The 251,186-nt window shown below is 42.5% G+C and overlaps 13 protein-coding genes, 1 long non-coding RNA gene and 1 pseudogene across 29 annotated transcripts; 9 read left to right on the top strand and 6 right to left on the bottom strand.

The window, feature by feature from the left end:
• Nucleotides 1–225: 225 nt before the first annotated feature.
• exo1 (exonuclease 1) lies at nucleotides 226–16,608 on the bottom strand. 2 transcript variants are annotated; one of them, XM_085295903.1, is made up of 14 exons: nucleotides 16,198–16,605; nucleotides 15,079–15,269; nucleotides 14,770–14,889; nucleotides 11,311–11,434; nucleotides 9,712–9,849; nucleotides 9,339–9,551; nucleotides 8,668–8,855; nucleotides 8,444–8,546; nucleotides 8,150–8,363; nucleotides 7,333–7,519; nucleotides 5,201–5,666; nucleotides 4,952–5,041; nucleotides 1,907–2,103; nucleotides 226–1,022 (listed from the first exon to the last, which is right to left on the bottom strand). In XM_085295903.1, the coding sequence occupies exons 2-14, from the start codon at nucleotides 15,237–15,239 to the stop codon at nucleotides 947–949; spliced, it is 2,277 nt and encodes a 758-aa protein (XP_085152029.1). In that variant the 5' UTR covers nucleotides 15,240–15,269; nucleotides 16,198–16,605; the 3' UTR covers nucleotides 226–946. The 2 variants fall into 2 exon arrangements, 1 of the variants encoding a protein (XP_085152029.1); XR_014894764.1 differs by lacking the exon at nucleotides 226–1,022 and having other exon boundaries at nucleotides 1,964–2,103; nucleotides 8,169–8,363; nucleotides 16,198–16,608.
• An 855-nt stretch (nucleotides 16,609–17,463) lies between these two features.
• On the top strand, nucleotides 17,464–25,795 carry yipf4 (Yip1 domain family, member 4). The gene is made up of 6 exons (XM_085295904.1): nucleotides 17,464–17,694; nucleotides 19,224–19,377; nucleotides 19,963–20,134; nucleotides 23,565–23,642; nucleotides 23,730–23,843; nucleotides 25,033–25,795. Exons 1-6 carry the CDS (start codon nucleotides 17,637–17,639, stop codon nucleotides 25,168–25,170), a joined length of 714 nt encoding a protein of 237 aa, XP_085152030.1. The 5' UTR covers nucleotides 17,464–17,636; the 3' UTR covers nucleotides 25,171–25,795.
• A 3,171-nt stretch (nucleotides 25,796–28,966) lies between these two features.
• On the bottom strand, nucleotides 28,967–34,811 carry LOC146560547 (NACHT, LRR and PYD domains-containing protein 1b allele 2-like; annotated as a pseudogene). The gene is made up of 9 exons (XR_014888021.1): nucleotides 34,625–34,811; nucleotides 33,591–33,656; nucleotides 33,416–33,486; nucleotides 33,115–33,170; nucleotides 32,767–32,980; nucleotides 30,906–31,171; nucleotides 30,324–30,440; nucleotides 30,100–30,241; nucleotides 28,967–29,946 (listed from the first exon to the last, which is right to left on the bottom strand). The product of XR_014888021.1 is annotated as an NACHT, LRR and PYD domains-containing protein 1b allele 2-like (transcript).
• Nucleotides 34,812–39,413: 4,602 nt separating this feature from the next.
• Nucleotides 39,414–62,210, top strand: ncapd3 (non-SMC condensin II complex, subunit D3). 2 transcript variants are annotated; one of them, XM_085295906.1, is made up of 35 exons: nucleotides 39,414–39,532; nucleotides 40,137–40,306; nucleotides 40,440–40,602; nucleotides 42,858–43,021; nucleotides 43,332–43,496; nucleotides 43,583–43,644; nucleotides 43,721–43,808; nucleotides 45,220–45,353; nucleotides 47,985–48,057; nucleotides 48,195–48,320; nucleotides 48,676–48,928; nucleotides 49,021–49,059; nucleotides 50,171–50,263; nucleotides 50,493–50,566; nucleotides 50,686–50,820; nucleotides 50,899–51,119; nucleotides 51,201–51,392; nucleotides 52,376–52,473; nucleotides 52,555–52,664; nucleotides 52,894–53,001; nucleotides 54,735–54,849; nucleotides 55,095–55,190; nucleotides 55,276–55,514; nucleotides 55,716–55,795; nucleotides 56,082–56,219; nucleotides 56,313–56,446; nucleotides 56,558–56,766; nucleotides 58,121–58,231; nucleotides 58,416–58,577; nucleotides 59,260–59,372; nucleotides 59,650–59,711; nucleotides 60,373–60,420; nucleotides 61,380–61,442; nucleotides 61,556–61,598; nucleotides 61,999–62,210. In XM_085295906.1, the coding sequence occupies exons 1-35, from the start codon at nucleotides 39,481–39,483 to the stop codon at nucleotides 62,057–62,059; spliced, it is 4,194 nt and encodes a 1,397-aa protein (XP_085152032.1). In that variant the 5' UTR covers nucleotides 39,414–39,480; the 3' UTR covers nucleotides 62,060–62,210. The 2 variants fall into 2 exon arrangements, with proteins under 2 accessions (XP_085152032.1, XP_085152033.1); XM_085295907.1 differs by lacking the exons at nucleotides 39,414–39,532; nucleotides 40,137–40,306; nucleotides 40,440–40,602 and adding an exon at nucleotides 42,152–42,298.
• Nucleotides 62,211–65,869: 3,659 nt separating this feature from the next.
• cdk1 (cyclin dependent kinase 1) lies at nucleotides 65,870–75,052 on the top strand. The gene is made up of 8 exons (XM_085295908.1): nucleotides 65,870–66,010; nucleotides 66,598–66,640; nucleotides 66,899–67,055; nucleotides 67,407–67,530; nucleotides 68,640–68,810; nucleotides 69,572–69,735; nucleotides 71,294–71,435; nucleotides 74,795–75,052. The coding sequence occupies exons 2-8, from the start codon at nucleotides 66,604–66,606 to the stop codon at nucleotides 74,909–74,911; spliced, it is 912 nt and encodes a 303-aa protein (XP_085152034.1). The 5' UTR covers nucleotides 65,870–66,010; nucleotides 66,598–66,603; the 3' UTR covers nucleotides 74,912–75,052.
• Nucleotides 75,053–79,113: 4,061 nt separating this feature from the next.
• Nucleotides 79,114–91,087, bottom strand: ctu2 (cytosolic thiouridylase subunit 2 homolog (S. pombe)). Of its 4 annotated transcripts, none has more exons than XR_014894766.1 (16): nucleotides 90,872–91,087; nucleotides 88,916–88,990; nucleotides 86,721–86,799; nucleotides 86,523–86,582; nucleotides 85,440–85,500; nucleotides 85,205–85,314; nucleotides 84,848–85,089; nucleotides 84,594–84,729; nucleotides 84,358–84,489; nucleotides 83,264–83,355; nucleotides 83,057–83,154; nucleotides 81,868–81,966; nucleotides 81,682–81,784; nucleotides 80,962–81,028; nucleotides 80,502–80,847; nucleotides 79,114–80,014 (listed from the first exon to the last, which is right to left on the bottom strand). XR_014894766.1 is itself a non-coding variant. In XM_085295909.1 (16 exons), exons 1-16 carry the CDS (start codon nucleotides 90,925–90,927, stop codon nucleotides 79,954–79,956), a joined length of 1,530 nt encoding a protein of 509 aa, XP_085152035.1. In that variant the 5' UTR covers nucleotides 90,928–91,086; the 3' UTR covers nucleotides 79,114–79,953. The 4 variants fall into 4 exon arrangements, 2 of the variants coding, with proteins under 2 accessions (XP_085152035.1, XP_085152036.1); XR_014894765.1 differs by having other exon boundaries at nucleotides 80,502–80,560; nucleotides 80,641–81,028; XM_085295909.1 differs by having other exon boundaries at nucleotides 80,502–80,560; nucleotides 90,872–91,086.
• A 2,143-nt stretch (nucleotides 91,088–93,230) lies between these two features.
• On the top strand, nucleotides 93,231–104,464 carry rnf166 (ring finger protein 166). 5 transcript variants are annotated; one of them, XR_014894767.1, is made up of 8 exons: nucleotides 93,231–93,830; nucleotides 97,101–97,257; nucleotides 97,366–97,482; nucleotides 97,594–97,706; nucleotides 98,926–99,040; nucleotides 99,507–99,597; nucleotides 99,711–99,818; nucleotides 103,266–103,291. XR_014894767.1 is itself a non-coding variant. In XM_085295911.1 (7 exons), the coding sequence occupies exons 1-7, from the start codon at nucleotides 93,652–93,654 to the stop codon at nucleotides 103,329–103,331; spliced, it is 855 nt and encodes a 284-aa protein (XP_085152037.1). In that variant the 5' UTR covers nucleotides 93,237–93,651; the 3' UTR covers nucleotides 103,332–104,464. The 5 variants fall into 5 exon arrangements, 4 of the variants coding, with proteins under 4 accessions (XP_085152040.1, XP_085152037.1, XP_085152041.1 ...); XM_085295911.1 differs by lacking the exon at nucleotides 99,507–99,597 and having other exon boundaries at nucleotides 93,237–93,830; nucleotides 103,266–104,464; XM_085295914.1 differs by lacking the exons at nucleotides 98,926–99,040; nucleotides 99,507–99,597 and having other exon boundaries at nucleotides 93,233–93,830; nucleotides 103,266–104,464.
• A 6,044-nt stretch (nucleotides 104,465–110,508) lies between these two features.
• Nucleotides 110,509–115,969, bottom strand: cyp17a1 (cytochrome P450, family 17, subfamily A, polypeptide 1). Its single transcript, XM_085295916.1, has 8 exons — nucleotides 115,571–115,969; nucleotides 115,349–115,487; nucleotides 114,583–114,818; nucleotides 114,204–114,290; nucleotides 113,682–113,900; nucleotides 112,981–113,150; nucleotides 112,605–112,708; nucleotides 110,509–111,870 (listed from the first exon to the last, which is right to left on the bottom strand). The coding sequence occupies exons 1-8, from the start codon at nucleotides 115,883–115,885 to the stop codon at nucleotides 111,590–111,592; spliced, it is 1,551 nt and encodes a 516-aa protein (XP_085152042.1). The 5' UTR covers nucleotides 115,886–115,969; the 3' UTR covers nucleotides 110,509–111,589.
• A 1,049-nt stretch (nucleotides 115,970–117,018) lies between these two features.
• Nucleotides 117,019–120,759, top strand: borcs7 (BLOC-1 related complex subunit 7). 2 transcript variants are annotated; one of them, XM_085295922.1, is made up of 5 exons: nucleotides 118,014–118,363; nucleotides 119,949–120,011; nucleotides 120,171–120,214; nucleotides 120,305–120,325; nucleotides 120,414–120,759. In XM_085295922.1, the coding sequence occupies exons 1-5, from the start codon at nucleotides 118,232–118,234 to the stop codon at nucleotides 120,463–120,465; spliced, it is 312 nt and encodes a 103-aa protein (XP_085152048.1). In that variant the 5' UTR covers nucleotides 118,014–118,231; the 3' UTR covers nucleotides 120,466–120,759. The 2 variants fall into 2 exon arrangements, with proteins under 2 accessions (XP_085152049.1, XP_085152048.1); XM_085295923.1 differs by lacking the exon at nucleotides 120,305–120,325 and having other exon boundaries at nucleotides 117,019–118,363.
• A 3,418-nt stretch (nucleotides 120,760–124,177) lies between these two features.
• Nucleotides 124,178–148,242, bottom strand: nt5c2a (5'-nucleotidase, cytosolic IIa). 5 transcript variants are annotated; one of them, XM_085295918.1, is made up of 19 exons: nucleotides 147,805–147,940; nucleotides 147,369–147,490; nucleotides 143,646–143,684; nucleotides 140,747–140,820; nucleotides 139,346–139,463; nucleotides 139,152–139,247; nucleotides 138,308–138,399; nucleotides 134,767–134,824; nucleotides 134,527–134,620; nucleotides 134,388–134,441; nucleotides 134,190–134,273; nucleotides 133,041–133,082; nucleotides 132,848–132,955; nucleotides 132,326–132,392; nucleotides 131,617–131,787; nucleotides 130,323–130,374; nucleotides 129,841–129,901; nucleotides 126,387–126,563; nucleotides 124,178–126,146 (listed from the first exon to the last, which is right to left on the bottom strand). In XM_085295918.1, exons 2-19 carry the CDS (start codon nucleotides 147,467–147,469, stop codon nucleotides 125,919–125,921), a joined length of 1,716 nt encoding a protein of 571 aa, XP_085152044.1. In that variant the 5' UTR covers nucleotides 147,470–147,490; nucleotides 147,805–147,940; the 3' UTR covers nucleotides 124,178–125,918. The 5 variants fall into 5 exon arrangements, with proteins under 5 accessions (XP_085152044.1, XP_085152043.1, XP_085152047.1 ...); XM_085295917.1 differs by lacking the exon at nucleotides 147,805–147,940 and adding an exon at nucleotides 147,984–148,242 and having other exon boundaries at nucleotides 124,179–126,146; XM_085295920.1 differs by lacking the exon at nucleotides 143,646–143,684 and having other exon boundaries at nucleotides 124,211–126,146; nucleotides 147,805–147,938.
• Nucleotides 148,243–154,808: 6,566 nt separating this feature from the next.
• Nucleotides 154,809–155,749, top strand: LOC146560555 (uncharacterized). Its single transcript, XR_014888016.1, has 2 exons — nucleotides 154,809–155,105; nucleotides 155,688–155,749. It is a non-coding gene; the product is annotated as an uncharacterized LOC146560555 (long non-coding RNA).
• Nucleotides 155,750–159,519: 3,770 nt separating this feature from the next.
• Nucleotides 159,520–198,690, top strand: slc2a15a (solute carrier family 2 member 15a). Its single transcript, XM_085295925.1, has 12 exons — nucleotides 159,520–160,010; nucleotides 161,858–161,956; nucleotides 168,098–168,258; nucleotides 170,071–170,195; nucleotides 170,449–170,594; nucleotides 170,891–171,023; nucleotides 173,531–173,718; nucleotides 190,167–190,277; nucleotides 194,022–194,123; nucleotides 194,402–194,477; nucleotides 196,030–196,157; nucleotides 196,791–198,690. The coding sequence occupies exons 1-12, from the start codon at nucleotides 159,966–159,968 to the stop codon at nucleotides 197,043–197,045; spliced, it is 1,569 nt and encodes a 522-aa protein (XP_085152051.1). The 5' UTR covers nucleotides 159,520–159,965; the 3' UTR covers nucleotides 197,046–198,690.
• LOC146560557 (uncharacterized) lies at nucleotides 177,444–182,420 on the bottom strand. The gene is made up of 4 exons (XM_085295924.1): nucleotides 181,936–182,420; nucleotides 180,662–181,034; nucleotides 180,489–180,569; nucleotides 177,444–179,914 (listed from the first exon to the last, which is right to left on the bottom strand). Exons 1-4 carry the CDS (start codon nucleotides 182,172–182,174, stop codon nucleotides 177,767–177,769), a joined length of 2,841 nt encoding a protein of 946 aa, XP_085152050.1. The 5' UTR covers nucleotides 182,175–182,420; the 3' UTR covers nucleotides 177,444–177,766.
• LOC146560558 (uncharacterized) lies at nucleotides 180,213–187,012 on the top strand. Its single transcript, XM_085295927.1, has 8 exons — nucleotides 180,213–182,574; nucleotides 183,435–183,559; nucleotides 183,835–184,191; nucleotides 184,280–184,499; nucleotides 184,821–185,044; nucleotides 185,220–185,367; nucleotides 185,473–185,582; nucleotides 185,815–187,012. The coding sequence occupies exons 1-8, from the start codon at nucleotides 182,535–182,537 to the stop codon at nucleotides 186,121–186,123; spliced, it is 1,533 nt and encodes a 510-aa protein (XP_085152053.1). The 5' UTR covers nucleotides 180,213–182,534; the 3' UTR covers nucleotides 186,124–187,012.
• A 29,703-nt stretch (nucleotides 198,691–228,393) lies between the features above and the next one.
• On the top strand, nucleotides 228,394–238,548 carry fgf8a (fibroblast growth factor 8a). The gene is made up of 5 exons (XM_085295928.1): nucleotides 228,394–228,952; nucleotides 229,056–229,092; nucleotides 229,820–230,000; nucleotides 231,770–231,876; nucleotides 237,472–238,548. Exons 1-5 carry the CDS (start codon nucleotides 228,921–228,923, stop codon nucleotides 237,736–237,738), a joined length of 624 nt encoding a protein of 207 aa, XP_085152054.1. The 5' UTR covers nucleotides 228,394–228,920; the 3' UTR covers nucleotides 237,739–238,548.
• Nucleotides 238,549–251,186: the final 12,638 nt, after the last annotated feature.

Raw genomic sequence — 251,186 nt, forward strand, 5'->3', positions numbered from 1 at the left:
TAATGGAAGAACACGCCAAAACGCTGTCAACAGCATAATCCAAGGATCTCTACAATAAAACTAAACATTTCAAAGTGCTGTGTGATACGATGACATGATTACATCTTACATATATACGGATTTAAACTCAAATGTGAAAAGATGGACAAACACAATGAAGTCATTTTGAGTGGAGTGCCAAGTTAATTTTTCAGTCCCGAGAGTTGATGCAAAGTGGCATATATGTTTTTATTGTACTGGAAGGAAAAAAAAAGTAAATCATACATAAACTGCTCTCACATACAGACAAATGAAAACCACCAGCAAAATCACCAACAATGGGCTTAGGCAGGGGCGTACAACTCCAGGCCTCGAGGGCCGTGCCCTGCAGGTTTTAGATCTCACCCTGGGTCAGCACACCTGAATAGTTCATTAGCAGGCCTCTGCAGAACTTCAGGACATGTTGAGGAGGTCATTTAGCCGTTTAAATCAGCTGGACACGTCTAAAACCTGCAGGACAGCGGCCCTCGAAGCCTGGAGTTGGACACCCCTGAGCTAGAGACATGGTTCAAGGGTTCCTCTATACAAAAAGACACACTTAAGACAAAGTTTGACCATTCACAGCTAATGTTACACTGCTAACCTGTGCAGTGTGAGTGTACCTGAGCAGCCAGCAGTTTTAATGCCACATTCCTCAGCTTGCGTGTTGTGCATTTCAGCACATACAAAACTACGCTTGCCACAATTTTTAAAAGCATGTCACCTTAATATGTGACGTGCTTGTAGTGCTGAAGGCAGGTAAGAGTAAAGAAGGGGAGGCATGTCAGAAAACTCCAGACTACACAGAGGGAGACGCTTTCTTTATTTAAAACTCTACAGTAAATACAGGTACATACACGGTATGTTTAAAAGCCTCGCTCCGCCGAGCATTCAGCACCGAGTGAAACATGCAGTCGTGTGCTGACGTTCAGCTGGCCAGCACATTGTCTTTAACTGGAGACATGGGCTCTTTTTTCTGACAGCCAGTCATCTTCTGGGCTTCTCTGAAAACACAAGAGTAGAAGAGTTTACAGCTCTTCAATTAAATAATACTGTACTCATCACAGGCATACCATGTCTATGTTGCTGAGAAGCTATGAGCTACAAATGCTCCCAGTTTCCTTTTGACAGCATCTTTTAACAATGTGAACAATGTGACCTCAGAAATATTCTCTGAGTAACAACAGGAGGAAAAGCTGGAATAGTTACTGGTGCTGCTCGACACCTTAAAAACCTTGGATGGCTTTGAAGCGACTGAATCATTTCTGACAAACTGTTTGTTAATTAACTTTTGATTTGACAGAACAAGATAAACCTGGTAACAATGGAGGTAGATAACATGCTCGAAGTGTACTGAAAGCAGTGTTTGGTTAAAAGGAGCCTACAGTTTTCTTTGAGTAGTCAGTAAGGCCAGAAAAGGTCTGTTTGGATTTCATTTGTAACACTAACCACACTTGTTGGCTGTTTCTGGCTCACTGCAGCAGTGGTTCAACTCCAGTTCACACTTTTACCTGACTTACATTTTTTTATTTGATTTATTTGTTTTATTCTATTTATGGCATGTTGCTCTTATTCCATTGCGTTTCCTCATTTTTGCTGCTGTAACTTGTCACTGTCCACTTTCTGCTGTCCCACGTGTGGGTCTAATTAAAGTGTATCTCACATCATGGCTCCTGTGCTGATTTCAGGCTTTGAGTTAATAAGCACCGCTCAGTACAAAAGATAAAATAACAATTGTATATATTGAATCTTTAAAGCTAACATGGATTTTCTGGAAGGTCAGTACTACCAGCTTGTGTTTTACATGCTTAAACTCAGAACCATTGATGGCCGTGGTGATGGACTATGATTGTTGTGACTTCGACACTGAAGTATTTCTCCTAATTACTTTTTAAAGCTGAAGTTCCTCCAGAGGCTGCTGATGGTGGCCTGGACACCAGGGTTGTTTTCATTATTCACTGAGGGGAATTTCTTGCCCAGATTCAAAGACCTTTTCCTCAGTCCGCTGACCCTCGCTGGACCCAGTGTTTGCACTCTTGCCGTTTGACTCTGGCTGCTGGTCTTTGGTTTTGGCAGACCTGAAACCTGGAAAGAGAGACCATGTGCATGAAGAGACAGAAAACAAAGGTGAAGAGGTAGGGGCTTCTTTTTGGTTTAAAACATGGCGTCCTAATATGTAAGGAAACTGCAGTTACACATGTCATGGCAACACTGCCTTTGTTTCCCCATCTGTGAGATTCATGCTGTCCATGTTTTCACAGACAATATGAAAGACTGATGACAACAAGAATAGCGTTGGAGCAAACCAGTCATTGGACTGCAACATAGTTCAGAGCCATTTCAGGTGACAACACCTGGTGACTGACATAATGAATCAGTCAATGTCGAGCTCAGAGCGGAGAGGATTATTCTGCACAGTTCAGGTTTTCATGCACACTGAAATCCCAGTTAGAGTTTTGAGCATTTTTACAGTCATTCTTTCATTATGTAAGAGCAAAGACCGTGGTAATGTCTTGGATCAATACGATTTAGAAATAGTAAAGAGTAGAATAAAATCTATAAACTGTGCGTGTGGGCATGGATGCAGCTGTCAGACCGGCAGGCAGTCCAGAAACATTTACTGTACACCACTGTATCAACCACTGTTGAAAGTCACGTGGTCTGTCAATCTCTATTATGGTTTCATCTGACTGCAGCAGTTTCCTTCAAGCCTTCTCTGAATCGTTTAGATATTCACTGTGTGCCAACAACTGTGTTGTGGTCCCAGCTCCCTTCAGGTTAACAAGCTCCTTAACAACATTGTAGTCTAGGTTTTGATTGGCCCATCACCGTTCTCATGATCATCTTCAGCCTGTGAGGAAAGACCTTCCACACTGAGGGCCACTAATGGTGAGATTGTTTCTGTGGACAGTTGTGCTGTATATACATGCCACAAGCTGAGATCATGCAATGTGTGTGAGCCAGACTTCCTGCTGGGTTGTAATCAAGCGCTTATGTCACTCAATGATATGCAACTTATTTCCCCTTCTGTAACTGACCAGTCAAAAGCTCCAGGTGTTACAGAAGAATGCAAACCAAATGGAAGACCAATTCCTCGGTCCAAATAAATAATGTAGGTATTAATACAAAATAAAACCTAGAAGAAAAATCGATACCTTATCACTTTTTTGTTGTTGCATGTAGGGCTGGGCCATATCACACCTTTTATGGTAATACCGCCTTTGTTTTCATACGCACATGGCGGAAAAAGCACGGTGGCGACAGAGAATGAGAAGAGCGAAAGCGGATCGTTGAGTGAAACCATGAACCTGAACTGGTTTGTAAAAATGCTGCAGCTTCACTGATGTGGAACTGGTTTGGCTTTCCTCCGTCAGATACACAACAAAGCACTATTTTTGGTAGCGCATGCTAGCGGGCCGTCGTTATTACCGTGTTGTTTGGAAAATACGGCGCACTTAAAATCAATCCTTTGATTTTTCTGAAAGTCGACAGAGCCCCTTATAACCCCGTGCGCCTCATGTATGAACTCTGGTTGTGTTTACTGACCTCGAGACGATTTTATGTGCACGGCGCTCGAAAATCTGTCAAATGTTTTAGCACGACTTTGCTAAGCTACGAAGCCGCACCGCTTGATGGATTGTCGGAGCGTTATGGCATCGTAGGCGGAGCCTCGCGGAGTGATACGCACTGCGCTTCAACATAATATTACCGTACTGTGTGTGTATAAGCTCTTTTTAAGTTTTGTGGATATTATACATGGTTATGCTGAGGATGTGTCGGCCAGTTTCCACTGAAAACGCCTTTTGGTTAAACTGTCAGCGAGGAATTTGCACTGTTAAATGTTCATATAACTTTAATGCAGATAAAAAACAGCTGCTTGTTTCAGTGGAAATACATTGATGTTTTTTGCACTAATAAAGTTGAGGAGTTGTAAAGTATTTTGTCTCGTGCCAATTATATCCTCAGTTATATCGTTATCGCAAATTTTCAAATGTATATGGTGATAAATATTTTTGGTCATATTGCCCTGCTCTAGTTGCATGGATTCATTTGAATTCTCGGGGAATCCCACAAACAGATGAACAAAAAATGAAACCGTGCTGCCCCTCACCCTCCTAGTAGATGTAAGTATGGTACGAATTTCAAAATCCTACGTCACCCCGGTCTCAATGCAGTCACGTTTTCAGAAAACCTCTGATTTTGACCTGAGGTCACGGTCAGTGGGATTCAAACTCGATCGAGATTTTTCGCAGATGCACCTTTGGTATGAAAGTCCGACATTAGGTTCTTGTCGAGTTGTTGCATTCACAAGATTGTCAGAAAAAATGGATTTGTCTGTGACCTTTGGGCTGTTGCATCTTTGGTATAACTGTGTCTTATTGCTACGGGACAAGCTGTATGGGACAATGCAAAGCACGCACATTGCATTGTGCAGATGAACCGTCAACTGTGCAAGAATGGCACAGTTTCAGATTATACAGATTTGTGGTGGTAACTTCCTTTGTGGAAACATGAGGCAGTTTAGTGTAGTACTCTGTGTTTGACTTTAAATAGCCAAAACCTCTCCACAAATCCTTCAGACGTGTGTGTTTAACAGTCTTCTCAGCAGTTAGCTTTGGGCTGTCTTATTTCGTAAGACATTTGTTTCATCTTCTCTTGTATCTCACACACTCCTAATGTACTGGTGTGTATGGCTGACTCTCATTGTTATTGGCCTTTTGTGCCATCTGTGAAAACATTCACCGACTTCAATCAACACTTTGTTGTCACCAACAAACAACAATTTAAACATTTTATCGCCCAGTTTATAACAAACGTGCCAATCGACACATAAGAAAAACCCTGTGTTGGACGGTGTTGAACAAACTAAGAGTGCATTCAGCTGTGATTAAACACAAAGCCTGCACAACGCTGGATTCTGGTTCAAACTCACTTTAGTTCTCGGCATGCCAGGTTTCACCTCTGCTTCTGCTGAGTGTGTGGGACTGTGCTCTATCTCTGAATCTTTGCTTGAATTACTTTCCTAAGGAAGCAGACAAAGTCAGACACAGAAAAACAAAGTTGTGAAACCAGAAAAAACCTTTCTATGCAACTACTCAACAGAAATGAAACTGTGATGACGCTGACCCAACCACAAGGGACAAACAGCATTTGTAAAACGGGGAGATTTACACCAACTTACCGAAGCAGCATCCTCCTGGTAGGAGGAGGAGAAGCTGTAGGTGGGGGCTTCCTCTTTATGGTAGGAAGTGAGGTAGGGCTGTGACTGGGAGAAATAAGCGCTGTCCTGGGAGGGAGGGGAGTCTGAGAGCTCATCCTTCTCTGATTTTCTGTCCTGGGAGAAGGGCTCTGGTAGAACCGAATCTCCAGAGGGTCTGGTGACCTTTGGTGGAGATGAACAGCTTTCCTTTTTATACTGGAACTGCTGCAGCGCAGACAAGCTTGAGGTGGACAATGGCGTGCTAGATTGTTCAGTTGACGGGCCGTCTGACCAGCGAAATAGGCTGAGGCCACGACTGGCTGAACTGGTGGTACTGGGTGATGGAGATGGCTTGGTGGTTTCCAGAGCCGGGCCATCTGAACTCTCAGCGTCACAGTTCTGAATGCTGGGTGAGGACTTCTGAGTGGCTGTGGAACTGCTGAAGAATCTACACGTGGGAAGACGGTCAGGTTTAAATAACTGCACATTAAAAGTGAGGGGGATGGTGAACAAATATTATTGGAGCATTTTTTGGTTGAGTTACAGTGCTTGGTTTAAAGCAATATTTAAAAGCTTTAGGACAGGGTGCCAATTTCATTTGTCTCAAATTTCAAAAGGACCAAAATGACTCAAACATTATTAAGTATCACCTTCATCACACTGAATGTGTCAAGCACATATTTTATTCAGTTCATAGTTTATTTCTGAGCTTCAGAATAGATTTTCTTTCCACTAATTTGAGGCATTAATCAGAAGCAAGAGCTGCAGCATCATATTATTATCCTACTTCCTTTTTGCTGTCTTGAATAATAACATGTTCTGATGAATTTTAGTATCTCACAGAACTTTCAGCCTACCCTGATATGAACCAAGTCTCTACCTTACCGATTCTGTCACTGACAAAGAGAGGAATTATTTTCCACACATCTGTGTTCAATAAGGGTCCAATGTTGTGCTTCTACCTTCATTTATCTACAACTAAAATCCATGTCAGCCGAGTCCCTCTACTGGCCTGTGTGATTAAACTCACAGCCTACATCTCACTTGTGCAAAAGTCTAATAATATCCTATTTTGTAACTGAAAAGAAACACACTGCTGACATAGCATTATCACATTTGGTTATGACTTCATAACCTGTTAGGATGAAGATCTGCAGAGGCACAAGTGTTATCAGCAGTGCTGCCCTGGTGTTGTGTCAAAGAGTCAAGACCAACTCTTAATACAACAGAATATACATTGCAATCAATACACACGTGTGTGTGTATATATAGCATTTCTAGCTGGACTTCAGGAGGCCCCTGCCAGGACCAAGCATCAGTGTCTTAATGCCTCCATGACCTGACCAAAGAGCTGTGTGGTGTGTGCTGGGCAGCAGGAAGCAGCTGGAAAACTACGTGTACTAAGAATTAGGGGTGGGGGAAAAAATCGATACTGTGTAGTATCGTGATATTTTGTTTGCTAATAATGTATCGATGCAGGGACAGCAGAAATCGATATTTTGTTACAAAAAAGTTTTTGCTCTGACTTCAGAGCACGTTGATCCTTTTTCTGAGCAAGAATCCTGACGCTGTCCAAATGTGTTTAACTGTTTTTTATGGCAGCAATAAACATGACAGTTTACTGATTTTAATTTAAGACATGTTTTATTTTAATTAAGTTTAAAACTTTTATTTAATGCAAAATTATATTTTGTTTTAATTTACTTTCAAATTCTTCAGTTGCTGAAGGGGCTGCATAGTTTTCATATTGCATAGTTCAGAATAGCTGTAATTGTACCAGATGGTTTCAGTTCAGTTGGACTAGACTGTAATACAAACCGTTCAGTTTGTCAACAATAAAACTGAAATGAGAGAAAGACTGAGTGTGAGACTTTGTTATTAGATAAATAAATATTGATAAAGTTTACCTTTATGTACAGAATCTGAATATCGCAAAATATTTTTAAAAATTGCAATAATATCGTATCGTGCGTTAAGTATTGTGATAATATCGTATCGTGGGATGTTTGGTGATTCCCACCTCTACTAAAAATGTTGGACAACACTGCAAATAAACATTGTTCAGTCTGTGCATCGAGTCCTTTCAGTTAGTGTCAGAATCGGGCTAGTGTTACCTGCTGCGTGTGACCTGACCATCCTCCTCAGCTTCCTGGTTCCTCCTCTGCAGGACAGTGGCAAATATGTTGCGTGACCGGGGCAGGCTTGTGACTGTGGGCTTGTCTGCTGGCTGGTCTGACCTGGAGCGCTTTGGGCTGGATGAAGAGTACTCCTGCAGCACATCCTGGTCCGATATACTTGAGTCTACAAGAGAGTACAGATAACAAAATAAAATTTAAAAAAACAAAAAAAACAAATAAAATCTTGTGAAGCTGCAAGCATTAAATGATGACCCATTGTTTAATTTCCTCTTTTGTATGTTTTTGTCCTTCTCTGAATCTAAATTTCAAGAAGTCACAACTACTCTGAGTTCAACATGCACCGGCTGCTAATTTTCCTGATTTGCATTTTTCTTGTTAAGCCGTACATCTAGCTTCCCACCTCTCTGAAAGCCATTGTTAATTCTACCTCTATCTAGAAAGGGCGGATAATATTTTATCTAGGTCTGTGTACTAGTTTCCTAGTGGATGTTGAAATCTGCCAAACTAAACCAACTTCAGGCTTCGTGTCAACAAAACTGTCCAAACAAATGAATTACCTGCAAAATAAATGTACAACATTAACATGGATATCAGCAAAGCTGCACGGTTTAATGTAGCTCAATAGTGTAATGTTTAGTATTTCTACATGAAAATATCTTCGTGCTAATTGTTTCAGCTATGCTTCACATACTGAAACACGGTAAATAAACAGAGGCATGAAACGTAGATACAGAACAGATTTGTACTTCGTTACATTCCACTACACAACATAAGCACAGCAGGACGATCTCACCCTCTCCGGGCCTCTTCACCTGCAGCTCTCTGCAGGGTATCCTCAGGCCATCCAGGTTGATGACTCTCTTCTTCCCCCTGGTGGAGGGAGGCCTGTCTGGAGAGGTTGGGGGCCGGGCAGGTGCCGCGGTGGCTGGCGTAAAGCCTCTGCTCCATATACTCGGCCCTGTGGAGGCCGGTGAGTAGTTCCAGCTGTGACTGCGGCTTTTGCATTGCTGAAATGAGGTTTGGAAAGTTGTTCTATATTAAAAATAACACTTTATTTTAACACCTTTGACTGACCATGATCCAGTACCTGTGGAATAGGTTTGTCTGGGCTGAAGTCATCGATCCTCTCCATGCTGTTGATGTCAAGGTTTCCCAAGGCCATTTGCAAGCCCTTATCATCCCCTAAATGACTGAATTTAACATCAAGGACAAAATACTGGACAGGCCAAGGCAGGCAACTTACTCAAGTCACCTCGCTAAATCAAACACGAGTGGAGATAAGAGCAGATGTGCTACAGGACACGAGGATACAGTCCAGCATAGCTCAGCGTGGCTGGGTCAATGTGCTCTGGGTATGGGTTGAGGGGCACGACCTTCCTCCTGACGGGATCAAAAACCAGCTGATAGAGAAAGGTGTTATTGGCTCTGACAAATCCCTCGATGTACTGCTCGGGAACGACGAGACTCATCTTCAGGTACTGGCCCATCTTTCTGATTACCTGACAGGAAGATGAGCAGTCGATCAGACGTGATCAAAATAACTGTCATTGTCACTAATTAAGAGCGTGTATAGAATAACAACTACGGCATCTTAGGGGTGGGGTGGACAGGGTTCATTTCATTTTCAATTCAATTTTGTTTATATATTTTATTTCTAACTCGCAAGAGTCAGAACAATTGCCTCGAGGCACTTTATAGTATAAGCTAAAGACGAAAAATGAAACCCCGGAAATCACACAACCTCCTTAAAGAGGCAAGCACTTAGCAGGAAGCAAAGACGTCCTTCTAACAGGAAGAAAGCTCTGCTCTCCGGCAGCCATGTGCCACAGCTACTTAGCTGTGAGGGACAAGAAAAGACAGCCGACATTTAACACGTGATTTTCTTATAAGTAGGATTATTGTATATACTGCAAATGACCAAGCAGACACCATGATCAATAAAATATCTAAATTGATGACTTCGTGGTTTTGGCCTGTCCTACCCTCAGTATATCAGGGTCTTTGGCAAGCTGCAGCAGCTTGCAGGCTTTGCCCAGACCAATGCCATGCAGAGAGGCAAGATAGTCACAGCCAGAGAGGATGCACATGTAGCGGAACTTTTCCTCAGTGAAAACATTCCCCAAGGATCGGCAGCGGCCGAGGTTGCTTTGGTCTATCTCCAGGCCATTGCCCTGCTTGTCCATCTTTAGAATAACCTGTGAATGAAAAGAAAAAAAAGAGACAGATTCATCTTTAACACAGTGCTGTTTGCTCCTGCTAATTAGAGATTACACTAGGTTTAAAATAAATTCATTCTTCACTGACATATGGTGTTGCATGCATGCAGCTGGAAATGCACCTCCTGAGTTTAGATACCTTTTTGCACCCAAATGCCAGCAAGTCAGAGTCCTCTGTGATGACCGCCTGGGCCAAACCAGATTTACTGAGGTAAGCCAGCTGAGCATCAGCTTCATACGGAGCCACAACACAGTCCACGCCTCTCGCCCTTGCAGCCTGGTCCAAGAACACACCAAAACAAGCCTTTCTTCACCTTTACATGACAATTTTTGTAAACGCATTTTAGTATTTTCTGCACATGCAAACAGTTTTAGACCACTGAGGTTTTTTTGGAGTGTTTATGCATAAACAAGCAAAGATGGAGACTTTTTGTGCGAGGATGACTCGGTCACTTTGTGATTGACTCGGTCACTTTGTGATACCTAACTTTCTCCACAGAAAGTATAGATTTTATTGCTAATTAAGCAACAAACCATTCATTTCCCATTTACAGAAGCACGTGCAGTACATAAGATAAGAACTTTATTTATCCCGAGGGAAATTCTTTTGTCATGCACATGCTCAGTGCAGCAAGAGAAACACAGGAATAAAGGCATACAACAACATACAATAAGAATTGTAGGATACAGCAGGATAGAGCAAATATGATATCAAAATAACGCAAAGTAACAATGTAACTATATCAGGTAAAAAATAAGTAGTAGGGTTGTTTGATATAACGATATATCGGATGATGACATGAAAACATCTATCGTTTGTTTCATGGTGTTTTCATGTTTTCATGGTTATATTCATTTCTTAAAGTTCTGTCGTTCTCTTATAGTTAAAATAACCGCACTGCGGACAGACAAGATTTTAGCTTTGTCGTTAGCAACAACGACAGTAACCCCAGCCTGGGGCTTCGCCGTCTGCTTGTTTTTTTCCCCCCCACATAAACCTTTCACAATAAAGCTGAAGATCCTGTTGAGGTTTTTCAAAATAAACTGAAGTGATAACAAATAGAAGGACCAGTCAAAACACATCGAGGACCTTATTCCTAAACGAGGGGCTACCTCATGGACGTGGTTTGGTTATGAGAAGTCTGACACGGACCAGAAAACTGCACTATGCAGATTAAGGCACAAACTGGTCCCCACCGCAGACTCAAGCACAACAACCTCTTCTACCACCTACGCAAGTATCACGTGACGGAGGACGGCGAGAGTTTACAGATGAGAAGCAAAAAGAGCTACACGACGCCCAGCTGAAAACACTTCACACAAGCCAAGTTCCCCGAGATTCACAGAATTTCACAGAAAATGTGAATTTGTTGCGATATATATTTGTTATAATGATATTGTTGTCAGGACGATAAATATCTTATATCAAGATTTAAAATCTTGGTCATATCGCACAGCCCTAGTAAGTAGAAACACCAGAAATAGATAAGAGGCACAAGAAAGAAAGAGGAAAGAAGCTTAAAATGCAGAGAGCATGGGCTCAAATGCTAATCCAGACAAAGACGGCGTCAAGTGAAAATGCATTTGTGTGAATGTGGGTTTAAGATTAAAAGCATGCATCAAACACCCCCGCTGTCACAGAACAAGTTAACACGATAGGTGACAGTGATTACCAGAAGCACTTCATACGTCGCGTGTGAGCGCTCATAGGTCGATCGAATAAGAAGAAGAACCCCACCTTAATCAGGTTATGAGCCATAGCCGGGGTGATGTTAACACAGCGGTTAAAACACTCTCTGGCCTCGGACAGTTTGCCCTCACGTAGCAGCTGTCTCCCTTTTTGTAGGTTGGTTTCTCTGCGTCTGAAAAGTACAGAAGTGAAATCAAACTGAGGGCATACAACGTGAGGTGGAAGGAAGTGACAGTCATGATTTGAAACCATACGATACGATGCTGTGGTGTCACTGTTAGCAGGAAAGAAAAAATTAGGACAGTCACAGGTACAGCTCAGCTCCCTCGTCAAGGATGTGGTTTTGGACATCTTTTGCTTCATGAAGTTAAAGTATTTGTTTGTGATGGGGATGTGTGCTCATTGCTCGGGAACCTTCACAGAAACTCTGAAAGTCTCCGTGTGGTCAACAAACACATTATTCCCATATCATGATCTAAACCAGGGGTCCCCAATCCCAGTCCACGAGGGCCGGTGTCCCTGCAGGTTTTAGATCTCACCCTGGGTCAACACACCTGAATCACATGATTAGTTCATTACCAGGCATCTGGAGAACTTCAGGACATGTTGAGGAGGTAATTTAGCCATTTAAATCAGCTGTGATGGATCAAGGACACATCTAAAACCTGCAGGGACACCGGCCCTCGTGGACTGGGATTGGGGACCCCTGATCGAAACCAATCACAAACAGTCAAGGGTGGAGTACGTTTGAAAGTGCAGGCGGCTAGAGAGAGGTGAGCAGCCTAGGCCCAGAGGCGGATGTAGCTGTGGGGAAGGAGAAAAGATGAAAAGAACACTCGATAACCTTTTCATTAAGGCCTGATCCGTCTGAAATTCATGACACGGAGCCATCGACCTCTCAGCTTATGTCCAACACTGGTCCAGAGACTGCATCAGATAATGAGCCACATATGATGGACTGCGCCCACTGAGAGTAAAAGGGGGTAGTGTATACATTTGGAAGAGACCGGCTTGTCCACTTTCCCCGGCTAAGATACAGTAAAGCTGACAACATGATGCACTGCATTTCCTGTGGTGAGTGTGGAGAGACCATGGCTGACAATACTGCATTTGTGACTGGTGCTAATAAGTTTCCAATTGAAACGCTGAAAAAGCACAGTGTATCCAGAAAACACATATGCTGCAATAAATGCACTGCCCAGTGTCCCCGCTCCCCACGGCCTTTCAGCAGCAAACAGGCCGTCAGGAGGCCGACATGATGATTACGGTTAACATTACCTACGATGTTTCCAAAGAAGATGTTCTGTTCACCAACTTCAAGTCTGAAATAATTCTTCACAAGAAAAATGGCTTGAACGTAAACCCACGTACAGTAATGATGTCGCGTGCGCCATGTTTATGGTGTCATTGCTGACACACTGGGAAAAAAGAAAGAAGAAGAAGAAAAAAGGGGGCAAAATTACAGGAGTTGGCCATCTGAGGGGCACGTGACTGCAATGGAGGAGAGTCCATAGATATCGAGCTGCTCAGGTACTGAGATGTTTGAAAACTGTGGGACACTTTGAGGTCCTTCCAATTTAGATTTAATTTTTATTTCATATATCTTGAGATGTTTAAGTTTACATTTCAACTTAGTGAAGCACTTCCAGCACAAGTAAAACTGCGGTGTTAAGCAACGCAGTTGAAAATTTTGTATAAACCCAAAGAAAAAATAAACCACAAAAAAAAAAAAAAAAACCAGGCGCACCAGTGCAACCGTGGCAAAAAGTTAGCCAACATGACGACTAAAGGCCGAGTTTTAGGAAAGAACCACGGTGTTGTGCCCACAGCTTTGAGCCACTCACTCAAACTGTCAGTCACGCAGTACTCCTTTCTAAATAATCATTCCTAGAAGCAATTATCACAAACGCATCAGGCATGCTTTTTTAGTGCAATTTGCTATAAATACCACACTACAACTAGGGCTGCCACGATTTGTCGACTATCAAAATCGTCGACGACTGATTTAATAGTCGACGCGTCGTTTGAAGCTTTGTAAGATCCTGAAAGACGCAGGAATAAGTAGCAGGATTTAAGAGTGTAATAACGGACTGAAACAGAAGATGGCAGCACTGCATGTACAAGGATGCCAGCTGCCGTTAAACCCCGAAGAAGAAGAAGAAGAAGAAGAAGCAGCTGTGTCCCAGAATTTATAGCGCGGCCCAGCTCAGTTTCCAACAATGGCGGCAGCTAGTTAGTTTTAATATTACTCTTATTATTCTTTCTGGGTCACAAAATAAACGTTTAACATATTTTCAGCCGAGAATGTAGCTGTGTAAACCTCAAATATCTGCTCAGTTTATCAGGACACCACATATTTTCAAAAGCGCTCCGACGTTTTCGGAGATGTCTGTTACCCACTAGCTCGATAGCTAGCCGGGGGCTAGGTCACTAGCGCGGTGAGAACACCGGACTCCCGGCAAATTGTTTTCAAACCCACCGCCGTCTTTCGCTACTCAGGTTAAATATATATGAGTCACTTAGATAACTTAAAAATGTTATTGTTTGGCTTTTTTTTTTTTTTTTTAGTATTTTATTTGTTCCTGAGTAAATCGGTTTGTCTGAGATTAAAGTTATAGTTTTTACACAGCTGAATAAACGTCAAGCAGACAGCTGATTATCAGAAGTGTGAGATGCTGGAGAATTTACTCCGGTGTCCTGTTATATTTTAGATAGCAAGGAGTTTATTAAACTTCACCGAAACAATCTGCAAATTTCATTAAAATTGAATAAACTATCATCTTGTCTTTATTTTTAGTTAGCACCTTAAACACTTAAAGCTGTAAGCTAATGATAGTTATATAAGAGCAGATGCTGCTGGTGCAATAAGCTGTAGTTTTACGTCCAGTGGATGATGATCTGATTAGTCGACTAATCGCAAAAATAATCGGTGACTAGTCGACTATCAAAATAATCGTTTGTGGCAGCCCTAACTACAACCCAAAAATCAGGTTTGCATGATAAATTTTGAACACATCCTTCCGTAAGAGAAACTCCTGCATATGACTTAAGATCAGACGCAAAAATATCTCATGCAGTCACAAAACTGACGCTCTTTCGAGTGTCTTAAACATGAAAACATCATTTTGTGTTGCTCTCAGTAAGACTGCTCCTATGTGTTCTTTCTTCTTTAAAAGCCCAGCCTTTGTAATGAATCAGAATCAGAATACTTTATTGATCCCTGGGGGAAATTATTTTTTGTTACAGTGCTCCATTTTAAACCAACATTAAGACAAGACAGACAATACACTAACTAAGAATAGTACAATATATACATACATACATACATACATACATACATACATAAGTCACTCAGAAGTGTACTGTATTGGTTTCTTTCTATCTGGATGCATCGCAAATTCCTCAGAAACTATCAGGATCCCAAGAGCTGTGATTGTTCTCACTTTAGGTTAAACTTGTTCAAATGTATATGTTTACAGCGAGAAGCAAACAAAAGTAAATACTCACTCTCTGCGAGCCTTTTCCACCTCCTGTTTTGAAGGCAGATTGCGTCCATCAAACACCAGTATGGGCTTAACACTGAAGGTCAAGAGCATGTCCACAAATTTCATGCAGTACCACACATACCTGGATGGGGCAAATTCAACACCACTGTCAGTTCTAGACTTTAGGCCATTCCTAATCAGAAAACAGCCTCATTCAGAACACCTTTAGTTCACTTTGGTTTTATTTGCATTGTGCCAAATCATAACAACAGATAAAGACCCTACAACAACAGGGTCGTTTTAATTGATTGAAAATAACACAACTGCTTACTGGTCAGTCGGTTCTCCTTTAGCAAGTTTCTCAGCACACGAGAAAGCTCCTTTATGCAGCCAACAGTAGGTGTCCACAGCTACCGTCTGGCCTTTGTATTTTTTCACATTGACGGGCTCTGCTGCATCTTTGATGAACTGCAGCAGTCCAGAGATTCCCATTTTGAGCCAGTGATCGGTGTCACGCCGATTCTGAACATGAGAAATCATCATCAGTAAGGGATAAAGAACACCTTCAGAGAGGGTGCATCTAGCGTGGACACCTTCAACTAAAATGGACTTTGTGGACTAAATACAGGTTTAACAGCACTATGTCACAAATGGAGGTTTCTTCTGATGCATCAATTCCAAAATCCTGGGCCGATACGGATTTGCTTGTTGATAATTCTGTTTGCTTTCTTTACAGTGCTCCATTTTTCCATGACATTTTGACAGTGTAAGACTGACGGGACACTACAGATTAAAAAATAAAAAATAAAACAAAATCAGCCATCTGTCAGTGTCAGTCAACAGGCCCACTGGATTCTACCCATACTCAGCAGATATATCAATGCAACCAAAAATATCCTCCAAACCTACAGTGACTAATATTTTGCTACCTTCTATTTCACTTAAGAATTGTTTGAAGGCTTCAGATTTACTTTCCTTTTGCTAATGTTAAAGCCACATGCACAGTAAACCGGATTTAGATCTAAATGCCACACGTTGTTTTATTTTTTTAAACTAGCTTTAGCTATAAAGTTGTCACACTTGTATCGTGTAAATATAAACGTATGCAGTGGTAAACAGCGTTCAGCGGCGTTAACACATTCCTATATTTACCTATCAGTTCATTCATGAGCACGTGTGAATTATTCATGTTTGTCTGATAATTTGCACGTGAGCTGCTCGATTCCCGCTCCGTAACAATAACAACGATAAGTCAGCGCAGACGTTTCTGCTTTGAATGCGCTCAACAGATGAAAATCACACTGGAAACGCCTTGTTATCGTATGTCGTTTAAAAGGTAGCTGGTCAGTTTCTTGGCTCTACAACTGATGTCAGTGTACATTTCTCCTCAGACGAGAACACGCAAAAGCAGTTTAACGTAATTCGACTAAAGGTTAAAAGTTAAACTTACCTTTTTCTCGAAATTAGCGACACCAACAGAGCCCTCGACGACAGAAAACTAGAGGGAGTTTGGTTTTAGCGCCAAAAGAAGTATTTCAGTAGGAGATGTTGCTATTGGCTAGAGTCACTAAGAGGCAGGGAACGTAATAGAAAAGGGAGTGTGCTTCAAAACATCACCGGCGTGACGCTACGTCGTGTCCATAGGGCTGCTGTAACGACCCGTATCTCGTTGATGTGGGTGCAACTCAAATCTTCCACATTAGTCGCGGCTGTGGGAACACCACCAGAGATTCGACGACATGCCATTGGCTCCATGTTTCTGTCCCGTTACACTGTTTACCCGCCTCTTTGCGAAACGAAGTACGCCGGTACAGAGTGCTAACCTCCTGTAATACTGCAGTTCCTCCAAAGGGCCACTAGAGGCTGGATCCAAAAGTCCAACTGTAGAAAACAGTCATTGGCAAAAGCGAAGAAGACATGTTCAAATGCATCTGTGAATTTTGCTTTCTTTCTTAAACCAAAATGTATGTGTAAATTCATTTGCTATCTTAAGAATGAAATCTCCTGGTTAAATAAAGATAATAATAATAATAATAATATATCTGGTAGCAAAATATCTCCCATACCAAGCTGAAAAAGAATCACGTAAAAATGTGCACTGCAGGCAAGTGTGAGCAGATCACACTCGGCTGGATGTAGATGAGAGCCTATGATCTATGACCTGGCTTTAAATACCCTCAAAACACACTGAACTCTACTTTGCACAAAATACACTCAGGCTTTGCAGTACTTGGGGCACTGTTCATTTTTTTCAAATTAACAACATTTTGTTCTGATGGATTTTCGTAGCCCTAATATCATTAAGCACTTAACGACACAGTACAGTACGAACAGGATTTAAGGGGTATTAAGGGGGATATTTAACAGTTTGTACCCATCACATGTGTCTGCAGAGGAAAACGTTAGACTGAGAATATGGCGTACATTAACTTCATCAACAAAATACTCAAAAACAAAAAAGCAACATTTTATTAAAGGCTGTTGTCAAGTTCTGACGTTTAGCTGAAATTATAATTAATCTATAATTTGTTAAATTGACATAAATACTCCACCAGGCTTTAGAGTATAAAAGACCACGTGTGGTTCCTGAATTATTTTTGTGGATCCCCTTCCCTCCACCCCTGCATATATTCCGCACACTGAACTTAACAAAGATTTTCTGATAGTTTCCGACCATCATGATTAGACATGAATGCATCACAAGACGTGTACTCTTTTCTAGCATCATCTGCACTTCCTGCTTACGTCCAAGCGCACAACGTCGGAAAGAAAACAAGATGCGGTAGTTGAACTTCACTGAAGAGTTGTGACCAATGACAGCTTTATTAACGTGTCACTAAATGCAATTTCTGTGGAGCCAAGGCGTGTGGCAGTAATAGAAACTGAAACATGCAGTTCTCTCCCACCAACGGAGATTTCACGTTCGTGTCTTCGACCGAGGCTGAAGGTAGGCTATCGCTAGCAGAGCTACGCAGCTAGCAGGCCTGAAAAGAGCTAGCCTCGTACCTGCTCACGTCGTTTATTTTTTTGTCTCGAGTTAGATTAGATACCCAGGCGTAGATCCATCCACACTAAGAAATAGCACTTTGCTGTGGGCTGACTCTGCATTTCTGAGTAATTGGTACACAGTATTTCACAGGTAGACAGTCTGTCATTTAGCTTTGCTAAATAACTTCAGCACTGATACGTGGCTGGTGGAGAACGTAGCTGCCGAGTACCAAGTTTACTGGCTAAACCAGAAATTAAATGTTACTACTTAAACTGTGATGGAGTAAGTGACTGAGTCTCTCCTGGGTGAGGGTCTGGTTGCTGCTGTTATGATGCGGAGGGTTTTGTTTCCACGTCAAGGGAAAAGTCACTGCTTGTCAATACAGGCTTGCTGTAAGTGGTCACTTTTATCTGGGATGAAACATTTCACTCTCATCCAAATTCATCCGTCCACAGTGGTTACTGTGAATGGGTCACATGTTATGGCTTTCATAGTCACTATATGTCATCCGGGTTGAACACACATACGTGATTTTCGATCAGTGATTTAGGCCGCAATACCTTTTTGGATAAAAAGTAACGCAGTACGTTACTTTATTACTCAAAGGAGAAAATAATGTTATTTTATGTAACTCTATAAAATGGGTGGAGCACATTGTCTCATAATTGCCGTTGAACAATATAAACCTGAGGCTACAGTATTTAGGTATGAACACAAAGCTGAAAACGGCAAACCAAAATGAAAACCAGTACAAAGACGCTTCAAAGCCCCACAGTGATTCTGCTGTACAGAAACGTTACAGAAGGTAACAATGGAGGCTGTTTGTTGCCTGTTGAAGTTCAGGGTCTGGCTGCTTGGGGTCAGAGTTCACTCAGGTTCTTGACTTAGAGTTAGCTTGCTGTCTGATTAGCATAAAGCAGCTGTTTCTGTCCTGGATGCATCTTCCATTTTACCATCACGCTCTCACCCTTTTGTGCAATAAAAGTAAAATAAAAGTCCATATCCATGCTGTACACTGTGCTGGTATTTTCCTCCTCTGACATGCAAATTCCAATCAAGTAAGCAAGATCAATAGATAAACAGACTAACATTTCCAAGGAACTGAACTCCTGGGAACCGGTTCTCGATTCCTAGTCCCATCCCCTGTGTGTGTAACTGCACTGATTGGACAGGGGCTTGTTAACCATGCCAGGCGAGTGCGCTGGAATATCTTCCTTATAAAAAAAAAGAAAAGAAAAAAGATTTAACCTTTGCCTGCATCGGTCTCACTCTTTATGTTTAGAGTGGCGCTGCCACTAATGTTTACTTTGACATCCTAATTTTAATTGGGACGATTATTGGTCAGCTTGGTAAGGCTGCATTGAGAGTGAGAACTGGTTATAGTGGACTTAAAGCTGTTTTGTCATACATCTTGCGGTGTGTATTTCTGGATTCATGCCAGTCTAAAAGCACACATTACACGATGTAAACAAATATGTCATCCTCAGAACTCAGCGGCACCATCAGCACTCCAGATGTTAAACTGAATATAGGCAGTGACAGTGGGAAGGACCCGTATGCCACCACCTTCCTGAGACAACGAGGCTACGGCTGGCTGCTGGAGGTGGAGGAAGAGGACAATGAAGAGAGCAAACCTCTTCTGTAAGTGCATGGTGGTTTTATTTTGCAGGAACAGCCATAGTGCTTTAAGTGTGTTGTATTATGACTCACATCAACTTGGCTAATCTTTACAATAAACTTATATAGTGGGTTATCTTTCCCCCCAAAAAAATGTCATCCAAGTCTGCACTGTGTAGACTTCTTTTAGATAACTGGGAGTACTTGTAGTGAAATGTTTCTGCTTTTTTATAATTGTACTGAGATGTTGAAACTGTAGGATTACTTACGGGGAACTTATTCTCTACCCGAACCCAGAGCAGTGTGACAGAGATGTTCCTGCTCTATGGAATAACACAGACATCAGAGTACACAATACAAGCATGCACTATTGGAACAAGATGTATATCAGAGGAATAAAACAATAGATCCCCTTTAAGGTGAAGGGCTGGACAGTTGTATTGTTCCACTGCTTCTGAACAGTTCAGTTCACCTTGTGCTGCTTGCTCAAAACACATGCACATCTGTAGATCCTGTTTTTGTGATCTTCACCATTGAAACTGACTGGGTTAGACTTGACTTTAACACCAGTGATGATCATGTCATCTTGTTGTGCTTCTTTTTGAACAGGGAGGAGCTGGACATTGATATAAAGGACATCTATTACAAGATTCGATGTGTGCTGATGCCAATGCCATCACTGGGTTACAACCGGCAGGTGGTTCGAGACAACCCAGACTTCTGGGGCCCTCTGGCTGTGGTGCTGCTCTTCTCCATGATCTCCATCTATGGACAGTTCAGGGTGAGGAGGACACAAGAAACACAGCTGTGTCGCTTCATTCAAACATGTTCAAACTACAGCAAGACCATCATCATCTGTCCTGCCTGGATGGCATTTGAAACCAATGTTTGTGGGTTAAACAGGAGTTGAAGTAGTGCTCATTATGTTACTGCTTTTCTTTCATGTAGCTTCATACTGAATCCAGAAAAGAACTAAAGCCCAAAATAGCATTGGCCGTATCAAACAGCTCCAGTGCACTGGGCTGCACAGCACTTTGAGATCTGTGTGGATTGGCTGTGGGTTCCAGTCTCTGCTGGAGCCAGTAGCCTCCAGTAACTCAAAACCTTTACTTGTAATTAGGGCTCGGCGATATGGCCCAAAATCCACATTGCTGTAACGATATATATCACAACATATTCTTTTCTTCTGTATATATGTCTGAACTGAACAGTATAGAATGCCATTTAAGCATATTTATTGTGCAAAACTTTTTTTTTAAATGTTTAAATTGCAAAACTTTTCAAATAACTTTTAAGATCTTTTTCCAAATACCAATACACAAAATTCTAAGTTGTTTAAAATAAAGTGGAAAATGTGCCTTTGGAACAGGCTTGGAAAAGATCGGTCTGCTGGTGTTAGAGCCACTTGACTGACTGGTGTTTGTGGAGGGCACAGTTTTTGGCTTTCCTTTTAAACCTTTGGTATGCAGACTTGGTATTCCATCTCTTTGCTATCAATGTCCCCGGCATAATTTGCTATTTTTCTGCTCAACATCTGACCGCTTAAACCCAAACCAGGTCCAAATGCGTTGCACCGGTCTTCTTTATGAGCACCGGTCGACCGTGGTTCAGGGGGTTGGGAAGCTCATCTTGTAACCGGAAGGTTGCCGGTTCGATCCCCAGCTCTGTCTGTCTTGGTCATTGTGTCCTTGGGCAAGACACTTTACCCTACTGGTGATGGCCAGAGGGGCTGCCCCAGGGCAGCTGTACAACTGTGGTTTGCCTCCACCAGTGTGTGAATGTGACAGTGAATGAATAGTGGAATTGTAAAGCGCTATATAAATGCAGTCCCCACGTGTAAGCTCCATGCTTGCAGCCACTGCGATGCTTTCAATCAAAACAGGTGCAGCTTGATGACATCATCAACATGCGGTAGAGCTGTATAGTCAAAATCTCTGCCGTTGGCCAAATTCATATCGTTTCTACCATATAACGTTTCTACCGCCCAGACTTGTACTAGCTAGGATTACTTCCTGAACAACAAAAGTAGCTCCAGTCCTATGGTGAGCAGTGGAAGCAGTGAGTCTGTGAAAATGAAGACGGATTGCACAGGTCTGCAAAAAATATTTATATATTTTTTCAGCTGCGTGGGATATTTTAGGTAAATTTGATGTTTGTAGGGTGCTGAATCCAAACATGATCTCCCTCCATCATGAACAGTTTTTTGCAAAACACAAAGAATTTACATTAAGGTCGTGTCCAAATTCATGGGCTGATCCTCCTGAGGCCGCATTTGTAGACCGATTACGTCACAGCGACGCGCCGAAGGCTGTCCAAATGCGTAGACTCCTCCAAATGCAGCCGACAAACGCGTCCTCCTTTTCACCGCATTTGAAGGATGGGACGGGTGTGTCCTTCGTGGCCCACCATATCCCAGAATTCATAGCGTGGCCCAGCCAAACTCCAGTTTTCAGCAATGGCGGCTGCTACTAAGTTTTATTATTCTTTCTGGGTCACAAAATAAACTTTTAACATATTGTCAGGCGAGAAAGTAGCTGTGTAAACATCAAATATCTGCTCGGTTTATCAAGATATCGCATATTTGCAAAAGTGCTTCGATGTTTTCGGAGGCGTCTGCTACCCACCAGCTTGACAGCTAGCCGGGAGCTCGAGGGTCACTGATGCAGCCGAGAACGGCACAGATCACCGCGGACTTTCGCTACTCAGGTTAAACGTGATATATAAGTCACTTAGACAACCTAAAAATGTTATTGTTGGGCTTTTTTCAGTGTTTTATTTGTTCGTGAGTCAGTCAGTTTGGCTGAGATTAAAATTATTAGATTAGATAAAATAAAACTTTATTAATACCTCAGGTGGGTTCCTCCTTGGTTTTCACACAGCTGACTAAACATCAAACAGAAAACTGATTAAACAGAAGTGTGAGATAGTCGAGAGTTTACGCCAGTGTCCTGTTATATTTTAGATAGCACGGAGCAGACGGCGAGTTTATTAAACTCCACAGAGACAGCGGTGACGCTAATCTGAAGGTGAGACCGTCCCATTTCTCGGCCGTTTACTTCCGGCCTACCCGACTCCTGAGGACCCGGCCCACGTAGACTGCGAAGGCCGGGTCCTCAGGAGGATGCAGCCCATGAATTTGGACACGTCTTAAAAAAGCACAACAGCGATGAAACAAGTCAATATTTTGTTACAATTAACTATGCATCATTTTTCTTATGATTGAACGAAGAAACAAAAGACGATTCGTTCATGATAGATGTAACACTACACGTTTACTCTTGTCTGTGAAAGCTTCTCTTCGATGCTCCCAACACGCTTCCCTTTCCTCCCATTTTCTGTTTGTATTTCTCTGGAGTCTCGCTCTTAGAAATATTACATTAATGTAAGAAATCATTATGGGATATGGTTTTTAACTCAGATTTCAGTTTAAAAATTCTACGCTGAGTTAAACTAAAAACATGAGTTTTGCAAGAAAACGCGACGAGAAGGAATTTTAAAAATATTTTTCCCGGTTTCAGCGAGTACAAATCTATAAGAAACACTCGTATGCAGTTTTTTGGTTGCAGACCTGTGTTACGTTTCATTGTTGAGGGAATTTCCCCAGTGGAAGAGGACTGTGATGATCGGCTGCTTTGTTTCTCTGTTTGCTGAATTCGGTTAGGCCTATTACCTGGTTTTGTTTGGTAAGGTGAAATATGTCAGGTACACACCAACTCGGGTTCATTGTTTGTACCTCTTTCCACCAGCAGAGTACAGAGTTGCTTGAGTGAGAGAAGATCTTGTAACTTAGTGCAGTTGATTTATTTTATTACAAAGATATAAGTTTGCATTGAGGATGAGTTGATTTTAGTTTGTATATGCTGTTGGTTATAGTTCTTATTTAGTCCCATCTGGCTTCTTGACAGATATCTGATGAAAAACACGGCATTTTGTTTGTGCCAAGTGACATTTGGAAACGACAGATTGAAAATGTGTCCAGTGGAAACTTGAGTACATTGTGCTAATTAATCGGATTAAATACAACCTTTCCTTTGAACCAACCACGTCCTTTTGTGTAGACCAACAAATGCAGCTTCACTAGACAGTACTTTGCATCCTCTACATTATATGCATCTGCGTCAGACATATGTATAATGTACTAGCTGGATACTCTTTTATACTCACTGTGGCATAATTCAGTGTCAACACCAACCTGTTCTTTGCATTCACAGGTTGTGTCTTGGATCATCACCATCTGGATATTTGGATCACTAACCATCTTCCTGCTGGCTCGTGTTCTTGGTGGGGAGGTAAATCCAGCTGACACCTGCAGCACTTGAAGTTAACTCTAACTTGTACATACAGAGGATAAGAAATGCTTTTGTTCTCCTGAGCAGGTTTCATACGGTCAGGTCCTTGGAGTGATTGGGTATTCCCTTCTTCCTCTCATCGTCATAGCCCCTCTGCTCTTAGTGATTGGAGGCTTCGAGGTGGTTTCTACACTAGTCAAAGTGAGTCACTTTAATAAACAAGTGTCTTATGTTTTCATGTTGTTACAACCTGCCTCATAGGCTACAGCAAAATGAAAGATGTAAATAAAGAACATGATTATGACAGCAAATCGGTAGTGCTATGCATGTATGGGTATTTTGTAAAGATTGTAGGAAGCAGAGACGGCTCAAACACGTGCTGAGCTGGTCTAGTCTAGTAAGCTGGTGTTCAGATCATTGTAGAGAGTAAGTGAGAGGGCCCGCTCCGAAACGGAGGCTGGACGGCTGTAGTCAAAGGCTACATCTACACTGATAAATTCGAAAACACTCTGCGTCCACACTATCATTTTCAGTCGTTTCCGAGAGTTCGTCCACACTGAAAACACTTACCTTCCTGTAGTGCGCATGCGTGAAACATAGGGCAATTCGACCTGCGTCATTTCCTTCTGCCATTCCTTCTGAGGAAAAGCACCGAGTTGTTGCTGCGAGTAACACGAGTACAAAGTTGCTCTGAGGAAACATTGCGTCTTCTGGAGCATGTACAAACTGATATTAGAATCAGAATTAATCTTCAATAGGGCTGCTGTGTAATGCCGTCCGCCATCTTAGTTGAATTGGTCACATGACTGCATCACATGACTAAAATGCGTTAGTTTTCGAGAGCCTCCGATTGAGCTTTGGAGAGCGTTTTCCCTGACCAACAACGCCGTCTCAGTGTGGACGAAACAGTCCAAAAACATGTTGGTGTGAACATGGAGACAGAGCTTCATAAACGTGACAGACACTGATGCGCCTATGACAGTTTCCTCATTTCTCCTCACGAGAAGCAGATAGAAATGTATGAATAAAAAAAATAGAGAGCCTTGTTATTTCTGATGGTTTGAGTCCTCCATAGTCCCTGGTTCCAAATTCACTCCTTTACTCTAAAGGAAAATATCCGCTGCTTGGTTCATGCAGTATGCAAGCAAAGTCAGGGACACAAACTGGGTCAATTCTATCATGTCAGAGCAGGATGGCATTATTAGAGCATTGCTGTAATTGTGCACTCCAGCCAGTATGTTCTTGACAAGCTTGTCTTTTAATGAGTCTTTCATAACCCACAGCATGATAGAAAATTGTTAATAATTGTAGCTTTTAGATAAGCAATGAAGTTCTTTCACCCTGTGGCTGTTTGCTCTTAATGTTGAATGAATGTCTTCTCATCTTTCAGCTTTTTGGAGTTTTCTGGGCTGCATACAGTGCTGCTTCACTGCTTGTCGGAGATGAATTTAAAACAAAGAAGCCCCTTCTCATATATCCCATTTTCCTACTGTACATCTACTTCCTGTCACTATATACTGGAGTGTGATTGGATGACCTGGAGCTGTGGACCTTTTCATGGACAGTTACCCTGGAGCATGGGTGGGGGGGAAAAAACAAAAAACCTACAAAACCAGGATTTTTTTAAAACTCTGTTATTCTAGATGTTGGGGAAGTTGGGAATATATACTAATGTATATAGTTTTTCCCTTGTGTCTTTGGTCAATAAAGTGCGTATGCTTTTGCTGCTTAAACTTTGGTATGCAGACTTATCAATCACCAGTGCAATACAGATTCCAGAGCCCTGCGTAAACCTGTAGTTCTTGAGTCTAGAAATAAGTCCAGGCCTGGATATTAATGTCATATTTTTAAAAAGCTTAATCACACTGAGGAATATGGTGCCAAATATTTATGTATGTTTGTGCTGATCCTTATTGTTGTGCACTGTAGCTTTCTACCAGAAATGTTCATTTATGCTTTTCCCTTTTTACAGACATGTTAATTTATAGATTTCAGCAGTGGAAGCAGGTGGAATGGGTCAATCAGAAGGATATAAACCATTGTCTACTAAATGTGGTGCCTTGTTCTCTAAACCCTAAGTCTTTTTTTATACAGGACTATACTCGTTTGATCAATAATACAGTAAATTTGTAGAGTAATTTGTCTCTAAACCATCTGGTGTCTCATGACTCATCACTGCTTTACAGTAAACCCAACTTTGTCACACTTAACAGTCCTGTAATCTATACTGCAGCACTAGATTTGGCTACACATTTTACAATCATTTGCAAATGTAGGGTCAAACACACTAAGACAGTATTCTTATTCAGTGCTACTGTACTTACAATTGGGTTTCTAATGTTTGTAGAAAAGAAGAAAAAATGAGAAAGCCAAGAGTAACAATTATGTTGCATCCCCATGAAGGTCTAAGTGGTGAGGAGACTAACATAAAACTGGAAAAAGGAATATAAGGAGGCTGTTGAGGTCAGTTTTTAAAAAGGTTTATTGCCAACATGTTATCAGAAGGAAGCATAGTTCATGGAGAGCCAAGGCCAACGCAAGAAAACAGCTCTAACTCACCCTAACTATAACCAGGCTTAACTAGGCCAGTGCTGGTTTACAAATGACGTACCGTAAGTTTAGCAAATTTAAGTGGCAGAAACAACTGTAAATATGTGCTTATATGACTGGCTGGCAGCCAGATAATGACTGTATTGTATTGGTTTGGGACATGACATTAGAAGAATGCTGAGGCTCATCATCAGTAGGTTACCAAAGAACTGAGGAATTAATCTCTCTTGGTGGCCCACTACGTAGCTCTTCAAATTACAAATGTCAAGGTGGTACTAGAGTAGCATTCAGGTAATTATAACTCTTAATATTCTTTAAAATGTAAGTGCAGCAGTTTAGGGTCATTAAGGATTGAGATAGAAATGTACTAAAAATGGTAAATGGCCTGTATTTGTATTTTGTATAGCGCTTTACTACAACCAGTCATCCACCCATTCACACACTAATGTACTTCTTTCCAATTGATGTAATGCCAAATCACAAAAATATTTTCCTCAAAGGGCTTTATATTGTAAGGTCAAGACCCTAAAATAATATTATTGGCGACAATGGGAAGGAAAAACTCCCTTTTAACAGGAAGAAACCTCCAGCAGAACCAGGCTCAGGGAGGGGCGGGGCCATCTGCTGTGATTGGTTGGGGTGAGGGAAGGGAGACAGGACAAAGACATGGTGTGGAAGAGAGACAGAGGTTAATAACTAATGATTACATTCAGAGTGGTGTATAAACACATAGTGAGAGAAAAATAATACTTCTTACCTAAGAAGTAACTAAGGGAGGATTTATGGTCACCTGATCCTGCTCTAACTTCATCTGGTTCCACAGACATGAGATGAAGTTCAGTCTCCTCTGACAATACACCCTGTACCCACTGCTCCACACCTTTATTATCAACAGTATCGAACGCTGCACTGAGGTCTAGCAGGACAAGCACAGAGATGAGTCCACTGTCAGAGGCCATAAGAAGATCATTTGTAACCTTCACTAAAGCTGTTTCTGTGCTGTGATGAGCTCTGAAACCTGACTGAAACTCTTCAAATAAACCTCTGCAGATGATCTGTTAGCTGTTTGACAACTACTCTTTCAAGGATGTTTGACATGAAAGGAAGGTTGGAGATTGGCCTATAATTAGCTAAGACTGCTGGGTCTAGAGATGCTTTTTGAGTAAAGGTTTAACTACAGCCAGCTTGAAGGCCTGTGGTACATAGCCGATTATTAGAGATAGGTTGATCATATTTAAGATCGAAGCATTAATTAATGGCAGGACTTCTTTGAGCAGTTTTGTAGGAATGGGGTCTAAAAGACAGGTTGATGGTTTGGAGGAAGTAATTATTGAAGTTAACTCAGAAAGATCAATTGGAGAAAAAGAGTCTAACTTAACATCAATGGTACTAAGAGTAGCTGTAGATAATATTACATCTGTGGGATGATTACTGGTCATTTTTTCTCTAATGATAAAAATTTTATTTGTGAAGAAGTTCATGAAGTCATTACTAGTTAACGTTAAAGGGATGGTTGGCTCAACAGAGCTCTGACTGTTTGTCAGCCTGGCTACAGAGCTGAAGCGAAACCTGGGGTTGTTCTTATTCTTCAATCAGTGATGAATAGTAAGATGTTCTGGCTTTGTGGAGGGCTTTCGTATAAAGCAGCAAACTATTTCTCCAGGCTAAATGATGATCCTCTAGATTTGTGACACGCCATTTCCTCTCCAGCTTACGAGTCATCAGCTTTAGGCTACGTGTTTGAGAATTATACCACGGAGTCAGGTACTTCTGATTTGAGGCCTTAGTTTTCACAGGAGCTACAGTATCCAGAGTCGTACGTAGTGAGGAGGTGAAATTATTAACAAGATAATTGACCTCTGTTGGAGCAGCGTTCAGATAGCTGCTCTGCTCTGTGTTGGTACAGGGCATTGGAGATGATAACAGTGGGTGGATTATATTCTTAAACTTAGTTACAGCGCTTTCAGAAAGACATCTACTTTGATAAACATCTACTCTCCACCGCTGTGTAATCAATTATTGTAAATGTAAATGTTATCAGGAAATGATCAGACAGCAGAGGGTTTTCAGGAAACACTGTTAAATGTTCAGTTTCTATGCCATATGTTAAAACAAGATCTAGAGTGTGATTAAAGTGGTGGGTGGGTTCTTTTACATTTTGACAGAAACCAATTGAGTCTAATAACAGATTAAATGCCATGTTGAGGCTGTCATTTTTAGCATCTACATGGATGTTAAAATCACCCACAATAATTATTTTATCTGAGCTCAGAACTAAATTAGATATAAAGTCTGAGAAATCAGACAGAAACTCTGTGTAAGGCCCAGGTGGACGATAGATGATAACAAGTAAGACTGGTTTCTGAGTTTCACAGCTGGGGTGGACGAGGCTAAGCATCAGGCTTTCAAATGAATTAAAAGTCTGTCTGGGTCTTTGGTTGATTAATGTTCGTGTGTAATTTACGTTGAGTAGGCTAACCACGTTATTAAATTAATGCATGTAAGGTGAACTAGCAAACACCATCATAGCTACATGCGGCTGTCTTCTTGTATGATGGCAGATACTCCCTTCGCCCTGGCCAAAAAATGACCAAAGAAAAAGTGGAAAACAGTTAAACATGAGAGATTTTTGGACAAAGTTTGTGTTTTTTCCATTGTTTAAGCACTGCTTCCAGCCAAGAGTGATGCCATAAATCCCCTATAGCTGCAGAAAAGGCTAACATTGTTATCTTTTTACAAAAAACAGCTGAACATGAGAGGTTTTTGGACAAAGTTTGTGTTCTCCATCCTTTAATCACCGGTTCGAGCACCGTTTAAGCACCGGCACCGTTTCAAAAGCACCGGTTTGGCACCGGTATCAGATAACACTTAAACGATACCCATCCCTAGTCAGGACAAAAGTGTGTGTGTGTTACTGCCAACAGTCATAGTTGGTTTCTCTTCTGCACAGAACACTAAATGGCTAAGGTACTACTGAAGTTTCTATCTGTTCCTCCTGGAGGCTAATAAGGAAACCTGGTTCTGGCCTGGAGGTAATGAGTGTACAGGCAGATTTCTTTTCTGATGTATTAATCACATATTTTAACCATATCACTTTAGTAATAGTAGTATCAGAAGACGTTAAACAGATAGTGAGACTCCAGGCTGTCTCCTGGCTGCATACTAATCCCATGTTTGCCTACTGGTGGTGGTCAGAGGGCCCGGTGGCGCCAGTGTCCGGCAGCCTCACCTCTGTCAGTGCAGCTGTGGCTACAATGTAGCCATCACCAGTGTGTGAATGTGTGTGTGAATGGGTGAATGTAGTGTAAAGTGCTTTGGGGTCCTTACAAAAAAACAGCTAGACACACCTCCCATGAAGATCACAATAGTGACTGTCAGTGGTCTTTGAGATTCATCGTCACAGCTCCACAGATTCTTTAGAAATCTGTCTTCCTTCACATTAACTTCAGGTCTTTGGAAAGGCATCGATCCTCCTCACAGAGAGCAGCAATCAGAAGTGAGCTGGCTTCACTTCCTTTTCGTCGCACTGTGTCGATCACGTCTCGTGCTTTATCTGCTCTGCTCTGCTGTGATCTGACTGATTCCATCTCCTGATCGTTGATAACACGCTGCTGCAGGAGTTTATCCAGAAGTTTGTTTAAAACAGATTCAGACACTCTTTCAATAAACCGTGAGCGAATTGTGAACAGTCTCTCATCCACCAGGACTCCGGCCTCTGCGGGGACATCCCTCATTAAGGTTTCTGTTCTTGGTGCTGAAGGAAAAAGACAGATAAAAGTAATTTAACTACACTCTGAACTGCAGATGAAAAGAGACTTAAGTATGATTTCAGTTAACTTTTATAAAATAACCTAGTAGCAGAAGTTTGCACGGTAATTTCTGCTCTGGCATTTGGCAGGAACCTTACCTGGCAGGTAAAGAGATGATTTCCAGGTTTCTGTCCCCTCTTGGTCTTTGACTGTCAGAGTCAAAATCTCTGGACTGGTACTCAGGAAAACTTGAAATGTTGGATGGTAATTTGGGCCAAACTTTAAGCGAAATTGTGTTTGCTAAAAACAACAGAAAGATGCCATTTTCATGACGAGTGAGTTATCCAGGACTTTAATTTAAGCAGCATTTAGTTTGACTCACCTCCGGCTGTATCCTGCTCTCAGGTTCACAGTGGATACTGTACCTTTGACCTAAGCTGAAAAGACAGTCAGCAGGGGTCTCAATGTATTCAGCACCATGTCCTTGTTGGGCAGCCACCTTCAGAGACAGGACAGTTTATTATGCTGGTAATGTTAATAAGTCTATTCACCTGTAGAGCTCATTTAAACGCATCAGGTGTAGAACATCATGTGTGAGTATGAATCAAAGAAAAACAATAATTCTTGAGATAAAACAACTTTGCACAGAGAAGGAAAGCTCTGGGACTTTATTTTTATCAGTAAAGTGTCAGATCTGACATTATGGTTCACAAACATCAAATGTTCACAGCTCAGGGTCATTACTGGGAGTGAATAATGAAGAGTAGTGATTGGTCAGCAGATCTGACAAGTCTGAAGGTGAATGTGATTACATAAAAGTTAACTGGAGTCTGATCCTGTGTTTCAGGTAATCAGGGAGGAATGACCAGTAAACCTGTACATAATTTTAGTTAAACATCAGAAATGCTGAGAAATCATTTGGATTCTGAGAGGACCATAGAGTGATGATGTTGAAACTGTTTACCTCTGGCAAAGGGATATTTTCCTGCAGCAGAAACATGTTGATTCTTCGAGATCCTGTCTCCAGAGGTCGGAAGAACAGCAGAACTTGACCATTTATGGCTTCTGCCATGTTCAGGAACCGCTTGAAGACATCCCAGATGAGGCCAAAGGCAGAGAGGTGAGGGACTTTCACAACCACATGGGTGGCAGTGATCTCCAGCGGCTCCAAGATGCTCATCCCATCATCAGAGATGTGGGCAACAGACAGCAGGCCATCAACATGCAGTGCTGTGAAAGCAAAGAGCTTTTAATTCTGAGAGTTCAGATTTACTTCTCACCATACCTGAGAATTACATCTCCTCCAAACTACAGGTTCACTTCCATCCTTTCTTGTTATAAATAAACTGCATTATGGTTATTTGTATAATGCAGAACAGTTCATCTTAGTATAATATTTACAGGCCAATTGCACTTGCCAGTATTTTACCTAAGGTGTTAGAAAGAATCTTGTTTGATAGAGTTAGTGTGTTCATCTCTTCTCTGGATAATCAGTTTGGCTTCAAACTAAAGCACGGCACTGACATGTGCATATATGCACTCAAGGAAATAGTCAGTTTGTACAGGGCTAAAAATTCATCTCTCCTCATGTGTTTCATTGATGCCTCTCAGGCTTTTGATCGAGTGAACCACAGAAAACTTTTTGATAAAATGAAGACACGGGGAGTTCCTCAGTACATCGTGAGGATTCTCTCTTACTGGTACGCTCATCAGAACATGCAGGTTAAATGGGGAAGCAGTATTTCTGCCCCCTTTGATGTCAGCAATGGTGTCAGACAGGGTGGGATTTTGTCTCCAATTTTATTTAATCTATATGTTGATGATTTGTCCATACAACTGAGAGCCTGTAACACTGGGTGTATATTAGGTAAAACACTGATAAATCATCTCATGTATGCAGATGACCTGGTTGTTTTTAGTCCAAGCAGTGCTGGGTTACAGGATCTTCTTAATGTCTGTACTGAATATGGTGTGCAATATGACATTGAGTACAATGCTGCTAAAAGTGCTGTTTTGATATGTAGAACCAAGCAGGATAAACAGCTAAATTTCCCTTTATTTAAACTGGCACAAAAAACTCTTGAAGTTCATAAAAAGGTGAAATACCTCGGTCACTTTATTACTGAGCAAATGAATGATGATGATGACATATACAGACAACGATGTAAGCTCTATGTGCAGGCAAATACTATTGCACGCAAATTCAGCTTTTGTTCACTTCCAGTTAAAGTGGCTTTGTTTAAAGCGTATTGCACACCGCTATATACTGCCCCCTTGTGGTCATCCTACAAACAATGTAGCATGCAGAAGCTGCATGTTGCATATAATGATGCGATGAGAATCCTTTGCAGGATACCTAGAAGTGGTAGTGCCAGCCAGATGTTTGTAGCTGTGGGTGTTTGGACTTTTAAAGCACTTTTAAGAAAGTTAATGTTCAATTTTAGAGAACGACTGGATGGTTCGAGTAACAGTATAATTTTAGCACTCACAGATCCAACACTGAGTGGTTCCCGTTACTCATCCAGTCTGAGAAAGCACTGGTTAAAGTTTTTGTGTATTTATTGATTTATTTTAAGTAATTGTGTTTTATGTATATTATGGTTTTATATTTTTACAAATGCTTTATATACTTATTTATATACATATATATATATTTAATGGTTTATACCTTGTGTTGGGGGGTGTTGTGTGTGTGTTTATGTCTTGTTTTTTATGGACATGAAGTCTTCCAATAAAGATTGAATTGAATTGAATTAACTGAGCACCACACAGTAACACAGATGTTTTCAGAGCATCATCACAGCAGTCAGCATTACAGTGCTCACCCTCCTTTGTTTCACAGTGTGGCAGGTGGAGCTGACGGACTGCATCCTCAGAGCATGTGATATTGAACAGGGCCCTGCAGCTGTTTTTCCAGCTGGCTGAAGGAGGCTCTCATCCCATTGGTTAGTCTGGTACAGCAGCTCCGCCTCCTGAGCCATAACAAACACCAGTCTGGTCAAAGTACACTGGAACACACCTGGACCAGGACACCTGAACCTGTAGGACACAGAAGGGCTGAAGCACTTCAACCAGCCTGTATGAGCTAAGGTCTGATCACCTCCCGCTGTATCACACGTGTCATGTCACATCATTACATACATGTTATCAACCTAATGTGAAACTAGAAGCACCTGTAGGAGATTTGTGTGGATTCAGTTTGTACTTCAGGGGTGAAGCTTGATGGAGGCTGGAATTCAGAGAGGAAACAACATCAGCTGTTTAAAGCAACAATAAACAAGTAAGCAGTGAAGAAACTACATGGAGTACACATTATTGATCTGTACATACGATGACACTAAATCTTAAACCTTATTGGCTGTCTGGCCTGACTGATCTGCCTTGTGCTGTAACACATATGACACAGTTTCTGTGCTGAAAGCCTCTGTTTTTGTTCCATAACACAATAATCAGATCCACGTGCATTTCTCTCACCTCTGTGTCATCCTGAGACAAATCAAGCTGTGTGTCTAATGAGTCTGGATTGAGTCTGACCTCAGAGTCACCTGATGAGAGACAAACACTGAATAATTCAGGATTCCCTGGAACTCTAACTGGTGCTGTTTACAATCATATTCATTTGTTAGTGGTTTTCTAACAAAATACAAACTGTTTGTGAGGGATTTCTCTTTCTTCTTTAGGGACCCACCATCTTCAGCTGCAACCTTCTCACTCACTAAAAAGATTTAAAAAGTATTAAAATATTTTGACCAAAACCAGTACCTAAAAAAAAAATCATCAAAAAACGAGCAAACATAATTTATAGATTTTTGCAGAATGAAATAAGTACAAACTAGCTGTCACGTGATATGGTATTGATGAAATATTAATGAACATGACAAATAGACTAAGTACTCACTGGTTTTGTCTCTGGAAGATTTAATAGTCTTGTTATTGAAACTGCAGACAGTAACGTTAAAACGCAACTGATTAATATGCACTAAGTCAACCCAGAGAAACAGAAGAAAACAGACTTTACCATGAAGATCCTCAGTGTGGATCAGTATAATATCAGCCTGATGTCTGAAGTTTAGTGTCAGCACAACTTTCACATCATATTCATCTCAACACAACTAAAACATGCTGACTGACCTCAGAGTTTCAAGTCCACATCCTGGACTCTCCAGGAAACCACACAGATGCTTCACTCCGGAATCCTGCAGCTTGTAGTTGGAGCTCAGGTCCAGCTCTCTCAGATGGGAGGGGTTGGACTTCAGCGCTGCTGCCAGATAATCACAGCTGATCTCTGACAAACCACAGCTCCACAATCTGTATAAAGAATGAAAGATGTAAGTTTATTAGACAAAGTGCTTGAAATCATTCAGTGTTTCATCATCTGTTCAGAGCTGAAGAAGGTTCAGAATGTAGAAGTTTAGAAAATGGAAACTCCAAACAGCTGAAGCCAACAGGAAGCAGCTTCAAACAAATACAAAAACTCTTGTTTTTCTAATTTTTCACATTAAAGTCGTACAGTTATCATAAAACCATGAAAAGACTTAAAAAGGGTTTATGCTACAGTTTTATCCAGCGTCATCTCCCTTCAGATTTATGATTGTCATGCATTATTGGCGATCAAATCTGCTATGGATAATTTTCAACAAAACAAGGTTGTTTTTCCAACGCAGCTTGAGCGTAGCACAGCACCCGGCTTATGTCCATTCTTGCTGATCAGCTCATTTTTTGCTTCAGAGGCCTCATTGGAGGAAGAGAGCTGGCTTTCTTGTGCTGCTTTGGAGAGAAGTGGATCTTCGGGGGCCTGTATTCCTGGGTTGCTGCCGGTAAAATAATCCTGAGACTTGCCAGACCTGGACCTGGACACAGCTTCGGACATCGGTCCCACACTGCTATCCATCATCAACAGTTCACTGAGGCAGGGTTGTGTTCCATCACATTTTAAACATGCTGAGGTAACTCCTCTTTTAAAAAAACAGAATCTAGATCCTAGCTCTACTAGTAATTATCGGCCTATTTTAAAATTGCCATTTATAAACAAATTACTAGAAACAATTGTAGAAAATCAGTTTAGGTCCTTACTATGCAGATTACAGATTTTTGACCCTTTCCAGTCTGGCTTTCAAAAGCAGCACTCCAACGCTCTCTTAATGGTCTATAATGATCTATCAAGGGCTTCTGATACAAGGGATTGTTCTGTGATCATTTTGCTTGATCAGACCTCTACATTGGAGAGACCAAACAGCCACTTCACAAGCACATGGCACAAGATAGAAGAGCCACCTCCACAGGACAAGACTCAGCAGTCCATCTGCATCTTAAGGATAAAAAACACTCTTTCGAGGATGCCAATGTTCACATTTTGGACAGTGAAAGAAGCCATCTATGGCCACTGTGAGCGACCATCTTTGAACAGAGGCAGTGGTTTAGGACACCAACTGTCTGCCATCTATAATCCAGTTTTGAGATCCCTCCCCAGACGCCTTAACACCCACTCACATCCTGGGCCATCTGACCTCAGGAATTCGCATGATAAGGTGGGGCCAGGTTTCACAATGAGCTCACCCAAAACCCTGGCTGATTGGGACCCACGCCCAGCACAACATCATATTTACTCCAGAGATCAGCTGATCGCCCTGATGCCGGCCGGCTCGCTGGCCAGGCCCGCAGAAGTGCCCGCAGAAGTACCAGCTGAAATTTGGAGGAAAACACATCGGGGATGCAGAGGTCAAGGACAGAAGAGAAGAAAAAAGGTGACGGTGAGACAGCGGAGGCTCGAAGCGAGGAGGAGGTTTAAACCGTGTCTGCCGTCTATCGTGATGGGAAATGTGCGATCGTTGGCAAGTAAAATCGACGAGCTCTCAGCACTGGTACGGAGTCAGAGGGAATACCGAGAGTGTAGCCTGATGTGTTTCACCGAATCATGGCTGCACCAGGTCATTCCCGATGAGAATGCTTCCGTGGAAGGCTTCCACACTGTTCGGGCGGACAGGGACAGCATCGCTAGCGGTAAGCGTAAAGGAGGTGGGCTTGCTGTTTTAGTTAACAACCGGTGGTGTAACCCTGCCAACATAACAATCAAAGAAAGGATTTGTTGCCCGGACACTGAACTGTGTGCTGTTGGACTCAGGCCGTATTATTTACCCAGGGAATTCTCTCACGTCATCTTGGTGGCTGTTTATGTTCCCCCCTCTGCTAACCCCACAGCTGCATGTGACACTATCCACTCTGCCATAGCTCGGCTACAGACTCAGCACCCGAGTGCCTTTATTGTGATCTCGGGTGACTTCAACCATGTATCACTGGACAATACACCAACATTCAAACAATATGTGGACTGTCCCACCAGGGGAGAGAAAACTTTAGACTTACTGTATGCTAACGTCAAGGATGCATACAGCTCCTCCTCCCTCCCCCCCTTGGTAGGTCAGATCATAACCTGATTCACCTCACCCCCCGCTATGTGCCAATTGTGAGGAGGGAACCTGTGACCACCAGGACTGTTAGGAGGTGGTCAGAGGAGGCAATAGCAGAACTACAGGGCTGTTTCGAGGTGACCGACTGGGAAACACTCTGTGAGCCTCACGCCGAGGACATCAATGGGCTTACTGAGTGTATCACAGACTACATAACTTTCTGCACCGACTCCATTGTTCCAGCTCAGACTGTTCATTGTTACCCAAATAACAAGCCGTGGGTGACTAAGGACATCAAAGCCCTCCTCAACAACAAGAAGAGGGCTTTCAGAGGGGGCAACAAAGAGGAGGTGAGGAAGGTCCAGGTGTTACTAAAGGACAAGATCAGAGAGGCTAAGGACAATTACAGGAGGAAGCTGGAGTGGAAACTCCAGCAGAACAGCATGAGAGAGGTGTGGAGGGGCATGAAGACCATCACTGGATTCAGGCCAACCAACAGCAGGGGAACTGAGGGAGGTGAGAATAGAGCCGACGAGTTGAATCTGTTTTTCAATAGATTCGACACCACAGTGTCTGCTCCCACCCCCACAACCTCACCTGCAGTCAGCCTGGAATCCAGAGCCACACCACTGTGCCAGCCTCTCTCTTCACATGTTGCCTCCTGTGAGATTCCTGACACCCCTCCCCCACCCATCACCTTCACTCAATACCAGGTTGAGATGCAAATGAGGAGACTTCACTCAGGCAAGTCTGCTGGACCAGACGGAGTGAGTCCCCTTGTCCTCAAGGCCTGTGCCCCCCAGCTGTGTGGAGTCTTTCATAAACTGTTTATGCTGAGTCTGAGTCTGCAGAGGGTCCCGGTGATGTGGAAGACATCATGCCTCGTCCCTGTACCAAAGACGCCTCGTCCCAGTGGCCCCCAGGATTACAGGCCCGTGGCACTGACCTCCCACATCATGAAGACCCTGGAAAGGCTCATCCTGGACCAGCTGCGACCCATAGTAAGACCACATCTGGATCCCCTTCAGTTCGCTTATCAGCCTCGTCTCGGAACAGAGGACGCCATCATCTACCTGCTCAATCGTGTCTACACCCATCTGGACCAGCCGGCGAGCACTGTGAGGGTCATGTTTTTTGACTTTTCCAGTGCTTTCAACACCATCAGGCCGACCCTCCTGGGTGATAAGTTAGCAGCGATGCAGGTGGATGCTTCTCTGGTGTCCTGGATTGTTGATTACCTGACAGGAAGACCACAATATGTACGTCTCCCACAGTGTGTGTCTGACAAGGTGATCAGCAACACAGGGGCACCACAGGGGACTGTCCTCTCCCCCTTCCTCTTCACCCTCTACACCACAGACTTCAGCCACTGCACAGAGACCTCCATCTTCAGAAGTTTTCTGATGACTCTGCGGTGGTTGGATGCATCAGCAGGGATGATGAGACAGAGTACCGGGCTGTGGTCGACTCCTTTGTCACGTGGTGTGAGCAGAATCATCTGCAGCTCAACGTGGCAAAGACCAAGGAACTGATCGTGGACTTCAGGAAGACCAGGAAACACTTGACCCCTGTTTCAATCCAGGGGGTCAGTGTTGACATTGTGGAGGACTATAAATACCTTGGAGTACACATTGACAATAAACTGGACTGGGCTAAAAACACCACAGCACTTTACAGGAAGGGCCAGAGTCGTCTCTATTTTTTGAGGCGACTGAGGTCCTTCAACATCTGCCAGAAAATGCTGAGGATTTTCTATGAGTCTGTGGTGGCCAGTGCGATCCTCTATGCTGTTGCATGCTGGGGGAGCAGGCTGAGGGTCGCAGATGCCAACAGACTTAATAAACTGATCCGTAAGGCCAGCAATGTTGTGGGGATGGAGCTGGACTCCCTCAAGGTGGTGTCGGAGAGGCGGATGCTGTCCAAGATAAAGACAATGTTGGATAACACCTCCCACCCACTCCATGACATGTTGGTCAGTCACAGGAGCTCGTTCAGTGAGAGACTGAGATTACCGAAAAGCACCACTGAACGACACAGGAAATCATTCCTGCCTGTGGCTCCCTGTACAACGCATCCACTTAACACACTGTTTGCTGCTACAACTACACATGTTTCTTTTCCAACTATTTATTTATAAGTGACTTATGTATGTATGTATGTATATATATGTATATATTGTACTATTCTTAGTTAGTGTATTGTCTGTCTTGTCTTAATGTTGGTTTAAAATGGAGCACTGTAACAAAAAATAATTTCCCCCAGGGATCAATAAAGTATTCTGATTCTGATTCTGATTCTGATTAAAGTTGATCAAACTTTCTGGCCCTCACAAGATATAAAAATACAATGAGTACATCTGCACACTTGTATGCTTGTGTGTTGTTGATGATGACGATTACCGGCAATAGAAATGTGAGTAAGGTACCGAACTCAGGTTTGCTCCCGCTTTATTTTTAAATACGCATACGGTACTTGTATGCACCCTATGATCCAGTGCGCCTTATGTGTGTGTTAAATACAGTAATGGCACACATAACTGAGACTGCGCCTTTTAGTACAGTGCGTCTTATGGTCGTGAAAATACGGTACACATTTGATTTACAAGTACTAAATTTTCATGAGCATAATTTGAGCCCATAAACAATGGTGAAACATTCCCACAAACACACTTCTGAACCTTGTGGAAAGCCTTTGCTGAAGAGTTGTTAAAGGGTTAGTTGACATCATATTAAACCCTATGGATTAAGAATGGGATATAACTCAAGTTTATATGCATGTGAAGACAGAAAAGTGAATACTTTTGGGAATATAGTGTGTATTATAAATACCTTCTTTGCACATTATTATTTATCAGTTGAAACTATCTATATGACTTTAGTATTAGTCATATTAAAACTGTTATGAACTAGTTCATGTTCCAATAAACTAGTTTGAAACTTTGCGACCAGTTTTAACTTTTCTTGCAAATTAAAAAATAATAACTAACTATTCCAGCCCAGCAGGTGGCAGTATTGAACACTGAGGCTGATAACCAGGAAAAGAAATAAAACGAAGACTTTAGTGCGCATGTCCGGAGTTTTTATATTTGGGCGGGCGAATTAAGCGAGAAAGAAAAAGACAAACCAAAATAAGATGGATCTGATATCTGCGTTGCAGTTTCTTCGGTTAAACGATGTCCCAGAAGGTAAAACTCTTTTGTCTGTTATCGAAATGTGGTTTACTGAACACCCGGCGGTCTGTCAAACTTGGTTGTTAACGGAGCTGTTTCCTGGGTCATTGAGCCGAGAGATGTACCGTGAAGCGACATTAGTGTAGATTATCTGCCATTAAATAAAGCAGCTGAATATTCAGATTGTCGTCAAATCTTATAGTCAGCAGTTGTAATGAACTTAATATCTGTGGATTCATGGCAGACAGAAAACATCGGCTCGTCTGACATTTGACAGGCAAACGTATTAAAAGTAGCAGTAAATGAAAGTCAGTGATTTTGTGATATAAGAGATCATTTTTACAAAGCTCAGAGATTTAGTGGGTGTTTACACAGAGTGCTTAGTTTATGTAAAGTGTAGTTTGTTGTTGTTTTGGTTTATGAGCTGAGTGTAGACTTGGATGTAGTTAAACATGTAAATGATGTAATTTAAAATAAAAAAACTCATCTACTCCTTTTCAAGCATAAACATTGTGTTGACAGAGATTTTCACAAAAACTTGATGTTTTTAAGTTTTTTTTCTCTTGTTATTTCAGTTCTATTTACATGTTTGAGATAATATTATTCTTTCTTTTTCTAGCCTGGGTGGACGCGGTGTGGGAAGTGGAGTTTACTGAAAGGAAACCACTGGATAAAACTATAGAAGAGGAACTTACAGCCAGGCGAGAGAAGTCTTTCACAGCCCTGTACCAGTGTTTACTGGCACATGCTGATCAATATCAGTCTGCAGGCAGTGATGGAGCTTCACAGGTAAGCAAATTAGTTTTTGTGGCTCTTTGAAGCGCTTGCAGTTGCTCAGTCTAAAGTCTTCCTGTAGTCTGTAGTGTCTGTTTCACCATCTGAAGGTAGCAGTCAGCTGACTGTCTCCTATCTTGCATTGCAGAGTGTCTGGGCAGTTCTGGGGGAGAGTGGCATATCAGTCAAGTCTGTGGTGGCTGTGCTGTCCTTCTTTGTCCTGGCAGGAAAGTCTAAAGTGGCCAGTGGCCACCAGAGGGTGAACAGCCTGTGTGCAGCCTCAGTGTACCTATTACTTCTGAGAACTCCAGGTAAGGAAAGTTGAAATGGAAGTAACTACAAGTCTCTCGGTTCTTGGAGCTAGGTGGAACTAACGTTGATGAGATGATTGTCACTGCTTATTGACTGTAAATTCTAACGTTGGTATAGATGTCTTAATTTTCAAGGAGTGTGTGTGTGTCTGTTTGTCTATCCTGTGACTTATTTCTAGGAAGCTATCTGGACACACTCAGGCCTGTGAGACTCGTTTAGACACTGAGCCATGGCTCTGTGCTACATGCACATGTATGGGCAGAAATCTGTGCCATCAGACACTGAATTTGAATTTGAATTGCTCAGATTGAATCTGAATTGTAACTTGAATAAATGCTTTTGAAAGCTGAATTTGAATTAGTCTAATTTGAAATTGAATTTATGGTTTGAAAATGAATTGATTTGCTTTGAAACTGCATTTTATCCTTTAAAAATTCAGCTCTCGAATAATTTCAGTTTCACTTCTCACCATTCAGTTTCAGGTCTACAATTCAATTTCAGTTCCAAAATTCAGTTTTTTGGAACTTACATCCGGTTCCGGTTCAAGCGCAGATTAATAGAACTACGTTTTACTAGCGGACCGAAAGTGTTACTGACGGGAATCTACAGCGTCTTTAGCTGAATTAAGACTTCAGAAGTCATTCGTCATGTCGAATGACCAGCGGATAAACTCTCAGGTTGGTAATAAATGTACTACATGTATAAGAACAAGCGTCATGTTAACAAATGATAGCCGTAAGGTAACTTTTATGCTTATTGTAGCTGCTAGCTAAAAACGCTAATTTAGCGTAGTTTGCCCTGAATTCAGCTTTGACAACAAATATGATCGACTGTTTCTAGTAGAATTCCAAAGTTGTCATCTTGGACCCTCTCAGAGTACCCCCTCTGTATGCTTGCAGAGACCCCTACAGTAGGGAAACATGCAAAACGGTGTCCAAACCTTTGTGTTTTAGCTTTATTTATGTCTTATGCTGGGCAGACACTGTGCGATTTTTTTCAGTCGCGCGATTCAGCTTCTGCTCAAACTGTACGATTGACTCGCAGGGGTTAGAAGTTCGTAGGTCACGATGCAGGGTCTCACACTAATGCACTAATGAATTAGACTAACTGTTCACTTTAGCTAAAGTTATTAAGTTAGCTAAAGTTATTAAGTTAGCTAAAGTTATTAAGTTAGCTAAAGAGTTGGGATGCTGTGTAAGACATAAATAAAGCTAAAACACAAAGGTTTGGACACCGTTTTGCATGTTTCCCTACTGTAGGGGTCTCTGCAAGCATACAGAGGGGGTACTCTGAGAGGGTCCAAGATGACAACTTTGGAATTCTACTAGAAACAGTCGATCATATTTGTTGTCAAAGCTGAATTCAGGGCAAACTACGCTAAATTAGCGCTTTTAGCTAGCAGCTACAATAAGCATAAAAGTTACCTTACGGCTATCATTTGTTAACATGACGCTTGTTCTTATACATGTAATACATTTATTACCAACCTGAGAGTTTATCCGCTGGTCATTCGACATGACGAATGACTTCTGAAGTCTTAATTCAGCTCAAGACGCTGTAGATTCCCGTCAGTAACACTTTCGGTCCGCTAGTAAAACGTAGTTCTATTCATCTGCGCTTGAACCGGAACCGGATGTAAGTTCCAAAAAACTGAATTTTGGAACTGAAATTGAATTGTAGACCTGAAACTGAATGGTGAGAAGTGAAACTGAAATTATTCGAGAGCTGAATTTTTAAAGGATAAAATGCAGTTTCAAAGCAAATCAATTCATTTTCAAAATATAAATTCAATTTCAAATTAGACTAATTCAAATTCAGCTTTCAAAAGCATTTATTCAAGTTACAATTCAGATTCAATCTGAGCAATTCAAATTCAAATTGAACTTATTCAACTTCAGTGTCTGATGGCACAGATTTCTGCCCATACACATGTTTCTGCATACCTGCCATTCAAAAACACTTTGTGTTGTTTATTTTTTATGTAATATTCAAAACTGAACTGTAAGTGTAAGTGGTTCAAAAATGACAAAAAGAAAATAAAATCCAGGAAGTGGAAGTTCTCTGAACACAACCTGTTGAACCTTGAAGCTGACGTGCTAAAGCAGCAGCAGATAACGATGGGTGTCGCTCTTGTTGACTAAGAATAAAAAACCGAGGCTACAATTCACACGAGCTTAGGAAAACTGGACAATAAAAGATGTTTGCTTGGGTAAGCGGTGTGAGTGTGTCTGGCTCTCTCTATTGTTGTTTCTAGGGAGCATTTCCAACAAGGTTTTTCATGAAGTTTTGTTGGACACATGTTTGGACCTGACCCGTCACTGCTGGCCTCAGGATTCTGAAAAGAAACGCAAAAAAGACCTGAAGAGTTCTCAGACGGAGGGAAAACGCTCCAGACCACAGAGGAAAGACAGTCCAGAGGTACACTCCCAAGGATCATTGCAATGTGATGGCTGAATAGTGACTTTGAGACACTCATTTCATAACTAGGTCCATCTAAGTGTTGAATTTCTTTTGTTCAGACTGTCCGATTGACTTAATGTGGGAGCTAATACAACACCGAGAAGGAATTTTCATTAATTATTCCTCATTTCATTTTCTTAAAACTTTCTGAAGAGAAAAACAAACCAATAAACGGTACTGATCTTTTTGTTGCTAAAGTTGTGTGAAGGTGAGTAAACGTATTCTCTGGTGGAACACATTTATGATCAGACCTATGTGTTATTATCAGATGGAAATGGAGGAGGAGGATGAGGAGGAAGAGGAAGTTCATCTTTCTGGAAAGGACCTGATGAGGATCAGAGATGCTGTAGCTCTCCTGGTTCAAAGCTTACTGAGACTTCTGCAAACATTTCCACTAAAAGACAGTCCTCAGACCATGATCCACTGTATGCAGGTACCACCTGGTTGTATCTGCACACCTGGTTCGTTTCACACTGTGGAACCTGCAGGTTTTCACAGCGAATCCTTTTCTTTGTCCAGATCTTCAGTAACCTGCTTTACTTTGAACCCACCACTGGCAAACCAGCTTTTGCTGCTGAACAGTGAGTTTTCTTGCTTATTTTGTCTTTTTTTTAATGTATCAGAACAAACTGTGATAGTTGTGTAATTTCTGCACAGAGACGTTACCAAACTAAGGAGCATTCCAGAGATGGCTTTCTACGGCCTACAGCTGCTTTGCTTGCCAAAACATGGAGACCAGAAAGAAGTAAGATCCCGTACACTACTTATAAACTATCTCAGTAGATGTCGTCATAACACTGTAGAAATATTGTTTTTATGGTGACACAGGCTGGCTGCATTCAAAGATTTGGACTAGCTTCCCCACTAGGTTGCTTCCCTGCCTCTTCAGTTCAGTGAATGGATCCTGACTGTTTGCACTTATGCGCCGAACATCAGTTAGCCTTCTTAAGTTTAGTGAGTGGGGTATTTGAGGGGGGGGCTTCAACGCTCACGTGAGCAGTGACCATGAGACCTGGGAGCAAGGCCTGGCTGATCTGAAGCAGAGTGGTGTTCGCACCTAAAAGTATGGTGAGGGTGTGCTGGGAATGCTCAGACACAACTTTGGAAGCATTATGAATGAGGCTGGGGACGTGGACTCCAACTGAACCATGTTCTGCACCTCCATTGCTGAGGCAGCTGTGAGGTAGTTGGTGCTCGTCGTGGCGATAATCCCTGAATCAAAGTAGCTATCAAGCTGAAGGAGTCCTACTGGACATGGTTAGCCTGTGGGACTTTGGAGGCAGCTGATGAGTATGGGCAGGCCAAACAGCAAGCCCCTCGGCTGGTGCTTGAAGCAGAAACTTGGGCGTGAGAGGCAGTCAGGCTATGGAACAAGACTTTCTGACTTCCTTGAAGCAATTCTGGCAAAGCGTCAGGAGACTCAGGAGTGGAAAGCAGTGTTTCACTCCACCGGACCAACTCTTTAGTCTCTCAAAGAGCCTAAATGTCTCTGACATATAGAAGCTGTGAAAACGTGAGATTTTCAAAAAATACTGATGATTTTTGCTGAACTATAGGACATACAGGCATAGAAAGAGGAGTTGCTTCATACAGCTCTCTGCATGCCCTTTCATATGATAAATTGTACTTGATATGGCTTGCAGAATATTTTTGTGACCTGGATGCTAACATTGAAGGTCATAGTCAAATGCAATCCAACCCCAAGTCCTGGGATATCGACATGAAGTTTAAAATGTCGGGTAATATGAAGTTTTTATTTGTTTTCACTTTTCGTGTGACCTTGACCCAAAATTAAATCAGCTCGAGCTATTACTAAATTTGAATGTGATTTCTTAAAACCTGTGGAGAGGAAGTTGATCATGTCTTCAGTGCAGTTGGTGGATAATGCGGTCTTCCTCCTGTTCCAGTGGGATCCAAAGGGGCAAACAGTATGTAATGGAATGAACACCACCCGATGAAGCCAACAGAACAAACAAGCTGTGACACGATTCGGAGAAAAATTCAACTGAGAAAATGTTAAAATGCTCTCACAGACTGCTGCAAAATAACGTGACTTCAGCATTTATTGAGGGATGAGACCCATGTGCTACGTTCCCACCAGAGTCTTCAAACGTATCATGTCTTCTTTAATGGAGTTTATCTGTTGTGCCATCCAGTCCTTGAGGAGGGTGTTCCACCAGCTCCTCTACGTGATTTTGATGATGAAAAAGGGCAACACTGGGAAGCCGTCCCTCCTCGTACCGAGCCAGACCGTCCTCGCTACTCGTGACCAGGCCATCCAGTTTGTCTGGTAAATAGTTTTGTTTTAATATTGATCTGATACTTTTTACTTGTCTACATCTCATCGTGGTGGATGTTGGAAAGAAAAGGTTTAAACCTGTGATCTGTTTCAGTTTTTGAATTGATTTTGATGATGACTATAGTTTTGTTAATGAAGGCTTGTCTTTAAAGGAGCCCCTTTTCCATCTATGGGAGCCTCTCTCATCTTATGGCAGACAGGTTAGGCTTCAGTCCCCCACCCTGAGAGACGGGGTCAGGTCACCAGTCTATCTCAGAGATACAGATTCACGTCTGTGGCTGGTTTAGAGTTGCCCGTTAACTGAACCACAGTCTTTGGAAAGTGTCCAGAGAGAATTTAGTTCAATTCTAGTTTATTTTTGTTGTAAGGTAAAGAGCTTAAATGGACTGATTCTTATACAGCGCTTTTCTACTCTCCCCGAGTACTCAAAGCACTCTATACAACATGCCACATTCACCCATTCATACAAACACAGAAGAGGGGCCTGAAAACTGAAGGCTCTGCCTCCCATTCTACTTTAAATACTCTGCAGGCCTACTTGTTGTTCCTAGAGCGAGAGCGAAGTGCTCTAATAGGCTGATATGGTACTACAAGGTCATTAAGATAAGATGGGGCCTGATTATTTAAGCCCTTGTATGTGAGGAGCAGGATTTTGAATTCTGGATTTAACAGGAAGCCAAAACAGGAGAAATCTGCTCTCTCTTTCTAGTCCCTGTCAGGACTCTTGCTGCAGCATTTTGGATCAGCTGAAGGCTTTTCAGGGAGTTTTAGGACTTCCTAAATCCATTTTTAGCATCTACATGGATGTTAAAATCACCCACAATAATTATTTTATCTGAGCTCAGAACTAAATCAGATAAAAAGTCTGAGAGATCAGAGCGAAACTCTGTGTAAGGCCCAGGTGGACGATAGATGATAACAAGACTGGTTTCGCAGCTGGGGTGGACGAGGCGAAGCATCAGGCTTTCAAATGAATTCAAGCTGTCTGTGTATATAATTGATTGTCAGGTGTTGATTCGTTAAACTAACATGATCATCCTGCTGTAAGCAGGTTTCTGTGAGGCAGAGTACATTTGTTGATCAATTCGTGTATTAACAGGGACTTCAAACAGGAAATAGACACACGCAATGTTTAATAACCTACGTTTCACTCTTGAGGGTTTTGGTGCTGTTGATGATCCTATGTTGTCCTTTTTTGCTGGGTGGTTGTTTTCTGATGCTTTGGGAGCAGACACGGTGCAGGGGGACAGTGTTCTGGAGAGATGTGTTAAGGTGTTTCACAGCTGTGGTTCATTTCCCCCCAGTTTCAAACAAACTCGAGGGTGGTTTGTTTTTGGTGTGAATGTGATGCAACCCTGATCTGAACGAGCGGGTATGAGTTAGAAGTTTGTGCTAAAAACTGTCCCGTAGCCACGTATGCTTTGGTTCTCAGTGCGTGAAGGTGTTATAGACATGCAAAGTCTGTAGGGGCTAGCAACTAGCTGTGACATAACACGATTTATCAGAAACGAGTCCACAGCACCTTGTATTTATTTTGTTTCTCACGCCTCAGACACATGAGGCTAATGGGCGGACTGAACTGATTCACACCAGAGTGAACAAACCACAGCTGTGGAAGCCTCTTAAGACTGCAGCTGGAATAACAAGGAAGCAGACTGGCTGGTTTGAAGCTGCTTGTCAGTCAGTTGTCTCATTACTTTTGAGCCTCCTTAAGTGGCGACTGTATAACTTAAACAATTAAGTTACTTTTGTTAAATTAAAGGTGAAAGTCTGCACTTCAGTCACTACTTAATTTAATGATTTTTAAAGGTGTCATTATCCACACACGCCATCAGACTGTTTAACTCCTCCCTGGAGGGGAGAGGGAGGGGAAACAGGAGGACAAAGGAGGGGGGAACAACTAAGCTGTAGTGCCTCTTCACCTCACTGTGCAATACCTTTTGTGATATATATATATATATATATATATATATATATATATATATATATATATATATATATATATATATATATATATATATATAAATAAAAATAAAAATAAAATATTCTGTAACTCTGTAACTTCTGTCGGTGCTGTGCTTTTTTGGAAATCGAATTTCCCAGAGGAACCCACCCGAGGGATTAATAAAGTTCTATCTAATCTATCCTAATAATAATAATAATAATAATGGATTGCATTTATATAGCGCTTTTCAAGGCACCCAAAGCGCTTCACTTCCACTTTTCCTTCACTCTCACATTCACACACTGGTGCAGGCAGCCACAGTTGTAGCCACAGCTGCCCAAGGACACAACGACCAGGACAGAGCGAGCAGGGGATCGAACCGGTGACCTTCCGGTTACAGATGAGCTTCCTAACTCCCTGAACCACGGTCGCCCCAAAAACATTTAGACCTGTTCATATCTGACCATTGGTAGAAATACTGATTGTTCACATTGTTAGAGGCATCAGTTTCAGTATGTGCACACACACAGAGCATCCTAGTCTCTCCTCTACTTTCTGCAGCTTTAAGGACCGGCGCTAATGTGTCACTTGAAGATGTCTGGGATCGTGACTGTTCAGGGATGTTTCTGAACCTTGGAGAGCAGATGTGTGAAAGATTTCTATATTTATATTTGCAGTCATCTTGTGGACGAGCTGAAGCAGCTGGCACTGCCTTTCCTGCAAATCCTCCTCCAGCACATCTGCTTCCAGGTGAATTCTCCAGCAAACACTCGGCATAAATTCACTTTCTGCAAACGTTCAGAAACTTTCTGCAGCTTAAAATGTACAATGTGACAACAACAAAGTTGCATTGTTATCATTCATGTTTGTGTTGTGCTGATACACAGATGGTTGAAAAGAATGAGTATCGAAGCCATGGAGCTCAGGCTGTGGGTATGCTGACGTCTCAGATGGCAAGTGAAGACTATGCTTGCTTCATTAAGTGGCTGTGTAACTTCTCCAGAAGCTCAAAGGTAAGGTTTTACTTTAACTGTCTGAGAAATGCTTTCACTTCCTGACACTGGCGTAGCCGCTGCAGGTTTCTGTCTCATCAATGATCTTCAGCTTAAGTCAAACAGCTGCTCAAATGATTTCAGTGTCACAGACAAATGTTTAGTGTCTCCATAAATTTCTGCGACTTTGCTGAAGTTGAAGCACACGTTCAAAGATCAGGATAAAACTCAGAGAGCCTGTTTTTTAAGCCACTTTAAAAAGAGTGTGTCCACCCTCCTGTGTGATACTCTGTTTCGGAGCATGTTGGAACTTAGCTAAATGTCAGTGAGCTTCATCACCTTCTGTCAGTGGTACTGACTGCGATGGCCTCTACAGATGGTGCACCGGCTGTTCTCTGTGGATGTGGTGATGGTTTTGCTGGAGCAGCCAGAGAGAAGACCGGAGGAGTGTCGAGATCCGGACCTTGTTTGTTTCCTGATGCACAGCTCCCTTATCCAGAACCTGCTCTTTGCTCGACGGATGGATGAATCTCCCACTGTCCAGGGCCATGCTCTGAACTGCCTGGCTCAGTGCCTGGAGCTGCCTTCTCTCAATGCCACCAGAGCCATCCACAACCTCTTCTCTGCCAGTGAGACACCCTCACACACAGGAGTACAGTAAAGACACAGGCCTTCAAACGAAATCATTAAAGTTGTTGTGTTTCCTCTCTGCTCGGTTAAGCTGGAACCCAGACGGTGCTGGAAGGTGAAATCACAGAAGGTAAAGTTTGTTTTTGTTATATTTCCTGTAGTCAGGTTAAAAAACAAAAGCCACAGTCTGGCTCTCTGTGAATCTCACAGGTATTATATATCCTGGGAAAAGGCGGAAACTTTGTCACAGGACCACAAAACATGAAGAAAGTGACCTTCAGTGTCACGCTCTGACCCCACTTTGACAGAGATCCATTATGACAATTCCCATAGCTGATAGCTTATCTAAAGACTCTAATAATAGCAGTAGCAGGTGGCCTACGTACACACACCTGAGGAATGTAGTGCCGGCAGTACAACAGTTTAAAGTGTCATTTTGATATGGATCAGGCAGCCTGTACATTGAGGCCGTTTTCCAGCTAATTTCTAAGAGTGTCATAATGACTCGGTGTATACAGCCATGGCTAGGAGACAGTATAAGCTTTTATCAGTTCTAAACTTCAGTTTGAATTCAGCCTGAGATCAGTAAACACTGAAACAACATGCAGAAGCAGTGCGTGCAAACCTACGTTTCCGTTCACCCTGAGGTCAGAACATGAGCAGAAACCACGTGAGCTACATCTTAGAGGTCATAGTTCATCCATCTCTTTCCACTTATCCAATTCAGGGTTTCTTCACACTGTGAGCTGTGAGAGATGGGCATAGCTGACTACTTATATATACGATATTATTAGTGTGTTTCAAAGTGTAAGGAGCTGCCAGAAACAACACGTAAGCTCTTAACCCGGGTGCAAGGAGCGATTTTGAGAATTTATCACATTAATGCAGAGAAGTTGGTTCCTGCCAGAAGGACCTGTTTTCTCATTAAAGCATCAGGCTGTTGCAGTGGTCCAGTCAAAGTCCAGCCCTAAAGCCGACTGGACCTGAAGAGAGCTGTGACTGCAGGGCTTATTTCTCTCGTTCTGTAAAGAAAACAAAGGTTTCCGCATAAATATCTCCGACCTGCACGCAGCCTGGAGCTAGCACAACAGGAAAGTGCAAAAATAAAGGATGTTACTGCATCTCAGGTGGTGTTCGCCTGAGCCCTGGTAAAGACGACACTATTTTTTGTTTCACTGACATAACTCTTACTGTGTTGACTATGACTGTACTTAATGGTGTTGTTGATATGACTGTTTCAGGGACTCTCAGTACCCAGCACACTCTGAAAACCTACCGCACTCTTCCATTCAGGACTGTGGAGCTGAGCAGCACTGACAGCGCTGCTTGTTATGGTGAGAGCTTCCATCAGTCTATCCTTTTTCTATTATTGAATAGCTTTAATATCTTATCGTGTACGTGACGGTGCGAGCGGCGGGGTATACCCTGGACAAGGTTGCCAGGTTGTCACAAGGCTAACACACATTTAAATCACTTTTGTCACGTGTTTGTTTTCATTCATGTGTTTTTCATGGTCTGGACCCTGGAGGTCAGTGAATCACATAGTTTCTGTATTTGATGCAGCAAAAGAGAATTTGGCCCTCCTCCTGCGGCGTGTGAAGGATTCAAAGACTAATGTGAGGAAAGCAGCATTGCAGGTACCTGGAGCTGAACTTAACCAGCAGCAGCCACGATTTAGATTGAAGTCATTTCTTGTGGGGGGGCGGGTTGAATATCTGCATGTTCCCAGGCTGACTTGTGTGCTCTTCCTGCACAGGCCCTGCTGGGTCTCCTGAAACATGACGTGATCCCCATGAGTTGGGAGACTCTTCAGACTTTGTCAGAGCGCTGCAGAGACCCATCTGTGTCTGTGAAAAAGAAGGCCCTGCAGTGTGTGGGGGACCTGCTCAGTGTGAGTGGAGCCACATGCTGATGGGACGGTCACTGAAGTGACCGTGGGTGAGATCTAACCCTAACGTCTCTCTGCCAGGTTAAACCAGAGTGCAGTGTGGTGCAAAAGGCGTGGCTGCAGGGGGTGGTGCCAGCTGTGGCGGACTCTGAGACCTCGGTGCAAGACAAGGCCCTGGAGGCGCTGGACCAGGTGCTGCTCAGTCAGGTCAAACCGTACTCTGCTGGCTGCCACCTGGATGCCAGTCAGAGGCTGATGTGGGAGCTGCTGGGCCTACTGTGTCACCAGTGCCAGAAGCTCAGGTGAAGCCAGCCCAGCGTTTGTCTCGTACGAAACAACATGTTTAATGTTAAATACTGAATGTGTTTGTACCCGGTCTCCAGTCGTTACTTTAGCAAGGCCTTCACCATCTGGTCCAAACAGAAGAAGTTCACCCCGTTATTTGTCTCCAACCTGATCTCACATACTGAGGCTGATCATGCTGCCGGAGCCTGGCTGCTGCTCTCCAAGGTTGTTTCTTCATCCTCCAGACTGCCTCATGGCAAGATTCTGGACGCCTGGGACAAGATGGTCAGGTGGGCAAGTCCAAATCAGTCTGCCACGTTTATGTGAATTAAAATGAGCCCTTTATAATCTGGCCTGTAATTTGGTGGAAAATGGTGAAATCTGCAAACCTTTCTTTGTTTTTGTTTTGTTCTCGCTCCACCTTCTGGATGCAAACTCAGTTCCACCATTTAATAAAAAAACCTGCAGCCCTGCTGTGTATTGTGGGCTTTTTTGGAAACAAAACAAAGAAGGTGAAGAGCAACACTGTACACGGGGGTAGACTGATGCATGATAGGCTTTGTGCGCATACAAACAAATGTATCCCGTTGTAAGGAGGGGGTGACGTGTGACGCAGAAGGAACACTCACCTTTCCCCTCTCTGGGAGATGTGATGTTATTGTGGTTGGTTTAAGGTTTGGACAGCAAAGAGTTGATGTTTTGGAGAGTGGCTGTGGCCACTGTCAGCAGACGCGGGAAACACAGGAATCTGTGCTGTGTTTACATCTTCTTGTGTAACACAAAACTCTTTCACCACCATCACTCGCTCAATCTTTGCCTCCCTGTCAGCAACCAGACACCATGTGCTGCCATATCATTTCTGACATGGTGGATTTTTCTCTGACATGTTTTTGTCTTGGTTTTTTCTTGTACTTGAAGTAAACTACTTCTTAGGAGATCTTTTTTTAACGGTTTCTTCCTGCACCAAATCCGATGACAGTATGTATCATAAGACATGGTGTAAATTATTTATCTGAGGTTTGGCCTATCAACACAATAAAAATAATAATACTTTTGCACTTCTGACACAAGTTGAAACAGAGGCTAGACTCTGCAGAGGGTTAACAAATCCCCAAACACACCCTGTAAAATGGTCGAGGGTGACACCAAGTGTAAATGGTCATAAATCACTTCTCACTAACAACAAGTCAGTCTCTTAATGTTAATGTTTTTAGCGATCACTGCTTTGCTATTTGCAGATAAATGTATTAATGATTTGATTGTCTCCTCTTAGATCAAAGGATGTAAACGCAACAACATGCTGTCACATCCTGTGTGTGATGGGAGACATTGCCGTGCATTTAAATGAAGACACAAAGGAAAGGGTCGTCGGTAGGTTGAGTAAGGGGACAGATGGCGGGGGATTACTGAGAGAAATGATGTGACTCAGTCTCTCTCACCGTCTCTCTGCAGCTGATCTGATGTCTTGGTTGAAGACTTTCACTTTGCCTTTGGAGGTGATCAGCTCTGCTGTTCAGACTCTTTATCAGTTTGGCTGCAGTGAAGACATCAAGCAGACTCAGGTTAGAGACATCTATACTTCAGAGGCTGACGTACTTTATGACAGCATTGAAATCTTGTTTTCAGTAACAGAAACAGTTGTTGGTCTCCATCCTGTTTGGATGACGATCAAACACAAGAACAGTTAACCTTGTAAGTTGCAGCAGGAAGCAGGCAGTGCCAAACTCCTGCTCAAAGTTTGAATCCGATATGACTGACGCCCACTGTGAGTGTGTCTTGTGTTTTTGTCAGGCTTTCCTGAACCAGCGCTGTGGGGAGTTGGTGTCTGCCTGCGAGTCATATTTGGCCAGCATAATCCTAACTGACAATGGAGCTCAGAACCTCGACGAGGAGCTGATGGTGAGAATAAACTCTTAGCAGACTTGTCCTCGTTACTCCAGAAATGTCCTTATGATTGTGGCAGAAAGGTAAACTTTCACTTTGAACTTATGTTCAGTGGTATTGACACATACTCTGCAACCCTCAGTATCTTGTGCTGTTCTCTCTGGAATGACAGCTAGACAAGAACAATTGATCTCTTAACACTTATTTACAAAGCAGCAGCCTAGTGATAGAAACCCAAGCCTCGCTCTCCTCAGCCAGCCTCTTCTAGCTCGCCTCGGGGAATAGCTAGGTCAGCTGCAAAAGATGATCTCTGGGCTGGCCCCTGGGTTTACCCCGGGGCCGCCTCCTGCCCAGAACAGCTCACCCAGAAGTCGCCCAGGAGGATCCTAATCAGATACCTTAACCACTTGACCTGGCTGCTTTCAATGTGAAGGCGTTGTACACTCTGAGCCTCTCTTGGATGGCTGAACTTCTCACCCTATCTCTAAGGGAGCAGTCACCCTTCAGACAAAGCTCATTTCTGACACTTGTACCCACAATCCTGTTCTTTCAGTCACTACCCACAGCTCGTGGCCATAGGTGAGGGTAGGGATGTAGATCGACCGGTAAACTAACAGCTCTGCTTTTATGCTCAGCTGTCTCTTTCCCATGACAGACAGAACGCCTGCATCACTGCAGCTGCTGAGCCCCTCATCCCTCAGTGGAACAAGATCCGAGATACATGAACTCCTCTACATGGGGTAGCAACTTGTCCCTGACCCAGAGTGGGCACTCCATCCTCGGAGGTGCTCATTTTAGCATCCACCACTTGATACTCAGCCGTGAACGGCTCAAGTGCGAGCTGGAGGTCCCCACCTGGTGGGGTGGACCACATCATTCACAAAAAGCAGACATGAGGGAGAAACCTTCCACCACTTGGCTGCGCACAGATACTCTGTCAAGTAAAAGTTATGAAAGGAACGGTGACAAAGGGCAGCTCTGGAGTCCACCACCCACTGGAAGAGTCGAACTTATTGCCCGTAATGCAGACCAAGCTCTCCCTCTGTACAGGAGCTGATCCACAGCAGCAGGGTGCATACCTGTCCAGGGAAGCTGAGGAGCGGGATTCCCCTGTAGTTGGAGCACATCCTCTGGTCCTCTTTCTCAAAGATGAGAACCACCACCCCGTCTGGCAGACTGGGTTCTCACTCATGGATACCCACTGCAGCCCACCACCTCTCACACTCGCCAACTCCAAACTGGGACAGAGTCCAGCCCCTCTCTGAGGCTGGCTCCAGAGCCCGAGCCGTGGGTTAAGATGAGACCAGGTAGATATAGCTGGTATCGCTCAACCTCTCCCATGAGGAAGGAGCCGATGTTCCATGACCGAATTGGCAGCCTAGCCAGGGATCCTGCGCCCTTGGCTGCCGCCTAACACACATTGCACCCTATTAGATCACTGCATAGTTCTATAGCTATTAAAACTCTGCAAGGAATGAAGCCTTTGGGTTTTGGGGTGAACTGTACAAGGTAGGAATTGTTCAGTAATCCTCACGCTTAAGAAAACGTGAGATGAAGAACTGCGAGGCATGAAACAGATCCAGCCTGTTCTTTAATGTTTGTGGTGTGATGACAGTTTTATCAAAACTTCATTCAGGAAGAACAAAAATCCGATGATGAAAACGCCACCGCGCGCGTCTGAAAACCAACATGTGATCAGCCGTGCAGCGCTTGTGGCTCTGATGGACGGGGAACGTTTTCTCTTTCAGGTGAAACATCTCCACACTCTGGGTGTGGCATCACTTCAGTGTCCTGCCAAAGTTAACAAGAGGACAGTGCTGCTAGTGGAATCTGTGCTCACAACACATTCTGAGAAACTGGCAGGTAGGAAAGACTGATGCTAAAATGCATACTGTGTGTGAGTGAACGTCTCCAGAGACAACAGCACAGCTGCTGGTGTCAGGTGACATTTTGAATGTGCCGCAGTTGGAAATCAAGTGAGGTTTCAGACTCTGCAAGGTCAGGAGCTGTCACATCTTCTTCAAAGTACCACGAAGTCTTGTACTGTCCAGGGCACGGCCAGGTTAGAAGGCTCTGCTAACCTGTTTGTCTTATTCCATCTTTGACAGAGTGCCAGACTGAGCTGCCAGCTTCACTGCCTCTTTCCCAGTTCAAAGCAAACTGGCTGCCTACCAGAGTAAGAGCCCATGGAGTCATCACTTTAGGTGAGGCGTGTGCATCCTCCAAGTTTAGCTCTGACTCTTCACTCCGAGCCATGAGCCTAAGTGTTTGTTTGTGACTGTGCTTCAGGTAAATTGGCCCTGCAGAGTGAAGAACTGGCCCAAAAGTACCTGCCCGTGTTTGCCAGGGAGTTGGAGGTTGGCACAGAGGTTTCAGTACGCAGCAACGTGGTTGTGATAATGTGTGATCTGTGCGTGCGATATACCAACATGGTGGATCACTACATTCCCAACATCTCTGCTTGTCTGCGAGACAAAGACGCTGTCATCAGAGAGCAGACTCTCATCATGCTGACCAACCTGCTGCAGGTGAGTTGCTGTCTTTAATGTCACCATACTTCTGTAAGCAGTGCTCTTTTGAGACGTTCATAGCAATGGTCAGATGATGCCCGTTTCAGGATTATGTAATGGAAAATGAAGCAAATTACAGCTGTGACGTTACTTTGACATGTTAAACATGGATGGACTTCAGCGCCACCTCTTTTTGGTTTTCTCATGACTACGTTTTAGGAAGAATTTGTGAAATGGAAGGGCTCCCTCTTCTTTGACTTCATGGTGGCTCTCGTTGACCCGGTCCCTGCCATCGTCAGGTAATTCATACTGTGCATACACGGACAGGACGTGAAAGTGGGGTATGCAACCGCAAATCCATTCATTTTTGAATCCCCGACTGGCATTCACGACAGATTACGCACTCAGCAAACACGTTAATAGGAAGTCCGGTTGATTCGTGCGTAGGAGCAGGTTTCAGGCTGTGGCTTGTGTGTCTGAAGCACGAGGAGCGTTTGTTTTCCTCACTATAGTCCGTATTTGAATGTTGGTGTCCGTAAAGCTGCTTTCACAAGACCGAGGCTGGTATGTTTTACCTCCTTTTAGTCTCACTGAATACTGCCTGCTCCACCTGCTGCTGAAGAAGAACCCAGAAATGTTCAGCCAGCACTTCATTGAGTGCATCTTCCATTTCAACTCCTACACAAAACACAAGTCCTACAACAAATTCTCCCAAAGCGAGAGGTATGACCCCGCTCAGCTTGATTTCTCCTTGCTGTTTCCTCACGTCACGACATGTTTGTTGAGTTTATTCCTTTTCTTTGAACATCCACGCAGAGAACGCGTTCACTTCTCCCTAAAAGGAGAACAGTACCGTGAGAAACGCTTTCGAATCTACTGCTTCCTGTTGGAGCACTTTACAGACGCTCAGCGCTTCAACATCACCAACAAGATCAACCAGACCATTTTAGGTAAACTTAAAAGTAAAGTTTTAGGTTTTTCTTTTCAGAGTTGGGCCTGTTGTTAAAGCACTATTAACCAGAACCTTTGTCTTTTTATATTCTTACCTCCTCCTACATCAGCGTGCTTTGCTGATGAAGAGCTGCCCCTGGATGCAGATGGCGCTAACATTTTGTCAGAGACTTTCAACATCTTGAGCCTTAAAGAGTTTAAGCTGCAGACCATATGTAGTTCAGCAGGCGCTGCTGCAGGGGAGGAAGCAGAGGAGGAGAACATGGCCACCATGGCCAAAGCTGTTCTGCAGGCTGCACAGAAGAAAGTGGTGTCACAGGTGACGAGTTCTCTACATTTAAAATGCATTTGGTTCCTTTGTTCCTCTTCCTACTCATCTCAGCTTACTGAGGCAGTTGGTTTGCCTCCTTCATCCTGGTTCTGCTCAACAAGTCTTCCTGTCACCAGCTGTTTAGTCACAGGAGACCACGTGATCATTTATAGTAACAACGACACAAACAGCTGTTAGATAACACATGTTATGTGACCTATACAACTGTAGGACACTAAACTAGGCTTTCCATAAAATGACACACACTTCGAGCGATGCCTAGCACCGCCCATTACCAGTGTGTTACTCAATTTTGTAACCTGGTGTTCTCAGCAGAGCCAGTTTGAATTCATCCACACAGGAGCTCTGTATCTGAAAGTACCGGAGCTCAAAGATTCCCAGGTTACAGGATGCCAGCGAGCCGACAGCAGCTACTTCCTGCATGGCAGCAGCGTTTCTTCTAGAGAAGACTGCAGCGAGTCTGCCGTGGCTCAAAGCACCAGTGTTAATGCTCGTGAGCTTGTGGTGATGGCATATGTCCTGCATGCAATAACCAATGCAGTGACTATAAAGTGGTTTTGGTAAATGGACTTATTGTTATAGAGCGCTTTTCTACTCTGTACTCAACATGCCACATTCACACAAACACTGTTGTTTGCCACTTCAAATGGTCGGCTAGGCCTGGACTGTAAGGACATCCCCACCTGTGGTGTGGATGCTGTAACCACAAGCAGTAGCTCCCCTAAGCAGCGTTTAGAAAAACTGGTGGTGTTTTGTGCGTCTACCAGAGGTTGGAGGTCATTTACATCTAGAATGATGCTGACTGTTTAGTTTATTTGGCTCAGTCAGAAGTCCCTGTGAGGACACGTACTCTGCTGAGGAGGAATCATCTGTTTCAACAGCACAAAACCAAACATCGAGTAGTTAAACCTTAAGTTTAGATTCAAACACATGAAGCTTGTTTGTTTTGCCAGCACAGCCTGAACAGCTTTCTTCTGATTTCTGTCAGTAGTCTACAGAAATGGTGCTCTTGGCTACAACAAAGAACAACTCTAACCTTCCTGTTGCGTTGCGGGGCAAACTGACCTCTGAACTATTTAAAATATTTGTATTTGAAGATGAAGGCTGTCGCGAAGTTGATTCTGAATCTGATGACTCTGATTATGAACCAAATGAGCAAAATGCTGTTTATATCCATCTGAGCGGTGAAGTATAGAGGTCTTCATCCTCAGAGATGCATCAGGCTAAACTGTCTGCACCAAGTATAATGAAGACGCTCGAAATGTAACTTTTAACGTTTTTATATTTCAGCAGATGAAATATTTGAGATTGATTGAAGGTAATCTGCACTTTTGATCCGCAGGTTAGGAAGAAGGCCTTCATAGAGAACACTGTTCCTCTCATCATTAGCCTGAAGAACCTGCTGGAGCAGAAGCGCTCTCCTGTTCTCAGAGATCTCGTGGGCTACCTGCAGGTAAGTCCAGCATGCATGATCATATTCACTGATGATCTGCATGAACTATGGAAAATCCACAGCTTTACAGCACTGTTAGCTGCAAAGCATCAGCAGAACAGTTTGTGCTTCTGTTTCTACTCTCTTAAGAGAGAAAATATTGTAGCGAAGGGAACCGCATTAACCTCTGTGTGTCTGACATCAGGTGACTATGCAGGACTACCGTAATGAGGTGAAGGAGATTCTTTCTGGAGACGAGCAGCTGGCAGCTGAAATGGAGTTTGCTCTGAAAATAGCAGAAAAGGAGAGAGCGACAGTGGAACAGCTGGACAACGACAGCCTGGCAGGAGATGGCAAAAAGGCCCAGGTAAGAGCACAGTGCAAACCACTATGAACCCACTGATTTCACTGTCAAAAGGCTTTCTGTGCATACAAATGTGCTAAACTGCAGGTAACGTCCTCTCGCTCGCTTCCAAAACCTGCAGCTGTGCTCCAATCGTCTGACAGGCTCAGATCACGCTGCCTGTGTGGGGTTTACAGACGTCTGAGCGCGCTTGTTTTTAATAAATTAAGGGGACATTTCCTCTTCTAAATAAGCAGAAACAGACAGTCTGTGAAGATGAATATAGAGTTTAAGTAATCTGCTGCTACATGCTGGACGTTCTTCTGGGGAAAAGGAGTCGGTGCTGAGCTGCAGACAGGGGGAGCCCGTGGTTGTACCCCACTGTGGATCATCCTCTGTAGACTGAATGTATGCCTGCTAATCTCTGCATACTGAGTATGAATATAATCCAGGTAGTGTGGATTTGATGTTGATCTGTTGACCAATCTCCAATAACAGCAGGCTAACGTTCATGTTTGCTGGAGCAGCAAGTGACTCCAGAAAGTTCTCACTAAGAACAGGACACGAGGATTGTGTTACAATGAAACACAGTCCTCACACTTTTGTACAAGTTCCTTGAAATATTTTCTCTAAACGAACGTTCTTCTTATCATCTGATGGTCTGAGCTATTTATTTATTATATGAATGATCGTTGTTCCTCGCCAGGGTTCAGCCCAGCGCTCTCCTGTCAGATCCACGGCCCTGCTGCCGTGTACCTTTGCCACACCGCAGCCACCTCGTCCAAACCTCCAGACTGCTAGACTGGCACTCACTGACCGGTAGGCTTCCAGCAGTATGAGGCACTTACACTCTACTGTAGAGTCTGATTCATATCTGAGATCGCTGTTTGGGCTCCTTCATATGACCAGTAATCACTGGCAGACCGAGCCTTTGGTTCACATTTAGTCTTAGACACAGAAAAGAAGAAGTGCTGGAAATGACCCGGCCACATCTACGAGTTCATATTTGTGAGCAGATGTAAACTTTAGCTGGTTTAATTCAGTACAGTGTGAAGCTACGGCTTAACTTACTGAAATTCCTGTGTGTGTCTGTCAGTGTGCGTGGACCCAGGAGGCAGGACGATGTCCAGTCTAAATCAATCGCTCTGGAAGGAACAGGTACTGTTCAGTTCACTGCTTTGAACAAATGTCATTTATCCTGAATGTCTGCCAAGTGGAGAGGAACTCAAGGAAAGCAACACATGTCAAGGAAACATGTGAAGAAACTTTCATCAGTGCTTGAAGCTTGCAAACATCAGAACTGTACATTCTTCTATTATAACAGTAAATGAAGGGCAGTTTTCATCGTTTTCACTGATCTCACCGTGAAGTGTGACTCTATTGAAACAAGGCAGCAGCAGCATTTCAGTCCAAGAGTTCAGGTGCAGTAATTGTCAAATGTATGCACAAAAGTAGCCCATGTAGTCTTTTCATCTTTGAAGTTCATTGCTCGACACATTAGTTTAGCCTCAGGGTGGTGAAACAGTAAAACAGTATTGTTCTGTAACAGAGGTTACTGTCAGGGACGACGCGGATGGACATATGTTACGGGACTGAGTCCAGTCATAACCATAAATGTCCTTTCATAATGAGGCCAGCGATGCATAAACAGCATGTAAAACATGTTTGTAGCACTTTATCCTCTGTGTTGTTGTAACCTCAGTGAGCAGGTCTTACTGTCTGATTCTTGTTTGCACGCAGTGTTAGATCCTCACTCTGCATTCCCACAAGTTTTGTGTGTGAGATCCATTGTGACGGTGTTTTCATTTGACTTTTTTAGTGATGGCTAAAGGAGCTGCCAGCGACAGAGCCATCAGCACACCAAAGGGTAAGAGAGAAGTTCCAGGTTGCCTCTGGCAGCTAAAACAGACGCAGGTCCCAAAATGAAGGTTGGAGAGTACAAAAAATGGAAAGTGAGATATTTGGGTATTTAAAATCCCTCTAAACACAGAAGGTAAAGAGCTGAACTTTGTGTTGACAGTAGGAAGCACACCTGCTGTTCTTCACAGACAGAAGAGTAATTCTCCTTCACCAAGCAGGAAATCTGTGGAACGGCTGCAGCGACGTTTGGCTTTATGATTTTGTTGCGCAGGACCAAACTAATGACAACTTCTCCAAAAGGAAAACGCATTACAGATTTAAATGGCAAAATTAGCTTAAGTATACTCTTGCTGTTTTAAAAGAACAATAATGGATGCAAGTTATGATTCATAAGAACTGTCCACAGCAATGGGAGGCGGAGCCTGACGGGTAGCACTGCTGGCACCCTGGTTAGTTTGTAACCTCAGTTTACTGACTAACGATTCAAAGCTGAGAGATCTTTGCTGGTTTTGCTTTTATTTATTCTGCTGCTGTTCTATAGAAATGTCACATTCAATGTGCATCATCGTGCAGAGTATCATTAATGTGTCTGCAGCTATGGGCAGGGGTGGACACAAATATTGCGGGATTGGACCAGAGCGGGCAGTAATGATCAGAACACTTTAAAAAGCCTGCACTCGGGTCCATGCATGCACATGTAAAGTGTTGGTATGGTTGGGTGAATGAGACATGCTGTACAAAGAAAAGCATAAGCATGTATCAGACCTCTCACCAATAAATATATGATGTGCAGTCGTTAGCTTTGTATCTGCTGTGAGCTCAGTGAGGACCTGAAGCAGAGTGGCTCCACTCTCCAAACTCTGCACCGTACTTTACTACATTATGGTACCATACTCTGTTGGTTATAATCTCACTGATGATGTAATCCACAAACCCTCGACTGACCCATCTCTGTTTGTCCACTAGGTGTCAAAATCAACTTGACCTTTGATGAAGGACTCAGCGCAATCCTCAGTGAGCAGGGAACAAGTAGGTTTCTGACCAGGCGCTGACGGTGCCAACGTTCGCTCTGCTTTTTGTGTAGTGAATGAAAACTATCTTCAGCTTGTTTATAACAATCACTGTTTTGTGTGTGTCGGCAGGTGAAGAGGGCAGCGTGCTTCATGTGCGATCGAGTGAAGCCCAGTGAGTGCACTTCTCTTTCCTTGGTGTTAGTTTAACTCAGTGCTGGTTCTGCATTAACTGGTTTAGTGCCTGAGCACTACACTTAATGACCATGACAAACACACACACATACACAATCCAGCATCACACTGGGACAGCGACAGCAGTGAAGACAGGAGCGAGGCAGTAACAAAGTTACTAGTTATTACTGTGGAAACGACCACACCTGATTACTAAGAACAGAGTTACAGAAACATGGCAGCAAACTCCAGAAGACCTGAGTCACACATTGTTGGGTTTGTTTGCTCTGTGGTGTTTGTAGGCCTGCTAGCTTTGTCACATTGTTGTGCTGCTATTACACTACAGCGATCTATGCACGGGACGTGTGAACTGTTTAAACGCAGCTCTGTTGTTTGTTCAGGGCTCCTGGACCGAGGCAGTGGAATGTGCAGTCTCCTCTGCGTCTGAGGAAGAGACTGTAGTGGATGCGTCACTCAGTTTGTGTGTGTGTGGGTTGTCTTTATCTACAACAATATCCTTTCTTCTCACTTTGAGGTTTTTTCACTCTTTGTTTAGCTGCTTTTGCACTGATGTATTGATGTACAATATGAAATAAAAGTTCAACATATGGTGTTTCACTGAGAGGCTTCTATCATTCATTTCTATTGTCTTTGATGAAATGGAACAGCATAGCCCTTTATTGTCATTGGCATGTATAAGTGTGGGTGCTCCACCGCAGCTGTGCGGGAATAAAATATACATAGTAAGACCGCAGGAATAAATAACAGACATACAAAAGGATAGACAACGTGCCACAGGGACAAACGACATCGTTTCCAAACAGAAGGTCGAACTTCGGTCGTCTTACTGACCGACAGCGTTTCAGATTTAATCATACGTTAAGGGCTGCTGCTCAAGAGGCGGAGCCTCTCAGCCATCATCAGTTCGATGCCAGCATTACAGTAAAAGTTCATCCTGCTTATGACCATCGGCTGATATCTCTCAAGTTATGAAGTCATAAAAAGAGATGTACATGCATAAGTATATAGTGCAACATATGATGCACTATATGCATCAAACCACAGGAACATCACTGGGGTTATAAGAGGCAGAAAAGCTATTTATTTGGTTTAACCTCTCAAGGACAGAAACGTAATGAAAATGCTGTGTGAGGCCTTGTAGTCACAGCTTTCCCACTTTTTAAATCCTGGACTGGCAGCTTGGTGGTGTGGTGGTAGCACTGTTGCCTCACAGCACCAAGGACCAGCGTTCAAAGACATGACCTTTGCTCTTTACATGAATTGGAAGGATTTCCACGGTAATGAATGCATTTCTATTAGCATTCAGAACTTTTGTTGGACTGATGTAATTTGCATAGGTTGGCTCGACTACATTAAGTAAAATGATTCATCATTAATGAAGTTGGTCCAACTTAAGTACATTGTTGGAATAACAGAACTGAATAATGCTAAACTAAAGCAATAATAATAATAATACATTTTATTTATAGGCACCTTTAAGACCCTCAAGGTCACCTTACAATAGCAGCAATACAATTTAGACATGAGGTCAATCAGAAAAAAACAAGCATGAAAGTATAAAAGCTGAGCAAGGTAAAAATGGACTGAGACAGAATCAGGTGTGTGCGATTCTGAATAGATGATTTTGAGACGTGATTTAAAAGTGGTGAGAGAGTTTGTGGTCCGGAGGTCTGGTGGAAGTGCAAAGTCAGAATCAGAATACTTTATTGATCCCTGGGGGAAATTATTTTTTGTTACAGTGCTCCATTTTAAACCAACATTAAGACAAGACAGACAATACACTAACTAAGAATAGTACAATATATACATATATATACATACATACATACATAAGTCACTCATAAATAAATAGCTGGAAAAGAAACGTGTAGCTGTAGCAGCAAACAGTGTGTTAAGTGGATGCGTTGTACAGGGAGATGGCCACAGGCAGGAATGATTTCCTGTGTCGTTCAGTGGTGCTTTTCGGTAATCTCAGTCTCTCACTGAACGAGCTCCTGTGACTGACCAGCATGTCATGGAGTGGGTGGGAGGTGTTATCCAACATTGTCTTTATCTTGGACAGCATCCGCCTCTCCGACACCACCTTGAGGGAGTCCAGCTCCATCCCCACAACATTGCTGGCCTTACGGATCAGTTTATTAAGTCTGTTGGCATCTGCGACCCTCAGCCTGCTCCCCCAGCATGCAACAGCATAGAGGATCGCACTGGCCACCACAGACTCGTAGAAAATCCTCAGCATTTTCTGGCAGATGTTGAAGGACCTCAGTCGCCTCAAAAAATAGAGACGACTCTGGCCCTTCCTGTAAAGTGCTGTGGTGTTTTTAGCCCAGTCCAGTGGGGTTTATTGCCAAATGTTGAGCAGGTTTACAACATTAGGAAATTGCTGCGGTGCTTCAGTGCAAACATGGTGTCATAAATAGCACTTAAATAGACATGGAAAAAAATAAAAGTAGGGATAAGAATTAAAAGTGCTACGTGGAAAGATATGTGCATGAGTGCAGGTGGTGATCAGTGCCAAACATGGAATGATGCAGTGACACAGCGTAGGGTCATGTGTTAGTGGTGGGAACAGTCATACGGTTATTGTTCATGTGTCCAACAGCAGAGGGGAAGAAACTGTTCTTATGGCGAGAGGTTCTGGTGCGAATGGACCGGAGCCTCCTGCCTGAGGGGAGCAGGTCAAACAGACTGTGTCCAGGGTGAGAAGGGTCAGCTGAGATCCGAGCTGCACGCCGCAATGTCCTGGAGGTGTACAGGTCCTGCAGAGATGGGAGTCTGCAGCCAATCACCTTCTCAGCAGAGCGCACAACACGCTGCAGTCTCTGTTTGTCCCTGATAGTGGCTCCAGCGTACCACACGGTGATGGAGGAGGTGAGGATGGACTCGATGATTGCAGTGTAGAACTGCATCATCGTCCGTGTTGGCAGGTTGAATTTCTTCAGCTGCCTCAGGAAGTACATCCTCTGCTGGGCTTTCTTGATGACGGAGGTGATGGTGGGCTCCCACTTCAGGTCCTGGGTGATGGTGGTACCCAGGAAGCGGAATGAGTCCACAGAGGTGATGGGGGTGTCAGTCAGGATGATGGGGGGGAGTGGGGCTGTGTGCTTCCTGAAGTCTCGGGGCAGAACAACTGAAGCACCTTAATCATGTGGAAATCCTTTCCATTATTTTTTATTTGACAAACAGGTGTGAAAAGAAAGAGTGAAAAAAGTGTAACTGAGTCAAAAAGGCATGATGTTGGAATCATGCAGTCATGATATTCATATGAGAGCTGAGCGCACTATTCCATCTGTCTAGCAAAGGATTTCACATTGGTTATTACAAAAAGGTAACATATGGTCTATTTGTATTTGGTATAAGGTACTAATCAATGTAAAAAAAATAAATAGATAAACAACATTATGATTAAAAATATTAAAATGAAAAAAATGGGTTGGACATATCTCCTTAATCTCACACGAAATAGAAAAATATATTTCTCTAAGCAGAATATTGATCATGTCTGCACAGTGTTATATGTTTAGAGTTGGCGCAGCTTACAGCATTACAGTGGGGACCACAGCGATCTTTAGCAGTAAAATATAAAATTAAAAATGCATACATTGTATCAGGATCTGAAAAGTGAAGTCAGTGCAAAAGTGCCATAAACGTTGTTATTAATGATCACCAGGGAAAAAGTGCAAGCATTATTAATCAAATCAACAGCTGCCTCATCATATCTGCTTTCAACTTTAGGCATTGTTACTTCCTTATGTACTGACCCTTACCTTCCTTAATGCATTGTTAATGGATAGTACAGGGCCGCTGACATACAATTGGGGTAGTTATAGATATTATGCATTTCTGAAAGAGATATGTAGCCAATATTACACTTTTTCACTTAGCAAAAATAACTGCAAATGTGTCAGACTCCTGACTAAAAATGCACTACTTGCTAATACATGAAAATGAATATTAATATAGTAAACCAAATTAAGGCAGTTGAGCCATTTATCTTGATAAAGTAACAGTAAATTTATAACAAGACACAAGAAGTAAATGTAGGCTATTTTTCTTGTATACGCATTCTGTGTAATCTACAACCTACACAACGATACGTATTTAATCTAACTGTAACTGTAGAAATTAATAGTATGTAAGTCAATCGGATCCTAGAAGTGGGTAGGGATTAAATATCCCAGCGTCAGTGAACGCTCCCAAGGACATCGGCGGGTTGTCTCCCGCTCTACCCACATGACAGCCTTCCTTTCCTCTTATTGGCTGTTTTGAAAATACATCCCGTGAGCTCATTGGACTGTTTTAACCTGCTGCTGCACTCCAGTCATTTCAAAAGAGTCCGGGAGCGGTCCAGCGGCAGTTTGTTCGTGTCTGTAAAAAACGAGGCACAAACAGGTAATTTTTTATATTTGTCAGTACAAGTGAAATTAAAATTTTACATTTAAAAGACTCCTTAGCTAATGCGGAACATAACGCCCGACACAACGTGTCTTAGCAGTTAGCATGACATTCAAAAAAGGTGCCTTTGACGGCTAAACACTTTGTTAAGCTAACGTTAGTGGTCCTCTCTTGGTCGTTAATCAGAAAAGCTAATTTCACGACTGCTTAATATCTAACCAGCCTTAGTTACTAAAACGAGTGAAAGAGCGACGGGAAAACGTGCGAGCTGCTTAATGCAACAAAACTAACGTTTCAAAACGTCCCCGTTCGTATTTTGAGGTAGCCTGCTGTTCTGGCGAAAGGCCTGTCTGCATTACTGTAAGTGGGTAAATTAACGTGACATGAGTTTCCAGTTTGAATGATTTCCGTACAAGTCGTGCTCGATACGAACAGGCTTGTTGTAAGTTCATTTTTAGATAAAAGGCCGATCTAACCTAATATCGACACTCAAATGATTAGATGTGTGTGTAAGCTGATCGAAGTGAATGCAGGTCCTCGGAAGTTGTTTACGTTACAGCCTGTTTTTCTCTTTCTCCTTTCAGGCAATAATGGAAGACTACCTGAAAATAGAGAAAATCGGAGAAGGTTAGTTTTAACGTATGGTTCATCTAAATTATTCACATGAAGCTCTACAAATGTTGATACTTCAAAAATGTGTAATTATGTGTGTAGTCAAGTTTTCTTGTGCATCTTGTAATCTCTGTTTGCTCAACAATCTCATGGTTATAAAGTTGTTCTAGTGTAACTTTTCTTTTGGCAAGAATTACTTTGGTAACAAGTAATGATGTCCAGCAATTTGGAAGCTGCCAGCACATTTCATCCAGTGCTCGTGCTTTCCCCCAGGTACATATGGGGTTGTGTATAAAGGTAAGCACAAGGCAACGGGGCAAATTGTGGCTATGAAGAAGATCCGACTGGAGAGTGAGGAGGAGGGCGTTCCCAGCACAGCTGTCAGAGAGGTTTCTCTGCTCCAGGAGCTGAAACATCCCAATGTTGTACGGTAAGCTCTCAAGTTCTTTGTTTGACCTTAAAATCCTTTTGGTTTTTATAACATGAGGTTTGAATTTTTATATGTACAATACTTCTCTATATTCTCTGTATTGTCTGGTGCCCTTTGTGCAGCATGGAGAGACATGGTGTTGGTCAAACAATAGAAACTATTGTGAAGTTTTGAACATATGCATCAAGTTCATTATATAAATGCATGTGTAGCAATAGTTGACACTGCAGGATCAACAGTTTCAGTATTGTGCAGAGTGCTGGAAGAGGTCAAGTAGTTGCTGCTCAGTCACATCTAATGAGAAAATGTACACAAAGTATGAACTCATGTGTATTTGTGTGCGTAATCCAGACTCCTAGATGTCCTAATGCAAGAATCTCGTCTCTACCTCATCTTCGAGTTCCTGTCCATGGACCTGAAGAAATACTTGGACTCCATCCCCTCTGGCCAGTACATGGACTCTATGTTGGTCAAGGTAAGTATTACATTAATTCAGTGGTGCAATAGTTGCTTGAACTCGAAGCTTTTAAATCTGAGATGGGTTACGTTTAGGGGTGGGTTTTTATAATCGATTCTGGCGTGGATAACGTGAAATCGATTCATTAAAATCCTGAATCGATTTTTTTAATATAAATTTATTTTTCCCAAAATGCCAGAATCTCAGGTGAAAGATCACAAACTTTCAATAACCACCAAACAGCTAAGACAGTAAACGAGAGCAGGAACACGGATTCTGCACAAAGACGTAAACACACAGCGCGACCCGCGGATCAGAGTCGGTGAGATGTCGCCTTTCTCACCTAATGTCACGGTCGGGGCCGAAAGCCGACAGCTCGCTGATTCTGATGTGTCGGCGGGTCGGCGCTTTGTGTTTACGCCCTTTTTGCACCGATTCTAAAGCTGTTAGTTTGATCTCCCTCCAAACTATATATTTTTTTCCGTTTACATACTTCTGTAAAGAAAACCTAATTTCTGCCGTTCAATACTGAACAAATGTAAGCTTTTTAAAATTATGCAAAACGCTCAGCCGTGTCTCTAATAAAACCTCTGTAACGTCAGAGGTGATGTTCATGTGTTCATTAATGGTTTTCTTTCGTTTTTGATGTACTGCAGAATATTTTTATAAAATCCAGGCCAGGAAAACCTTCATGTTTTTCTTTGTTTTATCTTCAGCTACTTTGACACAAAGGCATCTGCTGTGATGCTCACACCTTGGATAAAGTCTTGCGTGTGTCAGCTTCTTTTTTATAGATACAAAAATATGTAAATTTACTGATCTGAATTATAATATTTCTGACTGTCAAAATTTCCCAGATTCAAATCCAATCGAATCGATTCGGGGCCTTGTGAATCAGAATCGAATTGATTCTAGAAATCAGTGACGATACCCAGCCCTAGTTACGTTATCAGATAATATATTACATAATTGATAAGCCAAATTCTTAAAGTTACAGTGTGCAAAATGAGTAGATTGCAGTCTCAACCCTCCCAATTCAGGTGCTTTCTGTTACATTTTAAGGTTTTGTGTCATTTGGCTGCTGGTCAGCTCATCTAAAGATCTGCTCGTTCTCCAACACTGTTTAGAGCTACCTTTACCAGATATTGGAGGGCATCTACTTCTGTCACTGTCGCCGAGTGCTCCATCGTGACCTGAAACCACAGAATCTGCTGATTGACAACAAGGGCGTTATCAAACTGGCAGACTTTGGTTTGGCTAGAGCCTTTGGTGTTCCTGTCAGGGTCTACACCCATGAGGTAAGGATCCTTGCTCACAGCTCCTGGGATATGCAGGCCACTGCATCTCAAACCATTTCTTTTACTTTTTCTTGTAATTTTAAAAACCAAGAAAAATCCTTACAGATTTAGACCGACTCTGTACAGGTGACCCTCTGGGGTCGACGGGCGCATCACATGACCAATCTACGATGTGTCGCTTCAAGGCACTCGTGTTGAAAGTGAGGACTTCAAACGATGTACCAGTTTTGAAACGCCGCGTAAAACCAGAGTTGTGATTTTGCGTGATGCTTTTTCTTGAATGTTATTGTCACATTTAGCACAGGAAGAAACAGTAAAAGCATAATTTATTTTTATATTTATCATTTTATTTTTTCTCTTTTATATTTCACTGCATCATTGTTGTGCATTTTATTATTTTTCGTGATGTTTTACATTGTTAAGCACGTTGTTGGAAATGTGCTGCATGAATAAACCGGGTCAGGCAGCATTTGTTTGTGAGAGGGGAGAGTTTTAGAGCGACGCACAAATAAACTGCCGTCTGCTTTGTAATCGTAGTGGTTCAGAAACAGGCTGCAAGCGTTTCATACAACTGTGTTACAAAATGTTATAAAGTTACAAAAACAATTCATTAAACATGTTTATGGTTATTATAAACTGTCAGAATGAGACCATGAGTGTGAATCCAACATGTGAGAATGACATCAAACAAGGCGGCGCGACTAGTTTGTAAATCTGACACGGTCACAAACAGCCTGGTATATCCTGCTTTGTGTTCCCAGGTTGTCACTCTTTGGTACCGGGCCCCAGAGGTCCTGCTGGGCTCACCCCGATACTCCACCCCCGTTGATGTTTGGAGCACTGGGACAATCTTTGCAGAACTTGCTACTAAGAAGCCTCTGTTTCATGGAGACTCTGAGATAGACCAGCTCTTCAGGATCTTCAGGTAGACACAGCAAAAACATCTTCATGTGTTTAGGAACAATAGAAGCTGAAGTTTAGTTGAACTGCTGATTTCAATTTGAATTGAGAACGACGGGCAAATATGAAGAACTGTTGGTGCGAGACAAGATGAGCTCAGCCTTTTGTGTGAGTGGGAGAGACGATGGGCTGAACCCGTGGATCTCATGTTTCCACGTGTGGTGTTCGTGTACTCACGAGGACTGGCTGTCCCTGCTTTGTGCCTGGCTCTTAAAGACTGCAGTCTGACTGTGCACACAACTACTGTGTCTGCTGTGGGGCAACCAACTCTGAGTGTAGCTTATCACTGTTAAAGGAAAGGCAAGAAAATCACAACAAATAAGTACCAAGTGTATATACAGTATGTACAGAGCTGATAGCATTGATTAGGGCTGAGGTCTGGTTGTCAATGACCTCAGCGTCCTGGATCTCCTGTGGGAGGACAGAAGCTTAAACACCTGGTGTCCTGAGTGTGTGCAGGTCCCCACAGTGATGGGTTTCCTCCAGGGAGGAAAAGAGGGGCCAGTAACGAGTGTTTTAGCCTCTGTTAATGACCCTTTAAGTGCCTCCCTGTGTGCTGTAGTACAGCTCAAGAACCACACAGACATGCAGTCACCAGCTCCCTGTTCAGGTTCAGGTTTTAGATCCCTCAGTAAGTGGAGATGCTGATGGGTTATAGGTCAGCCTTGCTGAAGTTTTAGTCTGCACAGCATCACAGCAGCCAGTTCAGGCTGCTTATGGTCTGTCTGGGTAGTGGAACGATTGCGGCTGAATTCAGGGATGGTGGGCTGAAGGACTGGGACAGTGATGCACTGATGCTCTTAGTGAAGTGTGCACCTCGCACCATGACAGCTGAGCTGTGGCTTCCTTGAGTCTATTTACCGTGAAACATGTTCATCGTCGAGCACAGCATCACCCTCAGCTGTTACGCTGTTTCTGGTGTTGTAGTGGGTTAGGTTCTGGACTGCCTTATACATCTGCCAGGTCTCTAGCTGCGTAGATAAAAAAGTAATTAGGTGGAACAGCAACCTCACACGTGTGATTGACATGTCACAGTTAACACATCTGTTACCTGGTATTCTTCTACATCATCACTTCATCAGGATGAAGCCTTTGAATGTAAGTGTGTGTGGTGAACAACAACACATTGTTGTTATAGCAAACATAAGTGCTACATAGCTATCTTAAACGCATAATCTGTTGTTGACTCTGTGTAGAGCCAGAGAAGTTGTGTTAGTGTTAATGTCACGTTGATGTCCTAACGTAGAGCTGACCGAGTCATTCCTACAGTTTGAGGCCGCCTGGATTGTGTGGAGAAGCAGGGATTGGTAAGATTAGGCCTGTAAGGCAGGGTTGGTGTTCACATCTCCACATTATTCTGGCAGCTATTTAAAACAACAACAACGAGTGTGTCTGTGTGTCAGATTTAAAACAGTCTGTTTTCTCTAAAGCTTCAGCTGTAGACTGTCTTTGGTGTTTTAACACTTTGTGGCTCATGGAAACAAACAAATGAACTGACCCTGGAGTCTTTGTCTTTTTTCCAGGACGCTGGGAACCCCAAACAATGATGTGTGGCCTGATGTCGAGAGTCTGCCAGACTACAAAAACACTTTTCCCAAATGGAAATCTGGCAACCTCTCGTCCATGGTGAAAAACCTGGATAAGAATGGCCTGGACCTACTGGCGGTAAGGACAAAGGCAGCACCACAGCATGCTAATTAAACCTGGAATAGAATAGAATAGCCTTTTATTCTCATTGTACAGCAAAGTGTGACCAGAGGGAAGCAGGTCAGACACCTGGTCACCTCACCTGGTTTCCTGAGGCTGGAGGTGTTTCTTTCTGTCCTCGTGACAAAGTTGTGATGGTGATATTCAACCAGGCTTTTTGAAAAGTATCTGTGTGGGTGCTTCACTATTGTTTGTTTTAACTCGACAGTCATGTAGAAATACTTGTGTCCCTCCCACGGGCCCCACGTATGATTGGTAGGAACTACTTTTTCTTCCGCCTTTCATAGTGAGATGTGAAATGCAGCTGTACTGTATCACGGCTCACGTGGGACTGAGTTGACAGTAAAGGCTGATTGTGTGTGTTTGCTCCATGTTCATGGAGAACGTGGAGCTTTATCACAGCTCTCTATACTTCAGTGTTATGAAGGGCATCATTTGAAATAAACTGCTTTTGATTTTCCAAACACATGAAGCTTTTGTACAAAGTGTCAGATTAGAATCAAAGACACTAGCTTGACTTTTACTTGGTAACAGATCAGAAAGGAAATCAGTGTCACGCATCATCGGGGCTTCAGAGGTCACCGCCATCATGGGCTGCACGTGGTCGTTAGTTTCTGCATGAACGTGAACATTTATGGAGACATCAGGTGGAAGAGCTGCTGTAAGAAACCAGGACACACGAGCACCTATGAAGCTTTACACAACGATGTGAATGCTTAATCAGTGTTCACATGAATAATGGAGCAGTCCTTAGCAGGTGACGCCACATCATTCAACTAGAACAACATGCAGGTACAGAGCGCTGGTAAACCAGCGTTAGCAGCGGACTGACTTCTTTCTATATAAACTGGAACCTCGACTTACTGAATTAATTCGTTCCAGAGGGTCTTTCGTTAAGTCGAAGCACCCTTTTCCGTCGTGAGTGAGGCGATGCTGGCAGGAGACGACGTTCTTGGTGGAGGCTGAAGAAAGCACACGTACATAACATTATGGAATTTAGTTCTAAACTAAACTGAGTTCAATTCCACCATCAGGTCTTTCTGTGTGGAGTTTGCGTGTTCTCCCCGTGTTTGCGTGGGTTCCCTCCGGGTACTCCGGCTTCCTCCCACCGTCCAAAGACATGCAGCTTGTGGGGATAGGTTAATTGGATAATCCAAATTGTCACTAGGTGTGAATGTGAGTGTGAATGCTTGTCTGTCCCTGTGTGTTGGCCCTGCGACAGACTGGCGACCTGTCCATGGTGTACCCCGCCTCTCGCCCTATGATAGCTGGGATAGGCTCCAGCGCCCCTGAAAAGGATAAGCGGAAGCGGATCAAAAATGACCCCAAATAGAAACAACGCATTTTGCTATAAACGCAGTTGTTATTCTTTAAAACAAAGAGTTGTAATATTTTCATATGTGAGGTGTTCCTCATAAAACATGTTTGTGACATGAGGCTCTTTGCATTTTTATTAGTTTTTTCATTAATTTTAAGAAATTGCAGTTTTTGTATCACTTGTATCACTTTTGTATGCTTGCTCTGCATATACTGCAGGAGCTCGGTCTTCCTTCTGAAAGGCACAAGTTGTTCATCCACTGTAACACAGTCACTGAGGATGAATTTCTGCCTGCAGTTGACCAGGAACAGGCCCCATACGTAGCAGAAAGCTGCCATGTGGTTTGTTTTCGGTCGGTAGGCTCTGGTCCTCTTGTCATCAAAGTGCAGGAAACGGCAAATATCTTTAAATCTTTGAATTGCCATAGTGGCCTTGTACAATGGGTTATAGAGGACTCCCAAAAAGCACACCGACTGGTACATCCCAGTTCTTCTCACTTCCTGTGAGAATGGTCAATCAAATGAAGGCCAGGATGTTTGATTACATTTTTCCACTCTTTCCCCTGTCTGTGGCGACTCTTTGTGCCTCCATGTTTGTGCATGTCAGCACCTCTTCTATTAAATTATCAGACATGAACATCTTCCATGCATCTATTGGGGAGACAGTACTAGACCCAGGTGCAAGCCCTGGCTGACTAATTCAGAATATTGTGGCTAGAGCAGTAAGAGGGGCTCATTCTGTTAGACTCGATATCCATTTCCTCTTCAGAGGACTCATCAGAGGGCTCCTCTATGTCTGACTGGCCTTGTCCGGTGGGGTGGGGACAGTAGTCTGGGTCCTCTATATCTGAGATGTCAGATTCTGAGTCAGTGCCTCCCATCCGTCCGGGATCATTTATAGGGTAAGGTCCACAGGGATCCTAGCTGGCCTCATGGCAGCCGTGTTACTTTAAATATTTAAAAAAATATATCAGAAAGGACAATGTTTGAAATGCACAGGAAACTATAAACAGGGCTGCACATAAATGGTCCACAGGTGCGCATTTGCTGTCAAAATAAAAGACGTGCACCAGATAAGAAGTTGGAACGCTCGTTTGCGTACATTAGATGTTCTGGAGGAGGACAGACATTTGTTCAGAACTCTAAAGATGTCGAAGAAGCAAGCTCCGTAAGCAATTACTTTGGCGTTCCTCCACCGCAAAAGAAGCGCGTATTCTATTAATTTCTGGGAATACTTTTATTTTGACAGCGAACCACTTATGTGCAGCCCTGACTATAAATCATGTATGTTACTGTGTAAAAATTAATTCTTGATCCATCAGAAGTGTAAGTGGGACAGTCAGAGTTGCTAAGAATGAAAGTTTCATAGAAACATTTTTGAGTGGGGTAGTGATACAAAAACTGCTTCTTTTTTTTTCTTTTTTTTTAATTAATGAAAAAATTACTAAAAATGCAAATGGCCTCATGTTACAAACATATTTTATAAGGCATACCTGGAATATGAATATATTACAACTTTTTATTTTGAAGAAAAACAACCCGTGGGGTCATTAAATCACATTAATTCAAAGAAATCAGTGATGATATTTCTTTGTATTTATTCAGTGAAGTTTGTCTCAGTAGCTTTTCAGTTTAAACAAAGTGAATTTCCTGATTTGAAGTGTTTGTCCTGATGATGGGGGTGTGCAGGGCTAGCAGAAGCAAATGGATGATTGTTGTTTTAGATTTCAAGTGGTTGTCGTGAATTGTGAAACAGCACGGCAGCATGCGCCGCGCTTTGCAGTCGCAGTGTGTTTGTTTTTCAGAGGTTTTCTTTTTTTGCCTTGTCTATGTCACTAAGAAACTAGTCACCAGGATCGTTTCTAGCATTATAGGTCAGCAGTGGTGACACAGCACAGTATTCAGTGTTAAAGATGTTAACCTGGAGCTGGTGCCAGTTTCCAGTCCAGGAACTCCTGCATGTTCAGGTTTAATCGTCTGTTCTGGTCTCGTCTCTGTAGAAAATGCTGACCTACAATCCCCCCAAACGGCTCTCTGCCCGTGAGGCCATGACGCACCCTTACTTTGACGACTTGGACAAATCCACCCTGCCAGCTGCCAACATCAACAAAATCTGAAGTGCATACTGACTTTGCTTATTGACACATACCATTTGTGACTCTGTAAATATGTGTATGTGTATTTGTGTGTATCTGTGTGAGGAAAAAGTGTCAATCTTTAATAAAACTGCACTTTTTTTCTTTTTTCCTGCTCAGTTATTTGGGCCTAATGTCTCGTTCTTTCCAACATCATGAAACGTGGCGGTGACGGTCAGGGTGTCTTATTTAAGGTTACTGAGTTTGCTTCACGGTAACTATGACGGGAAAGACACATTTCCCCATGTTACACTAAGTACGCCGTACTCACAACACCAATTGTACTGTGAGTAATTAGAAGTACTGTGTAATGTTAATCTCTGAGAGAACAAACAATTTCTCCCTCATACATCTCGAGGGGACACTTCCTGTGGATCTTTGGGGTTTTCTAAAGAAAAGGAGACTCAAACATTGTGCTGTACTTAAGGTGACTCGTGCTGTGCTGTAAGTGTTCATGTTCAACTCTGTGTTAAATAAGAGCTTTATTTGAAGTTATAGTCGATGCATACAATAATCTGCAGCACACAGGCTCATCTCTGACGAGGGAGACGAGGTGAGTTTGTATTAAACGTAAGAACTTAAACATTTAACGCTGAGCGTTTCAGTTCAGGACACGTTTGCACTCAAACACCTGCAACTCAGCTTTGTGTTCATCTTTGTAACTTCAACACTTGTCTTTCAGTTGTGGGCAAAGGTCCCCAAACTTAGACTATCTTCACAGGCTCGTCCCAGCTAATAGGACGGTCATCGAAGTCATGTCCACCTGTACCTGAACTGAAGAGTTTGCAGCTGGCTCTGTGCTACTGTCCTGCATTAAAAACATAAAGAATAGGCCGACTGTCATAGGAGAAACTTGGGCTACGTTCACTCTGCAGGTGAAAGCGCATCAAATCCGTTTTTTCTGACCCTCTGCGACCCATCTATCCCATCATGGTGTGACAGTGTGAACGGCACAAATCCCATATCTTCAAATCCGACCGGGGTCACCGTCGTATGTGGTGCTGAATCAGATACATATCTGATGTTTCAGAAAGCGGCTGCTGTTTGATGGTCATGTCGCATTAAATCCGTCTTTTATGTCACTGACACAAGACAGACGCTAATTATCAGCGCCGGAGAAGACATCATGAACACTTCCTGACCATCCGGTGAAACTGTTGGGAAGACAACGCTGGAGAAACGTGAACATTTTCTTTGTTCTGTATAATCTGCAGAAATCTGCAGCTATCCTTCGAAGCACCGCTCCTCTAAAACAGCAACAAGGATCATTATTAGGTTATTTACATTATTATGTCAATAACAAAATAACTTAAAGCAAAAATTGGGAAACGTAAAGTCTGAAGTCTTTATATTAAGGCCATCAGTCAAACATACTGTTGCTCTGGGTCTAAACAGAGCGCGTGGTGTGTGACGTCTTATTTTGCGCATGCGGCCGCTTTGAGCGTTCACACTAGAGCGCGTTTGCTGTCGCATTTTATTTGTAGTGTGAACGAGCAGACAAAAAAATCTGATTTGAGCATCAAGACCTGCAGAGTGAACGTAGCCTATGATCCACCCCCGGTGACCATGAACTGGAGAATAGTTAAAAGAATGATGCTGCGTGGACCACTAGGCTGCACTCACACCCAGTGTTGAAGTGTGTTGCCGTGTTGTGTGGCGCCATGTGTTCAGTTGATGTGAGGAGAGGGATAAAGCAGGAGTGAGAACTAAGAGCTCCGTGTTGTCTGTGTTTACCTCCACAATACATGTAAAATCGAACCATTCGTTATCCTTGGAGAGCCAACGAGCATTACGACTGGACAATACTGAACTCGTTTACTAGTAAGTTGTAGTAATAAGTAGCAATATCGACTACACTCACTGGGCCTCAGAGCTGCCTGAATGTTTTACAGGTTAGATCAACCGTGGTGGCATGATGATGGCACCGTGCAGTTGCTGCAGGCTCATCTACAAACATCCATGATGCAAATTTCCACTTCTGTGAACCCCCGAGGATGGTTGCATGGGAAATAACAGCTCGGTCACAGTCAGAGATATTTCAGTGACCTGTCTTGCCCATTGTGACCGTTGGTTTCAGACTCAGAGTACTTTATTAATCCCAGAGGAAATCATGGACGACCTTTGAATCTCAGGTTTCCTTGATTGTGCCTAAATGCAAGTTGATGCTGTATGATCAGATCATTAGATTGTGTTCAACATAGTTGTAGATAGAACTCACACAGTGGATTTAACACTTTATAATATTTACAGACTGTTACATTCGCTGTGTGTGAGGCCAGCCTCCCAGTGTGCTAATGGGCTACACTGATTGAGCATCCTTCAATTATTGACACTACTTTCAAATATATTCAGAAAAGTGAGTTAATGCAGATCTCTCGTGCGTACCAAGGACATATTGGATCTAACCTTTTCACGATAAGCCACAGAAAATTCAAGTATTTAGGCAAACAGGTCATTTTAAGGCTCTGCAATTAAGTCTAAAACTAGATTTGGACCACTGGAAGGCTTCGCCTCTTTCAACTCTATCAAGATGTTCGTACTTCCTAAATGTCTTCATCTGCTTCAAAGTACAAATGTCTTGCAGTTGCCCAAATAATGGCTGGCCAGTAAATGTTAGAGTATTTCTGTACTGGGTGAAGAGGGATCCCATGAGCCCCAGTCAGATGGTACAGGAAGGAGCTTCAGGTATACAAGCCAATCTCAAACCACACACTCAACCCAGTTCAAACTGGGAATCAGTTTAGAAGAGCCTTTAACTTTACTGGGTTGTGGTTAGCTGCAACAGTAACAACAAATGTTTACCCTTCTGTAACCAATGATGCATTCGATATGTGACCGGTCACTGCAGGTACTGTAGACCATTACAGCCTCAGAGACCGAGGAAATGTTCCTCCCACTGAAAAGGCTACATCCATTAAAGATAGAACTTAGAAGAACATCTGGTTTCTCATGTACCACCTCGAGCTGCAATCCCTAACCTTAAAGTTACTTTAACATGTCCGTCATCATCTGTAAACAGCAGCATCAAGAGCGCTCTCAGCACTAACACACGCTGGATCTGGAAAGTATCCACATGAAGTTTTTGTCCTGATACAGCCCAAAATCCATTCAGTTCATTGACACTCACCCTTTGACACCATCCAATTCAATTTATTTATTTATATAGCGCCAAATCACAACAAAAGTCGCCTAAAGGTGCTTCATAGATACAGAGAAAAACCCAACAATCATATGACCCCCTATGAGCAGCACTTTGGCAACAGTGGGAAGGAAAAACTCCCTTTTAACAGGAAGAAACCTCCGGCACAACCAGGCTCAGGGAGGGGCGGGGCCATCTGCTGTGATTGGTTGGGGTGAGAGAAGGAAGACAGGATAAAGACATGCTGTGGAAGAGAGACAGAGATTAATAACAGATATGATTCAATGCAGAGAGGTTTGTTAATACATAGTGAGTGAAGAAGAAACAGCCAGTGCATCATGGGAATCCCCCAGCAGCCTACACCTATTACAGCATAACTAAGGGAGGATTCAGGGTCACCTGGTCCAGCCCTAACTATATGCTTTAGCAAAAAGGAAAGTTTGAAGCCTAATCTTGAAAGTAGAGATAGTGTCTGTCTCCTGAATCCAAACTGGAAGCTGGTTCCACAGAAGAGGGGCCTGAAAACTGAAGGCTCTGCCTCCCATTCTACTTTTAAATACTCTAGGAACAACAAGTAAGCCTGCAGAGCGAGAGCGAAGTGCTCCAATAGGATGATATGGTACTACAAGGTCATTAAGATAAGATGGGGCCTGATTATTTAAGACCTTGTATGTGAGGAGCAGGATTTTGAATTCTGGATTTAACAGGAAGCCAAAACAGGAGAAATCTGCTCTCTCTTTCTAGAGATAGGTTGATCATATTTAAGATTGAAGCATTAATTAATGGCAGGACTTCTTTGAGCAGTTTTGTAGGAATGGGGTCTAAAAGACACGTTGATGGTTTGGAGGAAGTAATTATTGAAGTTAACTCAGAAAGATCAATTAGAGAAAAAGAGTCTAACTTAACATCAATGGTACTAAGAGTAGCTGTAGATAATATTACATCTGTGGGATGATTACTGGTAATTTTTTCTCTAATGATAAAAATTTTATTTTTATTACCATAACAACAACTTCTCTGTAAAGTACGTACACACAGACACAGGTGGAGTTTTAGCAGATTTTAATAAAAAACACAAAACGCAGTTTTTAAATGTTTCATCGAAATTCAACGATTTCTGACGACATGATCGACTGAATGTGTTTGAATAAAACTTTGTTTTGTGTGTGTTTGATTTGTGTTGATGTAAACAGTCAGTCACACAAGGAGGAGATGGACTCCTGCTATAGTTCCACTCACTGCCATATTGTCTTTTTGATATGTGAAGGTTTATTAAGGACATGTGATGGAAATAAAGAGATTAATGTTACATGTTGTCACATTCATGATACAATCTTATCTGTACGAGAACAGAAGAAGCAAGAAGACTCAGCTCAAAGAAAAGAACTAAATCATTTAAAAGAATGCAAGATTGCTCCACACACACACACACACACAGACACACACACAGACACACACACACGCACGCGCGCACACACACACAGACACACACAGACACACACACACACACACACAGACACACACACACAGACACAGACACACACACACACGCACACACACACACACACAGACACACACACACACACACACACACACACACACACACACACACACACACACAGACAAACGCACACACACAGACACACGCACACAGACACACACAGACACACGCACACAGACACACACACACACACACACACAGACACACACAGACACACACAGACACACACACACACACACACACGATCTCTAATGATGTGATTGTTAAACATGAACTCGGTTCCTTCCTGCAGAGCTTAAGTGTGAGTGTCGGTGTCCAGTTTCCTTGAAGAAACCTTTCCTCCACCCTCTTCTGGCGTGGGGGGCGGGGCTTCTCCTTTTGTTTCTAATTTCCTTCGTCACCATCGTCCAGCAGGAAGTCACTGATCTCCTCTCTCATCTGAGACCTGCAGAGCACAACGACCCAGTCAGCCCTCGATCGCCTGCAGTCTCACTGTAAATGCAACATCTGTATTCCTAAGAAAGCACAGCTGGCAGACAGACGATCATAGAAAGAAGTGGAAACGATGCGATTTGGAACAACGTTGTTTGGTTGGAACAAAATAGGAAACAGCACTACATCCTTGTGATGCTTCTTTATTTTTTAAATAAGCCAGTCTTTACACATCAGCACGTTTTACCTGTGGTCGGTTTAACTAACACAGACGACTTTCAGGGCGGGTGACTGCAAAGAGGACCGCGAGAAAGGCGCAGCTCAAACTGTCCAACACGCTTTCCCAAAGCCACCGTAAATATGACGTCATACTTTACATCACATCATGGGTACAGTGTCAGTATCACGCAGGGAGGTCTGCAAACTGCCCTCAGAGTGAGGAACTGTTCCTAACTATGATGCAAACGCCGTCAAAGAAGAGTGAAACAAACAGCCCCCACCTCCTTTGCCTCCTCTGAGCCTCTGACAGGATGTACTGAGGGAGGTGATTCACTGTCGACTGGAAAGGAAACAAACAGGCTGGATGTCAGATCTTCACACTCTGATTGGTTCATACCAAACATGGTGTGTGCTGCTCACGGTCGTCCTGTTCGCTGCGCTGATGGCTGACTACGTCTGAGTCACAGGTATGTGTTATAATGTTTGAAGTGTTGCTACTTGATGCCACAACTCCAACAAATACGCAAAAACACCAATGACCCCGCTCTCCCTGACCTCGCTGCAGTGGACAGCCGTTTCCATGTATTTGTGTCAGTGTTGATGGCGCACTTGCACATCAGCGTCCATCTAAGTGTAACAAAGTCTTTGAAAAGTACAAGTTCAAAAATCTTTTTTATGCCTAAAGAAGAATAACGGTCGTCATAATTCATGCATGAAAGGGTCGAACACGTCATCACTCACCATGTCTCTGACAGTCAGTGCACAGCTGTAACACAACAGGCTCTTCAGACGTGTTGTTTCTGGTAGTCTGTAATACAAGTGCAATACAGAAAGCTCAGCTATGAGCACCCACAGGGACGAGTCTGCAGTCGATGCTTCAAAAACTGTTTCAATGAAGAAAGGAAACAGCAGACGAGCACACGATGCACAGAAGAAGAAATGTGGAAGACGTTCCTCCCAGTTCACTTTTAGGACTTGACTGGTTTTTAGATGAAATCCATCCTACAGGATATAATCTCAAACACTTTGTTGCAGGCACGTGTGAATGAAAGCATGAAAGTGTCCAAATGACAGCATGCTGCCACTGTAATAGATTACCCTGTAATGTTACAGGTCTTATACCCACAGAGGGGCCTGTGGTTGCAATTATCTCAAGAAACCTGAACTTGCCTAGCCACGAGCTTTCCTCCAAACCTTAGCAGTTACAGATCAATCGAGCTGAGAAGGACCAATCCTAGCTCTTATTTTTAAACATTACAGCATTCTCAAAATAAGCAGGGATTAAACTAGAGGTAACCAAGAAGCCAGGCCAGTGAAGAAAATGTCAAAGCTTATTTCTTACATTACCGACTCTCATCAAAGAAATGTGTCAGAGTGTGACACAGCACCTAGTGGATGCACCTCATACAGTTTAGCAAACATTTGCCACATATGTCTGAAAAAGAGAAAATAAACACTTACTTAGCAGAAGAACAGCAGCCTCCATCACTTCCTGCTCTCCCACAGCCCCGCCCTTCTGCAGAGGAACAGCACTGTGCGGTGAGAGGCGGCGACTCCGGCCTCCCTGTTTAACAGAAGCCGTCGTAAAAACACAGCTTTGTATCCATGTAAAGTGGAGCTTGTTCAGTTCTGAAGCAGTCACTGTACCTGGCTCTGGCCTCGGGGTTTCAGCAGCGCTGCCTCGCAGACACTTGGACCCGGACAGCTGATCTGATATGAGCGTGGCCTGGAAGGCCGACGCCTCCTCTGAAAAGATGAAGACAGACCGGTTCAGTCGCGCCGTCCTGAACCAGAACGATGTCCTGCAGATGGTTTTCACCAGAGACTTCATCCCAGGATTATAACACTAACAATGAACAGCAGCCTAGAGCCTCATAATCCAGTGTTACCCTGTGCGGTCACTGCCACAAGTCAGCATATAAACAGATTTAAATACAGATATTAGACGATGCTGTTAGCATTAAGTGTTACTACACTATTATTAATATGTTTATTACCACAGCAGCTATAACACTGGTATTTCACACTACTTTGTAATTAGGTGGTCATAACGTGCCATTACCACAATATTACCGTTATTCTACATGATTATTGAGCTGTAGCAGAAATGGCGTCTGCTGGTCTTTTCCTGATTATGACAGAGTATTGATCCATTATTGATGGGACCATGTGGGCTCGCTGCTCTGTGCTCAAAGATGTTTGTATGAACTGCTCCACAGTCTGTTATTAACATTGTGAATGTGAGCAAGAAAGAAAACATAATCTTCAAAGCTGTAATTACAGTCCTGTGGCTGCAGCACTTTGGCCTTGTTTCCACATTTAGAGGATATAATCCAGTGGTTCGCTTTCAAAATAAAAGACACGCACCAGATAAGAAGTTGCAACGCGCGTTTGCGTACATGAGAGGAGGACAGACATTTGTTTAGAACTCTGACGGATGTCGAAGAAGAAAGCTCCTCTAAGCAGTTACGTTGGTGTTGCTCCACCTCCAAAGAAATGTCAGGCGTCCGAACCGCAACAGAAGCGCGTATTCTTGGAGAAGTGGCTGCAGGAGGTGAGCTGGCTTCAAACAAACGATGAGCGCACGGAGATGTGGTGCAGAATGTGCCGTGACAATCCCACTCCCACTCTAGCGGACAATCACAGTCCAAACGCGCGTTGCAACTTCTTATCTGGTGCGCGTCTTTTATTTTGACAGTCATTGCGCACCTGCGGACCCCTTATGTGCAGCCCTGCTTATAAATAAAGCTGAAGTGGAGCACTGTAATGTGCACAGTTACTCCTGTGTGTGTCAGTGATCTGCAGGCTGGCGCTGCCTGTGGAGCGCCTCACTCACCCACAGCAGTATCCAGGCTGCACAGACACAGCAGACATCGGTCACAGCCGTCGGCTCCTGACCTTTTCCTACATGCAGTCTGCAGCTTCTCACTGGTCCTGCGTAACACACGTGCTGGGTTTAACAGCGAGACTGTCTGAGGAAACCTGCAGCACACATGATATGTTCAAAGCGCTGATGTGCATGAAGCATGTGTGTAACTGCAACCTGTAGATGGTGCTGACAGTGGAGGGGAAGTCTGTCTGCAGTTTGGTGACAAAACTCTCTGTGAGACGTTGGATGCTGGCCTTATCCACCGTCTGTGGAGCACAGAGCAACGAAACTGTACACAGGCTGGAAACCCTGAGACTCCTGGAGGAGGCGCAGGGAGAGGAAGAGACGATGCACACAGCAAAGGTCCTGACGTCTCAGGTGATGATAACAAATATGTCAAACATAGAAAACCTCCCTCCGTCTGTGATAACACCCATTTCTGTCTCTGCCAAAGTTTAGCAGCCTCGTTTCCCCTCCGCAGTTTCTGAGAGCGCTTTGCTCACACAGTTCAAGCCAAACCATCGTATTCATGATGAAGCCCAGCTTAACCATCCAGGAACCTACAATAAGGGACTTCTTCCTGATAAGCCGGTGAAGAAGCCTGGATTTAATCTGAGGTCGTTTAGTTACAGGGAAGAAAAAGAAGATGGAGCGCTTTGCTCGAACAAGGACAGGCTGTCCATAACACAGGTCTGAAGCAGGGTCTCAAAGCCGTGGCCCGGGGGCCACTTGTGGCCCATGTCACACCCTCTTGCGGCCTGCATGTTAACATGAAGAAATATGATGCAGTTTGGTCCCTGAAGTGACTTTGTGTTTGTTGTTGAGTGCAATGTTAAAACAAGTTGTGTAAAGGATGTAATATGAGCAGAGTGCAAACGTGCTGTGGCTCATGTGTGTAGCTGTGTTGTGTTAGATGTGAACACAGCAGACGAGCCGTGTGTTAGTTAAGAGGGAGGAAAACAATCTGTTCATGTTTGCAGTTTTGTTACATGAAATTTAAAACAAACAAACAAACAAACAAACAAACCACTTTCAGAAACATTTCTGTTTTCCTGTTTGTTTTTGTACTACGTGAACAGGCCGTCCAATGAGCTGGCAGCGCCTGCAGCGCCCCCCACAGGCTGACTGACAGCTGTTCCAGCTGTGACTGACAGCTGTTCCAGCTGTGACTGACAGCTGTTCCAGCTGTGACTGGAGCGTTTGCTTTGCTGCTCTGACGCTGCTGCACATTAAAGCCTTTCACACACTTTGAATGTTTCATGCTTTACCTTCGTGTCCACACTTGGAATAACAACATAGGGCACAGTGAACAGATGGTTGTAGTAAGCTACTTCTTTGGCAGAGTAGTCTCTCATTGGCCGCACTAATATGATGTCACCGTATCTGGAGTCAGAGAAACCCTGTTTAAAACAACGACAGCATTAAGAGCAGATTTGCTTTAAGTCAAACTTTAAATGCTGGAATACGACCTGATCCTTTACACGAGGTGACGAGGTATACGCACTGTGTCCTGGGCCAGCTGGGCTCCTCTGCCCAGTGATATACTGGTGAGAAGTTTAACAGCCAGTCGGGTGCAGCTGTCTCCCAGCATCAGTTTGCTGTAGCCCTCTGTACGAGCTGTGTGCACCAGCAGATGCTGCCTTTGAGGAACACAACACAGTCAGGTCAGGGACAAACTCAGTCGGGAATCAAAGAACCGTTTCGTGTCTAAGCAGCAAAAGCATCACAAGTAGGAGAAGCGAGTGCTTGACGCCTGACCTTAGTGTGTTCAGCAGCTCTTCTCTGGCCGTCAGCGTTTTAACTGAACCGAGCAGCTGCTGCAGCATCAGCGTGTGCGACTCCTGAACGCGAGGCAGCAGCGTCTTCTTTGGTTCTTGTGGCCTCGGAAAGTTGCTGCCGTCAGTCTCGACAAAGTGATGCACGGCTGCTTTGTAGGCGCTGGCAGGTTGCTCTGAGGGCGACGGATTGGTCGCCACGACCGAAGCGGGCAGGTCCAGCACCTTAGAGAACATCGGCGTATATTTAACACAGACGCTGGTTCAGACAGACCGCTCTGTGACCAGCTTCAGTCTAATTAACATCAAGAGCAGCAGGCTCGGCCGGCTCTACACAGACCTGCTCCAGAGGTAAGATGTAGAAGGGGAAACCAGTAGCCTGAAACACTGCCTGGAGCTCAGCCACTGTCCTCTGTCGCTCCTCCACCGACTGACCTATCGCAGCACCCTCTGGGAACAAAGACACACCCCTTTACAAGGTTTCTTTTTTAGCCAGAATCATTTCAGAAAAACGTCACCAGAGACGCAGAAATAGAAGAGAAGAGCCTTTACTGTCCGTGTGCAGCCAGACGTACCGTCGATGAAGGCAACGCCAGGCACGAATCTCAGCTTCTTGTTCGCTTTCTGACTTAAACCCTGTGAAGAACATCATTAACTATTTATGGCAGTTAGAGATATTTTAATGCCGGTTTTAAGAAGTTGATAGACTATAATATAATATTTCATGCTTTTCTACCACAACAGTGGATCCAGCATCAACTCAAAATCCTGCTCCTTAAATAATCAGGCCCCATCTTATCTTAATGACCTTGTAGTACCATATCACCCTATTAGAGCACTTCGCTCTCGCTCTGCAGGCCTACTTGTTGTTCCTAGAGTATTTAAAAGTAGAATGGGAGGCAGAGCCTTCAGTTTTCAGGCCCCTCTTCTGTGGAACCAGCTTCCAGTTTGGATTCAGGAGACAGACACTATCTCTACTTTCAAGATTAGGCTTCAAACTTTCCTTTTTGCTAAAGCATATAGTTAGGGCTGGACCAGGTGACCCTGAATCCTCCCTTAGTTATGCTGCAATAGATGTAGGCTGCCGGGGATTCCCATGATGCACTGGGTGTTTCTCCTCTCTGCATTTAAATATGACTTATTATTAACCTCTGGCTCTCTTCCACAGCGAGTCTTTGCCCCCTCTTTCTTCTCTCACCCCAACCAGCAGCGCAGGGGTGGGGGGCAACTCCAGGCCTCGGGGGCCGCTGTCCTGCAGCTTTCAGATGATGATCCATCACAGCTGATTCAAACGGCTAAATGACCTCCTCAACATGTCGTGAAGTTCTCCAGAGGCCTGCTGATGACCTCATCGTGCGATTCAGGTGTGTTGACCCAGGGTGAGATCTAAACCTGCAGGACAGCGGCCCTCGAGGCCTCGAGTTGCCCACCCCTGCAGTAGCAGCAGATGGCCCCGCCCCTCCCTGAGCCTTTCTTCCTGTTAAAAGGAGTTTTTCTTTCCCACTGTCACCAAACTGCTTGTCCTACTGATTGCAGGGTTTTTCTCTGTTGTATGATAGTAAGGTCTTTATCTTACATTATAAGGAGGCAGCTGTTGTTGTGATTTGCACTATATAAATAAAACTGAAGTGAAATGACTTGTGGTGACAATGACACACCTCTTGAACTTGTCTGAGCATTGAACAGGAAGAAGGGCCTCCGGACACAGCCAGCAGGACCTGGATCAAAGGAGGCACACAGTTCTGACGCTGTCACAAACACTTCCAGCTTCTGCTGATTATTCTGGCTCAAAGACAAACTCGGACAATAAAATGGAGCAAAGTGAATTTTGTTGTGTTGAGTCAGGAACGACTTACCTTCTCTCCGGGGAAAATGATCCTGTTCTTGCCGAGCACAGCTTTGAACTTGTGAATGAAGAAATCTTTGAAACAGAGCCTGAACGACACAGAAACAGGATGTGAGCACAGCCACTGCAAACACGCTAACACCTCACATGACCTCCATGTACAAACGCATTTCTTTCAAACATCAGAAACTGTGCTGGGCTCACAGTACAGAAAAAACTTTTGTGTTCTCAGCAGCCAGTGTACGTCTATTCTTCACCAGCCTGAGCCGCGCGTCTCCACTGAGGGAGGAAGTCCACCTGACAAAGAAGCATCTGTGGTGGGCTGTGGAAACAGGCCAGAGCCAGTCTGGCTGAGCTGGATGCATCATGCCAAGCAAAGTTATGCAGGGTGGGCCGTTTCTATGGATACAGCGTAATAACATGGGGATGGTTGGTGATATTAAAGTCCTGTTTGTGGCACATTAGTATATGTGAGGGGGAAACTCCTCAAGATGGGCGGTGACCATGGGGGCCATTTAGAAGTCGGCCATCTTGGATACAACTTTTGTTTTTCCAATAGGAAGAGGGTCATGTGACACATCACACTTATTGATAATGTCACAATAAAAACAATGGTGTGCTTGGTTTCAACGTAACTTTATTCTTTCATGAGTTATTTACAAGTTTCTCTTTGTTCACAGCCATTGACATGTCGAAGAGGTTAACACGTGAGGATCGAAATCGTGCTGATATCTGGTGAACGCAGTAACCGGGTCATTGCAGCAGATTTCAATACAAGACCCCCTACGAGACCACCCATCTCCCATGCTACAGCTAGCAAACTGCTTGCTCGTGAAACTGGTTCAGTGTTGGATTTGCCAAAATGTGGACGCAAGAAAACCGTCACTAATGAAGAAACATCAGTGGCTGTCCTAGCTTCATTCAGCAAGAGCCCACAGCGTAGCACTCGCCGCATGTCACTGGAGACTGGCATTAGTCGAACATCCCTTCGGCGGATATTAGCTACTCACAAATGGCACCCTTACAAACTCCAGCTACTGCAGCATCTCAGCGAGGATGACCCAGATCGGCCACAGAATTTGCAGAATGGGCAAAACAAAAACTGGAACAGGACCCTCAGTTCACGCAGAAGATTTTGTTCAGTGATGAGGCAAACTTTTATGTGATGGTGAAGTTAACAAACAAAACCACCGCTATTGGTCTGACACTAACCCACATTGGATGGATCCCTCCAAGACTGTTGGAACAACAAAAGTGATGGTTTGGTGTGGTATATGGGAACAACGATAGTGGGTCCATTCTTCATCAATGGAAACCTCAAGGCTGCTGGATATTTGAAATTGCTACATGATGATGTGTTTCCCTCTTTGTGCACTGAAGCTGGCACGTTCCCTGAGTTTTTCCAGCAAGATGGTGCACCACCACATTATGGGTGCCAGGTCCGAGCATTCCTAGATGAACAGTTTCCTGGAAAGTGGATTGGTCGTCGTGGGCCAGTTGAATGGCCCCCAAGGTCTCCCGATCTGACCCCCTTAGACTTTTATCTTTGGGGTCATCTGAAGGCAACTGTCTATGGTGTGAAGATACGAGATGTGCAGCACCTGAAACTACGGATACTGGATGCCTGTGCTGGCATTTCTCCTGCGGTGTTGCTATCAGTGTGTGAAGAGTGGGAGAAGAGGGTTGCACTGACAATCCAACACAATGGGCAACACATTGAACACATTTTATAAGTGGTCAGAAACTTGTAAATAACTCATGAAAGAATAAAGTTACGTTGAAACCAAGCACACCATTGTTTTTCTTGTGACATTACCAATAAGTTTGATGTGTCACATGGCCCTCTTCCTATTGGAAAAACAAAAGTTGTATCCAAGATGGCCGACTTCTAAATGGCCCCCATGGTCACCGCCCATCTTGAGGAGTTTGCCCCTCACATATACTAATGTGCCACAAACAGGACTTTAATATCACCAACCATTCCCATGTTATCACGGTGTATCCATAGAAACGGCCCACACTGTAGTTTGTCTGTTCCACTGTCCATGAGCGCACGGTGGTGGCTACGCTCACCGTCATCACAGATGCAGTCATGTATCCCTGCAGTGAGGCACACTGCTTACCTTAAAAACACCCCAGCCACCACAGATGAGCTCTCAGTGTTATCTCTCACAGCTCTACATGTAGAAATGCTGCGCAGCTTACCTGCAGTACGCATCTCCTGCTCTGATGACCAAAGCTGCAGGCGCCTCTTTGCATTTGACACATTTCTTTGAAACACTAACAAACAGGAGAAGAGCAGCCATGTTAAAGCAGGAATGACACTGATGATGACAGTGAGGCGATCTGGGATTGTGTTCTCCATGGTTCCCTGTGGTTCTCCATGGTTCCTCCAGCAGAGTTCCAAAGACTTAAGTTGTAGCAAATAGTGATGCATGACTAAGGTTGTTTTTCATTTATACGATAAGCATTTTTAAACATATTTAGTGTTGTTGAAGTGAAGTGTTTACTGAAACCATTTCTCAGTTTCAATAATTGATATGCTGCGTTTATTCTATTTTCAGCGTCTTTACTATTTTCCTAATATCAGGATCACTTCAGGAATTGCATTGAAGCTTGTAAGTTCTGCTGTGGCTTCATATATGAGAGAGAGGTCCGCTTCTGTGATGCTGAGTTTCAGTGTGTAAATAAATAAACCTCCAGAGAATCCTGCAGGTCATCTCAGCCAAAAACCCCCACATTTCAACCCGTCTGGTTATGACTGAGGAACAAAGGGCCCTGAGGCCATTCCCCAACTCTCTGTGAACGGCACTCACGGCCAATGATCAATGATCATGATCATTCCCACATCGATGATTATAAACTGGGCAGCATGGTGGTTAGCACTGTTGCCGCACAGCAACAGTGTGGAGTGGAGTTTGCATGTTCTCCCCGTGTTTGCGTGGGTTCTCTCCGGGTACTCCGGCTTCCTCCCATTATCGGTTAATTGGATAATCCAAATTGCCATTAGGTGTGAATGTGAGTGTGAATGGTTGTCTGTCCCTGTGCGTTAGTCCTGCGACAGACTGGCGACCTGTCCAGGGTGCACCCCGCCTCTCGCCCTATGACAGCTGGGATTGGCTCCAGCGGAAGTGGATGGATGATTATAAACTGACCTCCCAGCTAGTTTCAGTCAGTCTAAGGTTGGAAACCTGCAGACTGACTGAAGGAGTCACCTGGTGATGATGAAACGTTTCTCTACGTCCAGATGAACAGGAGGTCTGCTGATTCAGTCACAGCATTCTGCCTTTTGTTCGCTTTATGTTTAAAAAACATCAAAACTCCACGGTGGGCTTAGCACACAGACTGTACCTCCTCCATCTACAGAGGCAAACAAAGTGAACCTGGATGAACTGGAGTGGGCTGCACTCCTCCTCTGAATGGAGTTTAAATTAAGTGGATGAGTGTCCCCAGTGTCACTGATATGCCACCACAGCGAGCTCAGCTACGGCCCAAAACGCCGGTTTGCACAGCCCGTGACTAAAGGGCGGTGTTCCATGACCTGGCTGGTGTTCGGTGCAGAGTTCAGGTGGAGTTTTTACGGCGTCCTGACTTATTACACGAATGTTTTTACACCTTTTCGTACGGGTTGGGGAAGCGACGATTTTGGGCTCAGATGGCCTGCTGCTCTGGGACAAGTGTTCCTCTGATCTCAATATTATCAAGTGTGAACTTGAAGCTATTAAGGGACGTTCCAGTACATGTATTTGTAATGTACAGGTTAAAATGAAGTGAGATACTTAGAGGTAATAATAACTAAGGATCAGCAAAGAAGAAGATGCTTAAATCTGGACGTAGACTCAACCAGCGGCTCCGGACAGAACTGATGAGCAGCTCTGTCTCTGCATTATCGCAGACTCATTATTTAAAGCTGTTCTCATGAATGCATGTGATAAAGCTAAGCTTTACGGATCTTAGCACTGCACAACGATGCAGATGAATTGGCTACAACATTCACAGACACATCCCAGCTGCTGGACTCTTATTCCCCTCCATGTGATATCCAAACTAATGCGGTTATGATATCGATCAAATCCCAGCTAAGCTTATCTGCGTTTCATCGCTGGGCCTTTTTATCATCCATAAACATACTTATTGTCAGCACTGTAGACCTCAGCCTACCTGGGCGCGGCGGCGCGCTCCATCTCCCCCCGGTAATCTTCCTCCACCTGACACATCGCGGCCGTTAGGAGAGAAAACAGCCAAAGCGAGCTCCAACTGCCAGATCAGTGAAAGCTCCAGCAGCTGATTCTTTTCATCAGCAGACCAGCACTGACCCACTGCCTCCACACCACAGGCTCGTGTCTGAATCGTGTCGCTGTTTGATGACGTAGGAAACGCTTCTTTGGTACACCGTGAGGTATGTCGCCACCTAGTGGTGTGGAGAGTAGGCTGTTTGTTTAAAATCCTGGAAAGTGTTTTCTTGCAGACACAGGTGTATACGTCACTCAGGTGATGTAAACGTGTTACAGCGTGACCTCAGTGTTGCCGTTATGGCGCAGACATTGTTTTGTTGTCCCTGTCTTTAAGTATAAACAATATAAGTAGAAATGGGCTTATCCTTTTATATACATTTCGAAATATAAGCAAGAAAACTAAGTACCAAACTGTAACTATTAACTATCTGATATGGTGACTTTGTATTTTAGATTTTCTCAGTGAGGCTTAAATGTTTTGCAACTGTAAGTGTTGTTTTTATGTACCCTCACATATCAATGAAACCCAGAATCATTGCAGAAAAACCGCTATCATAGCCTCAAAGAGGCAAATGGATAAAAGCAATCATTACATATACCAGAAATCTCGTATTAGATGACAATGCACTATGCACATATTCAAACTAAAAACACACATTATCCCTGCTGATGGTTAGTTTAATGTAACCTTTCTTGCACAGGCTGTTGTTCCCCTGGTAACATAACATTACTACCTTTATAAATAAATGGCAACAACACAATTCTTTTAGGGGTTTGGGTTTTTTTAAATGAAAGACTCCAGAGATGGTTTAAATCGGATTCATAAGCTTTTAAGGTAGGCCACACTGATTGCCACGGAATGAGGAACAGGTGAGTGGGAGTGGCCAGGACCCCGGCCAGGTGCGGAACTGGGGAAACACGAGCCGCTCACTTGGAGCTTGACAGAAAAGCATAGCTGGTGGCTAAACATCTGTTAAAATACGTAGTTCAGATAATATTACTGTAGAAGGGAAAACAGGAAGAGAAACGTCAGAGAATAGAGAGTTATTAGAACACGCAGATGTAAATGATTCAATAAATGGACCTCTCAAATCAGAGTCACCACGAAGATCAGGTTTGTTATCTAACGAGAAGTCAACTTTGTGACTAAAGAATATTATTTACAATAAAATCTGGGAAACGGAAAGAAGCAGTAATGGTAAAGATCTGCACGCCAGGCAAAGATGACACAGACACTTTTGAAATTGAAAAAGCACAGGGTACGATGTGGAGACAAGGTTTATTCATCCAAATGAGGAAGATGGCATCGCAGGGTGAATGTAGACAAGGATTTTCTCTCTGGAAGGCAAACACAAGTAAGGATAGGAAATAATTATTCTGAGAAGTATATAGTATGCATGTCTATAGTACTTAATATTAGAAAAGAGCAACTGACATTAAATTACCGGGAAAGCTTAGATGGTGATGGAGGCGCATCCAACTCGGGGAATGGTTAAACCCTGCTGGGTCTAAGAAAACATGAGGAGTTTTGGTTGGACTGTGAAACCAAAAGCAATCAAGCTCAAGTTAAATAGAACCTTTAGCAGTAATACAGCTGTGGATACCTCCAGATGCTACAGTAGATTTCACTTTGGTGGAAAAGAGAAATGAGGATGAGGAGTTTACTTTAAACCCACGTACAGTACAGAAATATATTTGTGTATAACTGTAAAGAGTATAGAGTAGCTTTTACTTTGACCTGAGTTTAATATCAAAGTAGGGAAACTGATAAATGATGGACTCGCTACACGCAGGAGAAATGCTTGTAACCTTATCAGCCACTGGGTTGAAGACACCACACCATTAAGACCAGTCATTTGTTCAGATTCCAGTTCATCATTAGTACATTTACAATTCAGAAAGTAGACCAGATATATTCATCGAAATCAAACAGCTGGAGAAACGAGGAGACGGGGGAGGAGGAGAGGATGACTTCATGTCTCAGATTTGGGCACACTGGGCCGAAGCGCACACTCTTCATTTCAGGCAAACATTGGAAAGCGTGAGCACTGTGGCGATGAGGCAAAGCAGCTCGTTATATGACACTGTCGGGAAGAAGGAAGACAACGGATTCAAAACCCAAACAGAATCGAACTGAAACTAGATTTAACTGATTTAGAAATAACTCGGGAAATTATCAGGGAATATCTCTTCATCTTAGACAAACGCATTTGTATGATAGGCTCGATCCACATGCCAGACCAGTTGTTGGAGGTAATGCACCGAGCAGCCGCCAATAAACACCAAAGAAGAAGAACTCCAGCTTCCAGAAAGCATCGCGCGCACAGGCTGTTTGTTGTGGCTGCCTCGCGCGCGTCCGCTGGCAGCTGACAGCGAGCGGCTCTGTGGCGCTGCGCGTTGCTTGCGCGTTGCTTGCGCGTTGCTTTCCTAGCTCACTTTGTTTGTTCAGCTCATCCTCGCGGCATCGTGCGCACACTCGCCAACAACACTCCCACTGTTTACTTGTTCGGCGTGTCTTTCTCAGCCGCGGAAAGGTGATGCTGTGCTCAGTGGAGGATTTTATGTCGAGCCAAAGCCATCATGTTTGCAGAACGTTAGTTCAAACTCCCGACATGAAGCACTAGCTACCAGCTGTCTGAGTGCTTGGACCGCTTCCTCTTTCGGGCACCGAGCAGTTGTCGACGATTTCAGGTCGTCTGCGGCTCCATGATGGCGATGTTTAGGAGCTTTGTGTCGGCGAGCTCCCAGCTCCGCCAGCAGCAGCAGCCCAACGGCGGCCCGGGCTCGCTGGCAGCCCCGGCGGAGAGCATCGAGAGCCAGTTCTCCTGCCCCATCTGCCTGGAGGTCTACCACAAACCCGTCAGCATCGCCAGCTGTGCTCACACGTAAAGTAGCCGCTTGTTCTTCTGCTTTCTGCTGTCGTGCGTGGACGTAAATGACCGTGAACGGTCACTTTCATGTCCAGCTGTGGTCTTCTATCGAAGAACACATGTGTGTCTTTACAGCAGCTGACCTGAGTAAGTTTATGTGTCCATCAGCATCCTCTGACGGCACCGAGCCCGAACACGACGATCCGTGCGCGTGCGTGCACGGAGTTTATATGTGCATGCACGCGCACACTTTCAGATGACAGTAAAATGTTTATAAACGGTAACTTATCCATTGTCAGCACTACAAGACTGTCATATTAAACTATAACTGTGCGTGACACCAGTAGGCCCACTGGTGAGCCAAACAAGCAGAAGACCTAGAGTTCAATCTTGGCCTCATCCTCGGGTTGTGCCAGGAACTGGGTTCAAACCAGTTCAGCTACTTGCTGCAGAGAGCAGCTGAAAGCAGATGGAGTGTGCAGTGTTGTTCTCTCACGTTCCCCTCCACACACGTACAAAAGGGTTTAACATGCAGGACCTAAATGCCAGTCGTTTCTATTTTTAAAATGATGGCAACATCCTGTCAGTTTAAGACAAGAATGGATAAATATTTCACTAATCCAGATTTCAGAGTAACGGTCTCCAAAGGTTGAAGTGTACCGACGAGTGTTGGTTCCACACGGGGAGATTACAGGACTCACTGAACAACAACGATCGTCTGCTTTTAAAAACTCAGCTTTTAGGTCACATTTCTGACTTTAATCTCAGAATGGTCAACAATATTTCTTCTCTTGACTTGGTCCTAGTACTCCTTCAGCTCATTTCGTGCTGATGCTCTGTTGACACTCGTGTTTGTGGGAGTTTTCTGGATAAACCCAGTGCTCTGAATCCTTTTCCTTCCTGTCACATTTGCTGGCTCTCAGTTCTTTGATTAAGTTGATTTCTTTTCTTCGCTCCTTCTAAGCTGAACTTTCAGCACGATGTCCCATCATGTGCATCACTCTCTGCAGCTTTGAATAATAATTTTAGATCTTCGGCATCTGGTTGTCATCATCTCTGTTTCTATTTTTGAATAAACTGTGTTAGAGACACACTTGACCTCAGTAAAGGTGGTTTGCAATCTGTTTCTTCCAGCCTTGAAGAGGCTGGTAAAGAGATGTCAGCTCTTTAGTGTGCTGAGACAGAAATCGTTTCAGCAGCGACACAGAAACACAGAATCAAGGCTCATTTTATTTATGTTGTGTCAGCATAAATATCATATAGTCCTGTTTACATCAGGACTGGTTCACTGCTGCTGTCCTGCTGCAGTGACTCAGCGATGCTCCTCTCATGTTATACACTGTGCAGCATATTAGTCTTCGATTATAGTCGACTCATTAACACTCTGTGATGTCCTGGCTGTGAAACATCTGTAGTTTGGTTTATATACCTCCATTAAATAAAATATATTAAATATCCATTAAATTGAATCGAACACAGATTGTATGCTGTGGAGCGTTTGTAGGCCGGGTGAGTCTGCATCTACTCGCTGTAGTCCAACACAAAGAAGATAGCAGACTGCTCTGCTTCCTGGTCCCAACTCTGGATTGTCACATTTTGGAGGTTTTAATAAAGTTGGACAGATTTTTAGAAGTGAGAGCTGAACGTGTCCTTGCTGCTCTGACTGGGAAAGACCAGAGAAAACCACAAACTCCGACACGGTTTAGTTGCACGCTGATTTAATGTTAATACCCGGGTGCCGTTACTACTGACGTGATGTTCTAGCTGAATGCAGTGACAGCATTCACCAAGCATTTATTATTAGCTGAAAATAACAAGCAGTGGAGGAATTTTACAGACCTTTCCATTTATGAATCACCTCAGTACACAAAAAACTCTATTGTGAAGAATAAAAATAATTATCCTGCAGAAAAATGTGTCCCCATGTTCAATCAATTAATGTTAGTGCTTCATATGTTTAAGACTGAGCTCGTTTTAAATACTGTGTATACTGTTTAATGTGCAGCATCATGTTCGTTCAATTCAGTTCATTTGAGTTTTATTTATACAGCAAATCACAACAAAAGTCGCCTCAAGGCGCTTCATAGATACAGAGAAAAACCCAACAATCATATGACCCCCTATGAGCAGCACTTTGGCGACAGTGGGAAGGAAAAACTCCCTTTTAACAGGAAGAAACCTCCGGCAGAACCAGGCTCAGGGAGGGGCGGGGCCATCTGCTGTGATTGGTTGGGGTGAGAGAAGGAAGACAGGATAAAGACATGCTGTGGAAGAGAGACAGAGGTTAATAACAGATATGATTCAATGCAGAGAGGTCTGTTAATACATAGTGAGTGAAGAAGAAACACCCAGTGCATCATGGGAGCTTAAGTCTATTACAGCATAACTAAGGGAGGATTCAGGGTCACCTGGTCCAGCCCTAACTATATGCTTTAGCAAAAAGGAAAGTTTGAAGCCTGATCTTGAAAGTAGAGATAGTGTCTGTCTCCTGAATCCAAACTGGAAGCTGGTTCCACAGAAGAGGGGCCTGAAAACTGAAGGCTCTGCCTCCCATTCTACTTTTAAATACTCTAGGAACAACAAGTAGGCCTGCAGAGCGAGAGCGAAGTGCTCTAATAGGGTGATATGGTACTACAAGGTCATTAAGATAAGATGGGGCCTGATTATTTAAGAGCTTGTATCTTTAAATCAGATGTTTATAGCAGCCGTCTTTTATGTAAACTATTGTTCATGAGCTCATAAACACAGGACTACGTCTTGATTTTTTTAAGTATATTTAAATTGATAGATATGTGTTGAAGTTCTGTGTGCTGGGGTCTGCACTCACTCAGCTGGGCTCTTGTTGACTGTTAGCATGCTGTCTGTGCAGGTTTGTTTAACTTGTTCAGTCCTTGGTCAAGTACAGGAAGGAAGAAAGAAAATGAATAAACAGAAAGAAGAATAGCAACACCCATCTGATCATTAAGTGCTTGAGCCACAAATTTGGATGGTTTCCTTTGGGTTCCTCTGAGTTTTACTGCCACCTGAGCTCAGCTAAATATTTGACAACAGCTTTGAATGAACTGCAAGTGGAACTTCTGTATGTTTTTTCTGTTTTAGTCAGACTGCAAAGCATTGATGAATAAGAGACATGTGACTTTTATGTAATTACCCAGGAAACTTAAAAACAGCCTAATTGTGAAAGAAATCCTTTGAAGATGGATTTAAACGAGAGTGACAGTGGAGGAGCCAGCAGCGCTCTGCTGGCCTGAGTAAAGATGTTACCTTTGATGTTTGCTTTTCCAGGTTTTGTGGGGAGTGTCTGCAGCCCTGTCTCCAGGTGACCTCACCTCTCTGCCCCCTCTGTCGCGTGCCCTTCGACCCCAAGAAGGTGGAGCGGTCCTCCAGTGTGGAGAAGCAGCTGGCTTCATATAAAGCACCCTGTAGGGGTTGTAACAAGAAGGTAGATAATGACTGCTCCAGCAGATAACAGACCCCCACAGTGTTATAAAAATATTATTTGTTGCACAATTCACACTGTGAATGTAAATCTTTTCTTTTTTATTTATAGTCTTTGGCCATTTGTGCAAATTCAACTGTGAAACTGAAAAAGGAAATAAACGTGTCAAAAGTGATAATGGGTGAAATGAAAGTCACTATAAAAATGGACGACAGTCTGAGAATCAGAGTAAGATGAATAGAAGTGAAGAGCAGACTAAACGCCCCCCCTCCATGCAGTGTCACTGTGACTCTTTACATACATGTACAGTCATAACCTCAGGTGTGTGCGTGCTTTCAGGTGGCTCTAGTAAAGATGAGGTCCCACATTGCTTCCTGTTCCAAGGTGCAGGAGCAGATGGCCAACTGTCCCAAGTTTGTTCCTGTGGTGCCCACCTCCCAGCCTATACCAAGGTACCCACACTGCAACCATGTTCATGCAGCACAGCTGATACATGATACTTTAATCACCTCACCTGAATGCAGCCGTTCACACCATCATTTCACTGGATGGATTTGAGGCACTTCTTAGAACCAAGCTCGATATTTTGGATTTTTTAGATCCAAAGAAACCAGTGTGACCAATCAGACCCTGCATTTGGCAGCAAGCACAGTCATACTGCACACTGGTAGTGTAAATAGCAGTGTGCACTAATGCTGTGTTATCTGAGACACTCAGCTAGCTGCTGCTCTGGGTCAGTCAGCTCTCAGTGCCCCACTAACATCCTGAATCGTGGCCACGATTCAGCTTCCACTGCTCGGCCGAGACGTCCTCCCTGCTGCTGCCTGCGCGTGTCAGCTGGAAGGACTCTCAGTTCAGTCCTGTATCAGCGTTATCATCGTTTCATGTCCACTTCATTCTCTTCACAGTGCAGCTTTACACTGCACTACATCACACAGCAAGTCTGGATCTGGAAACGTTTATGGTTTCATGTTTTTATTGCAACACATTCGGTGTGTAACAGCCTCCAGAGGTGTGCGGCTCGATCCAGATGTCGATAGTATCAGAGACACTGCTGCTGTCGCTAAAAGATTAATCAGTACTTTCCTTCTCGAGCCCACTGTGTGTGTTCAATTCATTCATGTTTTTGTTTGGAAATGTAAAACATGCACCTGAACCTTTGTGTCACGTCTGTTTTATTTACAGCCAATAACACAACTGAAGTTGACACAAACTTCCTGTGTTAACTCAATGCTGTGGAACGTGATAGTGATTCAGTGGCCATGAAGGTGTGTCTCAGAGTGGGACACACTGCTCTGCTGTTAGAGTTCAAAGTGCCTCTATTTTATTTAGCAGTGCTGCTGTCTGCAGCACAAGTGCAGTTTGGTCACACAGTGAAGTGTTGCCAAAGTGCACATGTGTGACCCACAGCTGAGCCTTCCTGATTTGAGAGGCTGTGATCACAGACCTGTAGTGTGAGTGAGTTTGCAGCTCTCAGTGTATTTGTGTAAATGTCACGTTTGTGACTTTTTCCAAATACAAGTTCAAATTTGTTGGACACATTTTCCAACAGCGTAGCTGCCTGTGAGACTGGCTACATCTGTACATGTTCAGCTTCACTGTGACACAAATGCACACACGTCGGCCCAGCCTTGTGATAATTTGTGTGTGTGTGTGTCCTTTTATATGCAGCAATATTCCAAACCGGTCAACATTTGTGTGTCCGTTCTGTGGGGCCAGAAACCTGGACCAGCAGGAACTGGTGAAGCACTGTATGGAAAACCATCGTAATGACCCAAACAAAGTGGTGAGATAGTGACGACTGCACCAGACTGTCAAACTGTGTTTGTATCAGGATAACATCAGCACCATCTAGATTATTTCTGGGTGTCAGGAACAGAGTTGCCTTTAATCTGTCCGTGAAACAGCCGCACAAACGTCTCCGGGAATCTTTAGGAAATCTTGGAAAAGTCTTTTCCATTTTGCCTCGGAGTTACAGTTCTGTTCCTGCTCCCACTGAATTCCTCCTGAAGTTACTGAGGTGTTAATGGCTGTAAGGTGTAAGCAGTACAGAACACAGATTTCCAGACTACCACACTCACTAGTTTCCTGTTAACACGTGTCGTGTGGCTCATCTCCTTTGTTCGGCTGGATTCCCTCCTCACCTCAGCCCTGTGCAGGCAGCGTGATGGTGCAGTAGTTAGAACTGCTGCTTCTCACCAAGCAGGTTTCTCTGTGTTTGCAGAGGCGCTAAACTAACTGTGTTTGTGCAGTAGATGCAGTAAACACGGCCTGTAGTCCAAAGAAAAGCTGGAAGCTCGGTCAGACCAGAGAAGCCTTATATAGAGATGCCAGTTTGCACAGGTTTCTATGAGAAAGCCCACACACACTCATCTAGTTGTTTTATATCCACAGCTTCCTGCCTGCTGCACCTGTGATGTGTGTGTCCTTTAATGGCTGTGTGCTCGTCCCTCCAGGTGTGTCCAGTGTGCTCAGCCATGCCGTGGGGAGACCCCAGCTACAAGAGCTCCAACTTTCTTCAGCATCTTCTCCACAGACACAAGTTCTCATATGACACGTTTGTTGTAAGTCCAGAGGAACCATTGTTCTTTAGAAATGATTTTTTAAAAGAAAAGATTCTTTGTGCAAACACACAAAGACAGAAATTCTGATGTGTGTTTGCGAGCAGTTTGGAAACATGATAATTCACAGTTTCACTACGTTATCCTCAACTATATAACGACTGTATAACGACTTTATAACGACTGTATAACGACTTTATAACGACTGTATAACGATTGTATGACGACTGTATGACGACTTTATAACGACTGTATAACGACTTTATAACGACTGTATAACGACTGTATAACGACTTTATAACGACTGTATAACGACTGTATAACGACTGTATGACGACTTTATGACGACTGTATGACGACTGTATAACGACTGTATGACGACTTTATGACGACTGTATGACGACTTTATGACGACTGTATAACGACTTTATAACGACTGTATAACGACTGTATGACGACTTTATGACGACTGTATGACGACTTTATAACGACTGTATGACGACTTTATGACGACTGTATAACGACTTTATAACGACTGTATAACGACTTTATGACGACTGTATGACGACTGTATGACGACTTTATAACGACTGTATGACGACTGTATGACGACTGTATAACGACTGTATGACGACTTTATAACGACTGTATGACGACTGTATGACGACTTTATAACGACTGTATGACGATTGTATGACAACTTTATAACGACTGTATGACAACTTTATAACGACTGTATAACGACTGTATAACGACTTTATAACGACTGTATGACGATTGTATGACAACTTTATAACGACTGTATAACGACTGTATAACGACTTTATGACGACTGTATAACGACTGTATGACGACTTTATAACGACTGTATGACAACTTTATAACGACTGTATAACGACTGTATAACGACTTTATAACGACTGTATGACGATTGTATGACAACTTTATAACGACTGTATAACGACTGTATAACGACTTTATAACGACTGTATGACGATTGTATGACAACTTTATAACGACTGTATAACGACTTTATAACGACTTTATGACGACTGTATAACGACTGTATGACGACTTTATGACGACTTTATGACGACATTATAACGACTGTATGACGACTGTATGACGACTTTATGACAACTGTATGACGACTGTATGACGACTGTATGGCGACTGTATGACGACTTTATGACGACTGTATAACGACTGTATAACGACTGTATGACGACTTTATAACGACTGTATGGCGACTGTATGACGACTGTATGACGACTGTATGGCGACTGTATGACGACTTTATGACAACTGTATGACGACTGTATGACGACTGTATGGCGACTGTATGACGACTTTATGACGACTGTATAACGACTGTATAACGACTGTATGACGACTTTATAACGACTGTATGACGACTGTATGACGACTTTATAACGACTGTATGACGACTGTATGGCGACTGTATGACGACTTTATGACGACTGTATAACGACTGTATAACGACTGTATGACGACTTTATAACGACTGTATAACGACTGTATGGCGACTGTATGACGACTGTATGACGACTTTATGACGACTGTATGGCGACTGTATGACGACTGTATGGCGACTGTATGACGACTTTATAACGACTGTATGACGACTGTATAACGACTGTATGACGACTGTATGACGACTGTATGACGACTTTATGACGACTGTATGACGACTGTATAACGACTGTATGACGACTGTATGACGACTGTATGACGACTTTATGACGACTGTATGACGACTGTATGACGACTGTATGGCGACTGTATGACGACTTTATGACGACTGTATAACGACTGTATAACGACTGTATGACGACTTTATAACGACTGTATGACGACTGTATGACGACTGTATGACGACTTTATAACGACTGTATGACAACTGTATGACGACTGTATGACGACTGTATGGCGACTGTATGACGACTTTATGACGACTTTATAACGACTGTATAACGACTGTATAACGACTGTATGACGACTTTATAACGACTGTATAACGACTGTATGACGACTTTATGACGACTTTATAACGACTGTATAACGACTGTATAACGACTGTATGACGACTTTATAACGACTGTATAACGACTGTATAACGACTGTATGACGACTTTATAACGACTGTATAACGACTGTATGACGACTTTATGACGACTTTATAACGACTGTATAACGACTGTATAACGACTGTATGACGACTTTATGACGACTGTATAACGACTGTATAACGACTGTATGACGACTTTATAACGACTGTATGACAACTGTATGACGACTGTATGACGACTGTATGGCGACTGTATGACGACTTTATGACGACTGTATAACGACTGTATAACGACTGTATGACGACTTTATAACGACTGTATGACGACTTTATAACGACTGTATGACGACTGTATGACGACTGTATGACGACTGTATGGCGACTGTATGACGACTTTATGACAACTGTATGACGACTGTATGACGACTGTATGGCGACTGTATGACGACTTTATGACGACTGTATAACGACTGTATAACGACTGTATGACGACTTTATAACGACTGTATGACGACTGTATGGCGACTGTATGACGACTGTATGACGACTTTATGACGACTGTATGGCGACTGTATGACGACTGTATGGCGACTGTATGACGACTTTATAACGACTGTATGACGACTGTATAACGACTGTATGACGACTGTATGACGACTTTATGACGACTGTATGACGACTGTATGACGACTGTATAACGACTTTATGACGACTGTATGACGACTGTATAACGACTTTATAACGACTGTATGACGACTGTATGACGACTGTATAACGACTGTATGACGACTGTATAACGACTTTATAACGACTGTATGACGACTGTATGACGACTGTATAACGACTGTATGACGACTGTATAACGACTTTATAACGACTGTATAACGACTTTATAACGACTGTATAACGACTTTATCAGAAACATGTGCTTTTAACCACAGTATGCAGTCATGAAGTGACAAACCAAGTTATAGGGCGGGGCTGCCAAAGTACGTGTACGTATGTGTACATGGCCCCGTACTTTTTGACCAATCGGTGGATGGCACCTAAAGCGCCCTGAGGCAACTGCTGCGTTGATTCGGGGCTGTATTAATAAAGTAAATTGGCACCTTGTGATCAAACTGAAGTGAAGCTGCTGCTGCAGAGTGTGTGCAGCTGGACAGAAACTCTGACTGAAAGAAAAGTAAAACATGATCATTTATAAGAAAACAAAATGAAGAAAAGTGTCTTTGGAGAAATTCAGACTGTAAGGCTGTAAATCCTGACAGTTCAACGATCTGAATCACAGAGCGTCTAAACAAAAGCTCGTTAGACTGGCAGATACGTTCGTACAGTAATCAGTGCTTTCTGTATTTGGTCAGGACTACAGCATCGATGAAGAGGCAGCGCTGCAAGCAGCTTTGGCACTATCACTGACTGAAAACTGACCGAGCTCACACCACTGCCCCCTCTGTACTTCTGTTGATCCTTCTGGGAGGTCGAGGCTATCATCCACCCAGCAGACACAGCTGAGCTAGCCTGGTTCATGGAGTGTGTACAGGAGCTCCACCACAGACCACAGCTCCATACACATCCTGAAACATGTTTGTTTTTTAAATAAATTCCAGTCTGCATCTTTGTGCTCCGCCCATCGTCAGCTTCACTTCACAGCTGCAATAAGGATCACTACCTTCCTGAAGACGACACATACTGCTGATGTCAAACCCTCAGAAAGGTCAGGCTTCTGACTGGCTGCTGCTCGAGGTTAGATCTCAGAGAGCCAGTGAACCCAGCAGAGTTCAGCTAACAAACCTTTGCTTGGACGTAATTCTGTGGTAAGCTGCTGGGAAGCCACTGAGTGCTGATCTGCTGGTTATCTGCTCAGCACAGCCACCCCGTGTCCCTCCTGGCAGAGCAGGTCACCTACTAACTGGAAGGTTGGTGGTTCGATCCCCGTCTGCTCCAGTCTGCATGCCAAATACCCTCGGGCAAGGGCCTGGCCCCCGTTGCTCCCCGATGCATCCGTCCGTGTCAGACAGAAAGCACTTACACAGAAGAAAGTGCTTGATGGTGTGAACGAGGCGAGTTTAGAAAGGTGCTCTATAAAGTGCGAGTTTGACGCTCTGTTGAACCTGATGCAGCCAACGTGTTTCTGCAGCTTTGGACACGTCTGTGTTTCCTCTGCATGTAACACGGCCGCAGCACAACCTTCCTGTTGTTTCCTGCACTTTTGTCAGGTTTCGTTTGACAGCTGATGAAATCTTTGAGCAGGTCTGACCTGCGAGCAGAGGAGCGTCAGTGAGCAGCCGATGCTGAGGTTTAATGAACTGTTTTCATTGTTTTGAACGTGGCTGTCATTAGGTCACCATAGCAACCTGAACACAACAGTCGTCGGCGAGTAAAATGAACTGTGATCAGCCCACACGTGATGTAATGTCCACAGACTCAGCTGGACGATGTCAGACATGAATGTCGAGATTTTAAGATGTATCTGCGTTTGAACGTGGTGGAGTGTCTCCAGAATAAACATGTTCCTGCTGGGAGCACGAAATAAAAGTAATGATTCACGAGGTTTCTACAACATTGCCTTCTTTGTACTTTCCTCTATTGCATGTTCCTCTGACGGTGTTTCTGACTGGAGCGCACGCGTGTGCAGGTGTTTCCTGTTGCCACGTGAAACTGAAAGCCCGAGTTATCCACCGCCGCTCTCTATCCTGGCTTTTAACCAGGAAGCCTGGCTGTGCAGAACTAACTGACAGCTACAGAGCTGTGTTGGACTGTGGGTTGGTGTCTAGCTGAATTAACCTGAAAAAGATGAATGGTGCTTTTATAAGTCTTGCACGCACGGTGCACCACAGGCTACACTGGCTGTGATTTCAAATTTTGTTTGGTTGCACCAACACACAGCTGGGAAGGTTTTCTGGAGCCTGTTTATTACGTGGTGTTCAGCTTTTTCCTTTAAATACCGATGTATCTGCATCTCTGGTGGCCTCCCAAAATTCTTTGCAGTTTGATGAATCTTCTTCATTTCTCACACTATCTGGCAACAAGTGTGAATTGAATTAGCAGAAGAAGCTGCACGGATGCACAAACAGATGTTTTTTAGTGTTTCTCTCCAGGGTTTCAGGCACTTTGTCCCTGTAACAGCAGCAAAAATCAAAGTTCTGATGAGTCGCTGGAACAGGTCAGACATCTGTTAAATATTACACACGTATTCTGCTGTGAGCTCTGCCGTCATAGTCAAAGTCAAATGTATTTTTATGGCACATTTAAAACAACGAATGTTGACAAAGGTGCTGCACAATGAAGATCAACACAGGGAGACATGATAAAAGTGGTTTTTTGTCCCGTTTGGTTCTTTAGGCGTCAGAATTGATGTCTGTCCAACAAAGATACCCGACGGATTTACTTTACTTTATGAAATGTTCAAAAACATAATGCACAATGGGAGACGCCATACGTTTGTATGATTTCATAATGTGTGTGTGCCTGACATGTGCGCCTTGTGAGAATTATTATCCAGCTATATTTGTAGCTCATCCATTTCAGTGAAGGCTTCACTGCAGATAACAGGAGCGAGCTGCAGAGACCATCACAGTTTAACATTCTGATCACACATGCTCACCTTCGATGGCTCCTTTTGTTTAATCCTGGGAATATTTGCGCTCGTCTGACTGTCTGGATGAAAGTGGACCCTCCACTTTACTGCTGTCTGTGTTTCAACTCTTACCATGAGAAATGTTTTCATGATGATCTGCTGAGACTGACGAGGACAAAATGATTTACTTTTGGAAACTGTTTGAAACCACTGACGTGGCTCAGGCATGTGTCTGCAGCCTCGCTGGGTGATGAGGTGAGTTCACGAAGTTGAGCTGCCATTAACACAAATAACAATATTGTAATGACCTAGTTTAACCAATAGATGGCAGTCCCTCTGCAGACATGCAGCGCTGCAGTGAAACCAGCATATATTCATGCTGAAGTCCTGTTTGACCCACAGGTGAACTTAGAGAAGATCAGAGGGTCCACAGAAGGTCACGTGGTCATTCACACTCCAATCAGTCGTTTGTTTCCTGTTCTTTCTGGTTTTCCTTGTGATTGTGATAAGAGTGCTTTGTTAGAAGTTTTGGGAACCTGTAACATTACATTTTGTGGTCTCACTTAAAGAGCAACCCCAGTTTATTCAAATTATCTACAGAGAAACGGAGCGTTAAATCGGACTTTCCAGCCGTCTGCTGAATCCTGTGCAGGTCCAGCTGCTTCCTTGCAACACGACCCTGCTTTCAGATGATCGGGTTGGGAACTGTTTGCTGGAATATTGTCGTTGTTGTCCTGCTGTGAAGCCAGGTGGGACTCCCTGGGTGAGCGGTACATCCCAAAGTACCTGCACCCAGTGTTTTAATGTTGGGAGTGTTCAGGGAGCCTGGTTTAATATACATTCAGTAACACACTGAGATAAGACTTAATGGGAAAAACTCCATTATTTTTGCCTGTTTGTCAACAGTTTATCCACACACAGCTGTCCTGAGTGATGACCTTTAACCTGTAATAAAACATTTGTAACTTGATGGCTCGGTCTTTTCCAGGATCACAGGATCACCATTAACAGTGATGAAACACACAGTTTGGGATGTTTTGTTCCAACATGTTAGATCAGATTTCTGCAGAACAGCAAATATGAGAAGATCTTTGGAAGCACAGCGTCCTTCAGTCTACTGTCGGGATCACTGATCCTGTTACAGGACAGACTTTATGCTCTTTGTAAATATAAATGTCACCCCTCTGTACGTGAAACCATATCAGATACAAACTGTTGGAGAGAGACGGGTGTTATAGTCCAAATCTGACATTATTGTTTGAACTTGGAGATTAAAGTGTAATACGTGTGTTTAGACAATGAAGCAGGTTTGTGCATCACCTGTGTCGGACCACCGAGTGTCTTTGCTGTGATGGTAACAGATGATAAAAGGCTATGTGGACAGTGTGTGTAGATGCTGTCACCAGGATTGTCCACATCTGTCTCCTCGCCATCATTTAGGATTTAGAGTTACACAAATATTTACCTTGTTAACATTATTTTGTTATTGTAACAGCACCTGGATCCAGAGGAACATCTGCATCAGGATTCGTTTATATTTTCGTAACAGTATCAACTCATTGTCTCAGTTTATTTTAGTTTGAGATTTTAATGCATTTGTCATGTCAGGTTTGGACATGGCTGAATGTGGCACACACTGTTTGATTTGAATAAAATTCACTTCTTAACCGTAGTTTTTCCAGTGTGATTTACATTGTAAGATGAATACTGCAACCCTTAATTACATAAGACTGTTGATAAATTAATGCTGTGAGAGGGAAGAACGTCCTGCTAACAAGAAGAGAGACCTCCACCAGAACGACGCGTACAGACGTTAAACTACAAGACAGAAAACAGAAGAGCACAACGAAGCCTCAGAGTCACCTGATCGACGGTTTTATTTACATTCATTAGAGACTTTATGCCCCAGTCATCCTTAATGTTCAATAAAGTTATATTTCCCCTAAAGGTTGGAAAAGTTTCATATTCATTTTAGAAATTTTATTTAAAATGATCAATTTTTTAATAAAATGATTAAAGTCATGAAGAGACATTTCTTGCAAAAGGGTTTGAACAAAGATGATTGGGAACATGGCTTATTAACTTTACTTGTACTAAAAAATCAGTGATTATTGTAAAAGTAACTAAGCTTGGATACATATGATTATGTTGTGGGGGGGGAATAGTGTAGGACGAGCTTTTAGACATGAGCAAAGGCCCACTTTTATACAAAATATACTCGGTTCTGTCATGAGGACTCAAATGGCACTGAATGGTTGGAATTACCCGTTTGTCCTTGAACAAACATCACACTTTACTTCCTGTTATAGTTGTCATCTTTTGATTTTGAGGTGCCCAGCAACAATCTTTGAAATTGCTCCATTGAGAGCTGTCCTCTTTCTGCCCACTTTAACAACCTGTGTGAAGGCAGAACAGGATCTGTTAGTACTGAAGAGTAACCTGAATGATCAGTTGGGAATATTTAGACCTATTTTACATCAAAATGGAGGCTTTCTATTGGGCAACCAACAGATGCTCTGAGGTGTCCTAGCCGTGTAGGGCGGAGCTGGTGTTAGCTACATTAGGACAAGAAGTGTCTGTGCTGCTGGTGTCAGAAAATCTTAGAAGAGCGTGTGATGAAACCCAACACATAAAACGATAAGCAACAGTCTGGGTACTTTGGGGAATAAGACATCTGTGATGACCAAACACATACAGCTGTAGAACACCCGCCCACAAGGCACACAGAAGCCCCGCCTACAAGCCCCGCCCAAAAGACACATTAACATACAGAGCTGTACAAGAGCCGCCCACAAATGACACACAGCCAGTGTTGGTCAAGTTACTTGAAAAAAGTAATCAGTAACTAATTACTGATTACTTCCCCCAGAAAGTAATCCAGTTACTTTACTGATTACTTATTTTCAAAAGTAATTAATTGCTTAGTTACTTAGTTACTTTTTAAAAACCCAATTTACAACCTGAGTAGGTGATAAAGTGATAGATCTTTCAGCCCAATTCTACTTTTTCTGCATAATCATCATACAAAATGTAATCAAATGGAAAAGTCTCTTTTTAAAACTTGTTTTATTATTTTTAATCTTTTAACTTTATGCATCAAGCAAAAATTTAATTATCTGCAACATTCTCTGACTGGAAGAAATTAGTTTAACATTTAAAGCTATTTTCTGCACATTCCAGCACATAAAATAAAATATTTTTTGTGTTTACACTCAGTCTTTCAAATAGATGCAAGTAAAACACAGCAGAAAATAAATAAAGTCACAGACTCAGCGGTCCTGTTGCTCTATTTTCACCTGTAAAGCAGGAGTGGGGCAGGCGGAGGTTTACCCTGGTGCAGGTGTGCCGCGGTCAGTGGAAGAATCCGCGAGTTTCTCTGTGAGTTTCCCATTACGTCGTAGCTACTCGGTGCTTGTTGGAAGTTTAGGGGTTTTTTCGCTGTAAAAAGAAGTTTTCTTCCCACGCACAGCGGACACTAATGTTTTTGTCACTTTTTATGGAATCAAACTCAAAGTAAGGTCAGTACTTCCACGCTTTAAACGCTGCACGCTCATACTCTCTCTGCACTCGATATGTGATCCATTGTTGATCTGCACACAGCTGTTGTCACGAACGGCGCACTCGCTTACGTCACTGTCATGAGACATTCTCGCAAAAAATCACGGTTTTAGTAACGCAGTAACGCAGCGTTCCTACGGGAAAGTAACGGTAATCTAATTACCGTTTTTGCAATAGTAATCCCTTACTTTACTCATTACTTGAAAAAAGTAATCAGATTACAGTAACGCGTTACTGTACTTGTACTTGTTACTTGCACATCAGGTTCTTTCACACAGCTCACACAGGATTCCCCGAGTTTCTGACTGTCGTTTGTTTTCCTGTTTTTACGTATCCTATATTATCTGTTCTCATTTCTTCACTACATAACGTTTGATCTGTGATGTGGTTTTTTAAATGAACAAAACATTGCTGTTAGAGTTTTGGCATTTCAAAGACAGTAATGTAGGTCCAGTGATGTTAGCTGTAAGTCTAACGAGGCTTTAGAAAGAACCTTCTTCCACCTCATTCTGAGCCCAGAACGTTTGGTGTTCTCTTAGCCTCCGAGCTACATGTTTGCACTCTAATTGTTATGCTATATGAATTCGGGCTGTGCATTCACGGCCTAACCATGAGCCAAACAAATGCTGATCAGTTTTTCATACATTTTGACTGAAATGTGAAGAGGATGTAAACAGATCTGAGGCTCTTTGCCATCATTTCATTGGCTGTTTCTCAGGGTTTAAGTTTATCATGCTAAATGTTTTATAAGAAACTTCCCAGAAAACAACATTTTTATATTTGCATCACATTTATGATCCAGTTCTTCAAGAAACATGACACCAGGGTTTGTATGATATACATCCTGAAGCCCAAAGTCTAAACGCAGCATCTGATTCTTGTTGGGTGAAAACCTGGTGATGCCACATTGAAGTATTTTGTGGGGTAATTCTTTTAACTTGTTTCTCGTGTCATATTAAATTTTTCTTGTATGACAAACTGGTTTGAAGTGCTTTTGCAGTTACATGTATGAGACATAAAAACATAGAAAGAGGTTGTTTTAGAGCATACGTTTCCACATGGGCCCAATATTTGCTCTTTAAATAAAACAGAATGGCCCTTAATGGACAGAGCAACAATGTAGAGTAGTAAGGTGAGAAGGATAAAATGGGAACGTTTGATGTGACGCTGCAGGTGTGATTGCAGTCACACTGATGAAGGGTGCAGATGCAGGACGATGATTCGTTTATGACTCAACACCAAATTAAAAGAAAAGCCGGAGCAACAGGAGACAAACTGTTGTCACAGGTTCCTGCGAGCTGGGTCTGGATATGTTTATGTATACATCCTTGTCCTTAAGCAGTTCTCCTACTTATATGTATATGCAAGTATATTTACTATATTGAGTAAACATAATTTATATTTGATGGGGGTGTCACGAAATCGATCAATGCAGAGCAGTGAGACAAACCACGGAGGCCCCAGAGAAGTGCAATCAAACGATGAGTTTATTTACCAGGAGAAAACATCAGCACATGTCCTCTGACCAAAATACATGTTGTGGATACTTATAAAGCAGTGGGGTACACGCCCCCCCATGGCGTCAATGACAGATTAAAATAGGTTCCAGACATTAGTCACAGTTAATCGTACATCTTTAATAGCTATAAGCAGACATAGAACTTCTCTTTTCTATAACACCTTCCATACAAGGTAGTAAACTTCAAGCCCTCAGGGTCTCTGAGGCTAATTATTGACTCAAATGAGTTAAGGCCTCAGGCCGGACACATTCCTAGATTATATGTATTATATGTACTGTAAGCATGTATGCAGTCATCCTTCTATGTTCTAGTTTCCCTCAGCATGGATCACCTGGACAGTCACGCCAGTGAAGCTTAAAACCTTTAATGAACCGAACATCAACTCGAAATAAGCACAGATATGCAATGTGCATAAAATACTTCTGGCTGTACCTGTAATAAAAGTTATCATAATAAAAGGATCCTCAAATGGACATCTTCAATAAACAGCTGTAATGCAGTATCAAGACTGTGAGAAATATTATTAAGTGGAATGATGCTGTAAAGAATGTTATTAATGCAGTTATAATGATGCAGGTTATACGGCAGCAATAAAAGAATTTCTGTATCTCCACAAGGGACATCCTGTTCCTTTCACTGCAGTACATTTCTACCGTGTAAACCTTTATTTGTGTTCTCAGGATCAAAATAAAGTGGTTACATTTTGAGATTACCTGGTTACATCTTTGTGTTGTGGGTTAGTTTTTGCAGTAAATTTTGGGTGTACATCCTGTGAATGGACATCCTGTGTTATATGATCTCATCACAGACGTCACCTTGTACATTTGAAAATGAGAAAGCATCCTGCCTCCTGATGTCAGCAGAGTTAGCGACACCGGCCGATACGTTCTCCTCACAGTAGAAAAATAAAGAGACTGTTTGGAGCTGTTACAGGAGACTGTGTTACACTTCAGAAAAATAAGATTTCATGTCACAGTGCTGCAAGCTTGCTTTCCTTCTTGATGGTGCGTACGTATTCACAGCCATAGGACTATTCTGCCTGGCACTTATGTCTTGCCCAGTCTGGTCTGATTGTGGCATTCACCTTGTACTTGGCCGGCTGCAGGACCACTCCGAACTTTCCCTCCAGACTTGGCAGATCATGGCCTGGTGGGACAGTCAGAGTGAAGCGCTGCAGGATCCAGGACAGGAAGAGAAAGAGCTCCATCTTGGCCAAGGCCTCACCTAGACATACTCTCAGCCCAGCACCGAAGGGCAGGTAGCTGGGTGATGGGATCGTCAGTCCTGTGCCTTCACTATTCAAGAACCGGCCTGCAGAGCAACAACAACAGGTTTCACCAGCTGGGATGGTCACAGAAGCTAAACTAAAAGAACTGTCAGATCCAGCCTGTATACATATGTTGGTTCAGGATTTCATGTATTTGTCTCGATCTTAAAACAGTGGCGGTGAATCAAACGGGAACAAGACTCCAGGTATCCCCTAAGGTGAGGGTTTCCTGGTGAGACACTGACTTGCTGCTATTAGAGTCCTTTCTCCTTGGACTTTCAGATTCCTTGGAGAATTTGAAAGTCCAAAAATTATCGTTTGATGCATGCTCAATGCTGCAGCTGGGATAGGCTCCAGCGCCCCCCGCGACCCTGAAAAGGATAAGCGGAAGCGAATGGATGGATGGATGGCATGCTCAATGATCCAGGTAAGTAAATCCCCAAACGTTGATTCTGTTCATCTGGACGTGGCCGTTTTTTTAGTGGGAGAAACGTTTCGTCACTCATCCAGGTGACTTCTTCAACCCAAAAACCATCAAAAACAGGGTGTTTGTCGGGTCTTTAACATACAATTCAAAGCACCCTGATGTCACTGTTATTGTGTATTAACTTAAGTAGCCAAAAGCCATAACAATGATAGGAGCCAGAGACAGTGTCTGCCTTTCTATCACCATTAATCATCCTTGACTGAGGGAAGAAACCAAACAGACGTTTGCCTCAGAGAATAAAATCAGTTTCCATAACTGGATATTAAACTGTGGACAGATGTTTGCTCTTACCAGGGTCAAACCGCTCTGGGTTCTTCCACTCCTTCTCGTCATGGTGCAGAGCCCACAGGTTGATAATGACTCGAGTTCCCTTCCTCACTGTGAAATCTCCAAGGCTACAGAGACAAGAGCTCCCAGTTCACTCATGGGATTGACAATGGTGTTTGTGCATCAGGTAAATGTATTTTTAAGACTTCATTCAGAAACAGAAGATCCCAGATCAGTCCTACTTGTCAGTACAGAGCAGTAAGCTTCCTGTCCTAATAAACAGCCTGGTCACTTTTCACAGAAGTGTGTCATTTTAATAGATCGACGCAGTCAGCAGTCACCTCTGCTGTGTGTCAACATGGCTTTATTAAATGGGTGAACTCAGTGAGCATCGCTGTACCTGGTGTCACAGAGAGCCACGTGGGGGATGAGTAGAGGTGCCACGGGGCGAATCCGTAATAACTCCCTAATGGTGGCCTCCAGATAGGGCAGACTGCCTCGGTCGGTGAGTTTAGGAGAGCGGCTGTCACCCACCGTCCTGTCCAGCTCATCCTGGATACGTCTTTGCACCTAAACATGAAGCAGTAGAGTCACTGTGCATCGGAGATGCTCTTTAACAGCTTCACACACTCAGGATTCACACGTTTTTCTCTGTTGCATTTGATTAGAATCAATAAAAATATTATTCCCATTGGCTGCTGCAAGTTGGACATTAATGGGAATAAAGGGCGTGGCATGCTACTACACAAGTTCAGATTAACATCACTTACGTGTTGTGAGACTTGGCATGTTTTCATATGTGTGCTTTCACATTCACACTCCGGGCAGGTGAGTAACCTGATCTGCAGCTGCAGCCACCTGGAGTCTGTATGCTTCATTCAGCTGTGGTTTTCTTGCAGCTTCACAACAACTGACTTTATTAATGACTTTGTGTGTGTTGATGATGTTGCATAGGTATAGTTTGTAAAAAGATGCTTAAACTTAATTAGATTCAGAGTTTTAGACCACAGACAGAGAGGAGGAGAAGGGTCGTTTTCATCAGACATCTTTGAAACCCACGCCACGCGCCTCGTGGAAACACTGCTGCTGATCGAGCCTTACCTCTGGGTGATGAATCAGGTACGTTATGGCCCATTTGAGCACAGTGGTAGTGGTTTCCACGCCAGCGCCAAAGATGTCTCCCACTGTCATGAGAATGTGGTCATCACTCAGGCCCACGGACTCTGCACTTATCTCTGATGTGTTGTTGTTCTCCGCACTGCGCTTGGCTCTTAGCAGAGCGTCTATCAGGTCTCTCTGCACGTGGTCGCTGTAATTCACCTGTGAGGGAGCAGCATGTCAGCGTACAGAACGCTTTGTATTTATTTAGCAAAGCAACCTAATGTGACCGCTGTAGTCAAGTATGTCTCTGTGTGATAATGTCCACCATCTCACAGCTGCACAGGATCACAGCTCTACTACAACATTGTGGTTTTTCTGCCTCAAATGTTGCCGATGCATTTGTACAAATGAAAGGAACCAAGTATGTGGTATAAGGTACGGGGCACATGACTAAGAGAGCAGTTTGTACTGTACACTACCTTTAAATTTCAAACACTAATGGCCCCGTGGTTAAAGGGTTACCTTGTGTTCATCAAATTTCTTCTGTAGAAGTTTGTCTCTCATGGAAACACAGTGTTTCAGGAGACGTAGGTCTGCATTAGGAAAGATCTGTGATAAAGACAAAAACAGCCTGATAAACATCACGGTCCAACTGTCACCTTCTTGCTCATCGCTCACAATGTGCTGCGAGAGCTCGCTCGTGCTAGCATCATTATAAACATGCACTGCAAATGTGTGTGGATCAGACACTCTTCACATTCTTTCACCATAGATTCTAAGCAACACCAGAGTGGCAGTAATCCCACTAAGGAAACGCAACGAGGCGGCCTTTATCTTTCTGTTGATTGCCTACATTTACACTGCGGTCTGATTGTTTCTGCTCTGAGTTCTTGCTGCTTACCTGCAGCCAGGGGAAAATGTCCACCAGGCTGTCTTTGGCCACAGTGTCCACAATGCCCTGGCTGTACTGCAGCATATTCTCAAACTCTGGGTCGCCTCGGCAGTAGGACGAGTTGAAGCAGAGAGAGCAGATAACATTGGTGACGGCGCGAGTCAGCTCGGGAGAAAGATCCAGGGCCAGCCCCACGTCTGCTGCCTCTGACAGCACGGAGCACAGAGACTGGGCCTCTGCACAAACTGGGCAAGACAAAGTTCATTACCTTACATATTTATCATACTTAGAAACACTACAGCAGATATTACTGCATTTGGAGCATTTGAAATCTCTCTGTACACACACACACACACACACACACACACACACAGTTTCCTACTGTTGCCAAACTTTTGTTGTGAGCTCTATATAAATAAACGTTATTGTTTCTCTTTATTATTTTCATTGTGCTAGAGTAGAATGAGAGTAGAATGAGAGTAGAATGAGAGTAGAATGAGAGTAGAATGAGAGTAGAATGAGAGTAGAATGAGAGTAGAACGACCAATCACTTTGTAAAAACAGGTCCTTTCCACCTGCTGACTGATCATTGCATTAGATATTTCTCTTTAACTTAAATCTATGCTTAAATGCTTTGAAGAGTAAAAAAAGTCCTCGAGTGTGTTCGTTTAAATGAGTGCGTCTGCCTGTTGTGATTTATTGCTGCTGATCTGCCTGCCATACGCAGTCTCACATGAGAGAGTGGTATCAAACTAGAGGAGTGAACTGTACTCACTGGTCTTCTCAATAGAGGCACAGCCTTCTCCAAACATGCACAGGGCTGCGTGGACTATCTTCCTGTGGAACTTCCACGTAGCACTGTAGTCTCCAAATGCAATGTCCTTCCCATCTTTAGTCAGAATATCTGTAGTTACCTTCATCACAAACACGACATGATGGAAACCAATCCAAAAAACAACCAAACAGAACAGGACATTTAGGAGAGAGTTATACCCACAGTTCTAGGTCTTCCTGCAAACGTCTTTCCCTTCTTGAGCAAGACTTCTTTGGCGTGCACATGATGGTTGACGACAATCACGCTGTGGGAGCCCATCATCAGCGAGTATGTTTGTCCGTATTTTACCTGCAGTTCTTTGAAAAGCACATGTGGTTGTAATTCACTCTGCAGGCTCAGCAGGCTGCCAATGAGTGGTAGTGCAGGGAGGTGTGGCGGCTCCCTAGAACCGTGTGCAGACATCCTGAACTTGAACTGCAGTGCTAACAAAGTGAGGCCCACCAACATGAACACACACAGATACCAAAACCAAGCCATATCAGTGACAGAGGCGCTTGGTTCAACAGAGCTGAAACATCCCAGGAAATATCTGTTCAAGGTTTCCCAACCACTGCGGAGCGCTGCTTTTATGCAGCAACTTCAAGGCCAGGTCCTTGAATCTGTAGGACTGTGACAACTCAAACAAGATAAGATGACACTCAGTCTTTCTAGAACTACACAAGATGCTGTAAAAGTGTAGAAAAGAACAGAAAAGGACAGAATATAATAGAATAGAACAGGACAGGACAGAACAGGAATAGAATAGAACAGAATAGAACACAGCAAAATCTCCAGTGTTAAATTAACACTTTTGACAGTGTTATATGTTTAAAAGTAACCTAGTCAGTTTTGAAGATTAACAAAGACTAACACTGAGCAGTGCTGATTTTCTAACACTGGAATATTTCTAACATTTTGAGTTATTTTCCAGTGTTAGAAAATCAGCACTGCTCAGTGTTAGTCTTTGTTAATCTTCAAAACTGACTAGGTTACTTTTAAACATATAACACTGTCAAAAGTGTTAATTTAACACTCAGCAGTGTTGTATTTAACACTCAGAGGTGTGGACCCATATAGACACTCTCTAGTGTTAATTTAACACTGGAGATTTTGCTGTGAATAGAACAGAACAGAATAGAACAGAACAGAACAGAACAGAATAGAACAGAACAGAATAGAACAGAATAGAATAGAACAGAACAGAACAGAACAGAATAGAACAGAATAGAACAGAACAGAACAGAATAGAACAGAATAGAATAGAACAGAATAGAACAGAATAGAACAGAACAGAATAGAATAGAACAGAACAGAATAGAATAGAATAGAACAGAACAGAATAGAACAGAACAGAACAGAACAGAATAGAACAGAACAGAACAGAATAGAACAGAATAGAACAGAACAGAACAGAATAGAACAGAATAGAATAGAACAGAATAGAACAGAATAGAACAGAACAGAATAGAACAGAACAGAACAGAATAGAATAGAACAGAACAGAATAGAACAGAACAGAATAGAATAGAATAGAACAGAACAGAATAGAACAGAACAGAACAGAACAGAATAGAACAGAACAGAATAGAACAGAACAGAATAGAATAGAATAGAACAGAACAGAATAGAACAGAACAGAACAGAACAGAATAGAACAGAATAGAACAGAACAGAACAGAATAGAACAGAATAGAATAGAACAGAATAGAACAGAATAGAACAGAACAGAATAGAACAGAACAGAACAGAATAGAATAGAATAGAACAGAACAGAATAGAACAGAACAGAATAGAATAGAACAGAATAGAATAGAATAGACTGAATAGCAGACACGACTCAAAAATCGGCTCAAAATGGGCCTAAAACCGCACAGTGTGAGCCCAGCATTAGAGCAGCAATGTTTGTTCAGAGAAAGGGAAGAATGGGAAAAGGAAAACACCTGGCTGGAAAAAGTTAATATGGGCATGTGCAGTGAATATCAGCGCTATGTGGCCAGAAGTGTGATAATATAACTTATTTTGTGTAATAAACGACTGCAAGGATAGATGATTACAACAAATTGATGACTAATACATAAAAGTAATACATAGATGAATAATGATGATGAGTTATGATGCGTAATCATGGGAACAAGCGGGTTTACAAACAGGAGCAGCTGATTAGCATTAGAAAAGCTGAAATAATACCTCAGCTGAAGCCGATTGTACTAAATGCACTAAATGTGCACAGTTACAAGAATGATTTTATTCTATTGTTTTCTATTATTTTAAGTTAAGCAGGACAGAGTTCTTTTAAAGAAAAGTTTACTTATATTCTCAAAAGTTAAGCATGACAGGCTTCTGTTTAAGAAAGAGACCTGTTTTACTGTGTTAATGTTGTCATTTTGAGCTAAAAATAAATGGCTAAATGATCATTTGTTTCACATGTGTTCATATCACAAAGAATAGAATATGCATCTGCTTAAATCAAATTCAAGTCAAATGGTTAAAAAAAATAATTTCACACGCAAAAAAAGAGCTAGAAAATTCACCACACTGGGAAGGGTGAAGACAACTGGGTCGCCCGGCCCTGGCCACGAGGTGTCCCTTATTTATTTTTCAGGGAGTTGGCAACCCTATGTACAACTTTAATCAGCGTCACGCATCTGAAACGTGTCAATAATAAGCCAGATGAACAGAATGGAGTAAAAGTGATTTTACTGTATGCAAGTGAGAAAGAAACACGCGGAGTTTATTTGCACACAGCCAGACTGCGCGTCTGCACCGGAGCCCTATCTAATCTACTGAACTCGTTGCTGTGTAGTTTGTCCTTTCCTGCGCACCATCGCTAGCCAACATAGGAAAATGGCTTCAGCTGATTCCCAGCCGCGGTTCGGACAGTCTGTCAAAGGCTTGTTATCCGATAAAGTGGGCTCCTGCAGCGGGGATGTTATCGCGTTGACACGTCAAGTGCTAAAAGGATCCCGCAGTCAGGAGGTATCGCCACGCAAGTGATTTTAACTCAAGTTTAGTGATTTTTAGCGTCTGCTTTGAGCAACTAGCTAATGGAAAGCCCATTGTTAGCTAACGGAAACACTACAGGAACTAGATCAGTGTGTATGCTGGAAGGATTCAGCCTGTTATGTTCAATATTTGACAAAGAAAATAAAACCCACCAAAAGACGAGCGCTGCTGTAATATATGCGTTACTGTAGCTGATCATTGTTTATTAATCAAACAGGACACGAGTGGACGGCTGCTCTGACAGCTGGAGTTGTCTTATGGCGCCAGGTGTTTCAGATGTAAACAGCTGACAGTTGTTGTTCTGGCAAATTCGACACGTGGTGCCCTGACTTCATTTAAACGCACGTGTGTGTATTGTACTGAAAATCCTGCTGATTAAAAGCGGAACATATGTAGAAAGTTGAGGATTATTAGGTTTAACAGTTAAAGCAGGAAGCAGCAGATGTTGCTGGGATCGTGAACATATCACTGTGACATTAGTCCAAATGGGCTGAGGGAAGAAGTTTGGGGCCATCCTGATGCTTCGGGCACTGACCTGCTGCAGTGCTTCACTCGCTCACTCACGGTCTTCTGTTGCTGGTAGTTTGCAGCTTTGTGAGTTTTGAGCTGCAGAGACATTTACTGTCCTGTATGAACTCCGTGTTTTCAGTTCTAAATGTGATGCGTCTGTTACTACAAACATCTGTAATGAAAGAACATAAAGCAGATGACTCATGTGAAAGCACCGTGTGAACGTAGTGTTTACACGTCACACGCATGTCTTTGGACTGTGGGGAGAAATCCCGACTGGTGGCAGGTCTGTGTGTGCACGTTGCCACAGTGTACTTATCTCAGTAACTCCTCCAGGTACTTGGGCAGGTTTGTTTTAAAGCAGCTTCATGATAATAGTAGGAAGTCAGGTTTGTGATATTCATCGAACACACGGACGTGTGAATCTTGTTTTGTTGTGAAGTTAAGAGTTAAGTTCAACGAAGCTTCCTAACAGATCTGTTTCTAAAAGCCAGAGAAGTGAAGTTTTTGTTAAAAAGTCCTGATTGTTAGTGTGCGTCTGCACAGCTGGCGTCTGGTTTAATTTCGTTTTGTTTTGTTAACCAAATCTTTCAAATCGATATATTAAACAAACACTGACTCTTCTGGTCCAACGCTAACACGACCCAGTGGGTCTGAGTGTTTGCCTGATCCCAGTTTGATCCCAGGAGGAGATACAAATCCCAGAATACCATGTAATGTGGAATAAACAGACTTTTGCCTAGTGAACAAAACCCTGCTGTCCTTTTCCTGAGGAGTTTCCCTGTTTTCAGGATTTTCTGTTAAATGTGCTGTGGGTGTGGAGTTTTCCACGGTTGCTTTAGCAAAGCTCAGCTGTCACAGGGCAACAGGCTGCGTACCCTGGATGCGCTGCCCGTCTGTCGCAGGGTTTCCAACTGCAGACGGCTGTCCTGATATTTCTGTGACAAACAGCTGTGAGATGTTACTATGGTGATAGAGGTTTGTTTGCTCAGTTGAAGTACTGATTGAATAATCGTAACGATTGCGTTGCCGCGGATGTCTCTTCCAGCTTCTCGGTCAAGCAGCAAGAAGCATGGTGATTCAGGAGGATGCTATCCTGCACTCTGAGGACGTGAGTAGTCTTCTGATAGGTCAGAGGAAATCTCCACGATCACATGAGATGTGCTTCATTATTGGAGAAAGAAAATCCTCAAAAACAATTTTACACTCGGTGTTCGCTGAGGTCCAAAACTGTGTCTGTGCTCTTGCTCTCTCTCTTCATCTCTTGCAGAGCCTGAGAAAAATGTCCATTATCACCACACATTTACAGTACCAGTAAGTAGCACTCGTCTCTTTCATGTATGAAACCTGTTGGCTTTGCTTAAACTGGTTGCTGTAAAGTCTCTCTGTCTGTCTCTGTCTAAGGCAGGAGGCCATTCAGAAGAAGTAAGTGTGACCACAGCTGTTTATGCCTCAGAGAAACAGCTGGAGCATTTCTCAGCAGTAAGCTTGGTTCTGTTCCTCTGTCCTCCAGTGTGGAGCACTCGAAAAACCTGCAGGACCAGCTGAGACACCTGTTGAAGTAACGGAGAGGACATGCTGTGTTTACACGGTCTGCAGACGGCGTCTCAGGACACTGTTGGACTTTTAGTTCAAACGAGATAACATTTGAAGGGAGGCGCGTCTCTGCGTCAGTGAACCACCGTGGGATACTTGACATTTTCATTTCATTTCATTTCATTTCATTTTTATTTTATTTGTTGTGTTCATTAAAGTCACATCAAACAGCACACATGCTTCTGTCATACTGGACTATATGTACACCTGTGGGACGGCTGTGTGACAATAACATCAAAGACCTGAATAAAAGTACTAAATGAGCTGGTCCATTGTCTTGCATTAAGGAGAAACATGACGCTGAGCTGCTCCTGTGACCGGCCAGCGCGTCACCAAGTGGGTGGGAGATACTTTTCAGCATCTCCTCATCTTGGACAACATCCACCTCTTCAACAGCACCTTTAGAGAGTCCGGCTCCACACCCACAGCATCACCTGCTTTGTGGATCAGTGCATTGAGTGTGCTGGCATCTGCGACCCTCAACCTGCTGCTCCAGCATGTCACAGCATCCAGGACGCACTGGCCTCAACAGGGTGTCACCCTACACATGTTAAAGGACCTCAGCTGGTCCACAGTCGTTTGCTTTATCAGGTTGAGCTGCAGATGATTCTGCTTGCACCACAGAACGCAGCGCTCGTACAAAATAGTCAAAATCGAATAAAAGGCTGAAGTGAAGCCAAGTCATCGGGACCTGCAGTCACCTGCAGCTTCAGCACTTTTCAGTTCAGTTCAGTTCAGTTCATTTTTATTTCAAACATTTCAAACATGTGCCTTCACAATCATTACAAAATATCATTCCATTATTTGTTTGAAAAGGAGTAGGCTGAAGTATTTACTTATTTGTCCCTACCCCCTCAAGTTTTACCTCTCATTCATTTAATTTTTTTTTGTCTTAAATTAAACAAACAACATATGAAACATATAAACATATGAAGTAAAACAAAACATAACATACATAAATCAAAAACAAGAAATTAGCAAGCCCCACCACAGTATAGTTTCTTTCATATGAAAAATACAGAATGTGTATATTTGCAGATACACAAGTTATGGAAAAACAACAAACCAAAACAAAACAAAAAAACAACCAAAAAAGAACCGCAACACCATTACCAGCAACATTACCGTCCTGGGTTAACCCCGTTTTCTTCATTCTTATACTTATTTAAAATTAGGTTTTTATATTTTACTTTAAACTGTTTTATGTTTTGACTGTCTTTTATTTCTTCTGTTAGACTGTTCCATAATTTAACTCCTGCAATTGAGATTGACATAGTTCTTAAAGTTGTTCTAGCACTTTGTATTTTTAAATTCCATTTCCCTCTTAAGTTATACCCACCTTCTCTTTCTATGAACAATTTACAGATTTCTTTGGGAAGCAATTTATTTCTTACTTTATACATTATTTGCGCTGTTTTAAGCTTCACCAAGTCTTGGAATTTAATAGCTTGCATTTTGACAAAGAGTGCATTTGTATGGTCCCTGTACCCTACATTATTTATTAATCTAATGGCCCTTTTCTGTATTATAGTTATTGTTTGTGTGTTACTTTTGTATGTGTTTCCCCAGACCTCTACACAGTAGCTCATATATGGCAGTAGTAAAGCACAGTATAAAATGTGCAGTGCTTTCTGATCCAACATATGCTTTGCTTTTCCCAGGACGGCAATGCCCCGTGCCAATTTCCCCCGAACATAAGTAATGTGTGGCTTCCAACAGAGCTTGTGGTCAATGATCACCCCAAGAAATTTTATTTCATTTACTCTTTCTAAATATACATTGTCAACACATATTTCTACTTCGATGTTTTTCTTTTGGTTTCCAAACAACATAAATTTGGTTTTATTGAGATTCAATGATAATTTATTTATATCAAACCACTTCTTTAATATCGTTAATTCCTGTGTGATCATTTCCAAAACCTGTGGCAATTCCCCACCTGAACACAGTATATTTGTGTCATCTGCAAATATTACAAACTTTAAAATCTCCGATACTCTGCAGATATCATTTAAGTACATAATAAACAATTTTGGGCCCAGTACTGAACCTTGAGGTACTCCACAAGCTATATCCATCAAATTAGATTTATATTCATTTATTTGTACATATTGTTGCCTATTCTCTACATAGCTTTTTAACCATTCCAAAACCACTTTTGTGCCCGTTCTTGAACAGGAAGGGATATTTGTGGCCACGTTTTCATCTGATAGGATATTAAACTAAAGTTTAAACGTAGTGTTTTATCCACATACCAGGCTGTAGTCTGGCAACCTCAACGGAACAAAATGAAATTATGGGCAAAGCCTTTATCAAAAACAGTCCTCAGATTTGAGGGACGTTTTTCTCTTACGCTGGCTCTTCATCATCCCTGACTGATGACACGGAGCAAAAGGACAAATTTATCAGCAGCTGAAGGCCAAACAGCTCCTTAGCCCTGCCGGTGTCCCTGTAGCCGTGCTCCTGAGTTCACACGTGTTCAACCAGACTTCAACAAGGCTGCTGAGGAGGCGAAATCCAAGGCTAGGCACGTAGCGGGGCCATCAGTACAGTCTGTGTGCAGGTTGTTGCAAAACTACAGAAACTGTTTGTGGTGTGATGCTGTGGTCCGGAGTGTAACCGGCCTCTCGCTGTGAGGGAGCTGGGACAGGCTCCAGCATCCCCGCCACTCTAAGCAGAAGAATATAAAACACCAATAATAATAAGAACGACTGATCATTTCAGCTGCTGTTACAAAAGAATTTCCCTGAAAGATCATGTGCTCACAGTAAATCAACTTAGGTCGTACCATTTTATTCAAGCATTCAAAGGTCTTCCTTCTACAAGTCTTATTCACTCCAGCTCTGAGTATCTCACCCCGGGGGCCTCAGTATCATCGTGACCTTCTCTAGTACATTCTGTCAGATGTCTGTAACGAGCTCAGGCCAACAGGACGTCCTGTGGGAACCGTCCCCACAGCCTCAATGCTGTTATCAGCTCGAGACTTCAGTGTCGTTACTGGTTCCAGACAATCACAAGGTTGTCTGAGTTTCACACACTCTCATAGTTCATGTATAGTTCTGTGAAAATACAGTTTGCACTTTTCCATAGCAACAGCTTGATTTGTGTTTCGGTCATTATTATTCACCATCAACAACAGACCACACATCCACCATCATGCAATCTCTCCAGCGTGTCCTGGGTCGGCCCCGGGGCCTCCAGCACAGATGTGTATATACTGCTGCACAGCTGTTTTAGGGGGTTTATGTTTTTCTGGAGGTGTGGTCCTTGATCAGCTGCAAAACAGCCTGTTTCAGTTTAAGCTTTGTTTTTAATAAATGCTTGAAAAAACGTTTTGTCTCCCTCCATTTCTTCTTGTTGAGATCCAACCATGAAAAATATCATTTTTTGCCATTTGTAGGTGGTCTTAAACCTTTGATGGGGACGTTTAAAGGTGGGATGAAGATCAGCGGTGCAGAAGAAATCTCATCATTCTGTCTCACACTGGCTCCAAACCTTCCCTAAGTGTCAGAGCGTGTTCAGATTGAATGAGTGAAAAGGTCGCAGCACGAGATTCACACGTTTGTCACAATCAGAACAAAAATGTAAAAGCTGTTTGCAGTGACCCGTCCCATTAAGGGACAACTGGAACCAGTTACAATGAAATTAACCAAGGAAAACTTTACTGAGGAGAAACATTAGTAGAAAAGATAAAGTCTGATAACACAGCACAGCTGACCTCTTATCATCAACCAGGCTTATCAGGAGCTACAGGAACACTTGTTGTATGTTGGAGCAGCAGTTTATCGGCAGCTGACAGGAAGAGGCTGGATAAAGTCATCAGGAAGGCCAGCTCTGTGCTGGGATGCACCCTGGACCCAGTGCAGGTGCTGGGAGACAGGAGGACTCTGGCCAAAATAACATCTCTGATGGACAGAGTCTCCCAACATTTACATGCATGTAGATGTTGCTGCAGAGCTGCTGCAGAGACAGACTGCTGCGTCCTCGATGCATGAAGGAGCGTTTCTGCAGCTCCTTCCTCCCTGCAGCTGCCAGACTGCACAATCAGAACTGCTCCCAACAAACAGATGTTTACATCAGTGCTGTAACTTTCACTATTTTATCAACCGATTCACACGACAACCAGGTCGGCCTCTTATCTGTAGTTATTTAATGTAATAACAGTGCAGTACTCTGGTAACTGCTGTCCTTGATGTAAAAATGTAAAAGAAATGTGCATGTTTGTGTGCTGTTTGTTTGTGTGTGTGTCTCTGGCTGCTGTTACAACCAGATTTCCCCTTGTGGCACAATTAAAGGATTATTCTGTTCTAAGTGCAAATTTAACAGCAAAATCAAAACGCAGCAGCAATGGAATATATTTTATTGCAGCCATGAAAAAGCGTGTCAACTGCAGAACAATGCATGTTATCATTCCCCCCCAGCATAATTCAAAATAAAAAAAGCATTTGCACTCTCTGTTGCTGACATATGAAATTTGAATAAAACATAAAAACATGCTTTCAGCTTCATGGATTATGATGAGTCCGTCCTATGAAAGTCCTCCTGGGCACGTCCAGGTTCAAAAAGCATCCTTTGATTTTAGCTCAGACCTCACAGGACCGTCACTCAAACTGACCCACAGGAAGGAGAAAAGAAGAGCAGAGGACGAATACCCGTCTCAGCCTGCAGCACGATCACTGCAGTCGCTCGTTAGCAGCAGCCGAAGCAGCCTGACCCTGTTGGCGACCCTGAACATGCTGCCTGTCTCCCTCTTCTGGCAGTCAGATCTAAGTATCTTACCTGATACTTTGCGAGCCCCGTTTGTCGGCACCAGTCTTGCTCCCTCTGGCACATCTGTACCAATGCAGGAACGCTGCCCCTGAAAACTCCAGCATACAGCCAAATTACAACCTTTAAGGCCCTCGCTGCAGCTTTATTGGTCGGACATATTTGTAGTTTCTTTAAAATCAAGGCAGCAGCATAAAAACATGAGAAAAGAAAAGCGCGTGTACACTGAACAGCATCTGTAATAACACTGAGGCACTTTGATCTCAGCCCACTCCAGGAACAGCACATCTGCAACATGTTGACAGCTGAACCAATGAGAGCCCTTTCAGACTGGTCACAGATTAACATCAGTGGAAGACCGTGATATTCAGCAACAACAAACCCAGTTTGAACTTCTGATATTCTCCCACAGTCACAGCAGAAGTCCGCCATGACTGCAGCGTGGCACAAACTCTCGGTGCACAATCGGTACATGTGAGAACCAACCGTTGATATTGCGCAGCATGGAGCACAGCACGTATAAGCCCAGATAAAAGCAGAGCGCGGACTGAGAGTGCCTCTCTGTGAGCACTCGCTCGCTGCAGCTACGAATCAAAGTAAAGACAAACGTAAAAATGGAAACAGGCTCTTCTGGGGAAAGGTTCACGGCCCTCCCCTACTCCTCCTCTTCCTCGTCATCATCCTCATCGTGGCAGTGGGTAATCTCCTGCGGGGCCTGAGGAAAGAAATGCGGCGGCTGGATCTCACTGATGGATCGGGTCAGCTGGTGTCTTTTGCACTCGATCTCCTTAAAGTCGACGTCGTGGCGGTCTCTTGTGGCCAGCGGCGACTCCATGTCCATGATGTTGACGTGTGTGTGTTCCACTGTGGATTCATGAGGCATCTGGGAGGGACACGGTTCAGTGAGTGACAGAAATCAAGAATCACTTTCTCGTCTCTAACAACGACCCCCATGGGGTGTGGGTGGGCACGGGGGGGTCTTTATACTCGACATAAATGGTTGCCTAAGTATTAAATGTCTAACGTACTGAACTGAACCCACCGATAGACCTTCGTGTGAATCTGAAACTCCTGAGAGCTTTTCGACTCACTGCATTCACAACTACGGGTGTAGGTTTCTCACCAGCACGTGTGCAGCTCTGAACAGGTAGCTGAAGGGGTAGTAGAGCAGGTTGATGAAGGAGGCAGCGTACAGGTCAGCGTAGCGCATCACCTGGGAGGCGAACAGAGTCTGCCGGGATCCGCTCCGAAACAGACTTCCCATCATGCCGTAACACATGTCCATGTCATGAGTCACTTTCTGAAAAGGTCACAAACATGCACAGTCACGTCAGACTCGCTGGTGCTGCAGAGTCAAAGGTCCCAGCTGCTGTTAGCATCAAACCAGTAGGATACGCAGTTCCTCATCCCAGCATTATGGAGCAGGTGGTGTGATGCCCAAGACAACACCAGTTGGTAACAGTACAGTAATATGTTGGTTACTCTATGATAACCTCCTGCTTATTCTATTGGCTGCTCTCTTTAGAGTTCACCACAGGAGAGCATCCTCCTCTGCGTACGTCCATACCAGCTCAACCCCTCAGCCTGTCCCTCTCATACTGGTTTCTAATCCTTCCCATCTGGATCACTTCTAATAAAAATCGAAGCATATTCAGCTCTGCAGCTCGTCCTCCTGTCTTTCAGTGATGTCTAGTTTGGAGACCAAACCTATTGTGATTGGTCACTTAAGTTATGTATATACAGTAGCTTGCAAAAGTATTGGGCCCCTTGAACTTTCCCACATTTTGTCACATTACAGCCACAAACATGAATCAATGTTGTTGGAATTCCAGGTGAAAGACCAACACAAAGTGGTGCACACGTGAGAAGTGGAACGAGAATCATACATGACTCCAAACATGTTTTACAAATAAATAACTGCAAAGTGGGGTGTGCGTAATTATTCAGCCCCCTGAGTCGATACTTTGTAGAACCAGCTTTTGCTGCAGTTCCAGCTGCCAGTCTTTTAGGGTCTGTCTCTACCAGCTGTGCACATCTACAGACTGAAATCTTTGCCCATTCTTCTTTGCAGAACAGCTGCACAGCTGCTCTGTGACGGCCTCAGAGGTTGTCTAAGAGAACATTGGGAGCAACAACACCATGAAGCCCAAAGAACACAGCAGACAGGTCAGGGATAAAGTTATTTAAATTTAACGCAGGCTTAGGCTACACAAAGATTTCCCAAGCCTTGAACATCCCACGGAGCACTGTTCAAGCCATCATTCAGAAATGGAAGGAGCATGGCACAACTGTAAACCTACCAAGACAAGGCCGTCCACCTAAACTCACAGGCCGAACAAGCAGAGCGCTGATCAGAAATGCAGCCAAGAGGCCCATGGTGACTCTGGACGAGCTGCAGAGATCTACAGCTCAGGTGGGGGAATCTGTCCATAGGACAACTATTAGTCGTGCACTGCACAAAGTTGGCCTTTATGGAAGAGTGGCAAGAAGAAAGCCATTGTTAACAGAAAACCATAAGAAGTCCCGTTTGCAGTTTGCCACAAGCCATGTGGGGACACAGCAAACATGTGGAAGAAGCTGCTCTGGTCAGATGAGACCAAAATGCAAAACGCTATGTGTGGAAAACTAACACTGCACATCACTCTGAACCATCCCCACTGTCAGATATGGTGGTGGCAGCATCATGCTCTGGGGGGGCTTCTCTTCAGCAGGGACAGGGAAGCTGGTCAGAGTTGATGGGGAGATGGATGGAGCCAAATACAGGGCAGTCTTGGAAGTAAACCTCTTGGAGTCTGCAAAAGACTTGAGAGTGGGGCGGAGCTTCAGCTTCCAGCAGGATAATGACCCTAAACATGAAGCCAGGGCAACAATGGGATGGTTTAAAACAAAACACATCCATGTGTTAGACTGGCCCAGTCAAAGTCCAGATCTAAATCCAATCGAGAATCTGTGGCAAGATCTGAAAACTGCTGTTCACAAACGCTGTCCATCTAATCTGACTGAGCTGGAGCTGTTTCAAAGAAGAATGGGCAAAGATTCAGTCTGTAGATGTGCAAAGCTGGTAGAGACAGACCCTAAAAGACTGGCAGCTGGAACTGCAGCAAAAGCTGGTTCTACAGAGTATCGACTCAGAGCTGAATAATTACGCACACCCCACTTTGCAGTTATTTATTTGTAAAAGATGTTTGGAATCATGTCTGATTTTCGTTCCACTTCTCACGTGTGCACCACTTTGTGTTGGTCTTTCACGTGGAAGTCCAATAAAACTGATTCATGTTTGTGGCTGTAATGTGACAAAATGTGGGAAAGTTCAAGGGGGCCGAACACTTTTGCATCCACTGTATATACATGCATACATATAAACACTTCTCTCCCTCCCCCACCTCACAGTCCCTCTTCTTCTTGTTAAAGTCCTTTTAATGTGTCCTTCTCCAACTGCACTCTGCACCATAGTGCACAACTCAAGTGTGTTCCAACAGGAAAGTTGGCAAAACAAGGAAAAAACAGGATTCTTATGAAGGTAGAGCTATTCATGTATCACTAGCAACATCCCATAATACTTGCTGTCTTTGCACCTAAGAACATGGCTGCAGCAGAGCCTGCTCAGTGCTCTGCATACATACACAGGTTTAGTTTGACACCTGTTTCTGTGTCTGATTCACTAGATTGTAACTCCTGTCCGATTTTAAATCCTAGTTCAGGGGGCGTTCCACAGGAAAACTTTGATTGAGAACTGGGAAACTTTGTGGAACGCTGTATAGAGCCACACCTCCACTCCACAGTCGCATCACATCTTCAGGGCGAGCATGAATCTACAAAGGGTTCCCGTGCTGTGAAAGAGGTCATGCCTCGTGCCTGTGCCAAAAAAAGGTCACGTTTAAATGACCCTAAATGACACACACCACACACTGAGGAGACTGATTGTGGAACAGGTCCGGCCCATGGCCATCCCACTGACAGACCGCTTCAGTTCACCTGCCAGCCCAGACTACGATGCTCAACCGTAGCTACACACAGCGTGCTAAGCCAGGGAACATTGTGCTTTAAAGACCAGCAGGCCAGCTCTACTGAGTGATGCGCTTCCTCCACAGCATGCCGTCTTCCTTCTCTCACCCCAACCAATCACAGCAGATGGCCCCGCCCCTCCCTGAGCCTGGTTCTGCTGGAGGTTTCTTCCTGTTAAAAGGGAGTTTTTCCTTCCCACTGTCGCCAAAGTGCTGCTCACAGGGGGTCATATGATTGTTGGGTTTTTCTCTGTATGTGTTATTGTAGGGTCGACCTTACAACATAAAGCACCTTGAGGCGACTGTTGCTGTGAATGAGCCGAGACTGATGCCTCCGTCTGGTGGATTACAAATCCAGTGGGGAAGCGTACAGAGGGAAATTCTAACAATGCTGTCACTGTTCATACACTTCACTTTACTGGACATTAACTGTAGGTGCAAAAACCTTTATACCTGTGTTTCTGTAAACGCTGCATTTCTTTAACATGTCTTTAGAAAAAGAACCGACTTACATTTGATGCATTTGATAACAGAAGTGATGCTGTGCTGAGCCAGCCTCAGAGGAAGTTGTACCTTAATGCGTCTCTGCAGGGAGCTGATATCAGGCCTCTCGTTGCTGCTGCTGTCCATGTGCCTGAGGACAAGTCATTTGAAATGTAGTTTCCACAGCTGAAGGTTGAAGCTTCTGCACTGATCTTTCTGTTAACAGCTCGAAATGATTCCTGGTTAAAGGCAATATAATATATTTAGGTTTGTTACATCTGTGCTCGATACCTGCCCAACCTCCCAGGCTACCTACACTGGTTCTTATATTTAACTTTGCATTTTATGCTGTGCCGCTGCTACTACAAGACAATGCTGCTGGAGGCTTGTAGCCTCAGACTCACACTTTGTTCATCTGTCATCAATATACTTGTTTGCTGTGATCGGTGGTAAAACACTCAACATTTCTTTCTGTATTGCTGTAAATATCAGTGTTGCAGATATAACTCTGAGGCCACAACATGTTTTCTTGTTGTTTTTAAATTGCTTATCAGACAAAAGAAGAACCTTACTTGTAAAACTCTGCCAGAAAACAGTCCAGTGACTGAAGTTCTTCAAATAAGGCTAGAAAACAAAACAGTGTCAGTTTATTTCCTTCACAGAGTTATCAGTGAAATCTTTACTGTTCACACTTCCACAGACAGGTAACGTAGTACAGCTGAGCTATTCCACAGACCACACACCAACGATGGACACAGGCACTGAATCTACAGTTTGAAACATCAGAATACTTCATTCATCACGGCCTCATCGATGCTTCAAAGGCACGCGCACGACTGATGGGCTGAGGTGGTGCCGAGCTGCCTACTCAACATTTAACATGAATTAAATATTAACAGTAATTATTTTGTTTAAATGAACAAACTGTATAAAAGCTTGCACTCATACATACTTAGCACGGGAACTGTGATTATTTCTTTGTTGCAGCAACGCTCCTTGGAAATCAATCTTAAACTGTGGGAATGTTTCCGTGCACGGAGCCACATTTGGAAGCACAATGCATCTGTGGGCCGGACAGCAGACGAGTGTGTGAGCTGAACCCATGAACATACCAAATCTTTCCTGTCACAGTTTAAACCTCCGGTACCCGGGCGCTGAGGCGCCTGCTGCACCGGTCAGCTGGTATCTGATCTGCACAGAGCTGCAGTTCTGGCCTCGCTGCCTGTTTGCGCCGCTGTCGGCAACATGTACTTACTGAAACCTGAACATGTGCAGAACGTTATGTTCAGTGATGAGTTCAGTTCTGCCTACTGCAGCTGGATCGTAGGTTCAAAGGTGGAGAATGCTGGAGCGACTGCTGCAACATCAGGTGGCGGCAGCATCTCCCTCGCTGGAAACAGGTTTGTCGTGATTGGAGGCAATTTCAGTGCAGAGGGATGTGAAGAGAAGAGCCAGTGGCAAACCTACGTGTCCATAGTCTGGGACCAAACTGTCATCCCAGGTGACCACACCTCTGCCCCCGCACGCCCAGCAGTTCATCTGTACCTGCAGGAGGAACGGCCTGCCCACACTCCTGACCTTCACCCTCTGAACACTTGTTCATGCCAGAGTGACCAACGCACCGGGGAATGTGTGAATTTGAGACCCGGGTGCAGCTGAGCAGTTTGTTTCTACACAGTCTCATCTTTGACTCTACAAACACTTTGCAACATCGACCTCGGCAGGAACAAACTGGCTTTGCAACGGTGTCGGATTTAAACAAAAGAAAGAATCAAACACACAGTTCTCCGTCTGTGCTGCCTGTAGCCCACAGGATAAACATGCTTATTCTTATGTGCATGTGCACACGTGTGAGCCCAGACTCACAGCTCTTGTCAGTCCACACATGCAGCTCCTGGGCCAGCTCAGGTATCACCAGGAACGTCCTCCAACCCTGACGCTTCTTAGATTTGAGAATGTCGCCAAAAATGTGGTCTCCGATGTAGACGATGTCCTTTCCTTTAGCGCCCAGCAGGTCACAGACGATGTCTGAAGAACCTGAGACACAAAAACAAGGACAGAAAAAACACTTCTTAAAATGACCATAATCAATCATTTCAAAACATTTCTCACCTGGAATGTGAATTATTTACAATTTGAGCCAAAAAAGGCGAAACGTTTGCAGATGGTTACAGAGCATCAGAGGGATCGGTCAGAAGGAGGGTACAAAAATGTTCACAGCACTGGATGCATGATGGAAACCAGCGAGGACAGCCATCGAACCACAGCGACAGAACCTGACTCTACAACAAAGCATCGGTCTGATTAAACTGAGCTGTTGTAAGCGCAAGCTTTCCAGGAACAACCATCAGCTTCAGGTTTGGAGCTGTGACTCGGTTCACACATGTTTGCACATCACCTCTGTTTGTTTCAGAGACGAACCTCTTACATCATGCAGTGAGAGTCACGGATTAAGGAACGAGCCCTTTACTCAAAAACAGGTCAGGACTGTAAATACGACAAAGTCCTGACTGATCAGAACATCTAAACATCAGATCCTGTCCAACATCAGCACAGCTCTGTTTTTGAAATTTACCTCCAGAGTAAACGATGCCGTGCTGAAGAGGTCCAGTGTACGTGCCGATCTTCAGCCGTCCTGTGCTCTGAAAGAAAGACAACACGTCACATAAGCAGCATTTACTAACTTATCTTTTGTGCAAATGAAAGTTCCTGCTCTCGCTCAGTATCAGCGGGCAGCCAGCGAACATCATCTGTGGGTTAAGCTCAGTATCACAGGTACTTTGAAGAATTTCCCCTGACATGAGAACCCAAAGCTCACAGAGGAAGCCCAGGCCAAACCACATCTCTCATGTCTTCACAGGCCTGGTGCTGAGTGAGCTGCAGGTCATCAGCCACATTTCAGCGGCTGGTGTAACTGTGTGGGAGGAAGCGTACACTCGGGCTCTAACTGCAGCACCGTCACAGGAACGGTCGTGTGGTGAAGATGCATCGAGCGTGTGACAGCACAGGACGTTACTTTGGAAACGGCACTCGTCATCATGCTAGTCGTATCAAAGACACGGCAACAACGCAGCCGGCTACACTCGAGTACACTCACAGTGTCGACTTGTCGTAGCACCGTTCCTTCCCCGAAGAAGACGGGCTTACGGGCATCTACCAGGATCAGGTCGAAGTAGGACTGCCAGGGCTGGTGGGGCGTGCCCGGCTGCAAGGCCATCCACACACACAATAACACATCAGTCTGAGCGTGTAGGTCAAATGTGTACGTAAGCTTTAATCATCCGTGTTACCTTCGGACCATGAGGGAGGTCAAACAGGTAGCTCATAATTTTCTGTAAGACAAGAGTTTTTTCATCAATCATGTTTGAAATTTTCCATTTTCACACCACAATGACGACCCTCCCCCCTCCCTCCCTCTCTTCCTCCCTCCCTCCCTCCCTCTCTTCCTCCCTCCCTCTCTTCCTCTCTCCCTCCCTTCCTCTCTCCCTCCCTCCCTCTCTTCCTCCCTCCCTGGATAGATCAAAGCTGAAGGGAGAACTTGGTAAATGACAGAAGAGGGAAACAGTGTCAAAGACTGTGGGGATCTAAAGACCACAGCAGCTTCAACAGCTGTGAAGCTGAAGATGTTTGGCTCTGCGGTCAAACTGATGAACCGGAGAAGAAGGTCCTTAGACGAGAAGGTGACTCCAAAAATCACTTTAACAAAACAAATCCTCTGCAGAGGTGGGAGAACCTGCTGGAAGCATCTTAGCAGTGCTTCATGTATTAGGCACAGCCTACAAGGCTTCTTCCCTCAGCCTGCTGGGAGTCAAACTGCACTGAAAGCTCTGAAAGGGACAAAAAGCTTCTCCAGTTTAGTGACAAACACCAACACTGGTAAACATCCTGCAGGGAAACTGGTGGTGGCAGCATCTCCATGGCAGCAGCAGCGAGCGTGCTCAGAGTTGAAAACATTTTCAGCGTCACTCTGAGGTTCTAATTACAGAGAAAGCAGACACTCATGTTTGTTTACGATGAGCATCCAGGTCGAAGCCGCCTCATAGTCAGGCTGCAGTACATCGAATGACCAGCAGGTGTCAGTGCTTCAGCGGGAGCTTCCTCACAGTTACTGGAGACAAAGCTAATCCCAGGAAGTGTCTGGTTAGACACCCTGTTTCTAAGGTTTTCGGGCTGAATACAATTCTTGTGGTTTAACTAATTGGTGTTTGTCATCCAGCATCGATTTCTCTGTAGTAGAGATTTTTCTACTAATCTCCGAGATTAAAAGGTTGGAGATAAGCCTGACCTATAGTTAAACTGTAAAGGAAAAAAGACTAGTTTAATAGTTAATAAATGATGCACTAATTCGATGATGTTGTTCATGCAGCCGTCAGACTTCTTCATTCTGAGGTTTTCTACAGAAGAAGATGAAAACAGCTGTTTATTGTTGTGAGCTTTACCTGTGTGTACTTATAATCACTGTTGGTGACCAAAAACACTTTGGAGACTTCATTCATGCGACTCAGGAGCAGAGGAAGCTTCGGCTACAAACACATCAAAAACTGAATCATTAAAATCATTTCATTTATACATTTCTCAACAATATGTGTCACCACCACCACAGCTTCACTCTGTAGAATCGGAGCTGCTCCACTTACGTCCTTCACCACGTACTTCTCCAGGTTTTCAACGGTTTTTTCTTTCAAGGAGCCCTGTGACAGTAAATCAGGTTACTGAGGACATTCATGGACCAAGCAGGGACTGAAGGACGTGGAACTAGGACACAGGAGTCTCTACCTTGAAGTGAACCCAGTCCACAGCATCTCGGACATCCTGGAACATGCTCTTGTAGGACATGAAGAGGTCCCCGTCTTTGAATCCAGTCTCACAGCTACAGGGACACATTATGTTTACAGCGTTTCCATGTTTCTCAAAGAATACTATGATGATGAAACACTACAGCAATATCAGTCATTAACAGATCATCATCAGAGGAGCGGCTGCCCCTCGCTGCCTGAATCACTCAGCCTACAGTACCTGGAGTATCTGGAGCAGTTATTGAAGAAATCCACCAGGCAGGCAAAGAGGTAGGTTTCTGAGGAAAGGGAGAGTGAGTCTGCACCCGTTCATTGGAAAAACAAACCAAAACCAGCAGAAACACAGCAGTCATTGTTCACTTTCTGCAGGATACCTGGGCACGGGTCACAGGCAGCAACCCAGGCAAAGCCCCCTGCTCTAGTTCTCCCTGCCGTCAAAGGCAGCCGGGAGCTGTAATCACTCCAGTGTGGCTCAGGTCTGCCCTGGGGCCTCCTCCCAGGCGGACACGCCCTAATGACCTCACTCCGGAGACATTCAGGATAAATACCTGCATCTCTACTCTGAGCTGTCCTGAGCGACGAGCTCTGGGCTTGGAGTTTATGAACTGCCTGAGTCATGAGCTGAAATCCTGCACACAACCCGAGTCTGCTGCAGGAAAAAAGCCCAGCTAACAAGTAGTCGTGGCGAGGGCGGTGAGTGGTGCACTGGTGCGAGGGCGGTGACACCAGCAAAGACCAAACTCACTCACATACTGTTTAATAATGTTCCTCACAGCCGTATTTAGAACTCGTATTAGTTGTTTCACGTCTACAGTTTTCTATAAATTAACACGACCATCCCCCTTTCTTTGGCTGAGTGTGTGAGGGAGCTGTGGATGTGGGCGTCCTGTTCAAAGTAATATCTGCCTGTAACCAGTCAACAGCCTGTAGCCTCGTTTCTTCCCTGCAACAAAGCTCAGTGTGGTTAAACTAATGGAGTGTTGGATGCTGACGGACGCACGTGCTCGGCATCTGCAATCACGCTCGACAGCATAAACAGCCGTCTGTCTGTGGTGGTGTTTGTGTGGCGCTGCGAGCTGCAGTGTTTGTAACAGCAACCGTGTGAGTTAATCAAACTGTCATCGGGTCTGGTGTCGTTACACACTGAGCAGAGTCTGATGTGGAACAAGAGGCTGATAAAGATGGACAAACAAAAGGGCAAAGTAAACGTGAGAGACAGAAATGAAATCACATTTACTGACGTGTGAGCGGCTGCACCATCTCAAACAAAGCCGTCGCCAACGGTCGCTGTTGCTGACACTAGTGCAGGAGGAGCAGCAGCAGTCCCAACAGGAGTCAGAGACAGACAAAGGTGTAAACAACACGACAGATGGAGAGGAGGCCGCTCTAAACATCAACTCTGCTTCTTAACACAAGCGAAGATCCTACCCTCCCATCCAGCCACCGCTCACTCTCACTCATGTCAGCATCAAAGGTACACTCAGCCAACGCTACTGAACATCTTTCTTTGCATACAGAGAAAGAACTGCAAATCCCATCAGCAGCTCTGCATACGTTTGGGTTTGACTCACGCGTCATAGACTGGATCAAGCAGTGTACAGCTGATCTTCAGTCTGCAGGGTTGATTCCTGAGGTCACTTGTGACAGTAAACGCCCTTGTCCTTGCACTAACATTATGCACAAGTGTAACAAACTGTTTTTGCTTTGCTTTTATTTGTTTTTGAATCATTACATAAACATTTACTGCAATTAATTTATTGGGGTATTTATAAAAATCTGCATGTACTGAAAGCTTTAAAACCGACCTTTTTATTTAGGTTGTTAAAGATGCAAGAATTTGTTTTTGTGTGAACTGGACCTGAGGTGATTCTGAGGATCACAAACATGTGAGCACATGATGCAGTACATCGAATGACCAGCAGGTGTCAGTGCTCCAGCGCGAGCTTCCTCACACTATCACTATGATGAGTCTTTAGATTTAAAAAAAAGATTTGCCATATAAGCTAAAATTAAACAGCAATCATTGGATATAAATTGAAACTTTGGATTATAATATTTTAGACAAAGCAATGATTGTTCATGAGAAAATATTCTAAAGAAAAAAAAAGATTAGAAATGGAGTGACACCAAAAAAATCCACTTAATGAAATCACTTCCTGAGCACCATCAGAAAACTCCAGATTTCCGTTGTGGTTGCTTCTCTTTGGATTAGACGATCTACTGATATTGCTAAATATATTTGCTCAATCCAGCATGTCAACGGGATTTTGTTTGTGCCTAAGAAGCTGACACCATAGACGGTCATACCTCTACTCTTCTCCACACAAGCCCGACACGCGTTATATTTTCGACACTGCCTCTGACAGACTGACAACAGATGCTCCCTGTGGTTAAAACAGGCAGTCCCATCTTTAGCATGGAGCGCCAACGTGCTACCACCGATGAACCCGACCTACAGAGTCCCCATTAATGCTGCCAATGCAAACCCAGCTCTCACCACAGCTGTATGTAAATGGTATACAACAGCTGGCTGACAGCTGGCCCACAGTTAAAGGCCTTTCCCAGGTTGATAAAGCACATGTAGTCTTTCTGCAGACATGCATGTTTTGTTGTTTATTCTGTACTTGCTCCCTCTGGGCGATGTGCTCCATAAACATAATGTGTCCTTCCACATCTTTGCTGATGATATTCAGATCTACCTCCCTCTGAGGTTGAACTGCAATGTTTCTTTGCAGCCGCTACTCTCCTGCTTGTCTGACATTAAGACTTGGATGACTCTTAACTTCTTACACCTTAATGAAAGCAAAACTGAAGTCATTGTGTTTGGGCTTCCTAAAGATCCCAACTTCTCTCTTGACTTTTTGGGACCCCTAACCTCCGATTGCACTTCTTCCATTAAGAGTCTTGGTGTTATTTTTGACAATGCTTTTAAACTTGATAAACAAATCAGCTCTGTAGTTAAGGGATCTTTTTATCATTTGCGGATTTTAGCCAAAGTCAAGTCTTACCTTTGCAGGAACGATCTAGAAAGAGTGGTCCATGCTTTTATTACTTCACGGCTAGACTACTGCAATTCCCTCTATGCTGGCCTAGATCGTTCCTGTCTACATCGCCTTCAACTGGTGCAGAACGCTGCTGCTCGCCTGTTGACCGGTTCAAAAAAAAGAGAACACATCACTCCGGTTCTCTGCTCTCTCCACTGGCTCCCAGTTGCCTTTAGGATTGATTTTAAAATCTTATTGCTGGCTTTTAAGGTTTTAAATGGCACTGCACCTTCTTACCTGTCAGAACTCCTTAGTACTTATCGCCCCAGGAGATCTTTGAGGTCAGCCGACCTGATGCTTTTAGATGTTCCCAGGTATAAATTAAAGACAAAGGGAGAGAGGGCGTTTGCTGTGGCTGCACCCAGACTGTGGAACAGTTTACCTCCTCACGTCAGACTCTCCAAAAGCCTAGAAACTTTTAAAACCGCTCTTAAAACTCACCTCTTTTCATTGGCTTTTAGAAAGGTTTAATTTATTTGTTTTATATATTTTTATTTTATTTTTATCAGCGAGGTGTTATTACGAAATTGTGTTCTATTGTATTTTTATCTGTATTTACTGTACAGCACTTTGGTCAGCCTTGGTTGTTTTTAAATGTGCTCTATAAATAAACTTGACTTGACTTGACTTTTATTATATCCTTTTTGTACAGACTGCATCAGGCTCAGGTTTGAATTTTAAGATCAGAAAACTTCCAGAGTTGCTTTGCTTACTTACCGGGGAGGTTAAAGAGAGTGTTGAGGATATAGAAGCGGTCTGTGTCTCCACGCTGGATGAATTTGTTCGGGTACATCTCTCTGATGTCAGGTCTGAGCAGAAATAGTAACCAAGAAGTAGCAAATATAAATACAAGCATACAAACCTCACAACATTATCATCTCCCTCTGCAGCGGTCCAAACTCTACACTGAAACCAGCATGCTTGTTAACATGATGCGAGTGTGGCACACAGCATGGGAAGATGTCAGGAATACAGGGATGAGTCCAAGAAGTCAGTCACAGGTAGAAAACTGCTGGCAGATTAAATCCAGTGTGCTCAGTTCTTCGGTCTGTAGCTCACCCAGATGTGCAGCTCATGAGCCAGACACACAGATAAACCAGTGTAGCGGCGTTTTAGCCACAATTAAGCTGCTAAAGAACTGAATGGCTTCTGGGTGCTTTAGCTCAGCAGCACCATCATACTAGAATCTGTAATCAAACTCCTGCCTGCCTCAGCTGTACTTGGAAGATGTCCACAGCACCTGTATTTGAGTTTTGACCTTCAGCACAGAAAAATTCATTGGTTGCTGAAGTAGAGAAATATTGACCTGATCCACAATCACGTCCTCGAAAGCACAACGACAACGTCAACAATCCCCCCAACAGGCTTAACCAGTGAACGTACTGGTGAACACCAGCGAAAGGTTTCGTGCTCTGAAGAAACACCGGCATGCAGCACTTCCTCTGAGCGGCGCTTGACAGGACAGTCAAGTTTCAACAGTTTTTATCACCTAAGCTGAATTTAAAGACACAGGTTTGTATAATTGCCCAGTTTAAAGCAAAGTGGGAGTAATGGACCTTACCCCTTCAAGAAGTTGAACCCATGCACACACACCAGAATGTTTCCATAGGCATCAACTTTGAGCAGGTTCCCATACATTGTGTCGAACACCAGACCTCTGTGAAGCACGGAAATAGGTGAAAACATAAACACTTGACATTCACCATTCGGTGCAATGGTGAAGTGAAATAATAAAGCTGGGATCTGTGAACCTACCTGGTGGGGAAGGAGGGATCGTAGACAAAGTTCAGCAGCTCCTGTGGATATCCAATGGATACCAGGCGCTCCACTGTCAAGTCGAAGCCCAGGGACTCATATTCAGGAGATTTATACACTAAAAAAGCAGAGAGACAAGCTCAGGTTCACAACAATCCTTCCAGTAACGGATGTCATTGTTTCCACCATGGAAAGAGTCTTATTCATGTCTTTGGTATCTTGCTACAGCGGTCCAAACAAAACCAAACTGTGTCTTCTATCGTTTAAACAACAAGCTAGCAAGGTCTTCTTCTGCATCGCGGTCATATCTCCCACGAGCACACTGCATGCTTGATGCCCATAAATTCAAACAAACACATTTGTGCTTTGGCAACGTTTTTAGGGATCATATTTATTTAAACTCTACATAAAACGTAGCGGTTCCTGTGGCTGGGTGGGGGTGGATATTTCCACTTAATATTCTGTTATTATTTTATAATGTGAATTCTAAAAGTTAACTTCACAGACTGATATACAGAAAATGCAAAAAAAGGAACATTTCAGGTTCCTACCGTCATAGGTTTTGTCTAAATATTTAAATAATCACGTAATTAAGGTAGACGTAGATGATGGCATTATCTAGGAAGTTCCTTCAGCTCGGTGCTTTAAATCAGTCGTGTTCTCTGACAGCAGATTTAGGTGCAGGGAGGGCTTTTGTTTACAGCTGATAACATTCTGTAATATTCTTCTGACGATAGGCGATATATTCACGCAGGCCACTTTCTGATGGGCGGGGCAACGTGATCATGCACGGACTGTTTAGAACACAGAAGAAGTCCAAACATGGAGGAACTAGCTGCCAAAAAATACAAAGTCGCCAATTTGGGAATTCTTTGACTTTAAACTGGATGAAAGAGAGAAACCTGAGGATGAAACCAAAGCGGTGCAGACGCACGGTGCCAGCAAAGGACTCGAGCACGGCTGACTTGCACGAGCATGTACGTGTCCACCATCCTGCTGTGCTCAGCTTACCGCAGCTAATACTGTGACTCACGCGGCTAAAACATGCTCGTTTTTCTGTCAAAGAATTTCTACGTTTTGTTTGGAGGGAATATCTGACCTTCTTTTCTTGTTTGTTTCAGTATTAATATAGCTATAATACAGCGTTTTTAAGATCACTGGAAGAGACATTTTGATTTTTAACTTTTTGTTTAATTTTGTATTTGTTTGTTGGGTCGAGTGTGTCAGACAGATAAACACAGAAGAAGCCAGTTTCTCTTTGATTCTCTCCCACCATCGTTGATGGTCGACATATTTGTCCAAACAGTTTGGGATACCACCGCTGCACACATATATGTGGAGTTAAGGAGGATGACCTAAAATAAATAAGTGGAATTTACATTAAAGAAAAGACTCACTCACCTGCAAGAGTGTAATCCATATCAAAACCAAAACACTTGATCTTTTCCATGGCCAGGCTTCGATTAACAAACACTCTGAAACAGGAGAATCGTTCGGTCAGCGACTGCACGGCAGATGAAAGTGTAATGAAATCTAAAACTCAAATGAAACAACACTACTTACTTTTCCCACAACACACACCCAGACCACAGTAAACAGTCAACAAATCAGTCTGCAAGGACAGAAACTACAGAACAGTGCAAAGTCTTAATGCACGATGCAGGCCGAGCTTCAGTCCCTCAGATAAAACTCACGCTTGTTATTACCATCAGCTGGAAAAGGCTGATGATGTCACCTTGCTGGGCAGGTAATGTGATGCAGGACTTTCAAATTAACATCATACGTGTATCTACCACAAATCTGAGATGAGTTTGAATCTCAGTGACCTCGGCCTCAAGGTCAGGGGTCAGAAAAATGTCATCAGACTATTTCTTATATAAAAACTTTTATACTCTACTCGAGCATTTAAAGCACTTTATACTGCAAGCCTCACTCACCCATTCAATTATTTCTTCTATGCCCAACTACTTTCTAATGAAAACATCCCTTACTGCCAATCGTACTACACAAAGTCATTATGCAACGAACAATTACACGAGAGAAAAGTCTCCGTTTTGACTTTCAACTGCAGAAATTTCTGCCCCTCTGTTTTTACGAAATCAGTTAAAAAAAACAAACCAAAAAAACCTGGACAGTCTGAGCAGTGAGCTAGCGTGGTGGCTGTAGCTCAGGTAGTACTAACTGGACGGTTGGTGGTTCATTTCCCATCTGTGCCAGTCTGCATGCCAAATATCCTTGGGCAAGATAATAACCCGGCTTTCCGATGCATCCATAGGAGAATGAATGTTAGCCAGAAAGCAGTCACATAGAAAGAGCACAGAAAACGTTCCTGGGTAAATGAGGCAGGTTGTGTTCGAGTGCTCAGAGTAGAAAAGCGTTATAAGAACCAGTCCATTAACAAGAACCAGTCCATTAACTGGTTCTTACAGTTTAAGTCCAAAGAGTCGTGCTGACTGTTTTCTGTCTTTGTCACAGCTGCTTTTTCTTTATCATGTAGACAAACTGGTAAATATGTAACTTCTCTACACTGACAGTAGGGGGAGTTTCCCACGATGTAAAAATGAAGCTATGTGGCCATTAGACTGATGGCCCATCACAGAATGGAATCCCAGCGGTTATAAGAATTAGGGCAGGACCCCCCAGAGTCTACACACAGGTGGTGCAGATAAAGATGGAGGCTTGAATGAGCCTGAGTAACATGGGAGAGGCGGAAACGGGACGGAGTTGGTTGCATGAAGGCATCTGCAAGGGAGAATGACGGGTAAGCAGTGAACATGCAGAGTAGAGGCTGACTGGCCTGAAGAAGGCGAGCAGGAAGATGATTGGACCAGCGATGTCAGCGATGAGCTTTACAGTGTGAGAAGTGGAAGTAATGTAAAGCTCAGATTAGTCACCAAATACCCAAACAGCAGACAAATGTGTGAGCTCATATCGTCCTCACTGAACTGATAATGTGACCTGAGCTAAAGCAGAAATCCAGATGTACCAGATCCAGTGTTTCCAGTTGATTTTTGCCATTTGCAGTTTGTTGGTAACACTGTTACCAGAATGTTCTAACACCAACATGTTGTATAAAGGCAACATATGACTTTAGCACATGGAAGCCACTCATATCACACAGGCTGGCTTCAGCTAACCAGCCACAAACTGCAGTTTAATAGATGAGCCAGTGGGAGCTCACAACAGAGAACCAAACTCATGCACATTGCCATCAACTATTTTCAACAATCCCAAATGAAATCTTGGATTTTTCTACTTGCGGAACGTGAAAATTGGATGTTTCAGGTATTATCCAAGCAGGAATGGGAAAAATCTGAAAGACTTGACAACATTTTCCATGAAGCAGCATCCAAATCCAAATAAATGTGTATACGGAAAGAATAAAAGACGTACAGATTAAAGGATGGAGATTCAAACCCAACGTCAAAAGTTTGGGGAAATTGAAAACATAAAGAGAAAACAGAATGCAATAACATGCAAATCTACTGAAATAAAACTACTGAACCCACAATTTATTAGTGCGCATGTAGATTCAAGTTAAAAGTGCTTAAGCAGGGCACCAGTTTAGCTCAGTTGGATGAACATGCCGCATGGCTGAGCGCGGCCGGCTTCGAATTCGACCTGCGGCCCTTTGCCTCATGTCTTCCTCAGTCTTAACTTTCTCTGTCCAATAAAGCCAAAACAAATCTTTAAAAAAAGCACAGATGAAGGGCCGTACCAATGTGTGACTGGATTCTACTTGTAGTAGAAAGTGCTTTAAGTGATTAAGTGACACCTGAAGAAGATGTCTACTTCGAAGATGATGTCTACTGAAGAAGATGTCTACTTCGATAAGTGCTTTAAGTGATTTATTGAAGTAGACATCTTCTTCAGGTGTTGCATATTTAGACATGACAATGCTAAATTGCAAAGTACAGCTATACCAGCACGGCAGCAGAAAGTACAGAACTGGCCTCTCTGCAGTCGAGACGTTTCATCTGCTAAAAACATTTGGCACACTGCGAAATAACGACAGAAGACAATTTTGGAACTGACAATAACCTGTAATTTTGGATTTTAGTTCATCTGATGTATAATAATGGAATAAAAGGATAAAAGGGCAGATGGAGAAAGAAGAGAAATGCAAATCCAAGAACCCACAATGAGAGCTGCTCTCTTCACAGTGAGAAATCCCAATCATTAATATTATGGAGCTCCATGAGCTGAGAGCTTCATGGAAGGTCAAACCACATCACAGACATCACAACTCAAAAGTAACGTCGTCACCATTCACAGTTTCAGTAACAATAGGACGGCATACCTCATTGCAGGATGGTTTTGAGCCAGATCCTTTGGAAAGCTTTGTAATAGAAAATACACGCAGTATTACCACAGAAGTGCTAATATTACCACTCCTGCTGCTCTCTGACTGCAGACAGTCTTTTTATCTCTTAACAAAAGTAATTAGATCTGCCTTCATTACCTACTATTCGTTTAAAATTATGAACATACAAGAAACAGGCACAGCTGACATTTTAATACAGTTCTGAATACATCTGAGTAGCAATATAACAAAGCCCGGGTCTGTGGCTTTATAAGTGACACATCTGAGACGAGTCAGTGTGTTGTTTGGTTAGAATGAATGAGAAGAAACAGTCTTATTTCATTTTGGTTGCTTGTTCTTATCCTTCGGTCATGCCAGAGTGATATCACAGGTTGAGCTTTGACTAAATGATAACGTGGAAAACAAGAGCTGATTAAGGACTTTCCTTTGAACTTGTACGTTTTCCATCCGAGTTCCTGCCTGGCTGAGAGCGCCTCAACAAAACCGACACCAACTCTAGCAAACCCCCGATGCTACAGCAGCTGTGCTAGGAGACAGAGACTCAGGATAATGACAAACTGATCAGACCGATATGCATGTTTTTAATCTGAGGTGACAGTAATTGAACTGTGAATCTACAGTAAGGTTAATAGTCCATATGTATAAGTTATAATTATGATTTTTAAAGGCCTTAAAAATCATAGTTATTATGCTCAACCATTATTTATTTGAATAATTAACCATAACTATTCAATTCAATGTTATTTATACAACAGTCGCCTCAAGGTGCTTTATATTGTAAGGTAGACCCTGCAGTAATACTGCCACTTTGATGCTTTGGATATTTAAAGAATGAGTCAAGAGAATTGCTGCAGCTGTAGATTTCTGTAAGACGTCCACTTCTGTTTCCCTTTTTTCCTCTTTTGCAAAGACTAGATCCTTCCTGTATTAGCTCACAGCTGACCGCAGCCAACAGGACGAGGCCTCTGTTACAGCACTGGTGTGTTTTTCTTCATGAACATGTCTGAATGGTATGCACTGGGTATGAATGACAGAGTAACGATTGGTAGGGCAGTGCACAACCTGAAGTCAGACAGAACCCCTTATTACAAGAGCCAGGCTGGCCCTGCTGTCGCCCTGCTGCTCTGTGCTCTCTGTTACAATCGGCTGATTTCAGTTCTTGTGCCAGAGGAAGAGAGCAGCGACACAGTGTGGATGTGACCATTACACAAAAGGACCCGAGAGCGACGGTGGCCCCAGCCCAGCGACCAGCCCTGAATTTGAACGGGAAACAAATGGATGAGGCTGCAACCTTCGTTTCTACTGTTCGTGTTTCTTATGTAGAATCACTGTGACGATCACTTTAAACTGTTGTTGGCTTTGTGTTCATGCCTTAGGTTCAAGGTTCAAGGTTCTTTATTATTTGTCACATGCATAGTTATACAAGTATAACACACAGTGAAATGTAGCCTGACACGCTCCTCGACATGTGCAAAAATTGGGGGGGGGTTTGTACTGTTCAGTGGTAATTATGTTACGTGTTTCGTGTCATTTTAGGGAGACAGTGTAATGGATTCATTTCTCCTGGGAGTAATTAAACAATGTGCTGCATTACGTTTTAGTGTTCTGCGTAATAAACCCAACACCGAGCACAACAAAGACGGGAAAGACCTCCAACGTGCACAAACATTTGACCACGCAGCATGCAACTCAAGTCTTTGATATGCTGCAGAAATGGCGGCGGCTCTCCAAGCAGAGCCAATAAGAACCCAATGAGAGAGCGTGATATTGATCAGGGAATCAGAATCACTAAACTCTAATGGATTCCCATCCAAGACACCGTACACTCGTAAAATTCACTTCATGCTGAAATTTAAATGTTGCCGTTTTATTTATGACAAGTGGAAAACTGTACATAAAGTACTCGTGTGTATTTTCTACCAACTTGCTTTAACTTCAGCTACAACTGCTTGAAGTTAACTATGTGCCATGTTTCTTTAAGCTGCTTAAATGTACGTCCATTTTTTTTTTGATCACATATCCAATCTGAAATACTGTACTGTGCAAAAGTCTTGAGCCGGTGCTAGTTTCGTTACGTTTTATTTCCAAGGAGCCCGACTTGATCATTTCTTAAATGTGATTTTGAACAACACTTTTCACCCATTTCACTCCATCCAGCATTCTCACAGGAACGTTTCAGCCAGTCAGCTAAAACTTAGTGTAACTTGACACTGTGTCCATCTTCAAAATATTTGAGGAAACTGGACAAAAGAAGAAGGGGCAGGTCTAAAACCCATGTGACCCGATGTGATGTCATTAAAGAATGATGACACTGCATCCTCCCAGTCCACAGCCTTCTGAGCAAACATGCAAGTACGAACTTGAATATTTGGGTACAGAGAAAAATGGCTAAAGTCATGACACAACAGAGTAAAAATAACAAAGTCAAAGGTCAGCAAAGCCAAACACAGGCGCCATCTTCTAAATCTGGTCTGTTGGTCTGCAGGCACTAAAGCTGCATGAAACACATAAAAAGGGCAGCAGCGTACTAACGACCCGATATCTCGATGCACGCTGCAATAGGTGTAGGCTGCCGGGGATTCCCATGATGCACTGGGTGTTTCTTCTTCACTCACTATGTATTAACAGACCTCTCTGCATTTAATCATATCTGTTATTAACCTCTGTCTCTCTTCCACAGCATGTCTTTATCCTGTCTTCCTTCTCTCACCCCAACCAATCACAACAGATGGCCCCGCCCCTCCCTGAGCCTGGTTCTGCCGGAGGTTTCTTCCTGTTCAAAGGGAGTTTTTCCTTCCCACTGTCGCCAAAGTGCTGCTCATAGGGGGTCATATGATTGTTGGGTTTCCTCTGTACGACTGTACGATATAAAGCTCCTTGAGGCGACTGTTGTTGTGATTTGGCGCTGTGTAAATAAAGTTGAATTGAATCAATGGCCATGAGTCCCATTCACAGAGAGTTGGGGACGGCTACAATCACAATATTGTAAGATGGTGACAGATGTACCCTCATGGAATGCAGAACTGGTCTTTGCAAAATACTTTTACATGTAGTCAAACTGTATTGAATTTATGTGTGGATGTCAGCACATTTTGTGAATAGTTTAAAACACTGTGTTCATGCTGTGGATTCTATATATACAAGAACTGGCCTGGGGTTGGGTGGCTGTAGTTCAGGAGGGGCAGCAGATCATCAACTAATCAGAAGGTTGGCGGCTAAAAACTGCAGCTGTTGCCAGAGGGTGGATTTTCTGCATTCATAACTCGCAAGTGATCAACATCCCCAGCATCGCTGGTTGGAATACTGGTTACAGTTGTGTAATATATGCTCCACAAACAAATGTGTGCAACTTTAGAGCACTCACAAACAATCTTAAAATTCACACATACATTCAGCACAGTCCCAAAACACTGGACAATGAGGTAAAAGCAGACCTGCACAGAACAACACACAGCATCCTGTAGCAGAGTGATGCTGACAGAACACAACAAAGACGGCCAGGATCAGGAGAACAGCTCGGGAACGAAGCCCGGAAAGCTGAAAGCATGCAGGTGCTCACTCCAACGTGGACTTCCAAGCTTGTTACAACTGCACACATTCTCCATGCAAACTATGCTAAAGGAGAGGCGGCTCAAGACTTTCACGCAGCACTGTGTAACTGCACATTTTATGAGCATCAGCGGACAGACTACCATCTACCTGTGGTGGGCTTCACGACGATACTTCTTCATGGCCACACCGTCCATGTTGGCTGGAAGAGCAGCGAAGTTCTGCAGACGGTCGCTCCACGAGGTCGTCATCTTTAACCGTTACTGACGTTTCTGTAAGAAAAGACACCGAATCGTTTAAACAGCCCAGCTGGCTCTTTGCGTCGCACCGAGAGCATTAACGAGGACGCTTCGGCGTCTCCCTGTTACACCCACGGCCCCTCACGTCCTTTAACGTCGTAACGCCTCAAATCTCACTTTTTGATGATGACCCACACCCTCTCACACAGCCCTTTTCCACTATCACCCACTCGGGTTTAGGGGCTTCCTCTGTTTATTAAGGCCATGTGGATTGGACTGTTAACGGCACATGCGTATTTTAAACACGAGCAGAAGGCAGGTTCCGGTAAAGTTCAGCTTCATCTTACAGAGTAAGTTCCGATGCTGCAGCTGACAGCACGGCGTGTAACCACACTCCGAGCGCCCACGCACTGAGAGCTCCAGCTGCCCTCGAACAAAGTCACAAGTCGCAACAACTTCACAGACCAGACGCTGTTAAGATAAAACGCAGTTTTACACTTTATGCAGAGAATGACAAACAACTCACCGTCGTTTCTAGTTTTAACTTGGTACAGTGTATGGCGCATGCGCAAATCTTTGCAGCTGCTTCCTGGTCTTCTCTGTTGTTATTGCAGTTTCCTTTTGCACCGAATGACTTCACCGCCCTCTCCTGGAGCTTCTGAATACTTGGCCCGTGTGCCCGCCTCGACACCTCCGTGGACAGAAATGTACACGCACAAAATCTGCCGTAAAATCCACAAACGACAATGTTTTTCTGCTTTTTTCATAAATCACTGAACCAACTTGAGCCCTTTTTAAAATGATCAAAGAAAATTACTTTCAGGATATTAAGCCTTGAAAAGCCTGCTTAAACATTTCTGCATTTTAAAAAACATTGTGGACATCTGCGTGGACATGACACCGTTAAATGAGTCAGTGTGTCGTGAAAGATCCTCCCCTCTGTAGACCAAACACTAGGCATGCTCACAGGTGCGCAGTATTTCTCCAAGCTCGATGCTAACACGGGCTTTTGGCAAATACCGCTGGCCAAAGAATCTGCTCTCCTCACCACATTTATTACGCCTTTTGGTAGATACCATTTCAATCGTTTGCCATTTGGTATTTCCAGTGCACCGGAGCATTTCCAAAACATGGTGGTGACGGAAGTGACAGCCGGCCTCGCGGGAGTCGTGTGCCACATGGACGACATCCCTGTCTGGGGATCTACGAGAGAGGAGCACGACATGAGACTCCACGCTGTCCTCGTCCGTGCAGAGAAGGCGGGCGTCACCCTGAACATGTCAAAATGTGAGTTTGGCAAAAGAGCAGTGAAATTATTAGGACTCATTGTGTCATCTGAAGGCATGAGTCCTGACCCTGACAAATATAGTGCGGCGCAGAATATGAAAGAGCCAAGCACCGTGAGTGAGCTTAGGAGCTTCTTAGGAATGGTGAACCAGCTGGGGAAATTCAGCCCAAACCTCTCTGAAAAAAAGACAAACCACTGAAAGACTTGCTTTCAAATAAAAACGTGGTACTGAGGGCACGAGCAACAAAACACGTTTAGCAGTTTAAAAGGAGAACTGTCATCCGCTCCAGTACTGCAGCTTTACGACCCAAACAAACCCCAAAAGATCTCCACAGATGCCTCTTCATACGGGTTGGGGGCAGTCTTACTACAGAAAGACAATGATGTGTGGTCACCAGTCGTGTGTGCCTCACGATCATTGACAGCCACAGAGCAGCGCTACGCTCATCTGGAAAAAGAAGCGCTGGCGCTCACCTGGGCCTGTGAAAGATTCAGTGACTTTATTCTAGGGCTACACTTTGAGCCTGAGACCGACCATAAGCCACTTGTGAGCCTACTTGGAGGGCAAGCCTTGGATTTGCTTCCACCGCGGATACAGAGATTCCGCATGCGCCTGATGAGGTATTCTTACACTATAAGGCACATTCCAGGCAAAAGCCTCACCACAGCCGACAAGCTGTCACGGGTACCGCTGGCAGGCAGCGTGATGCCCAGAGACAATGACCTTATGGAGGACACCAATATTTACGTGGATGCAGTGCTGGAGGGCCTTCCTACTAGCAGCAAATACCTTGCAGATCTCCGCGAGCAGCTACAGTCTGAAGTTCTGTGCAGAGGGCTGGCCTGACAGGAACCAGCTGCAGGGAGTGGTAAAACACTACTGGTCAGAAAGAGCAGTTTTGAGTGTACACAATGGACTACTACTGCGAGGCACAAGGTTGGTCATACCTGCAAACATGCGAAATGCAGTTTTGGACAAAATACACGAGGGTCACCAAGGGGTAGTTAAGTGCTGAGAACGTGTCCGACAAGCAGTGTGGTGGCCAGGCTTAAGTAATCAGATCCGTGAACTTGTCCTTAAGTGCAGGCTGTGCATACAGGAGAGAGTTAATGTGAGGGAACCTCTTGTGCCCATACGTTTACCTGAGAGGCCATGGCAGAACGTAGGAGCTGATTTGTTCACACTAAAAGACAAAAACTATCTGTTGGTAGTAGATTATTTCTCGAGATATGTCGAGATTGCTCAATTCAGCCCAACTCGTTCAGCCAATGTGATTGTGCATTTAAAGTCAATATTTGCACGCCATGGAATACCTGAAGCATTGATTACCGATAATGGCCCACGATTTGCATGTCAAGAAATGAAAGACTTTGCAAAGGACTACTGTTTTGAGCATGTCACCAGTAGTCCCAGGTACCCGCAGAGCAACGGCGAGGTGGAGAGAGGCGTCCAGACCATCAAAAATCTCCTCAAGAAAGCCAGCGATCCATACAAGGCATTGCTGGCATGCAGAACAACAGCACTGGTGAATGGCTACAGCCCGGCTCAACTTCTCATCATACATCGTACATCATCAGTGGACCCCAAGGGACAATCAGAAGGAACTGCGGTCATCTTGTGCCGATCCCCCAAACAGAGACTCAAATCGACGCAAAACAGATCCAGTCCACCCCTATAGAGGCTGTTTCTGAGCCAAGCACACCCCATACAGCAGGTGTGGTTAGAACCTGGTCTGTAGAGAAGTGATTAAACCGAAAAGACTTGATCTGTGAAGCTGATTGTTTGGAAAGGGAAAAGTTGTATTTCGAAACGCTAAGTTTCATTTTTGAGAATAGCATGTTTAAAAGGACAAGGTTTAACTCGTGTTAAGAGTGTAAGAGAAACTGTTTATGAAAATACCAAAGTTTATGTTTCCTGAAATGCTGGGGTATGTCTGTATTGAAAAAAAATATTATGCAGTTATGTTTTGTTTGAAGAGCAAACGAATGTACCAGCCTAACTTCAGTAAGGGGGATGTGGTGTAATCGATACTGATGTACATCATGCGCCACTAGGTGGCAGTACTTACCCACTCAACGGGAAGTGTGTGGCATGTAAAACAGCACGAGAGTAAGCTGTATTAAAGAAAGATTGTTGTTGCTCCATGTTATCGCTTGAGTGGGAGTTTTATTCAAGAGCCCAACACAACATCAGATATGATCTTATCAAAGCACAGATCTTGGTAATGATACAGAAACAGTTCTACAGTATGACGCAGTGGCCTTCTTCATCTGTAAATGCAAGACGTTTGGAATCAAAAGGATTATTCATGGCCAAACCTCAGTGGCCACACGACCAGCTTAAGTGACTGAAGTAGAAGAGCCTGTAGGTCTGGATCAGGGTGGAAGGGCAAAGTGAACCAGGTAGTAATTCTGATGAGCATTACTCTGTGGCAAGAGGACAACCTTCCAGAAAGACATCTATTTCTGCAACACCAGTCAGGCCTGGTCACTCCTCAGTAAAAAGCACATTACAGCCCACCAGGAGTTTTGCAAAAAGGCACCTGAAGGACTCTCAGGACATGGTCTGAGGGAACTAAGGCCTATGCTGTGACTACAGTGGAGGATGGTGGGGACAGCATCACATGGAGCCATGACAGAGACGCAGCTATCAAACTAGCAGGCGATGTGATGTTACACACCACAACAGCAGATGCAAGGACTCCCGTAGCCTGAACAACCTTACCCTTTAGTGATCGCTTGTCCCCCTGATGTTCTTAACAACTTTGTTATGAGTGATGAATATTTTGATTAGGCAAACATGACAAAATGGACGTGTGTGTGACCTGTAACAATAATCTGTTTAAAAGCACTGAAGGCCTCCGATTCACTGAGCTGAGTTTGTATCTGAGACACATCTCATGCCCTGTGTCTGCTGCAACAACAAACAAAGGCAGGTCCTTCTCCACCTCACCTATTCTCATTTGCTTTTAAGGAGACTTCTTCTGTCCATTGTTGAACGTTTTGCTAACTAATCATCACTAGATCAGCAGCACAAACACTGTTCAGTTCAGTTTGTTGAACCATGAGCTCAGATGCTGATATTAGGTTGGACGTACCAGAGGGATGATCGGCTGTGCTGATATGATTCGGGTAGTTTGGTCAGACACAGATGGGAGTGTGTCACGTGTGACCAGGCCTGTCATAAGCAGATGCATGAGTAAAGCTAAACAATTATCTTATGAGACCTGGGGCTATTCAAAAATAATAATAATAATGGATTGGATTCATATAGCGCTTTTCAAGGCACCCAAAGCGCTTTACAATGCCACTATTCATTCACTCTCACATTCACACACTGGTGGAGGCAGCTACAGGTGTAGCCACAGCTGCCCTGGGGCAGACTGACAGAAGCCAGGCTGCCATATCGTGCCATCGGCCCCTCTGGCCAACACCAGTAGGCAAGTAGGGTAAAGTGTCTTGCCCAAGGACACAACGACCAGGACAGAGAGCCCAGGGATCGAACCGGGATTGAACCTGCGATTCCCAACCCCCTGAGCCACGGTCACCTAAAAAAAACATCTGGAGCTCAAACCTTTAGAGCACCTGTCACCTTTCTAACTCCAATCCAGCAAACAGCAAACGTCCTGAAAAGCAACTTCACACCTATAGGACCGCTTCCAGTGCACAAACTGGAATCAGTTTTCATCTCAGGACCTAGAAGAATACCAGTCACCTTTTTTTCCAAGCTCCTTAAATTCACAAAACTACTGTACTCGTGTACATCAGATGACATGTCGACAATGTCACCATCATTAAAGACATCTGTCATGCTCCCTGTGTCTGCCTGGCCAGCCCCCCGAGGCTACATGTTGATTGTGTTCATCTGGACGTAGCGTTTTGTGGGAGAAACGTTTCGTCACTCATCCAAGTGACTTCTTCAGTCAGACTGAAGAAGTCACTTGGATGAGTGACGAAGGTCACACGTGTCCACTGTACCTTTGGGCCTCTGACTACCAAATGAGAATCTTTTAAATACATCAGCGTACTTAAGTATAGTTGTCAGCCATGTACATCCACGTGTGTCAGCTGTTTCCCCATGTGTTCCCACTTCCCCTGATCACCTCCTGCGTATTTAAGTCCTCTGTTTTTTGTGTTTCATTGTCAGGTCGTCTGTTATTCTTGCCACAGTTTTCATAGTTTCTCATTGCATTCACACTTTTCTTCATAGTTTGTCTAGTTTTCATGGTTTTTGCTGCTTTCAGCCAAAATAAAGCCTCGCCTTTTGTTCACCTGCAACTCTTCTCTCAGTATCTGCTTCTGGGTCCTGCTCACAACACATCGGCGTACCCCGCCGTGACAATGCCACCTGTGCAACAAGTCTAATCGTGAAATTTCCTTATTACTAAATATTCAGCAGACAATTGTTAGTGGTATTATAACACACTGGATGTCAACAACTCAGCCACAGCAGGGTCAGTGGATGCTGAGGTGCATAGTCTGCAGAGGTTGCCAACTTTCTGCAGAGTCAATCACTACAGACCTCCAAACTTAGCTTCTGAACAGTGCACAGAGAGCCTCGTGGAATGAGTTTTCATGGCCAATCATCTGCATCCAAGCCTTGAATCACCAAGAATGATGCAAAATGTTGGATGCAGAAGTGGAGACATGTTCTCTGGAGTGAGTAATGATGCTTCTTTGACTGGAAAGCCGATAGATGAGTCTGGGTTTGACAGTTGCTGAGAGAAAGGCGCATGTCTAACTGCACTGTGCCAAGTGTAAAGTTTGGTGGAGAGGTGATTATGGTCTGGTGTCATTTTTAGTGAGTTGAGCTCAGGCCATTAGTTCCTGTGAAACCTGCTATTAACGCTTCATGCGCCTCACTTTGTGGGAACAGTTTGGTGACGGCCTCTTCCTGTTCCAGTGACCACCATTGCACAAAGCAAGGTCATAAAGATCACAGGGATGACCGAGCCTGTAGTGGAAGAACTGCAGAGGCCTGCAGAGTCCCCCCCTCAACCCGACAGCACATCTTTGGGATGAATTAGGGCTGGAGACTGCAAGTCAGGTCATCCAGTGTCTGAGCTCACAAAATGTGCTTCTGGAAGAGTGGTCAAATATTTCCATAAACACACACACTAATCCTCGTGGAAAAGCTTCCTAGAAGGGTTCAAGCTGCAAAAGGTGGACCAGCATCATATGAAACCCTGTTGGTTAAGAATGGGATGTCACTCAAGCTCAAACGCGTTTGAAGGACAACAAGCGAATACGTTTGGCAACATGGTGAATGTAGAAACATATAAATACAGATAGTGATGTTTGATGAATTTTACCTAAAACTGTGCTGTGATGGAGATGATTGTGTGGCAGAACTTACGTGTGTCAAACGACTGTGTTAAACAGTGTTCCCTTTTATTATTCCAGGCAAAAGTGATATCAGTTTGAAATTAGCTTACCTAGAGATAAACCATTAGTACATAAAATCAGATAAAAGCAGATCCTACAAGCCAAGTGAAAAGCAGTCGTTTCCATCATAACAAGAAAGCGAGTAAGCGACTGTTGGGTAAATTGCATTGGCTACAATCAAAGGAGCTTGCAAAGAAAAGCGTCTGGACTTCTTTAAGTTACTTGAAGACGTTTCACCTCTCATCCGAGAAGCTTCTTCAGTTCTAAGGTCAAATGGTGGAGAGTCCCAGATTTAAACTCAGTGGGAGTTTCCCCCCACAGAGGGACAAAAGGACCCCTGATGATCCTCTAATCGCCTGAGCCAAGGTGTGAAACTGGGTGTGGGTCCCAATCAGCCAGAGTTTCGGGTGAGCTCATTGTGAAACCTGGCCCCACCTTATCAACCTTGGAGTCATGTTTGACCAGGACATGTCCTTCAACGCACATATTAAACAAATATGTCAGACCGCTTTCTTCCATTTGTGCAGCATCTCTAAAGTTAGAAATATCCTGTCTCTGAGTGACTTGCTGCTGTATAAATAAAATTGACTTGAAAGTTTGTTAAAATTGTTTTATGTATTACAATGATCCTACACAGCAAATTCAAAAGTGTTAAATGTTTTGGTGTTAATAGTCTTCTTGCAAAAGTAGAGTTAATTTTACTCTAAGCAGAGTCACATTCTTTTAATGTAACTCTGAGGTGTAAAATGATAGTAGTTAAAATCGAGTGTTAAAAATGAGTGTTTCTCTGTCAAATCTGGAGGTGTTACAATGGAAACATTAACTCTTGACCTCTTAACTCTGAACTCCTACAGGGGCTATGACACCAACAGAGTAAATTCACAGACTCCGCCCCCAGCACGGCTCCAATCGAAGCTGAAGTGAAGCCGTTTCAGAACATTTTGCTCTACATATTTGAGTTGTTTGCCATGCTTGGTAAGTCATGTTTTCAAAGATTGTTTCAATTATTTCTATTAGCTTTTACTTCTGTGGCTCTTTGGAGTTGAGACAAAGCTGTGTGAAAGGCATTAGCCATGTTGCTCGCTGATAGCATAATATTCTGTTTTAGCTAGCTGAAAGGTATTGTTTGCGGGCAAATACCACAGCCTTGAAAAAAAGCTTGCATGTGAATTTTCAGTCAAACTTTTGGTCAAATACACCTAAAACAATGTGTAGAATGTGAAATGTTGGTATAATGGTGCTACTTGAAGCCTGAAAACGATCGCCCATAAAAAAAACAACGAGCAAACAGCAGTAGCAGACGTCCTGACTGGATTCTACGTTAGCATAGATCCCTCCAGAGTTTTGTGCACACGGTTTAGGTAAAAATGAAAAAGGTTGAGGTTTTACATTTAGTTCAGTATTACCTGTTGTCTGTGTCCTTGTCTTTTGGGAAAATACTTTACACAAGTAATGGCTCAAAGAGGATTCCTTTTTTTTTTACTGTGCTGCAATTGTTTACTGGATTATTTGTGCCGTTAATTAGTGTCAACTAATTTTTATTCAATCTCCACACAGGATATGCTTGTGAAGATGGAATATGGGGGAGAGCAGAAGTGCGTTGAAGTTCCACAAAGTGATGAATGAAGGACATGCATATTGTATTGAAGAAATAAGTGATGAGAATGCTGTTATTTGCATTTACCATGTCAGACCTTTTGATAAACAAAATTCTAATGAAAGTGAGAACATGTACACTGTTACATCTTTCAGAAAATGTTTTGAAATTGTGGTGCACAGTTCAGAATAAATGTTTTTCAAAAACCATTGCATCTTTTTAGTAAATGTTTATTTCCAAAAGAAATTTCTAGAAGTTCAGAACAGTAAAATTCCCACTTTTTAGAGTGAATTAGAAGATAACTCTTACGTAGTTAAACTAAAATACTCTTTGAGAGTTAATATATAAACTCTTAACACCAAGTGTTAAATTATCAACTCCAGACAGATTTGGTGTTTAACACTAAATCAGAGTTAACGTACCAACTCTCCAAAAAGAGTTAAATTAACACTCTGGTGTGGACCCATATAGACACTTTAATAGTGTTGAAATCAAATCCGACAGTGTTAATTTGGACATGCTGGATTTGCTGTGTATGAATAGTTTCCCAGTTCGTAGATCTTAGTTTCAGTGTTTTTGTATTTCTTTTCAGGTTTCAGAGTGACAGCATTAAAGCCGTCACCTTTGATTCATTTCATTATGTTGTTGTCTGCGAGTCCTGCACTTGGGCCCTATTCTGCTTGCCACACACCACACCCTGACATTAAATGTGTCATTACTTCTCAACACTAAAGTTGTTGTTGTTTTTCACTAGTTTCACTAGTTTGGCCCACTTCAGATCAAAGCAGGCTGTTTGTGTCCACAGTGTAAAATTAGTTTGACATTTCTTGCTTCTGGAGTTCTGGAGACTTTGTGTCTTTGTTGAGTTAAAGTAGCCCAACATTTTATTAAAAAAAACTTCATTTCATTCATTTTTTAATTTGCATGAACTCAAATTTCAAATTAGGAATTAAAATACTGAATTGAGAGTCTTACTGCTTTTCACAGTTTATTTAGTCTGTTGTGCTTTCCCTCACACAGCTCTGTTGTCCTTATCGAGTGTTATCTGGTCTCGATTGATGTTTGCAGTCTCTCTGGTTTAGATAAGTGTCACATGCCTAGCACAGCTTGGAGCATGTGCCTGTCATCCCGTTTTGGTTATTATTCACTGCATCAGTAGTTTTTATGACTTACGGTCCTTTCTGAAGTGTTTTTGTATTTTTCACATACAGAGGCAAACACAGCTGCTTTAATGCTTTTCTCAAGGAATTTAATTGCTAGTGAAATTTGAGAGACTTTGATTTCTTGGTAGATTGTTAGTATTAATCCTCCTAGCATGTCTGACTTTTTAAATAAAAAATGTTCCCATGTCAACTGCTTGCAAAAGCTTTGCTGGAGGGTTTTCCTAGTTTACTAAAAATGTCCTTCTAATTTGTGCTTACCGGGGTCGTTATAGTAATGCTGAGACTCTAAACCCAGGAAAGCAATCTACACACACACACGGGGAAGATCTGACCCTGTCCTAAAACAACAGAAGTAATGGCAAAGAAGTGCAAAAGGTAACTTGTTAAATTTCAACATTTCTCTTTTCCAATTATGAGTTCGATTGGATGAAATAAGTAATGAAAATGAAGTTTAATGGTTTTATTGATTTTACAAAATATTTGGGTAATGTCATTACAGTTTGTGAAAGTAAAACCTAAACAAAGAGCACGGTATCTAACACGGCTACATAATTCAATTATGAATTCAAATTAATTATTGTGGCTGAGGTTTTCTTTTTGTTTGTTTGTTCTACTTTGTACAGCACTTTGGTCAACCTGTTGTTTTTAAATGTGCTTATAAATAAATTGAAATTGATTGATGATCGAAGAAGAGCATTTTGGAAAAGCTAAAAATGAACTTTGGATAAAGTGTTGTATTAGTTATGATAAACACACAGGTGGTTACAACAAAATCAAAAATGACTGGAGCCTCTCTCTCATCCTGCATTCAGCTGCATTCTGCTTAGTCTGCACCCCTCCACGTACTCAGCTCTTCAGGCCCGAAAGCCATCTGATTCGTCTGCTCCAGATTTACTCGCCCAGAGTGTCGTTCCCACAGTCTGGACTCTCTGCTCGGTTCAACTGGAGTTCCTCTGCTGCTGTGTGCAGCAAGCAACCGTCTGTTCTCTGTGTGTCCACAATGTACTCAATATTACATCTGCCACCTGCTCAGTCCGCCATAATTATTCATCTCTCTACGGTCTCTTAGCTGCTACTTACAACAGATGGCTGCTATCGTCAGGTAATAGCTCATGTTACCATGTGTGCTAGCAGGTTAACATTTATGGCAACTGTTTAATACTTCAGTGTTTTTGAAACAGGAGCCTTACTGACCTTTTCAACCTAAAGTTCTGTGTAGTGTTAACTAAAATTGAATGAATGTTAAATACTCAGCAGTTGGTGAGGTGTGAAGTTGTGTGTCAGCTGGAGGAGTCACAGTTGGTACTGAAAGGGTTGAAAATGAGTTTCTAATCACTGTGGTAATCTTAGTGGTTACCACGGTGAAAAGGTGTGTTTTAGCTAAAACTACAGTCCCTTAGCTAACACTGTTCAAGTAGTTTTAGTACCTGACAGTGTGGCCAGCTAAACCTGAAATAAATAAAATAAAATAAATAATGGGCTAAAAATACTAAATGAATTTCCACGTGTCATGAAAAAAGTTTCCAGGAGGAGTCAAAAATGAATGCAGACTTTATGTCTTCTTCTATATTTGTCTTCTAAAAATGATTTTCATGTAGGACTAATCTGCCAAAAGCAAAAAGTGGTAATGCTGTTCTGGATGTGTGTTGTCCTACAAACACACCTAACGTGTACTTTTAGTTCTGTTTAAGCACTAAAACAGCATGAAGACTTGTGTTGTACTCGAAGAACACTGTTCGGCCTTTGCATGTTTTAAAAAGGACAGAAATTGGCACATATAACCTTCATAATTCTGCAATTCTTTGTCTCAAACCTTATTTCTACTATGCCTTCTGTTCTAATGTAACCTAGAGCTTGCACCAACATGCAGGTACAAAAGTACAGTAAGCCGAATTCTTCTGAATCCTTCCTAGGGCGATCGTGGCTCAAGAGTTGGGTGTTCGTCTTGTAATCGGAAGGTTGCCGGTTTGAGCCCCGGCTCAGACAGTCTCGGTCGTTGTGTCCTTGGGCAAGACACTTCACCTACCGCCTACTGGTGTTGGCCAGAGGGGCCGATGGCGCGATATGGCAGCCTCGCTTCTGTCAGTCTGCCCCAGGGCAGCTGTGGCTACACCTGTAGCTGCCTCCACCAGTGTGTGAATGTGAGAGTGAATGAATAGTGGCATTGTAAAGCGCTTTGAAGGCCCCGAAAAGCGCTATATAAATCCAATCCATTATTATTAATCCAACACCACAAAAAAAAATTTCTTTTAACTTTCGGGCAAATTTCAGAGATATCTAGCGGTATCGCAGTTAATGAGTGCAGTAGAGTTCGTGTGTGCCAGGAGGCTGGATTTTAGAACAAAACCAGCTTTTCAAGGAACAGCAATAGAGGTAAAGTCACAGGATTAAGAAATGTGTAATGCAAAGCAGGTGATTGTTCACGGTCACAGTAAACACTGCCCCTCTTCTTTCAACTACAACCAAAATTATGAGCACATGATGACTGTGATTACAGGGGGTAGGGCGGGGTGGAAGGTTCACTGAGGACAAATGCACTCAAAGATTAACAGTCTCACTGTGTGGTGGTTCCTATAAATGCAGAAGAAATACTGACAGTTCTCTTTTACTGACACGATAAGTATATACGCCGTGCACTGCAGATCACAGAGTTTATTTTGGAAAGCATGTTGTCTTAAACGGTCTCTCATCTTCTCTTTCCTCTTTGCCTTCATTCTTGACGTCTGTCTTGTCTCACATGTGGAACCTGTTTGACTTGGTGTTCCCTTTCTGTTACTCCTCTTCTTTCCCTCTCTCTAGCATCGATTTCTTTCTTAGTGAATTGACTTAGAGCTAATTGCTTCCAGCAGGCTTTTCTCCAACTGTGTCACGCTGCTCTCCATCATGTGATGATACGATGTGGGTTTGTTACTGGGGGCAAACAGACTGCTCATTGGAGAAAAAGCCTGGAATACTTCAGTCTGTGGTTAAGAGCCTGTTTGACCACATCTGCTGCGAAGGAGATGAGATTCTTTGCAGTGTAGAGAAATCATATTTTTCTTTTTACTTTTTGGGACCAGCTGACACGTTTCTTAAATGGCTGAGGAGGTTTTAATTCCACCGTCGGGGAAAATCACTTCGGTAAGTCCAGACAGACGGGCACTAAACAGAAGCAGAACTATCAACTGACTGATCCCATCCTGTGCTGGACATTAATTATAGCAGCTAATAGCATTTAATACCGAGAAGAGGCCTCTGCTTTCTTATTTATAATTTATTTAGTGTTATTATTTAAGTGAGGTTGAAAGTTGAAACAAATTTATTGCGTAAAAAGAAATCGCTATTTTTTTTTAAATAAATGACACAAGATTTACTCATTTTTGGAAACTGAGTAAACAAAATAATGTTTTCAGTGGGTCGAGCTTAATAACTGAACAGAAAGCATTCTGAATTTAATTTGTCGCGTACATTCGTAAAAAATCAATGAAAACTCTCAGCTGTAAGAATCTGTTTTTAATTTTATTTCTATATTACACCAAATAAAGCTTTAGGGACCCAAACACAGACAAAGGAAAATCAGGATTTTTGACCAAAAGCGAACCATTTATTATGGCTGGTGGTCATAATTCAAACATTGTCATCGTCCTTACAAATGTGGCTGTATTTAAAGGGAAATAAGCAGGTTTTTGAAACATGTGTTTTATTGCCAAGAGCTATTGTTACAACAAGATAATTAACTAAACACAAATTCCTTTACTTTTTGTGTTAAGTTTATATACAGTTAAAGACATTTGCAGATATTTAGATTTTGTACATCTTGTTAAGACTTACACACAATACTGTAGTATTGTGTGTAAGCTACTGTTCATTTCTTAATATTTTGCTAGGAAAATGGGAAAGGTATGGTGGTTGATTGAAGCATGTGTCAGGATACATGGAAATACAATGTACAGGGAAAAACAGCTTGAAAGATAATATTTGGAATGACCACCTTTATTTTTCAACACAGTCTGAACCCTTTTTGTCATGTAGCACCGTGCGGCAGCAGGTGGAGCCAGGAGTCAAAACACAAAAGCTTCTTGAAGAACAGTCCAAAGCTCTTCTTTCCATGTTTCCAGACTATTTTTCTATTTGTTGTTAAGATAACCCTATACTGCTTCAGTAACAGTGAACTTCAAAGGAGCCACGGCATCATGTTATAGACATGGTTGTAGACAATCTGTTGTACCTCGTACCTACTTTTGCACCTGATCGCACTGATGTTCAGGTCTATTCTTGTGTAATTTAGCAAGCTTTGGTGAACAGTAGATGGATCAAATGCATCTCTCTGGTGCTGCATCTGTCGTTTGCAATATTATCATTATTATCAATATTTTCATTTAACTGCTGTTGGTGCAACAGTACAATTGTATGCCTGTCAAACTGACAGTAATACATTATATATATATTTTTACAACATGATATAGAAACACAGAGTCTGAAGATACAATTTTAAATGAGTAATTTGGTGAGTTGTCTGTTACGTATAGACACACCAGTTCATTCTCTTGGAAAGGCTTGGTGCCTTATCAGTGCTTGAGCGATTCAAGAGTCAGTGTTAAATAGCTTAAGAGTCACACAGTCCTCTAAAAGATAGTCAGGTGCAATGAGTGCACTGAAAATGAATAAAAAGTAGCCAGTGTCCAAAGAAAAGCACTGAAAGACTTCCAGAAAGTACAAGAAAGTCTGACTCATTAGAGCTAAATATAAAGAAAGTGTGTGTGAAAGACTTGTTTTTAAGATGTTTTTAATCTGATTGCTTTACACAAACATGCCAACTTTCTTATGTGACATACAATCAGAGATTTGTGAATGTTGGTGAAAAAATGACAACTTAAAACTTAACTGATTTTTTTATTCACACAGCGTATAAAATGTTTTGTCTTAACTTTAAGAAGCTGTGAGCTCACCATCATATTCTGCATGTGTCTCTCCTGCTCTGTCTGCAGCACCTCACTGCCTCTTTGCTGGCAGTGGCATTCCTTACCTCCTTTGGGAGCTCTATGCTTTATGGGTACAATCTGGCTGTGGTAAACTCCCCTGCTGTGGTAACACACACACACACACACACACACACACACACACACACACACACACACACACACACACACACACACACACACACACACACACACACACATCTGGAAAGTAACTTATTGAAGTGCATTTGTTAATAACAGCCGTTATATTCTGCATGGCCAGATCTTGCATATGAATCTGCATGATCTACTGGCCAGGAATTTGGTTTTGGAAGCTTTGTGGTTTCAGTGTGTTTAAGTTTGTAGTCCCAGTAATATCGATTAATCATACAGCCACTCAAAGTTGCCGCTTTCGGCCAACATAGATATCCAAACATTTCTGGCACAGCTTCCAAGATGGAAAAGGACAAAGATTTTTCTTATTCATTTTATTTATAGCTCCTGTGATTGCTGTGTGTAATTTTAACTTGTTTGCATTTTTCTGTGCACTTTTGATATTTAACTAAGTTTGGGACCATTTCCCCTTTAAATCTGTAGTGGTTCAGTCCATTTGGGCTGTGGTACAACCATTGGGTTTAACCAGTCAGCCAGTACAACCCCCTTAACTGCTGATTGGTTAGCTTATTTATGTGTAAATGTGTGATTGGTGCACTTGGAATTCTTTCTTTATTGAAACACAAAGTATTGGTATTTTGTAAAAAAAAATATATATATATTTTTGGTGTTTTCTGTTGAAAACGACAGTTTGTCTGAGGGAGGGGAGCACGTGCCCTCACAGTTACCCCGAGATAAAAATAAGACTCATACTCTGATGTCGCAGTTTTCATGAAAACTGTTTCTCCGACTCAGCGGATCTAAATAAATTGAAGAGGTATGTTCTGGCATCTGACTGTTAAGTCATCCTATCAAGTCGAAATTACTTCTGTACATGTTTAAGTTACACTCTGTTAAAAATGCAGATGTATTAAGAACAGTTGTAATAACACACTCTGAACTGCATAATTCTGAAAACAGGATTTTATCAGTGATTATTTTTTATTAAAGGTCAAAACACATCAATGGCATTCACTAAGAAAGATTTCCAGACATGCAGAGATGGGGCTTTGCTGCTTGTTTGTAGAAAGACTCACCATCATTAATAAGCAACGATCATTTCAATAAAATTCAAATTAAACTTGGCAGCTGAACAACAAGCACAAAAATTAGAAAAGCAGAAGTCCCTCATTTTAACATTGTGATAAAGTTTGTTATGAAAACGGTCCTCTTCTTTTTATTTTCCCAGTGTTTTGTAAATACTTCATACGTTACAATCACAGCGATAGGATAGAGAGAATATTTGGGTGTGGAAGTCGTTGGCTTCTGTGGTGGCTGTTTGGTCACCTGATGTGTGAAGAAAGAATCTGTTGTGAATCCGTTGTCGCTCATTAAGACCAGGTTGAATTTGAAGGTTAATCCTCTCCTACCTGTAAGCACATAGAGCTTTTGTACGTATAACGAGCTAACCAAATCATTGAAGAAATAGTTCAGCCTGGACACTTATTTGTGGGATATGTACCAGTTGTTGGATTTGTGTCTCTTTCACAGTGCAAAGGTTTGGAACCAGAGTATTAAAATAATTCGCAAAGGTGATATACTAAAGATATACTAAGATTAGTGGCAGATAGCTTGAGTAATGCTTTCCACCAAGAAAGCAGATGTGACTGGGATCGTTACCACTATAACTGTTCATTTATTTGGAAAACGTGAACAGTGAAGATTTCCAATAGTTTCAAGTAGCGAGCCCGAGGAGTGATCTCTGCGTGAAATATTTGCATTGCAATAATTGTTGGGCATCACAACATCCAGCAATAAATTAAATGTATGTTTTAATTTCAATTTTGTATTGTATATAAGAACATTAGCAGCGCAGTTAAAAATGATTTTGTTCAGAAACATAGGCCATAAGAAGATCATTGGTAGCCTTTCATCTGACTGAGACTCTTTAAATAAAGCATTTCTCTGCAGATGATCAGTTTGCTGTTTTACACCTTGTCCTTCAAGAAATCTTCAGACAAAAGTCAGATTAGAGAGTGGCTTTAAATTAGCTAAGAAACTGGGTCAAGTAATGCCTTTTTAAGTAAAGGTTTAATTACTGCGTGTAAAGGCCTGTGGTACAACCCATTAACAGAGAAAGGTTGATCATATTTAAGACTCAAGCATGAATTAATTGAAGACATCTACTGTGATAAAGTCTACTCCCCACTGCTGTGTAATCAATTATTGTGAATGTAAATGTTATGTTATATAAAGTTACGTTGAAACCAAGCACACCATTGTTTTTCTTGTGACATTACCAATAAGTGTGATGTGTCACATGGCCCTCTTCCTATTGAAAAAACAAAAGTTGTATCCAAGATGGCCGACTTCTAAATGGCCACCATGGTCACCGCCCATCTTGAGGAGTTTGCCCCCTCACATATACTAATATGCCACAAACAGGACTTTAACATCACCAACCATTCCCATGTTGTTACGGTGTGTCCATAGAAACGGCCCACCCTGTATAGTGTGATTAAAGTGGTGGGTGGGTTCTTTTACATTTTGAGAGAAGCCAATTGAGTCTAATAACAGATTAAATGCCATGTTGAGGCTGTCATTTTTAGCATCTACATGGATGTTAAAATCACCCACAATAATTATTTTATCTGAGCTCAGAACTAAATCAGATAAAAAGTGTGAGAGATCAGAGACTCGGCCTGTGCTTTGAGGAAGCTGACAATCAGAATGACTCGGGGGTGTTGATTCGTTTAAACTAACATAATCATCCTGCTGTAACCAGGTTTCTGGAAGGCAGCGTAAATCAATTTGCAAATAATTGCTAATTCACAGGGACTAACAGGGACTTAGAAGAGAGAGAGCTAATGTTTATTAATTCACATTTCACTGCTTTATTCTTTAGTGCAGTTGTGGATAATATATTGTTCTTTCTTTGTGGTTTTTTTTAGTGTTTAAATTATTTGGGGGGGTAACAGGAGGAGAGAAGCTGTTTCCTGGTCTCTGGATAGTCACATTAAGAGAGGTGAAATAAATATAAATATAATAGCAGCTGATTGGTTTTGCTAATTCAGCACTGTTCAACTTGATGTAAACACACAAAGTAGATATTCAAAAATGTAAGCATTTGGAAAAAAGTCAGGGTCCAAAGGAGAATAAACCCAGCTGGGGTTAGAACCAAGAATCAGAGCTAACAGTGGTTAGCTCTGTCAAGAAGAGGAAGCTTCGGTCTGTTACCTTGCTTGCTCAAGCTAAAGTTATCTGAATGTAGTAATATAAATGTTCACATAAAGGGGTAGGTGCTGGCACCTGATATCTGTATATTTCTCACAAAATAAACTGCTGCTTTTACTGACTGAAAAATATATCTGATAATAATGATCATCAGGAAACCCAAAGGAGTTTGGTCTTTGAGTGCTCTTGCTAGTCATGAGAGATCTTTTCGTATCTGTTACAAGTAAATATTCGGTTTGAAAATGCTGGTCCATGGCTGGTCTCAGTTCACACGGGGGTAATGAAAATCTCAAATAAAAATGATCTTCTTTGTTGAAAAACCAGGCACGCTGCTCATGCTCATGCTCGAGTAGCAGCATGTGTCTGTCAGTTTTCCCGGCACGTGACACATGGTTCAGGGGAAACTGAAGTTAGCGCTAACACGTGCTGGCACATGTAAACTGATGATCAGGAGGTTTAGGTCAGACAAGACTTGTGGCTTTAATTCCAAAATATCAGAGTGAAAACTGAAGGTCTGTCTTGCTCTTATGTAACCATGATGTCGAAGCCACATGATACAAACACAGGTTTTTTTTACTGAATTGTATTTAGGAATCTGATGAATTCACACATGTATAGATTCCTTATATTTTGCATGGAAAATGGAAAATTTGTGCATTTATTTATTGAAATGTACAAATATACACAGAAATACAGTATCCAAGGCAAAAACTGTTCAGTTCTGATAAGCTTGATTCAATATTTGGTATTACCCCCGTTTGTTCTTTAACACAGCCTGAACCCTTTGGGAAGCTTTCTTGTAATTTCTTTTAGACTTCATGAATAGTTCTCAAACATTTGTTGTCAATATGATCCCACACCACCTCAGTATATTGAGGGGGTCTTGGAACGTTTTGGGCCACCTTTAGCAAGCTGCTCTAAAATGATTTTTATTTCTGTAACAAAATCTGACCTTAAAAACCTTTTCCCAAAAAAATATTTACGTGAGCAGACTGTGCAATGGCAGCCAGTAATAGAATTTATTTATTCATTTTTATTCAGACAAACGAAAGTCTAAAATAGGCAGTGATGAGACACAGCTATGACTAATCAAATGGGACAAAAACTGAATGCAATTCATAAGAACACATGACTATCAGGAAATAACTAAACAGGGAACACCAACAGGGTAACAGGGAAACACTGAAGGCAGGATACGCTAAAGGAAAAAACACAATACACATAATAATCACGAACAGAAACTAGACAGTAAAGCTAATAGAAATTAAAATGCAGGATTACTATAAACAAAAAGATTAACCTAAAAAAAGAGATACAACAAAAGCTCTGGAATGTGTGCAGGGCTGTGGGAATGGTGTCCCCTGTCCATTTGACTTTACCCTGAGTCCCGGTTATGTGGAAGACAGGCCTTTATGTATCCGGTCGTTAAGTGATGACGTGACGAATCCTACTTCCGGGTCTAAAGTAGTCTGCGTTTAATATGGCTTTTGTGTTGTTAACATGTTTAATGTTTTGTATTTTCTTCTATTTGATCTCAAAAAGCTCCTAAAACAGTCAGTGATCACTGTTGACCTCCCTCGGCTTTTATTACCGCTAATCATTTATTTAAGCTCAGTTTTTAAAACCTTAGGATGTAACTACAGCCCAGCCCATGCAGCAGTATATGAATGACTAACCTCGTATTGTGGATGGATTATCTCAGTTGTTCTCCTGGCTGAAGTTTGGTCCTTTTACAGCATCCTGCCATGCGATTACATTTGTCCCTGACCACCGAGAACACTCACGTTAACTTTTATCGAGTGGAAAAAAAGTTAGCTTGTTTATATTATGCTAACATAGCTGTGTCGCTAGCGGTCACGTAGCACATCATTATATAGCAGCTAGCCCAACTTCAGTAACCCTACAAACGTCACTGCTGTTTAGTTTTCTGTCTTCATTTATGTTGGAAGTGATAACAGAGCTGTACTTTTTAATTTGTTTCCAAAACCCCGCAGTCAGGACATGCTATATTGTATTTAGATAGAAGCTAGCGAGCTAACTCCCTGCTAACTTCTAACTCCGTTAAATGTCATAAATTCCGTTTTCATGGATGCCTGGATGTTAAACTCAATTGTTACACCTGGTAGAGCAGAACGCTGATCATTTTATTAAAGATGAAAGACTTTAGACAGTTTTTCAACTCTCAGTAATGCCACAGTGATCGTTTGATATATGGACCTGCAGCGGAGTTTAGGCCCAGACACGGCTAGTGACGTCAGAATTAACGACCGGATAGCAGCATAAGCCTCTCCAAACATTTCATGACTACACACATTAAGGCAGTGGATGTGTAGTCACTGAGCACTTTGGAGCAGATGACTTTGGCACAGGAATGATGGTTGTGGAGAGATAGTGGACTGTGACAGTGAGAGGTTAAACATCCTGGTCAGGACTCCCTCTGGCTGGTCAGCGTAGGCACAAAGTTCTTTACCAAGTACTCCGTCCAGCCCAGCAGCTTTCCTGTTCACAGCTTTCAGCACCTGCCTCACCTGGTGTTCCTGGAAGACGAGAGAGCAGTGGCTGGTGGAAGCGCCTCAGCTGTGTCAGGGCTCTTTGTTTCAAAGTGAAAGAAGAGGTTTTAATTCTTATGCCAACGTGCTCTCATCAGTGGTGGAGAGGCCATTGCCCTCAGCCGGAAAAGGGTAGAGTGCCCACTCCGGGTCAGGGGCAAGTGACTGCCTAACGCGAGGACTTTAAATATCTTTGGGTCTTGTTCACGAGTGAGGGGAGCGGGAGATCAGCAGACAGCAGCTGGAAGGATGTCGACGCTGTACAGGTCATGGATGAATGGATGGGTGGATGCATGTCTTTCTTTCATACTTTTTTGTTTCTATTCTTATTTGATCTTATTTGTATGTCTGTTATCTAAATGCATCCTATTTGTGCTCTTCCTCACACTGTCAGTACATCAAGGACTTCTACAACAAGACAGTGGTGGGACGCAATGGAACAGGACTCAGTGAGGAGACCCTGACCCTCATGTACTCTCTGACTGTGTCTGTATTTGCGGTTGGAGGTCTGCTGGGCTCACTCATTGTGGGGATGCTGGTCACACGCTATGGCAGGTAAAACATTCGTCTTCATTTTTTTTGAAACTTAATTACTGAGAAGTATACAACAGTTTCTACTGTACATATGATAAGTAGTGCTGTCAGTGTTAATCTTGTTAAAATGACGTTAACGCCATAACCACATTAACGCGGCAAATCTCCATTAGCGAGTTAGCGCGGATCTCCCCGTGCGCGGGACTGCACGGCATCAACGCATTAGCACTGTTAGCTCGTTAACGCATTAGCACCGTCCAGGTATGTGTGGGCTGAAATTTCATATATGCAACATACAATATAATTCCATAAAAATCCCCCCAAAATAATTTTAAAAACACCATAATACCTGGCGGAGGTTTACCCTGGTGCAGGTGTGCCGCGGTCAGTGGAAGAATCCGCGAGTTTCTCTGTGAGTTTCCCATCACGTCGTAGCTACTCGGTGCTTGTTGGAAGTTTAGGGGTTTTTTTCGCTGTAAAAAGAAGTTTTCTTCCCACGCACAGCGGACACTAATATTTTTGTCACTTTTTATGGAATCAAACTCAAAGTAAGGTCAGTACTTCCACGCTTTAAACGCTGCACGCTCATACTCTCTCTGCACTCGATATGTGATCCATTGTTGATCTGCACACAGCTGTTGTCACGAACGTCGCACTCGCTTACGTCACTGTCGTGAGACATTCTCGCAAAAAAATCACGGTTTTAGTAACGCAGTAACACAGCGTTCCTACGGGAAAGTAACGGTAATCTAATTACTGTTTTTGCAATAGTAATCCCTTACTTTACTCGTTACTTGAAAAAAGTAATCGGATTACGCGTTACTGCCCATCTCTGATGATGGGTTGGTGACACATTTCTCCTTTTTTCCACATTCCTGTCAGTCTACATTTAAATGAAAATAAAATCATATTTATAAGCTGATCAATTTCTTCACATTCATTCACATTCTTCAGATTTATGGTTAATCACAGCGTATGAGCAAAGTTTGTGGCTATTTGGGACTTAAACAGCTTTGCATGTGTGTCAACCCGATATCAGCGTGAAATAGTCACGCCGGTCCACCGTGTTCATTTCACACTATCCAAAGCATGAAATGTGTCGGGAGTTTCGTGTGTGGAGGAGAGGAAGAGATGACCCAAATGCAGGACTCGCGGTGAAAGCTGATGTTTATTGAACGAACAGGAAATGACTGGCTGACTGAATGAACTGAGCATATGGCGACAACCTAACAGCAACACTGACGCTGAACCGAGATAAACTGAGGGTTTAAATGCAGCGACTCACGATGATGATGATGAGAGACCGGTGAGTACACGGCTGAACATAATGAATCCAGAAATGGAACATGAGGAAAACAAACAGTGAACATGAACTGAAAATGCAGCGTCAACGACCCAGGAACCCTGACAAAGTGAACACACATGCAGGAGTTGCATTTCCAGCAGAGAAAGCTACTTAAAACCAAGAAATCAGCAGTGAACAAAATTCACTACCTTCCAGAGTCCTGAACTGCCAGAATAGCTGGGCAGCTAATATGTATTTACACGAGCATGTGCTAACAATGCCTGTTTACACACATTCCTATATTATTGAATAAATGAAGCGTCTCCCTCTGCTATTACTGCAGCTTCTGCATGCATGTCCATTTCATGCTTTTGAGAGGCAAAGTGTGAAACCGACGCAGTGAACCGGTGTGTCTATTAAACATTTTGCAATGATCCTGGGTTGGTTATGACTGTGTGTATCAGGGGATGGGGTTTCCATTATTGCCCTTGCTGTTTCATAAACCTCTGGGTCACTTACTTTTATGTGCTTTGTACGTGTACTTTCAGGAAGGGGACAGTGGTAAACACAACAGTGTTGGTGTTTATTGCTGCTTTACTCATGGGCTTTAGCAGGATATGTGGGTCACCTGAGATGATCATCATTGGCCGTTTCATCACAGGAATCCACTCAGGTACACACACACACACACACACACACACACACACACCAGTCTGAGGAAGGCCATTCCCTGTGTGCAGAGGAAGAAATATTGGCAAAGCACCGTGATAAAAAACTCTTTTTTTCCCAGTAGCCCTAATCCTCTTCTGTAATAAACACATCCTCATTCCCAACTCTTTATATACTTTATTTTCAATTAAATTAATGTTTAAAAGTGAATCAGAGTAATATCATAACAATCTTCTTCTTTGCTCTTATTCTTGCAGGCATCTCTCTAAGTGTGGTACCAATGTACTTGGGTGAGATAGCACCAAAGAACTTGAGAGGTTTCCTTGGCCTTGTGCCGAGCATCTTCATTGGAACTGGAGTTTTTGTTGCCCAAATCCTCGGTCTACACGAGCTTCTAGGAAAGGTAGTCAAGCAACCTGCGTGCGGACTGGACTGCAGCATACACTGCTAACAGTATACTTTAAATCAAACAGTCAAGATGTGATTGAAGACTTTCAATTTCAAACGTTCAGAAGGTTTTACAAAATGTGCTCTAAAAACTGTTTAGGAACCAAAGACAATGTTATACATGGTCCCCCCATGTTCAAAGGCTTGTGACTGATTTGTTGCCAAACCAAAATGTTGCTATTAATGAATTATTGCTGGTGTTTTTCTCAGCACTTACTGTTGGTAAGCATAACTGTTGTGTTACTGTTGTAGGAGGAGCACTGGCCCCTCTTTCTTTCAGTGATTGCTGTGCCCACTTTCATCCAGCTGATGTTGTTGCCATGGTTCCCAGAGAGTCCTAGGTACCTGCTGATTGAGAAGCACAACATCCACGCTACCATCAGAGGTCAGTTTGCTTTTAGTGCAACATTATTTAGGTTGGAGGATGAAACAGCGGCACCGTGTCTGTAGGAAGGGTTAGACTTACAGAAGTGTTCAGTGGAGACATTGATTTCTTTACTGTGCTTCAGCAGCTTGTGTGACAGCTTAAAGAAAGCTGTAGAACTGATTGTATTATAGTAATGATCTGCAATAGATGCTGACCTGATTTAAAAAAGATGGAGCTGGGACAGGGGTGCTATATTCTGAGAAAAAAAATCTGAATATATGAGATTAAAATTATGTATTTAAAACTATTTTTCCATATGTCAGGAATCTTGTTGTTCATGGGGGTAAGATTATAAATATCAGTTAGTGGCTCAACTTTAAGAAAATAAGGATCAAGTTTATCAAGACCAAAAGCTTTAAAGCTTCGTGTACCTCCATGACAGAGAGAGAAGCTCAAAAGAAAAGAAAGCCTCCTTTTCACCAGTCAGTTTTAATCCTGGATTGAGGTGGTCTCGCAGTTTTAAACAAGTAACATGTGTATTTAAAACTGAGAAAAGGCAACCAGTCTTGATTAAAATCTACAGCCAGGAAATTTTCACAAAGCTCTAAGGTACCTGTGTGACTGTTTGACAGTGTGGAAGGCTGGAACTGGACACCAGTGATGATGAAGCCGTGATAATGTAAGCTCCACTTTGTTAGTGTGGCCAGGGGGTGTGATGAGGAAAAGAAACCAATGAGCACGGCACATTCACACACACTGAGACGGTGGTGTGGTGACTGGGAGCTTAAAAGCTTTACAATCACAAGGACACCACAAAATGCCACCCTGGGAATATCTAGTTCAAACTATGCTAGTAGGCACTCAGGTCTGTTATGCTTCGGACAGAAATGTGGTTCAGGGTGTAAAATAAATAGTTTATTGCCAGCTACGTAAAAAACAGATATCAAATAAAAGTTGTTAATTTAATTGCATCTACACTGGTAATTGATTCAGAGTTGTGGCTTATTAGTGGGGATGCCAGATGATGATGAAGTCCGAAGAATCATCAACCTTTACATGAGCTCTCACTAAGGTGCAGCTTAAACCAGGGGTGCAAAAGTAGCTGCATACCACAGAAAACACAAAATCAACTAATCGTAAAAGAGGGATTACAAAGACTTAAACATTCTGGGTCACCACAGAGATCCAGTGGGTTGTGCCTGAGCCTCCCACCGAGGCCCAAACATCCTGCAATATGTAGTAAAATTTGCATTCAAGGTAAAAATGACAAAAGTATATACCAATCAAATTGCTCTGCTCGAGTCCCAGATAAAAAACGGCCAACGATATGCTTCTGCAGCTACGACCTATAAACTCACCTGTTTACTCCCCAGTAAAGTAATTAAATTCATTGGACAAAATAAGAACATACCAGTAATCCATGGAGGAAACGCTTCTGAGAAAATAATCTGCAGGCAATCACAACAAAAGGACCAGCAGCCTCAATCAACAACCATATTCAGACTGAAGTAGCAGCGGCATGGATGTGACCTGTAACAGCTAGGAAGGTCAGGTGACTGAAGCCCCGGGTACGTACAGCAGCCGGCGTGCCAGAGAGGGATGCTCAGGTAGCAGCTACAATCACATGATAGTGATGGTGTGATGAACCCTAACAAATATGTCAAATACTGCATTTCTGGCCAATCGCTTCACCAACGGGCAGATGACACGAAGGCTACGTCCACACGTTTTCTCTCCGTTTTGGCCGCCCGTCCACACTGAGAAGCCGTTTTTGCTCAAGGAAAACGCAGCGTTTGGAAAACGCTCTCGAAAACACACGCATTTGAAAACGGTGCTTTCGCGTCGCAGTGTGGACAGTGAAAACGGAGACTTTCGAAAACGTTGACGCATGTTAGTCATGTGATGTAATAAGAAGCCCCTCGAAGCATAAGTAACAGAGGATTCAGCATCACCTGATCCAGCCCTAGCTACAGTATATATTATTTATCAAACAAAAGATGTTAAAAACCAGCCAGTGTTACGTGTCGTAGACTTCTCAACCAAAAATCTCACACAACTGTTAGAACATGTGACTCAGACATACAGGCAGGTTGAAAGGTGCAGCTGTCGTTGTTTTATAAGATTCAGATCACCAATACTCCACTAATAAACAGGAAATGCAACATGCATGTTGATGAGGAAGTCAGAGTCGCAGGGAACAAGATTTTATTTCTAGGTTTGACTGAGGCCAGGGAAAGTCCAGTGTTCTCAGGTGTTGAGGTGGAAACCCAGAGGAGTTCAAAAGCTGTCTGCAATCATTACAGAAACATTGTTATTTTTTTATTTATATGTAAATCTCATAAATCCAGGGAGTTTCTCTCAGACCACAGTCCTCCTCCCCAGTTCACTATATATATATATATATATATATATATATATATATATATATATATATATATATATATATATATATATATTGGTAAGTATATGTGGTGTGTGTGTATTTTTAAACGATGCACTATAACCACGCTACTCTTTTCTCTTAGCTCTGAAGTGGTACAGAGCTAAATGTAACATCCAGGCTGAGATTGAAGAGATGCAGGAGGAGCAGCGTTCCCTGTTCTCAGTGGAAACACTGTCAGTATGGAAACTGATGCTGGATGACACGGTCCGATGGCAGGTGCTGAGTGTGGTGGTCATCAACATTGGCATGCAGCTGTCTGGCATCGACGCTGTAAGAACAGTAAATAGTTATACACACGTGTAGATGTTGTAGCAGAAATCAACCTTTTTGCATTTTTACAGCTGCTGAGGTGTTAAAGCATGGAGGAGCAAGAGAGTCACGCACATTGAAATAAAGCATGTTATGAATGGATCAGCAAGTCTGCAGTTAAATATGAATATAAAATATGAAACTCATTTACAAATGACTTTTTAACGTAATTTGTGGAGTGAGACATTAAATTAATCATGTGAGAATTTAACGAATAATAAATAATATGTGTAATTATAAATAAATATTTCTAAATACGTTATTATTCATCCATCATTTAATTGTTCAAACAAAAAAAGGTTTTACACAAAAAACATTAAACACTCAACAAAATCCTTTTTTAAAATGCAGTAAGTCAAATGACTCATGAGGCTCATGTTAGCTTGTTAGAAGACATCCCAGCAGTACTATCTTACTACCATTGTTATTTAGTTAATGTGCTCTTCACAAATAGAGCCTGAAGCAGCTACTGCTGTTAGGACCAGCCCCAACATGATGTTACATCTACACTGTTACACCTGTCTCTCTGTCATTTTCATGTGTTATTTATTACTTCTACTGACTCGCTCTCTTCTACCTGCTTCCTACTCTACATATCACAGTGTTATTTGTGAACATCATGTCTTGGCATTCACTCTTTTCTCTGTATTATTTTAGGTTCTTTACTTTACAATATAAATACAGTATATATCTAAATATCACCATGAGGCGACTGCTGTTCTGATTTGAATTAATAGAAATGTAATTGAATTAAATAATACTCCGTGCAGATTTCTGCTTGACCTCCATCCTCTTCCTAGCTGCCCTAATCCTCTGCACTTCCTTCTCCTCTCTGTCTTCATCATTTTCATAATCAGATCTTCAAAGTACTCATTTGTACATTTCCATGTAATCAGTGTTACCCTGACCTGCTGCACACCCAGCTTGACCTCTCCCTCTCTAGCCACTGAATAGAAATCCTTTTGTTATTCTTTGTGTCCAGCCTCACATACAATTCCCCATAAACTTTTTCCTTTGCCATCTCTCTTTGCTGACTTCCCAGTAGTCCTGTCTGCTTTTTTCATCTTACGCGGAAGGCATTTAACCCTTGCCATTGGGTGGATTCATGGCAGTGTGGAGTCCACTGAAGTCTGGGACTGCAATGACCCAGACTGAGGAATCTTTGGAATGTGGAGACCATGTGGAACGGGCTCTGGCGCTGAAGCGCTCGCACTCACACGCTGACAGCATAGAGTCTGCTGGCTGCATGGAGACCTCTGCCCCAGGCTCAGACAGGGATTAGTGGGGCACTCGACTCTGGGAGAAGCAAAAGCCTCCACACAGCTCACACAAAATATATATATTTTTGAGAGGACTGTTCCAAGAGCACAATTAACAGTCTTTAAGTTGGCAGACTCAGGCACAGGCTCTGTAAACGCCAAGATGTGAATGAGTGAACCTGCACAAGACAAAACTCTGAACTTTCAGGCTGGAAAACAGAAAACTCAGTATGTCTGTGAAGGTTCTCAGTCATCCAGGTCATCGTAGTCAAAGGAGCTTGCAAAGAAAAGCGTCTGGACTTCTTTAAGTTGCTTGAAGACGTTTCACCTCTCATCCGAGAAGCTTCTTGAGTTCTAAGGTCAAATGGTGGAGAGTCCCAGATATAAACCTAGTGGGAGTTTCCCCCCACAGAGGGACAAAAGGACCCCCTGATGATCCTCTAATCGCCTGAGCCAAGGTGTGAAACTGGGTGTGGGTCCCAATCAGCCAGAGTTTCGGGTGAGCTCATTGTGAAACCTGGCCCCACCTTATCATGCGAATTCCTGAGGTCAGATGGCCCAGGATGTGAGTGGGCGTTAAGGCGTCTGAGGAGGGATCTCAAAACTGGATTATAGATGGCAGAGAGTTGGTGTCGTAAACCCCGCCTCTGTTCAAAGATGGTCGCTCACAGTGGACATAGATGGCTTCTTTCACTCCTCTTTCAAACCATCTGTCCTCTCTGTCCAAAAAACTCAATCTGCAGAGCAGAGCTGAGTGTCTGTAGGAGATGAAAGGAGAAGTTAACTGTGGCCATGGTGAAACTGGAGACAGTATCTTGCATGATTTACAGTATGTTTCAGAGGGTTTACAGCGAATGGGCAGAAATCAAGAGGAAAGGTGAGTGGTTCAGTGGAAAGTGGGAAAGCAGGTGTGTCCTTGTTTTTAAAGCAGTGGCAGCTATCAGTTTGACTCAGTTAAGTTAAACTGACAGTGCTCTTCAAACTTTACAAGGAATGCATGTTAGTGAGCTTGGAATTGCTAAGGAACAAGGGAATGAATGAGAACAGAGTACTACGGAGCAAAAAACAAACTGTGAATCACGGTCACCATGATGGTGACAAGGATCTGGTGGAAAACAGCTGGTTCTTAAATACCAAGAACTAATTAGACATTGCAAAGCAATTGCAGGAGAGAAAGCCCAGGAAAAGCCACTTTGCTGTGAGTAAGCATGTAATTTCTGCTGCTTCGGGGGTTACCACCACAACAAGCACCAACCAGCTTATAGTCACAGTTCAGTGCAACAGCCTCAGGAATGGGGCTGAACAGGGTCCATTGACACTCAGTGTCCTCATTCTCTGAATCCCGTCAAAGCTCTGCCGGAGGTGAGAGTTGATGATCTCATGGGCCTCTGCTAGGAGTTCTCAGAACACCCTCCATATATGTTTGGGTGCACCAGGTCTGTCCAGTGTCCTCCACTGGCCACCTAATCCAACTCACCACCAAGTGGTGATCAGCTGACAGCTCAGTCTCTCACTTCACCCAAGCCTCCAGAACATGCAGCCATGGCTGATCCTCGACGTACGGCCCGGGGGGGTCTGGTCCTATGTACACTTATGGACACTTTTCTGTTTGACCATGGTGTGCAGTATGGACAAACTGTGGTTTGCAGAAGAGAACTGTGCAAAGAATCAGGTACGACTGGTTGGTTCCTCCCAATCACAACCCTCCAGCTTTCACTGTCATTGCCCACATGAGCACTGAAGTTTCCCAGTAAGAAGTCCCCAGGTGGAGCACCCTCAACCAGCCATCCCACTCTCCAGGAGATTGGTTCCAGAGCCCAAGCTCTATGTTGAGGTGAGCCCAACTACAGTATATCTAGCCAGTACCTCTCAATCTGTCACCTCTCACACTAGTTCAGGTCCTTCCCCTTCAGGTTTTATGTCCCCATTGCCAACCTCTGAAGCTGGGTTTTGGTCCGCCAGGGTCTCTGCCTTTGTCCGACTCCCAACACACACTGCGCCTGACTCCTACGGTGCCTCCTGCAGGTGATGGACCTACAGGAGTGTGATCTCATGCCCCATCTTTGGGCTGCACTCAGCCAGGCTCCATGGACTAAGGCCCGGCCACTAGGTGCTCACCCTCCCCCAGGCCTGGCTCCATGCACTGCAAAAAACGATTTTCAAGAAAGTAAAAAAACCCTTGTTTATGGACATTTTTTCTTATTTTTTGTCTAAAAAGAAAATATATTCTTAACAAGCAAGTTTTGCACAAGAAAATAAATCTTATTCTAGGAAAATATGTCTAACTTTTCCTTAAAAGGATATTTCAGCTCATCTTGAGCTTTATTTACCAGTTACAAGGTATGAAAACCGTTTGGTTTAATTCCCTAATAAAAACAAGATTATTTTTCTCATTTCAAGAGTAAGGCCACTTAAACAGCTGCTCAGTTTAAGAAATGTATTTATTGACACTAAAGTGTAATAAAACTGCTGTCAAGTTTGACAAAACATGCACAAAAGCTGGAACTAAAAGCACATGATAAACATGAAATACAGGCCCATTTGAAAAACAGAAACGGCATAACTCATTCACTTTAGGCCATGTCAAACAGATTAATAGATCAGCATCAGACAAGTATCAGTACACATATCTTCACTGTGGCAATGCTACAATCGCATTCAACTGTCAGATTTGATAGAAAACTCAACAACAAAACTATCCAAAACAATAACCTGATAATACAGTTCATGCATGTAAAGCAGTGTGCCTTTTATAAAACATCTGTTGAACTCATGTGTAGTCCAATTACATCACACAGGTAATATTTCATGACTGCATATGTCATATCTTTGTGTGTGAAACTGTAATATGGAGTGAAATCCATAAGATTATCAGCGGATATCAGCTCCGTTGCTTGTGCCATGTTTGGAATCTCTATCTTATATGACATGTAATCTTTGTCATAACAAATGGTATTGTGCTGCTGGAATTCAAAACAGTACAATGATGAATTGATCACATAGATATTTTTCACAAGCCCAAATATAGGTAAACCACTAGAACCAACAGCACAAACAATTAATGACCTATCCCTTATGTATTTGTTACCATTTAGATTAAGCCATTTAACAGTCACTGCATGGTTTACTTCATCATTTCCAAGGAAGGCCCTCATTTTTTCTTTTAAGTATGACATTATGCTTACTTCTGAGGTTGGTCCTAATGTGCATTCATTGGAAAAAATGGGGTGATCAAAACTATCCACATTCTGACAACATTCATACATTTGATTATGCTTTATTAAAGATTTGCAAACATTTTTAAAATTTATTTTTGACGCCCATTGTTTGAAAAAGCAATGTTTCGATTCAAATCTCATGCACATATGACGGACCATTGGTCCCAAACGTTTAATTTGGCTTGGTGTATGAATCAAATAATGTTGTTTTGGTGTGATGTTGTTATATGGGAATAGGGCTTTCATGTGCTTCAAGTGCTGTTCAATGAGGATTTTCAACTTGTTAATAGTCTGCAGACTGATGACAGGAGCAAGTAAAATCTGAACTATCTCAATGAGTTCAAGAATGAATGCGTAGTGTTCAGTACCTTTGGCTGCATCAATCAGAAATGGCAAAATTTTCAGAAGAACAATCATTTGCCCCGAGGACTGCTTCAACTTATTGTCACTGGAAGCTAATGTACTGTAGGTAATAACACTTGGTTTATCTCTAATATCAACTGGAGAGTATGGGAAACCAGTCACTGCAGCATTGAAGAGATCTAAGTCTAGCTCTCCCATGAGAACTAAGTGTTTCAACACACACTTTATTTCTAATGGAGCAATCCCTTCAAAAATTACATGCATCATGTCTTGGGGTGTTTGTTGGATCAAGTTGAATGCTGGGAAATTAATAAGTTTGCTTCTTCTGTTTATTCCATATGTTGTTTTTAAGCTGCTTCTTAGATACTCTGTGTTGGCCTTCTCAATTTCGCTACATTGCCGGACATGTCGTTCAAATGTCCGTTCCTCAAAGTTATCCTCATCAAAATAAATTTGCATGTCCTCAAATGAACATTCACACTGCCTGCATTTACTATGAGCAAACCCAACACCCTCTTTAAACCCGCAAAGCTCATGTTGCGCCAAAGTGTCTCCACATAATGAAACTAATGCTCCAAATATTTCACGTTCACCATTTCCAGTTTGAATTTTAACTCCATTATATAGCTTCACTAAGTCCTCATGCAGCCTTTGCAAGATTCCATCTACACCACATTCAGAAAGCGCACTCTTTTTTGCAATGGCAAGTAGACGAATGGCAGGTAGTTTTGATCGATATTTAGGATTAATGTTTCCCAAAGTATAATAGAACATTACCAACTTATTTTTGGAGGCATGAGACCCAAGTGGGTTACAAATTTCAATTTCATCTGAGTAAAGGATAATCTGTAAGGCAGAGGGGTGTGCAGAAAATAAACGGTGAGACTTCATGAGTTCTCCATCTATGATATCATATAAATACTCATTTCTCAAATTTTTCTGCTCATCTATCAATGCCAAAACTCTTGGATGGGACAATAACTGCTCCAAACTTCTGACAAGCGGAACATAATGAAAACATTTGGGCACAGTAGTGAGGAATCTTTTTTTCCCTTTTTTTCCCATGACAGCAGTATACCCAACACAAACCTCCTCGGACTCCACAAAATTGAAATTTCTCTTTATCACATCATCCTGCCTGTATGTTGTTGAAACAGAGGCAAATGGATCCTCAATCTGGTCGAAGACTGCCAAAACATCTTTTTCAAGTCCACTTCCATGATGCTGCTGGAAAACCTTTTGTACCTGACTTCTCAGATTATTGACCAACGATGCCTGATACTGTTGTAATGCTGCAACGACATCATTCACACCACTCTGTAAAACAGACAAAAAGAACAAACGACATCTTAGTTGTTTGCTATTAAAAGAGATTTATTTTTAGCGAATAGACAACTTATAATGTAAGGACTAATAACGTACGTAGCTCTGCAACCAAAAAACTGCATAGAATTATTTGACTGTTTCTTATAGATTTTTTTCCCTCACTGAAACTGAAGAAAAAAAAAATTTTTTTAAATTCCTTCTCGGATTTCTTGCAAAACTCAAATTTTTAGTTTAATTAAGATTACAATTTTCCTTTTTAAACTGAGACTAAGAGTTAGGTGGCAGAGGAAGGCTTGTGATGGGAGCAACCCTGAAAAGGATAGGCGGAGGCAAATGGATGGATGGCTGGAGACTATGACTGCCTTAGTTTACCTAAGGCAGTCATAGTCATTTGTTGGAAAGTTGGAGGCACATACAAGTGATGCTCGGTTTTGCATAGTTACTATTAGGATAATCAGAATGAATTAAAGGTTGTTACAGTTTAGGGAAATTGTTAATAATAAATGATGAAAAAAAATAGAGCCACATGTTAAAATAATCATTCTAATTTTGTATGAGCACAAACCTGTGAAAGACGATGTTTCTCTCTTGCAGTCAATACAAGAGCTGTTGCTTGTCTGGTAAGAACATCGTGGCAGGAGTCATCCTTCAGAAAAGAGAAATAAATACAGGAATGTTATAAACTGGTAAAATGTTTTATCAAAAGAAGTTGTTATTGTTCAGTAGTGATAGACTCACCATAGATTGGGATGATGCTACTCCATCTGCGAACCCGCTTGGACAAGCTGCTGAAATGTTTGGAGTCGAGGTATCATTGTTGGTCTGGGATGGAACAAGGGGCCTTTGCGAGATATGGGCACCATCATCGAAGCCAGAGTACAATGTCTTATTATTGTCAAAAGTACCAAAATGTTCGGGGCACACACTGTCTGGATCATGCTGTATTGTGTTTTGATCAATCACTGCATCTTCTCCTGAGTTCAATCTGGTGTCTACAGCTGCATCCATTGTTGGCTGGCTTGTTGGCTGGTTTTCGACCACTGGATCAGTCCTGTAGGCCCACATGTTACTCAGACTTCTGTTCTCCGCTGATGAGGGTTCCCTCCTAGAACTGCAATTGAGATTAATTGATTAATTGACTAGTTAAAGATATTAATTACAAGCTACACTGATCATTTCTAAATAATTCTATTCTGCATTTGATAATTTACTCCAAAATATGTATGTTTTCAGACTGAGTTTAATAAATTGTTACTAATTTATTGCTGATTGATATTTGGTAGCTTAACTGTAGTTTAAAAGCTTTAAAAATCCTCAAAAACCTAAACCTGGAAAGCTAAACTAAAGAACACAGGAAACATTGAAAATGTTGCAAAAACCTTACAACCTGGAGCAAGGAGCATGAGACATGAAAACCTGAGGGAGGGAACACAGATGACACAGAGGAGAAAATGCAGACGATCCGACAAAGAACAGAGGGAAGCACACACTAAATATACACACACACAGGGAAACGAGGAATTGGCAGACAGGTACGAAACACAGCTGACACTAATCAGATGAGAAGAGACCAGGGGGAAGGGCAACAGAATACACTGATGCAGGGCATGGGACTATCAAAGTAAAACAGGAATAAACATGAACATCAAACCAGGGACACTTGACTCAAGACAAGGGAGGCACGGAGAACACCTAAACACAGGAAATAATTAACAAATAACCAGGAAACTAACTGAAACAATGAATATTAATAAACACAAACAACCAAGGAGACTCTGGACCATGCCCATTGGTTTATTTAAAACAAAAGTAAAAAAAATAAATAAAAATGGTGTTTTCTCTATTAGGAGAAATTAAGCACTCAGAAAAATTGTTTAGAAATAGCATTGATGTGGATCATAAGGAATTAGCATTAACATATCTACTGTTAAGCTGTAAACACAAGTAGGAATCTAACATGAATACTTTATATGATTATTTTCAAAGATATCAAAGTATATAGTCAGTCTCACCTCACAGATTTTTGTGTCCTAGTCGATCCGCTGCATCGTCCATTGCCAAGGTGGTCGGAGTGTGTTCGACGAATGTGATACCAAAATGAATTGTAAACACGATATTCTTTGACACATCCATCTATGCCACAAACTACACGGAAATCTGGACTATGGCTATGTGCAGAATTAATATGACTCAGTAAGGATTTGAGGGTCAGACCCACAAAAACGAAGCAGATAACACAGCGCCAAATCATTTTGTTTCACTGGTCTGTGAACCGTTTCTCCCATAAAGCCAAGATGACCAGGATTATTCCATTAAGGGGTAGGAATGGCTATCCTAATTCGGTGCCTTATAACAGCTGTACTAAGTAATAGTACCGACATGTCAGTATTTACTTAATATAATCTAACTAAATAGTTAAATCTTTAAATATATAGAATTTTATAGATATAAAACAGCGAACTAAACCATTTCTGTACACAACCCCATACTCCTGAGTTGGTACAGTCCAGCTTCGCGCCTCTAGCTTCGCGCCTCAAATTTGGATTGCAGGATTAGTAATATTTTTGGGTCCGGGATACAGTGGTACAGTGTGAAGAAATTAAGGCATGCTATGGAGAAACTGGACGAAATAACAATTGCCACCCTGAAAGGTATGTGACTGTTTTGTTTTTTCTATGTTTTGTGTTCTGCTATGTTGCATGGTAATTCGCTAGCATGGCAGGCTATACCCGGTTGTTAGCTTAGCTTGTGCGGTTAGCTTAGTTGCATTAGCATATTTAAATATGCTAGTGCTATTACACTACATACATGGGTATTTCTGAAAACGGAGATTTTCCGTTTTCATTTTAAAAATAATCCCGTCCACACGGAAATGCAGAAATGAAGGAAAACGCTGCTAGGAACATGCCAAAGCAACAGGTGGCGATATATTCCTAACCGTGTAGAAATGTTGGCCAATCAGAAGTCTAGAAGCCTCGGTGGGAAATAGTAAAGAAAGATGGGGCATAGAAGCAGAACCCAGTCTGGAGGGACAGTAACTGTGTATATGTAAGTATTTAAACACTGCAGAGAGTACAATTAACAGTAACAGTATTGTAGAAATTCATTTCACCGAAACAATAACGTGGCGCACAAGGCCCACACCTTTGACGCTGCGTTTTCTCCGTTTTTCTCGTCCACACCTAAATGCAAAAAAGGAGTTTTCGAAAATATCCACCCTGGCAAGCGTTTTTAGAAATCTCCTTTTTCAGTGACTGAAAACGCTGTTTACGTGTGGACGAAAGGTGCAAGCGAATCACAAATATAATACTTTTTCCAGTCAATGGGAGGAAGGTAATTTAGAACCTGTGGAGCAGTCAGGAGGGAATATAATGGAATAGAGTATTGTTTTTAAATGGTAAATATTAAATTATGTTTCTTGTGCATCCTGTTTGTTACCCAAGCAAAGCTGTCAGCTGGCTTGCACATGAGGATGATGCAATGTAGTGATAATTGGAAACTCCTATTGCAGAAGCAAATGTTGGAGAAGACCTGCTCTCATCACTTTCACGAGATGACATCAAAGATCTGTTTCCTGGTCCTGAACATTTCCTCAGGCGTCGGGCTCTATGGCTTGCAGTGCACAAATGTGAAGAAGTAAGTTCTGTCCTATCGCTGTGTGACAAAACTGAGAACACACCAGCTTGTTTTATGCAGTTTCAAGTAATTCCACCAATACTCACTTAACAGATAGACAGTAGAATCTTCTTTAGTTTTGATTTAAATCAAGTGGCCCACACATTTATTAAATATACATATTTTTTATTGTTCAACACTTTACTGATATTTTGTTGTACTTTCTTTCATGTGTAGAGTCCTAAAGTTCTTGTGCAATTTTATGTGAAATTAGCCCCATGTACACTGTATTTTAGAACAAGACTGCTGCTGAAAAAATGCTAACAACTACTGGAGATGGTGACTTCTCCAGAGAGGAACCCAGCACTTCTAAGTTTGTGACTATGTCCAACCCAGAGTACATAGTCTTCACAGACAGTGAACTTGAGCAAGCTCGACATTCCTACTTTGAAAAGAAGCGGCTGGGGACAGAGTGTGCTGAACCTTTGTCAAAGGAACTCTTTTGTCGACTTGTAAGAAACACCATGACAAACATGATTTCGATAGCAAGAGCAGCTGAAGACTCCAGATACCCCAGCAAACATGAGGTTGATGCCATGGCAAAGCGATTAATGGAGTACTACCCAATGCTTAAAGAAACGTGTGGTGAGTGGGTAAGTAGCATTTGCTCAATACCACTCTGTGTTAATCATGAGTGATGTATCTTATCATCTTTTAATTTTTACCGTTTGTACCTGTTAGGAGCATGTTGCTAAAAAGCTAATGAAGAGACTCTCCAATGTCAAAAGTCCAAGGAAGGGCAAAAAACCTCCTGCGAAGAAGCCAAGAAAGGTTGGGACTGAAAGTGTTGCAAAAAGTGACAGCAGTGGGGAGTCCAGTGCATCAACTATTATTCTAGATAAATCACCAGTTAGATCGATGGGCACCCCAGTGCACCACCAGGATGGCAGTGATGAGGAATGTAAGTATAATATAATGCACCCTCTTATTACAGCCTGAGTGTAAATGTGGTTTGGACAATCCTTTTTTTTTTTTTTTTTTAATTCTGCTAACAATGGAACACAACTACTTCACTGTTTATCTTGGAATCTTTGTGTTCCATTTAATAGTGACAACTTCACAGGATTAATGAACAATTTTAAGATAGGTGGTTAGTTAATTTGTTGATCTAATTTACAGAAATATTTTGGTATTTTTGTATTATTGTTTTGCACCAATAACAGATATATAAAGCCTTACTGTGGCAATAAATGATTTACACACCTCTGCTCTGTGTGTTTAGCTGGTTCAGCTGACTTCTTTGACAGCCAAAAAACCCAGGCAAGACACTACAAGACACTTCAAGAAATATACAAGACCAAAAAACCGAACAAAGCTGCTGTTACCCAACTGCTGAACCTGGAGTTTGAGTCTAGAAGACAATTCATTAACTCTGATGCTATAAAGGAGCAGGACAGAGCAGTGAAGATACTAGAGGCATATCCTTGTTTCAGAGAACTGGACCATGTAAGCAGCACTTATTTCTTTTAGCCATCCTGTTATTCCTTTGGGGACATTTTGATATGATTTTCAAATTTCTTAAATACTGGCCCTCATGTTTAAATTGTTATCACTTATTGTCAAGACCAGATACAGAGCTAGACAGATCTATCTCAGTTGGGTTTCTGTCTGTATTTTTCAGGTCCTTGATGAGCTGCGGAGAATTATTCAACCATCCAACTTGAAATACATTTCTGAGATGAAGGATAGATGGGAAATCTTCTACTCGAAGGTGCAGTTTTATGGTGTCATGAAGAAAGTTATGAAGCCGCCAAAAACTTTGGATGGAGGTAATGCTACAGTATCTTGATTTGTCTACATTTATGCTTTGCAGATTACATTATTTGCAATGCTTAATGGTGTTGCCCTGTCTTATTTTTCTTTTTTCAAACCAGTGGAACATGCAGCAGCTGTGTTCAGAGCCCTTCCCGTGCTTTTCCCTTCCAGCACAGTACCACCTAAGAAGCTGGGCATCTGTAGTGAGGCTTTTTTCCATGTCCTAAAGGTAAGGCTGCAATATTCTATGTGTATATATTGTTGAATTTTGCAGTTACTCATGTTTTCATTTTATATATTTTACTGTGGAGTCAGTCAAATATTCTTAAAGTTCAGATCCCCATAACATGTTGATGTTAATAAAACCTACAAAAAAAGTTGATCTATTTTAAACTGTAATGCAACTCAAAAATTGTATTTCTTACGGTCTTGTTCTAATCCTCTTTCTTTCTGTCATGTAGACTTCAGAAGACCCTGAAGGCTACCTGCGTCAGCGACCCCTGGCTTGTCCAGTTCTGCTTGTCTCTGAAGGCAACTGCATGATAGCTGTTGGAACCACACCAGTGAGCACTTTTGACCGGAAGGATCTTAATGAGGGACTGCTCTATCTGATGGCATATTACTATGCCCTCCACCTCACATATCCAAAGTGCATTTCCACGCTGCTGTCTGTCTTGCAAACTGAAATACTCAAAGACTCCATCCATGACCGAGATTCAACCCCCTCTTACAAGAAGGCGCTTGGTGAGTGGAAGTCATTCATTGAGTGAGTCTCTCAGATGACAGACTCCATCTGCCTTGTTTATCAGACTCAGTGTTGGTCAGTGAGGTTGTTTTTTTTCTCTCTAGAAAAGTTGTTCAAATGTAAAACACATGTTTGTTTGTGTGGTCGTTAAACTTGTTCTTCTAAAATGTTATGTAATATAGGATTTGAAATAGTGATTGTTTTAAGCTTCAGCAAAATTTATTTTTGATACCAGCCATGAGTGTGTTATACTGTTATTATTCATGTTAAGAGTATCTGGAATATGCACTTCTTATATTGGCCATGTTACACAGTACCCTGCTGAAATGTATAATTTTAGACATGATTCTCCTGGAACAGACCTCAGTGAGTTACTGACCCATTGCTGTGTCAATAAAAGCGCAAAATCTAAGAGTGCTTTTGCTGTCTTAATTTAAGATGAATTCCCTTATTTTTAGTAGCTTTTTGAAGAGATGGTGTCTTATTCTCAGGAATTTTTGCTGATTATTGTTCTCAGAGTCGAAACATAATTCTTATAGTTAGCTCAATCAAGAAAGAAACAATTCAGTTTTAAGAAAATTTGTCCTATAGTAAGGTGTTTTTTTTATGTGAAAAATCTAAATTAAGGTGTCGAATCTTAAAGTAAGCAAATAATTCTTGAAAACAGCTTGTTCAAGAAAGCATAATACTCATTTTAGGTACAGATTTTCTAAATATCAAAGTATCTTTTACTTATAATAAGTCATATTTTCTTCAAATAAGCATACATTTTAGACAATTTTGTCTAGTTAAAAGGCATATGGCAGTTAGATTAATTTGCTAGTTTTAAGAATTCTAGTCAAGCAACTTTTGCTTACCCCATTGGCAGATTTTTTTGCTCAAAACAAGAAAATTTTGTCAGATTTAAGAATATTTGGCTTGTTTCAAGTATAGCTGTTTTTGCAGTGTGGCAGTGCCCTGGTCGCGGTAACCCCATCCTGGGCAGTGTGAACTGTTCCCTTAAGGCTCTCATAGGGTTTTCTGAATTGCTCTTTGTCTGGTCTCTCACCCAAGACCAATTTCCCATGGGATACCTACCAGGGGGCAAAACGCCCACCAGCAAGATTCCCCCTGGGATCCCAGGGACACACATACCCCTCTACAACGATAAGGTAAAGGTTTACAGAGGGGAGGTATTTTAATTTAGTAATGTATTTTAATGTGATCTTAATGAAGGAGTGAAAAAACTGTCTGACGGCCGTCTATGTCGTGGAAAAAACTGCTGAAAGACTAAAGTTAAAAACGGTCTCTGGATGAATGGTCACCAATGTTAAAAAAAGATATCAGAGTGGTAAATGCCTTGTATATATGTTGTGTGTGTGTGTGTGTGTGTGTGTGTGTGTGTGTGTGTGTGTGTACTTCTTCTAAAAAAAAGTTTAAAAAAAAGAGGTAAATAACTGCACAATTGAGGAGAGTCAATAATTTACATAAAAATTTACATATAAAAAAAAGGTTAATGGTTATATGGTTAATAGTGTTGATTTTTTTGTTGTTGAATTATGTTTATTTTATTTTTTAAAGAAAAAAAAGTTAAAAACCATTGTCATTATAACCTTAATGGCCTGCTTTGCCTTTTTTTTACAAGCAAATTCCAGTTCTAATAAAATAATAATCATAATAAGTCATAATCTGGTCTTAAAGGACTTAAATAAGGTAAATACAACTTCAGATGAACAAAAATGTGATATATCACATGATACTTATTTTAAAATATTAGCTGAAAAAGTTGTGTTATTGCAATAGCAACACCTCGATTCTTTTCATTTTCAGCCGTCCTGTTTTAGATTTGCTGTTGGGATTATTTTCCTGTTAGTTTGTTCAGTTTTGGCCAAGCTTTAGCTGTTGGACAGATGACTTCACCTTTGACTCTACAATACTCTGGTATTCAGACAAGCCTATGGATTACTCAGTGACTACAAAGTGCCTGGGTCTTGTGGCTACAAAGCACTATGAGGTGTTTTTGCTGTGTATTGTGCATTATTGTCACATATCTTCACTTTGGTCTCATCTGTCCAAGCAACATTTTTCCAGAGGTTTCGTGGTTTGTTCAGCAGCTAAAGCTAAAACATACTGCAATGTTCTTTTTCCTGTTAGTGTTTTTTCTGGTGACTCTTTCAAAGCTAAATATTCAGTTTTGTTTTTTAATTTTACATTTATGAACTGAAAACAAGAACTCTGAGATTTAGCCCTTGGAGTTTCTCTGTGCACTGTATTGCAGTTCTGTAGCAGACGTTATTATTAAGAAATTATTATCATTATTATTATTATTAACCTAATAATATATACATAATTTTAATCAAAAGGACCAATTTCCTTTCTTTAATAAACCACACAAAAAAAAATACAACAAGTTGACTGCACGGACTACTTTTGTCATTTGCTTTTCTTCAACAAGTGCCTTTACTGTAGACAGTAAAGATGACTTTCTGCCTTAAGTCGTGTTTTTTAAGTCACTGAAAAGCATCCTCTACTTGGTTGAGATCAGGTGACCTATTTACCTGAACAATATCCTGTGTCTTTACTTTGAGAAACTATTGGGTTGCTTCTTCAAAGCAAAGGGACAGTGCCACAAACATTATCCCTGTGCTGTGAAGTGCTGTCCAAACAGATCTGCAACATTTTGCTGAATCTGAGCAGTGTAGCTATTTACGCTTCAGAGTTCCCCCTGCTACTCGTCTCAGCATGCCCATGCCACCATATTGCCTCCACCATGTTTAAAACACGATGTGGTGTATATCAGGTCATGCGCTGTTCTTTTCTTTCTCCATACCATTCCCATCATTCTTGTATAAGCCAATCTTGATTTTATCTGTCCAAAGATTTTTTTTCAAGAACCGTGCAGGCTCTTTTAGTTATATTTTTTAGTAAAGTATCCTCTTGAGTGTGACCAGTGTTTTGCACCTTGTAAACCTTCTGTATTTACATGCATCAAGGTGTTAGTTTGACAATGACATGCCAACCTTCTTAAGAGTGCTCTTGATGTTGTAGAGGGGTTTTACTTAACCAAGGAAGGATTACTGTAGTTTTCCATGACACTTATTGCTGCTGAAGTGCATTCATCATCATTTGTTTACATTTTTGGTGATTTGGCCACTTTTAACATGTTTTCTAAATGAAGAGCTAATAAATAGAACTTCAACACTAAAGAATAAACTCCAGATCTCCATCTGTTAATTTTTTGTAAAATAATAAAGACCAAAACTGTTAGGGATTTACACTGAACAAAAATATAAATGCAACACTTTTGTTTTTGCTCCCATTTTCCATGAGCTGAACTTAAAGATCTGAAACATTTTCTACAAACACAAAGGAGCCATGACTGTCAAATATAGTTCAAAAATCTGTCTAAATCTGTGTGAGTGAGAGCTTCTCGTTCGCCGAGATCATCCATCCCACCTCACAGGTGTGGCATGTCATGGTGCTGATTGGACAGCATGAATATCGCACAGGTGTGCCTGAGACTGCCCACAATAAAAGCCCACTCTGAAATATGCAGTTTGATCACACAGCACAATGCTACAGATGTCGCAGCTTTTGAGGGAGCGTGCCATTGGCATGCTGACTGCAGGAATGTCAACCAGAACTGTTGCCTGTGAAATGAACGTTCATTTCTCTGCCATAAGCCGTCTTCAAAGGTGTTTCAGAGAATTTGGCCGTACATCAGCAGTCTCAGGCACACCTGTGCGATATTCATGCTGTCCAATCAGCACACCTGTGAGGTGGGATGGATGATCTCGGCGAACGAGAAGTTCTCACTAACACAGATTTAGACAGATTTGTGAACAATATTTGACAGTCATGGCTTCTTTGTGTTTGTAGAAAATGTTTCAGATCTTTAAGTTCAGCTCATGGAAAATGGGAGCAAAAACAAAAGTTTGCGTTAATATTTTTGTTCATTGTATGTAGAAATATTCCGTACACTTTATGCAATACTTGTCTTTAACCCACTGTATTAAATATGGAAGTGAGCATTTCAATCACACCTTGACTGACTGTCAGATATTTACCTGCATTTCTCTTTCACCACAGATATGGTTCTACACCAACAGCATCTTTGAAAATGCTGGAATTCCAGCTCCAGAGATCCAGTATACCACAGCAGGAACAGGAATTATAGAGATCATTGCTGGACTCATTGGGGTAAGCATACAAATTAGAATTCATGCAATTATATAGCAGTTGATGTTACCTTTGTATTAGTGTTGTATTGCATTTTATTTCCACAAAAACAGATATTCATCATGTACAGAACTGAAATCAGGAAGTGATTTTGGGGCCAGCTTAGCTTAAAGGAGGGAAGCAGAGAGAAACACCTTGCCTAGCTGTTTCCATTGTTGCAAAATATTTTGAGTGCTCGAGTTTATCAGAAAAACACTATATAAGAATCAGTCCATCACATTAGGTACTAGTTTGCAACAGTGTCGATAGCAACAGCACCATCGTCCTCCAGTTGACACACACTGACTCACACTGCATTGCAGCAGACAAGGTGGCGCAAAGCTGAACACATGAACAGTAGCTGACAACAACACTGCAAATGCTGCTGCAAGTATTTATCAGACAAATGGTCAAATGGTGAAAATCCAGTTGTTGATAGGCCTTTATAGGTAATGTATATGAAACAGAAAATTTGGAATCACCAATTAACATAACACATCTCTGACCTGTGAAAGGAAGTAGGAGTGCATGAAGACTCCGTACAGATGCGAATACACAGTCATCACATGATAGCATAATACTAATATTTGTTGTCTAAAAAGTCTTATGTCCAAAACTGAAACTGGAAACGTCTGAGAAAAGTTTACCAGCAACGTTATTTTTGTGCCACTATTCTGAGCGCACGTAAAAAATGTTTGCAGGTGCAAGTGTTGCATTTTGAGGAGAAATTTATTTTGAGCGAAGAAAAGCTGAATTTGAGCGAATAAACTTCATTGCTGCCTGCAAAAAATGTATTTCAGTGTTTGCTATTATCCACACACACACACAACAGCAGCCCCTCTCGCTCAGTTTTTGTATTTGCGCTCGCAATGTGTTGCTCGCGCTCTCAACATTTCTGCCTGTGCGCGTTCAACTCTTTGTGTACATCGTTATAGTTGTACCACAAAACCAGCCAATCACAGACTTGGATGCAAAAAAATCTGATTGGCTGTTTTGGTCTCCAATCAGCTCGAAATGACGAAATGCAATATCCCAGAATGCATTTGTCCAAAACTCAAACGAGGCAGTCGCGGCGGAGTTTGAAATATTACTCTGTCTGAGTCACAAAATAAACTTTAAAGATATTTTCATGCGAGAATGTTTCTGTGTAAACTTCAAATATCTGCTCGATTCATCAGGACATCACATATTTGCACAAGTGCTCTGACGTTTTCGGAGATGCCTGTTACCCACCAGCTGACCGCACAGCTGGACTGGCCAAAGTTTTATGTTTGTTTGTTTTTGTAACAGTATAAACAATGAAAGGTGGTGGATTAGTCAATTGGTCATCATCAACTCTGGGCTGGACCAATTACAACCAGAGATGGGCAGTAACGCGTTACTTGTAACGCATTACTGTAATCTGATTACTTTTTTCAAGTAACGAGTAAAGTAAGGGATTACTATTGCAAAAACAGTAATTAGATTCCCGTTACTTTCCCGTAGGAACGCTGCGTTGCTGCGTTACTAAAACCGTGATTTTTTGTGAGAATGTCTCACGACAGTGACGTAAGCGAGTGCGACGTTCGTGACAACAGCTGTGTGCAGATCAACAATGGATCATATATCGAGTGCAGAGAGAGTGTGAGCGTGCAGCGTTTAAAGCGTGGAAGTACTGACCTTACTTTGAGTTTGATTCCATAAAAAGTGACAAAAACATTAGTGTCCGCTGTGCGTGGGAAGAAAACTTCTTTTTACAGCGAAAAAACCCCTAAACTTCCAACAAGCACCGAGTAGCTACGACGTAATGGGAAACTCACAGAGACACTCGCGGATTCTTCCACTGACCGCGGCACACCTGCACCAGGGTAAACCTCCGCCTACCCCACTCCTGCTTTACAGGTGAAAATAGAGCAACAGGACCACTGAGTCTTTGACTTTATTTATTTTCTGCTGTGTTTTACTTGCATCTATTTGAAAGACTGAGTGTAAACACACAAAATATTTTATTTTATGTGCTGGAATGTGCAGAAAATAGGTTTAAAAATAGGTTTAGAATTGTTATATATATATATATATATATATATATATATATATATATATATATATAACAATTCTGTAACTGTAACTTCGGTCGTTGCTGTGCTTTTTGGAAGTCGAATTTCCCAGAGGAACCCACCCGAGGGATTAATAAAGTTCTATCTTATCTTATCTTATCTTATCTTATCTTATCTTATCTTATCTTAAATGTTAAACTAATTTCTTCCAGTCAGAGAATGTTGCATATAATTAAATTTTTGCTTGATGCATAAAGTTAAAAGATTAAAACTAATAAAACAAGTTTTAAAAAGAGACTTTTCCATTTGATCACATTTTGTGTGATGGATTATGCAGAAAAAGTAGAATTGGGCTGAAAGATCTATCGCTTTATCACCTCTTCAGGTTGTAAATCGTGTTTTTAAAAAGTAACTAAGTAACTAAGCAATTAATTACTTTTGAAAATAAGTAATCAGTAAAGTAACTGGATTACTTTCTGGGGGAAGTAATCAGTAATTAGTTACTGATTAGTTTTTTCAAGTAACTTGACCAACACTGATTAACACATCCGTATTGAGGGGAAGAGGAACAGTTTGTGTGGTACTTCAGCTACAATGAAAAAGACACAAAGCTGGAGTTATTCTGTGTTTTTGCTGCACAGCTGTTTCTTCTTCTCTCATTCTCTCCCCTCCCTCTCCTGTTGTTACTTCAGTCATGAAACTGATCAAAGATCACAAGTCCCGTCTCTCTTGTTTATCGCCCACTTTGCGCCAGAAAGAGGAAACCAGCGGATGTCGCGCTGAACAACAGCAGCACGTTTAAGCTTGATCAGCTGTTGTTAGAATTGATTTAATATTACTTTCTAGTATCAGCGGATGTTTGCTGGAAACAGCCAATCAGATTTTTTTGCATCCAAGTCTGTGATTGGCTGGTTTTGTGGCACAAATATAACGGTGTACAGAAAGTTGAGCGCACACGGGCAGAAATGTTGAGAGCGCGAGAAACACGTTGTGAGCGAGCGCAAATGCAAAAACTGAGTGAGAGGGGCTGCTGTTGTGTGTGTGTGTGGATAATAGCAAACACTGCAATACACTTTTTGCACGCAGCAATGAATTTTGTTCATTCAAATTTAGTTTTTCTTCGCTCAAAGTAAATTTCTCCTCAAAATGCAAAACTTGCACCTGCAAACATTTTTTACATGCGCTCAGAATAGTGGCACAAAAATAACGCCATAGGTTCCTTAACAACTCAAATGATGTTGCATTTAAGTTGGAACAAAAACAGATTGTCACAGTGGTGCAAATGGATGATTGGCTCCACAAGTTCTTTCATGCTGCTTCTGACATTTGGTTAACTGAGGAGTGACATCATTCCAAGTCCTAACATTCAGCTTCCAGCAAAAGGAACGAAGCCCTGATCAGCAACAGCATGTTTTTTTGTTGTTGTCGTCATTTTCCCCCCTATGGTACCAAAGTATCCTGTATATTAGCATCAAATGTGAAACTCTAGTATTGCGACACACCTAACGACCATCCAAACTGCTATTTTAAACATCATCATTAGCCCATTGACTCTGTATTTCTAAGGTGAGCTAGGCTAGTGCTTCTCATTTTGTATGCTAAGTTGGTGTAAACACACCTTGAGTCGAAACACAAACACATGTGTTCCACTCAGTAGTGTCTAATAAAGCATCTGTCTCTCCTTATTGAGTGTTTTACTATAGAGAAGCTGGGCCGCAGGCCTCTCATGATTGGGGGTTTTGCTATGATGGGTATCTGCAGTACTGGGATAACACTGGCCCTCATTTTACAGGTAAGTGTGTGTGTGTGTGTGTGTGTGTGTGTGTGTGTGTGTGTGTGTGTGTGTGTGTGTGTGAGTGAGTGTGTGTGTGTGTGTGTGTGTGTGTGTGTGTGAGTGTGTGTGTGTGTGTGTGTGTGTGTGTGTGTGTGTGTGTGTGTGTGTGTGTGTGAGTGAGAGAGAGAGAATACATATTTAAAGCAGTGTTTAACAAAAAGACTCATTTTCGCTTAGAGAAGCTACATAAATACTGTCAGACTTCTTCAATGTTCTGCTGTTTGTTCTCATTGCAGGCTCATTTGTCATTCATGCGCTACATCAGTGTCTGCTGTGTGGTGGGCATTATTGCTGGCTTCTGTATTGGCCCAGGCAAGTTGCTTTATACTGCATGTTAAAGGACTGGTTCATTTAAATGACAACTATTAACAGATTTACCTGTTCAAAGTATTATTTTGGTGTGGTTATCACATGATGTCGACAGAAGCAAAAAACGAAAAAATAAAAACATAAGAGCCAAAAAACAAACTAGTTGATGCATCAAAGCGGTGGCTGCCTGCAAAAATCTAACTGCTGCCCATTTCATATTTGACAGTGATTAAATGGTTTTAACCCTCTCAGGCTCAAGTTTTTTGTTGCTAATGCACAACCAAGTCCTGCAGTGGTAAAAGAAACTCATAAAATATGTATGTGGGGTAATCAGGTTGTTAGTTTTTAACTGTTGGAAATCGGCAACGCCTGCCTGGAGAGGGTTAATATCAAGTAGACAACATTATGTCAGCAGGCATGGCATTCATACAGCTACAGGCGAAACGATTTTCTTTTTCCCACATGTTTTAGAAACCTTTGGAATTTTTGGTATGTTTAATATCCATTTAAACGCGTGTGTTTGGAAACTGGAATCTTTTACTAGCCAGGATTTGTGGATGGGTTATATGTGAACTATTGCTGGGCAGAGCCATGAACAATAGTGTGTTTAGAGACTCGTGCATGATCTCAGATAAACAGACTATCACTGATTGCTGCTAAAAGAGTTTTAAGAGTTATATAAACCAGAATGTAATTTAAGCTTTTGTACAGGTGGATGACAATAGTTTCTAGAGTAGTAAACAGGTGAGTGTAGTCTGCTCTGATTGCAGCTGATGTGTGATGTTATTCTTTTGTAACCTGTGAGTTGCAGGAGGTTTGGGTTGCTCTGTGTAGTGGTTGAACAGCACCCTCTGCAGGTCATGCCTTTAAAAATTTGTCTCTAATTTGTCTCTGAAAATCTTTTGTACTGCAGCTCTAGTTACATTTTCATTTATTCAGACATTTAAAAGTTTAATAAATGCAATTATTTATAAAAGTGATATGCATTCAAATGTTCTAATTTGAAGTTCCCTGACTGTATATTTGACTCTAGGTTCTAGGACCTTCTGTAAGAGAGACAAATAAAGCCGTTTTTACTGACTATAACAGTTAAATATTAATGATATGCATTCTTTGACACGTTTCTCGTGTCCATATGCGGATTTTTAGGCCCAAAGGCTGTATTGGTACGAGAGATGATAAATGAACATGTATTATAAAATCATGAACATAAATAATATAATTGCTTGCACACACCCTGTTAATCTGCACATTAGTTTTGTAATAAAAACTATCTGTTATCTCTGTGTTTCCTCTGGATGCTCCGGCTTCATCCAGGTGCATGTTATAAAGCTGCATATGGATGTAAGGTGGACAAAGTGCCTTATCCTGATCAATAATTGGAGCTATAGGATGAAGAACTTTGGAGACCAAAAGAGTCAGATTGTGTTTGTTACTTATAAATTGTCTCAAATGTGAGACTAAATGACTTGTGAACACTATGAAATCGCTGCGAGAGCATCCAACAGCAATGTGTGACTGATGTTTGGTAAGTCCTGTCTTTTTCCTGTTGCAGCTGGAGTGCCGTTTCTGGTCACGGCAGAGTTGTTTAAACAATCTCACCGACCTGCAGCCTACATCATAGGAGGCTCACTCAACTGGTTGTCCAACTTCACTGTGGGATTCGTCTTCCCATTCTTACAGGTAGAAGCTATACACGGTCGTGGATTTCTTTACAAACGTAGTATGCAGAGAACTGATTGATGTAGTCCTCGAGTACCCACTTATCCAGGATCCAGTTTAGGTCTTTATGCTTTTAATAGATTCCTTAAGAATCTATTAAAAGCATAAAGTCAGGGAGCTGTTAAATCAGGGGGAGCACACAGGATGGAATAGAGCAGCTGTCAGTGACAGCAGACAGGATACTGGTGAAGCCACTAACAGCATGTGGAGGAGACCGGGGTAGTTCTAGGTTTCAAAGTGCTTCGCCTACATCGATCCTGCTAAATGAAGACAGAAGGACACCGGTGCAGTCGTGAGCTGATGTGCTGCTGGCTGAGCTCGACTTCAGAACTAATGCTCAGTTTGCATAATGGGAGTAATGCAGTGTTACGCTTTGTTTTATCTCCCTCAAGTCGATATATCACTGTGAATGCCTCAGAAATCCTTCTCAGTTTCTTACTCCCTGTAGTCCAAGGAAACGTCAGAGTGTAAGAGTAACTACCTATTCTGACATACACAATGTCAGTTTACTCAAAGTGACATGGGTCACCTTTGATTTAAAACCAATTGTCCTTTTCTTTCTTTCTTCCATTTACCTGCAACACCAACCACCAGATGTCAGCCGGAGCTTACTGTTATTTAGTGTTTGCCACCATTTGTGCATCTGTTGCCGTCTATGTCTACATTGTGATCCCAGAGACCAAAAACAAGACCTTCATGGAAATCAGCCAGATGTTCTCGAAGAAAGAAGCAGTCTTAGAGACCCAGAGTCTGATCCATGTTGACCAGCTAAAGCTGCGGAAGCTGAATGGCTACGGTGGTCTAGAACATGCTTCGGTGGAGTTTGACAGCTCTTTGTCTGTACCTTAACTCAGACTTCACAGCCAATTCATTCCTTTGGTATGTACATTGTAACAAAACAACACCTCACCTGTACCCAGTGTGCTATAGCTGAGTGAAGTTATTCTGTCAACTGAATATTTATATCCAAGATTTGTAAGAAAATTTACTTCATGGGTGCTAATTCAAAAGTATTACTCTGGGAGCATGGTGACATCACAGGACTATACATATAGTGAAACAGCCATACAGGTTGGAAACAATCAACCTGTATGGTACGCAGACTTAAGACAAATGTCATTACATTTGAAAAACCCATTTCCTCTTTGGCCTGCTGTAATGGACCAGATCTGCCTATGGAACGGACTGTAACTCCCAACAACCCTAGTTTGATAATTGGGTAAGAAAATAGACGAGAGTGTTATACAGAGTTTCAATGGTTGTTCTACACTAAAATACTAGTTTCAGTTTCCCTGAGGTACATTAGGTAAGTGCCCTTGTTCTATCTCGACCCAGCAAATAAATATGTTTTTATGTCAGTCATGATTTCAACCTTGATTATCTTGGTGAGTACAGTGCTATGAAAAATGTTAGCAGTGATGTGCACAACTGCAAGAAATTGTAACCACAACTGTACTTAAAAAAATAATAACCGTTTTAATTATGTTGTCTGTGGAAGGGAAAGTATATTCATGAAAAACTAAAATACAAATGACCTCTGGGGTCATGGAAAAACAGGTCATTTTCAAATAAAGCCCAGCTAGTAATTCTTCTGAAAGGTAAACTTCATTTCTCTCCTCACTGTAACCAGTCATTTTGGGTTCTACACTTAACCAAAATACAAGTGAAAAAATAATTGTCCCAGAAGGAGCTCAGACACCAGCTGTTTGTCCCTTTTGTGTGTCATTTTACATTTTTTGGGTTTAAGCAGCTGATGGTTGTTTAGGTTGTTAGTTTCTTACAACTGACAAGTTCATATTCTGTTTAGTCAGCATTAGCATGTGGAATGGGAAGCAATTAATTAGATAAGATCTTTGTTGGGACAAAGAAAACATGAGAGGATGAGATTGACCCAGCTTTATAGAAATAATAAATATTAAACAAATTGTTATTTCTTTGATCATGAAAAACCTCAGATGCTGTGGATACTGTTACTGCTACTGCACTTTTATGTATATTTTAAAAGATGCTTACTGCAGACAGTTTGGGTGGTAAATTCTGTAAATTGGCTTTTTAGCCAGCATGAGTGAAATGAAATCGGACATGCACAGAATAAACTGTCTTCCTTTCAGTAGGAAACAAGAGCTTGTAGACACAACAGCCTGTAAGAAACGGGTTGTGCACAGTACCACACACAGTACATGACAGAAATACATCTTTTTTTAATCTTTTGTAGTCAGTAAGTCACAATCTAAGAAATCCAAATAACAAACTGCATGTTGTTAAATGTCACCATTTGTTCCATATGTATATTATCTGATGTTAAACATGATGTTTTCTCAAGTTGGTCCTGATATTTTAGACTGTGTCATTACGCTGTGCTGGTTGAATTGTTTTGCAAAGTCTGCTAAAATATAATTTATACAGAAAGTGAAACAGTTTAAATACATGAAAATGTGTACATAAGTCTAAAAGTTGTGAATTGTCAAAAGATAACTACATAAATGAAGTCCTATACCACTGTGCTTTCTGTGTTTTCATTACCAAGCATAGTTGACTGTCATGTTCCAGCAGCATTGTACAGTAATAAGAAAATTATGCTACTAACATATCTAAACTGTAGGAAAGACAAAAGAATCCAAGGCACTGGATTTTTTATTCACCCTCAAAAACACAAATCTAACTCCCTGCTGACCTCTAGTGGTCAGAAAAGAAGTGTCTGCTAGTCCAGTCTAACTGAAAAAACCATTCTTGTAAACAATGTAAACAATGCCAAAATTATGAACATTTACACATTTTAAAAATATATTTAAGCACTGCTGCTTATCTTGGCCTATTACTACCTTCTGACTGCTGAAATAGTGTGACCCCATTAACAGAACTGTGCACCTGTACCCACACTTGCTCTGTTTGCATGTGGAAAAAAGCATCCAGGGGCCAACAATCCTCGTCTTTTTTATCATATACATTTAAAGAAAATTTCAATAACACAATCAAATGTGTGTTCAAGCCTTAACAAAATATCTGCTTTTCATTCACATATGGAGAGTTAAATAACCCAAAGATCTAGAATACCTGAAGCTTCAGTGAAGCTGATGAAAATTCATTATCTCAGGTTTTATGTGTGCATCCATCCATCCATTCGCTTCCGCTTATCCTTTTCAGGGTCGCGGGGGGCGCTGGAGCCTATCCCAGCTGTCATAGGGCGAAAGGCGGGGTACACCCTGGACAGGTCGCCAGTCTGTCGCAGGGCCAACACACAAGGACAGACAACCATTCACACTCACACCTAGTGACAATTTGGATTATCCAATTAACCTATCCCCACAAGCTGCATGTCTTTGGATGGTGGGAGGAAGCCGGAGTACCCGGAGGGAACCCACGCAAACACGGGGAGAACATGCAAACTCCACACAGAAAGACCCCGGCCTGATGGTGGAATTGAACTCAGGACCTTCTTGCTGTGCAGCAACAGTGCTAACCACCGTGCTGCCCTTGTGTGCATATTAGGGCTGCCACGATTAGTCGACTAGTCACGATTATGTCGACTATTAAAATCGTCGACGACTGATTTAATAGTCGACGCGTCGTTTGAAGCTTTGTAAGATCACAAAGGACGCAGGAATAAGTAGCAGGATTTAAGAGTGTAATAACGGACTGAAACAGAAGATGGCAGCACTGCATGTACAAGGATGCCAGCTGCCGTTAAACCCCGAAGAAGAAGAAGAAGCTGTGTCCCAGAATTCATAGCGCGGCCCAGCGCAGTTTCCAACAATGGCGGCAGCTAGTTAGTTTTAATGTTACTCTTATTATTCTTTCTGGGTCACAAAATAAACGTTTAACATATTTTCAGGCGAGAATGTAGCTGTGTAAACCTCAAATATCTGCTCAGTTTATCAGGACACCGCATATTTTCAAAAGCGCTCCGACGTTTTCGGAGATGTCTGTTACCCACTAGCTCGTTAGCTAGCCGGGGTCAAGGGTCACTAGAGCCGTGAGAACACCGGACTCCCGGCAAATCGTTTTCAAACCCACCGCCGTCTTTCGCTACTCAGGTTAAACATGATATATGAGTCACTTAGATAACTTAAAATGTTATTGTTTGGCTTTTTTTAGTATTTTATTTGTTCCTGAGTAAATCGGTTTGGCTGAGATTAAAGTTATAGTTTTTACACAGCTGAATAAACGTCAAGCAGACAGCTGATTATCAGAAGTGTGAGATGCTGGAGAATTTACTCCGGTGTCCTGTTATATTTTAGATAGCAAGGAGTTTATTAAACTTCACCGAAACAATCTGCAGATTTCATTAAAAATTAATAAACTATCATCTTGTCTTTATTTTTAGTTAGCACCTTAAACACTTAAAGCTGTAAGCTAATGATAGTTATATAAGAGCAGATGCTGCTGGTGCAATAAGCTGTACGCTGTACGTCCAATGGATGATGATCTGATTAGTCGACTAATCGCAAAAATAATCGGTGACTAGTCGACTATCAAAATAATTGTTTGTGGCAGCCCTAGTGCATATATATATATATATATATATATATATATATATAATATAATATAATATATATATATATATATATATATATATATATATATATTATATTATATTATATATATATATTATATTATATATATATTATATATATATATATATATATATATATATAGAGAGAGAGAGAGAGAGAGAGAGAGAGAGAGAGGCTTTAAAACCAAGTTAACGCTGAAAGTACAAACATCACTAATGTCACATAACTTTGCCGACATGTGGCCAACAGTAATGTTTTAATGTTCTTTGTTATTAAACATTTGCACATAAGTAAGTGACATCATATTCAGTGCTTACTTTGACAGTTCACTCTTCTGCCGTCTGCCATATTTTGGAGGGTCTGGCTGCAGCCACTGGGAGCGCCATTCTTGTGAGGTATTTTGCGGCAAAATTATCCACACCCACCGCCGCGCTATGAATTGTGGGATATATGGGACCACGAAGCGTGCACCGGACCACGCTTGGGGAAATCGACGGTGCATTTGGAGTACGCATTTGAAGTACACTTCGAATTGAGACAGCCGTCGTCGCGTGGCGGTGAAAATGCGTACGTCAAGCGTGCGGTCTCTGAATTGGGACACAGCCATGTATTATCACAACAGGGCTGCTGTACTTCGAATAACCAGTAGATGTCAGTACATCCAAATGAGTTGTCAAACAGGTCTTTGTGTGATCTGCTCGATTCAGTATCAGGAATCAGAATCAGATCACATTATTAGTCCCTAAGGAAATTGTGTGGGTTACAGTTCCTACAACACAATACAATATGTTGCAGAGTTTACAAATTCAAGAAATAGCACTAATATATACAAATCACTCAATTATAAATATCAAAAATATTGACAAAGCATATTACAGAGGAGAGAATATGTATGATTGGCATTTGACCCCAACCTGTGAACTTTGTCATTTTCCATTTTACTGTAGGGTGTGTGCAAAACGGGTGCAGGTGAGATGGAGGCGTTGTAAGTTGGAGTTTGGCTGGAAAGATTTGGCACATTCACAGGGCTTCATCACACCATCACTAGCAAGAACCAATAGGTGGACTCTATAAGCAGGCAGTGTCATGGTCCCTCAGTCCTACTTAGCTTCTGCTCTAGGTTTTTGTCTTCTATCTGTTTCTGACTTGTCTCTTGGTAACTGGTTTCTGGCAGGGCGGAGCGTGGGGGTGGCTTACTGGGCTTAAGCCCGGGGTCTTTTGGAGTGTAATTTTTTTCATAGTTAGATGTCTGGCTGACAACTGTATAAAACAAAAAGTACACACAATATTTGAAGCACATAGTGCACACTGTGGGAATTTACGACTGTGCGTGAATCCCCCCTGATATTGGTATGATCCGAGCTCAGGCACTAAGCGACTGAGTGAGGGGGCGGGGCAGCTGCTGCCCGTGAGTGCGCTGTTGGAGAAACGGAGCCAGCCATACTAAGGAGAGCTTAAGTTTGACCAGGTACCAAAGCAAATCATTCGTACTGTACAAATAATGTAAATATGACGGTGTATCACGAAAGATTGATATCAAACTGATCACTAGACTAATATTACGTTACTTGCTCTTCAAGTGAATCAACAAATGGCGAAATGAAAAGCCGAACAAATGCTATTTTTTTTAGAGTCTTAGCTTACGTGTGTTTATTTCATATTCTCAGTTCTTACCCTCCCAACTAAATCGGTTTCAGTTATGTACTGAAATATAAGAATGGACATGAGAGGCTTCTTTCAAAGAAAAAACTCAGGTAAATGTTATTTTATATATTATGCTTTGTATGTTGTTCAGTATATTTCTATGCAAAACAAGGCTACGTCCACACGTACACGGGTATTTTTGAAAACGCAGATTTTTCTGTGTTTGAACCTTTCGTCCACACGTAAACGGCGTTTTTGGTCACTGAAAACTGAGATTTTTAAAAACTCCGGGCAGGGTGGATATTTTCTAAAACTCAGTTTTTGCATTTACGTGTGGACGAGAAAAATGGAGAAAACGCAGCGTCAAAGATGTGCGCCTTTTTTGACGTCACACTGCGCCACGTTATTGTTTCGGTGAAATTAACTTCTACAATACTGTTAATTGTACTCTCTGCAGTGTTTAAATGCTTACATATGCACACAGTTACTGTCCGTCCACACGGTTCTGCTTCTATGCCCCAGCTTTGTTTACTTTTTCCCGCCGACTTCTGATTGGCCAACATTTCTACACAGTTAGGAATCTAGCGCCACCTGCTGCTTTGGCATGTTCCTAGCAGCGTTTTCCTTCATTTCTGCCTTTATGTGTGGACGGGATTATTTTTTTAAACGGAAGCGGAAAATCTCCGTTTTCAAAAATACCCGTGTACGTGTGGACGTAGCCCAAGAGGGGTTTCAGTACACAGCAGGATATTCACATTTGTAACCAGATATTTACACTTTAGGGAGAAAACATAAAACATTTTTACTGCACAACATCAATTTAGAGTAAACTTTTGTTTTAGATAAATATTGAAACATCTTTTGAATTAGTTAAATGTCAGAATAAAGAGAGACAGAGCTTCTATTTATTATCACTGAACGTTTATTGTAACGATTGAGGTAGATTTGAGTGTACAATGTTTATTAGAGGCAGCTCTGCTAATCACAGCAGAGGGTGGCACTAGAAGGTGATTAAATCTACAAAGCTTGGTCCTCTGTGGAGCTGGAACCATGATTTCACAGTAATCTGATTACACTTTGAGAGTTCCCGTCAGCCCTGATCCATAGGATCCAATTTAGGAGTACATATACACTAAGTTTGTTAATTAATAAGAAACTGCAGACGATTCCATTCTGAGCTGAAGAAGCTTCTGATAGGTTAGTAGAGTCCATGTGAGTAAACTGGTGGCACAGCTGTGGATGCATATAAGGCAAAACACAGAGCCTGTTTCTGTGACATGGGAACATCAGGAGATGTCAACAAAACACCAGGAAGAGAACTGTGGAGCTCCATAAGTGTGGTTCAATTTGAATACAATTTGGTGCCATTTACAATTAAGAAATACAGACAGTTTCTCTCTTTACTCTTAAAGTTAACAAATATGTTTTTTATATTTATCAATCTAAAGAAATAAACATTTAGTCTGATTTGATGTTACAATTTTTTTTTTCTTTTTTTGTGTCCCGTTTGGATCTTTAGCATCAGAATTGTTGTCTTAAGGCCAAGAAAGATGCCAAGCGGATTTATTTTACCAAGTGGATCATCATGGCCTTGCCATATTGGTCCATTTGATTGACCTTTATTATAATTATGAATTTGTTTTATTTTCAGTTGCTACAAACGGGACAGACATGACTGGGGGATAGGACAGGGAGAAAGAATGAAAGAAAGAGAGGGAGAGAAAGAAAACCAAAGGGGAGAAGAGACGGTGAGATGGGGGGAAGAGAGGAAAAAAAACCCAAACAAAACACCTGGATCACCTCTATGGAGAAAAAAAACAGAAGAGAAAGCAAACAGCAAAGAGCAACATAATAAAAAAAACGGCACAATCACAATAAACTAGCTAGCAGTAGATATCAGTAGATACTAAGTAATAAACGATATTGTGCAAGATAGACAGCGTACAATGTGCTTTGAGGCAGCAGCCAAGAAAGCTGTAGTCCGCGTCTGTGAACACCCGTGTGTACACCTGTGTGCATACCTGTGTGGATCAGCATGCTTGCATTCCAAAGGTTTCTCCATGTAATGATCTGCTAGGGAGTGTGGGGAGCCACAGCCCCGTCCTCCAGGGTATGAAGCAGGTATGGAGGAGATCAAAACTCCAGACATCCAGAGGCCCCCAGAACACAAGAGACCAAGGAAGACCAACAGAGGGGCAGCCGCGCCACTGTCCCAGTAAGAGCTGAGGAGAGTCCCAGCTGAGGGCTCACTCAGCAGCCGCGGAGCAGAAGCCAGGGGGGGTTGCAGTGACGCGCCCGTGAGCTCCGCCAGCAGCCAGCTGTGCCTGAGTCTGAGTGACCGAGCCCCAGGCCGAGAGGCCGGGGGCACCCCACCTCCGAAGTGGCCCGAGCGAGCCCCAGGCTTGATGTTACAATTAAAAAAGTGTTTTTATCTGAAGAGTTTGTAAATATCTGGTTTCAACTGTATATTTGATGATTGTCAGCACAAAGAGGGAGAGAGAGGGAGATGGAGAATGAGGACAGAACAGAGATGAACAAGAGCAGGTGAGACACACCTGTTAGTCAAATGGTTGTTTACCAAAAGTATCACCGTATCACAGGTCCTCATGTATCTCGTACCCAGTGTTTCTTTTTAGGTTTGTTATTTTTCAAATTCTACATTTATTAAGTTATGCAGCTTGTTTGCACAACAAGGCTAAATAATTATATAAACTTTTCTCAATCTAAATATTGTACTTTGGTAGAATTAAAAAAATAAGTGTAGTGCAGGTCTATGATGATTTTTAGTGCTGCTATCATCTAGTTCTGATTCTGGTTCTGTCTTGGTTAAGTCCTCAGTAGTCCTGATTTAATTCTGGATCAGTTCTGGGTCTGGTTGAATTGGGGATTAGTCCTCGTGTCTTGATGCAGCCCTGACTTTGTTCTTTCTTGCTGCTTAATTAAAAAACTAGTTTAAGGTGTCCTGCACATGTGATATATATTTTTCCCTATATGAAGTCATTCTTTTTTGAACAAAACTCAAAACAGAGCCTATTAATCTTTCAGTCATTTCTTACCCCCCCCCCCCAAAAAAAAAAACTAAAAAAAAAACAACCAAATCCCACATGCATACTACCCTTTTGGGCTAAGCCCCGGGCGTTTCAAATGTCTGGCTCCGCCGCTGATTTCCAGTAGTGCTGATTCCCAGTAGTGCTGGTTCCCAGTAGTGCTGATTCCCTTTCTCTTTCTCTCATCTATATGTCAGTAATCATTTGAATAAGAAAATATTTTATTTAATTACAGTGTTTAATCGGATAGTTTATATTGGTCTTCACACGCCACAGTGAAAATAAATGAGATGGAGATTTAAATGTCTGTGACTCTCCACCATTTGGTTTTAGACCTAAGGAAGCTTCTCTGATGTGACGTGAAATGATACTTGAAGTCCAGAACTTCAAGTTGTTTCCAAGTTCCTCAGGCTGATACCAAAACATTAATTTGGCAATTACAAGGCCCCGCCCAAAGATGACTAAATGAGTGGTGTATAAACACTTAGTCTTAATGCTCAGTGCATTAAGGGAAGCCCCGAGCAGTTAGGCCTATTGCAGCCTAAAATGATTCAGGGTCACCTGGTCCAGCCCTAAGACATGTTTTAACTAAAAGGGAGGTTCTTAGACTAATCGTAAAAGTGGAGAGGGTGTCTCTCTCCCAAATCCAAACTGCGAGCTAGTCCCACAGGAGAGTGTCCTGAAAGGTGAAGGCTCTGCCTGCCCACTTACTTTTAAACATCCTCGGAACAATAATTAAGCCGTTACGTTATAATTAAGCCCCCCCCCCATCCTTCTTACACACAAACCCCAAGGTCATCTAGCACAAACCAGCTCCTCCAGAGGCCTGTTGTTAGAATCATTTCAATATTCGGAATATATTTGCTTAGTCATTATCTTGCTTAACCTATATTAGATTATTGTCTGATTAGTTTCAATGTAAAGAATGATTCTGTGCTTCATGCATGATGATTGGCTAGAGACACGTTTCTTATCTTCCACATTCCTACAGCCAGTCTGACACACACAGACACTGATCGGCCAGCTTTAAGGTGAATCACAGCAGTACTCACAAATCCAGATATAAAATCTTTTACAACTGCTCTTAACCACAAACCACAACATGATGTTGACCTGCTAAGAACTGTAACTATATGTGAGCTAAGAGAGGGTTTCCGGTTGTGTTTGTAGATTTGCTGCTATTGGGAGCCTGGAATTGTTCAAAACGTCTTAGCAACATTTACTGGATATAAGGGGCCAAACTCCTGATAAACACCATAATGATGTGATTTGGTTTATCTGCTTAAATTTTCATCCTATTAAAGAATTAATAATTAAAGAAGACCTCTGCTCAAAATCTGTCATTTTTGCAAAATTAACAACACCTCAATTTCTAATATAAAACCAGCTCACAGAAACAAACAAAGGGGGGGGGGACACACTGAGGGAGATACTTACGAAAAGTTATTATAGTAAATAATGCGACTTTTTACAAGACTTCTCAGTTCTTTCATCCTTTCTTATACTTGGTGGATACCTGATTGATTTTAAGCTGCTGTCAACTAAATTTACCATTTCATTATATTTTTCACCGTCAAAGCTCAACAGCAAAGGAAGGTTTGTAATCTTCACATTTAAAATGAAAAGAGTTCGGATTGAGGCTTGTACGCATCATCAAGAGAAGAAGAACAGCTTTTTCTTTTTAAAAGAAACAACAAAGCTTACAGGGTAACATGCTGCATTTCAGAAAGAAACATCGACATAAATAAAAGGCCAGTTCCCTCTGTTGTGTGTCACAGATCTGCAGTGAGAGAAGCAATATTGGAATTGAACCTATTAAGTGGATGAAAAGATGCGCTTGTATGCAAATAACAACAAGAAAAAACCTAAACTGAAGGCACGGTGTAATAGTTTGCAACAGTTTCACTGCACTGGAAACAAGGGCAGGTGTCACGATGAAAGAAGTGCACACTGCCAGTTACAACACGTTACAACACATACATGTTGGTCTGTACGTTACAGGTGCTGTTCTGCAAACCTGTGCAGTGCATCGGATCTACAGCGAAGGCCAGATTGTGTTACCTTTGTGTTAACTGGTCCTGGTTCAGTTTTCAATGATAATCTGCACTGCCTTTGCCCTGGGGCCACAGACAGGCTGACATGTTAACAAGGCTTCCCAATAAACATCTGAGGGCTGACTCCTTCACTGCTCGCATGTTTATTCTCCTGCGTCATCAAAGGCAGTCGTATATTGACCGTAGCCTTTCATTCCTCAATGTGTATGTGTTAGGGCCTTGTTCTACCTGTTAGCTTTGATGTCTAGTGTTGTGAGAGTGAAGATGTAAAGTTATTGTCAGGGTCAGTTTAATGATTAACCATTTACTGGTTTCCCAAAAAAACTGATGTGCTTTCAAGCATTTCATTTGTCAGTTGTATAAAACTGCTAATAAATATTTTACATAGAAATATTTGCAGGCCATAAAAATTGGCATCATAATTTAGTTTAATGAATAAACTATTTCAGAACTAGTCCTAGATCACATAATTGGTCTTGTCAGTCAAAATCAAGTCATATCCCTATTTGTTTTTATATTGCAGCTGCAGTGTTCTGTAGAAGGCTTTGTTAAATTCATTATATTTGCTAATCTAAAACGAATATACAAATATTTCCAAACATAAGCTCTCCAAGTGTCCAATGACTCTGTGGTTCAGCAGTGCAGAGTTGTAGGAAAGTCCAAGGTGCAATTCAAGAAATCCTCCATCTGGCAAACAGCATTTCCTGTTAGCGATATCAACATGTGGAATTCCTTACCTATAAAGCTGGACCCTGAACGAAGGGGAGATTTTCTTTAACCCGGTCATGAAAAAACTGCTGTAACTTGTTTGATTGCACTCCAATCAGTGTCCTGTGCTAGTGTGTCTGCATGTTTGTATTTGTTATATAGACTGAAACTAAGAAAAGTAGCTTAGAGTATGAATGCTGCCGAATGTGGCATGGTTCATTCAACACGTGTCCCTAAACAAATCAAGCGTAAGAGTGAAGATGTTGTAGATATAAGTATTCAGGCCAACAATGACGACATATTTTATAAAATACATACTCTGTATTTTGACCAACACACGTTTTTTCCAAATGCAAATAATTCAGTTCACAATAAGTAGTCCCCATTAAACACAGTATTTTTGTAACAATCATACTGGAGCTACTTCAGGTAATTACTGAGAAAACTCTATATATGAGCCACAACATTAAAGAGAGTGCTATTTATCCGAACTTAGTCATCACCACAAACATAATTACATTATATATCCACCCTGTATGTAGTGGTGTAATGACTGGAGACAGATGAAGAGGTGACTTGTCCTGAACTACACTTCACTGCCACTAGAGGCCGTTAATGACACAGTGTGTGCTGCGAGAACAAAAGAGCAGCAGGTGGAAATGAAACGTGTGACAGCATCTTTACAGTTCAGTCACACTGCTGCTAACTGCACCAGGCTCTCAGGCAGCTTCCCAGCATTATTCACGTCGTTATTGTTCTGCAGGGTCACAAAAACATCACCAGAGCCACCTCCATTCACTCTCCTTTCACTAGTAAATGTGGCACAGACGTGCTATTATTTTGTTCGTTTACAACATTAAAAACCCAGAGAACAACAAATCATCAATATACAGTTCAATACCTAAAGCGGCTCAGTGTCTGTGACTTGAAGTGCCTCAGCCCTCCTATTGTGCAAGGGGAGTTTGCTTTAAAGTGTATTTGAAGTCATTGTGCCCTTCAGCACTTCATTGTATTCTAAGTTCTCATCTCAACAAGTAGTAGTTCACAACTACCTGTAATGTTGGATCCCCCAACAGCCCTCAAAAAGAAGACCTGAGTGTCAGCCTCTTTGAATAACAATGCAGTTTCACAGTTGTGACCCCGTGTAAGGAATCCAGCAGTGGGTCTATTGGGCCCTCTGAGAGCTCTTTATGGTCACTAATGCACAAAACACAACAATAGCAGCCTCTCTAGTTTCTCCTATGATGGATGTAAAAGTACACTTCCCTCCTTGGGTTGATTGGCTGTTAACAGCGGCTTCTTTACATGTTTAAGGCTAACATCTAAATGTTTGATATCACATTCAAACTCAACAACCTTCAAAGCAGATATAGTTCCAGATTTGTTTACACTCGTGCACTGCAGCCTCAAAACGTTCAAACGTTACCTGACAGATAAGCCTGTCAACATGTTCATGACCATTTACATAGTGAATGGTCTTCAGAGTACAAGTCTGTGTGAAGGAAAATTACAACAATTTCCACTGATGGGAGACAATTGCAGGTGGTAGTATGTTCAGTTGACAGCTAGAAGGTGGTGATGTTCTCAGTAGCTATAATGGTGTTTGACAGCTCTCACAAACAAAAACACGAGCTGGGGGACACTGCATTCAATGACACACAACAGTTTGTTCTTTTAATTCTGTTTGTCTAGAAAGAAATAGTCAAATATAATGTGGATATTTGAATAGCACTGAAGAAACTGCACAGCAGAGGACATCAAAGCTCGAATGAGTAAACATGTTGAAGATCAAAAGGTTATTTTGCTCTTTTTCCAAGAGTTTTAGTTGAGACTCCCGAGACAAGTTATCAAAACTTTAAAATGATCAAATAATTTATTAACTTGTGTTTGTGGATGACATGGTCTGTACAACAGCACAACAAAGGCAAAAGCAGTTAGTATGGGTTTGGCCCAAAGCGCTGCGGTCAGAGGTGTGTCCGACCTTGTTGGGTGCAGCTCGGTCCACGTAAAGGCCAGCACAAACTGACCAGGTCTAACCTATGATTTCAACAATGGCCACATTTTGAACCTGGCCAAGACGATCTGTGAGGTTGACCTAGGTGAACTCTGAAGCCAGGATTCTATCATAAAAAACAACGTTTTTCTGGATGAGGTCCCAATGTATGCTTTGAGAAATGTGTAACATGAAATGAGGAACACAAACACAGGGTCAGAAGCTCAGAAACAAATCAAATACACTGCTGTGGACATCGGACTTGGCTGTAGCTCGTTTTGTCCAACTCACTTGGATTTAATACCAATGACTTCCTTAATAAAAACATTAAATACAGTAAAGTAACTGAGTCGGATCCATCCAGGTGACTGGTTAGGAGACTTTTTATGATTATGTATTCAAGAGTTGGGAGTTCGCCTTGTAATCGGAAGGTTGTCGTTTCGAGCCCCGGCCGATGGTGCGATATGGCAGCCTGGCTTCTGTCAGTCTGCCCCAGGGCAGCTGTGGCTACAACTGTAGCTGCCTCCACCAGTGTGTGAATGGGTGGATGACTGAGTGTGTAAAGTGCTTTGGGGTCCCCAGGGGGGACGGGCCATTTACCATTTACCATAAAAAGTCTCAGTCAAGTACTGAGACTTGACTCAGTCAATAAAAATAAAAACACCAAAGTGTTCAACACAACTTCCATTAATTGGATGTTTGTTCATTAGTTGACTTTGAAGTCTTTGAATGGAGCTTATTTCTTCTTCCCTCACACACACACACACACACCACACACACCACACACACCACACACACACACACACACACACACACCACACACCACACACACACACACACCACACACACACACACACACCACACACACCACACACACACACACACACACACACACACACACACACACCACACACACACACACACACACACACACACACACAGGTATTCAGGCAACACCCTGTCACATGGCTGCACTTCAGCATGAATATCCAAAAATAAGGGCCTAAGTCTAAAACGACATTCTCTTCCCTTTCTAGTCTATATTCTTTTTTCCTGATCCAGCTTCGTGTGTTCCAACCAGTGTTTTTTACCCTTGGAAAAGAGAAGACATCTCATCACAATTTGTCCAAATCACAGCTCAGCCCTTGTGTAATGAGCAGGCCACCACAGCTATGATGATTACAGCACCAGCAGTGGCCAGGAGGCCACAATAATGACTGGTGGGAGCTGGCAGGATTGGTAGGAGGAAAATGAGAGCAGAAGAGAATATGAAAGCTCAATGTGTGGACGAATATAATAAATGTGCTGCTTGTCACTGTATTTTCTATACTTTTGTGATAAAAATCCAGTGACATCATTGTTGATGTCATCAAGGTTAATGCAAGCAGGAAACCAAAGGTTACCACATGAGGCCAGACGTGATGGCGTTTCAAAGGGACAGCAGAGGGAAGATAAAGAACTGTATTAATGCAAAATTCTTGTTTTCTGGTGCTGGAACCAATTCTTAGAAATCAGGGCCTCTGTGGCTTTGACCACGTTTAATCTGTCTTGTGCTTAGACTGCAATATGATGTCAGTCCAGTTTTCATGTCCTTTGTGAAAGCAGTAACAGCCAGCACTAAGTAGCAGTACTTCTTAATTGTACAGAAGTGACATTACCAATAAGTGTGATGTGTCACATGACCCTCTTCCTATTGAAAAGACAAAAGTTGTATCCAAGATGGCCGACTTCTAAATGGCCCCCATGGTCACCACCCATCTTGAGGAGTTTGCCCCCTCACATATACTAATGTGCCACAAACAGGACTTTAGAATAGAATAAAATAGAATAGAATAGAATAATTCTTTAATTGTCCCACGAGGGGAAATTTGGTTGTAACAGCAGCCAGAAAGACACATATACCAACCATTAATATCACCAACCATTCCCATGTTATTACGGTGTATCCACATAAACGGCCCACCCTGTACAATGAAATTCTAAGGCATAATTTAATTTTCCTCAAAATGTTTTTGACTGATTCATAATTGTTGCAAATAAATCGATAAAACTGGTTGAAATACTGAAGGGACACAGCTGGAGAGAGAACGCCTGAGAGGCTGGCAGGGCTCTGCAGATGATGGCGGGGATCCACAGACTGGAGACAAACAGCACAGTGCGGCTGCAGAGCAACACAAACACATGACCACACACACATGTGTCTATGCAGCGTTTCCGACTCTACAAAAACTGACATCACCTATTTCAACTATGTTGCTATGCTGAACCTCTCCTTCCTCTCACAGTCACACACAAACACACACTTTCTGCTCGTTGATTTTCCTTTGCACCGATTCACAATCCACTTTGTTGACACACTGTGGCAATTCAATTCACTTTTATAAGCTATTGAAAAACCTTTTTCTCGCCATCAGAGGTGGATCTGCTGTGTTTCAGAGCTTGTCCTGCTGTCCGACCGCACTCCTGCAGCAAGGAGTAGAGACAACAAAGGTGCATGAATTTAAATACTTGGGGTCAACCATTTAAAACGACTGACAGTAAATGAACCAATACTTATATAGCACCTTTGTACTCAATCGAAGCTCTCACAGCACTTGCTACCACAGCAGTGTTATCTAACATTCACTCATACTCCAGTGGGGTCATTTTCTTGCCCAAGGATACGGGCATCAATCCACCAACCTTTTGACTACTATACAACCCGCTCTACAACCTGAGCCGCAGCTGCCAGAAAGTTCACACGTGTGTAGACAACTTAAAGTAGCTGGAGACAAGTGTCAGGGGTGCTTTGTTACAGAAGGGTAGCAGTGAGACTGAAAGTGTGGTTTACAAGATTGTGGTGAGACCTGCTATGATGTATAATTTGGAGATGACGGCACTGACAAAAAGGAGGCTGAGCTGTAAGTGGCAAATCTGACGATGTTAAGATTTTCACTGGGAGTGTGTTGGGGGAAAACTCTGTAAAAGACCCAGGAGAAATAAAGACACAATGAGACAAAGTTACTTTCTTTATCAAACGTGTACACGGGTGAGCTGCTAAGAACAACTCACACCATGCACAGTGGCTTGGTAATTTTTATAGGCACAGAGCACAGAGACAGTGAGAACAGGATAACAAATAATAAACAGATAAAATAAAACAACTCCATATATGGTGCTAGTCTCGTCAGCAGAGAGCTAGGGAAGATAAAACAATCTAAAACAATATGTCCCAGAAACAAGATGTGTTTGCTGGGAAAGTCTAAAAAGATAATTCTAAACTAATCTAACCATAGGGAGAGGGCAGACAAAAGGCATCTTTGTACATTTAAAAGAAGGTAAAGAAACATAGAATCATTTTTCCTGTAACAGAGTGAAACGATGGACAGCAATCAGAAATGAGGATATCAGACACAAAGCTCATGTTGAGTGTTTGGAGACAGTTAGAGAGGCAAGGCTGAGGTGGTTGGGACATGTACAGAGGAAGGGTACTGGCCATACTGGACAAACAATATTAGATATGGAGCAGCCAGGCAGGTGGAAAAGAGAAAGACTAAGTGGACTTGGAAAGGGGTTGCTGTGACAGAAGAAGACAGGGGGATATGGTGAGATGGGTACAATCATGAAAATGTTATGATCCACTGTGGTGACACTAAAGCGAGCAGCTGTAAAAGGACGAAGAATCGTTTAAAAAAACTGAACAGAATTCATTGAAATACAAAGTCTTCAATGATGGCAGGAAGTGGGACCCTGATGGTGGCAGAGGTGAAGTAGATAACTGCTGTAAGGCCAGGACTAGGTAGATGGGAAGGGAAGGAGGCAACATGCATCGTTCTGTTAGCTTCATCCAAGCCGACTGATCCATAAACATCCCTCAAATATAGACCTTTGCTAGATCCTGGTTGTCCCTTAGAAGACCACTGTGTGTGTCTTTGTGTGTGTGTGTGTGTGTCTTTGTGTGTGTGTGCGTGCGTGTGCGTGTGTGTGTGTGTGTGTGTGTGTGTGTGTGTGTGTGTGTGTGTGTGTGTGTGTGTGTGTGTGTGTGTGGGGGAGTGAGCACAGACTCTGCTGGGGTTCTTTCAGTTCTCTGATGAGGCCTTTTTTACATATTCATTCTGCTGCAGTTCAACAAAAGGAATAGTTTGCCTTTCTCTCTGTTACTGTAGTGCAGTGTGTGTGTGTGTGTGTGTGTGTGTGTGTGTGTGTGTGTGTGTGTGTGTGTGTGTGTGTGTGAAAGAGAGACACACTGTGTAACACATTTTTAAAAACTGTGCAGTGTAACCAATTTTAGCGCTATGACCTCAATGAAGAGTAAAATTTTCTCAAACCTGTCCTGCAACGATAACGATCCTTGTGTGCATTATTCCAGTGAAAAGAGATTCTAAACGTTTCTTTTGTTAATTCTATCATGACTTTGGGAACGAGCAAAACGAAATATTGCCAAATATTGTGAGAGGGTTCAGGTCAATTTAATTCTACTGTTTGTAAATATGTATGCACACAGATGAAGGAAACAGCCCAAAGATATATTCATGTTGGCTTCTCCTTTAAACAGCCATGCAGCTTCATGCACCGTCTCAGTGTCTGAGGGGTCTCTAATGAGATATGGTGGGAAAATAAAACTTTTCCCAGTTTAACAGTTTCACATTTAGATTCATAACGCTGAGAACAAAAAGACACATTTATTATGTCAGGCCCAGAGGGACGCTGTCCCATCCCTGACTCATTTGCATCATTCTTCATGTTGGGCAGAGAGAGGGCTGACAGCTGTGTAGATAACAGGTCCCTAGTTGCTGTAGTCAGGGGATTTGATTGGCAGCTAGGGGGAGGGTTGATTGATAAGGACTATCCCCTGCTATTCCTGTGACAGCTGCTGTCAGAGGCGACTCATCCCAAATCAAATGTATCAACTAGTACAGCCCACTTCCTACCCCCAACAAACACACATGAACACACACACACCAAGAGAACAGCCAAAACATTTAGCTTACCATCACATAGCAAATCCTTTATCTTGGTCTGTCTTACAGTTACAGAAAGATCAGTGAAATAATTCCTTCCTGTTAGTACTGGATAGGAGGCATATGCTCTGGCACGATCTGATATCCTCGTGTTGGTGTTGTTCCCAGATCATCATACTAAATGTTGTTCCAGGATCAACATTGCAAGTGACCAATCAAGAATGTTGTGACGTCATACTTTTGCGACTTCGGGAAAAACCAGCGTAAAACAAAAAACTGTACTTAAGCTGCGAGAAACCGCCTCTGTCCGCCGATCAACTGACCCTAACCCTTTAATAAACAGTAAGCAGAACTGATATTGTCCTTGCAACATTGGAATTTCATAAATGCACGAATGGCTTGGCTCGCAAAAGAATAACGTCACAACAATGTGATTGGTCACTTGAACCTGGAACAACATTTTCATGATGGTCTGGGAACAACACCAACACGAGGATATCAGATCATCCTATGCTCTGCATTACACATTTGGTTCATAAATAAATAAATTTTAAAAATTAAATATTCGTTTTTTGTTTTAAAGCATACGTAGAAATCAATATTGTAATCCTCACGTTTCTTTAACAGTACTGGTCACTTTAGATTCCTTTGGTAGATTTTTTAAAATGAAGAAGACGTGTTTGCAACTTCGGAGTTTTCACTTCTCAGCCTCGTTGGGAAGGTCTGTGCCAGAGCTCTGGTGTCAAACCGTGGATCAGGGAGGAACAGTGTGGAACACTGCACCAGTTCTTTGTTTAATATGGGGGTCAGGCCCCTTGTTGAATAGTACCAGGTCCACACACAGGCACTGAGAGCTCGGTCCACATTTCATCCACCATTTATTACTTATTTATTACCATTCTTTGTCACCAATTCTTAGTCGTAATCATTTTTAGCCATAGCTGTAAAACCTGAAAGGTTTGGTGGTCTTAGCATCTCGTCTTTTTGATGATCTGATTTTTGTCTGCCTCACCGAGGAACATCTTTCAGCTCATACCAAGAGTTTGTAACCAAGCATGAAGCAGTTTAGATGAGAATTAGAACCTCAAGGTCTGAAGCCATGGCTTTCAGTTGGAAAAGGGTGAAGTGTCCACTTGAGATTGGGAGAGATGTTGTACAGGTTTGTTGTGGTGAACAGAGAGCTTAGTGTAAAAGTAAAGCATAGCGTAAAGCATAGCGTAAAGTATAGCGCTTTTCTAGTCCCTAAGGACCCCAAAGCGCTTCACACTACATTCAGTCATCCACCCATTCACACACACATTCACACACTGGTGATGGCAGCTACATTGTAGCCACAGCCACCCTGGGGCGCACTGACAGAGGCGAGGCTGCCGGACACTGGCGCCACCGGGCCCTCTGACCATCATCAGTAGGCAACGGGTGAAGTGTCTTGCCCAAGGATATTTGGCATGCAGCCAGGAAGCAGCCTGGGATCGAACCACCGACCTTCTGATTCGACATCGCATACTCGCCATGTCACCATGAAGGGCCCTTGCCCATGGAGGCCTGGGGCAACCTCCTGCACTGCAAACCACAGAGGGCATAACCAGCGATCCCAATTGCGTTCATCCTTGTGAATGATCTTGACCCCAAAGACCACATTTCGGCCACAAGAAAAAAGACAACTATCAGACAACACACTATGTGCAAGCACATGGTGACAGTGGGAAGGAAAAACTCCCTTTTAACAGGAAGCAACCCATGGCAGAACCAGGGTTCTGCCCTTACTATAATATTATCATAAAAGAAAGTTTGAACCTAATCTTAAAAACTGAGGGGTTGGTACTCCCCCTAATCAAATTGGTTCCACAGATGATGGGTGTGGAACCCAAAGGCTCTGCCTCACGTACTACTTTTAGGAACCACAAGTGAACCAACAGTCTGAGAGTGAATTGCTCTTTTGGGGTACTATAAGATGTTTAAGATAAGATGGGATGTTATCTCAAGAGCTTGTAATTGAGGAATTGAAGGATTTTAAATTTGATTCAGTGCAGAGCCAGTGACGAGAGGCCAGTATGTAATGAATATAGTCTCTGTTTCCTGCTCAGTACCACTTTGGCTCAAGTGACGGTTTTTCAGGGATTTTGTAGGACACATGATGAAAATGAATTACAATAGTCTAGCCCAGAAATAATAAACACATGAAGTAATTTTTCAGCCACACTCAGAATTTTTCTAAGTTTGCAAGAAAACAATGCAATATATTTGTTTAATATGCACATGGAAGGACATATGCTCACAGTGTTCCTGGAGGCCAAAGTAATGCCATACAGGGTAAGTATTTGGGTAGTCACCGTATTACACAGAGCAGTTTGACTAATTGGCTTGTTATCTGGTTTCATGGTAGGATTTCTGAATTTCAGCCACCTCCTCTATCTGCCGGTGGTACATACCGTGCAGCGGCCTGTCCTTCCATGATGGTTCCTCCTCTCCCTACTCTTTCTTGGGTTTCTGCTGCCTGAGCCCCCAGGCTCCTTCCTTCCGCTTAGTGCACAGCCTCAGGGTGCTGGACTTGGGGTGAAACCCTCCATGCATGGTTAGGAGCTTTCTTGTCTTGATGTCCGTGGCTTCTATCTCCTCCTTTGGCCAGCTTATTGTCCCAGCAGGGTACCTGATCACGGGCAGGGCGTAGGTGTTGATGGCCCGGATCTTGTTCTTACCGTTCAGCTGACTCCTCAGGACTTGCCTGACCCTCTGCAGGTACTTGGTGGTTGCAGCTTTCCTAGCGGCCTCTTCATGGTTCCCATTCGCCTGCGGGATCCCCAGGTACTTGTAACTGTCCTCTATGTCTGCAATGTTGCCTTCTGGTAGTTCAGTCCCCTCAGTTCTGACTACCTTCCCTCTCTTTGTTACCATCCGACTACACTTCTCCAGTCTGAACAACATTCCAATGTCATTGCTGTATAGCCTGGTAGTGTGGATCAATGAATCGATGTCTCGTTCACTCTTGGCATACAGCTTGATGTCATCCATGTACAGGAGGTGGCTGACAACTGGTCTGTAAAGTTCAGTATGACTGTGGTACATAATACAAAGGAATAAAAATTTGTGAATAACTTTACTTTTCTTAAATGTAACTTATAAAACAAATAAAAGTACAAGTTACAGACTTCCTAAGTAAATTCTCTCCCATATGAAGTCCAAGTGCTGGTTTTCCTGTGTGGCTGTCTGATGCCACAAAGCTGACTCAGAGCTGTGACCATGACTGTGGTATGGAACGGATGTGGGTGTGTCCTCATCTCCCAGAGGAGTCCAAACTATCATCAAACAGACCTACAGACACACAAAAACATTTAATAATGTTTAAGTGTTTTAAAACAACCAGATTATCGGCAGTGATTTTTAGACCTCTATGAAAATTATTTCAACAAAATCCTTTTTTCTATTTGGAATACAAAAATGGTTTTTGGGATTGTGTTTTTATTGAGAATTTGTGAAGTATTTATTGATGTAGAATTCATTTTGAAAAATTTACTTAAAAATAGTGTTTTTATTTTAAATTAAATTATTAAATAATACATTTATTAAGTAATGTTTGAACAAATAAAATAAGTTAATAAATACATTTGTAAATTTATTTACATATACATCATTTATTTTACAATTCATTATTTAAGCACCAAATTCGAACCATGTGGTCCTCCATACAGATGAGCCTGGGACAACAGAATTCATTGCTGAAATGGCTACAAGTAGTTGCTGCTGCAAGGTGGTTGGTACCTGTTGAGGTGACAATCCTTGAACTAGGGGACACAGGGCATGAAGATGGTCATCAAGCTGAAGAAAAAGCTAAACAATCGCTGTTTGCGTCTGGGAAACCAGAGGTGTGGGAGCTTGGTTTGTATTGCTGGTAGGAAGTTACAATAATTCCCAGTACACTTCCAGCTGGAGCCAATTATAAACGGAAGTTTTAGGTGCTCCTCTCTGCTATTTGCAGATTATGTGGTGATTTTGGCTTCATCAGGCAGTAACCTCCAGCTCACACTGTGTCAGATGCAGCTGAGTGTGAAACAGTGGGAATGAGAATTAGCACTTCCAAGTTTGAGGCCATAGTTCTGAGCAGGGAAAGGGTGGAGCAGCCACTCCAGGTTGGAATTGTCCCAAGTGGAGTAGTTTAAGTCAAGTCTTGTTCAGAAGTAAGGGGAGATTGGAATGGGACATTTACAGGATCACTGTAGATTTACTGGTTAATTCCTGCCCTCACCTGTGACCACAAGCTTTGACAAGACAAAACCTCTTTGGAATAGCTGCAGGTGGTTGAAAAGGCTGAATAAGTCTTCAGACTACTCACATGTTACACTTATTTAGCTACACTGCCTCCCCATTAACATCCACTGTTAGAGCCCTGTGTGGACACGTACCGAAATCCGTAAATTTAACATCCATGCAATTCCAGCTTTTGTTGTTACTTTAAGGAGGTCCTTAAAGTTGAGTAACAACTTATGCATATCACTAGTGTGTTGCTGCAGTAGGGTTAGCTACACAGAGGGTTAATTTGATTGTTTTCATGTTTTGAATATATTAACAACTTGTGTTTTTCTTATTCAGAAGCCGAAGACCTAAAGTGGAAGTGATTGGGTGTCTTGGTGTTGGGATCTTCCATGTCCTTGTCTTCATCTGGCTTCCCATTTGCACACTGGTAAACCACAGCTCTGAATCAAGGAACAGTATATGTGCAGCTGAATTAATGGCTCTTTTAGTTTAATGTCTGTTTTAAATTGATGTCAATAAAGTAAGAGAGCTGTTGTCACTCCCTACTCTTAAGGGATTAATTGAACGATCGAGAAGCTCAAACTCTGTGCACGATATCCTTCTGTCCCACATTATCAAGGAAGGTTTTGTGGAAATTGGGCCTTGCATCTTATTTTTAATGAATTTATCATTGTTAGTGGGCTGTGTCCAGACTGCTTTTAAACATGCGGCAGTGCACCCTGTGCTTAAAAAAAGTAACCCCGATCAGAAAGACCCTGCAAATTATAGGCCAATCTCTAAACTTCCGTTCGTATCAAAAATTTTAGAGAAAGTCGTCTTTCTCCAAATACAGGCCTACTTAGTAGCAAATAATATCACTGACAAATTTCAGTCACACCATAGTACTGAAACGGCCCTGCTAAGCGTCTACAATGATCTTCTTGTATTTGCTGACTCAGGTCGCCCTGCCATTCTCTAATTAACCTGGGTGTCTATTTGGACAGCTCCTTTAAGCTCGATGAGCAAGTGTCATCTGCAGTTAAATCTGGCTTCTTTCAATTGTGCCAGATTTCTAAAGCTAAGCATTATATACCACACAGGGACCTTGAAAAACTTATCCACGCTTTTGTGATCCAATTGATGTAATGACACCCAATTACGCCAATCGGAGGTCACTAAAATCAATATTGAATCGGTGTGCAACTTTGCCAAAACAATGTTGGGACTTTTAACAGTGTAGTTTTCTCTGGTCCCCTCCCCAATCAGACCAGGAGTGACATGTTTAGCTGCATGTTCTCCTTCAATTGCTGGCTGTCTGAGTGGTGTCCCAGAAACGATGTGGGCTTCATAGATAATTGGGGACCCCCAGCTCCCAAACACACTACAAACAAACTAAAAATCTGAAATAAACAACTTAAACATAAAAAAATAAAATAAAAACACAAAGAAAGAACAATACAGTATCCACATCTGAACCAAAGAGTAAAACAGTGAAATGTGGATTATTAAATATTAGGTCTCTCTCCTCCAAGTCTCTGTTAGTACATGACTTAATAATTGATCAACAAATCGATTTACTCTGCCTTACAGAAACCTGGTTGCAGCAGGATGATTATGTTAGTTTAAATGAATCAACACCCCCGAGTCATTCTAACTACCAGAAACCTCGAAGCACAGGCCGAGGGGGAGGTGTGGCAGCAATTTTTCACACCAGCCTGTTAATCAACCAAAGACCCAGACAGACTTTTAATTCATTTGAAAGCCTGATGCTTAGCCTCGTCCACCCCAGCTGTAAACTCAGAAACCAGTCTTACTTGTTATCATCTATCGTCCACCTGGGCCTTACACAGAGTTTCTGTCTGATTTCTCAGACTTTATATCTGATTTAGTTCTGAGCTCAGATAAAATAATTATTGTGGGTGATTTTAACATCCATGTAGATGCTAAAAATGACAGCCTCAACATGGCATTTAATCTGTTATTAGACTCAATTGGTTTCTGTCAAAATGTAAAAGAACCCACCCACCACTGTAATCACACTCTAGATCTTGTTTTAACATATGGCATAGAAACTGAACATTTAACAGTGTTTCCTGAAAACCCTCTCCTGTCTGATCATTTCCTGATAACATTTACATTTACAATAATTGATTACACAGCGGTGGAGAGTAGACTTTATCACAGTAGATGTCTTTCTGAAAGCGCTGTAACTAAGTTTAAGAATATAATCCACCCACTGTTATCATCTCCAATGCCCTGTACCAACACAGAGCAGAGCAGCTATCTGAACGCTGCCCCAACAGAAGTCGATCATCTTGTTAATAATTTCACCTCCTCACTACGTACGACTCTGGATACTGTAGCTCCTGTGAAAACTAAGGTCTCTAATCAGAAGTACCTGACTCAATTAGAACATGCTGTAGGTATTACAGGTGCTGTGCTGCAGTGGTTTGTATCATATCTATCTAATAGACTCCAATTTGTGCATGTAAATGGAGAGTCCTCTTCACACACTGAGGTTAATTATGGAGTTCCACAGGGTTCAAAAGCTTACTTCAAGGTTCCTCACAGCGTTACTGGAGGCCAAGGTAATGCCATCCAGTAACGCTGTGAGGAACCTTGGAGTCATGTTTGACCAGGACATGTCCTTCAACGCACATATTAAACAAATATGTAAGACTGCTTTCTTCCATTTGTGCAACATCTTTAAAGTTAGAAATATCCTGTCTCAGAGTGACGCTGAAAAACTAGTTCATGCATTTATTACTTCCAAGTGATGCAGGACTCGAGACTTTCACAATTAGAAGTGCGTTTATTGACAGTGCAACCACCAGGTTGGCTCCGGGGATCCAGGTAACCGTTAACAAACATCCAGTCTCCAGCACTCTTCACCCTCACAGAACACACGCTCACCACAGTCCAAGAGGGAAGGGAATAATCCAGGGAGAGGAAAAATGCGTTAGCACACAGAAGCACGACAATGAAAGCACGAGGTGGTTACTGGCTACACTAACTACAGGGAGTGCAGAATTATTAGGCAAGTTGTATTTTTGAGGAATAATTTTATTATTGAACAACAACCATGTTCTCAATGAACCCAAAAACTCATTAATATCAAAGCCGAATGTTTTTGGAAGTAGTTTTAGTTTGTTTGTAGTTTCAGCTATTTTAGGGGGATATCTGTGTGTGCAGGTGACTATTACTGTGCATAATTATTAGGCAACTTAACAAAAAACAAATATATACCCATTTCAATTATTTATTTTTTACCAGTGACACCAATATAACATCTCCACATTCACAAATATACATTTCTGACATTCAAAATCAAATCAGCGACCAATATAGCCACCTTTCTTTGCAAGGACACTCAAAAGCCTGCCATCCATGGATTCTGTCAGTGTTTTGATCTGTTCACCATCAACATTGCGTGCAGCAGCAACCACAGCCTCCCAGACACTGTTCAGAGAGGTGTACTGTTTTCCCTCCTTGTAAATCTCACATTTGATGATGGACCACAGGTTCTCAATGGGGTTCAGATCAGGTGAACAAGGAGGCCATGTCATTAGTTTTTCTTCTTTTATACCCTTTCTTGCCAGCCACGCTGTGGAGTACTTGGACGCGTGTGATGGAGCATTGTCCTGCATGAAAATCATGTTTTTCTTGAAGGATGCAGACTTCTTCCTGTACCACTGCTTGAAGAAGGTGTCTTCCAGAAACTGGCAGTAGGACTGGGAGTTGAGCTTGACTCCATCCTCAACCCGAAAAGGCCCCACAAGCTCATCTTTGATGATACCAGCCCAAACCAGTACTCCACCTCCACCTTGCTGGCGTCTGAGTGGGACTGGAGCTCTCTGCCCTTTACCAATCCAGCCACGGGCCCATCCATCTGGCCCATCAAGACTCACTCTCATTTCATCAGTCCATAAAACCTTAGAAAAACCAGTCTTGAGATATTTCTTGGCCCAGTCTTGACGTTTCAGCTTGTGTGTCTTGTTCAGTGGCGGTCGTCTTTCAGCCTTTCTTACCTTGGCCATGTCTCTGAGTATTGCACACCTTGTGCTTTTGGGCACTCCAGTGATGTTGCAGCTCTGAAATATGGCCAAACTGGTGGCAAGTGGCATCTTGGCAGCTGCACGCTTGACTTTTCTCAGTTCATGGGCAGTTATTTGGCACCTTGGTTTTTCCACACGCTTCTTGCGACCCTGTTGACTATTTTGAATGAAACGCTTGATTGGTCGATGATCACGCTTCAGAAGCTTTGCAATTTTGAGACTGCTGCATCCCTCTGCAAGATATCTCACTATTTTTGACTTTTCTGAGCCTGTCAAGTCCTTCTTTTGACCCATTTTGCCAAAGGAAAGGACGTTGCCTAATAATTATGCACACCTGATATAGGGTGTTGATGTCATTAGACCACACCCCTTCTCATTACAGAGATGCACATCACCGAATATGCTTGATTGGTAGTAGGCTTTCGAGCCTATACAGCTTGGAGTAAGACAACATGCATGAAGAGGATGATGTGGACAAAATACTCATTTGCCTAATAATTCTGCACTCCCTGTAGAGTGAGTACAATGATGCAGCAAAGACTGCAGCTCAGCCATCACCTAAAGTAGTGGCAGCAGTGATGAGGTCAGGTGTCAGTTGCAGGTGGCTAATTGTCAGCAGGGCCCTATTTCAGGAAGCCGGTTTAGTGCAAACTCTGAGTAAGTATACCCTGAGTTAACGAAAACTCTGGGTTTTCGGTTTCACAAAGCGAGTTCAGATTAATTCTGAGCGAGTTACTATGACGACACACTCCGTGAAGCTAACCTGCCCCCTAGCAGGTTAGCTTCAACTAACCCTGACTTTCTCCGCCTCTTTGTCAGAAACCTGACAGTAGGAAGTGTCAGACATGGCGTGCCCCTTCCTTGAAGAGCCAGTAGATGTTCAAGCCCAAATTCTCCGCAGAGCTCTCCGCCGGGAGAGAGTGATTAGAGCGCGTTTGGACATTTTATCATTTCCTGATGATTTCCTGTGTGAACGTTACCGTTGTTCAGCACAATCTATAATTGATTTGAATAACATCCTCAGGCCTAATATTGCTCATGTGACACATCGCGGACATCCTCTCTGTACATATTATTTGTATTGCACTTCGGTTTTTTGCAAACGGGAGCTTTCTGTATAATATTGGTGACGCTGAGCACGTTTCCAAGTCTGTCGGGCAGTCAGGAATGTTACAGTTGCACTGAAACGTCTCCTGTACTCGTTTGTGGTGTTCCCCGGTCATAGACCCACAAGATTTATCAAAGAGGGATGCCACAAAATTGCAGGTATCAGGATGAACAAAACTTAATTCATGATGTGGTGATACTTGAACTACTACTTAAATTTTACATTTATTCTCACGGTTCCCAGGCGTGATTGGCTGTATAGATGGCACTCACATTCCAATCATTGCTCCTTCAGTAAATGAAGGAGACTATGTGAACAGGAAGTCTTTCCACAGCATTAATGTGCAGGTACATAGCTCCCTGTAGCATTTCAAACTAACAAATTATTTCATTATAGTAATGGATGCTAATTTGTGTTCTCTGCACTGTGAAGATCATATGTGATGCTGCCAACATTATCACAAATGTGGAAGCCAACTGCTCAGCCTCTGTGAGTGGTGGTGGTGGAGGACCCCCACCTGTTTTTCGGGCCTCCGCTTTTTTTTCTGTTGGCTATAACGGGTCACATTTGAGCATACAGAGTAAGCAAATATGTACTTGTAATGTGCTCAGATAATTTCAATAAGTGCTTACAGAGGGGAAATTAATGTAGCCTCTAACTGCAATTGATTTACATCGGACAAACAGACCAAGCACTATGGCTCATAATACAATTACACCTTACCTGTTTGGACTATATTTTTATATTTCATCTTTACTTGCTGCCAGGAACGTTTGGGGCCTGTTGGGTTGCACCTGCGCTCACATCACATCACAAAATAAAATGTATAAAATAAAAAATAAAATATAATAAAATAACGTGTTAAATGGGTGGAAATCCCTCGATCAATGTTTAAATTAACACTCACGCATTGACTCTGTCGGCTATGTTTTGCCATGCATGCTTTTGCAGCTGAGGCTGTGTTACTTTTTTTCCGCGGAATTTGCATGTTATCGGCATATGCTGCCATCAGAATTTCGGCCTCAAGCGCTGTGAAATACACTGACCGCGCCTTCTTTCCCTCCGTCTCCATGGTGACTCGCTTAATCTGTGCTCCACTAATCAGGGCTTTATGTATCCTCGTGCGCGCATTTAACTTGGGGTTAAAGCAACTCCGCGTTGACTGAACTACTTGTTATCAGCCTTTCTGAAACCGAATATTCCGAGTTGGACAGTTCGGGGTTACTCAACCCTGAGTATCATTTTTCACTCTGAGTTTTCTAAACCGGCTTCCTGAAATAGGGCCCTGGTGTCTTGGCCAAAGGCCAGACAGAGAGAACAAAAATAAACAAAGAGAAGACCAAGAGGGAGAGAGAAGCAAAAGGACCAAACTCCAGCAGGGAGCCAGGGAGGACCATGAAACTGTAGGCCAATTGCAGCATAACTAAGGGAGGATTCAGGGTCACCTGGTCCAGCCCTAACTATATGCTTTAGCAAAAAGGAAAGTTTGAAGCCTAATCTTGAAAGTAGAGATCGTGTCTGTCTCCTGAATCCAAACTGGAAGCTGGTTCCACAGAAGAGGGGCCTGAAAACTGAAGGCTCTGCCTCCCATTCTACTTTTAAATACTCTAGGAACAACAAGTAGGCCTGCTGTGAGAGACTGGCGTAATCCATTATTGTAAATTTAAATTTAATTAGTAAATAATCAGACAAAAGAGGGTTTTTGTGGAATACTGTTAAATGTTTCTATGCCACTTGTTAATTGTGACAGTTGGTAGGACTCAGGGGTAACCTGCTGTAAGGCAGAGTGAATCCATACGTTGATCAACTATTAATTCACGTTCTAACAAGGACTTACCTAATGTTAATGATTGTTTTGTTTTGTTTTGTTTTGTTTTGTTTGTGGTTTTGACTGATCTTTTTTTGTAACTGATCCTGATCGCCAATGTTAGGGGAAGTGAATCTACATAACAGAAAGATACCCTGCATATGTTGAACACAGACACTGATCTGATTACTGGAAGATGCTTAGGAAGGCACTCATCTGTCAAGGCTGGTTAAATGTTGAAGGAACGAAGAAAAAGTGATACCACAAACAAGCACATAAACTTTGGCAAATAACAGACTAAAGTTAACAACATCTAATAAAGGCAAATGTTTAGTAGTGAAAAGGATAGAGGGGGTGATAGGGGGTCCCTGAAAAGCCTGAGACTTCGTCATCTTCTTTTTTTGGCTGTCTTCAGGGGTCACCACAGCATCCGCTGCCATCCCAGCATCCTCCTCAGTCAGACCAACTCTTTGCAAGTTCTGCACTACCAGTTTTCCTCCTTTCTTCTTGGCCAGCAGCTCCATATTTCACTTTCTCTGACCAAAATATTTGCTATCCCACCTTTGTACATGTTCAACCCATCTTCACCTCGGCTTTCTAATTTTGTCTCCAAACTCCTCAACCTGACCTGTCCCTCCAATATACTCATTTTTTTATCCTGTCGTCTCCGGTCTCTCCCAATAAAACTCCTAGCATTTCCACCGTCTTCAAACCACAGCGCTTTCATAAATGCAATGGTGTGTCTGTGATCACAAGTGGAAGAAGAGGAGAGAGAGGAAGAGAAAAGGGGGAAGGGTGTTTGCCCCCTGCAGGGCTGCTGATGGATGCAGGGCCCCCAGGGTTAAGGGGAGGGCAACAGGACCCTGAGCCAGGACACAGAATAGCAGCTACCTGCCACTCATCTAACACAAATACTGACACAAATACACATAAGGACACATGCAAAAAGTTTTATTACAGTTTTCAGCCACAATACACACATTACCTCACACACTGACCCATGTAATGTTTCAACTGAGGTTACATGTTTAACTTGTCGCTGCACACAGATGTATATCCACATGTGCGCACATCCACGGAGCAGAGGAGGCTAATGAGAGGGAGGGGAGGAAACAGAAAAACAAACTATGTGCCAACATGAAGCCTGTCAGTAGAGCAGATAATAGATGAAATGTCACTCTCTTTTTAAACTGTCATTCAGTATACTGTCACTACGAACACTGGGGGCAACCAGTGTTTTCCTACACCTAATAATTTCTGCTGCAGCACCCACTGGTGGCTTCAGTCTGTATGACATGCTTCACTGAAACCATCTTCTTTCAGTGGCTGGGGGGCTTTGGTCTAATGAGGTTTAAGGGTGTTCTTAACAAAAACTCATCAGAGCAAACCTGGACATTACTTATAATCTAAAAAAAGGAGGAATGACTCCACCTGATCTAATTAACCCGCACCTCCTCATCCAACCGCCTCACACATCAAAGCAATATAAAGTTCTCACTGGCCATTTTAAGTCTTTAAGGGCTTTCTTAAATATAACTCGGGAGGCTGTGAGGTGCGAAGGTCACATGCTGCTGTCTGCTTTGCCTTAATGAACCAATGTCTCCCTCTGCCATGAGATTAAGGCTTTAAAAGCCAGATAGTCACTGCAGTCTAGTTAAATGTTGCAGGAAAGAGAGGCTGTGGTCTTTATCAGATTTTGTTTTCTTTTTTAATTGTTTGTATTTGTATTTGGGTGTTTTTGTTTTGGTTTGTTTGTTCAATGTTTGCATCCCAGAACTGATCAACGCGAGCGTCTGCGGGGTCATCAAATCGCCTTTGTGACAAACAGGTAAAGCCCGCAGAAAAGTGTTCATCACCCTGATGCCTTATTGTAATTTACTGTATTTGTTTGGTGGTTTTAATTTTTCATGCAGTCCCTAGGGCAGCCAGGGCTCCTCCTCGCCTCTTTGTTCCTCAACAAAGTCCGGAGCGCTACTCAGGTAAAGAGATGTTTCGCATCAAGGCAAGGGAGGAAAGAGTGGGGCTGGGGGTGTGGGGGGTCGCTTTTGTTCTGTAGAAAAAGGGGGCTTGTTCTCAGTCTGCCATTTTTACCGGGGGTGTGTGAGCACTGAGCGAGAGGCTTGACACGGGAGCTTTGCGGGATGAGAGCAGAGAGAGGAGAGTCCTGTCTGTAGTCCAGCCATAGCCGAGCGGAGCTGCAGCATCGAGCCAGTGCAACAACACCGAGTAAGCTCACTCTGCAAACACACCTGAAGGCCGTAGAGGACCCACGAGGATTTATACAGCAGGAGGAATATAGTGACGGGCTGTACGTAGAAACAAGAAAGAAACTTCATCGCAGAGCTTTTCTTCTCCAAGTGCACTTTGGGTAGCTCTGTGACAGACGCGGGCAGCTATACCTTAGTGACACATTATGAGCACTAACTGCCGTTTCAACTGAGCAAGATTTTGTCGGCGAAGGTCACAGATGTAATGAAGAATGTGTCCCTTGTGCTTTTTTAAACCTGTCTGTCAGCGCATCTGACCGTTTTCTGGATCCCTTTGAAATCTTTGGACTTGGTTGCTTATTTTGTAGATTGTGTGCTCTTATTAACGGATCCTAGTAAAAATTGACTTCATCCAACATGCGACCCATCCCATCCAGGTTCAGCTGTGTGTGAGTGCTGTCCTGCTTAACCTCGACTCTTTACGCACTATTAATGTTTTTCCACGCAGCCCCGTATTAAGTCACTGAATGCACGGTATTCTTTCTTTTGCAGGTTCCTGCACTTATTTGCATTGTTCTACTACGCGCAGGTATGTCATTACTACAATTTGTCTTTAAAATACTGCAAATTATTTTAGTTGCAAAAATAAGAATTAGGTTAAAAACCGTCAGTCCAAGCGAGCGATGCGCAGCAATCATAAAGAGAGGGGGAAAGGTAACATAACATGTTGTAATACGGCAGTATCGAATGGCTCCCACGGCGCGCGGCCTGCTGACAGGTTGCTGATGAACATATTGGCCCTGGCACAAGATGCTCGGGCACAGATTGGGGGTTGAAAGATCCAACGTTTCCGTTACTTCCACTCATTCCATCACAGCGGAACGCGACGGAGAGAGAGTGCAGTGAAAGAAAAACACACATTAAGAACGAAGTTAAAGTAGTTTCATAATATTTCACACCATGATGAATGAGTAGTGGAGCTTTTATTTCAATCATACGACGTCTTTTTTTCTTCTTCTTCTGGGCATTGCGGCGCGCATTCTCCTGTATGCACAACCTGTTATCACACCGTGCGTCTTTTTGGAACCTGTTAATTTCATCTGGCAGCCGCTCTTCTGGAACTTGTTACAGTTACCCCCCACCACCACCCCAAAACACAAACAAACAAAAAACCCAAAGAAAGAAAGAAAGAAGTGAGAAAAACAAACGGACGCGTTTTCTCTCTGCGCTTCAGTCCCGTCAACGACCCGAAGCCGCGCGACCGACCTTGTAAATTTTAAATAAATAAGTAAGTAATGCCGTCTAATTTCTGACAGGTAACCAATCAGTCCCCGCCTAATTTCACGCAGCATGTAAGCGAACAGAGCAAAGTGACGGACCGCACGAGCCGCAGGTTGATCCGGATCTACCAGCTTTACAGCCGGACCAGCGGCAAACATGTACAGGTCCTGCCCAACAAGAAGATCAACGCCATGGCCGAGGATGGAGATGCGCACGGTAAGAGAAATCCAGTAACTCCTGCTGTAATAACTGCACCGACAACTCTCTAAAATCGCTTTCACACAGCGCAGAGGCCGCGGAACCTGATTTATCTGCGTTCATTTAGGTAGATTTCAGTTACTTTTAAACATTACCATAATTTGTGCTTATCAAACTATAGTCTTACAAATGAAACCTGGTTCATTCTTTTTTAAGCTTCCGAAGTATTTGACATATTTCACAATTGTTTGTTTGGTTTTGTTTCTCACTGTAATTCAACCATGTTAACAGTGAAAGGTGGGCCACTGTACTATATGGAAATTAAGAGAGAACATTAACATAGTTGCAAAATCACCTTTTGTATTTAAATGTCTGAAATTATTTTAAAAGAGTAAGATCCTTTAAACATCGCCAAGTACATTACGTGCATTATAAATGTGTCAGTTCGTTTCAATCATTAATCCCGGAGCCGTGTGTTTCTGTCTTGTCTGAAGATGCTTAAATTTCCCAAGAAAGGCAACGATATCAACATTATCTTCTTTTTTTACTCAATACTAAGTATTATTTACTTAGTATTGAGTTACTTACTTGTAGCCTCTTTGCACTCTATCTGAATTCAGTCTGTACTATTCGAGGGGAAGAGGCCTAGAAAAATTGTCCAGTTGGCTGTGGATGGTGCTGGAGGCGATCCTCTAGAGATCATGCAGATCTGGAAGAGCTATTAGAAGCCATCCTACTTATGCCTCCTGAACATTTCCTGCATAGTTCTTGCTCCCATGTCAGCCCCCACCTTTAACCCTTCTCTGTCCTGCCTCAGAATCTAATGGGCCTCATCGAGCTTTACACTCTTTGTTTTATTTCGAGTCTTCCATGGAGCTAATCTACTTATTCTTTAAGCATCAATAGTGTTTAGTGTCCTTCTTACTACTGTCTGTACAGGAGTCTAAAATGTTGCTGCTGCAGAATGTGTGTGTGTGTGTGTGTGTGTGTGTGTGTGTGTGTGTGTGTGTGTGTGTGTGTGTGTGTGTGTGTGTCCGAACTAGGATCACCTGAAGTACATTTTTGAATGAAAGAGAAAGTGAGAAAGGGGAAGTCTGTGTGCTTTCTACATTCTCTCTGCCCATCGTTCAGCTCAGCTGTAACTGCTGCTTCTCAATAGTTAATCTATTTAAAACAATGTGACTGTTGAAACATTGTTTATTTAATGTTATAGACAATCTGCTGTTGTCTTAAGGTGCTCTGAAATAATATGTGTGTGAATGTCAGAGGAATGCACTGCAAACCCAGGAGATATAGAAATACGGTGCACTATTTCAACAGGAGAATTTACTAATATTTTTTGTATTTGGGTAAAAAAGTAACATAAACATGAAAATCCTGTATTTCCTATGTCTTTCAGTACTTTTCAGGATATAGAGATAAATGTGCCGCTCTATGCATGAGGTCAGTGCTGAATTATTTGAAAAGGGAGTCTTAATGAGACTGCCAGGATCGCCTCTTTAGGTTTCAAAGGCTCAGGAGACACGTGGTTTTATCATTTTGCAAAAATTCCAACTTGCATGAATCCCCAGGAATGGTCCCATAGGCTTCCCTGTGAATGAGAGTGTGTATGCTTGGAAATACATGCAAGCGTTTTTGTGTGTGTTTTTGATTCATTTTTTCTGGTTGCATAGTCTGCAAAGTCATTTATTCAGAATTTAATGTTTACGCAAAATGTCTAACAAAAGGCACAGAAACCATCTCTGTGTTGTAGTTGCTGACTGAACTCTTTTGTCTGATCTCTGTAGCTAAACTCATTGTGGAAACAGATACTTTTGGAAGTCGAGTGCGCATCAGGGGAGCTGAGACTGACCTATACATCTGCATGAACAAGAGAGGGAAGCTCATTGGCAAGGTGAGGCTCAAAGCTGATTTCAGCCAGCTCATGCTCCAACGACTCACTAGCTGATTCTAAATGATAATGGATGGAGCAGTACAGCTCAAGAAAATACTGCTCCATCCACTGCTTTAAGCAGACCTCAAGAGAAATTTGCAGAGATCAGAGAAATAAAATCGATTTCTTTGATATAAAAGAATCAGACTTTGACCATATGACTGAAAGGGTCATGTATCCAGGGTCCAAATGGCCTAGCATGTCAGAGAACAAGTCATTTGTTTGTCACATTAAAGAAAATTATTCCATATTAGTGATGCTTTTAATCAATAACATCAGCAACAGTCATTTTTGATTTACTCGTTTTATTTCATTATTTTTTTCTGTGAATAAATCGCATTAAAAGCAAAACAAAGACTAAACCTGGAAACAGCTTCTTCCTCACACTAAATGTCAGAGTGACTATTATCCTGGTCAAAAAAAAAAATCATAAAATTAATGGCGCATTAGAAAAAATAATAATACTAATTGATTAATTCTATCAATCAAGCTAATCTATAACATTATTTTATTAAGTTCAGTGCAATCCCATTTCATTTCACATTCATATATTATACAGTAAAGATCCCACAATATTAGAGAGACAACCCTAACAACCCCATGAGCAAGCAGGAAGGAAAGTTTCCTGTAACAAAGAGAAACAGGCAGAACGAGGCTGCCTGTGGGGGTGAGGGGAAAGAGACCCATGGTTTAAAATTAATTACTAATGATTACATACAGTAGTGGTGTCCAAACACATGAAGAGTGAAAAAGAAACACTGCATCATGGGAAGCCCCAGCAGCCAAGTCCCATTGCAGCATCACCTCATCCAGCCCCGACTGCGAGCTTCATCAAAAGGAAAACCTTTAAGTGTACTCTTAAAAGTAGGGATGTCAACCCAGTCCAAACTGGGAGCTGGTTCCACTGGTTGGCTGGTTTAGGGAAAAGTTTAATAATCTGAGTTTTGATCAAACAGTGGTCAACATTATTTAATGCAACAGGACGAGCACAGAACCAAACACTTTATCAAGTCTAGTAATAGTGGGAAAGTAATTATCGACGTTTACTCAGAAAGCTTAATCACAGAGACGTGTCGATATCAATACGAGGAGTTTTTTAAAGTTGCTGTACAGAAAGATAAATCTGTGGGACAACTATGAATATGTTTTTAAAAACTGGTTAAAAGAAATTCATGGACTCATTGATAACTGAAGCTGACTTTATGTGATCCTGACTAAACTTATTTTAAAGTAAATAAGATGTCCAAGCTTTACAAAAGGCTTTTTTCATAGACAATGAATTATCTAAATATATACATTAATGTTAAACTATCATTATTGCATTTTTACAGGTAATTTATTGTCAATACAGAGTTATAATGACACTGGCACTGAAAATAGTCCAGACTGAATACACTCCCACAGTTTTGACAAAACATACGCTGTGTGGCCGGAAGTGTACACACAATTATTATAAATGTTATGGTAAATTTGCTTTTAACAGTTTCTTTGAACTGTTGATTTTCCAAAGTGGAATGAATGTACAGAACACACCTTCAATCATTTTAAAAAACAAGAATTGGGTTTGAATTTATTTGGGATTTTCTCCAATCCACACATGGCCAAAAGTAATCGTATGGACTCAAATATAGATGCACACTCACTTATGTCTTTTAATTTGACAAGGCCCAGGCCTTTTAAAATCACATTAGTGATCAGGACTGACTACAGCTGGTAGTTTCTCTTTGCAACATAAAAATAACTTGCTTGAGAGCAACGCTTGTAACAATGTGTCTAAGGAGCTCAGTGAAGATTTGCACAAAGTGGGAGGGTCTCTTGGAGCCATTTCTAAACAGTTGCAGATTCCATGATCATCTGTTCAAGCAGTTATATGTAATTAGTGATTTAGATGTGTCATCTTTCTGGAAGTCCCAGGAGAAACCCAAACTTTTGTCCTCAGATAGAAAAGAATTTGCCCAGGATATTCAGGAACAACCAGGACTCAAGCCTGCCATAAGTGAAAGCTGCTGCAATGCCAGCATCACCGCCCATAATGAAACCAGCTTTACATTGCCATGGACGGAGACTGTGACAACACCTTCAAGCTTAACTTGAAGCAGGATTCACTGGGGCTGTTTTATTGCCAGTGATACTGGTACGTGGCACAAAATGGGTGAAATAAAGGAGAAAGAGGATTACCTCCTAATTCTTTAACTTTACATCATATCGACAGATGTTGGAAACTCAGACACAGCTGGGTGTTCCAACAGGACAATGATCCCAAACACACATAAAAACTGGTTTTGGAATAAATAAACTAGGCTGACATTAACATGGGCTATACATGGGCATGTGGACTATACTTAAAAGTCAGGTTCATACCAGTAAACCAGCCAGATAAGAAAAGTGGTCAAATATCCAACCAGAATTATGTTAGAAGCTTGCTGATGGGTATCAAAAGCATTTTGGTCCTATTCCAGGAAACAGGTTTAGCTAACGACCCGAGATGAGGGGAATTCTGGGTTCTCAGTTCCAGAACGAGAGTTAACTTTAACCCTGAGTCACTTACCAGGGTAACAGACGCTGCGACGTAACCTGCTCGCGGGCAGGTTCTCTTCTACGAACCGAGTTTCTCTCTGACTCCTCCCCTCCTGCTGCACCTGCACCAGCTGGTGTGAAGTTGAGACTGAAGTGATTTCAAAACTTTAAAACTGAACTAAATGTATTAAAGTGAGTTTTTAGTAGACTGATTAGAACACAGATCTGGCGGTGGTACATGCCGTGTAGGGGCCTGTCCTTCCACGATGGTTCCTCCTCTAACTCCTCTTCTTTCTGGGGTCTTGGGAGGTGTCAGTAACTTCTTTGTCCTGCTTTGGCCAGTTTATTACCCCAGCAGGGTATCTGATGACCAGCAGTCAGTGTTGATTGCCCAGATTGTTTTCTTCCCATTCAGCTGACTCCTCAGGACTTGCCTGACTCTCTGCAGGTTTTTGGTGGTTGTGGCTTTCCTCTTCATGGTTTCCATTTCCCCGTGGGATTCCCAGCTACTTGTAGCTGTCCTCAGTGTATGCTTTCTGGTAGTGCAATCCACTCAGTTCTGATTACCTTCCCTCTCCTTGTTGTTCTCCGATCCGAATGACATTCCGATGTTGTTGCTGTAGATCCTAGTTTGATCCATACAGCTTGATGTCATTCATGTAGAGAAGGCAGCTAACGATTGCACCATTCCATAGTCAGTATCCATAATGATCTCACTGAGGCAGAACAGGCCTATGCAGAACAGCAGTGGGGACAGGGCTCCTCCTTTGTAAATCCTGCACTTGATGGTGACCTGTGCAATTGTCTTGAACTTGGCCTGTAGTGTTGTTCACCACATTGAATTCCTGATGAAGGTTCTTAGGGCCCTGTTGGTCTTGTACAGTTCAAGCCATTCCAGGATCCCCGTGTCAGGGATTGAATCAAAGGCTTTCTTGTAGTAAATCTCGGTGGTGCAGCGACTGGTCTTCTCTGCTCTGTCTTGATGAGTCAGCTGAATTGGAAAAGCAACAACCGGGCAATCAGCACCAATGCCCTGATGGTCATCAGATACTTTGCTGGAATAATAAGCTGGTCAGAGGAAGCGATAGCACCCTGTGACATTAAGACAAGAAAGCTCCTTACCATGCAAGGAGGGTTTCTCCCCAAGTCCATCACCCTGAGGCTGTACATTAAGTGGAAGGAAGGAGGTCGAGGACTAGTGAGTGTCAAAACCACTAGGATAAAACAACAAAGACCAATGAGTACACCAGGAAGATGGCCACAACTGATCGTGTGCTTAGTGAATATGTCAGGCAGCAAAAACCAGAGAAAGAAGAGAAGCAAGAACAGGAACCATCATAGAAGGACGAGCCCCTGCACGGCACGTGCTACTGGCTGATACCGAAACATGCTACTAATGGCTGAAGAAAGCTGGACTGAAAGACAGCACAGAGGCACGAATCAAAACAGCACAAGAACGAACTGTAAGCACAAGATCTATAGACGCTGGACCCTAACTCACCAGACAAGAGCCCAGGAGCAGGCTGTGCAGATACCCCGGAGACAATCCAGCACACAACCACAGGATGCAAGACGCTAGCACACAGGGCATATACGCATAACCCAGTGGCCGGTATAGTAGACAGGAACATCTGGGTTCTTTTTTTTCCTGATTCTGAAGGACATGGTGTTCATCTGCTCATGTTTTGCAGATATTTTTACATGTGCCACTTCTTCTTTTATCCTCCACTTGTCCAGTTTCTTCAACTATTTCTTCACACCATGCTGAGATATGCCAACATTTCACTTAATAGCTCTTTGGGAATCATCTTGTTGGTGCACAACTATTACTTTATGGTTCTTAAATTGTTATCTTTGGCATTTAGATTCAACAAAAGACATGGAAACAAACTATGTGTTTTTGTAAATGGTTGCTAGTAACAACATGCTTAAAGATACAACTGAAAAACTGGTTCTTTTTGAAGCTGGCCGTTATTTGTAGATACAACGCTGGTTTAGCCTTTTTTATGCTCGTATTATTCATAGGTCAGTGTTAGGTGGCCTAACAGACAGACTGAAAATGACTGAAGAAGACCTTCGGAAAGCCCATAGAGTTATTACTAAGGACCACTTTTAAAAGTTACAAAAGTCTGGCTCTTTGGAAGGGTTAGAAATAAAGAAATGCGGGCTGGCTCAGGACTCTTCCACAATACTGCATTTAACGTTGTCATGTGAGATGTGTCTTAGTGGGTGACTGCCTGACCTCTCTCACTGTGATGGCTAATAAACAGAGCTGCCAGCCTTTCTGTAACCCTACCACACACACACACGCTCCACCCACCCAGCACCCTACCTTGAACACCATCTGCCCCAAGCTACCGGCCCAGTCACCACCTACCTCACCCGCAGTATATGTGTGCGTGCATATGCGTGTGTGTGCTTGTGTTGAAGAATTGACAGAAAGTGTGTGTTTTCAGTGTGTGTACAGGAGTGTGCCAGGACTATTTTTAACACACTCTGTACAGTAGGCCAGGACTGCGTGCTAGTGCAGTTTCAGAGAACTACACTGTACACTTTGTCTCATCTTTTTTTACTTTATGATGTTACCAACTGGACATCACACGTTCATCCATACGTCACCCATCTTTCATAGCCTGCCTTTTATTGTCGTAAAGACCTGATGTAACCTGGAACTTAAATTCAATGGGATTCACTGAACTCTGCAGACCTGGGGGTGATGTGTGTTTAAGCATCTACTGATTGTTATTCTGGCTGACCAGAGCTGTTAAATTTAACCACAAATGCAACAGGAAGTCAAACCTGGAATGAAAGTGACACTTAGGGTCTGATTAAGGCTTCATGACAGGAAGGTGTGCGCTGCTGCAACTGACCCACAAGGGTTGCTGGAGGTCTGTTGAAGGGGGAGAATAGTGATCTTCCTCTGTTTGATTTGTAATGACTGTAGCATACGCTGCACATTTGAGGGGAAGGTTTTCATTCTGCAAATCTTTAACATCTTTTGTGAATATCCTCTTTTTTCTGTCATTTGTGATTTTGCAGAAAAACGGACAAGGCCGTGACTGTATCTTCACCGAAATCGTTCTGGAGAACAACTACACGGCGCTGAAGAACGTCCGTTATGAGGGCTGGTACATGGCTTTCACTCGTCGGGGGCGTCCACGGAAGGGCTCACGGACACGCCAGCACCAACGTGAAGTCCACTTCATGAAGAGGCTGCCAAAGGGGCACCAGCCCACCCATCCGAGCCACCACCGGCCTTTTGACTTCATCCACTACCCTTTCAGTCAAAGGACTAAGCGTACGTGATACCCGTCAGAGAATAAAACGGAAAAGTCAGAGAAAAAGGAGAACCTGACTGGATTTCTCTTCTCTCCCCAAAAACCTCTGGAGACAGTTTTATACTGATAAATATGATACCTTGATGAGTAGTTTATTTTTTGTAAAGTAAAAAAAGCCACACAAAGACAAAAAACATATATTTTTGTACTCCGGATTTTTAGTACTGACTTGTATAAAAAAGTAAAGGAAAAGAAAAGTTTGTTTTTAATCCTCATGACTCAGTGTTTGACTTTTTGAGGATATCGTTTTAGTAGAGTGCCCTGTGTTGATTATTGTTCGTTGTTTTTATCAGTGGAGTCACTTCTTGGACTCTTGCCTGCTGCTCAAGGAGACTTGAAGGACCCTGATTGACCTCACTGCCAGGGAACGCTATATTCAGACACACAAACTGTCTCGTAGTGTACAGGAGGCAACAAGGACTATAATCAGAATTATTTGTTGGTAACACTGCAGTCCACACTTTTTGCTGGGCGCTGCGTCCTGACTGGGATTGCTCATTATCTCGCTCACACAGTTCAACCAAACAGACATTCACTAGCATTGAATGGAACAACATGGCAGCTATACTTGATATTCACAGGCTTGTGTTCTGACTGTTTTGTCTCGATGTGTACAAAATGCATTGAAGTGTAAGTGTAATCCACGGACACATCCCCTAACCCTTTGTCTTCTCGTTGCTCGCTGAATGTCTGTTTTTATACATATATAAATATATTTTTATTTGAGGATGTGTAAAATAATTTTACGGATGATTTATTTATTTAAAACGTGTAATAAATGCACATTAGAATACCGAAGCTCGTGTTTGGTACGTGCTTGCTTGGGATCCATTTGTGAAACTTCGGAAAGTCAGACATGTTGCTGACTGGCCTCATCCCCCTACAGCCACACACTGTAATGAGTAATGAAGCTGACCGATTGCAGAGTGTGTGCGAGTGGTGTCTTCCAATGTCTCCGTACGTATGGCATTAGAGTTCACTGGTTGATGAGGATAACACCAATTTGCCTTCACAGGAAGCAGAACTCCTCTGTTTTGTACCTGCTTGCATGTTGCACAGTGCTTTCCTCCACTTATTAGAATACAAAATGACAGAAGCTCTGTACATCCCCATAGTCGTCCTGTCTATGTTTATTCTATTTTATTTTCCTTAAGCAAAACACGTAGATAAGTCAAATAATAGACCGATAAGTCATACCCAAGTAACACACTCTACTGTAGCGAGGGTAACATTGCTGCTCATGTTGGGTAAACATCACAGTTTGGCTCATTCTGCTGGTCTGTAGGTGTATTTCATTTCCTTTTCTTATTCATTTCCAGACATCTTACAGGAGAAAGAGCTTGAGGAGGTTTTTTGGGGACTGGGAAACTTATGGCCCTGGTTGAGTTGAAGGAGTAAGCCACGACAGCTCACTTTCAATAACTAGAACCAAAAAGATTCAGTTTCTCTTCACCCATCTCCCCCACCCACCCTGGATATCACTTAGCCTCCCCACATTATACTGTTATGGTTTGGCAGAACTGTGGAGAGGTTTTGTTTCTCTCTGTCTTCCACGTCTTTGTTAATTACTCTTAGGTGAAATGGTTGGGCTCATTTACACCTCAGCCTTCTAGGGCGGAGCCATCCTTCCTACACCTTTCTGCATTAAGTAGCAAGTATATGAAGGTCATGTAGTGCCGCCAGACTGTCCCTGCAAACACGTTAATGCTTAAGCATCCTTTTAATCTGTTTTGAATAAATTAGTGAGCTTAATTTGTGCATCTCTAGTACGTGTCTTTATCCCTGCAGCAGCATTGCAACCACAAAAACAACTCTTTATTTCAGTTGAAATAGGGTGGTATTTTCCAGATTTGCACAGTTTCAATGAAAAAATGTCTTCTCACAACAAAAGTATCCATCAGTACTTGACAAAAAAGTCAATAAATAGAAATAAATAACGTAAGGTTTGAGTAAAGATCAGAGCTGCCACCAGTTGAAGTGCACATTTTAGAATCTTGATAACAAACAGAAGTAATGAAAAATATTCAAAATGGGCCCCACCTGCACCCTCAAACACACACACACACACACACACACACACACACACACACACACACACACACACACACACACACACACACACACACACACAAACACACACACACACACACACACACGCAAAGTAATTGATTTGTTAGATTGTAATATTAAGTCATGCAGATTTTCAGCTTTTATTCAACAGCTTTAACAAAACTGTTGTGCAGGGATTACTGACGATTCTATTCAAATTATTTTCAGAGGCTCAGTATTTGGCTGAAGAGCTCAATAATGATGTTTTCACGGAGCAAAAGATTAAGAACCACATCTGGGTGCAGTTCCCCCCTCCAGGGGCGGGGGCACCTAGACCCGGTTTGTAGAGTACGCTTGGGGAGTGTGATTGTGTGTACAGCGTCTCTTTATGTCTGTCTCCACGTTGGTTGAGTGTGGAGTGAGTGCATATGAGAGCATGAGGGTGGGAATGGATGTTTGTGTCTGTGTGTGCCTGTATGTCTGTGTCTATATGTCAGGTTGGGTATCAGACGCCACCTCTCTGGGGACATCTCAGGCCCTCCAAGGTATGGAGGCCTATCTCCCCCTACCACCACTTCCCCTGCCAGTGTCGGACTCCCTCAGACATCGGTGCGTTGGTGGTTCTTTGTGTCTGGGTATGGGCGTCCAGGTACACACCGGCTCACTCCTTGGCGGCCGCTTATCGGGGCCTGGAGCCTGGGGCTCGCTCGGGCCACTTCGGAGGTGGGGTGCCCCCGGCCTCTCGGCCTGGGGCTCGGTCACTCAGGCGCAGCTGGCTGCCGGCGGAGCTCACGGGCGCGTCACTGCAACTCCCCCTGGCTTCTGCTCCGCGGCTGCTGAGTGAGCCCTCATCTGGGACTCTCCTCAGCTCTTACTGGAACAGTGGCGCAGCTGCCCCTCTGTTGGTCTTCCTTGGTCTCTTGTGTTCTGGGGGCCTCTGGATGTCTGGAGTTTTGATCTCCTCCACACCTGCTTCATGCCCTGGAGGACGGGGCTGTGGCCCCCCCACACCCTCTAACAGATCATTACATGAAGGAACCTTTTAAAAAAACAAGCGCGTCCATGCTCACAGGTGTACACACGGGTGATCACACCCACAAACTACACCCTTTTTGGCTCCTACCTCAAAGCACACTGTGTTCTGTTGATCTTATGTGCTGCACAATAATGTTTAACATTTAGTATTTACTGTCATATTCCCATATATCATTGTGATGCTGTTTATTCTATTACTCTTGTTCTCTTCTGCTTGCTTTCTTTTTTCTTTCTCAGCAGGTGATCCAGGTGATTGATATACGCATTTTTTTTTCTCTGCCCGTTCTGTTGGTTTTTGTCTTTTGCCCTTCTCCCCCGTCCCTCTTCTCAGCTGTTTCTCTTTCCCTCTTTCTTTCTCCCCTTCTTTCCCCCAGTCAAGTCTGTCCCGTATTCAGTAAGTGAAAATAAAATAAACAATAAAAGGTGAATCAAATGGACCATTACGGCAAGGCTGGGATGGTCAGTTTGGTAAAGTAAATCCGTTGGGCATCTTTCTTTGCCTTTAGACAACAATTCTGATGCAACAGAGCCAAACGGGACAGGCAAAAAAAAAAAAAAAAAAAAAAAAAGAACCACATCATACTGCAAAAGCAAAGCAGAGAGACATACGACAAAAGATCTTGTAAAGATCTGACATATTAAACTTGAGACTTTAGCTAGTAAGTAACTGGAGGTTGTTAATCAGTTTCAGGTGTTTTGATGTTAATGACATTAACAACAGTTACAGTGGAGGGGCAACAATGACACAACCCCCAAACAGGAAGGCCACTGACAGTTTTTTCCTCCTCATCTTTTCTGACGGTTTGTTTTTTTCCACTGATTTTACTTGGCAATGGTCAGGTCACCACTAGCTGCATAAAGCCATACTCTACAGAGGTTTCACAGGTAGTCCAACTCCTCCAGGATGGTACATCGATACATGTCAGAAAGTTTACTGTCTCCCATGACACCTTTGCAAGGCCATGGGAAATATGGGTGCTGGGGATGCTGCAGCGCCCTCTGTTGCAAGAGGCACACATCACAGCACCTCCGGCCAAACGTAACAAAACAGATAAATATGTTGAAACACTTTAAATGCTATTCTTGTCATACAAGAAATGTGTGATTTAGAAAGTTGTGTTAAATAAGAAAAGATACTTTTTTTTTCGTAATTAGCACTGTGTTCAAATGACATCACATAGTCACCAATAAAATAGAAGTGGTGCATTTTTTCCAAGTCACGTTTGGAGCAGTGGGATGCAGGATGCTGTGGTAGCCATGCTGGTCAGGTCTGTCTTCAGTTTTAACTAAATCCCCAACAGTGTCACCAGCAAAGCCCGCCCACACCATCAAACCTCCTCCTCCATGCTTCACGGTGGGAACCGTACATGTAGAGACCATTGTTAAAGTTTTCTGTGTCACACAAAGACCGAGCAGGTGGAACCAAAGATCTCAGACTTGGACTCGTCAGACCAAAGCACAGATGTCCACTGGTCTAATGTCCGTTCCTTGTGTTTCTTGGCCCAAACAAATCTGCTCTGCTTGTTGCTTTTCCTTAGGCCTGGTTTCTCTGCAGCTATTTGACCATAAAGGCCTGATTCACTTCCACTGTGTCCCAAAACGTCGGCTGCATCCTCTGGAGGCCGCATTTGAAGGCCGATTACCAGGCGACGAAGGCTGTCCCAATTCGTCGACTCCTTCAAATGCGTCCTTCATTTTCCCGAATTTGAAGGATGGGTCGGGTGTGTCCTTCATGGCCCACCATATCCCAGAATTCATAGCGCGGCCCAGCCAAATTTAAGCTGCCAACAATGGCGGCTGCTACTAAGTTTTAAAATTAGGCCTAAGTTGCTTGTGTAGTGCTCTCCTGATCCTCTCTGAACACTCTCCCTCAGTAAATGCTTTCCTGGAAGCATGTAATGCTGATATATGTTCAGCCCTCTAAGGCAGGTGGCTTATCCATCAACACAGAAAGAAGGTTGGGGTTTTGGCCAAATACAAGTTGATGTGGACTATAACCATGTATATTAAGCATACTGTTTTGGCCATAAGGGCCCAGTCTAGCGCAGTGTGCCAGTCACATCCTCGTTCCTTTTTTCCCTTCAGGAGGATTTCTGTAAGTGTCATGTTATGTCTCTCCAGTAGTCCGTTGCTCCAGGGACTATACCCCGCCGTTGTCTTTACCTCAATGTTGAGGTTTTCAGCCATGTCCAGAATCTCTGTGTTGTCGAACTCTCCGCCGTTATCCGTGTAGAGCTGCCTGGGGGCACCATGAAAACTTATCCAGGTGTGAATGAAGAAGTTGATGATCTCTGCAGCTTTCTTTGTCTTTACGATGCTGCCGGCACTGAAGCGTGTGAAGTGGTCGATGATGTGAAGGTACCACACGTCGGGCTCCAGCTCATGTAGATTCATCGCTACTGTCTCATTATACTCAGAAGCCAGGGGTAGACCAACAGCAGGTCTCGGCTTGGTTTTGCAATATCTCTGACAAATGTCACAGTCACGGACTATCTCTTGTAGAATAACTACTCATTGTTTGTCCTCTCCGTGAATCGCTATACAACCCTTGCAAGAGCTTGGTTCGCATTGCCGGCAATAAATCGGACTCGTTCCTGGTGGGTGATGGGCTCCGCCAGGGCTGGCCTTTGTCACCGGAGGGCTTTCACTTCAGTGGCCTCAGAATCTCATTTCTGCTTTTTGTGGATGATGTGGTTCTGTTGGCTTCATCGGGTGAGGGCCTCCAGCTCGCACTGGAACGGTTCACAGCCGAGTCTGAAGCAGCGGGAATGAGGATCAGCACCTCCAAATCTGAGGCCATGGTTCTCAGCCGGAAAAGGGTGGAGTGCCCACTCCGGGTCGGGGATGAGTTCCTGCCCCAAGTGGAGGAGTTCAAGTATCTCGGGGTCTTGTTCGTGAGTGATGGGAGAAGGGAGCCGGAGATCGACAGACGGATTGGGGCTGCAGCTGCAGTAATGCGTACGCTGCACCGTTCCGTCGTGGTAAAGAGGGAGCTGAGTGTAAAAGCGAAGCTCTCAATTTACCGGTCGATCTACGTACCTACCCTCACCTATGGCCACGAGCTGTGGGTAGTGACCGAAAGAACGAGATCACGGATACAAGCGGCAGAAATGAGCTTCCTCCGAAGGGTGGCTGGCCTCTCCCTTAGAGATAGGGTGAGAAGTTCGGCCATCCGGGAGGGGCTCAGAGTAGAGGAGTGGCCCGAGTTTTGCCTTAATCGTGTGCCACGGACCGGTTTATGTCCGACAATATTTTTATGGACCGGCCTTTAAGGTGTCGCGGATAAATACAACAAAATAAAATGAGTACCGGCACCAAAAATAAATAAATAAAATGTATTCATAACATACGGGAAAAGACACAGGGAAACCAAGGTAACGATAAAAACAATAAATATTAACAATAAAATGAAGAAAAAAACCCTGTAAACCATAAATTTCACACCTGAACCTCAACACTCGCGGCACGGTACTAAACAACTCACAGACCGGTACAGGTGCATGGCCCGGGGGTTGGGGACCGCTGGTCTAAATTACCGAGCTAACAAAGCTACGTAAACAGAGCGAACATGAGAGCACCTGACCGCAGACGTCATTAATGCAGCGTAATTGATTAATCTCCCGATCCTCACTAAAGTTATAAACTGCCTCTGGAACCCAGTTGAGGTACAAAAAAATCTATTCAACAAAAATAGTGATGTAGTGGTTGTCGCTGTCCACTCCGCGATGAAGTACCGTTGTTTCGTTTGCATTTAGGACCTTTTTGCTCTGTAAGGAAAACTGCATCTTGATTCAGTTGAAATCCGTTGAAAACGCCGGCTACTTTCCCTCCGAAAACCCGTTTCAGTGCAGACTTCATAGACGCAAACGTTAAGTCCGTGCACGCTGTCGACTTTTCTCATCAAACAAGCTGCATCTAGAAGCTTAAATGCTAAAACAGCGTCGGGCAGCGTCATGTTGTACTTTTTCATCCACTGTTCAAAGACTATAATGTAGTCTGCCATGGACACGCTGTGGTCCTTTGCAATGGAGTCAAAACACGAGTAAGCGTCATACGGTCTTTCTCTTCGCTCTGAAACACCGCGTCCAGTAGTGTTTCCATACCGCCATCTTTGTTCAGATCTCCCGCTGGGATCTCCATGGCCGTTTCTCTGGCTCTCCGCTCGAGCCCCAGCGACACCGCGAGTGCCGGCTTCTTTTATCCAGCTCCGTAACTCGTCTCCAGATATTAACTTCATTCTTCCAGCACTCGTATGGCCTGGCTTCATCAAGCTTTGGTGGTACTTTATAATTGGAAACCATCCTCTGCTACCAATGTAAACTCAAAAGACACGACGTCGTAGTCTCACTCCAAGCGCTTTACATGTTTTACCACTCACACACAATAACAACAGCTCACCGCGGGCAACAGTACTCTTGCAATATAACAGAAAATTACATGTTAACAAGCCCAATTAATGTTTGATCTATGGTTTTTTATGTCTATTGTGGAGTCTTTAACTTAACTCCCTTGAGGGAACTGTTGCTGTGATTTGGCGCTACATAAATAAAATTGAACTGAATTGAGCCACATGTAACCAAGTGGAGCTGAGGAGATATGAAGTCACATACTGTTAATGGCTGGCACAGTCTGATAGGTAATTGTAACGAGGATGTGTCTGTTCAGAGCTGAGGCTGCGATGGGAATGGGGTGTGTCTGTGCAGGAATGTTTAGTTGTGTGCTGAGGAGATTCTGCTCCGCCCCCAAATCGACCCGAGTTTGCAGGAGAAAAGAATCATGACAACAACAGATGACAGCGCAGAGAGTGAGCCAAGAAACACTGCTTGTGATGAGCCACTGACCAGTATCTGCATCGTTCCTGGCAGGCAGCAGGTTCTTTTGGCCACACCAGTTAGGCTGCAATGAAATGTCCCGCTTTTCCCAAGTAACTATAATCTTTACAGAACATAATCCCGTCACTTCTGTGGGGCCCGGGCTGACAGCTGGAGCAGGCTGCGTCTCCATATCTTCCGGAGTTGCACGAACGAAGGGCCGGGAATGTGTGGCATCTGAGGATGAAGCAGGAAGCAGGTTTTTTGTGAACTCCATCAACTAACCAACACACACATTCAAAACACTGGTTTGTAATTACAAGTTGAGCACTACTTTATTTTCAAGAAGACAGTTACTGTTGGAGGGTAAGCAGGAGGACAGAAGACGAGGAGCAACAATGCGTAATAAAGAGATCGCCCTGAAGGTAAGACCATCTGGGAAAAACAGGTTGTGCACTTCAGCTTCCTCCGAAAGATGTACTATATGTTAGGTTATTGGTTACTCTAAATTGTGCACTGATATGTAAGAATGTGGGTAAATATGATTTGTCCAGTCCAGTTTCCATTTAATGCCTGAGAATATTATGAGATTGGTGACAGCTAAGAGGGAAAAGTAAAGGGCTGCCCTCAGATATCAATAACATCTTGTTTACTTTGTCACTTCACCTGTTGACAAAAAAAATACTTAAAAAAACTGTTGTCCTGTCACTAGCAAAAAATGAAATAATAATAATAATAATAATGGATTGCATTTATACAGCGCTTTATAATTCCACTGTTCATCCACTCTCACACTCACACACTGGTGGAGGCAGCTACAGGTGTAGCCACAGCTGACAGAGGCAGGCTGACAGGAATAAAATAAGATAAAATAAAATATATAGAAATACAAAAACTGCCAGTTCATTTCTATGAATCAGCTGATTTCTTAAATGGTTAAAAATCCACGTGAATTAATTTCATGTTTCAAATCAGATGTTTCCTCTGGTGGTGTGGCCTGCTTGAAAGAGGACGCGATCCTCTTTAATATAAAAGTTGTAAGTTTGCCTGGGGTCTGCAGGGCTGAGCAGGTGACCCCGTTACCAAAGGACAGGTGCACTGGCCCAGCTTTGAATCTGACCCCAGGCTCTTTGCTGCTCTTTGTCTTTCCCACTCACTTTATGTTTTTCTGTATCCTGTTCACTAAAACACCTACTTCAGGTGAGAAAAGTCAGGAAAAATATTAACAGAGATTACTAGATCGCCCCGCTAAAAAACCCCACATGTATATTTTAACCACCCCATCAAAGTTAAGTTTGCAAAAAACAATATATTCAGTGTCAATGACCTGTCACGTCTTCAAGTACTTATAAAGTCAAGTACTTCGCTCTCTGCTGGTTTACTTGTGGTTCCCGTGATATTTAAGAGTAGAGTAGGAGACAGACACTCTCTCTACTTTTAACACTGGGCTTAAAACGGACCTTTTCCTACAAAGCTATAGTCAGAGCAGGACCAGGTGACCCTGAGTCCTCCCTTAGTTATGCTGCAGCAGTCTACTATGTTCCTTATTCACTCACTGTGTTTATGCACCACTCAGCATTTAATCATTAGTTATAACCTCTGGCTCTCTTCCACAGTGTGTCTTTTATCCTTTTTATCCTCCCCTCACCTCCACCCGGTCACAGCAGATGGCCCCGCCCCTCTCTGAGCCTGGTTCTGGTGCAGGTTTTGTCCTGTTAAAAGGGAGTTTTTCCTTCCCACTGTCACCAAATAGTTGCCCTATGGGAGTTATCTGATTGTTGTGATTTGGTGCTATGTAAAGAAAATTGAACTGAATTGAAAACTGAATGTGAAGCAGTACTAATGCATAAAAATAGGGTAATATCGTCAGGTAAGATTTATGGAGACATCATCACCCATCATGCTTGTTGCAGATGATGTGGTTCTGTTGGCTTCATCGGGCGATGGCCTCCAGCTCACACTGGAGCAGTTCGCAGCCGAGTGTGAAGCAGCAGGAATGAAAATCAGCACCTCCAAATCTGAGGCCATGGTCCTCCACCAGAAAAGGGTGGAGTGCCCACTCCGGGTCAGGGAGGAATTCCTGCCCTGGAGTGGAGGAGTTTGAGTATCTCGGGGTCTTGTTGGCGAGTGATGGGAGTAGAGTCGCTGCTCCTCCACAGCGAAAGGAGCCAGCTGAGGTGGCTCGGGCATCTGACTTGGATGCCTCCCGGGCGCCTCCTGGCTGAGGTGTTCCAGGCATGTCGGACCGGGAGGAGTCCCCGGGGCAGACCCAGGACACGCTGGAGAGATTATATCTCTCTGCTGGCCTGGGAACATTTGGTGTTCCCCTAAACAGGCTGAAGGAGGTGGCTGGGGAGAGGGAGGTCTGGTCTTCTCTAGTTAGGCTGCTGCCCCCGCCATCCAGCACTGGATAAGTGGAAGAAAATGGATGGATGGATGGATCATCATCCATGACCCTAAATAAACAAACAGAGCTACTTTCTTAATTTGTGTGAGCACCAGTTTAACCCCTGCCTCGATCTCCCCTATGTAGGCTGTAAAATAGCAGGGGTGATCATGCAATGTCATCCTGTCCTTCTAAGCAGCCTCAAATGCCACAAACCAGTACACTCAATAAGACGAGGATTATCCCAGTGAGGAAACAGCCCTTTTTCTCTGGGCTAGAATGTTGCAACTTGCAAGTCTAATTTCAACTAAAAAGGCTATTTAGAGATACTGGAAATGTGGTAGGGCAATAAATCCTATTTTTATTCTGTTTAAAACATTTAACTAGTTCTTTTTTGACACCCTTATTTATTGTGAAAATTCACTAAATGCTGAAGCATTTGGAGAATGCTTCAGCCACAGGAACTGCATGTCTTTAGGAGGAAGCTGGAGTACTTGAGTACTCACCCAGATGTGGAGAGAGTGTGCATACCTGACACAGAAAGGCCCTGGCCAGATGCTGGCTACATACTCTGTGAGGCACAGTGCTAACCACCATGCCCGGGTTTTCTGTCTTTCTGTGCCCTGTGACACTGGCGACCTGTGTGTTCCCGTCCTCCTGCAGCTTGATTTTTAATGGCTTAGCAAATCAGAGTAACATAAATATATTTAAACAGGCCTCTGTCTGAACTGTGAACCAATACAGAATCAGGAAAATGGATTTGAAAAATAAAAAACAGATACGTTGAAAAAGTTCTCAGGACTCTGTTAGTGACACCCTGGAGACTTCCTAAACATGTCAGCCTATTTTCAACAAGGATACGCTGTCGGTCCCAAAGGCCACTCTCAGTTTCCTGAGATTTCTCTCTATTTGCTGAGTAAACTGTTTTACAATATTACAACGTGTAATGGTCCAAATTTAAAAATGAGTTCATTTGAAAAATGCATCTGTGAGATGTTGATTTCCTGTAATTAGGTGACTACAGACAACTCAAGAAGTCTGATTAGTTTCATACTGTAATGTATATGTATTATGCAATGAGCACAAACGCAATAAGGTGGATTTCCTTCAGAAATGGCAGGTTTTAAATGGCTTTAAATTGCTAAAAGTTAGTTAGACCAGTGTGGATAACTGAAACGCACTCAGCTGATCACAGTAACGCTCTAGCTCAGCAGTTTTATTGCTTATGTACAGGCTTTACACAGGACCTGTTGACTTTTCCAACTGGAGCTGTAAACCTTTGTTTGTCTGTGCATTTCTAACACAGATTGTCAGTATAATCTGAACAATTACCAGCTAAATGTGTTTGCCAGCTTTGGCAAAGCTCCCTCGCTCTTTTCCGCCCTTTTGCTATCAAAGATCAAAAGAAAAGGACTCCCCCTCACCCTTCAAACACCCCCACTGCAAACCCCATACATCCTTTCCACTCCATGTATCCCTCCTCCCAACCTCTTCTCTTTTTTAGCCATGATAGTTCAGCTGGAAAGCCAGCCGTAAATGATCTTTTGGCAGCGTAGTGTTTGGTTCATCCTTTAGAGTGCAAAGCTTTGAACACACATTTTTATGATGCATGTTTTAATTACAAACAGTTCAGCTGATCAAAGAGCAACTTGTAAAATAATGTGAATGAGCACAAACTGATGCTACTGATGCTAAACAGCTAAGGTCAATGAAGCTTTGGTAGTCATGTGACCATAACACAGCCTTGACAGTTTTAGTGGCGAAACTGTCCCAGGGTCTGCAGGCCAGGAGAGAACAGCAGTAAAGACGTTCAAACCAAACCTTGTGTTGCTCTGAAGTTATGTATCATATACTTTAGAAGTATCGGCCTCTAATTTATGGACCTGAATTCACCTGCGTGAGAAACTGAACATAGTGAAATAAAAAAGTAACTACAAAGTTTCTAAAGCTTCCATCCAAAACTCTCCCACAGAGGAGTGTTTTAATGTAACTGCAGAGGAACAGTGAAGATGACTGAAGCTCACACATGTCTGCTGTTATGATAAAAAACGAGTTCTCAAAACGCATTTACACAAGCATCATTCACCCCATTCTTAAGGTGTTGTATTTTAAACATTAAACTTTTTACCATGTAACACCCGTACAGCAGCGAGCGCATCAGTGGGTAACGTGGAGTTTACTTCCACTGATACATGTGAACCAGAGGACTTGCAGACAGAATAACTGACCTCCTGCCAGGATGTATAGTTGTATAGTTTGACAACTGTAGCTTTATGGAAATGGAATTTTTTTGCAAATTGTAAATTTATTGAAATTGTAAATTTGTAAATATTTGTTAGAAGATAAAGATGATTTGTTTGAAATAAATTAACTGTTGGTTTTAGCAAGAAATTTTCTGGACAAAAGCTGATCCTGAAAAGGAAAAGTAACACATTTGCTTGTTTTTAATTTAGGTTTTTAGCAAAAACAAGTAGGCAGAAACAAGAACACGTAGTTAGAAGTTACAAAAACTCAAAGTAAACTTATTCAGCTTGTAGTTGGATTATCAGCTGTGTAAGTATTTAGACAGTGGCACAATGCGCACATTCACAGATCAAATCCGTTCAGTTTAATGGGGAACAGCTGTCTGTCAATAAGCCACACACAGACTTGAAGTATCTTGTTAATATTATTCATAATATTAATATTAATATTTTTTCTTAAGCGATGTGGGATATGATCCAACTCTGAGCACAGTTTCAGTGCTGGAGCCTGCACCACTATTCTCCAATACACAAACTGAAATCAGCTGACTGTGGAACCAATAAGCAAACAGACTAAAAATTCCAAGAAATTGAACCACTGGGTACCAGTTCTCGATTCCCGTCCCCAATTAGCTATTCTTAATTTGGTTATTAGTGTGTATCGTTTTCTCCTAGCTCTGTGATTGACACAGAGTTAACTGGGGGAAATATTCCATTGATGCAGTGAAAAGTATGAAAGGCTGGGCAAAAACGTGGCTTACTTGCGAGCTGGAGTGAGTTACTCGTAGGAGGAGGTTACCGAGAGAGTGTTTGAGCAGGAAATGTATCCAGCAGGTTCATTTACTGAGTCCAACAGAGAACAGAGTCGAGGAGGGCGGGCTGGTAGGTGACT

This window comes from Mchenga conophoros, linkage group LG13 (assembly GCF_057382185.1).
Source record: "Mchenga conophoros isolate Kocher_MC1m ecotype Shallow Benthic linkage group LG13, M_conophoros_male_GT1.1, whole genome shotgun sequence".
Taxonomy (NCBI): Eukaryota; Metazoa; Chordata; class Actinopteri; order Cichliformes; family Cichlidae; genus Mchenga; species Mchenga conophoros.

What these genes read in the sequence shown, in the direction of transcription:
- exo1 (XM_085295903.1), bottom strand. Translation starts at nt 15,239, where the DNA reads ATGGGAATCTCTGGACTGCTGCAGTTCATCAAAGATGCAGCAGAGCCC. An exon ending in TGGCTCATAACCTGATTAAG is followed by an intron (nt 9,850 to 11,310) that starts GTGGGGTTCTTC and finishes TTCTTGGACCAG; the next exon opens with GCTGCAAGGGCGAGAGGCGT. An exon ending in AAGACCCTGATATACTGAGG is followed by an intron (nt 8,856 to 9,338) that starts GTAGGACAGGCC and finishes TCTTCCTGTCAG; the next exon opens with GTAATCAGAAAGATGGGCCA.
- yipf4 (XM_085295904.1), top strand. Translation starts at nt 17,637, where the DNA reads ATGCAGTTCTCTCCCACCAACGGAGATTTCACGTTCGTGTCTTCGACC. An exon ending in GTCTTCGACCGAGGCTGAAG is followed by an intron (nt 17,695 to 19,223) that starts GTAGGCTATCGC and finishes TGTCATCCTCAG; the next exon opens with AACTCAGCGGCACCATCAGC. An exon ending in TGGTTTCTACACTAGTCAAA is followed by an intron (nt 23,844 to 25,032) that starts GTGAGTCACTTT and finishes CTCATCTTTCAG; the next exon opens with CTTTTTGGAGTTTTCTGGGC.
- ncapd3 (XM_085295906.1), top strand. Translation starts at nt 39,481, where the DNA reads ATGGATCTGATATCTGCGTTGCAGTTTCTTCGGTTAAACGATGTCCCA. An exon ending in ACATTCTGAGAAACTGGCAG is followed by an intron (nt 54,850 to 55,094) that starts GTAGGAAAGACT and finishes CATCTTTGACAG; the next exon opens with AGTGCCAGACTGAGCTGCCA. An exon ending in CCGGTCCCTGCCATCGTCAG is followed by an intron (nt 55,796 to 56,081) that starts GTAATTCATACT and finishes ACCTCCTTTTAG; the next exon opens with TCTCACTGAATACTGCCTGC.
- cdk1 (XM_085295908.1), top strand. Translation starts at nt 66,604, where the DNA reads ATGGAAGACTACCTGAAAATAGAGAAAATCGGAGAAG. An exon ending in CAGCTCTTCAGGATCTTCAG is followed by an intron (nt 69,736 to 71,293) that starts GTAGACACAGCA and finishes TCTTTTTTCCAG; the next exon opens with GACGCTGGGAACCCCAAACA. An exon ending in ATGGCCTGGACCTACTGGCG is followed by an intron (nt 71,436 to 74,794) that starts GTAAGGACAAAG and finishes TCGTCTCTGTAG; the next exon opens with AAAATGCTGACCTACAATCC.
- ctu2 (XM_085295909.1), bottom strand. Translation starts at nt 90,927, where the DNA reads ATGTGTCAGGTGGAGGAAGATTACCGGGGGGAGATGGAGCGCGCCGCC. An exon ending in GGCTGCTGTTCTTCTGCTAA is followed by an intron (nt 81,029 to 81,681) that starts GTAAGTGTTTAT and finishes CTTGTATTACAG; the next exon opens with ACTACCAGAAACAACACGTC. An exon ending in CACTGACTGTCAGAGACATG is followed by an intron (nt 80,561 to 80,961) that starts GTGAGTGATGAC and finishes TTTCCTTTCCAG; the next exon opens with TCGACAGTGAATCACCTCCC.
- rnf166 (XM_085295911.1), top strand. Translation starts at nt 93,652, where the DNA reads ATGATGGCGATGTTTAGGAGCTTTGTGTCGGCGAGCTCCCAGCTCCGC. An exon ending in ACGACAGTCTGAGAATCAGA is followed by an intron (nt 97,483 to 97,593) that starts GTAAGATGAATA and finishes GCGTGCTTTCAG; the next exon opens with GTGGCTCTAGTAAAGATGAG. An exon ending in ACCTCCCAGCCTATACCAAG is followed by an intron (nt 97,707 to 98,925) that starts GTACCCACACTG and finishes TTTTATATGCAG; the next exon opens with CAATATTCCAAACCGGTCAA.
- cyp17a1 (XM_085295916.1), bottom strand. Translation starts at nt 115,885, where the DNA reads ATGGCTTGGTTTTGGTATCTGTGTGTGTTCATGTTGGTGGGCCTCACT. An exon ending in TGCCTCTATTGAGAAGACCA is followed by an intron (nt 114,819 to 115,348) that starts GTGAGTACAGTT and finishes TGTCTTGCCCAG; the next exon opens with TTTGTGCAGAGGCCCAGTCT. An exon ending in CCCAGAGCGGTTTGACCCTG is followed by an intron (nt 111,871 to 112,604) that starts GTAAGAGCAAAC and finishes GTTGCTCTGCAG; the next exon opens with GCCGGTTCTTGAATAGTGAA.
- borcs7 (XM_085295922.1), top strand. Translation starts at nt 118,232, where the DNA reads ATGGCTTCAGCTGATTCCCAGCCGCGGTTCGGACAGTCTGTCAAAGGC. An exon ending in ACCACACATTTACAGTACCA is followed by an intron (nt 120,215 to 120,304) that starts GTAAGTAGCACT and finishes TCTCTGTCTAAG; the next exon opens with GCAGGAGGCCATTCAGAAGA. An exon ending in CAGGAGGCCATTCAGAAGAA is followed by an intron (nt 120,326 to 120,413) that starts GTAAGTGTGACC and finishes TCTGTCCTCCAG; the next exon opens with TGTGGAGCACTCGAAAAACC.
- nt5c2a (XM_085295918.1), bottom strand. Translation starts at nt 147,469, where the DNA reads ATGACGACCTCGTGGAGCGACCGTCTGCAGAACTTCGCTGCTCTTCCA. An exon ending in CAAAACCATCCTGCAATGAG is followed by an intron (nt 140,821 to 143,645) that starts GTATGCCGTCCT and finishes CTCCTGTTTCAG; the next exon opens with AGTGTTTGTTAATCGAAGCC. An exon ending in TTTCTGGCAGAGTTTTACAA is followed by an intron (nt 129,902 to 130,322) that starts GTAAGGTTCTTC and finishes ACTTGTCCTCAG; the next exon opens with GCACATGGACAGCAGCAGCA.
- slc2a15a (XM_085295925.1), top strand. Translation starts at nt 159,966, where the DNA reads ATGGCTGAGGAGGTTTTAATTCCACCGTCGGGGAAAATCACTTCG. An exon ending in TGGTAAACTCCCCTGCTGTG is followed by an intron (nt 161,957 to 168,097) that starts GTAACACACACA and finishes TCACACTGTCAG; the next exon opens with TACATCAAGGACTTCTACAA. An exon ending in CACTGGCCCTCATTTTACAG is followed by an intron (nt 194,124 to 194,401) that starts GTAAGTGTGTGT and finishes TTCTCATTGCAG; the next exon opens with GCTCATTTGTCATTCATGCG.
- LOC146560557 (XM_085295924.1), bottom strand. Translation starts at nt 182,174, where the DNA reads ATGATTTGGCGCTGTGTTATCTGCTTCGTTTTTGTGGGTCTGACCCTC. An exon ending in AGGACACAAAAATCTGTGAG is followed by an intron (nt 181,035 to 181,935) that starts GTGAGACTGACT and finishes TCTCAATTGCAG; the next exon opens with TTCTAGGAGGGAACCCTCAT. An exon ending in AGAAACATCGTCTTTCACAG is followed by an intron (nt 179,915 to 180,488) that starts GTTTGTGCTCAT and finishes TCTGTTTTACAG; the next exon opens with AGTGGTGTGAATGATGTCGT.
- LOC146560558 (XM_085295927.1), top strand. Translation starts at nt 182,535, where the DNA reads ATGGAGAAACTGGACGAAATAACAATTGCCACCCTGAAAG. An exon ending in CAGTGCACAAATGTGAAGAA is followed by an intron (nt 183,560 to 183,834) that starts GTAAGTTCTGTC and finishes ACTGTATTTTAG; the next exon opens with AACAAGACTGCTGCTGAAAA. An exon ending in GTTTCAGAGAACTGGACCAT is followed by an intron (nt 185,045 to 185,219) that starts GTAAGCAGCACT and finishes TGTATTTTTCAG; the next exon opens with GTCCTTGATGAGCTGCGGAG.
- fgf8a (XM_085295928.1), top strand. Translation starts at nt 228,921, where the DNA reads ATGCGACCCATCCCATCCAGGTTCAGCTGTGT. An exon ending in CATTGTTCTACTACGCGCAG is followed by an intron (nt 229,093 to 229,819) that starts GTATGTCATTAC and finishes AATTTCTGACAG; the next exon opens with GTAACCAATCAGTCCCCGCC. An exon ending in CGAGGATGGAGATGCGCACG is followed by an intron (nt 230,001 to 231,769) that starts GTAAGAGAAATC and finishes TGATCTCTGTAG; the next exon opens with CTAAACTCATTGTGGAAACA.